Raw genomic sequence first — 243,793 nt, 5'->3', positions numbered from 1 at the left:
TTTTGCCAATAATCAGTGAGCTTGGAAAAGGACCCTGAGCATCAGATGAGACTACAGCCCCAGCCAACACTTTGATTTCAGCCCAGTGAGACTCTGAGCCAAGGATCCAGCTAACCTTTCCCCTGATCTTGACCCATGGAGCTGTGAGATAATAAATTTAAATTATTTTAAGCCATTAGGTTTTACACAGCAATAGAAAGCTATATACAATCCACTGCACCAAGAATTCTCTTCCATAATATACATAGAGATGCTAAAAATCCATTTATTTTTTAATGTTTATTTATTTTTTTTTTTTACATTTATTCATTTTTGAGAGACAGAGAGAGACAGAGCATGAGTGGGGAAGGGGCAGAGAGAGAGGGAGACACAGAATCTGAAGCAGGCTCCAGGCTCTGACCTGCCAGCACAGAGCCTGACGCGGGGCCTGAACTCACGAACTGCGAGATCATGACCTGAGCCGAAGTCAGACACTCAACCAACTGAGCCACCCAGGTGCCCCATAATGTTTATTTATATTTGAGAGAGAGAGTGAGCAGGGGAGGTGTAGAGAGAGGGGGCGAGGGGACAGAGGACTCGAAGCAGGCTCTGCACTGACAGCAGAGAGCCCAATATGGGGCTCAAACTCACGAACTGTGAGATCACAGCCTGAGCGGAAGTTGGACACTCTACACTCAACCAACTGAGCCATCCAGGTGCCCTGAGATGCTAAAAATTCATTCAGATAAAGACTAACAGAAAAACGGGCAACAGAGTTAAAAAAGAAAAAAAGGAATACAAATATTCTTCAACATATACAAACACGCTCAACTTGATTCATTTATGATACAAGAAAGATGAAAAGTTCTATAACTTTGGAGTGCCTGGGTGGCTCAATTGGTTAAGCGTCTGACTTGGGCTCAGGTCACGATTTCACAGTTTGTGGGTTCAAGCCCCGCATCAGGCTCTCTGCTCTCAGCACAGAACCCACTTGGATCATCTGTGTCCCTCTTTCTCTGCCCCTCCCCCACTGGTGTTCTCTCTCTCTCTCTCTCTCTCTCTCTCTCTCTCTCTCTCTCTGAAAATAAATAAACTTAAATAAAAAAGGTCTATAACATTGTGTTGGCTAAAGAGTTAGAAAGCAGTAACTAAATTGTTGACAGAAGAATAGATTGGTACATGCTTTGTAGTAAGCAATATAGCAATGCCTACAAAAAATTAAAACTGCACATACATTTTTACCAAGTGATCACAATTCTGGAAATTTTATTTTATCTTATAGATATGCTACCTATATGTACCACATATACATGAGATTATTTATTACAATAGTGTTTATAATAGCAAAAAATTGGCAATAACCTCAATGTCTGTCATAGGGACTAAATAATTTTGACACACCCATTAAAAGTAATGATAGGGGTGCCTAGGTGCTTCAGTTGGTTAAGCATCCAACTTGGCTCAGGTCATGATCTCATGATTTGTGGGTTTGAGCCCTGTAACAGGCTCTGTGCTGACAGCTCACAGCCTGGAACCTGATTCAGATTCTGTGTCTCCCTCTCTCTCTCAAAAATGAATAAATGTTAAAAAAAAAAAAAAACTTTTTAATAAAGTAATGATAAAACACACTCATCATGTACTAGCAAAAAAAAAAAATCTCCAACATATACACACACGTATATATGTATGTGTATACAATATATCATTTTAAAGGAATAAATATATATACATATATAAATATGTATATGTATACCCCTACATTTGAAGAGAACATTTATAAAAATTTACACAAACAAAAACCCAGTGGTTGTACAGGAAAAAGAAATGGAGTGAGTAGGGTATGGAACAGGTATATAAAATAGGGAGATACCATACAGAAGAAGAAATATATCTTGAAGCATAAGAAAATCCTTCTCCATGAGCTCAGAGGTCTTAAAATTTACTCTCAAAAAAAAAAAGTTCAAAAAGAAAATGCAAATCAAAAACGGGGGTAATTAAGCAAGATTTATTTATTTATTTATTTTTTGAGAGGGAGGGAGAGAGAAAAGCAGGCCTCACCCCATGTGGGGTTCGTGCTCACCCGAAGTGGGGCTCACCTGATGTGGGATTCAAACTCATGAACCGTGAGATCATGACCTGAGACGAAATCAAATGCTCAATGACTGAGTCACCCAGGCGCACTCAAACAAGATCTTAAACCATATTTTAAATCAGCATTGCAATCTTTCAAGTGCAATAATACTAAGTTATTTTGAACAAAATAACTTCTAACACTTCCTGTTAAAGAAAAAATAAATTTAATCTAATTTTACTAAAAATGTGTTTTTCATATATTATTCATTTTTTTTTTTTTTACTTCTAACCTATGAAGAAAGGTAAGCTTTTTTAAAGTATCAAAACTATGGTGAGAATTAATATCAAAAGACAGGATAACTCCAAATTCCATGCTGTAAATGAGTTCAAGAGTTGTTACTCTTGCCTCGCATCCAGTTTAAGAGGCACAAAACATAAAATTCTACTTATATCCTTTTCAGTCAGGGTAATCTTGTTATGGTCCACTAGCAAGATCAATTTTGTTATTCAGTGTCAGATCAAAATGCCTACAGCCCATCCTAAAATACTTTTATATGTATACCATTATGTACATAATCAAATGGTGAGACATTTTAATAGCTTTCAAATGGCAGACTTTATAATTATGTTCCAGCTATCTCCACCCCAATTAGCATAAATCTTAATTCAACTATGTGTTATCCTGGACCTTAACCATATTTTCATAGCAAAGTTTCATTTCTTGACTACTGAATCTCCTATAAGTTAGCTTTAAGCTAACGTATTGTATGAATTCCCAAGCATTATTTAAAATACATACATCAATAATGTACTGATTTTCAATATGAAGGCTACTACAAACTCCTTTCATTCAATTATTTAACAAATTGAACATTTTGAACAAACTGAATTATTAAACAAATTCTATGCATGGTCATTTTCCCCACCATGTAGAACAGTTGAGCGCTAAAAACCTTTTTGGAGACATACGGGAATAAAATAGACAAGGCTAAGAAACAGAGACAAGATATTGAGATCAAGTTCATAGTATTTGAGTCCGTAACTCCAGTTATTCATAAGGTCTATCCTCATTCTTTTCCTGGGGGTTCTGTCAGACACTCCAATGCCCTTATGATTCACCCCCCTTTTTCTTAAGCTATTTTATAATTCCATTCATTCAGCATTTTGACAAGTGTTCACTGAGCACCACTGTGTGTCAATTACTGTGCAAAGTGCTACGTATACATTAATGAAAAAGATACACATGACTCTTGCATCAGGAAATTTACTTTGCTCAATTCCTCCTTTACTTCTATAGAGAAAAATTTCAATGTTTTTTAAAATGCTTTTTAGAATGTCAGCATTTACTGGTGCAGTGAAGTTCTTTTCTTTTTTTTTTTAATATAATTTGTTGTCAAATTGGCTTACATATAGCACCCAGTGCTCATCCCAACAAGTGCCCTCCTCAATGCCCATCATCCATTTTGAAGTTCTTCTTCAAATGGAGTCAATAATTTACTTTTTGGGTGCCTCACCCCCCCAAAATTCTTATGATTGAAAATGACTAAAATTAGTTTTAAAGAACTAACATCAAAAGAAAAGTCATGCTTTTTCATGCATATATGTAAAATATACCTTCTGTATCTGTATTATTTTGTCATCTTTAGATCTTCTTAAAGTAACTAATTTCTAAAATAGATGTTGCTTCTTCACCAGATTTTATTTTCCTTTTTGAATTCACGTTTTCAGTGACTATGAGCCCTCTAGTGGAAGGCAAAGAAAACAAAAATTTTGTGCAAATTACACGTTGCTCAGTAAGAATGCATTTTCTTTTTTTTGGCACCTTGCTGATGAAATAGCTATTACAAAATTTTTAAAAATCACAAAATAATAAAATACACAAATAGTTGTAGGCTTATACTATACAATAAATGCCAATACCACTGTAGGAAAAAACATTCAGACCACCTTCTATGCACTCTATGATAAGACTGTTCAGCCTCTCTTTCCTGAACATATTTCACATACAACTAACCTACAATTTCTGAAGTCTCCCACAAACGTGACTTCCTGCATCTCAAATGCTAATGAATGAGCCATGACAAAACAGGCCTCTATACCAAAGGGCAAGTGCAGGAGCAATGTCAAATATTCCTCCCACCACCAACAGTGACCTTTAGATCACACTTCGTTTTGTCAGTGAGCGCCTTGCCTCCTGCTCTTAAAGGAGATAAGTTAACTATCTTGTGTCTGAAAAGTAAGGGGAAGGTCTCTCTCTGTCCCAAAAATAAATAAACTTTGAAAAAAAAAAAAAAAAAGTAAGGGGAAGGATAGATTCTGGCTGGCTGTATTTCAGATGAGAACTCTGTTCATTGCACAGGCATCCCACACAGAATGAAATCAGGAGCTTTAAGTACAAAGTCGAATCCTACCAAACTTACCCCAACTTATTTTAATGCAACTCTTAATGAAACACTTCACATAAAAAACCCAGGATAAATGCCAACCTATGCAGGCTTCCAGGAGAGAACAGGTATAAACTGGGACTGTCCTAAGTGTAATGGCAGAGAGTGCAATTCCTTTTACAGGTCACTTAAATAAGGAAACTTGAGAATGGTTCAAGTTTAATTCAGCTGAAATAGAATTAAAAATTCCTTGTCACCTAAATATTGACATTAGATAATTACCAAGAGAAAGGCTGACTTTTACACTATGGAACCGACTAAAATATGTTAAACATTTAAAAAAAAAAAGACATAGCTTATCTTTCAAAGTTCATATCATATTCTTAAAAATAAGTCTCTTAAGTGTTGGCCACATAAGAAAACGTCATTATATATCTTCAAGTCTACTGTTTGATCATTCTGCCAATAAAGTCCAGGATTAGTCTGTCTAGAGGTTTAATGACTCATTGATCTCAAAGAATCAGCTTCTGGCTTCATTGTTTCTATTTTCTCTTTCACTGATTGCTGCTTTAGTTTTTGTTTTCTTTATTCTGCTTACTTGGGTTTAAATTGCTTTTCTTTTCTAAGTTTCCTAAGGTGGAAACTGACATCAATGCTTTGAGACCTTTCCTATTTTCTAATATAAGTATCTATTGCTATAAACTCTGCCCTAAGTACTGCTTTAGTGGCAGCCTACAAATTCCACGGTATGTTTTCATGTTAATTCAATTAAAAATGTTTTCTAGGGGCGCCTGGGTGGCGCAGTCGGTTAAGTGTCCGACTTCAGCCAGGTCACGATCTCGCGGTCCGTGAGTTCGAGCCCCGCGTCGGGCTCTGGGCTGATGGCTCGGAGCCTGGAGCCTGTTTCTGATTCTGTGTCTCCCTCTCTCTCTGCCCCTCCCCCGTTCATGCTCTGTCTCTCTCTGTCCCCAAAAAAAAAAAAAAAAAAAAAAATGTTTTCTATCCTCTTTTTTGAAATCTTCTTTGATCGTTAGGTTATTTAAGAGTACGTTAATTAGCTTCCATATATTGGGGGATTTTTCCATAGATCTTCCTGTCACTGATTTCTAATTTAATGCCATTGTGACCAAAGAACATATCTTTTATTACTTGGATTTGTTGCATGGCCAAAATCTGGTCTATCTTGGTTACCGCTCTGTGTATCTCTAATAAGAATGAATATTCTGCTGCTTGGCGGACTGTTCTATAAACATCAATTAGGTCAGGTTACTTGATACTAATGTACAAGTCTACTCTATCTTTGCTGATTTTCTGCCTACTTGTTCTATTAGTTATTAAGACAAGGGTACTGAAATCTCCAAATATAATTGTGGATTTGTGTATCTCTCCTAAAAGTTTTACCAGTTTTTGCTTCATATATTTTGTTTGTCCTTTTATTTAAAGTGTGTTTAACTGGTGGTTACCAGAGGGGAGAAGGGTAGGGGGCAGGTTAAATGGGTGATGGGTATTAAGGAGGGCACTTGTTGTGATGAGCACTGGGTACTTTATGTAAGTGATGAATCACTAAACTATACACCTGACACTAATATTACACTGTACGTTAACTAACTGGAATTTAGATAAAAATCTGAAGAAACAAAGAATTGGTCACTATGTTTTCAAATTTTTCTTAGGACTCTTCAGGCTCTCCTCTCCTTCCAGGACCCAAATTACATGTATATTAAATACTTGATACTGTCCCACTGGTTGTGATTCTTTCACTTACAAATTATTTTACTCATTTTTATCTGTATTTCATTTTGCATCATTTCTATTGGCTTGTCTTCAGTTCTCGAATCCGTTCTTCCCTCAGTACCTAATTTTCCATCATCCCCATCAAATACATTTTTCATTTCAGATATTCTAATTCTCATCTCTACAAATTCAATTTGGGTTTTATTTTCTATATCTTATTAATCTCTAATTTACTTTTTAAAATTGTATGGGATACAATTCTAATAACTACTTTAAAGTTTTTCTTGCTAATTCTGCCATCTGTATCACTTCTGGGTTGACACCCTGTGTCTAATTACTTTCTCGTTATTGATTGTGTCTTCCTACCATTTTGTATGCCCAGTTATCTTTGGATGTCAAACATCGTGAACTTTAACTTGTTGGGTACTGAATACTTGTGTATTCCTATAAATCTTCTTGAACTCCTGGGAGGCAGTAAAATTACTTAGAAACAGTCTGATCTCTTCAGGTCCTGTTTTTATGATCTGCTATTCTGTCCCTCCGCAGTGCTTGTTTTAGCATTAATTATTCCCCATTGCAAAAGCAAGACTTTCCAAAATACCCTACCCACTGTTTCAGGAATCTTGAGGTTTGCTAGTATGGCCACAAGGAACAGACATTATTCTTGGTCCTGGGTATTGAATGCAGGCCCGTGTTCCCTCTCATCATTTTGGATGACTCTTTCCCTGGCCACAGTTGCCAATCATTACTCCACTGAATACACAAAAAGAACCCTCTTCAGATCTCCAAGGTAGCTTGCTGTTCATCTGTCTCCTGTCTGGTATTCTGTCTAGCAAACTATAGTTGCCTTGGTTTCCTGAAGCCCTCAGAACTGTCTCCTCAACTCAGGAAGACCTCTGGGTTCTATACTCTTGTCCCTGTGCAATAGCCTGAAAACTCTCTCAAAGCAGTATGCTAGGGCAATCATGGAGCTCACTTTGTTTATTTACCACCTTTCAGGTGTTATTCTCCTTGATTGCCTAAGGCCAATTTCTAAAAAAACACTACTTCAAATATATTGTCTATTTTTTCAGATGTCTGAGGCTGAAGGGTAAACCCAGGCCCTATTACTCCATCTATACTGGAAGCACAAGTCTTAAGCATATATTTTAACTACTACTTTTACTTTAAAATAATCAAATAAATGTTGCACAGCAAAGGAAACAACCAACAAAACTAAAAGGCAACCTATGGAACGAGAGAAACTATTCGCAATTGACATATCTAATAAAGGGTTAGTATCCAAACTATAGAAGAACTTCTAAAACTTGACACCCCAGAGCCAAATAATCCAATTTTAAAATGGGCAGAAAACATGAATAGACATTTTTCCAAAGAAAACATACACATGACCAACAGATCATGAAAAGATGCTCAACATCACTCACCATCAGGGAAATACAAATCAAAACTATAATGAGATATCACCTCACACTTGTCAGAATAGCTAAAATTAACACAAGGAACAAGTATTGGTGAGGATGTGGAGAAAGGATTCCCACTGCTGGTGGGAATGCAAACTAGAACAGCCACTGTGGAGAACAGTATGGAGGTTCCTCAAAAAGTTAAAAATAGAACTACCCGGGGTGCCTGGGTGGCTCAGTCGGTTGAGCGTCTGACTTTGGCTCGGGTCATGATCTCACAGCTCATGAGTTCAAGCCCCGTGTCACGCTCTGCACTGACAGCTCGGAGCCTGGAGCCTGCTTTAGATTCTGTGTCTCCCTCTCTCTCTGCCCCTAACCCACTCGCATTCTGTCTCCGTCTCTCTCAAAAATAAATAAACATTTAAAAAATTAAAAAAAAAAAAATAGAACAACCCTACAATCTAGCAATTGTACTACTAGATACTTACCCAAAGAATACAAAAATACTAACTCAAAGGGATACATGCACCCTGAAGTTTACATCCAAAGTGTCCATCAACTGGGGCGCCTGGGTGGCGCAGTCGGTTAAGCGTCCGAATTCAGCCAGGTCATGATCTCAAGGTCCGTGAGTTCGAGCCCCGCGTCAGGCTCTGGGCTGATGGCTCAGAGCCTGGAGCCTGTTTCCGATTCTGTGTCTCCCTCTCTCTCTGCCCCTCCCCTGTTCATGCTCTGTCTCTCTCTGTCCCAAAAATAAATAAACGTTGAAAAAAAATTTTAAAAAAAAAAAAGTGTCCATCAACTGATAAATGCATAAAGAACATAGATATATAGATAGATAGATAGATAGATAGAATGCAATATTACTTAGCCGTAAAAAAGAATGAAATCTTGCCATTTGCAATGACATGAATGGAGCCAGGGAGTATTATGCTAAATGAAATAAATCAGTCAGAGAAAGACAAATACAATATGATTTCATTCATATGTGGAATATAAGAAACAAAACGAATGAGCAAAGTGGGGGGAAAAAAGAGAGAGGGGGAAAATCCAAGAAGCCGACTCTTTAGAGAACAAACTAATGGTTACGAGAGAGAAGCTGGGTGGGAAATGAGGTGAATAAGTGATGGGGATTAAGGAGTGCACTTGTGATGAGCACCGGGTGATGTATGGAGTGTTGAATCACTATATTTTACACTTGAAACTAATATTGTACTGTATGTTAACTAGTTGGAATTTGAATCAAAAATTTTTAACGAATTAATTATTTAATCAAATGTCACAAAAGTACCGGTAGGTTATAAACATCAGACAATAAGGAAATTACAATGATTACAAAACTACTAAACTTTCATTACACTTAATTTGCCTTAAAACTTTACATTTTAGATCTAAGATAATCACCTTGTATTTTTATTACTGTCTTGTCGTCACTTATAGCTGGTAGCATACTCACCATCTAACAAAATGCACTGAAATGTAACTGAGTCATATGACATTGTTAAAATTTTCCAGTCAGAACAAATGCTTAAGAATCTGGCATGCCTAACAACAGATGTTGGCGAGGATGCAGAGAAAGAGGATCCCTCTTGCACTACTGCTGGGGATGCAAACTGGTGCAGCCACTCTGGAAAACAGTATGGAAGTTTCTCAAAAAATTAAAAATAGAACTACCTTATGACCCAGCAATTGCACTACTAGGTATTTATCCAAGGGATACAGGTGTGCTGTTTCGAAGGGGCACATGCACCCCAATGTTTATAGCAGCACTATCAACAACAGCCAAAATATGGGAGGAGCCCAAATGTCCATCGATGGATGAATGGATAAAGAAGATGTGGTATATATATACAATGGAGTATTACTCAGCAATCAAAAAGAATGCAATCTTGCCATTTGCAACTATGTGGACAGAACTAGAGGGTATTATGCTAAACGAAATTAGTCAGAGAAAGACAAATATCATATGACTTCACTCATATCAGGACTTTAAGATACAAAACAGATGAACATAACGGAAGGGAAATGAAAATAATATAAAAACAGGAAGGGGGACAAAACATAAAAGACTCTTAAATATGGCGAACAAACAGAGGGTTACTGGGAAGGGTTGGGGGAGGGCGGGGTGGGCTAAATGGGTAAGGGGCACTAAGGAATCTACTCCTGAAATCATTGTTGCACTATATGCTAACTAACTTGGATGTAAATTTAAAAAAATAAATTAAAAAGACAAAGAATGAAATCTTGCCATTTGCAACTACATGGATGGAGCCAGAAAGTATTATGCTAAGCAAAATAAGTCAGTCAAAGAAAGACAAATATCATATGATTCACCCATATGTGGAATTTAAGAAACTAAACAAATGAGCAAATGGGAAAAAAAGAGAGAGAATCCAAGAAACAGACTCTTAACTATTAGAGAACAAACTGATGGTTACCCGAGGAGAGGTGGGCAGGGGGATGGGTTAAATAGGTGATGGGTATTAAGGAGTATACTTGTGATGAGCACTGGCTACTGTATGTAAGTGCTAAATCACTACATTGTACTCCTAAAACTAATATTATACTGTATATTAACAACTAAAATTTAAATAAAAACTTAAAAGATAAAAAGAAAGAATCTGGCATGCCTATGAAATGTTATTTCTTTGTAGTTATGTTTCTTAAAATGTTTCATATTTCATTAGAAGCAGTTAACTCTGTTACTTTTTCCTATTGCTTGTTAATTTTTGTTTTGCAAGAGAATAAAAAAGTAGGGAAAAATAGAGTGAGAAATATTACATAGTAATATAATTACAAGCTTAGAGTCAAAATGTCCTTATTGGAGACTTAACCTATTATGTCAGATACGTTCAGTTTTATATATGAATTATGGTGAAATTAGTTCAGCCATGTAGTAACAAAGTCTATACTGAAATTTGATAAATATCTGTTGAATAAGTGGAATATAACATATTATCACAATACGAATGAAGATAACCCTCTATTAACTGAACACAATACTACCAGTTATGGGAAAGAAAAAATAATGAAAGAGAATACTTTGAAGTTTATACCATGGCAGAGACCTTAAAATACAACATAACAAAGAATTTTAGAACTGGAAGTCTTTTTGAGATCTAACTGCCTGCTTCTTCTATTCTAGAGAGGGGAAACTGAGACACAATCAAAAGATATACACCTAACAAATGATAACAGTAAAGAGAAGAACTAAGAACAGGGACTTCCTGTTATATCCTTATGTCCTATTCGTATGTCTTCTGACTTCCCGCCAAACAAATTAGCCATAATATTTCTTACTTTTTAACTTCTCCCAATGTCCTAGGAAAGTGCTAGATAAATAGATAGTAAATTTTACATAAAAGAAAAAAAATTAACTCTTTCCTAAATTTTAACTACTAATTTTCAACTATGAAAATTATGAAAAAAGGAAAATTATGAATGAAGCATCCAACTGTTAAATAATTTCAAGTGTATAAAACATCAACTAAACATCGACAAATTTACTTTAACTTTTACATAATTTTATTTTCTTAACAAAAAATACAGTTTTTTAAATGGTTATTTCACCCACCCTCTTCTAGATCCCACCTTTGATTCCTTAACCCAGAGGTTCACAACCCTCCTCCATCCCAAGGCCTCTTTGTAAAACAAATATTTGTTAACATCCCCTTGACCATCTTGAAAATGAATTCAGAGGTAAAAAATCTAACTATATATGTACTACTTAAGATATATATTCCTAACTGTATAATAAAGAGGAAATAAATAAGAAGTGTATTTTAAAAAACAACATATATAAATAAGTAAATGCTCAGCCGCCATGTCGTAATAAAGGAGCCAGGGGCTTGCAACCACATCAGTGTAGTCCATCTGCCAACAGGTAGCTGGTTTCCACCTTCTGACCCCCACTCAATAAATATGTCAGAACTCGGGGCACCTGGGTGGCTCAGTCGGTTAAGTGTCTGACTTCGGCTCAGGTCACGATCTCATGGTTCATGAGTTCAAGCCCTGTGCTGGGCTCTGTGCTGACAGCTCAGAGCCTGGAGCCTGCTTCAGATTCTGTGTCTCCCTCTCTGCCCTTCTTCTACTTGCTTGCTCTCTCTCTCTCTCTCTCTCTCTCTCTCTCAAAAATAAACATTAAAAAAAAATATGTCAGAACAGTATCTTCCAAGAACCTTACATGTTCACTTATATATGCCTCTTGGTGGCAATGGTACAGAAGACAACTGTCACTGAGCTATTAAAGGCCACTGGTGTTTCCCTTCCTAAGATATTCTTAGACGCCTCACTACTGGCCTTCACTACAAGTATTGGCATCACTTGTTAGAAATACAGATTTTCAAGCCCTACCTCAGGCCTACCGAATTAAAATCTATATTTTAATAAGATCACCACATGATAGTATGTAAATTAAAGACTGAGAAGCCACTGGGCATTCCTGAGGGGCATGACAAAGGGTAAGCCAACTGTACATAATTTTTTAAATGGTTATTTCAAAACTTATTCTGAAATTAAAAAAAAACATATTTGAAAACCTCTAACAATATTTTACCTCCAAATTGATAATAAATATTTACCATTTTATGAATAAACTAATTAAGTAAATGCTTATTAACTCAAAACTAAGATCTAGGGCCAACTGATAGTCATTCAATCAATAAACACTAAGGGTCTATGTGTAAAGCATTGTGCCAAAACCTGGGAGGGAAGAGGTCATAAAACAGGTCAAAACTACCCCAGAATGCAGTTAAAGATCAAACTAAGATGCCTTAAAAGAAAAATAAGTAACATACTTTTGTATCTGTCAAACACAATTCTAAGATCCACAGAGATTTAAAATAATTGAACCAAATCTCCTTTTGTGGCCATCAGTTTCTGAATGGTATTGAGGAAACAAATCACTAATAATACTTTAAACTGAAGTTATATTCCTTATCAGTAGCTCCATTTCACAGTCCAACTCAAACTGCTCAAAGATCCACTCTGGTAAGAAAGAGAATAGATAAGGACAAAAAAGGAGCAACAGAGAGATGGGGGAGGGGGTGTTACCCAGACAAAAAGGAAGGAAAGAAAGAGAGAGAGAGGCTAGGCGGCAGACAGGGAGAGAGAGAACAAGAAAGCAGGCTTAACTGAAATAATTTAAACAGTAACAAAAGAAAATGGGCAAAGAAAGGAGACATCAGCAGAACAAAAGAGCTAACTACTCTCTAGGGTAGGAGTTGGCCAACAGTTTCTGTAAAGGGTCAGAGAGTAAATACTTTAGGCTATGAGAGCCATATGGTCTCTTGTAACTACTCAACCCTGGAGATGGAACTGAAAATAGCCATAAACAAGAAGTAAATGGAAAGGTATGGCTGTGTTCCAGGAAATCTTTATTTGCGGGGGGCGGCGGGGGGGGGGGGGGGGGGTGTGGAGAACAGGTGGCAAGCCAGATTTGGCTTCAGGGCATAGTTTGCTGACCCATGACCCACCCCATGCCCTAGGGGAAAGAATTAACTGGATTCATACATACACACTTAACAAAACAAATTGCTGTCGAATCTGCATTTAATAATGATAAAACAAATGCTCTTTTTTTTTTTTGCTTATAATACTTTGCCAATGAAAGAAGAGTTCAGAGATAATATTGAAAGATATCTTTGTTCTCATCACCACCTTCTACAAAGATTAGAGATGTGCTTCTATCTTCCTTACAAAGATGAATTAATCATTCATAAACTTATTGGATTTATTTTAAACGTCTACAACTTCCTGATGAGATACATTCCAAAACTTAATCGTCTATTATGTGATCCAATGTTTTAGTATTTCCCTTTATTCTTCCTGAACCTACCTTTCTAAAGTCCAAAGGAGACTATCTCATGCATCTATCTAGTTTTTGCAGAATGTGTCTATGCTCTCACTATTCATTTGACTTATTCATTAAAAATGTGTGAGAAATTCTTTAAAAATTCTATCTCCATTGGTTATCATCTATCTTTTTATCCAAGTTCATATACCATGACCATGATAGTTGTCATTTTACAGACTTTATTGATTTCGAAAGTCCTCGTATAACACACACTGCCACAGTCCCAATCCACACTGCCTCATCATCTACCAGTCCCTGCATAGCAAAGTCTTACTATATCTCCCTAAGTGCTTTCTCTGGCCAAAAGAACCTGCTTGGAGAATGAGTTCCAAAGAGTTAACACCCTCCAAGAACAACCCTAGACCGATAACAAAGGAGAGGTAGGGTTTATAAATACCTCATCTCCTTGCCCATGAGGTAAGATAACTCTGAGGCCATTCTACCCTGCCTCCGGGAAGTCCCACTAAAATTGAGACTCGTTTGCCAAAAGAGGTAATCTGCTCTTGAATGTGCAGTATTGTGTTTTTTCTCTTAACTGGATCATTGCTCACTCCTCTACACGTGGTGTCTGGGATTGCCTTCCAAATTATTTTGTCTGCCTAAGGTGGACCTCAATCAAACTAAGAGGGTCCTCTAAACTTAAAACCCTTGGGTTCCTGAGATTTTAGACTGAGACATGTTCAGAGTATTTCAGCCATGAAACCACCACTGTTTTCCCCAAAGATAGGATTACCTTGTTTCACTTTTGCTAGTTTTCAAAAGAACTGGTGAAGCCATCATTTTATTATTCTCACAAGACACAGCGGCACGTTACGGTGGCAACTTTAGGCACAATATAAGGTGATTCCCAGTTATCTTACCTGTGATAAATGAATGCTCAGAACCCAACATCCTATTAGTATAATTTTAGATCTGTTTTTCCTCAAATGCATGACTTTGTATGTAGTCACACAGAAATTTATGGGCCACTTCTGGACAACAGAAATAGTATAAACCAGATATATTATACAGATTTTTTTAGTTTTCAATTCAAATAGGAATACGGTATAGAAAAATAATCTTCCCATGAAATTTTTTCATTCTCCCCTTTCAAAGGTAGGAAATATAGAACCATAAATACTATCTATAAAGTCTCATATTTTGAACATGAAGAAGCCAACAGAATTGATCCCAAGTAGCCCACAGATACAGAAAACTCATGAAACCCTTTTGTCTATTTGCCTCCTTGGGAAACTACCTCCACCTTCAGCCTAACGTAGAAGTTCTAAAGACATCAGTAATTTTCCCCATTCTCTTACCTCCCACTTGTGGTTAGTCTGTTCCATCCTACCTCTCTAAAATGTCTTAAAACTGTCTCTTCTTCATTCCCACTGCTCTTATCCCAGTCTGCCCTTCCTATGCCAATAACCTTCTATCTAGTCTGTTTTACTTCATTTCTTCATTCTGGAAAATCAGATAACCTAACGCTCCCTCATTAAACCTAACATTGTTCAAACCTCTAATAGCTCAAGTCCTAAACATCGCTTTCAGCATTTATATAAAACACATGGACATTTACATGACATTTAGATAACTCGTTGCCTAAACATTTCAATGTATTTGTATTTCTGTTTGGAATGAAGATTAAAAATAATGTTTACCTAAAGATTAAACAAAATGTTTACCTGTCTGAAGCTATGTCACTGGCAATTTGGTGCTTCACTCCTGACCCATTTTTAATAGAATCCTGTCTTGTGAGCCCATGAGATCGACTTTTCTCCACTGCAGGTACAGATAAGTCACCTGAGGGTCCTTGGAACTGGGCCTGCTCATGCAGTTTTGCCTTCTTCTCCTGAGGCGCCTCCTCGTTCCGCAGTCCTCGGAGAACCTTTTGATCAGGTTGCTGTGGTGTGTTAGATCCACTGTTATAAAACCACGCTCCTGATTTAGTGAGGATTTCTTGTTGTTTTCGGCACAAATTACATACCCACATAACCTGCACACGAATACACAGGGAAAAAGATTAGTGTTTCCAAAAGTTAAAACACAAATAAAAAGACAGTTCAAACCAACAAAAAATTACATGGTTATCCTTTCTCAGGTTAAAATGTAATCCAGACTAAATGCTAATATTAATTCTATCACATACCCTTTCTTTTAATTTTGTCCGAGTAATTATAATGAAACAATGCTAACTGACAGCAGAAATACGAAACGAGAGCACCAAATTACTAGTTGTTTATCTGTAGTCTTTTCAATTACTTTTTATTTAAATGAGGAGCACAGTATAGCATAGGGAAAATGGATTTTGAGGCTAGACAGACTTGGGTTTAAATACCAACTCCAAGATTAGAAACTTTGCAACCTTGAACAAGGCAATAAACCTTCGTATCTATAAAACTTAGCTTCCTTAATGATACAATAGAGAAATAGGGATGATAATGCTTGTTTTCCTATATTGTTTTGAGAACTGAAGGTTGGAAATAATTTATACAAAATGTCTAGCCCAATGCTTGGTAGATGTTAGACTTCCAGTAGATCACCTACCTACCGGGAATGAGGCTAATCTATCATCAATTAACTATATTATAAGCTTCTTAAAGGGGCATTTATTTCTTTGAAGTAGCTCCTAATCGCTAACATAAAGCTAGGAACATTGTTGATCTTCAATAAAAACCTATTAGTTGCCCAATTTATAGAAGGACACTTGTTTTTATTCTTATTATAAGAAAAATTTACCACTGTAACCATTTTTAAGTGCTTAGTTCAGTAGTGCTAAGTATATTCACATAGTTGTGAAATATATCTTCAAAACTTGTTCATCTTGCAAAACTCAGTCTATTAAACAGCAAATCCCTTTCTCCCTCTCTCCATCCCCAGGTAACCACCCTCCTACACTTGAATTTTTTCAAGATCAAGTGTAGCTATAGATATCTACATAGATAGGTTTTTCAGACTCTAGAAATCTAAGAATATTACAGCTGGTATTTGTGTGACCAGAAAATCTTCACCCTCTTCTAAGAAATCTTTTTCTATTAATCAGAAAAAAATAAAATTATATATTCATGAAATAAAAGGTGAGTTCATATTTCAAGTGAGTATTTTCTGATGTTTATGTCAAAACTGAATCTTACACAGCTCTCAAGATTACTAAACACCTCTTCATATTTTAAATAACTTATAATAGTAATAGATAGATCATTGCAGTAAAAAGAAGATTCATTATGGTGTTTTCAACTGATATAAGGATGTTTCTGTAAAATGCCATTTACAATTTTTAATTGCCCTTATTCTTGTTCATATTGCTTGTATAATCCATATCATGCATTGTACTTAATCATAATCATTTTTTATTATTTTGTTATCTCTTTGAACTGTATATACATTTCTTTTTTCCCCAATTAAATTCAAAGCTCATTGGGGACAGGGTTTATATCTTCTATTTGCATAAAGAGACACTATCAAGCACAGGACAGTAAGACCTTCTAATTGCTTGCTAACTTGAATTTTTTTGAAATCTTTCTCGGGGAAAGATAGTAAGATATCTGATATTATTACACTAAAATATATGTTTCACTGATTTCCAAAGGGATTAGTCATCAATAATGTCAACATATATGTGTGCCTATTTTATTTTTATAATAAGAAAGCATTTTTGAAATGAAAATAACAAAATATCACTCAAAATTTTAAAAAAAACTACCTCATAGTACAAATTTGTTTTGAATGTTCATGAAATATATCTCTCAGAAATCAAATTTCAACCAAATTCTTCAGGCTTTTGATGCCACCTTGTGACAAAAGTCAGTATTGCAGCTCTCTCTTAAAAGTGAAAGGCAAACTAAATAATAGAACCACAAAATGATGTTCAAATAAAGTTTGAATCTCAACTTTCGTTTTATTTTAAATAAATAACTATTCATATTATAGTGATAATAGAAGCCACCTGATTTCACAATATGAATTCATCTGGAATAAGTCAGAATATTGAGGATTAATCCTTTGTGCCTGCTAACTGACAATAAAACAGAGTTCGTGAGTCAGACAACTATCCAATCACAATCATCTGCGGAAACAACCTGCTTCATTATTTGTCACAAGTAGGTTACTTAAGTTCTTCTGGAACAGAGATTCTCGAAGACTATCCTCTGGGACACACAACAGCATCAGGATCACCAGGCCCCATTCCAGACAGGAATTATGGGACAGGACCCAGAAATCTGTGATTTTTTTTTTTTTTTTTGGTCAAATCCTACAGGTGATTCTGATGCCTGATAAAGTTAGAGAACCATTGGTTGAGGCAGAGATTCCCAGCTTGATACGAGGAACGGGTTACAGGTGTGCTCCCCAGTGACTATGGAAGGTCATGAGCCGCCTTCCCAATTTACCTCAGTGTGAACTATTCAGCATCCAAATGGTGACAGCAACATTTCTGTGTAGTCCCAAATTAGAAAAAGACTAGGAAGAACTGTGGGCCTCGTTTTCCTCATCTGTTAACACCCAGCAGACACTAATATGAGATAAATGAGCAGGAGGCACGAAGGATGATGTTGGATTCCTGTTAAAGACTCACTGGGCTAACATTCTCCCTACACTCTCTGGGATACCCACGCTGCCTGCTCCTTTCCTGACTAGACACTCTGTCCCCTCCTAAACTGCCAGCTCTTAGTAGTCTCATATCCTAATACCCGATTCACTTTCTTCTCTTCTTTTGCTATCTCCTCTCATTCTTGGATTAATAGTTTATTCATCTTAAAAGTTCACTAAACAAATCCACTCACTGGAAGTAGTACAGAGGCTGACACTTTCACTTGAAGCCCCTCACGCACAGAGCAACTTAACTTATACACTGAGCATATGGGACTCCATCTCACAAACGCATACGCAGATGCATATGTGACTTGCAACGAACCGGTTATGAAACTATTAATGTCTATTAGAGGTGAGTTATGTATCTATGAAACACAATTAAACTAATTCGGGAATAAAATTACAGAGTTTTGTTAATGCAACCCTTTAAGCAGTTAGGTTAATCAGCAAGTGTATCATATGATGAAGGCTGTTAAAAAATATCTCAGTAATATGTACGCTTGGAAATAGTCATGGTTGGGGCCTATTAGTTTTGCTGATCTTCGCAAATATCAAACACACCGAAGCCCTGAGAATACAAAGACATATCGAATTCAAAATTATAAGGCATTATTACCTTCGTTTGTAAATATCCCAAAATTTTCAAAGTAATATAGCAATATTAAGAGAAGGAATGCTCTCTAATGACCCAAATTTGCCACTTATCATCATAAGTTCCACTTCACAAATATCCTTAGTAGGTTTGAAAGGGAGAAAAAAAATTAAGAAAAATTAAATATGTCTTTAAAATTATAAAAATAGGGGCTTCTGGGTGGCTCAGTCGGTTGAGTGACCAACTCTTGATTTCAGCTCAGATCATGATCGCAGGGTCATGGGACTGAGCTCTGCATTTGGCTCCACACGGAGCATGCAGCCTGCTTAAGATTCTCTCTCTCCCTCTGCCCCTCTCCCTCATTCATGCTCTCTCTCTCTCTCTCTCTCTCTAAAATAATTTTTTTAATTTAAAAAAGAAAATAAAATTGTAAAAATAATAAATTCAATAGCTAAGCCAAATACACAAAGAAAACAAAAACAAAATTATATCAAGTGCATATAATAATTTTAAAGCTCTGCAAATCCCTATAACTTCTCTCTAAATAGGGATAATAAAGAATACAGTAATTCAGGGAAAGGAAGGATTATTGGTTAGACTACAGACCAAGCTCTTAAGATCCGGCTAACTCTGAACAGAGAAAAGAATTTACTAGACTCCATTTCTAATCACTGCCAGCCTGATTACAAATGTGTGCATTAGTAAGAGAAGAATATAAATTGATCAGCTTAATCTATCACATGACTAGAAAAACAAAAGATTCTGGCTATTAAATTTATTTCTTTTTTCCCTTAGAATGATGCATTTCTCACTCTCCCTTATAGCTATGGATGGACCTGGCCATATGACTATGTTCTGGGCATTTGATTACAAGTATAATGATGTATGCCATTCCCCTGACCATTAAGAAACTCTCATATACCCCCATCATGCTCCCCATTCAAGACCCTCGGGGATAAAGGAGCCACAAAAAAGGGAGCCCAGGAACCTGAATGAGCAATTGGAAGAGAGCCGTCTGCTGACCAGCCATAGCAATGTGGATTTCACACAGATAAGAAACAGACCTCAATAATATTAAGCTACAGAAACTTTTGGAGTTTATCCTTTACGGTCGATAGCATTACCTTAACTGAAAATCGTTTTAAGCTACATGCTGTAGTGAATGTGTATCACCAACGTAGCCTCTGTATGTGAAAAACAAGACCATGGGGGGGGGGGGGAGGGGGAAAAAAAGTTACAGAGAGGGAGGGAGGCAAACCATAAGGGACTCTTGGATACTGAAAACAAACTGAGGGTTGATGGGGGCTGGGGGAGAGGGGAAAGTGGGTGATGGGCATTGAGGAGGGCACTTGTTGGGATGAGCACTCGGTGTTGTATGGAAACCAATTTGACAATAAATTATATTAAATAAATAAATAAATAAATAAATAAATAAACAATGCATTACTAAACTCGCGTGTGAAAGCACTTCAGTGGTGTTCTAGAGCCAGCTTTCACTGAGTCATAAGGACCAGTTGTGCACATTTCTTCCCAACTGCACACTCAACAAAGTCATGTGGGTTAGCTTGAAATCAGCCCTGGTAGGTGTATTTAGACAACAGAAATTGGAAAATGCCACAAACCAAGGCTTTTTCTCACAGAAAACCAGTGGTTAACATTTATCAGCACACTGCTGAATACAATGTTCCTACTCTATTCTACTAAAAGATTAATACTACATTCAATATTAGTATACTACATTCAATATTCAGTATATTCTACTATGTTCCTACTATATTCTACTAAAAGATATATTCCTACTATATTATACTAAAAGATTAATACTACATTCAGTATTAGTAAATAAACTTGGATGAAGCTGTACTTTATCATAGAAATTAATTCAGACCATAAAATTCCAATTTACTTATAGACGGGCAAATAACTATTAACACTAATTCATCAATAATTTACTCATTCGTACAATATTCACTAAATGCCTACTATATGCCAGACACTATGCTAAGAGCTGGTAAATACATTTCAACAGACAGACTTTGCGGTGTCGTGGGGGAGACAATAAGCAAAACAAATTTGAAGTGTCGTGGGGGAGACAATAGGCAGAACAAATAATTGCGCAAATAGTGTTTCGATTACAATTGTGGCAAATGCTACAAAAGGAATGCATTCGCACCATAGATCCCTCGATGCCTTCTTCTCCCCTGGCTCAGGCTGTATTTGAAAAAACAACAAGAATTCAGAAAAGATCCGCAAGAGATCTGGAAATCCAGAGAGGCTCAATCCGCGTTACCCTGAAGTGTTCCCATCACCAGACCCATGATGTCTCTGTGTCTCAAAAGATAGAATTCAATGGAATTTGTGCCTACAGCCGACAAGCTCCGGCCCCAGCACTGTCATGACAGATTTGGAAAGCTGAAGGACTGGCCCGTATCCTAGAGGGGTTGAGTTTTCAAATATGTTCCTTAAGCAATTAGGAGATCACTGTAGTCTCTATAGAATAGGTTTCTGGATTGCAAAACAAAAATCAGCAACTTTGCTTCATCTGATACCCCAAGACAAACAGCAAGGCTTTCCCAAATTCCCCATGAACTACAAGCACGGCCTCTCCAGCTACAACCACACTTGCAGGCTGAAGTGAAAAAACTGTATGGTGTCTTCCATTAGTCTCTCAGCAGATAGCAGCAGGACAGAAGAAACTTTAACCTGAAACATCTCCAAATCTTAGTTGTTGCAAATTCTTCTCTGTTACCAATTGTTGTAGCTTTGAAAAATCACTTGCAAAGAAACACAGCTTATTTCTTTACTTTTGGTCTGGTTTTCCTCAACAGCATACTAGCTAATTTTTTTTTAAGAAACCACCCCTGTAATTTTAGTCTATTAAATAGCTCCTTTGGATACATTCTCTATTTCTGATACTTCTACCCCTTTTCCTGCTGTTTTCCAAGGAAGTGTCTAGGTGTTCCATGGGGCTTCTCTTGCTGAAATCTGCAGCTCATCTAATTCATAGTCTGGCGCTTTTCAATTTAGACAGGATTGGGCTCCACTACTGACGTGATCTCACCTCAGCTCCCAAGGCACTGCTGACCCCTCTCAGTCCCCCAAAGAATCCTCCATCCGGCCGTGGCTCAAGCTCTCTGTCCTGCAGCCTCTTCTGCAATGTCATCTCATCCCTTATCCCCCAGTCTTCAGAACGGGGGGAGTGTCATGACAGGGACAGGCAGCTATTTTTGTGTCCTCCATGCCACACTGGAACTAAGGAAAGCTCTGGAAAGCTAATGCTGGCCCTTTCTTAACCATGATGCACTGCTGAATTCGCTCGGAAGTAGTTATGCCCCAGGTGGTACTAGAATCCTGAAAAGTGACCTCTTCCAAGAACCTCAGATGTTAAGAAGGGTATAAAGCTGCCCTTCATTTAACCAACAGGCATCCTCCTCCTGGGGCAACGCCTGGAAGGAAGAGATTAGAACATACCTCTGTCATCTAGCGGCCTCACCTCTGTCTTCTGTCTCCTTCCCCACAATGCACACGGTTAAAAGGGGCTGGCTTTTCCTTGACGTCCCTTTTCTGCATACCTACCACTGTCCCCAACTGCCTTCAGGCTTGAAGTAACAAGGTCCAGGCTTCCCATTTTGTAACTTCTCTTCACCCAGCCATTGCCTCAAGGGCAAAAAAGAAAAAAGAAGCTGGCTTACTGATGAAAAGAATCCAAAGTGGGAGGCACTTCAAATATAATATACCTATTATACCATGATGTGAACATTGTCAGCTATGTTCAGAGATTAATAATTGCCTAAGTACAAAGTGTGGGCTAGATCCACATGCAAAGAGAGAAGTCCTAGGAACTTCACGTTTCTGATAAAATAGCTAATTTCCTCTGTTCTGGGCAGGAGTTGTGGGAAGGGAGGCTGGAAGAGATAGAAAAGGAACCTAGCCCTGGCAAGGTGGTCCCCAGGGAATGTGACAATAGCCTATACTACCCAGAGTTGATGTTACGTGAATCATTTTAAAAGTGCTGAGTTTTACAGCAAAATTAACTGAAGTCAGTAATCTAAAAAAATAGCACCGAACATCAAGGTAGGAGGGCCTGAGGCAAACATCAGAAACTAGAGAACAGAGCCAGTTTAGAGAGTCAAAAAGAACAATCTGTGCAATTGTTGGTGGGGGTGGGGGGGTGGCGGGGGGGGGGGATGGCAAGGGGTCTACTGTCTATAAGGTAGTTCCTTTGAAAAAAAAAAACTGAGAGCAGTTATCATAAGTATTAAGAGACTCATTCGCTTTTTGAGTGTTCTCCAAAAAGAGTTATCAAATGAACCTAAAAGTGGTTTCAACCTATTGAATTATAGAACTGAGGTGGTTAGATCATATGAGTACATATTTCCACGACCTCACAAGAAGTAACCAAGTAAGTTAGAAAACTATGACAATCAGATAATTGAGTAGCAATTTCAACAGCTTTACAATACCCATAATATGAGGGGCCCACCTCAGGTTTTGGCAATTTGAGATGCCAAATATTAATTGAAAGATAGGAAATGATAGTGAAAATGAAAGACAGTTAAGTTCAAAATACAATGATTATATCACCATGCAGTCAATATTACTCAAATTTTAGATATCTGCACTATTTATTCAAACAAAACACCCAACTGAGAAAAAAAGAAAACACAGTTTAACTCACACTTAAAGCCTCAGAGAAATTAGAGAATTAAAAATTATAGTGAGCTTGACAATCCTGCCTAAACTTAAACCTTTATTCCTTCCCTCTACTTTACCTAAACTCTATTTTTCTCTCTACATATTAAAGTAGTGTGTTTTATGCCCTAATATTAATCTTAACTTTTAACATCTTTCTGTTAAAATAAACATAACTGTTACATAAAGATTTTTGTCTCTGCACCGAGAGTTTTAGCTTCAAATTCACACAGAAATAAATTAAATTAAGAGAAAAGAGATTAAACTCATAGAAAAGAGACCAGAGTTGTGGTTACCAGGGGCAGTCTGGATGGAGGCAGGTGGTCAAAAGGTACTAACTTCCAGTTATAAGCTAAGTACTAGGGATGTAATGTACAATGTTAGTACGACAATCAACACTGGTATACGATATAGAGTAAAGTTATTGAAAGAATAGGTTCTGAGAGTTCTCAACACAAGGAGAAATTTTTTTCTCTTCTTTTTATTGTATCTATACGAGATGATGGAAGTTAACTAAAAATTTAAAATTAAAAAAGACAAATTCTACTGGATTGAAATGTTTACTTTTGAATAGTAAAATAATAAGATAAAGTAAAAAGAGAAACCACAATCTGGAAGAGGTTTTATTGCAAGGTATGCAGTTAGCAAAGGGTATGCATTCAGAAAATAGGGAGAGTTTCCATATTCAGTAAGAAAGAGACAAACATCACAATAGAATAATAGGTCAGGGAGTGAATATGCAATTCCACAGAGAAATCCAAGTCAACAATAAAGAAATAAAAAGGTGCTTAACCTCATCAGTCAGAAAATGCAAACTGACAACAACGAGCTACTATTTCACTTCCATCAGTTGGGCAACATTTAGAAGTCTGACAATACCAAACACTGGAGAGAAAGTAGAGGAACCAATACTCAGAAACGTTTCTCTCAAGATCTAAATTATTTCAACCAGTTGGGGAAGCCATTCTGCCATATCTAGTGAAACAGAAAATGGCGACCTATATACTTTATGACCCAGAAATCTTATATCTACCCCAGAGAAATTTTCAAGCATGCACAAGAAGACATGAACAGGTATGTACCTAGATCACCTAAACCAACATGACAAAGGATAAAGTGTAGCACATTCATGCAGAAGAATTCTATTCAGGAGTCAAAATGAATGAGCTGGGTTTTGATGAATCTAAATGTTGAGATAACTCTGAATATAGAGCTAGATAAAACGAGCTTCAGAAAAATATATACAGTATGATCCATACTATAACATTAAAAACCTTGCAAAATCACACACCCTATAGATTAGCAGCATATGTGTATCAAGTTAAACCGTACAAATAAAAACACGGGTGGAATCATAAGTATTCAGACAATTGCTCTAGCTCTAAAAACAAGAAAAATATAAAACAAATATGGCAAAATCCTAAGATTTGTATAAGGTTGGTATTATTCTCTAAACTTCTTGACAGTTTTGAAATATTTCTTTTTTTAAAGTTTAGTTATTTATTGAGAGAGAGAGAGAGAGAGAGAGAGAGAGCGAGCGAGCTGGGGAGGGGCAGAGAGAGAGAGAGGGAGGGAGAGAGAATGAATCCCAAGCAGGCTCCGCATCCTCAACACAGAGCTGGATGAGGGGCTCGAACTCACAAACCATTAGAAGATGACCTGAACCGAAATCAAGAGTCAGACGCTTACCCTACTGAGCCACCCAGGTTCCCCTTGAAATATTTCAAAATAGAAAAGCAGGGGGAAAAAAGCAGGAGGAGGGATGGGAATGCATAGGAAGGAATGTCAGACTAGTAACCAACTAAGGTTAATTGGACTAGTAAAAATATTTTTAATCTGATATTTATAATCACGAAAGTAAATATGTATTTAACATAAATATATGAGATAAATGAGAATCAATTACTGAATTTTCATAATTTTTTTTAATACAGGATAGCTTATTTTCAGGGTTTTTTATGGAGGGGTGTGAGTACAGGAGTCAGACAATCATATCAAAGGTAACCAATTAGCTGTACGTATTTTGAAGTGTTATTTTTACTTTTCTTTTCATCAAATCATATGATTTATTTTACAAACCCTGTTTTAAATTCAATGTTATCAAAAAACTAGAGAAGTGGTTTCCAAAGTAATCATTAAGAAGCTTTTTGGGGCGCCTGGGTGGTGCAGTTGGTTAGGCGCCCGACTTCAGCCAGGTCACGATCTCCCGGTCCGGGAGTTTGAGCCCCGCGTCGGGCTCTGGGCTGATGGCTCAGAGCCTGGAGCCTGTTTCCGATTCTGTGTCTCTCTCTCTCTCTGGCCCTCCCCCATTCATGCTCTGTCTCTCTCTGTCCCAAAAATAAATAAACGTTGAAAAAAAAATTAAAAAAAAGAAGCTTTTAATAGTATAGTGATTATATCAGAATAGGCCATTGTTACTTCATAATAAATATTTATTTGAATTTCAAATCTCATTTTAATTCATAACTGCATTTCAAGCTTAAATTTCTCTAAGTAATTTTTTTAGGACAAGTCTTACAACTGAGCAAGCTTAAAGAAATAATAATAATAATTTCTGCAATTATTAAGTTTTCCCACTAGTCTGTGCTATAGCACTTTACTCAAGCTGAACCCACTGGATTCTTTGGATATTTGTACTACGTTGTTATACCTTTTCCCTAAAAATAAATTAAATCTCAGTTAAAAATACAGGAAATTTAACAAATTAAAAAGTGAGTTTTTAAATAAAATTTAACAATTTAACAAAATTTAAAAAGAGTATATTACAAAACATGATATAATTATTAATTTTTTTCCACTGCATACTAATTCAGATTCAAATACAAACGTCCTACCAGCTGACAGTTTTCTTTTCCATCATTTAGAAGAACTTGAAAGTTATGATGTAAAAATTACAGAATTATAAAATCATTTCAATAAATTTAAATTTAAATTATGATTTAAAAATGGGTGGAAGCAAGTTTAAATTTTCTTAAATAGAAAGCATATTCACATAGAAAGTTTCATTTAAAATGGAAAACAGAGGGGCACCGAGGTGGCTCAGCAGGTTAAGCATACGCCTCAGGTCAGGATCTCATGGTTCAAGAGATTGAGCCCTGCATCAGGCTCTCTGCTGACATTGCACAGCCTGCTTGGGATTCTCTCCCTCTCTCTTGCCCCTCCCCTGCTTGCATTCTCTCTCTCTCTCTCTCTGTCTCTCTCTGTCTCTCTCTCTGTCTCAGAGTAAATAAATAGACTTAAAATATTTTTTTAAGAAAAATAAAATGGAAAACAGAACAGGACAATTTCTGAAGAGGACATCTCATAAAAGGAAGGAGGCCAGAACATAATTATACAAAGTTTAACAGAAGGTAACGATGATGGTGCTTCATTCAAATTGAGGGGAATTGGGAGAATAAAATTAGATGCAATACTAACATAATAATAAAGAAACATGGTGATATGGAAATCACTGAAACACTCTTGGGAGGGAGAAATGTTTAAGGAAGAGGTAGTAATTCAGAGAACAAAAAGTTCCAAGCATAAAGCTTCACTTACCTGTTTCTCAGATTCTTGCTAGTAATTCTTTAAAACTTTCAAGTTAAGGGACAAAACTATTTGGGATCTTCCACAGTTTCCTGTAAGTAAACTTCCAGAAGCCATAGACTACTATCTGGACTTCCTTTTGCAAACTGTATTTCTTGCTCCTGTAAGTCCTAAAAGGCAGTGACATCACTGATCACAGAGTCATGTAACCTACTTTGAAGCAGAGTTCAATATAAGGCAAGTCCAGCTTGACCTATCCAAGGAAGATTTACTATTCTAAGACTTCACAATTCTAGTGTACTGATATTCACAACACTATCACAGCACAACAGTAAAAGCACAGCCTTATATCTAAGATTCAGTGCATTTGTATTTTGACTCATCTCAATTTTAACATGCCCAGACTGAATTCTAGAACTTCACCCCAAAACTGCTCCTTCCACAGTCTTACTCACAGCAGTTAATGGTGACTCTCAACCCTCCCAGTTTGCTTCAGGCCCAAAATTGTGGAATAATCTTTTTCTCCCATATCCCACATAGATTCCACCAGGAAATCTTCTTGGTTCTACTTTAAAATGTACCTACAAAGATGACAACCCACCACCTCCACCACAACCAACCTGGTCTAAGTCACCGCCATCACCTGCCTAAATTACTGTAATAATCTCATAACTGGTCTCCCAGGTTCCACCCTGGTCTCACTTTTCCCATTAATCTATCTCAACTAAACAGCCAAATAAACCCTTCAACGTATTTTATAATGTAACACGCCGTGTCACATTTTGAGTCAGAACATTTTAATACTCCCCATTTTACTCAGGATAAGTGTCGATGCCCTTACAATGATCCGAAAGGTCCTCTGCAGTCTCCCTCTCTAATTCTGTCTCTCCCTGCTCCCACCTACTTGCTCTGCTCCAGCCACGCTGACTTCCTTGTTATTTTCCAACATGTCAAGCACGCCTCTACCATAGGACTTTTGTATTCACTGTTACCTCAATCTGGCCTGCTTTTCCCCTAAATATCTGCAACACTGACTCCCTCGTCTCTTTCAAGCCATTGCTCAACTGTCACTTTTAAGGCCATCCAAATTAAATTGCCAACACCACCCAGAAGTATCTAGATTTTATTTTTTTTCCAGTGTATTTACACCTTCTTAATCTCTACTACTTATGTTGTGTGCATCTCCTAATTAGAATATAATCTCTAGAAAAGTAAGAGAAGTTTTTCTATTGTATTTTTTAAATGTCTATTTATTTTTGAGAGAGAGAGAGAGAGAGAGAGAGAGAGAGAGAGAGAGAGAGAACCAGTGGGGGAAGGGCAGAGAGAGAGGGAGACAGAGGATCTGAGGTGGGCTTTGTGCTGACAGCAGAGAGTATGATGAGGGCCTCAAACTCACTATGAGATCATGACCTGAGCTGAAGTTGGACGCTTAACCAACTTAGCCACACAGATGCCCCTGTTTGTCTGTTTTAGTTCACTGCTGCATCCCAAGTGCCTAGAAAATACCAGGACATGTTCAAGGAATGACAGTGAATTAATATTTTATATTTATACTACTTTACATATTACTTTAAAATCTGTTTGCTTGGCAAATTTCTACAATCCAAATACATGGGCTTTCATGAAATTGTCTTTAAGAAAAAAATAAAATAACATTTAAGAACTTTCCAGATTCTTGGGGCACCCGGGTGGCTCAGTCAGCCAAGTGTCCAACTTAGGCTCAGGTCACAACCTCACGGTTTGTGAGTTCAAGCCCCACATTGGGCTCTCTGCTGTCAGCACAGAGCCCACTTCAGATCTTCTGTCCCCCTCTCTGTCTGCCCCTCTACTGCTCATGCTCTCTCTTTCTCTCTCAAAAATAAATAAATATTAAGAAGAAGAGAGAGAACTTTCCAGATTCCACCTGTTTGTCACACTTGACTATGGTGATATTTGCACAAGTGAATGCATTTGCTCAATGCCATAAAATTGTTGAAAGATGTGCACGTTTTGTATAACAATTACACCTCAAAAAAACCCTGTTAAAACAAATTAAGAACAAAATTGTGGAACCTGCCAGCTATAATGAGCCGGATAAGTTGGGAGCAGCAAAATGGTATACTAAACCAGTGCTTCTCAAACTGTACCGTGCATTCGAATCACCAAGGGATCTTGTTAAAATGCAGATTCTGAGTTTCGGATCTCGGCGGCAGAGAGATAGGGATTCTGCATCTTGAACAATCTCCCAGGTGATGCTGCTGCTTCTGCTGGTCTTCAGACCACACTTCGCAAAGCAAGGCTCTGGTTTGTAGCCCAAACCCTGGTACTTCTAATAACACCACCGCCCCAGCCACTGTTACATCACAACACCACTCCTGCTACTAACAACGAGAATAACAAAGATAAGTGGCATCTTTTGAGTTCTCCCCATGTTCCAGGCACTCCTCTCATTCTTGTATATCTGTTGTCTCATCTAATAGGCACGGATTGCCCTCAGTTCATGGAGGCAGAAACTGAAGACAGAAAGAGTTTAAGTCACATAGGCAAATGTCTTCCACCAGAGAAGCAATGCAGTCAGAATTCAAACCCCAGTCTCTAATGAACAAAGGACACTAAATTTGTCACATGAAGTCCATTTTAAGGCTCATGGAGAAGGTGATGTGGGTATCCAGTGTCAAATCTCTCTGACTCACATCTGACTCTAGGCATAGCCGTGGTGGACTGTGGGGACAGCCAATGAACCCAAGTCAACTTCATACCTGCTGGAATGGATATAATTTTTTTTTTTAAGGAAAATAAGAAGCGTTGGCAAAGATGTGGGAAATGTAGCCCTTGTACAGCGATGGCAGGAACTTAAAATGGAGCAGTCACTGTGGAATAGTTTGGCAATTCTTCAAAAACGTAAACAGAATTCTCACATGACCCAGCAATTCCTGTACCAGGTAATACCCAAGATAATTGAAAGCATATATTCACAGAACAACTCATAAATGTGTGTTCCTAAAAGCATTACTCATAATAGCCAAGAAGTATAAACAACCCAAATGTCCTTCACTTGGTGAGCAAATGAACATGTGGTATATCCACACAGTAAAATATTATTCAGCCATAAAGAGAAATGAGCTACTAATTCTTGCTACAATACAAATGAAACGTTATAGCATTATGCTAAGTGAAAGAAGCCAGACACAGAGGCTACATATTATGTAATTCCGTGTATATGAAATGTCTAGAATAGGCAAATCCAGGGAGAAGAAAGTAGATTAGATGTTGTCTGAGTGTGTAGGGAGATAGGACTGACTGCTAAGGTCTATAGGGATTCTTTTCAGGGTGATGGAAATGTTCTAGAATTTGCTATTGATGATTGTTGTGCAACATTGTGAATAGACTAAGTTGTATACTTTAAAACAATGAATCTGATGTTATGTGAATTATATCACAATTTAACAAATTCTTAAAAATACCTCTTCTAGGGGCACCTGGGTGGCTCAGTCGGTTGGGTGGCCGACTTCGGCTCAGGTCGTGATCTTGCAGTCTGTGAGTTCAAGCCCCGCATTGGGCTCCGTGCTGACAGCTCGGAGCCTGGAGCCTGCTTCGGATACTGTGTCTCCCTCTCTCTCTGCCCCTTCCCATTCGCACTCTGTCTCTCTCTGTGTCTTTCAAAAATGAATAAATGTTAAAAAAATTTTTAATTAAAAAAAAATACCTCTTCTATTAAAAAAAAAATCCCAGGCCCAGATGGTTTTTATCTTTCTTGGGTTTCTCCACAATCCTGACCCAAAGATTTGAATGCAAAGTAGTGTATTTGAGACATAATCCCAAAAAGTACAGCAAAAGTGTGGGAACGTAAAATATGTAAAAGAGAAAAGCCAATAAACAAAGAGTAGGTTATTTCTGAAGGCAAATGAAGCTTGGGCTTGAGGGAACCCTCAGAATCATATGAAGAGGCAAGGAGGTAGGGAATTTATCTATTAGCTCGTTGGCACTTCTGCCCCTCTCTTTCGGGTTAAACCTACTTCATTGGCCCTAAAATGCCCTCAGGAAGAGAGACGCAGGAAGCTATTGGTATGTTCCAGAACCATTTGCAGGTGTCATGGGGGTGAGCAGAACTGAGTGGAGTACTCATAACAATTGCTACAAATTTACAGGTGAATCCTTCCAAACCTTTAAAGGCCATTAAATCATATCCTCTATAAATTATCCCATAAAATTAAATTTAAAAACAAAAGGATGAAAGCCATATATCTCATTTCATGAGGCAAATGTAATTTTGACATAAGATAAGCACAGGCCAATTCTACTCATCTATATGGGGAGGGAGTCAAAACATAAAACGTAAATAACAAAATCCGAAACAACTAGAATATGTGTCCTATCACAATCAACCACCATTTAACCCCAGGAATGTAAGGATGGTACAACATCAGAAAATTTAGTTATACAATGGAATATAACAGACTAAAGAAGAAAAATCATATGATTACCTCAATAAATAAAGAAAAGCATTTGACAAAATACAACACCATTTTATGCTTTAAAGTAATTCTTAGAAAATTAAGAATACAGGTATATTTCTTTAACTTGGTAAGAGAAGTAGAAATAAAAGGGCATTTCCTTAGGTTGGTAAAGATTATTTTTCAAAAACCCTCGACAAAAGTTAAACTTCATGGAGAAGTGCCAACTGACTAAATCAAATACTTCCTTAGAGTACAAAGTACTATATGTTTGCAAGATAAAATAAACAAAAGAATCTGAGGTATCAGACAACTGTAGGACAAATAATTCAGAAATATAGATGCTGATTGTTTTGTTTTGTTTTTATTTTTTTAACATTTATTTATTTTTGAGACAGAGAGAGACAGCATGAACGGGGGGAAGGTCAGAGAGAGAGGGAGACACAGAATCTGAAACAGGCTCCAGGCTCTGAGCTGTCAGCACAGAGCCTGACGCGGGGCTCGAACTCACAGACCGTGAGATCATGACCTGAGCTGAAGTCGATGCTTAACCGACTGAGCCACCCAGGTGCCCCTAGATGCTGATTGTTTATAGGAGAAGACAGAAATGAGACTCTAGTTCAGTTATATTGCTAATGATCTTGATAGTTGAGTACATTTTAAATAAACATAACGTGGGGTTTCTTCATGTCAATAATCTAGAGTTGCCAATTTTTAGAGAATATTTTCAAGTCAGACACTAGTATCACACCTCAATGTAATAGAAACTACAGACGAACAAATTCACCTGGCAGTCTTATTCTTCATGCAATTGTGATTTTCTTAACTTAGTTTCTCAATACACCTGTAAAGTATCCATTATAGAGAACTGGTAAATAGCTTGAGAAGAACTTCCTGTTATATATACATGATACATACAATATACTTGTAGATGATTGATCTAAGTGGAGCTGTGTCAACAACTAACACCAATACTTGCTTATTAAATGTGAAGAGTCTTCTTATGTGTTCAGAGCATATTACAGATGCTACAGTTATATATCCATGACCAAACAAAGTGCTAGTTGATCAAAGTTTGAAAAATTAAGCAGGAACCTAATTCTAATTGCAATAATACTGAAAAAATATAACCGGAGGGTAAGAAACAATTGAGATTATCATTTTTAACTGGTATTGTTCTTAATAAAAATATCTTAATTTCTAAGATCATACCTTACAAAGCTTGTTCATAACATGCTATCCAATAATAAGCTAATGCTATTTAATACCTTGCAATTTGTTAAAAGTTAAGGAGGGAGGTATGAGAATATACAAGAAAATACTTTCGGATACATAACTCCCAGTTATATACCCAACCAGTGAAAGCCTGCGCTGCTATAAGAGAGACCCCAAGAGACTGCTCTTAGGACATTATCATCAAATCACAGTGTGAACCCATCTCTCTTGCAGCATCATCTATTTGCAAAACATTCAAACCCTAAGAAAAGCTATTAACGTTATATGAAAATAAACTGAGGGTATTGGCAACTTACAAGCAGTAATTAAGACTGGCTGTGGAAAGCTTTTACAAATTAATATTGCTCACTGTGAAAGCTAGGAAATCATACAGGAGAAAAAAGCTTATTCTGTTTCACAAGTGAGTAGCAAAAAAGATGTTCGCTGATGAGTCCATCAATGCAATTTGATTAAAACTTTATAGATAATGCTGTACTTTGTAGAGTTCATCAAATCGCAGGAGGCCGTGTTCAGCAGATTGTGGCATAAACTGTGGTAGATAAAAGATACTACTGGGGCGCCTGGGTGGCGCAGTCGGTTAAGCGTCCGACTTCAGCCAGGTCACGATCTCGCGGTCCGTGAGTTCGAGTCCCGCGTCAGGCTCTGGGCTGATGGCTCGGAGCCTGGAGCCTGTTTCCGATTCTGTGTCTCCCTGTCTCTCTCTGCCCCTCCCCCGTTCATGCTCTGTCTCTCTCTGTCCCAAAAATAAATAAAAAACGTTGAAAAAAAATTAAAAAAAAAAAAGATACTACTTACAGACTGAGTAATCTATAGCTGTTTCTAATCATTCCCAGTTATACTGAAAACAACATAACTGATAAAATTATGGCACAAAGCAACTCTACAGGAATCAACTGGTGAAAAGAATTCAAAAGTATGAATACCCATATTCAGGTTGTTTTGGTCTTAGTTGGAATCGTATTTAGGATATCTTTAATTCATGTAAGAAAGCCATAATTGTACACAATCACTACATAAAAAAAGATAAAAAAGGAAAAATGTTCTTGCCCACTAATCATTCATAGCCTGCAGGCATTGACTAAGCACCCAGGACTAATAACCAGCCAGTATATGCAAGGATAGAGTAATAACCTTTGCTTATTCTTAGCCAGTTAGATATTCTGACTGGTTGGCATCCAGGGTCTGCTGATCGTAAATAATTTGAATGTCAACCACATAAGTATCTCCTATCTCTTAGTAATTGTACTAAATACTTATGATAAAGAAATTAATAAAATACAATCTCTGGCCTCAGGAAACCAACAGGCAAAACATATAACTAAACAAATAAATTACAGTAAAATCTGATAAGGACAGTAATAAAAACATACATACAGAAGGTACGAAGATATACTGATAAAAACTGTTAGGGTTCATGAAGTAAGAAATATCTAGGCTGGATTTGGAAGAATCTGTATAAACGGACAAAATAGAGATGCTGACTCTAGATAGAGGAAACAATGAGTGAAAAGGCACAGAAGCATCAAATCCTTAATAAAAAAGGTAGTTCCAAAAATTTTAAGGTAGACCAGGAAGCACCATGAATCTGCCTCCCCATCTAGACAACAACTGCACTGGCAGAATCTAACACAACTACTTTGAAACTTGAAAGTTGATTAAGAAGATTACAATTTCCAGGGGCGCCTGGGTGGCTCAGTCAGTTAAGCATTGGATTTCAGCTCAGGTCATGATCTCACAGTTCACAGGTTCGAGCCCCACATCAGGCTCAGTGCTGACAGCTCAGAGCCTGGAGCCTGCTTTAGATTATGTGTCTCCCTCTCTCTCTGCCTTTCCCCCATTCACATGCTGTCTCTCTCTCTCTCTCTCTCTCTCTCTCTCTCTCTCTCTCTCTCTCTGAAAAATGAATAAAAATGTAAAAAAAAATTTTTTTAATTACAATTTCCCGGAGAAAGGTTGGGTGGCAAACTGCAGTTACTTTCAATTTCAGCCTTTAGCACAGTGGCAACTACTAACCCTCCACCTCTTCCCCTTTGGCCAGCGTCACACATGTGTTCCTACGTCAGCTTCACACAGCTTGCAGAGGCCAGGATGGGCAAAAAGGGAAATGCGAATCAAAACTACCATGCAATATCACCTCACACCTGTCAGAATGGCTAAAATCAACAACACAAGAAACAACAGGTGTTGGTGAGAATGCCGAGAAAAAGGAACACGCAAGCATGTTGGTGGGAAGGCAAACTGGTGCAGCCACTCTGGGAAATAGTATGGAGGTGCCTCAAAAAGTTAAAAATAGAATTACCCCACAATCCAGCAGTCACATTACTGGGTATTTACCCAAAAAATACAAAAACACTAATTCAAGGAGATACAGTCACCCCTATGTTTATGGCACCATTATTTACAATAGCCAAATTATGAAAGCAGCCCATGTGTCCATCGATAGATGAATGGATATGTAATGGAATATTATTCAGCCATAAAAAAGAATGAAATCTTGCCATTTATGCTGACAAGGATGGAACTAGAGAGTACAATGCTAAAGTGAAATAACTCCATCAGAGAAAGACAAATACCATACAATTTCACTCATATGTAGAATTTAAGAAACAAAACAAGTGAACAAAGGGGGAAAAAGAGAGAGAGACAAACCAAGAAACAGACTCTTAACTACAGCCAACAAACAGATGGTTACCAGAGGGGAGGAGGGTGGGGACATGGGTTAAATAAGTATGGAGATTAAGGAATGCACTTGTGATAAGCACTGGGTGATGTATGGAATTGTTGAATCACGATGTCATACACCTGAAACTAATGTCACACTGTATGTTAACTAACTGGAATTAAAATAAAAACTTAAAAAAAAGGATCCTATTCTCCAAATATTGCACACCTGTGCTCTGATCGCAGCTCACTGTGTCTGGTCAGAAAGGAACAGAGAAAAAGCAGGGCAGCCATTATTGTCATGCCTACCCATATTGCTGCAAACACCTTCCACTCTGGGTGAAGTTACTTCCAAGGGATTTAAAGAGCTGGTGCCCTTTTTCTCCTTCTTCTCCCTTCATTTTTCCCTTTCTCCCCTCTTAGGGGCCAGGTATTAGGACTATAACATCCAAAGAAACTGCATATTCAGGAAAAATTAGACAGTAACTATACAGTATACTGTACCCAGAGAAAGGTGTAAGCTCAGAAAAGACCTGAGAAGATTTTAAGTTTATACCTCAGGCTGAACTTTGGCACTGAGATAGGCAGTAACAACTAAAAAATAAAAACAGTAACAAAAAGTAACAAACCCCAAGGAAAAGGGAAACTCTGATTTCCAGAGATACCACATTATTAAATTCAAATGTCCAATTTCAAACAACAATAACACAATCCCGAGACAAAAAGAGAAACAGGAAATATGGTCCATTCAAAGGAAAAAAAACCAGAAACAGTCCCTAAAAAGACCTGGTGGCAGATCTAATAGACAAAAGATTTAAAACAACAATCTTAAAGATGTTCAAGGAACTAAAGGTGAATGTGAAGAAAGTCAAGAAAATGATGTGTGAACAAAATGGAAATATCAGTAAAGAAAAAAAAAAAAGATCCACATAGGAACCAAGAAGAAATTCTGGAGCTGAAAAAGTCCAGATAGCTGATATGAAAAATTCATTAGCAGGAGTCAAAGGAAGATTTGGGTAGGCAGAGGAACAAATCAGCAAATGTGATTCTAAGATGCTGGAAATATCGAGCCTGAAGAACAGAAAGCAAAAAGAACGAAGAAAAGTAAACAAAACATAAGGGACCTTTGGGACACCATCAAGAGGACCAACACATGTATTCTGGATGTCCCAGAAGAAGGAGAGAGAAATGAACAAGGAGAATATTTTGAAGAAATAATGGCTAAAAACATCCCGAATTTGATGAAAGACATGAATATAAACATCCAAGAAAATCAACAAACTTCAAGTAAGATAAACTCAAAGAGACCCACACCAAGGCACATTATAACCCAACTTTTTTTTTCCTTTTTTAAAATTTATTATTTATATTTTAGTTAACATACAGAGCAATATTGGTTTCAGAAGCAGAATTCAGTGCAGGCACCTGGTTGGCTCAGTCGGTTAAGCATCTGACTCTTGGTTTTGACTTAGGTCATGATCTCATGGTTCGTGAGTTCAAGCCTCACTTTAGGTTCTGTGCTGACAGTGTGGAGCCTGCTTGGGATTCTCTATCTCCCTCTCTCTCTCTGCCCCTCCCCCAGTCACACTGTCTCTGTCTCTCTCAAAAATAAATAAACTTTAAAAAAAAGTTGTAGAATTCAGTTATTCATCATTACATACAACATCCAGTGCTCATCACAAGTACTCTTCTTAATATTCATCACCCATCTAGCCCATCTCCCACTCACCTCCCTCCAGCAACCCTCAGTTTGTTCTCTAGCAATAAGAGTCTCTTGTGGTATAATCAACCTTTCTAAAGCCATAGATAAAGAAAGAATCTTGAGAGGAGCAGCAGATAAGTGGCTTATTACATACAAAGGATCCTCAATAGGATTACTAGTAGATTTCTCATCAGAACCTCTGGAAACCAGAAGGCAGGGGACAGATATATTCAACGTGCTAAAGGAAACTATCAAACAAGAATCCTATGTCCAGCAAAACTGCATTCAAAAGAAGGGGGAATTTGTTACCTCCTGCAAGACATGCCAGAGGGAATCCTGCAGGGTAAAATGAACACTAGACAGTAACTCAAAGTCAAATGATGAAATAAAGATGTTAATAAAGGTAATTACATGCGCAAGTATAAAAGCCAGTATTGTAACAATAATTTATAACTCCACTTTTTATTTTCTACATGATTTAAAGCACTAGTATTTTAGTGTTTTGTTAATTATTAGTCTAAAAGCTAGCATTATCGTAACTTCAGTTTATAATTCCAAATGTTTTCTACATGATTTAAGAGACTACTGCATTTAAAAGAATTATTAGTTCATATATTTGGGCACACAGTATATAAACAGATAATTTGTGACATCAACGACTGAAAGGGGTAAGGATGGGCTATAATGAGCAGAGGTTTGGTATGTTATTGAACATAAGCTGATAAAAATTCAAAACTACAGTCTTATAACTTTAGAACGTTGAATGTAATCCCCATGGTAACCACAAAGAAAGTAGTTATAAAATTTACAGGAAAGGATATGAAAAAATAAATATTTCACTCCCAAAATATCAATTAAGTACAAAAGACAGTAACGTAGGAAATGAAGGATAAAGAAGGTACAAGGCATATAGAAAATAAATACCAAAGCGACAGAAGTCCTTCTTAATCAACAATCGCTTTTAATGTAAACGGATTACACTCTCCAATCAAAGACAGATATTTGAAGAATGGATAAAATTACACGATCCAACTATATGCTGTCTATAAGAGACTCATTTTGGATCCAACGTCACAAATAGATGGAGAGAAAGAGGATGGAAAAAGATATTCCATGCAAATAGTAGCCAAAAGAGAGCCAGGATGGCAACACTAGTATCACACAAAATAGACTTTAAATCAAAAAAGTTACAAGGGACAAAGAAGGACACTATGTATTAATCAAAGCTTCCATGTAGCAAGAAGAGATGACAGTTACAGATGATAATATATCTCATAACAGACCAGCAAAACACATGAAGCAAAACTTGACAGAAGGTGAAAAGAGACGTAGGCAGCCCTACACTAATGCTTAGAGACTTCAAGATACCACACTCTCGACGACACATGGAACAAAGAGACAGAGGACGGGTATGGACATCAAGGGCTTGAACAACACAGCAAGCCCCGTAGAGCGAACAGACATCTACGCAGTGCACCGCTCAGCAACAACAGCAGACCCAGTGTTCTCGACCGCACATGGAGTATTTTCGAGGACAGACCGCATTTTAGGGCACAAATTAAGTCTCCGTAAGTTTTCAAAAGGTAGACGTTACGCAAAGTAAGTACTCCGACCACCACGAGATGAAGTTAAAACTCAATAATGAAGACAAGCTGGAAAATTCACAAGTTTGTGGAAATTAAACAATACTCCCTTAAACAATGAATGGATCAGAGAAAAAAAATCGCAAAGGGAATTGGAGAATACACAGAAGCAAGTGAGAAGCAAAGGCTAAATGTATTACAAATCACAGTATCACAACCACACTGATCACTAGGGAAATGCAAATCAAAACTACTATGAGATACCACCTCACACCCATTAGGGTGGCCACGATCAAAAAAAAAAAAAAAATCTGAAAATAGCAAGCACTGGTGAGGACGTAAAGAAACCGGAACACATGTGCACTGTTGAGAGGAACGTAAAACAGTACAGTCCCTGTGGCAAGTAGAACATCAGTTCCTCAAAAAATTGAAAATAGAATTATCATATGATCCAGCAACTCCTCTTCTAGGTATATACCCAAAGAACTGAAAGCAGGGCCTTGAGGAGGTCCTTGTACATTCACGTCCCTAGCAGCGGCACTCATAAGAGCTAAAACATGGAAGCAACACAGGCATCCATCAAAGAACAGATAAGCAAAATGTGGTGCATAAATACCAAGGAATATCATTCGGCCTTAGAAAGTAAGGAAATACCGACATTTGCTACAACATGAATGAACCTGGAGGACATGATGCTGAATGAAATAAGCCGGACACGGAAAGACAAATGCTGTATAATTCCACTTATGTGGGTTACTTAAGAATAGTCAAAATCAGGGGCGCCTGGGTGGCTCAGTTGGTTGAGCTTCTGACTTCGGCTCAGGTCATGGTCTCACGGTCTGTGAGTTCGAGCCCCACATTGGGCTCCACGCTGACAGCTCAGAGCTTGGAGCCTGCTTCAGATTCTGTGTCTCCCTCTCTCTCTGACCCTTCCCTGTTCATGCTCTGTCTCTCTCTGTCTCAAAAATAAATAAACATTAAAAAAAAATTTTTTTTTTAAAGAATAGTCAAAATCATAGAGATGGAAAGTAGAAAGGTGGTTGCCAGGAGCTGGGGAAGGGAGAGGAACAGAGTAGTTAATGGTAAATGGGTACAGAGCTTCAATTTTATAAGATAGAAAGAATTACAAAGATAGATAATGGTGATGGTTGCATAGTAATGTGAATGCATCTAATACCACTGAACTTAAGAATTGTTACAAAGGTAAATTTTATGTTTGTGTATTTTACCAGAATTGAAAAAAAATGTTAAGAGGAACAGAACAGACAAAAATCCCAATGATTATATGCCCTGGTAACTAAATTTCAATAGGAATAATTAGCTTCTTCTTTACCCTCTCTTCTCCCCAGACTAAATATATTTAACCAAGTCAATGGTTCTTGAATTTTCAAAGACTCTGTCTGTCTCTAGTATGGGTTATTTTCAGTGTATTTCTAGTGAACGTGATCTTACCTTTAATTGGCCATTTCCCTGCTTTTTCACCATCACAATAAATTCTAATACTATGCTATTAGGTTAGCACTAGCCTCATTTGGTGTCATCTACAACTAAATAAGTGTACCCTCAATTCCAAAAAGTATGATGTCCTGGTATTTTTAAAAGGCACACAAACAACTCAGCGAATTCTCTTACGATAAATACCTAAGAAGAAATTCTGGACAAAAAGTTAGGCTAACTACCAATGCATATCCCGCCTAGCAGACACAAGTCCCTGAAAAACCACTACCCATTCAATGAAAGCCCATGTTAGTTACTCTGTGGATGGCTAGAGCTAATGCAGAGCTATTCTTAGGGATCCAATTTGGTCAGCACCCAGGCTGATTATACTCTGGTGGGCTCTCAGATAGTGTGGACCCAGAGTTTGTTATAATGAAGCACTGAATCTGAATTCCCATTACAGGTTATATTTACCTGTATCTACTAGGAGGGCTCCAGACCAAAGCATTCTCACCATGCCCATTTTAATCTAGTTCCACCATCCAAAAGAATAAAAATGACCCTCAAAATTGGAACAAACCACAAGATACATTATTATGGCACTTAAAGACCCAGTCTGGGTTATAAAGAAATAGACTTTGAGCCAGTAAGTACTCTATTAGATTTAAGGAAGGTACTATATTAGGAAACAATCAACAAAACTAAAAGACAACCTACTGAATTGGAGAACATATTCACAAATGACATATCCAAAAAAGGGTTAGTATCCAAAATATATAAAGCACTTACACAACTCAACACACATACACACACACACACACACACACACACACACACACACACTCCAATTTAAAAAAGGGCAGAAGACATGAACATATATTTCTCCAAAGACATACAGATGGCCAACAGACACATGAAAATATGCTCAACATCACTCATCATCAGGGAAATGCAAAACAAAACCACAATAAGATATCACCTCACACCTGTCAGAATGCTAAAATCAACAACACCAGAAACAATAGATGTTGGCAAGGAGGTGGAGAAGTAATCCTCAGGTACTGTTGATGGGAACATGAACTGGTGCAGCTGTTGTAAAAAACACAGCTATGGCGATTCCTCAAAAAATTAAAAACAGAATTACCATATGATCCAATAGTTCCATTACTGGAACTATTTGAAGAATAGAAAATACAAAAACACTGATTCAAAAAGATATGCACCCCTATGTTTATAGCAGCATTATTTTACGATAGCCAAAACATGGAAGCAACCCAAGTGTTCATGGATAGATGAATGGATACAGAAGTTATCCAGTAGTATATGCACACATTGGAATATTACCCAGCCATAAAAAATAATGAAATCTTGCTATTTGCAACAATATAGATGGATTTAGAGGGTACGACGTTAAGTGAAATAAGTCAGAGAAAGACAAATACCAGATGATTGCACGCATATATACAATCTAAGGAGCAAAGCAAAGGAAAAAAGAGACAAACAGAACAGGAATCTTAAAGACAGAGCACAAGCTGATGGGAAGTGGACGGGGGAATGGGTGAAATGGGTGAAGGGGATTAAGAGTACACTTCTCATGATGAACGCTGAGGAATGTATATAAGTGTTGAATCACTGTATTGTACACCCAAAACTAATATAACACTATACCTTTCTTATACTGGAGCTAAAATTTAATAATAAATAGGCAAACAAATAAATATTTACAAAGGAAGGTATTATATTTTGTTCCCAGAGAAAACTGGTCCCTGAGACACAGATTAAAAGAAAAAAATCACTCAGAATGCACACTGAGTGGGAAGTACTGATCAAGAGATGATTGTCATAATCAGCTGAACTAATTGAATTGTTCACTTTTATTTTCTAAGCTCTCTTAATACCAAATGTCAGGACCAAATACTGGAAAACTTGTATTAATAGAGAAAGATATTAATAAATTAATATCACATGGCTAAGCTCAAGTGATATGCCTGACACAATGTAATTTTAAATAATATTGAAATTTAAATCAAAGTGATTGATTCCATTTCAATTTTGGTTTTATGATGCTTTTATTTCTTAAAAATAATAAAATAAGTATCTCATTTTACGACTTTTTAAATTTTGCACCTGCTCTTTTTCGGTTGAGGACAGGGGGAAAATTAGTGATGTCAGGAAATATCTATTTCATTCAATCACTTCATTATTCATATATTCACAAATAGTTTCGAAACCTACTACAATACACCAAGTGCTATGCTACTTACTAGGGATACAATGATAAAGAAGACAGACAAGCTCTTTTCTGTGGGACTCACAGTCCAGTGGGGGAGATAGATAATAAGACAAAAAATATATATATATATATATATATTTATATTACATATATATTTCATATATATATATGAATATATATATATATATGAAAACTATACATGTGTGCTTTGGAGAAAATTAAGGGCAATATGATAGAGAGTAAGTGGTGTTGAAAGGGAGTAACACCCTACGGAGGGTAATCAGAGAAGGCTTCCCTGAAGTGATGACACGTGAACTGATACCAAATATGAGAATGAGCTCTGCACATGACAAGCTGAAGAAATGTATTCCAGGTAGAGGAACCAACATATGTAAATGTCCATAGGTAGGAAAGGGCTCAGTAGCTTCAGGGACAGAAACGCCTGGGGAAAAAAAGCAATGAGGGGGAGAATGGTGTGGGATGATGTTAAAGAGATAGTCAGAAGCCAGCATGTATATATCGTCTTCCCTGTATGCCCCAGTAAGAAATGGTGTGAGAAAGCTCTTAAGAGATTTAAGCAGAGAAACGACATAATCTGATCTCATCCTGAAAAACATCACCCTAGCAGATGGATGGAGACTGGGTTGGAGAAAGGAAGCAGAGAGACCAATTAGGAAGTTATTGCAGGAGTTCCAATGAGAGATAATCATAGCTTAGAGTAAAATGATAGCAATAGAAACGGAAAGATATGTTTTAGAGATAGAAGCCACCAGGATTTAGTGATAAATTAAAATTGCTTAGAAGGAAAGGGGAAGAACAAAGGATTATGTCTAGGTTTCTGGCTCAAGGAACAGAGTACTCAAAGATGTTCTTTGGGGTGATGAATGTTAATTTTGAGATACCTATTATATATACAAGGAGAGATGTCAATTAGAAGGATGGATATATAACTCTAGAGTACAGGTCAGGACTAGAACATATATTTAGAAAACATTAGTTGCTATGTACTAAATATCTGTCTCCCCAGTATTCACAGGTTGAATCCTAACCCCCAAGGTGATGCTATTAGGAGGTGAAGCCCCTAGGAGGTGATTAAGTCATAAGGATGGAGCCCCTGTGAATAGGATTAATGCCCTTATAGAAGGGATCCCTCACCCCTTCCACCATGTGAGGACACAGCAAAAAGATACCATCTATGAAACAGAAAGTGAGTCCTTACCAGATACCCAATCTACCAGCGCCTTGATCTTGGACTTCCCAGACTCCAAAGCGTAGGAAATAAATTTCTTCTGTCCTTAAGCCACCTAGTCTGTGGTATTTTGTTACAGCAGCCCAGATGCACTGACATTAGTAAGCATGCAGATGATTTAAAGCCACTGGGATTTCCCAGGCTCTACCTCTAGTCCTTAGAATTTGGTTTACATTCAGTTGACCTTTAGGTGAAATGCAGGGTTGATCTGAGGAATACGAGCCTAATAATTCATTGTACACTCCGCTCAGAAAGGTCTATAGGATTCTGTTCTAGCTAAATACTGCCTCTAGTATGCAATGAAGGAAAGAAAAAAAAAAAAAAAAGAAAAAAAACCTTCATAAAAGAGGAGTCATTTTTAGTAACAAAACTGGATTTGAGGCCATTAAGTTATGCTTCAAGAATCCTCCTAAATCTTCCCCCCAAAATACCAAAATGTTGATTCCATATCGGAGCCAATTCTCAGATTAAAATCAGTTAGGAACCGAAATTGAGCCAAATCTTAAAGAACTCCAAAGAGAAATAGGTTTGTCAGGTCCATTCTAGCCAATGTATAACTGCTCACAATTGGTGAAAATGAGTCCCTGGTAAGGCCTTCAAAAAAAAAAAAAAAAAAAATCAAAGCTACATTCTCTTCAATGCCAGAATACAGTTTTATGTTTCCTCGTGTTGTTAAAAAACTTGGGTAAGTCATTTCTTATAAAAGACTACACTCACAACAAGCATAATTTCTTTTTTTTTTTTTAATTTTTTTTTCAATGTTTATTTATTTTTGGGACAGAGAGAGACAGAGCATGAACGGGGGAGGGGCAGAGAGAGAGGGAGACACAGAATCGGAAACAGGCTCCAGGCTCTGAGCCATCAGCCCAGAGCCCGACGCGGGGCTCGAACTCACGGACCGCGAGATCGTGACCTGGCTGAAGTCGGACGCTTAACCAACTGCGCCACCCAGGCGCCCCACAACAAGCATAATTTCAAGCTAGTAAACTGGTCAAGTCTACTCATCCTAGTGACAAAATGGAACAAGCTATTTGCTGTTGGACTGCTCTCTTTTTCACAATGTAACTTTATGAGTAACAAGTCTTTGATGTTAAAAAAAAAAAACCCATATTATTCACTGTTTTGTAGAATTCCGTCCTGACTACAATAGATACTAAAATTCTAAAATATTCTAATCATCACATGTTATCTCAAGGAACTCAAGTCAAAATTCCTATTAAAACCCGTATGATGCCACATCAAAATAGCCTGAAAATTATTCTACCTAGATAATAAAGTATAAAAAATAACAAATTAGTTTAAATGCAAAGCTGAGGACACAAGGAAGAAAAAGCTGAGGGGTCAAAAAGGAAAAAGGAGTTACAAACCAGAGTGGTAATGTTCAAAGATTGGCACTGTGCAGTTTAAGATTTTAACGCCTATTCAGGAACAGCACAAAGATACATAGATAGATAGATAGATAGATAGATAGATAGATAGATAGAGCGAGCCTAGGGTCTACACAGGCTGAAGTGTTAAATCCACAATGATGCACGATACAGGGTACTGAGGATCTATGCCTTCAATAGAGGGTAAACCAGAAAAGTTTCATCTACCGACAGGGGAAGCACAGGAAGCACTTCTGCTCTAGACTAGCAAAGAAGTTTCCCCTGAGAATTCAAAACACTGTCCTGCACTTCACACAGGTATGTAATTTACAGCATGATCCAGGAACCCACAAACCCATTTAGCCCAAATTCTAAATCCCGCAAACATATGCTTCAAAAATATGGATGAAATGAGGCCGCTTTCAGACACACAAAAGCTGACATCGTTCATCCCCAGCACACTGGTGCTACAGGAAGTGTTACAAGATTTGGGCTGAAGGAAAAAGGTATGCTTCTACAAGAAGGAATAAAGAACAGCAAAAGAATAAATGTTAGTAAAAGAGTGTTGTTTAAACTTATTTATGTATACATACACAGATATATACAAATCTACTTTTAAAAACTGTTGTCTACTTATGGCTATTTTTAGTAACAATGTAATGTGGGTGTTTTAGCATATATAGATAAAGTATGTAGAGCACAAAAAGCAGGAGGTAAGTAAACTTACATTATTCATGAAGTACATGAATATTTTCAAAGTAGATTGTGATAGGTTAAAGATGTATACCATAATCTTTTGAGCTTTCTATAAAAAAACACCAGAAACAGACACAACTAAAAAGTGAATAAAGGAAATGAAACAAACTATGAAAAAAAATCACTTAATTCTCCCCAAAGGAGTCAAGAAAGATGAAACAAGAACAAAGACTGGAGAGGACAAATAGAAAAAAAAAAAAAAAAATACCAGAGATAGTAGACTTAAACATATCAATAATTACATCAAATGTTAATAGACTCAGTAAAAGCAGCGATTGCCAGACAGGATACAAATAGCAAGACCCAACTAGATGCCATTCATAAGAAATTCATTTTAAACGTAAGAACTTTGGGGGCGCCTGGGTGGCTCAGTCGGTTGAGCGGCCGACTTCAGCCCGGGTCACGATCTCACGGTCTGTGAATTTGAGCCCCGTGTCAGGCTCTGGGCTGATGGCTCAGAGCCTGGAGCCTGCTTCCGATTCTGTGTCTCCCTCTCTCTCTGCCCCTCCACCAGTTCATGCTCTGTCTCTCTCTGTCTCAAGAATAAATAAACATTAAGAAAAATTTTTTTAAATAAATAAATAAATAAATAAATAAATAAATAAATAAATAAATAAATAAACGTAAGAACTTTGGAGTACTTGGGTACTTATTTTATCAGTTAATTAGGGAGGGGTGTTAAAGTCTCATAACTCTGATTGTGGATTTGTCTGCTTTTCTCTTTAAAACTTTCAATAAAGGCAGGGACACCTGGGTGGCCAGTAAGTTAAGCGTCCAACTGTGGCTCAGGTCATGATCTCATGGACCATAGGTCATGATCTCACAGCTCTTGGGTTCGAGCCCCACATCGGGCTTTGTGCTGACAGCTCAGAGCCTGGAGCCTGCTTCAGATTCTCTCTCTCTCTCTCTCTCTCTCTCTCTCTCTCTCTATCTCTATCTCTCTCTCAAAAATAAATAAACATTAAAAAAAGTTTTTTGAACTAAAAAAAAAAATTTCAATAAAGACAAAGGCAGGTTCAAAGTAAAAGTATGGCAAAAGATTAACCATGAAAACACTGGCAGAAGGCTGTGCTTCTGAATATCAGAAAAAGTAGACATCAAAATTGAGTGCTACCACATAAAAAGAGAAGCACTTTGTGATAATAAAATGTCAATCCAAACATAATATTCACATTCACAATCTTGAATGTGAGTGACCCAATAATACAGCTTTCAAATAAAGATGATGCAAAATGGAAAGTGTTAAAGAGAAAAGTAAATAAATCCACAGTTAAGATACTTTTAACAACTCTCCCTCAGTAACTTATTTCACAAAACACCAGTTAGAATTTACAAGTTTTGAACCATGCCATTAACCAATCTGATCTAACAGATATGTATGACACAATATATTGAACATCACTCTCTAGTGTGCATGGATCATTCACCAAGAAAGATCACATGCATCCCAACAAATTCCAAAGGAATAACATCTCGAGAACACAATATGTTCTCTAACTGCAATGGCATTAGGTTGGAAATGAATAAGGTATCTTTAAAAAAAAAAATCCAAATACTTGTAAGTAAAGCAACATGTTTTCAAACAAGAGAAGATTTTTATTTTTTTTAATTTTTTTAATTTTTTTTTAAATTTTCTTTAACGTTTTATTTATTTTTGAGACAGGGAGAGACAGAGCATGAACAGGGGAGGGTCAGAGAGAGGGAGACACAGAATCTGAAACAGGCTCCAGGCTCTGAACTGTCAGCACAGAGCCTGATGCGGGGCTCGAACCCACGGACCACGAGATCATGACCTGAGCCGAAGTCGGCCGCTTAACCGACTGAGCCACCCAGGCGACCCAAGAGAAGATTTTTAAATGGTTTAACCTGATGATAAAATATAAGCACACCTATCAAAATTTATGTGATTCAGCTAAAGCAGTTCTTAATGGGAAATTTACAGTTTTAAAGGCTTGTGTTAGAAAAGAAGAACAGTATAAAATTAATAAGGTATGCTCCTACTTTAAGACACTAGCAAAGGAGAGGCGCCTGGGTGGTTCAGATGGTTAAGCATCTGACTTCAGCTCAGGTCATGATCTCATGATTCGTGAGTTCAAGCCCCAACGTCGGGCTCTGTGCTAACAGATCAGAGCCTAAGCCTGCTTCGGATTCTGTGTCTCCCTCTCTTTCTGCCCCTCCCCTGCTTATGCTCTGTCTCTCCCTGGCTCCCTCTCTCTCAAAGATAAAATAAACATTAAAAATTAAAAAAAAAAAAAGATATTAGCAAAGCAAAAATAAAATAAAATAAACCCAAAGTAAATAGAAGAAGGGAAGAATGAATATAAGAAGAAAAAAAAACTGAACAAAATGTAAACAAAGCAAAACAAAAAGACAAAATGCAAAAACTGATTCACCCCTACACCAAGACTGATTGTATAGACACAGAAAGAGAAAACACAAATTCTCAATATCCAGCATGAAAGAGGGGTCACCTCTACAGATCATACCAACATTAAGTGGATATGATGAACAGCTTTATGGCAACAAATTCAAAAACTCAGATAAAACAAACTCCCTCAAAAACAAAACTTACCGAAATAAAATACACAATAAGAAATAATCTGAATAGTTCTATACATCTTTTAAAAATTGAGCACAGAATTTTAGAAATTCCCACAGAGGACTCCAGAGTCTCCTGGCCTCAAAGGTGAATCCTATCATATCTTTAAAGAAGAAATAAAACAAACTTTCAGAAAAAATGGAAAAGGAATAAAATTCATTTTATGAGGTCAGTATAACCTTAAAATCGAAACCAGAAAAGAACAAAGAACAAAAAAGTATAGACCATTATCCTTCATGAACATAGATGGAGAAATCCTCAACAAAATACTAGCAAATCAAATCCAAAATTATATATATATATATATAATATATATATATATATATATATATATTATATTTATATCATATATAAAGACCATGAAGTATGAAGTTGATATGTCAAGAAACCTCTGAACAAAACTGAGTTAAATCTGCAACAGAAATGGAAAACATGTTTGCACAGGAGTGGTGGGGGCAGGAAGAACTTGAAAGTAATCATACAATTATAGAGTAAATTTTAAAATACAACAAAAGGACAAGTTATGTAGACTAATTATATAAGTGAATAAATTTTTATTTCACGTTGTTCTGAGGGTTCTGACTAATGCAATTAATCACGAGAAATCAAAAAGGACAGAATAGATTATACTATTATTTTCAGGTCATCTGGTTTCATCCTGTTGAAACTCAAGAGAAACAATGGAAAACTCTGAGAAGTAATATAATTCAGAAAGGTGGCAAAACCATATATTCCTATGTAAAAATAAGTGAAAAATAAAATATTCATTTATAATTTTAAAATAAACTTACTGAGAAGCATGCAAAATTAATATAAATACTACTAAGAGATATAAAGGAAAATTAATAAATCAAAAACCATATTCTAATTTTGAATATGATGACTTCATATCATAAATATGACAATTCTTCCAAACTGATCCATAATTAAATGACTAAGTAAAAAATATTTATACGATTTACTTAGGACTAAACAAATTGATTCCATCATAGAGAAGGAAAACTAAGCAAGCAAGTATAACCAAGAGAATGCCTTGCAACCTCGGGGCAGGCAAGGATACCCTAGAATACGCAAAGCACTAGCCATGAAAGAAAAAGCTCATAAATTGGACTTCACCAAAATTAAATTTTTTTGTTCCCCCAAACACACCAGTAAGAAATGAAAAGGTGAGCCAAAGAGTGAGAAAATACATACGTATACCTGATTCTTATGTCTCTAATATAGACAGAATGCCTACAAATCAATAATAAAAAAATAAAGATGCAATTTTAAAGTGGGCAAAAGATTCAAGCAGACATTTCACAAGAGAAGCAATATGAACGGCCAATAAACACTAACGACACTTAACATCATTAGACGTTAGGGAAATAAAAATAAAAACCAAACGACTTCACACTCACACCAAATGCTGGTCAGGTTGTGGAGTAACCAGAATTTTCATATATTGCTGATGGAGGTGTAAAATTGCACGTGATGAACTCTGGAAAACCGTTCATAGTATGCCTCACTTTTTGTCCCAGCAACTCTGCTCTTCAGTATTTACCAAAGACAGATAAAAGCATACGCCCACAAAAGACCTGGAACAATATTTACAGCATCTTTATTTTTTGTAGCCCCCCCCCCAAAAATGGAAACTTTCCAGACGTCCTGCAACAGGACAATGGATAAACAAAGCGTGGTACATTCACACAACAAAGTAGTAGGAATAAAAGGAACAAACTACTGACATCACGGCAACAATACGGATTAATTTCACAGGCTTTGAATTCAGAGAAGGAAGACCGGAACACCATATGATTCTACTTGTATGAAGTTCAAGAACAGGCAAAACTAAGAGAAGTCAGACAGGTGATTGCCTTTTGGAAAAGGGAGGTGAAGAAGTAACACAGAAAGGTCACAAGTGAACTTCCTAGGATGATGGGGACAGTAGAGATGAGGGTGACAGTTGTTCCGTGGGAAACACATATTTTTCAAAACCGTAAAACTAGACTTAAGTCCTGTGTATTTGATTGAAAGTTACACTTCAGATTTTTTGTGAAAAAAGGAGAATGACCAGGAAATTTGTGAAAAGGAAAGAAGAGCAATGGAAGGAAACTGGGGGGGGGGGGTAGGGATTTGATGTAATCTGCCCCAGAGGGGAGGAGTATTTTATTAGCAAATGGTTTAGAATTGCCTGCCTATGGAGATAATAATAATTAGGCCAACTTTTAGTTAGTTGTGTGTTTTGTTTTGTTTTGTTTTTACTGTTCTCTACAGACAACATGTTCCTTTCCCCACCCCTACGGACACCCCCCAATATGCCTCTGACCACTGGTACAATGTACTAGTAACTATATTTAAAAGGTACAGCCACTAAACTATGTAATACTTGGTACTGGCTCAGGAATAAAAAAATCAATGTGCAGACACCAGAAATGAACCATAATGCATATGGGAATTGCATGTATGGAAAATGTGGCTGTGCAAATTCCTGTGTAAAAAATGGATTATTCAATAAATAGCACTGTGACAAATGGATAACAGTATGAAATAAAGTTGCATCCAAACCATATAACCAACACCAAAATAACTTCTGAATAAGCTAGTGCTAAATATTAAAAAAAAAAAAAAAATGGGTACCCCCCCTTCTCTTGCCCAAAAAAGAAAAAAAAAAAAAAAAGGCCATGACAGAGTATGGGAGAATTTGTTTTTGGAATCTTGGAGCAAAGGTTTTACTACGCATGATATAAAATCCAATGCTAAAAAGACTGACAGATTTGACAACAAGGCAATTAAACATTTTTACATATAAGTAAACAAAAAGAAAAACACCTGGGGTATTTATAGCATACATTATAAGGAATTACATTCTTTAGCATATAGAGTACTCATATATAAAAAAAAGAACTAATACAAATGAGCAAAGAATAGTACAGAATAAGAAAAATGTAAGCCCTTACATAATAAAAAAATATGAAATCAGAACTAAAGTCTCCCTTTACTAAAGGAACAGAATTTTGATTAAAGGGAAAGTGGTCATTTGGACTTTCAGTAACACCGCATAAGTTACAAAGATTTATCACTTGAACTCATTAGCTTAAAACCAAATGTGTTGGGGCACCTGGGTGGCTCAGTTGAGTGTCCAACTTTGGCTCAGGTCATGATTTCACCGTTTGTGAGTCCGAGCCCCACATCGGGCTTTGTGCTGACAGCACAGAGCCTGCTTCAGAATCTCTGTCTCACTCTCTCTCTGACCCTCCCCCGCCTGCGCCCAGCCTCTCAAACATAAAATAAACCAAATGTGTCGATTCAAATGGGATTTCCTATCCCCTACTTCCATCATGGGTTTCATCCTCCCTATGTTTTCTGACACAGTATCAAAGAAGTAAACAGCTCTTTCAGATATACTGCAGAACCTGTCTTTATCTTTAAAAATATAAATCCCATCACTATATCTGCATGAGCTCTAAGTTTTAGAAACATTTGAAACAACAATTTGAAAATAAATGCGTTAAGTCTGAAAACATAGCACGGCCAACAGTGATAGCATGTAAATTGCCCTTGTTTATCATTTAAGACATACATCACTTCGCAGTGAACTTGCTGTACATAAGCTGTTTCTGAATGGTCATGTGGAAAATCCAACAAAATTATCATAAAATTTCGTAAAAAGGAGAGGACCTTTCAAGTTTGTTTTTTCCTTTTCTAGCCTTTTTGCTCCCTAGCTCTATACTTTAAAACATACTGAAACTTCTAATGTCTAACAAAGCATCTTGCTTCAATATGAATACACATTAATAAAAGTACTTTTGATGATTTCAGAACCTAAACGCAATACAGAGCTTTCGTCTTCGATGAAAGCATGAACAGACAGTACAATGAAAAGGAAACATAAATGGCTTCTAAATATAAAAAGATGTCAATATCACTCACAGTAAGAAAAATGCAAAATAAACTAACAATGAGCTTGGTAAAGATATAAAAGATGGATACCTTGTATTATCAAGGATGTGAGAACCAGCACCCTCGCCTATTGTCAGTAGAAATATAAATTAATGCAACATTCAGAGCAGGCAATTTGGCATACTGATCAAAATTTGAAATGTTCTGCAATTCCATCTCAAGGAATTTATCCTACGGTAATATTTGCACATATGCAATGCAATGCACATTACAAATGTGACATATGTTAAAAAAATAGGTTTATAATAGTAAAAGCTTACATATAATCTGATTAAATAGACTGTAGCATATCCATACAAAGTGATAATGAATTCGTTAAGATAAATGTGATAATTCTATATGTATCAATATGGAAACATCTCCAAGATATAGAAGTAAGAGATAAAATTAAGGTGCAGAAAATTTATGTAAAAACTGTATGTCTATATAATAGATCTCAGAATATATAAAAGAAAATGCTAACTGGCTGCCTATAGGGAAGAGATTTGGGGGACTGGGAAACTGGGAGACTGAGGGCCAGGGATGGGAAAGAAACTTAGTTTTGCTATATATGCTTTTGTATCTTTTGAATTCTGTACCATGTTCCTATGTTACTGATCCAAATATATAATAATGTTCTTTAAAACAAGTTAAACATTTGCATATACTGCAGCACAGCAGTGACAAAGAATTATACTATGGAGAGACATAGGAATCAGAGGACAAGATGGGGCCAGAGGAAGAGCTAAGGAAACTGAAAGGGCCTTTTGCATGGGAGGGGCATTGAGAGCAGAGACTGCTGTAAAGAAGAAGAAAATGGAGGGATCATGAATATAAGAAATGAGCATATTCTCCCAGAGGTGAGGACTCACAAGCAGCTCCGTACGAGAAAGAAGTGGCCCATAAAAAGTCTTCTCCTGGTTTTGTCCTAGTGAGATAAATTAAACCAAGGCCTTGGAGAGACGAAGCAGACTCAACGGGGGAAGAATACATCTAGGACAGTTAGATCATCACTGGACCCAATGACTATCGCAGGACAATCACCAAACCAATACCATATATTGTTCTCTTTTATCTTTTATGTTAAAATATGATAAATGATTTTGTTTATTTTTAAAGCAGGATGGTGGCTTTTGCTTTCGTTTTTGGCACTTAGGAAAGAGGATACTCAGAGTCCTGGGGAAGGAATCAATAACCAAATAAAACAACCCTATAGGTTAGGCACTGTTCTTGTACACTTATTTATTATCTCCATTTTTTCTTTTTTTCTTTTTTTAAGTTTACACCTAAATTCCAGTTAGCATACAGTGTTATATTAGTTTCAGTGCACACTATAGTGATTCAACACTTACATACATCACCCAGTGCTCATCACAAGTGCACTCCTTAATCCCCATCATCTCTTTAACCCATTTTCCCACCCACCTCCCCTCTGCCAACCATCAGTTTGTTCTCTACAGTTAAGTGTCTGTTTCTTGGTTTGCCTCTCTCTTTTTTCCTTTTGCTTGTTTGGTTTCTTAGATTCCACATATGAGTGAAATCATATAGTATCTGTCTTTCTCTGACTACTTATGTCACTTTGCATAATACTCTCTAGCTCCATGCATGTCATTGCCCCAAAAAGCCAAACAACCTTGAAAAGGAAAAAAAAAAAAAAAAAGCAAAGCTGGAGGCATCACAATTCCAGACTTCAAGTTATATTGCAAAGCTGTAGTGATCAAAACAGTATGGTGCTAGCACAAAAATAGATACATGGATCAATGAAACAGAATAGAGAAACCAGAAATGAAGCCACAACTATATGGTCAATTAATCTTTAACAGCACCAGAAAGAATATGCAATGGACAAAAAATAGTCTCTTCAACAAATGGTGATGGGAAAATTGGACAGCAACATGCAAAAGAATGAAACTGGACCACTTTCTTGCCCCATACACAAAAATAAATTCAAAATGGATGAAGGACCTAAATGTGAGACCTGAAACCATAAAAATCCTAGAGAACACAGGCACTATCCCCTTTGACATCAGCCATAGCAACATCTTTCTAAATTTGTTTCCTGAAGAAAGGGAAACAAAAGCAAAAATAACCTGTTGGGACTTCATCAAAATAAAAAACTTCTACACAGCGAAACAACCAATTAAAAAAACTAAAAGGCAACCTACAGAATGGAAGAAGATATTTGCAAATGACATATCCAGTAAAGGGTTAGTATCCAAAATCTATAAGGAACTTATCAAACTCAACACCTAAAAAACAAATAATCCAATTAAAAAATGAACAGAAGACATTTTTCCAAAGAAGGCACACAGATGGCTGACAGATACATGAAAAGATGCTCAACATCATTTGCCATCTAGGAAATGCGAATCAAAACTACAATGAGATATCATCTCACACCTGTCGGAATGGCTAAAATCAACAACACAAGAAACAACAGGTGTTGGCAAGGATGTGGAGAAAGAGGAACCCTCTTGCACTGTTGGTGGGAATGCAAGCTGGTGCAGCCGCTGTGGGGACCAGTAGGGAGATTTCTTAAAAAGTTAAAAACAGAACTACCCTATGATCCAGCAATCACACTACTGGGTATTCACCCAAAGAATACAAAAATACTAATTCAAAGGGATCATGCACCCGATGTTTATAGCAGCACCATCTACAATAGCAAAATTGTGGAAACAACCTAAGTGTCCATCAACTGATGAATGGATAAAGATGTGGTATATATATTCAATTTACCATTACTCGGCCAAAAAAAGAATATTACAACAACAATAAAAAAAAGAATGTTACCTCCATTTTAGAGATGAGGAAAGTGAGGCTTATAGTAGTAAAGTAACTGGCCCAAATAATAATAAGTAGTAAAGTCATAGAGCCTGGCTGTAAACCAGGGCATTCTGAAAATAGAGTTTTTGTTCTTAATCATTTCATGTTGCATCCCACCTCAGCCCCTATGAGGCCTCCCACCACTCACTGTTAAATAGAAGTTGTCATGAGGAATGAAATAATACACGTTGAAAAGTTTATTACAGTGCTCTTCATACAGAATGATTGTTTAATACAGTTAGCGGTTGTTATTATTAATAAACACCTCTTTCTTGGTTTCCTAAAAGCTCTTCAAACTCCGTATCTCCATAACTACAATCAGTGCCTTCCTTTCCTGTCCCAAATATGTCCTCTATCTTCCATACATTGGCTTCCGCACAAATATCTTCATTCAATGCAAAATTCTAGTTGTCATCATATACTATTCTTTTTTATCCTCCTTATTCAACCACTAAATTTCTCAGTTTTAACTCTCAACTCTCAAATCCTTCACTGCATGAAGCCAATGACACTGTCTCCTATTTCAGGAGCTCATAAACATTCATCTATGGCATTTCATGGTTATGGGAATCTCATAGAGGATAAACAAACAGGTCTCGTTTCAATCGTAGATTCAATGGAATGGAATACCTGACTGGAATAATTTGATCAAAGTAAAAGTTGCCTAAAAGGTGAAGAAGTAGCAAAATACATAATCACAATGTATGATCTATCCCTGCTCTCAAGAAGTTAGCTACGCTGCAACTGTAAATATACATCGTGGTCTCTCCAACTTCCTCTGATCTCTATCGTAGCCAAGCTAAGAGTCACTTTAAATCAGTTCTTATTAGTAACATCAACCTCTAAAACCTTCAACATTTAGTTATTAGTATTTTCACTTGTCATATATATTCTTTATCACTTCCCTCTAGTATATTTTATTTCACACATGTGTCATGTCACAGAATTTCCACGGTGTGAGTTTTAATCCCTTTTCATAAGAGACCTAAATCAGATTTTCAAAGTTCACTTGCCCATTTACAAAAACGATGCAACTGCTCAGATGCATGATTTTTAAAATTATAAATTTTTCTCTAAATTTGAATATATATAAAATATCCGGGCAAATATTCAGCAATCCCTATCTGTCTTTTGATTTACTCAAAACTTCCTGTTTTGTGTGTTTGTTTGTTTGTTTTTTACTGAAGTACAATTAGCATACAGTGTTATATTAGTTTCGAGTGTACAACACATTGATTTAACAATTCTATAAATTACTCAGTGCTCACCACAACGAGCATAGTTACCATCCATCACCACCCAATGTTATTACATTACAGATTATGTTCCCTATGCTGTACTTTTCATCTCTGTGACTTATTTACTTTGTAAGTGGAAGTCTGAACCTCTTAATCCTCTATCACCTACTTCCCCAATCTCCCCGCCCTCCTCCTGTCTTCTAAATGCATTTTTTCCACATTTTTGTTGAATGGTATGTTGCTAAACAATATAGTTCAAAATACTTCTATATCACTAACAAAAAACTCTGGATGTTTGTATAGTATTCTTGCTGAAAATGTACAAATTCTGGTCTCTGTCAGGCTTGTAATAAGAGGTGGGATGGTATGAGTAATATTGAAAGTTGTGATTTTATTATAAAAGTTGGCCCTAGGAGAGTTCTTATATCCCATTTGTAGAACAATTTTATTAATATTGTATACATGCTTTTGTATTTTTAAGTAGAAATGCACATGCAAACAAATTAATTTATCACGTTAAGACAGTATTTGCTGGAATGCAACTTGGCACAGCTATTGCCCAGATGAAATGGAACATTCAAATATACAGTAACTTGAAAAATACCTTTTTGCTGAATTGCAACTCCAAATGAGAATTACAATGAGCAGTTAGATAAACGTATAGGGTATGGAAGCCTGAATAATGTGCTTCCATCAGAAAAAGCATCACATTTCAATGAAAACAAAGCACTTTGCCCTGAATATCATAGCTACAGCTGCAACCCAACAGATAATCTTCCTGTTCCCGAAACGGGAGAAATACAAGTCATGTATCATCTGTCCACACCCTTCATTCCAATAACAATAACCATTAGTAACATTACTTTTTACAGTAAAGGTCAACAGTCCATCGCTAATGAGTGAAAATTTTATTTTCCAGGGTCTCAAGAGATACTAGTATCCTAAGAGACTCGATCACTATTATAAAAAGAGATAGAGGAATAATTTAAGATCCTCATTACAGTGGTCTTTAAATAAACAGATAATATTATCTCTAGACAGTGAAATGAGCACCACTTTGTTCCCAAAGCTATAATTTCATTATGCTTTCACTAGACATGAATAGGTCAGTATTCATTGCAAGATAAACAGAGATATGCTCTAGCCTATGGGCAAATAATTTACCATAGAAATTCAGTTTCCTTATTTGTTTCGCACAAACTCAAAGAAACATCCAAAGTATATTAAAAATATATACAATCAATCCTTTTTCTTTGAGTCTATGCGAAATAGGATAAATTCATACTTAAGCAAATATTCAATCTCTCAGACCAACACATTCATATTAATTTACTGTTTGCAACCTGAGGTGTTAAGTGATCCTAACTCTTCAAACACGTACAGAGGCAAAGGCAGATAGATGAGTATCTGGGCAATGATCAACATGTATTTCTTTATTCTAGTCTGATATTTCTGAAGAAAACTCAGGATGTTTGTAGGGTTTCCCTGCTGCACATTACATCTCCAGTAATGTTTCCACTAGGAATGTTTTTGTCTATAAGCAACAGAAAATCTGACTACTAGTGACAGGAACTCATTGAGGGCAGATATTTTTCTCACACTGAAGAAAGGTGTCTGATACGATTAAACCAGCAGCTCAACGATGGCATGCCTAATGATTCCGATACTCTTGGCTCACCTTCACCAAGGGCTGGTAAAGCTCAAGATAACACTTTTGCATTAAAAGGTAGTGCCAACTACACTTTATTTTTTTTTTATCATGACTTTCTAGAAGCCCTCATAAATTTTCTTACATTTCATTTGCTAGAACTGCCACAGTCATTCCCAGTTGCAAGGACTAAAAAATTTTATATTTTTCAAGTCCTTCCATTGGGGATTGAAAGAGAGAGAGAAGTTGAAAATGTCTGTTAAGATAGCCATTGAATAGGTTCTAGAACAGTGTGCTCTTTCAATTAATCAAAAGTCTTTGTGTGTGTGTGTGTGTGCATGTGTGTGTGTATGTATATACATACATACGTGTGTATGTATATACATACATATGTATGTATGTATGTATGTATAAAACACATAACACATTCACTCCTTCCCCAAGGGAGAAAATCCCAAAGTCTCATCTAGTTACAAAATCTAGCTCTGAGTGTGGGATCCGTGAGGTAGAGAAAATCTCTCCATCATGGTCTAGTGTACATTATTGTGAACCACTGACCTACACACTGAAAGACAACTTGTCTGTTCCCAACACACTCAATACACAATGATGGAGAAAAAACAGAGTGATGGCAACATAAATTCTCATTCAAAAATGGGAAGAACAAGAAATATACAGTGGTCAACTGTCCACAGCACACAGCAATCCCTACATAAACATACCTTAATTTCTTTGGCTATCCTATTGGGCAGCCCCTGATTCAGCTATTCGCCCTTGACTATTGTCATTCATATTCCCTGGTTCTGCCCTTTAGGATGATGTCCCTTGTCAATTATTTTCCTTGGCTATATAAGAGATTGGCATTGGCAAGTGTAGCCTTCCTGCATTCTGTACAGTTTTTCTCTCTACTGCTAGTATATACATCATACTGCTCCTATAGTACAGGGCATTGATTTAGAGGCTGAATAGTCACCTAATGTTTACTATCCAAGTTTGGTCTTTCTTTCTTTCTTTCTTTCTTTCTTTCTTTCTTTCTTTCTCTTTCTCCTTCTTTCTTTCTCCTTCTTTCTTCCTTTTTCTTTCTTTCTTTCTTTCTTTCTTTCTTTCTTTCTTTCTCCTTTCTTACTCTTTCTTTCTTTTTTTCTTCCTTCCTTTCTCTTTCTTTCTTTCTTTCTTTCTTTCTTTCTTTCTTTCTCTTTCTTTCTTTTTTAGAGAGAGAGAAAGAATGCGAGCATGAGCAGGGGAGGGTCAGAGGGAGAAAGAATCTTAAGCAGGGCTCGATCCCACAACCATGAGACCATGACCTGAGCTGAAATCAAGAGTCAGACAATTAACTGACTAAGCCACCCAGGTGCCCCCAAGCTTGGAGTTTGTTTAGCCACTAGCCATAAATAGCTGTTTAAATTTAATTAAAATTAAATAAAAGTTAAATTTAAATGCCTCGGTTGCACTAGCCACATTTTGCATGTCCAATAGCTACATGTGACTAGAGTCTACTGCATTGGATGCTGAAGATATAAAACATTTTCATCATCAGTGGAAGTTCTATTAAATAGGGCTGCATAAAGAGTACCATAAAAAGCCCTGTTGAATTTTATTTGAAATGTTCTAATGCACATAAAATTCACATACTGTTAGTCTATCTGTTATATTATGAAATCTTGTCATTTCCATAGCTAAGTTATCACCAAATGTCTCGTTTCTGGGATAGGTGTCAGAATTCACTATGAAAACTACAATCATCAAACCATCATGTATCTTGTGTTAACTCTGAATACAAAAGTAGCACTAGAGATTCTAAAGGTATTGAATTGCCTGAATTGTACTCCTTGAGGGTCAGCTGATAAACTTAGCTTGTAGAAAACTGGCAGGTTCTCTAGGGAGCTTGCCCTGGATTGAATATGGTGCCCAGTCTGGGACATGTCTACAGTGATTGACTCTAAGTCCTCAAAACTGCCTCAAAAGTTTAGTAGAATTCCTATAGGTATTTAAAAAAAAATTTAAAAAGGATAGTGACAGAGTCACAGTGTCTTTTCTGCTCAAAGAATTCATTCTGGGGGCGCCTGGGTGGCTCAGTCGGTTGAGCATCCGACTTCAGCTCAGGTCATGATCTTGCGGTCCATGAGTTCGAGCCCCGCGTCGGGCTCTGTGCTGACAGCTCAGAGCCTGGAGCCTGTTTCAGATTCTGTGTCTCCCTCTCTCTCTGCCCCTCCCCCACTCAGTCTCTGTGTGTGTCTCTCTCGCTGTCAAAAATAAACATTAAAAAAATTTTTTTAGAGAATTCATTCTGAACCCACATCAATATCTGCCAACACCTACGTTATCCCAACCAAGTAACTGAAAACTAAAAAGAATAAAAATTCTCCAACCACAAAAAAGAAGAGATCAGCCAAAGGATTTCTCTTTAGGTTTCATGCTAATTTAAATTTGGAAAACTTGAAAAGACCTCAAGTTTTAGTCTGACTCACCAAAGGAATCAGAAAGGAAAGTTTTTATCTGTGCTTTGCAGGAAGTCAACATCTCCAGAGCAGATCCAAATCCAAACCCAAATCAGACTTCTGCAGACATTAGCAGATTATTCAAATCTTACCTGTGGTCAAATTCTATATATCTGAGAATTTTTTAATTACAATTATATCTAATAATCAACATGTGCATACAACATAGACATTTCACCAATCTCTAAAACATATTGTTAAGAAAAATAAAAATATATTAAATACTCAAATCAAGTATAAACATGTACTTCAGAAAATCCATGTTTGATGCTGTTGAGACTCATTATTACAAAGATTATATCTTTATACTAACTCAGAAGCTTCTGTTAAAAACTCTGACCAATACAATGAGTTTAGAGAAACATAAGAAGATTAAAGGAATTCTTATCACAATGAAAAATGCTGGGATATCTCCTTTAAAAAGGTACAAAACGCTAAAGAGGCAAGCTTTTTTAAGAATCAAATAATCAAAGTTTCATCTATAATATAATGAAATATGTTTTTCAGTAAAGTCAGATAGCATGCTTCAAATATATTAATGTATAGCAATTATCATGCACAATGGCTGTAACAAAACACTTAGAAGCATACAAATTAAATACAGCTATAAAATTAAAACTAGCAATAATAGCAACAAGAAAAAAATAATATTAGACAGAAAAAAGACTCTAACCACTTTGTCCTCCTGGTGTGAATATCCACGAAAGCAAGTTAGAAAAGACAGAAAAGACAAAAAAAAACAAAAAAAAAATTAATTCCATTCTTAAAACAAGCAAGAGTTTTTAAGAGTTTGTTAGTGAAATAAAAATCCTGAGAAAGTCTAAATTGCATTTTGTGAAATATAAACATTTTAAAAGGAAAATTTTTTCCACATATTTCAAGCAAGAGCACGCCATATACTAGAATTTATAAAGATACGTAAACACAATAATTTGTGTAAAAGCAATAAAAGAAACAAACATCAGAAAAATGGGGATGTTCTTTCCACAAATAAAATCCCAATTTAACACTCAATTAACTCAAAGAGAGAAATTGAAAAATCTTAAGGCAAATAGCTTTTAAGTACAAAGACAATAAAACAGAGCATCACTGTTTATCTTTAATTTCATCATATACTATCAAAAGTAGACAAAATTCTATACGAATTATGCATATTGCTTCCAAAAGTTATTTATGTCCCATTAATTTAGAAGCTTTCCAAGCTTTATTAACTACAAGGAAAAAAATTAATTAGAAAAACCATTAGAGGTAACATGCTATTGATTACAATTGGCAATTTTGGGTCATAGATTCCCACTATAAATGTGGAAAAGAAAACAATGAGATGCATGATTTGGCCAAGGGGAACGTACTTAGATATTCTGAAGTTAAAAACTGTTGCATTTCTCTTTACTAAAACATAAAGAAATGATAACTGGCAAGGTGATAATGTAATGATAATGATCTGATATGTTATAAGAACTTACATAAATTTAAAAAATTCCGTATACATTACAAAGTAAAATCATGTATTTTGAGGGATCATTGCTCTCTGAAAGATAAGTGGCAATAATAGTCGTGACTAAGAGCAAGGACTTTGCAATCAGACAGACCTATCTTAAAATTCCACCTTTTCTTAAAATAACATTTAAAGGGGTGCCTGGGTGGCTCAGTCCGTTAAGCATCCAACTCTTGGTTTTGGCTCAGGTCATGATCTCATGGTTTGTGAGTTCGATCCCCACATCAGGCTTTGCACTGACAGTGCAGAGTCTGCTTGGGATTCTCTGTCTCCCTCTCTGCCCCTCCCATGCTTGCTCTGTGTCTCAAAATAAATATATAAACTTAAATTTTTTAAAAAATAAATAAAATAACATTTAAATAACATTAAAAAAATTTTTTAATGTTTATTTTTTGACAGATAGAGTGTGAGTGGGGGAGGGGAAGACAGAAAGGGAGACACAGAATCTGAAGCAGGCTTCAGGCTCTGAGCTGTCAGCACAGAGCCTGATGCAGGGCTCGAACTCACAAACCACAAGATCATGACCTGAGCCGAAGTCAGACGCTTAACCAACTGAACCACACAGATTCCACAACATTTTTAAATAACAATTTTCTTAAGTTAAGCCTGTGTCTGCAAAATAGGGAATTAATATTTACTTTATAGGGTTTTCTGAAATAAAATAATATGAAAAGCTTTCCATACAGTGCCTGGCATGTAGTTCTATATCTGATATTCTAAAATATGAAACATAGATATTGCATAGAAGGGACAAGACTGCATCCTTTACATTACTGTGTTCTTGACTGTTTCACCTGTCACAAATGTTAAAAAACTAAAGATCATATAAAAGCTATTGTACACAGTCCAGGACTTCTATTGCTAATAATTTAGACCAACAAAAATCATTTATGGACCACTCATTATATATGTATCAGGCACTACACTAGATTCCTGAGATGTAATAAGACATCTAAGATGTGGGGCGCCTGGGTGGTGCAGTCGGTTGAGCGTCCGACTTCAGCCAGGTCACGATCTCGCGGTCCGTGAGTTCGAGCCCCGCGTCAGGCTCTGGGCTGATGGCTCAGAGCCTGGAGCCTGTTTCCGATTCTGTGTCTCCCTCTCTCTCTGCCCCTCCCCCGTTCATGCTCTCTCTCTGTCCCAAAAAAAATAAATAAACGTTGAAAAAAAAATTTTTTTAAATATAAAAAAAAAATTTTTAAAAAAGACATCTAAGATGTAAATTAAGACAGTTCCTCCCAAAGAACTAAATGTAGTAAGAGAAGAAAAATCATTGCATAACAGAGAGACTTACGAAAGCAAGAAAACAACAAAACACTGTAGAAACACCAATGATTGAGGAGATAACAGGACTTCAAGAAAAAGGATTAAGACAAAGTTTCTGAGATGTAAGCAGATCTTTAAAGAATAAAGAAGAGAAAGTCAAGCAAGACCAGTAAGGGAGACTATTTTATGCAACAAAATGAAAAATGCAAAAAGCACAAAAGCACAAACAAGCCTGGCATATTTGGAATAAAAGTATTTGAAAATGACTAGATTACAACTGATATGTCCGAACTAAAGCCTCACATTAACATATGAACACATATTAACATTTGCCTGAAACTGAGAAGCATAACACTTAAACAAAATAATGCACATTGCACAAATAAAAAAGAAAGAAAATGAAGCCATAGCTAATGAATTGGCTAATAGTTAATCCCTCTGAACAGATAAAATAAGTTAAATTTTAGCTATAACAGACACAGGAAAAACTTCACTATAGTACATATGTGAAATATTATTGCCATCATATCTTTATTATCTTTCAACAGGAATAAAAAATAAGCAAAAAACCTATCATATGATTTATAAATGAGAGGCACAATATTATTAGCTACTATTTACCGAGCCTTCAACTATGCTGCAAAGTGCACGCTGTTGGAAGGGGACAAGTCCAGAAGCTGGGAGAACAATTAGGAAGATGTTGAAATATTTGGGGCAAGAAGCAAATACGAGAGCAGTATGAACTACAGTCATAGTCAGAGAAATGGAGAGAAGTGGGCTGATTTAGGAGATACTGAGAAGTAAGGCTCTTAACACCGGACTGAGGAAGAGGATGAAGTAGAGGTCTAGGTCCACCATAAGGGATACACTAACCCAGCACACAAATCTGATGATCTCATTGAATAAAAAAACACAAAATAAGTGCTTCACAAATATTGACTCGTTTTATCCTCACAGTCGCCTAGTGAGATAAGCACTATTGTTATTTCTATTTACAAATGGAGAGATGGAGGCAGAGATTAAGCATCTTGCACCAGGTCACAGAGCTAGTAAGTGACAAAGCTGGGATTCAAACTTCTCACGCCAGAACTTGTGCTGAAGCCACGACACCACGCTGCCACTCTAATGCCAGCGTCCTCTGTTGGCTTTATGTATCTTTCCTGTAATGTCATTGCTAACTACATTATTTTAGGTCATAATTATCACAGTTGGAGTACATCCAAAAGCATTTATTAAAAGTTTCAGAGTACAAATACATATATATTTAAAAATTATTTTTAAAAGCTATTAAAAATGTATTTTATTTTCTAAAATAAATTTTAAGTTTATTTATTTATTTTGAGGGAGAGAGAGAGCATGCATGTGTACATGTGAGCGGGGGAGGGGTAGAGAGAAAGGGAAAGAGAGAGAATCCCAAGCGGGTTCTGCACTGTCAATGCAGACACATGGGGCTCGAACTCACAAACCCGAACTTACGAACCGGGAGATCATGAGCTTAAATCAAGAGTCAGAAGCTTAACCAACTGAGCCAGCCAGGCACCCCTAAAATAATTTTATACTGACCATTTTTCCTTATGATCAACTCTCCCTATGACCATCCTTACTGTCTTATGGCTTCTGCTAATAACCAACCACATTGCCTCTCCTGAAGATCAATGTAAATGTTAATCTACCTTCTCATTCTCACTTATATCATTGTTTTCGTTGTTCTCTTTCCTGTCTGATACGTGCTCCTGATAGTCATAGCACTATTTGTGACTAAATATGGCAACTGCATCTGCCAATGACTATTCTTTGTATATTTGTACAACTTTGTATTATTAGTTCCCCAGTCACCTAGTAAACTAATGTCAGCTCCCCTTAGACTCCTTCTCTTAAATATTTAGTCTTTCCCCTTCTGCTTTCTTCCATTGCCAAAAAGGTAGATTCCCCTCTCTATCAATGCTGTATACTCTACATAGTTAAACTACCATCACTTGTCTCTCTCTTCTTGCCTACCTTATATAACCAATCTTAAACCACCTCTCGCACCACTACAATATTACTCTGTCAAGCCTACTCCCTTCTTCTAAGAGTTGCAACGATTACATACTGCCTATACAGTTTGCCTTTTTATTTATTCATTCACAGGTTTAGACTGCCATCTTCAAAACACATTATCACAGTGCTGAGCTGCAGCAAGGAGCCAGATCAAAAGCCAATGCCTATCTCTGAACACTTTTCCAAAGAAGACATCCAGGTGGCCGACAGACACATGAAAAGATGCTCAACATCACTCATCGTCAGAGAAATACAAATCAAAACCACAACGAGATACCACCTCACACCAGTCAGAGTGGCTAAAATTAACAACTCGGGCAATGACAGCTGTTGGCGAGGATGCAGAGAAAGAGGAACCATTTTGCACTGCTGGTGAGAATGCAGACTGGTGCAACCACTCTGGAAAACGTATGGAGGTCCTTCAAAAAAGTAAAAATAGAACTACCCTATGACCCAGCAATTGCACTACTAGGCATTTATCCAAAGGATACAGGTGTGCTGTTTCGAAGGGGCACATGCACCCCAATGTGTACAGCAGCACTACCGACAATAGGCAAAGTATGGAAAGAGCCTAAATGTCCATCAATGGATGAATGGATAAAGAAGAATGAAACTTGAATGGAGTTTCTAATGGCATAAAGCGCCCTCTCCCTATGATTCGTACCCTGCCTAACTCGAGACACATGCTTCACTCCATCCTGTTTGCCCCAGCCAGACCACATTCCTTGCATTTCTCTTAAATTATTATTGCCGTTGATCTCTTATGTTTTTGCTTCCCCTGCCACTTTAATCTGAAACATATATGTGTGTGTGTATATATTATACACAATGGAGAATTACTCGGCAATCAAAAAGAATGGAATCTTGCCATTTGCAACAACGTGGGTGGAACTAGAGAGTATTATGCTGAGCAAAATTAGTCAGAGAAAGACAAATATATAACTTCACCCATATGTGGAATTTAAGATACAAGACAGATGAACATAAGGGAAGGGAAGCAAAAATAATATAAAAACAAGGAGGGGGACAAAACATAAGAGACTCTTAAATATCTAGAATAAACTGAGGGTTGCTAGAGGGGCTGTGGGTGGGTGGATGGGTTAAGTGGGTAAGAGGCATTAAGGAGGACACTCTCTGGGATGAACACTGGGTGTTATATGTAGGGGATGAATCACCGGATTCTACTCCTGAAATCATTATTGCACTATATGCTAACTAACTTGGATGTAAATTCTAAAAAATAAATAAATAATTAAAAAGAGAAAAAGACAATACCTCTCTCAAAATAACATCCCATGATGAGTACACCAGATTTCTTTCTTCCATTCATTCACTCAACAGGTATTTATACTGACCTATTATATGCTGAGTACATGGAAACCTACAGTAAACAGGAGGACGTAGAGAAATACAGCCACTTAATCATAAAATGTTAAAAGTACTAGATTAGCAGTCTTTGGAATCCACTGAGGCACAAAAGAGTGAGTGATTAACTCGCATGAGTTGCCCAAAGAAAGCATCATGGGGAGATGATGCTTAAATCCAGAAAAAGAAAAAAAAAGAAGAAGACGTGTTCATCAGGTGGGGAGGGGTTATTTATGGGTAGGAGCAGGGTCCAGGGGAAAACAGAGCTGTGTTTCAGATTAAAGTGGCAGGGTAAGCAAAACCGTAAGAGATAAACAACAGTAATAATTTAAGAGAAATGCAAGGAGTGTGGTCTGTATGGGGCAAACAGGATGGAGTGAAGCATGTGTCTCGAGTTAGGCAGGGTACGAATCATAGGGAAAGGGCGCTTTATGCCATTAGAAACTCCATTCAAACAATGAGTCATCATTAACTAGTTATTAAGCAGGAGGTAAAACAATCAGATCAGCATTTTACAAATATCACAGTAGGGACGTGGGAGGGCTGTGTGTGAGGAATCTGGACTGGAGGAGAGAGACCATTAAGGAGACGAACATTAGTCCAGGTGAAGAAGGTCAAAGCCTAAAAAGGACAGCAGTTATTGGCTCTTGTAGATTAGAGAGGAAATAATCAAATCCAAATATTTGTGGGGGGAAGAACAGCAATGGACAAAAACCTGAGAGTATACCTGGTTTTCTGGTCTAGGTGACAGAACAACAGATAGTGGCATCATTCAAAAAAGCTAAAATTTATAGAAGGAATAGATCTGGGGTTGTTTCAGTGATAGAAAAATACATACTCTGTTTTGACCTAAGTGAGACTTAGTGGTATTCTAATATATTTATTGAAAGGGAGTTAAAAAGACAAGACTTCAAAAGAAGAATCTTAAGTCCTTTTTTTTTTTCAAATGGGCCATCAATTTATTTATTTAGATACCTAGAAAACTACATATATTAATGTATACAATTTGATGACTTTAAACATATGCATACATCCATGAAACCATCACCACAATCCAGGTAACAGACATATCTGTCACCTCCAAAAGTTTCTTTGTGTCCCCTTATGGCCTTTCTTTTTATGGATCAGAATTATTTTTAACTTAAAAAAACAACACTTTTGTTTCAGACACGAGTTCGTTTATTTCTGTGCCTATGTTTGAAGTCAAACATTTTGGGGGGAACGTTTGAAAAAGAATTGGGTGAGATTTATTGAGTATTTCACTTAAAAAGGGTAGAGAAATTCATAACTATGTCTAACCCTCCTCTCACATATTGTCTGCATTACATGTCCTTTGTGCTCCCCTACCTAGTATCTATTTAACTATGTGGCAGTTTTGGTGACATCCTAAATTCCCTTATCTAGTAAACTAACATAAAGTCTACTATTATGATTAGAATTCATGGCAAATGCTATTATTATTCTTCCCCAAACAAGCTAAGTAAAATCTATTTAACCTAGTGCTCATCTTACCTACGGATAAGGAGCTAACTTCACCTATTGATGAGGATATTAGGTACTGAGCAGGATTCTTCCCACCAAGTGGTCAGGAGCAAGTAGACAGCAAATAAATAGCAAAGCTTTCAAACGCACATATGCCATTAACCAAGCATACACTGCACCTGCTATATATCAGTAGTCTGCATACATTTTTTTCTTTTTTCTAAAATAAATTTCTGAAACCATGTACTCCTCACACATTTTTAAGATAACATTTAAATTTGAAGTGTAAATAGCTGGAAAGGATACATTTCCAGACATGCTGTGTATTGTAGGTACACTTCAATAATATTTTTATCAAATCTTGGGGCTGCGGATTTACCTCATTCAATATAGGGGAAATGTCTGCCATATAACCTTTTTGGCAAAACGAGGCCATGTTGAGAAACTATCAGACGAATCTGACTTTCTCTCAGAGTCTGACTCCATTTTTAAATTCAAATAAATGTGCCACTACAGGTCACCATGACAATCATCTCACATCAAAATTATAAAAGAGAAATGAGGCACCAGAGTCTTGCCAGAAGTCTGCTGCCTGAATGAAACGTGGTGCTGCCCCTTTCTATATTTCTTACAAAACCTCTCACTGCTTTACCCTCATGGACAGTACATTCTAGAATTGTCACTTTGTTTGGCACCCCAGAAATTTTCACATCCTGAGGCAATACATTATCCACATTAGATTGGGTTAAGAAGCATGCTTTTCTTTGAAGAGTATAAGTGCAATTGTAAAAGGGAGTTGGAAAGAAAATTTCAAAAAACAGAAATGTTCTCAAGTGGATCAATTTTAAGAGAAAAAAAAATGAAAGAATACATATGGAAAATTTTGCCCTTTAAGTAATTCACATTCATCTACTCTCCAGAAAGCCTTCCTTCCTTCCACAGCAGGGGTACACGACCTCACTTTCAAGCCCACTGCCACATACCTCAAGAGTATAAAATGCCTATGGAATCATCCAGAGGCTCCTGAAGAGAAACAATCCCAAACAGATAACTACAATAGTATTTGTAAGCTTCCTTGCTCTTCTCGGTAATATTACCCACACTGAATCATGCTATACAGGTGACAGAAATGGGGGCTGAGCCAGATGAAAACTATATAAAGATGCCATATGAAGAGGGAGTGAGTTCGTGTAAACTTTGGTGAAAATGTTTTCGTTTATGTTCAATTTGCAACATTGTTTTGCCTCCTTCCACGATGCTCATATGTATGAGGAAGTGTAAATATCCTAAGATTCTGCAAGTTAGATTTTTTTCTCGCAGTCCCTATTTTATTCTGTACCATTAAGGGAGGTTGACATCAATGAGGGGAAATAATTCTTCTTTTTAAATTCTACAACCATTTTTTAACAATATTCACACATATTCTAGGTTAATGAGAGCTCAGAGGCTTGAAGTTCAGGATCTACCGAATGCGGCAGCTTGCTTAAGGGTGGTCCTACGAATTGTATTATTCTAATAAGTTTTACCTATTTCTCAAATGCTTATGAACACAGTTACTAAAATTTAAGTGGTGCCCTCAACACTCCCATGTCATACAAATGTGGGATGGGGAGAGAAACCAAAGTGTACTAGATATAGCAACATATAACAACTAATGAAAGCTTCTCAATTCCCTTTTTAAAATTATTTAAGTAGTAAGTATATTTGGCTAAATGAATGTACTTTTAAGTACTTCAAGCATTGCATGAGTTACCTAGTATTAATTTTAAAATCATAAAATGTCAAACCCAGAAAACATCTTAAAAATCACAGATGATTTCATTTTACAGATTTTTTTAAATTTTTTTTAATTTTTTTAATGTTTATTTATTTATTTTTTTAATTTTAAAATTTTTTTTTCAACGTTTTTATTTATTTCTGGGACAGAAAGAGACAGAGCATGAACGGGGGAGGGGCAGAGAGAGAGGGAGACACAGAATCGGAAACAGGTTCCAGGCTCCGAGCCATCAGCCCAGAGCCCGACGCAGGGCTCGAACTCACGGACCGTGAGATAGTGACCTGGCTGAAGTCGACGCTTAACCGACTGCGCCACCCAGGTGCCCCTATGTTTATTTATTTTTGAGACAGAGAGAGACAGAGCACGAACAGGGGAGGGTCAGAGAGAAAGGAAGACACAGAACCTGAAACAGGCTCCAGGCTCTAAGCTGTCAGCACAGAGCCTGACGCGGGGCTTGAACTCACCGACGGCGAGATCATGACCTGAGCCGAAGTCAGGCGCTTAACCGACTGAGCCACCCAGGCGCCCCTCATTTAAAACAGAAGCACTAAGACGTGAAGTGAAGACATGTCACACAGTCACACAACACCCGGGCAGAAACAAAACTTGGTTCTTTTATTATCTCAACTTAAGCCATTCTCTTCCGGGAGAATGTCAATTTTTTCTTGATATACTGGTAGGTAGCAATTCTATGAAGTCTAAAAGAAAACTCATATATCATACACTTGCCTTGGGTGTATGGGAACTAATTGTATATTATACTAGTACATTAGTCAAAGACTTGCAGGTAATCACAGTGACTTAATTTTTTTTAATTTAATTTATTTTAAGTAATCTCTATACCCAGTGTGGGGCTCGAATTCATGACTCCAAGATCAAGAATCACAAGAATCATGAATCAAGAATCAAGAATCATGTTCTTCTGACTGAGCCAGCCAGGCACCCCATGACTTGAAATTTCTAAAAAATAAAAACCTACCTGAAGGATTGCAAAAATACTCGAATCACCATTTATCTCTCAGTGAACAATTTAAAAATTAATCATTAAAATTTTTTTGCATGTAAGTGATACTTAATGACTTGGTTATGCAGTAGAAATGTCTATATTATTTCACTCTTAGCATGTGATATCTTCAACGCACATATATCAATATATTTTAAGGGACTGCTTCAGGATTACTTTCTTTTATAACTATTCTAAAGTTATAATTCATTCTGCTTCAAAACTGATATAATTTCTAGTGAAAAAAATCACATCTATTACACTTGTAAATTAATACAATCTTGAAAAATGTATAGTCTTTACTTTTTCAAAATTAGATTATCTTTTAAGCACATGGTAATCTATTTTTCCCACCAAAAGGCAAAAGAAAGAAAAAAATTAATGTTGCTATGCTTTGAAGCTTAAAATAATCCTCATTATATATAACCTTTATTGTCCGTCTTATTAGAATCACCATTCTATGATTACAAAATAATTTCTTCCTTATAAAGTCATTATTTTTCAATCTGAACTAAATATATAGCTTTAATTTACTAAGGGGGATCATCTTAAAAGGAAATAAATGAAATCAATATTTCATAAATCTTATTGTATTGGTATTTCCATATGTCCTGCACTGAGTTTATTCTCGCTGAATCATAAATGTATCTCAAAAGAGTTAATTAATTGTTAAGGATGGCTCCACATGAAAGAGCCTCAAAATTAAAACAAAAGGTTATTTTATCTTGTTCTCATAGGAGATTACTAAAATAATTTTAAAATAGCTTTATAATTAAATTTTAAGCGATGAAATATTTGTATTCTCATTATTCTACTCCATAAAAATAGTCTGAGCAAATTTCACTGAGCTTAATCCTTTGGGGCTATGATAAATCAAAAAGTGTATTTAGCACCTATTGAGAGCAAAAGCCTCCTTCTATTACATAAGGCAGCAGAGCATACATAGGATGATCCAATGTGAAAAGAGAAAAACTGAACTCAGTACTTTTTTCATTTAGAATATAGACAACCTTTATACATATCATACAAAGGAATGCTTCCTCAAGTAGATTATGAATGAAAATGCAGAAAACCAATAAAAGAAACCCAAAGCTATCCTTCTTGAGCTAAAAATCTAGATTATTTTTACTTACGTTTCATTCTCCTAACACATCCCTCAGATATAAGAAAAAAATATGAGAAAAGTAGGGAATACTGCCTTGGGTTCCTTCCCTCTCCCATAAACCATCCACCAAGCTAATCCACAACATGCAGAGATTTAAAAAAAAAATTTTTTTTAATGTTTATTTATTTTTTAGAGAGAAAGAGAGAGACAGAGAGACAGAGTGTGAGCAGGGGAGGGGCAGAGAGAGAGGGAGACACAGAATCCAAAGCAGGTTCCAGGCTCTGAGTTGTCAGTACAGAGCCCAAAACGGGGCTTGAACCCACGAACTGCAAGCTCATGACCTGGGCCAAAGTTGGCTGCTTGTTAAAACCAACTGAGCCACGCAGGCACCCCTACAACATGCAGAGTTTCATAGTTCTACAATAAAACAGACTTCCAAGGGGCATTCCAATATTTCACTTAATTTATTTTACTTAATTTTACTTAATTTATTGACTAAAACTTTGTTCAGCATAAAGTGACCATACGTTAGAAACCAGAATATATAATTTCAAGCAAACTATAGTCAGATGTCATTACAGACTTCTACTTGTGGCCTAAATGGGGTAACAAGAACTAGATTTCTCCACCTGCCTGGCAAACAAAATATAACACAAGAAAAATATATAAACGAATGGTTTTCAAAATACTGGACATCAGGCAAAGAAGTCCAGAGATAGCTAAAATATGGGAAACAAACAAAATAAGCTCTACAATTGCCCCAGTTTTAGTGCATTGAGAGACTTTCCAGACAGCAGAGCAGTACAGAGGAGCTCAAGTTCAGCTTGGCAAACATCCTCAGCAGAAGAGAATAAACCGACAATCTGAAGAGACCAACATGGCTGTATTTCAGTGGCCAACTTACCAGAGAAGAAAAAGATGCACAGAGAGAGAGCCCCAGATAACTGGAGACAATCCCTTCAAGTATTCAGCTTAGTAATGATGAGTAAGCATGAATGTGAGAAGATACCCAGGAAAGGGGGAAAAAAAATAACCTGAAGAGTTAGAGCGAACAGTGGATGTGTCCACCAACAAGATTGGAAAATCTCTTAATTCATATGTAATAAGCATATACAAAATTAGCTAAAGTACTCAGGAAAGCCTTGACTCAGTAGAAGAAAATAATTAGTACTAAACCGAGCACTTTTCCAGATCAACCTAATATTTATAAAAGCAAGATGCAGAAGTATTAACTTGTTTCCATATAACTTAATTGCATCTGTGAACAAAGCTCAAGAAGAGTTATGAAAATGCAAAAATATCCAGACCCAACAAGTAAAATTTACAGTGCTTGGCACCCAACATGAGATACAGGCATATAAAAAAATCAGGAAAATGCATAGCATAATGAGAATGATCAATCAAAACCACCCAAAAACTGACGGAGATGTTCAAATTAACAGAAGAGAACATCAAAACCATTATTACAGAGCATGTACTCTACATGTTCAAAACTTAAATAGATCATAGAAGATTGTTTTTAATAGAAGATAATTTTTAAAAGCCCAAAACTGAAATACTGGACATAAAGACAATGTCCGAGATGAAAAAATATATTGAATGGTATTAACAGCAGCTATGACATTGCCAAAAAAAAAAAAAAAAGTGTAAACTCAAAAGCACACCAATAAAACACACATAAAATGAAAAGCAAAGATAAAGCTAAAAATGGGGTTGATGAAAAAAACTTAAGTGAGCTGTGGAACAATATCATGCAGCCTAATGTACAGGTAATGAGAGTTACTGAAAGAAAAGAAAGAAAAGTCCAAAAAAATATTTGAAGAAATAATGGCCAAAATTTTCCAAAACCCTATGAAAACTATAAACTCTGAGATCCAAAAAGCTCAAAAAAGCTCCAAACGCAAGAAACATGAATAAAAATACACAAACATTATAATTAAGTTGCACATAAGCAGTGATAAAAAGAATTATCTTAAAAACAATCAGACAAAAAGGACATATTACATACAGAAAAACAAAAATGAGAATAGTATCACACTTCTAATTTGAAATAGTAGAACATCTTTAAAATACTGAAAGAAAATAACTGTCAACCCAGAATTCTATACCTAGAAAAAAATCTTAAAAAAAAAAAAAAAAGCAAGAGCGCCTGAGTGGCTCAGTCAGTTAAGCACCCCCAACTCTTGATTTCAGCCCAGGTCATGATCTCATGGTGGTGAGATCAAGCCCCATGGTGGGCTCCTTGCTGAGCATGAAGTCTGCTTGAGATTCTCTCCCTCCCTCTTCCTCTGCCCCTACCCTGTTTGCATGCTCTCTCTCCCCCTCAATAAATAAAAATAAATAAATAAAAATAAAAAGCAAAATTCTCAGCATAAAAAGTTGAAAGTATTCAACATCAGCAGACACACACTACAAGAAATATTGAAGGAAATATTTCAGACAGATAACATATGATAGCATATAGAAATACAGATCTATAAAAAGAAATGAATAGTACCAGAAATGATAATGACAACAGAAAATATACAATATTTCTTTTTATTATTTAAAACTCCTTAAAAGATAAACTTTTTAAATAAAAAAGAATAATAGTATTGTGGGGTTTATAAAATAAGTAAAATATATGACACCATAACATAAAGTCCAAAAGAGTAGAAATGGTAATACACTATTGGAAGGTTCTTGTACTATACTATACACAAAATGATATAATATCAGTTAAGACTGACAATGATAATTTAAAGATGTATGCTTCAAATCCTGAACTGAGTAATAAAATGACAAAACAAAGAACCAACAAAGCTATAAAACAGAGTCAACAAAATTAATGAGCCAATGAAGGACATAACCTGAATCCTAAAAAGTGCTTGACTAATTCAAAGAAATCCAAAAAACAAAAACAAACAAAAGTCAGATGGTACAAGCAGAAAAAAAGCAAAATGATATATTCAAACAAACCATACCAAAAATTACATTAAATATAAATTATCTAAATACCCCAATTAAAAGGCAGAGATGGTCATGTTGGCTAAGAAAGCAAGGCCCAATTATATGCCTATAAGAAGAATACTTTAAATATGAAGACACAAACTATTCTAAAGTAAAGGAAGAGAAAAACATAAACCATGTGAATACTACCTAATAGAAAACTCTATTAAAATTAGACAAAGTGGACTTCAGAGCAAAGAATGTTACCAGGGATAAAGAAAGTCATTTCATGATTACAAAGGGGACAATTAGTTAATAGGACATAATAATCCTAAATGTTTATGCATTTGAAACAGAACCTAATAAAATACATAAAACAAAAACAAAAATACATAGAACTACAAAAGGAATGGAAACCAATTTGACAATAAATTTCATAATAAAAAAAAGGAACTACAAAAGGAAACAGATTAATCCAAGTATAGTTGTATATTTCAATATCCTCCCTTAATAATTTATCAAATAAATAAGCAAAAGATCAAAAAGGATATAGTGAAGTTTAACAACTCTATTAACCAACTTGACTTAAAGGACATTTAAAAACACTCCATCAAAAAATAAAAGTACATGCATTTACCAAAATAAACCATATTCTGGCCATAAAATAGTATCAATACATTTCAAAGAATTCAAGGCACTCAAAGTATGTCTAGGACCACAACAGAATTAAATTAAAAGTAATTACCATACTTCAGAGCAAAGAATGTTACCAGGGATAAAGAAACTCATACAGATCTCTGGAAACTCCCTAGTATTTGGAAAATAAATAACATACTTCTGAACTATTCATGGCTCTAAAAAGAAAGGGAAAACTTGAAAGTATTTTTAACAGAATGAAAATGAAAAGACAACATATCAGAATTTTGGGGATGTCAACGAAGTAGTACTTGGGGGAAACTGACAGCACATAATGCCTATATTAGAAAAGAAGAGACATCTCAAAGCAAAGACCTCAGCTGCCACCTAAGAAACCAGAAAAAGAGAAAATTAAACCCAAAGTCAGCAGAAATAATAAAGACCAAAGATGAAATCACCAACAGAGACAACTAATGAAACGAAAAACTAGTGCTTTGAGACGATCATTAAAGTTGATAAATTTCTAGCCAAACTAAGCAGGAAAAAAGAGAGAAAATATAAATTACCAGGAGCAGAAATTAAAGAGGTAGCATCGCTACATATTCTACAAATATTAAAGAATAATAATAGAATACTGTGAACAGATTTATGTCAATAAATTTGGCAATTTATAAGGGTCTGGAGAAATTCTTTGAAAAACACCAAAGCTCGTTCAAAAAAAAAAATAAGTAAATAACTTGAATAAACCTATATCTACCAAAGAAATTGACACTGTACTTAACCCTCTCCCCCCAAAAAATAATAAAACAGCATGCCCAGATGTCTTCACTGGTAAAATCTACAAAATATTAAAGGATAAGAGTATCAATCCTACAGAAACTTTTCGAAAACACTCAAAAAGAGGAAATACTTCCCAACACATTTTATCAGGACAGCATTACTGTGATATCAAAATCAAAGAAACATATTACAAGAAAAGAAAACTACAGACACTAACACTCATGAACATAGAAGCAAAAATTGTAAACAAAACTTTATCAAATCAAACCCATCATTACATAAAAGGGACAACCCATCATAAGCAAATGGGATTCGTCCCAGGAATATAGTTGGTTTAGCATTTCAGAATCAACCAATGTAGTTCCCCACATTAACAAGCAAAGAAGAAATATGATTAATCTCAATAGATGGAGTAACATTTGGCAATTTCCACCATCTATTCCTGATGTGAAAACAAACAAATAAACCAAAACCAAAAACAAAAAAACACCACCTCTCAGCAAATTAGGAGTAGACAGGCATCTATGAAAAGCTGGCAGCTAATATAATACTTAATAATGAAGGACTGAATGCTTCCTCCCTAAGAACAAGAACAAAACAGGGATATGTGCTGTCACTACTTCAATTCAGAACTGTACTGGAGTTTGTAGCCAATGTAACTAGTCAAGGTAAAGAACAATAATCAGGTAAACCAGGAGGAAACATTAGGGGGGAAAAAACAGAAAATGATTCATTCTGGGCAAAACAAAATAATGAGAAACAGGAAACAATGAGAAAATGGAGACATGAAATTACTCAGGGGAACAAATCCCCATAACTATGTGTGAGTAATGTATGTACAAACATTAGCTCCCTATTTTAAAATTACCTAAGAACTGAGTGATAAAATACTAGCAAGGATACAAATGTAAATTGTAAAGAACTTACCAAGGAAAACATTTTATAATACTGTTTTTGCTTATTTCAAAAAGCATTCTTTGGGTAGCATTAGATATTCCCTAAAGTGGATGGATAAACTAAAAAAATCTAGGATGAGTCTAAAACATCTCATTATTTCCTCTTTAAATTCCATAATCTAATGTTTATTTCATTAATGTCAAAACAAAAATAAAGGGTAGTGTAGCTTCAAAAGCTACAAAATTGTAAAACACAGACTCTCAAAGCTGAAAAGAGCCTCTTTCAAAAGGAGAGGAAACAGGGGTCAAAGGAAGAGTAGATCTACAAAGTTTATAAAATTATGTGTAATAATGGAAAAAGCAGTGTCACTGCTCTAACATTAATCAATTGTGTGACACGAAGAATGACCTTTGGTCTCCCTGGATCTGAGTTTTCTACACCTGTAAAATAAAGGAGTTAGACCAACTGATCTATAAATTATTTTCATCATCTTTGAAAGTCTAAGATCCTATGATTCTAAACAAAACCATTAGCTAAAAAGGCCATAAACAATGAGACAAGTATCTTTTTAACTGAAAGGAAAGATTAAAAATTTCTTTTATCTAAAATGAAGACACTAGAAGTTTTTTTAATTCATTGGCTAACCTGAATATTAATTTCAATTGTCTGTTTCATTGTATTCACAATTAGCTTAACAATATTATAAGCTCAACTATAACAGAATTACGTGTGGTTTTCATTCTGTACCTTGTTTGAACGTAATGACACTCGACCTCCACAACGAGCACAGAACTTTGTTTGGCAATACGAACAGTTATGGCCACATCCATCAGCAAATTTAGTTTTGTGGCAGATACCACAGGTTGGGGCATCACCCTTCTGTTCTTGCTGCTGTTGTGATTCTTCTCCCATCTTCTTCACCTGCTCCTTGTACATTTCAAACTGCTGATGAAGTTTTCTGCAGAGAAAACAAATAAGAAAAATTTGGTTTCCTGATGGGCTCACAAAAAATAGTAATTACTGCAATCGATATACAATCTTATATCCAAGAAACTCATAAAATGAGAATAAAGAATAAAAAGTTTATTTTCTGATTACAGAATAACATCTTACGTGGCAAATCACAAGAGTGTTGCAAGTAGTTCTGCTCTCTGATATACATGTTAATTTACGAGCCAACTGATACATGCTAATAGAGATCTCTCTTTGAGTTATAACTGCAAAATTTCTATCTGCCATTTGCAATGTATTTTCTTTTTTTTTTTTTTTTTTTTTTTAAATTTTTTTTTCAACGTTTATTTATTTTTGGGACAGAGAGAGAGACAGAACATGAACGGGCGAGGGGCAGAGAGAGAGGGAGACACAGAAATGGAAACAGGCTCCAGGCTCTGAGCCATCAGCCCAGAGCCCGACGCGGGGCTCGAACTCCTGGACCGCGAGATCGTGACCTGGCTGAAGTCAGACGCTTAACCGACTGCGCCACCCAGGCGCCCCTGCAATGTATTTTCAATCATATACCCTAAAATATTTAAAATCGCATTTTTCAACAGTTTAGCTTTAGAAATAGACTGAGCTAATTTGACTTACACAGTACAGGCAGAACCAATGAACTTCAAATCATTGAGACAACTCTCAATTACAGTGATCTCAAGAATCCAAACAGAGGGGAAAACACTGGATGAGTGCTCTCACTAATTGTTTAAATCTGTCCAACAGTCTGGACATTAGTTGGCTATAAAAACACTGAAATATTAGGAGTCTAGCAAATAAAAGGCCAATTTTTACCTTAAAAACAAAATAAGAAAAAAGATACCTAGAAAAAGGTATTATTTACTCATTAAAAATAAACAGGGATAAAACTTTTCACTTCCATTATTGTCAGAAAAAAAAAAAAATGTTTAAAAACCACAATGAACTCGGCTTAGAACTTACAAAGTTGTAAATAATGTCACTCCCATCCTAAGAGTAACAAAAGGCTAAATAATCTACAAAATCATAACTTTTCCTGAGCCCTTCAGAGAGTTGAGGACATAAGGCAAACAAATAATCTGAACTGCAAACAGCAGCAAGCCCCTCCAAAGAGAAATGAAGCACACTGCTCCACCTTCGGCAGAGGAGAGGAGAAGGAGAAAGAGGGGCCACCATACAGGCAGGTAAGAGGAAATCAGTTAAAATTTTAACGAATTGTAAAAGGCTAGGTGTGGGCTCACATGACAGTTTGGAATAGCTAAGGGCCCAGACTCAAGGAAAGCTCACGCTCACTCGCAAGCACTTTTCTGCAGGCCTCTCCTGGGTACTTAGGAGGAAGATTGCGAGCAGGCCATGAGAACAAAGAACCTTTAGGGGTATACATGCTCAGGTGTAAAAGAGGTACCTAGTGGCTGCTGGGGTACAGGCATAATTCCCCAGACTATCTCTCCTAAAAAAAAAACCAAGCTATGAGCCACAGGGAGAAGAAGGAAACTCTGTAATCCCAGGGTAAAGGTAGATCCCCTGCAGCTAAGGAAAAGTTTAAAGGAAAAAAAACTCTACCCATGAAAGAGGGACAGGAAACCATCTTCAACCAACATCCTATTTTCAAATCAATGGCCTTTCATCACTAGGGGAGGGATGGAAATTCCTGTCCCAAACCTATCAGAGATACAAGCGGATTTACTTCCATGGGAATAAGGACCTAAGAACTCTGAGCAAGCCTCATCCATAAGACCCAGGTGGCGAGGTCCCATCAAAAACAAAGAATAGGAAAACAGAACAGAACACCCTTGCCCCTGCCACAAACCTAAAATCAAGAAATAAGCATCAATGATCTACTGCCGGGGAAAAGGCGAGAGTATAAGGAGAGATGCCCCCTCCACGCCACTCCCCCCAATTTGAAGACTGCAATGCACTAAAAATAATGATGGCAACAACAAAGTCCAAACCTATCTGAACCTGTGACTTGATGATGATTTAACTCCCAACACTAACAGTCTGACAGAAAAGTCATGCCCACTTTAAGGCAAAAATAAAATTCAAAACCATGAGACTCAAGAAAAAATTGTATGGAATAAACAACCCATTGTCAAGAGATAAAATAATATAATTAGATTCAGAGATGACAAGAATGATGGAATTATCAGAAGATTTCAAAATGATTATAATTATTAAGGTAAAAGATCCATAGAAAAAAGTGGACAACAGGCAGGACCAGATGGGGTACTGAAGCAGAAAGATGGAACGTGTAAGAATCATATGAAAATGCTGAAAATAGGAGTGGCTGGTTGGCTCAGTCAGTTAAGTGTCTGAGTCTTGACTTCAGCTCAGGTCATGATCTCCTGGTTCGTGGGATCAAGCCTTGTGCCAGGCTGCGTGCTGACAGTGCAGAACCTGCTTGGGATTCTCCCTCTCCCTCTCTCTCTGCCCCTCTCCCATGCTCTCGCTCTCTTTCTCTCTTTCTCTCTCTGTCTCAAAATAAATTAAGAAAAACATTTAGAAAAGAAAGAAAATGCTGGAAATAGAAAACATGGCATTATAGATGAATAATTTCTTTGATGGGCTCATAAGTAGACTTGAAAGAACCAAGGAAAAGACCAGTAAACTTGAAATAAGTCAATAAAAAATATCCAGGGGCACCTGGGTGGCTCAGTCGCCTAGGTATCTGACTCTCAGATACTTCAGGTCATGACTGGAGGTCATGACCTCATGGTTTGTGAGTTCGAGCCCTTCGTTGGACTCTGCACTGACAGCATGGAGCCTGCTTGGGATTCTCTCTCTCTCTCTCTCTCTCTCTCTCTCTCTCTCAAAATAAATAAACAAAAATTTAAAAAAAATCCAAACAAACAAAAAAGAGTCAAAATGAAAAAAAAAAAAAAAAACACATAGCATCTAAGAGCTCAATTGATCTAACATATGAAATTGGAGTCCCAGAAGAAAAGGTAGAAAACAGAACAGAGGAAATATTTGAAGGGATAATGGCCAGAATTTTCCAAAATTAATGAAAGACACCAAATCACAGACACATGAACTTCAAAGAACCCTTTGTAGAACAACACCAAATACACACACACTTAGACACAACATACTCAAACTGCTAAAAACCAAAGAAAACTATAAAAGCAGCCAGAGAAAATGACACATTATATGTAGAGAGCCAGTGATAAAAGTTACAAAAGATTATCTTTCAGAAACCATAGAAGTTAGAACACTTTGTAGTAACATCTATATAAACTACTACAGAAAAAAAAATCTGTCAACCCAAGATCCCATATGCAGTGAAATTATGCTTCAATAAATAAAGGTAAAATAAAGACTTTTCAGGCAAAGAAATGTTGAAAGAATTTATTGTCAGAAGACATTAACCACAGCAATTTAAAGTAAGTTCTTTAGGCAGAAGTATGATATTCCTTGAAAGGATCATAGAAACCTAGAACACATAAAAATAAGTGCTTATACTAAAAAGGGGAAAAGTCTCAAATCAATTTCCTAAAAAAGAAGAGAAAATTAAACCAAAGAAAGTATAAGAAAAGAAATTTTTTAAATTATAAAAGAAATCAATGAAACTAAATGCTGCTGCTTAAAAAAAAAATCAATACAGGCGCCTGGGTGTCTCAGTCAGTTAAGCATTCCACTATTGGATTCGGCTCAGGTCATGATCTCACAGTTCGTGAGTTGGAGCCCTGCATCAGGCTCTGCACTGATAGCATGGAGCCTGCTTGGGATTCTCTCTTTCCCTCTCTCTCTGCCACTTCCCTACTTGCTCTCTATTTCTCTTTCAAAATAAATAAAAATAAACTTTAAAAAAAATCAATAAAATTAATAAACCTCTAGCCAGAATGATCAAGAGAAAAAAAAAGGGAAAGAGAAGATAAAAATTAACTAGAGCAAGAATGATACAGGGAACATCACTACGGACTCTACTGTTAAGCAAAATTAAATGTAAAAGATTACAGGGGCACCTGGGTGGCTCAGTCGGTTAAGCATCCGACTTCGGCTCAGGTCATGATCTCGCGGTTCGTGAGTTCAAGCCCCGTGTCGGGCTCTGTGCTGACAGCTCAGAACCTGGAGCCTGTTTCAAATTCTGTGTCTCCCTCTCTCTCTCTGACCCTCCCCCGTTCACTCTCTGTCTCAAAAATAAATAAACGTTAAAAAAAATTTTTTTAATGTAAAAGATTACAAGAGAAAACTACAAACAATTCTATGCCCATAAAATTCTACAACTTACATGAGAAATAAACTATTTCCTTGAAAGACTGAAACCAGCACACCTCACTCGACAAGAAACAGATAGCCTGAGAAGTCCTATATGTACTAAAAACCTTTAAAAATAAAACTGCAGTTCTCACTGGCTTTAATGGTGAATTCCACCAGATATTTAAGGAAGAAATAACACCAATTCTACATAATCAAAAATAAGAAAATAGAAAATAAGGGAACCCTGTGGGACACCTGGGTGACTCAGTTGGTTAAACATCCGACTTTGGCTCAGGTCATGATCTCATGGCTCATGAGTTCCAGCCCCACATCAGCATCTGTGCTGACAGCTCAGAGCCTGGAGTCTGTTTCAGATCTGTGTCTCCTTTCCTCTCTGCCCCTCCCTGGCTCAGGCTCCATCTCTCTCCTCTCTCTCTCTCTCTCTCTCTCTCTCTCTCTCTCTCTCTCTCTCTCCCTCCCTCTCTCTCCCTCAAAAAAAAAATAAATAAATAAACATTGAAAAAAAGAAAAGGGAACACTTCTTTTCTAACTTCCTAAGGCCAGCATTACTGTGATACCAAAACCATATGAAAATATAACAGAAAATTATAGGCCAATATCCCTCATGGAAAGATGAAAAATCCTCAATACAATATTATCAAACCATGTTAAAGAACAATACATCACACACAGGTGTACCAGGTTTATCCTGGGAATGCAAGGGTTGATTCTACATTCTAAATTTAAGCAATATAATTCACCCTATTAACAGACTAAGGGGAAAAACATATGATTCTGTCAAAATATATGGAGAAAACACTTGACTCAGCAAACTAGGAAAACTTCCTTAATGCAATTAAGGGTATCTATAGAGAAGCCTATAGTTAACATCATACTATATTGTGAAGGATTTAATGCTTTCCCTCTAACGTCAGGAATAAAGCAAGGTGTTCTCTCTCACTACCCCTAATCAACACTGAACGCGAAATCTTAGCCCGTGCATTAAAAAAATAAAAAGCATAAAGATTGGAAAGGGGGGAAAAAACTGTTTGCAGATGGCATAACTGTCTATATATAAAGTCCTAAAGAAACTACAAAAAATCTCCTACAATAAATGCGCTTTAGCAAGGTCACAAGATAGAAACTAAGTATAACCCCCCAAAAATTGTATTTTTATATACTAACATTGCATTAATTGGAAATCAAAAATTTTAAAAGCAGTCTGCAATGGCATCAAAAAAGAAGAGAAAAGAAAGAAAATGCTCAGGTATAAATTGAACAAAATATATCCAGGCTTTTTTGTTGTTGTTGTTGTTAAGTTTTATTTTATCTTTGAGAGAGACAGCATGAGCAGGGGAGGGGCAGTGAAGGGACACAGAGGATCCTAAGGGGGCTCCACGCTGTCAGCAGTAAGCCGGCTTCAGGGTTCAAACCCACAAACTGCGAGATCACGACCTGAGGCAAAGTCAGACCTTCCACATGGGCTTTTTATGGTGGAAACTATAAAACTACTGTTAAAAAGGATGAGAGGAGATCTAAGTAATAGGAGAAATATGCTGTATTCATCAGTGAGAAAACTCAATATTGTTAAGACATCAATTCTCTCCAAATTGATCTCTCGATTCAATGTTATCTCAATCAAAAACTCAACATGATTTTTTTTAAGAAATTGACAAGCTAACTCTAAAATTTATATGGAAAAGCAAAACACCTACATTGGCAAGATATTTTCAAAAAGAAGGTTGGAAGACTCATACCACCTGATGTCAAGACTTACTCTAAAAGCTCCAGAGGTAATCAAGTCAATATTTGGTATTGGCAAAGAATAAACACATACATACACCAATGGAAGAGAATAGAGTCCAAAACAATCCAATGCTTAAATGATCATTAATTAAAAAACAAAACAAAACAAAAGGCTGTCAAGGCAATGGAGAAAGAATAATCTTCTAAGCAATAGGAAATTCATGTGCAGAAAAAGCAATTGGAAATTTATTAAATTTATTAAATTTATTAAATTTATTAAATTAAATTTATTAAATTAAATTTAATTAAATTTTAATTTAAAAATTTAAAAATTAAAAAAAATCAACCTCAGGTCGCCTGGGTGGTTCAGTCAGTTAGTTGAGTGACTGACTTTGGTTCAGGTCATGATCTCACAGTTTGTGAGTTCAAGCCCTGCATCGGGCTCCGTGCTGACAGCTCAAAGCCTGGAACCAGCTTCGGATTCTGTATCTCTCTCTCTCTGCCCCTCCCCCACTCGCACTCTGTCTCTCTCAAAAATCAATAAACATTAAAAAAAAACTTAAAAAAAAGAACCTCAACTCATGTCACACATTATACAAAAATTAATTCAATGTATTACATAACTGCAATCAATGGATTACAGAACTAAATATAATGACTAAAACCATAAAATTTCCAGAAGAAAACAATGAAGAAAATCGTGGCCTTGGGTTAAACAAAGGCTTCTTAGATAGGTTAGGTTGAAGTCTTTCTTCAATAGTATGCAAAAAATGTGAACCAAAAAGCAGCCGTTGGCAATATGTAAATGAACGAGCAAGGCTGTGTCCCAAAGGACGTTATTTATAAACACGAAATTCGACTTTCGTGTAATTTTTATACTCACAAAATGTCATCATTAAAATTTTTTTTTCGGGGCGCCTGGGTGGTTCAGTCGGTTAAGCGACCGACTCTTGGTTTCTGCTCGGGTCAGGATCTCTGGGATCATCAGTTGGAGCCCCACATCGGGCTCTGTGCTGTCTGAAAGTGCATAGTCTACTTGGGTCCTCAGTCTCCCTCTCTTTGCCCCTCCCCCATGCACTTGTGAGCACCCACATGCTCGCTCTCTCTCTCTCTAAAAAATAAATATATAAACATTTTTAAAAATTTTTTCGATCATTTTTAGGTGTAAAAACCATTCTTAACTCACCACTTACACAAAAACAGTATTTGGCCTGCGGGCCGTAGTTTGCCCACTTCCTTACAATAAGAGCTAATTTATATGACATTCTAGAAAAGGCAAAGTTATAAGGACAGAAATCAGGGACTGGAGTAGAACAAAAGAACTAACTGCAAATAGGCACAAGGAATTCTTGGGGGTGAAGGAAATGTTCTATATCTTGCTTATGGTAGTAGATATTTAACTATGTTTTTTCAGAATTCACTGAAGTGTATACCTTGAAGGGGTGAATTTTACTGCAAATAAATCATACCTCAAAAACCCTGACTTTAATAAGAGTTCCTTTCAAAGTGCTAACCTAAAGTCAGTAAGTTAAAAATAGAACTCTCTAAGTGAGTCCGTCCTAGCTACTTAATTACAAACATTAACTTCCTTTTCACACCTAGTATCAATACATTTAAATAGCTAATGCCAGTTTCACTAACTTTTCCTGTAACTTCAAATACACTGTTTTACCCTGATTATCTCCCACCAAGTTTAAGTGAAGCTTTGCTAACACAAAACAAGCACCACTACAGGAAGTTCAAGTCCATAAAATGTGTGCCAGAGCAGGTGTGAGTTTAAGTGGACCAGTGGATGAGCTCTGCATCGGAGTTGCTCCCGCCACTTAAAATTATCTTTCCATGTGTGAGATACGCTGTACATTTCTATTGTATACCTGTTGATATGCTTACGATCTCTGACATTCCTCTCAGTAAACGCTCCAGGAGAAAGAGAAGGCAGAAGGAAGAGGAAAATTAGAAGGAGCGGGGTTTGGTTTCAGATCTAGAGGCACTGGAGTACTAGGCAAATTACACACTGGAACAAAAAAGCAGAAGTCTATCTCAGTGAACTGTGCTAAAATATAGCATCTCCAGGGAAGTGGAAGCTCCATTTCACCCATGGGGAGCAAAGTTAGTAATCACGTATCCCTAAGAACTATTTAAAGGACTCTGTTTGAAATCCTCTTACAGAAAACTGTAGAAATCCCAGGACTGCAGCATTAAGGCTGCAGGATGGGATCCAGTGGTCCCAGCTGTGGGGAGAGCAGAGATAAGCTGCAATCCAGGGAGGACACGACAACAGTTTGAGGTAACAAGGGAAGATTTAGAGAGATTTTGTATATTCATCCTTCCAAGTCCTATAAAATGAGAAACTACTGTACGTAGAGTCGGTGGGGTACAGGCAAATTCAGGAGCTCTACTGCATTCCTTGCCAAGAAGAGCGTATCCCCCCTGCCCCTTTAGAAATATGCAAAATTCTCTCTCTGCTTCCTCGCCCCATTATTCTCCAACCACTGTAATCTGGTTTCCGGTCTGCTTACTAATTCTCACAAAGTTTATCAATGGTCTCCCTGTACCTAAAATTAGTGAACAAAATTTTTAGTCTTGATCTTACTGAGTTCTCAACAATATTTGAAAATATGTTCAACTATGTTCATTGCCCCCTTGGCTTTCATGATGCTCTCCTTGTTTTCCCATATCTGTGGCCTTTCATTTTCTTTTTCCTTCAGAGGTCAAGATCCAGGCCCTCTTCTTTTCATTCCTTGGTGTCTTCTTAAGCAGCCTGATCCCATATCCAAGGCTTCAATTTCCACCTACATACAAATTACGTATAAACATAAATGTCCAGCTCAGACTTCTCTGAGCTTTAAAATTCAATTGCCTACTCAACATCTTATCTGTAAGTCTCAACGCCACCTAAAATTCAACATGTGTAAAACTGAACCCATAACTTTCCTACACAAACCAGATTCCCTTCCAAGTGTTCCCTATTTCAGTAAATGGTGCCACCATTCAATGATATGGCCTGAAATCTAGAAATGTTCCAGAACGATGTCTCTCCCTCACATACATAATTTATCACTAACTTTTTTCCATTTTACTTCCTACATGTGTCTTGAATCCTTCCGCTTGTCTCTATATCCCCTGTCAATACCATAGGCTTTGTTACCATCAAAACCCACCTGGTCTCCTAGCCAGTTTACTCACATCCACACTTCTCTGCCTCAATCTATTGGGCACACAGGAAAAATTACCTTTCCCAAAAGATACTGTTTAAAATGCTCTAATGGCTTCTGATTGTGAAAGAAAGAAAGAAAGAAAGAAAGAAAGAAAGAAAGAAAGAAAGAGAAAGAAAGAAGAGAAAGAGAGAAAGAAAAAAGAAAGAAAGAAAGAAAGAAAGAAAGAAGAAAGAAAGAAGAAAGAAAGAAAAAAAGAAAGAAAGAAAGAAAGAAAGAAAGAAAGAAGGAAGGAAAGAAAGAAAGAAAGAAAGAAAAAACTTCTTATGAAGACTTACAAAGCCTTGAATATTCTGGCATACATTCCCTTTTCAACCTCAAGTTTTGCACTGTTTCTTTACCCTCATTCTGTTAAAGCTATTCTGGCTTTCTTTCATTCTTCAGACTCATCATTGGGTATCTCATTACTGGTCTTTGCGCTTTATACATGCTCTGGCTTCCACCTGGAATGGATTGCAATGCACTCTTTTTCTTTTTTTTTTTTTTTCCTTTTGCTTTTTTTAAACCTTAGGTATCCAGAATAGCTGATCATAAGCTTTATGGCACTGATCCATGCTTGGCTTCTATTTTAATTCATTATTTTCCTTTTCCCAGTGTGATTTCCCTTCTATCGGATAACCAGTCTTGTATATTTACATAAATGGCATTTTGCCATTTACTTGTTTCTGCTTATGTTTGTCACTTAACTTTACATTTTTATATTTAAATCTAAAACTGTATAATGCATATGGTGTTTATGGTGTATCAAGTAGATAGGTACTATTATTATTAATCCTATTTTTATTGCTATTCTGCAGAGAATCCATTTTGCTCATGATCACACAGATGGTAAATCATTAAAACCAGATCCAAATTCAGTGTTGCTCCAGAATCCATGCTTTTAACCACTACAGTTTTTGTATCTAGTTCATGCATTTAATGGATGTATAATGTTCCATTTACATAAATCACATTTTATTCATCCATTTATTTTTTTAAGTTGGCCCTTTATAATTCATTACGATACAGTATTTCTGTAATGATGTATTCATAAACCCATATACACGCATACCTGTGTAAATACTCATTTTATTGCACTTTTCAGATATTGCATGTTTTACAAATTGAAGGTTTACGCCCTGCATCGAGCAAGTCCACTGGCACCATTTCTCCAACAGCATGTGCTCATATAATGTTTCTGTGTCGTTTTGGTAATTGTCACAATATTTCAAACTTTTTCATTATTATTCTATTTGTTACAGTGATCGGTAATCAGTAATGAGAGCATTTTTTAACAAGACAGTACTTTTTAATTAAGGTATATACATTGGTTTTTTCTTAGACAGAATGCTACTGCACACTATGGACTACAGTATAGCACACACATAACTTTCATATGCACTTGGAAACCAAGAATTTCATTTGACTTGCTTTATTTCGATATTCACTTTACCGCGGTGGTCTGGAACTCAACACACAAGAACTCTGAGGTAAGCCAGTATGGTTTTCTCTGGGATATACATGCAGGAATATGGTATACATACTCAGGCTCACTAAATATTTTGAAACTGCTCTCCCAAGTGGCTTAACCCGGTTAGCATACCTGCAAGAAGGGTACGAAGGTTCCAGTTTTTCTTGTCTGTGCCAGTGTGTGATATTATTTCACTTCTAATATTTTTTCAGCTTTAGTAGATACAAATTGATGTGGTTTTGTTGGGGTTTTTTTTTTTTTTCAGTTCATGTTTTTCTGACTTCTGATAAAGTTCACGCCACTGGACTGCCTCTCCTATGAATTGTCTATTCACTCCATCCTGACTCCAGTTGCATCCAATACTCTGTTGGATTTCCCGTATTTTCCTTGATGATTTGCAGTAGGATCCTATATAACCTATATGTTAATCATTTATAAGTCAGGCAAAACAAATATCCTAGTCTGATGATTGTTAATTTTGTACATGATGTCCTTTGTTAAACAGAAATCTTTAATTTTGATATAGTCAAATACATCAATTTCTCCCTTCAGGGTTTGTGGTGTCAGTGGCTGGCTATAAAAAATTCTTACTTATCCCTAAGTCAGTCACAAAAAAATTCTGGTTTCTTCTAATAGCTTTATAATTTTGCCTCTCACATTTCGGCTTTTAATCGATCTGAAGTTTATTTTTATATGTGATATGATGCAAGGATTTAATTTCAATCTTCTCCATATAGAGATTGCATTTTCCCAGCACCATTAAATAGTCCATCCTTTCTTCCACTTATTTGTGATGGCAATCTATCATATACTAAGTTCCCACATGTGCATAGGTCTATTTACAGACTCTGTATCCTATTTCATTGATTTTTGTGCTGTTCCTACTCCAGAACAACACTGTCAGAACCAAACTCCAAATACAATGAAGGGTCTAAAAGATTTAAATTTAATATAAATTTAAATACATAACTTTCCAGTGATATAGATCAGAGATCAGCAAACTCTCTGTAAAGAGCTAGACAGTATATATTTTAAGTATTGTGGACTATAGGGCCTCTGTCACAACTACTCAGCTCTGCCCTTAGGATGTGAAAGCAGCCACAGACAATACAAAAATAAGTAAGTATGACTGTGTTCCAATAAAACTTTATTTACAGAAACAGGCAGCAGGCAGGATTTGACCCACACACCACATTTTGCAGATCCTGAATATAGACATAAAAGTCAAAGATACACTTTAATTTAAAACATTTATTACAAATAAATATTTAAAAGATGTACACATCAAATTATAAATATTGCTTTTTCCACTTTATTGCTTCATAAAACTATTTTTTCCAAAATTTTTTAAAGATTTTATCTTTACGTAATCTCTACAACCAACATGGGTCTTGAGCTCACAACCCCAAGATCTAAAGTCTCATGCTCTACCAAGTGAGCCAGCCACGCACCCCTATTTTATCCAAATTTTCATGTGTATTTTCCACATCAATGTCTCCATCATCACTAAAGCCACTCAAGGAACTCAGTGTTTTCCAAAGTAAATTTTCTTCACTTCTGAGTTACTTGAAAAATTGGAACTTTTTAATCTATCGGTTCCTGGAAATCCTGCTATTCCTGATAGTTTTATAACCAACCACAGATGTTTTTGTGGCTGCTGCTGTTTTCTTACTCATCTCATAGATATGTTTTCATGATCCTCACAAGCTAACCATTTACATGACTCCTTCTTTAATCTTTAAAAGGTTTGTTTACCACAACTTCCAATACTAACCATTGTGAGGCCATACCCCCCAGTAACTTCTAGACTAACGCTTAATTTCTTTATCTCCCCTTTCACAGATTCCATCGGGTAATATCTATAGGTATAAGTATATTTGTTTGAGGTCCTTTCAGGATAATGTGTCTTCACTCAGCAGTACTTTGTAGTTCAAACTAATCCTGGGCTTTCATAATAAGACAGATATTGTTAACAACTCAAAATAAAGCCATTTCCTTTTACTAATGGGATAATCTCAGGGGGGAAAAAAAACAAAAAAAAAAACAAATGTAAAGGAATGCCACATATTCCAGAACATATACTACCTGGGCCTTTGTAACTCATTTTGATATCTGGCAAAAGGAATCCTCCTCTTTGCTCTTCTGTTAGAAAAATTTCTTTGCTATTTGTAAATGTTTTTCTTCTACATAAATACTTTAATCCTTTAATCCAATCCTCTTGAAACTCTTGGTGGAATTTCTACTAAAATTGCATTGCATTGATAGATTCGTTTTAGGAGATTTGACATCTTTACAATGTTGTGTCTTCTCTCCTACTAACACATTAAGTGCATTTATTGCCAACCCTCAAAAGACAGTCACCACCTATACGGCTTTACAGGTGAATTTTTTAACTCAACTTTCTTCATCTTAACTCTCATCTACCCCCAAGGAGTCCATAAATATATGGGTTTTTTTTTTCCCAATTTAATTGGCTCCTTTATTGACCTATATTTTCCTTGCATTACATTCTGTGCATTTAAAAACATTATTTTGAGATGGAGCCTATAGGATTCACCAACCTGTTAAAGGCATCCATTTAAAAACCAGATTAAGGACTTCTATAAGGTACTCTCATGTTTTATACGTTGTTTCAGAAGAAAAGCGAAAGAAAGTTCCCCGACAATTTCATGAGGCCAATGTAACAATGACACTTTGTACTCTTCACTTCCATAATTCCTCAGTATTCTCACTGCACTTCCTTGGAAAACTTCTCCTTAGCATCTCTGACTATGTTAAATACCTCCATGAAGTATTTTCAAAGCACTATAGTATACTATAGCATTTCCACATCCTTCCTTTTATTCATATATACGATTATTTGATTAATGCCTATCTCTCTAATTAGAAAATATAATTTGTGAGGATTATTTTGTCTGTTTCTGCTGTCCATTCTATCCCACTGAGAAGCATGATCCATGGCCCATAGCCACGTCCTCAATAAATATTTACAAATGCTGAATTAACAATGAATACACAAATGTGTACTATGTGTACCCTATTTTATAAGTGATGGAGCAAAAATTTAAAGTTGAATATGAGCCAATCTTGTCATCAGTAAGATAGACATATATGAACAAGTATAGACCTAAGATGAATATCAATAAACTATAACACAAGGAAAAATGAAACATATACTAAATAAATATGTAAGAAAAATGGTTTTGAGGGGCGCCTGGGTGGCGCAGTCGGTTAAGCGTCCGACTTCAGCCAGGTCACGATCTCGCGGTCCGTGAGTTCGAGCCCCGCGTCGGGCTCTGGGCTGATGGCTCAGAGCCTGGAGCCTGTTTCAGATGCTGTGTCTCCCTCTCTCTCTGCCCCTCCCCCGTTCATGCTCTGTCTCTCTCTGTCCCAAAAATAAATAAACGTTGAAAAAAAAAAAATTTTTTTTAATAAAAAAAAAAAAAAGAAAAAAGAAAAATGGTTTTGCAATACAAAGAAAAAGCCATTAATTGTGGATGGTGTTGGCATGACTTCATAGAAGACTTCTATGACGTCACAGATGTTTCAGTTTTTAAATATCCTACACATCCTGGACTTTAAGGATATGCAAAATTGTGATAGGCAGAAAATGAAGACTGATTCAACCTTTAGTATTTCATATGCAAAGCATGGAAACAGACGGAGAATTCAGGAAGTTGAGAGTACTGTCATTTGGCATAAAGTGTGTATGAGAAAAGAAGGGGAAGAGAAATATAGTGGGAGATGCCAGAGAGGCAGCCTGGGCGAGAATATCTTGACTTCCTTGCTAAGAATCATTCCCCATATTATCTGATATTCAACTTAGTTTGTCACATTACAAGTTATAGAAATCAGTAAGACACAGATGAGAAATATCATAAAACTATCTCGAATAAATCAGATATTTGGCCCATTCCTTGTATGCTAAAAACATTTCTCCAAAACAGTTTGTAACAATTGCATACACACACGTAAACCCACATTGAAATACTCTTTATATTAAAATTTAAATGAAGTTCTTTAGATAATAATTCTTTATATTTAATATGTATCTTTAATACATGACTTTGTTTTTGTGTTTCATGATAACCAATATCCAAAAGACAAGGAAATTCAGAAAGTCCATTTCTTTTTTTTTTTTTTTTTAATTTTTTTTTTCAACGTTTATTTATTTTTGGGACAGAGAGAGACAGAGCATGAACGGGGGAGGGGCAGAGAGAGAGGGAGACACAGAATCGGAAACAGGCTCCAGGCTCTGAGCCATCAGCCCAGAGCCTGACGCGGGGCTCGAACTCACGGACCGCAAGATCGTGACCTGGCTGAAGTCGGACGCTTAACCGACTGCGCCACCCAGGCGCCCCCAGAAAGTCCATTTCTTAAAAAAAAAAAAAAAAGAAAGAAAGAAAAACCTTTTATATAATCGCCAGATATAGAATCTTTGGAATTGAAATGATTATTTCATTCACAAGTGAAATCACCTCGATGCTACAAGCTGAGGTTTAAAAGAAGTAAAAGTACACTCATAGCTTATTCTTGACATTAGGCAATGATTCATCTTCAATATGAAGATTCCCCTTTCTGATGCCGAGGGGAAAGTGCATTTTGTTGCTTCTCTGAAATTTGTATCTTAAGCAAAAGTATTCAACAAATTCAATTCTGGGGAAAAAATGACAAATAGAAGAAACATTTTAAGACCACTATAAATATTCCACCTTCAACTTCTTTCTGCCCAACCAAAATAAAGTACTTCTTCGAAAAAGACATTAGGAAGTAAAACACTTTTATACACTGCTCCTGAGTAAAACACCATTTGCTCATTACCTAAAAAATAATAATAAACGGAAAAAGAAACTCTGACCCCATTATTTACATGTTTTACAGTTTGTGCTAAGTATATCACAGTTAATCTCAGATTGATGCAGATAACTGTAAACCTGGAACTACGTCATGATACAGTAACACAATTGCTATCTATCTTGATGGCAACCAAGATATCTGAATAATAATTCTAACATTTACATTAGAACAATAATGTTCTCCTACAGTTCTCCAAGCACATCCTGCTCTTTCACACCTTTGCAGATGCTGTTCCATCAAATAGAATAAAATTTACTTTTTTTTTTTAACTTACTACACTCTTTCAATAGTCAAGACCTAGCTCAGATTTCAGCCATCCTGTCTGATCCCCACCACGAGGCAGAGTCAAACATCCACCTTGAGGTTGCACTTCTGAACAATAGATTTTATTGTAATTATTCTTATGTATACGATCTGTCAAGGACCATTCATCTTTTGCCCAACACTGTGATTGTGACACACACTAGGTAATTAATATGTGCCTTCTTAGGCACCATATTAATTTACTTTTCTTCTGAAACAACATATGAAACACGAGCGTATCTTACAGAGGTCTTTAATCTTCTTTAAATGGATGCCTTTAACAAGTTGGTGAATCCTACAGATTCCGTCTCAAAATAACGTTTTTAAATGCACAGACTATAATGTGAGCAAAATATAGGGCAATAGGAGCCAATGAAATACCAAACTGAGTTGAGGTATTTTGAACAAGAACAATTCAGTATTTCAAGGAAATCTACAGCAGGGAAAAATAAAGATTCTTCTCTAAACACGGTCTAAGATCCTATTAGCTGTATGAGACTAATGGGATTTTAACACAGACTTCAGAGTTACTATCATGAGTAACTAAAATAACATATGAAGACAACCTGGCTCAAAGTTTCCCCATTCTCTCTTCTCATTTATGTGTTCTTTATGTCTGGGCTTAAACTTGGTTGGCTCTCTTCCTTATAGAAGAAGCATCTGTTCCCCCATGTTCTACATTACCTATGTTACAATGTTTTAGTATTATAGTATTGTCTGAGTGTCTATCCTTTTTATCTTCAAGGAATAAAATTATCAAATACAAAACTAGTATTACTGTATTCTCACTCTTCTTAACTATGATTATTATTCCAACGTTTACACTGAAAACATATTGGGGCGCCTGGGTGGCTCAGTCGGTTGAGCGTCCGACTTCAGCTCAGGTCATGATCTCGCAGTTCGTGGGTTCGGGCCCCGCGTCAGGCTCTGGGCTGACCGCTTGCTCAGAGCCTGGAGACTGCTTCAGATTCTGTGTCTCCTACTCTCTCTGCCCCTCCCCCGTTCACGCTTTGTCTCACTCTGTTTCTCAAAAATAAATGTAAAAAAAAAAAAATCTTAAATTGAAAACATATTTATAAAGCCTTTTTTTAACAACCCAAATCTGTGGGGCGCTTGGGTGGCTCAGTCGGTTAAGTGTCCAACTTCAGCTCAGGTCATGATCTCACAGCTTGTGGGTTCGAGCCCTGCATCGGACTCTGTGCTCAGAGCCCGGAGCCTGCTTCAGATTCTGTGTCTCCCTCTCTCTCTGCCCTTCCTCTGGTCACGCTGTCTCTCTCTCTTCCTCAAAAATAAATAAACATTAAAAAAAAAAAAGCCCAAATCTGTGAAACTAACGTTAATTTAGGACTTGTTTATTTAAAAAAAAACCTGAAGCATTAAAATAAACATCATTTTAACACTGATTTTCATCAGAGAGTGAATTTAAAGTAGAGCCTTCTACAAGTTTATGGCATGCAATTATGGAATGTTATCATTAAGGGTAGCCACACACTTTTTTAAGAGTGCTTTTCAAACTGCAGACTACAACCCAGTACTAGGACACAAAATCAATTTAGCTGGCCAAGGCTCACAATTTTTTAACAAAATAGATCAGCACATTGGAAGAAGTGCAAGTAAGCATTTCATGCCAATCTTGTTTCTATTGTGCATTAAAATTTATATGTAGTATGTGTATACTGGGTTATAGTGCAAAATATATTTCTCTTTATGGATGGAAGTTTAAAAAAAAGAAGTATGAAAGCCACTGCATTATTAACCAGCCGAGAGAAAGAATGAATGTCCTTTTATGATAAAAGAATAAACATATGCCACATACATGGCCATCCCAGTCACTTAGCACCTCGCTCATCTGAACTTCTATGCAGCTCCCTAAGTGACTATTATAACCCTAATGTTTGTTATAAAATACAAATCAGACCATATCATCCTATGCGCTGTTACTCCCTTTCTTGGCCAGATGCAGAGGCACCAAAACATCAAACAATAGGGCATACTCAAGAAATAGTACCTACAGCATTACCAAATAAATAAACAAGACACTAGAGACTAACGACCCAGACATAATGCTTAGCTTTGCTATTTGCAAATATTTTAAAATCGCTTACGTACTTCATTTTCACAAATAACTACAAAATTCTCCTCCAAAGTAACAGGAAAAAAATAACGGCAACAGAATATATATAGCAGCACTAATCATAATAACCAAAAATTGGAAAAACCTAATTGATATGCATATCAATAGTAAACAGGTAGATAAATTGTAGTATATTCATATACTAGAGCACCATACAACTATGAGAATGAATGAAATACAGCCACATGCAATCATTTAGATGAATCGCACAAATATTATGTTGAACCAGATGGCACAGATCCGACAGAATATACACAACATGATCCCATTCGTATAAAACATACATTATTTGTATGATCTGTAGTGCTAGATAAAAGGATGAAGTTACCCTTTGGGGTGGGAAGTAATCTTCCCTGGAAGGGAGCATGAGAAAGAGATACTGGAGGGCTGGTGATGTTCTGCTTCTTGCTCTCAGTAATGATTTCCAGATATGTTCGCTGTCTGGCAGTTCGATGAGTTGCATATTTTCACTTTGTACACTTTTCACTACATATGTTACATTTTAATAAAAATTTTACGCGGCAATAAGCACTTTGCTACTTTCATCAATTTTTCTAAATGCATTTTCTGATTAAGCAATCTATCATTCATAATTCTTATTTATATATCCCTTTCTTGAGCCAAAAGGAATTTAAGGCGGTTCAAAGGTACATGACTGAGGTGGTCAATTTTATTTTATTAATTTTTTTTAATGTTTATTTATTTTTAAGAGACATAGGGCACACATGTGTGTGTGCACGAGTGGGGAAGGGGCAGAGAGAGAGAGGGAGACACAGAATCTGAAGCAAGCTCCAGGCTCTGAGCTGTCAGCACAGAGCCCAATGTGGGGCTCGAATTCACAAAGTACGAGATCATGACCTGAGCTGAAGTCAGATGCTTAACCAACTGAGCCACCCAGGTGCCCAACGTGGTCAGTTTTAGACTAGACTGAAGAACATCTAAGTTAGGCCTGGAAACATACCATGCGCAGGAATTCATTCACTCTCTTACCACTGCAGGTCAACTGCTTTGACCAGTCAAGCACCAATACGAAGCACATAGCTTACATGAAAACATCTTTATCTATCTCATCCTCAATCTTCAGAAAAAGCAGCAAGACCAAGTGGAATTTTTAAAGTAAAATTAAATTAATAATAACCTCAAGGACCTTTCAATTTCCATTGCCATTTGCCTTCAAAACAAGAAAATCAACCCTTCTTGAGGTCATCAGCTCTCCCTTATGACTTAATAATAGCATGCCAGGGCTCTTAGAAATTTCACCTCTGACCCTAGATCTAGCTCCATTGCAAGTTAACATGATTAAGGACAGCCATCACAGAATCATGATACACTCATTCTTATCAACAACAGGTATAAGCATCTCCAAAACATTCTTCTAAGGTACTCTCTATGACCTGAAATCTAGAGATTTAGTCTTCTGGAAGAGACGGGAAAGAAAAACTACCCTGCAGTCTTGAAGACTGTAACATGCCATGTTAACAATTAGCGCTTCAAAATGCTGATCCTTGGATTCATGCTTTGCACCTAAAAAGACATAAATAATTTTGCCTATGGGGCGCCTGGGTGGCTCAGTCGGTTAAGCGGCCGACTTCGGCTCAGGTCATGATCTCGTGGTCCATGAGTTCGAGCCCCGCGTCGGGCTCTGTGCTGACGGCTCAGAGCCTGGAGCCTGTTTCAGATTCTGTGTCTCCCTCTCTCTGACCCTCCTCCGTTCATGCTCTGTCTCTCTCTGTCTCAAAAATAAATAAACGTTAAAAAAAATTAAAAAAAATAATAATAATTTTGCCTGGACTATTGGAAATCTGCTCCATCAGGGGATCTTAAATAAGAGGATCTTTTTTTAAATTTTTTTTTTCAACATTTATTTATTTTTGGGACAGAGAGAGACAGAGCATGAACGGGGGAGGGGCAGAGAGAGAGGGAGACACAGAATTGAAAACAGGCTCCAGGCTCTCAAGGAACTCAAGGAACTCCAGGAACTCAAGGAAGGATGTTCCTTCCTTCTAGACATTTCTGTATTTGAGTCTTTGTCATATTATTAACCCTAACCTTCAGTCTCATAAAAATTAGACCTTGATCCCAAGTCATTTCATCAGCTTCAACAGAATCAACATTACCAAGAGTGGGGACTAAAATTGTAGTTATCCTTGTTTAGTAGCAAATCTTTACCTTTTGGCATCCTGAAATTTCCATCTCATTGCAATAAATGAAAATCAAACAAACTAACAGTAGTAGATGTACTACTGTTCATATTATAGAGATACCTCTCTTCATGACCACATGGAGGGTCTTTCTAGACTCCCTTGCAGTTAGTTAAGTGCCTTGTGACAAGTTCTGGGAACAAGCTGTGAGCAAAAGTGACCAGTCTTATGTAGGTAAGAGTAAGTTCTCCATTCTCCATTCTCCCCATTCTCTCTCTTCCTCCACTGGCTAAGTGTTCCAGTTGGCTTACCAAGAACACAGAAGCAGCCTGGATCCCTGAATCGCCACTTTAAAGAGAAGTGTTCTTCTATAATCCTATAAATAAGTGTCAGTCTTTTAGTGGGCCTGTATCCTGGGCTATGGCCTTCACAAGTGCTTCTGAGTTTCTTTTCCCCTTTCAGCGAGGTGGGACGGCTAGAGGGGGCTGCAGTGGGGCATTTCCCTTCTCTCACATTGGCTAGGTCCCCTTGAGAACAAAAAGCTCTAGGAGTATTTCAAAATGATTACTTTTACCCTCCTCCCTGCTGAAAGTGTGACAGAACTGTTCACTGATCTTCACCTTGAGAACCTGGTGAGGTTCCTACAGGTACAACTCACAAAATCAGAGGGGTACCAGGGTGGCTTAGTCGGTTAAGCATCCGATTTTAGCTCAGGTCATGATCTCACAGTTCGTGAGTTAGAGCTCCGTGTCGGGCTCTGTGCTGACAGCTCAGAGCCTGGCACCTGCCTCGAATTATGTCTCCCTCTCTGCCTCTCTCTCTCTCTCTCTTTCTCTCTCTCTCTCTCTCTCTCTCTCTCTCTCTCTCTCTCTCTCTTTCTCTCTTTCTCAAATAGACATAAAAAAATTTTTTTAAAAAAACTCACAAAATTGGGGAGGTTGGGAAGGGTGTTCCCTTAAGGCTGGGCTCCCAGGAATTTGTAACCCTTAAGTCAGTCCACACCCAGCCTTCAATAGTTCATCAGTTGATAGTTTAAGTTTTCCTACCAGATCCTAGTTCCAATAGTTTCTGCTCCCAGTAAGCTGTGGTTCTTTATTTGCCTCTCCCTCCACATGGCAGGGCACTGATTTGCCCTGTGATCTCAATTATACGATAGATCTTGAGTTGTTGATTTTCAATTTGTTCAGCTTTTTCTTGTTGTGAGGATGACAGTAACAACTTCCAAACTCTTTACATGTCAAAGAGGAAACCAGAAATCTCCACAATATTGATTTTCATTGTTTACCAGCATGTCTTTTTCCCGCTTGAATGAGAAATAGTTGTGAGAGCAGAAACCATAGTCCTTTTATCTCTGGATTCCCAGTAATCTGCACAGTGTGAGAATTCTTCAGGGCTCAATCATGGACCTTCTTATCTGCTCTTCTTCACACACTCACACACTCTCTAAGTTCTCTTCTCTATTCTTTTGGCTTTATGTCCACGCGGACAACAGCAAAAGTTATAACTCCAGTCAATCCAAATTCTCCTTCAAAACAAGCCAATTTATAGCATCTTAAACATAAAAAAGTTTAAAACTTAAGTTCCTGTGGCTAGTGCTATCCTGTGTGTCCGTTCCCCTTCTTGATCACAGTTAATGGCATCACCACCCAATTAGTTCCTCCAATCAGAAATCAGGCTCCTTGGCTCTTTTCTCTTCCTTACTAGCTTCCTCCATATCTATGACACTAATAATGTATCCCCATTCCACTGCTCTTCATTTTCACCGTAATCAGCCTAGTGCAAGTGATCATAATTCCCACAAGTCTTTCAGAAAAGCTTCCTCACTGCTCGGTCCACTTCTATTCTCAGTCACTCTAGCCATAGAGCAGCCAGATTGATCTTTGTACACAAAGTAAATCAGGTCACACCCATGTTTTAAAGTTTCCAATTCTTTTCCTTTTATACTGACACAGATCCAAACTCTATTAATCTCTATAAAAACACTGCCTTCTCTGAGTCCTACCTCTGGAACCTCGTCTCCCACTACACTCCATCTTGCCCACTGAATGACAGCCACACTGGTCCTCCTTGTCCCTCAAATCCTCTGCTACTTAAAAATGTTCACATAGGATGTTCCCTGTGCTTAAAACACTCCTCCTCTTAGCACTGTTTCCTATTAAACGACTTCATAATCAAAGAGAAGTGCAATATTAAATGGCTGTTTGATTCAAATGACTAAAATTTTAGATTTTCCTATTTCCGAGGTATATTTATTACTGTGTTACAACACGAATAAAATTGTTATTACATGAAAATTCAAAACAAACTAATCCAATTGATCAGTTTTAATTAATCTGTATTTGAAAACTTTCTAACTCAATTTGATATTATGGTAGATATTGGGAACAAAAAGTTACAGTAACAGTTGCATTACAAAGAATTTAACATTTTTCTTTCCTACTAGGCCCATCCTTCATTACTCAGGGACTTGTTTTACACTTTACATACAACCGACATTATATTGCCTTTATAGAAATTTTCCCTCATTTTGATGCTGATGCGAAAAAAAAAATAGTGAAAAAAAGAGAAAGTAAAATTAAAATTATTTAATTTATATAATAAGGAATTTCCACAAAGGCTGAATGGAATGACACCTGAAACATGGCTCAATTGACTTTCTATGCCTTAAAACTGATTCAAAGTCAGAGTTGGACACACTGGTCTAGTTATACCTACAATTTCGCATCAATTACCCATATTAAAATTAGTAAGTCTTCCTGTTATATTAAAGAACTACAAAATAAACTCCAAAAACACAGACTTCAAGAAACTTACATTATTATAGCTTTGAATGACCACAAAATGAGACTTCTATAAATTCATGAAAATGAAATTACTGTTCAAAAATTATCAGATGTTTACTACTATCTGATAAAATATCTACTTAGTTATTCTACTATGAGGATGTTTATATGGAGTATGAAGAAACATAAGTCCTACTTTTTATGTATTAAATGAATACCTGGAATTCAGCTCTTAGAAATAATTTTATGGATGAATGAATACAAAGTAAGCAGACAGGAAGTTGTCCCATTCAAACGGTAGCCAAAGAGAGAAAAAAATTAGATGACTCAGAAAGAAGTCTTAGAACTCGGGAAGATGAATTAGAAGAGAAGATTCACAAGTAATCCTGGTCTATGGATCAGAAAGGTAAAAGGAAAGCTTCTGGAAAATTATATACCAAAATTCTTCAGCATAACAGAAGTGTAAGATGAGGAAGGTAACTATTGAGAGAATCTACTGATTCTGAATTTTTAAAACGGTATAAATCACAGATCAGTAAGAAGAATTAGTTGCCCAAGATACTTTAATTAATGGAAATAATACCTAAAATCAAGAATTAAATTTTAAAACATCCAAAAGTGCAAGTCTTTTCTCCTACCATCTTCCTATCTAAAAAATCAAAGCAAATGGAATTATATTTATTACTGAGTAAAGCTATGTCTTTTTAGGTTTGACTTCACCTTTGTTTATGCCAATCAAATGTCACTTTATTTCAATAATCAGACATCACTGTTTAAAGTTATGACCAAATATTTTGTTGAATGCCCAGTGTAATCTACTAAATAGTATAACTTAATCCTGATTACTTTCTGAAACTCACAAATAAGATACATAGCTGAAGCAATTTAATACTGAAGCAAATTTGGATCTAAGTATATTTCGATAGTAATTATACTATTTTACGATGTTTCAGTACCTTAGAGAAAATCAGCAAAATAATGACATATGTCATTTTAATACAACTTTTGATTAGAAAACAGTTTCCTAAATTCATCGCTATTCCTTGTAACACAGTATTCTTATGTCATAAAAGACAAAACATGTAAAAATCAGTTATGAAGAAATGTTTACTGAGTTCCTCCTACAGATAAGGCATTCTGCTAGATTCCAAAGATAAAAGAGTAGTCAAGACAAACACAGGTCTTGATTTCACCTAGATTAAATACAGCAATAGTTCCAAATTTAGACCTACATATACAGTAGTCTACCCCCTTATCCTCAGTCTCTCTTTCCATGGTTTCAGTTACCCACAGTCGACTGTGGTCTGGAAGCAGAGGATCCTTCTGATGTATCCTCAAAGTCAACAGTCCTATGTCACAGGACCTATATCCTTCACCTCATGTTATCTCATCACGTATGCATTTTATCAACTCACATCATCACAAGAAGAGTATTGTACAAGATACTTTGAGAGAGAGAATCCACATTTACATAAATTTTATTACAGCATATTGTTATAATTGCTCTATTTTGTGATTAGTTATTGCTGTTTATCTCTTACTGTGCCCAATGGATAAATTAAACTTTATCATAGGTATGTATGTATAGGAAAAAAACCCAGTAAATTTAGGGTTTATGTGCTATCCGCAATTTCAGACATCCACTGGGGGTCTTGGAACATACCTGCAGAAACGGGTGAGGGGAACTACTGTAAACTATTAGAAGTAGTATACTGCAACATAACCTTAGGTCAGTTGAAACTAAAACACTGACAAACTTTTAAATAAAATGCATCTGAGGTCATATAAAATGAATGAGGGGATTACCCTCATCCAGAACAAGACAAGAAGACATTTATCCTCCAGTTTGCATTAAAGGCAAACATGAACGTCTCAGAATATTTCATCTTAGGGCTCCTAATAGACATGTCATCCTCTCTTAGAGTTCATGTCACTTCTCAGTCTGCCCATTGCTGCAACCAAACCATCTTCTTCATAAACATAACTCCCACTTTAAAAAAGCACAGAGGCTAAGTGTAAGAGCATGTCTCAGTAAGATGGCAACTACCTTGGAGAGACTGGAACTTAATTAAATATGTGTCGTTCTCACATTCTCAAAGTTACTTCCACTTGCCAGTATAAATAATATTACTTGCACAAAGTTGAAAAGGCATGCGTGAACAATTTTTTAAAGAATGTTTTCTATTCCACTAACAACTAAACTAAATGGACCTGACCTTGTTTTTAATGTTTCAGGTCAACGTGAGAATAAATTGCTGCACTTCCCAAAGTATGTGGATAACGTAATGAAATGTTCAGCGAAAACAGAATTCAGCGGTCAAATATGTCAACACTGTATGTTCTAACACCCTTTGGAGAACATTTAGACACTGAGAAGTATTACAATAACGAAAACTCCTTGACCTTTTTTTAAAAGAACCTTTCCAAAACTATTTGACCAAAGGCTGAATTTGGGGGTTAATACTTCTTAATGTCCTCTGAGTTATTTTTGAAAGAAACACACCGTATACTATATTGCATAATTGGAGAAAGATGTTTTACTGGAAGAAAGACGTTTTGCTGGACAAATACAGTTTACAGTATTTATACTAAAACTGAGGGGAGAATTACCTCTCTTCGTTTTTACTACCCTATAAACCGCCTTGTTTTCTTTTTAGATTTCCACGAGATAATTAAAGGTGAACGTGTCAAACTCATACCCTAACAATTTTCGTTTCTGAGGAGGAATATTCCAAGGGCAGCATTTTAACACATACTCTTCAGTATGCTATGCTATCAGAGAGAATATTGAGTCTATACAGATCAGCTTACTTACGTCTGGGGCTCCTTTTCATTTTGCTGTTTTTGCTGGGGCTGAAGAACGTTATTTACCAGTTCAGTGATCCCACTAAAGGGAAACCACCTGTTTAAATAAGCAAATAATGTGACTGAATAACCAAGTGAATAACAATGTAGGTCAAATGTTTTCTTATCCACACTAATAAAAATACACAGGCACAAAAGCTACAGCCAATGGAAATGGGAGCTCCAGTTATCATCCAGGCAGTCAGATGTAGGGAAATTAAGTTGGAACACTTAACCAGTCCACAAGCAGGCAGCAAAAAACTACATCCGGTCAAAGTGTGGATGAAGTAAGAAGCTGCAGGCAGCTCTCTTACAAGCCAGAGAGTCAGAAAGCAGAGGACACACTAGCTGCAGCCTATCCAGTATTAGGGTAAGCTAATACCATCCAAGGTGCGGGAAGCAGAATACGGCAAAGGTACAGAAATCAAGCCTACTGCACTCTGAATACATTTACTTACTGCGTCGGTTGTGGTTTGGGCTCTTCTTTGACCCTAAAAAGATAAGTTTGCACAACTGAGTGCACTGTACTAAGAAGAAACTTCTATCTACAATTTGTGGTCATATAAAAATGAAAAATGAGGTTTGTTACACAGAAAAGGTTAGTGCTTTGCTACATATTGGAATTATACATGTCAATGAAGCTGACACAAAAGAAAGAGTTGAATCACCTGTGCGTAATAGAGGACTGATATTAAAACTCTACGACTGCTTTAATGAGTCCATGATTTAGGACTCAAGTTCTCTGAATATTTTTACTGATACTGACGCTTTTAAAAGACTTATTTTAAAGCACCATTTTAAACACAGTTACATTTGGTTTATTGAAGATAAATAGATTTCCTGTTTATTTTTTAAATTTCTTCCTTAATATAAATTGAAGTAAAAGCATATTTTAAATAAAATGTATAATTTTATAAATGTATTTTAAAAGCCTTACAAATGAATTTAATTACTGCTTAAAGGAGCAGATAAAAGGGTTGGGGGTTAGGTATCCAATCTAACTAAAAACGGCTACTAACATAACTATGTATATTAAATTTTAAATATTTATAAGCTACAGTAAATTATTCATATAAGATAGCAGACTAAAAATGCATTTAAACTATAATCAACTCAGTGCTTCACTGAAATAGCACTGGATACTTAAAAGGCAGAGAAAGATCAGACCCAAGGGTAGTAGATTCCTCTGAAATCCGGCTTCCCGCACTTTACCTAAAACTGGTCGTAGACCTATGACTAAACCTATGACCTATGTCCTAGACCTATGACTTGGTGACCAGTTCGTTGGCTTTTCCCTTCCCAAAGAAAGGCTAAAAATTGGATACTGAAATTGGTTACTAAAATCTAGGACTTCCATAAGGAAATTATAGTAACACTGTGCATTAAATTATTTTTAGATCAAATGGATTTTCTTTTCCAGTGTGTTCCTATTTATAATGATATAAGCAATAAATGAAAAGGTATACCCTTATACATTTTTGTGTCCCAAAGAATAAATATAATTGTTAATTATATATCTCTATATTAAACCACAAGGGAATCTCCTACGTTCTCTGCACAAACTTCAAAAAAAATAATAGTTTTATCCCAGAGCTAAAGCCACATCATTTAGTATTTAACTATAGTCATAAAATGGATTAATAATAAAAGATTGTATTTAACGCCAACTATCATATCAACAAGCAAACACAAAAAACTTATAGTGACCCTGGATTCTGTCTAGAAAACTTATTATATTTCCTGGAGAATAAGGTAAAAATCTCTTAACATTTTAGAACAAAATAGGTCCCAAAGAAAGATTACCAGATCAGCTCATCATACTGGAGAACAATGCAAGATTACCCTTCACCAAACGATATGTATAGAAAAACAATAAATATTTAAATAGATAAATATGTAAATGAGAAAAATATTGTTAAAGAATTCCTGGGTGATCTCTGCAAGGAATCATGTTGCTTTTAATTACTGACAAAAGTTTTCATCACAAGCAAATGGATATTAATCTACCAATCAGTTTCTAATTTCAAGATCTTAAAAAATTAACAGGCAAAAATTTTAATTACCAATTCAGGAATTATTTCTGGGCTTTGTAAAATATCTACATATGAAATATACAAACATTTGCATCAGCTTCCCAAATAAAATGTGTATCATAATGAGGCAGTATAAAGATTTATCCCATCAGGTGGCCAATAGACACATGAAAAGATGTTCATCATCACTTGCTCTCAGGGAAATACAAGTCAAAACTACAATGTCACACCTGTCTGAATGGCTATAATCAACAACACAAGAAACAACAGGTGTGGCGAGGATGTGGAGAAAAAGGAACACTCGTGCACTGTTGGTGGGAATGCAAACTCTGGAGAACAGTATGGAGGTTCCTCAAAAATTAAAAATAGAACTACCCTACAATCTAGCAGTCACACTACTGGGTATTTGCCAAAAAAAATACAAAAACACTAATTCAAAGGGATGCATGCACCCTGATGTTTACAGCAGCATTATCTACAGTAGCCAAATTTTGGAAGCAGCTCAAGTGTCCATCAACAGATGAATGGATAAAGAAGATGTGGTGCGTATGTGTATATATACATATATATAATGGAGTATTATTCAGCCATAAAAAAGAATAAAATTGTGCCATTTGCAATGACATGGATGGAGCTGGTGAGTATAATGCTAAGCAAAATAAGCCAATCAGAGAAAGACGAATACCATATGATTTCACTCACATGTGGAATTTAAGAAACAAGACAAATGAGCAATGTAGAAAGAAAGAGAGAGAGACAAACCAAGAAACAAACTCTTACTTGTAAAGAACAAACTGATGGTTAGCAGAGGGGAGGAGGGTGGGGGCATGGGTTAAATAGGTGATGGGGATTAAGGAGTGCACTTGTTGTGGTGAGCATCGGGTGATGTATGGAATTGTTGAATTGCTATATTGTATACTTGAAACTAATATAACACTATACTAACTAGCTGGAATTAAAATTAAAACTTAAAAAGAAACAGATTCTTAATTACAGGAGAACTGATGGTTACCAGAGGCAAGGGGAGTGTTGTATGCAATTGGTGAATCGCTATACTGTACACCCGAAATTAATAAAACACTATGTTAAAAATTTTTATTTTTATCCTGTCTTTAAAAATGTCTGAACAAAATTAAAATTTACCCACATTCCTTCATTTCAAAGTGTGTATGAGCGGCTTCCAGATTCCAGTCTGAGACACAAAGAGCTTAGAAATCATCACTCCCATCCTTACAATAAGCAAAGAGCTGAACAAAACTGAAAATCAACAATTCTTCTTAGATCAAAGAATTTAGGTCACTGAACAAATTGCTGCCCTGAAAACTAGAGAAACAGACACACAGATCCAGAGTATCACATTTTACCAAGAGTACAAGCCAAGGGGCAGAAGCCCACACCTGAAGCTAGCATCTGTAGAAACACTTTCAACTGACCAATTACTAGAGACTCAATGTGGACTGGACTGATAGTTTAAAATTCCAAGGGGTCCCTGCCTTAGTTGTGCCACCACAATTCAATAAATATTATCTCCAGAAGCCCTACCAGTTGCTCACTGTGAAAATCAAAGAAAACTCTCCTCTTACTTCCAGCAAGAGAAGGGAAAAGTAACGATTATGAAATATTCCCAGATTTCTCTACTTCCTTAACAATCCTAAACTCAAGGGAAAATATTTTACCAAAGCCTAAACAATTGGAGTTCTACCAAAACCAAACAAGCCTGAGAAAGACAATTACCTCCTCTAGCCTTTGATGTGGGAGAAAAAAAAAAAACAACAACACCAAACTATATCCCCTCTAGCCTTCAACATGGGGAAAGAGAAATATCAACTCAGGATCACCAAAAGACAGAGACTACTGAATGCTTCTCATATGTCAACACCTTACCACCAAATCAATAGAGTTCCTGAATAATGACAGGAGATTACAACTAAAAGAACTAAAGTAAAACCCTAGTTTGTGAGCATAATTTGTTCCAGATTCACGTTTGTAATCCAAAGAACTCACACATCAAAGCGAATTTCAAGAACCATTGGCTCAGTTGCGATCATGTGATGTTCAGCAAATACTACTCGTAGTGCAAGCCGTCACTCATTTAACAAGTTAAAATTTATTAGATTTTGTTTGCTCCCCTTTTGGAACACTCAGAGAACAAACTACTCGCAATCCAATGTTTTACTGTACAAGCTTTAGACACTATTTAGTTAAAAGTCTCTAGGGAAACACAAGGGAAAGGAAGTAAGGAAAAGAAAATACAAATAAGCACAACAGAGGAGAAGATTCTGGGAAGATGATGGAGTAGAAAGCAATAGAACTTTGTCTCCCTACTTGGATAACAATGGTAAAATTTGTCTTGTGTAACAATTTTGGAAATCTGGAGTCCAATGAAGGCTTTCCATTTCAGGAGAAGACTTGAACTACACACTGCCGTTAATTTTGGTCAACTTGAGCTCTTAGCATAGTATCAGCCACCCATTCCCCACCTGCCAGACCCAAGGTATGTTGCCATGCACTCATTCCTAAAGCAACGTGTACACAGCTTCCAGGAGTAAGGGTAGGTAAAAAGGACTCTGTTCTCTGTGCTCAGATGGTGGACTATTGACCGCTTCTTATCTCAGAGGTGCAGACAAAAAGGTGGGTGGCTATTGTTGTCCCAACTTTTCATATGGTTGAAGCCCTTGCCCTCTGCCTAAGGCGATTTCCAGGATATTTAAGTGGCTAACATATTTTCCTCTCTCTGTTGTTCCATTTTTCTTCCTTTGGGAGCCAGACATTAAAGACTGAAACATTCAAAAGCAACTGCATTTATGGGAGAAAGTAAAGTCACTACACATGCCCAGTGAAAGCGTGGGCTTAGCAAAGACCTGAAAAGACCTTAAATTTATAACATAGGATAATCCTCAGCCGAGAAACAGCCTACAAACAAACAAACAAAAAAACACAATAAAAGAAAACACTAACAGAAAACAACAAAATCTAGTGAAGAGGGAAAAATCTGAACCCCAGAGTACCACATTATTCGATTCAAATGTCCAATTTGCAATTAAAAAGAAATCATAAGGGATGTAGACCAACAGAAAAGTATTACCCACTCAAAGAAAAAAAGGATAAACAGAAACTGTCTCTGAAAAAGACCTGACAGCAGATCTACAAGACAAAGACCTGAAAACAACCATCTTAAAGATGCTCAAAGAACTAAAGGAAGGTGGGAAAAGTCAAGAAAATGTGTGAAATGTGGGAACAAAATGGAAATATCAATTAAGAGACAGAAAACCTAAAACAAGTGAAAAAGGAATTCTGGAGATTAAAGTCCAAGAACTGACAAGAAAAAATTCACTACAGGGATTCAAACTACAGACTAATATTCAAATGCTACCCTAGCAATGTATACATTCAATAAAATCTCTATCAAAACCTAATGTTTATTATAGAAACACAAAAACCCATCCTAAATTCATATGGAATCTGAATTCCTGAATAGCCAAAATAATCTTGAAGGAAAGGAGGGGGAGAGAAAGAGAGAGAGAGAGAGAGAGAGAGAGAGAGAGAGAGAGAGAGAGAGAGACAAAGCTGGATGACTCACGTATCTTGATTTCAAAACTTACTACACAGCTATAGATAATCAGTACTGGCATAAAGACAGACATAGACCAACAAAACAAAATAGAAAGCACAGAAATAAACCCTCACGTACATAGCCAAATGGGTTTTTGACAAGGGTGCCTAGACTATTCCATGGCAAAAGGACAGTCTGTTCAGCAACTGGTACTAGGAAAGCTGGATATCCACATGCAAAGAATGCAACCAGACCCTTATTTAACTTATACAAGAATTAATTCAAAATCAAAGAGCTAAATGTAATATATAAAACTATAAAATTCTTAGACGATAATATAAGAGCAAAAGCTATACAACACTGGATTTGTCAATGTTTTATTGGATATGACACCAAAGGCACAAGCAAAAAAAGTCAAAATAGATAAACTGGACTTCACAAAAATCTTTAAATTTTGTGCATCAAAAGATATCAACGGAGTAAAAGGCAACCCACACAATGGATGAAGATGTTTAAAATCATTTATCTGATAAGTGATTAATGTCCAGAATATGCAGAACTCTTAAAACTTAACAACAACAAAAGAAAAGAAATCCAGTTCAAAAATAGGCAAAGGACTTGAATAGACTTTTCTCCAAAGATATACAAATGGCCAATAAGTACATGAAAAGATGCTCAACCTCACTAATCATTAGAAAAATGCAAATCTAAACTATTGGGAGATACGACCTCACACCCATTGGGATACCTACTATTGAAAAAAACAAAATAAAAGGTGTTGGTAAGGATTTGGAGAAATTGGAACCCTTGTGCATTGCTGATGGGAATGCAAAATAGTATAGTCACTGTGGACAACAGCATGGTGTTTCCTCAAAAGATTAAAAATTATTATATGACCTAGCAATTCCACTTCTGGGTGTATCATAGGGTCTCAAAGAGATAGTTGTACACCCATGTTCATAGTAGCATTATTCACAATAGCTACAACATGCACACAACCCAAGGATCCATCAATAAATAAATGGATAAGCAAAACATGGTGTGTGTGTGTGTGTGTGTGTGTGTGTGTGTGTGTGTGTGTGTTTGTGCATGTGTGTGTGTATAGGGGTACAAACTTAAACAGTTAGGAAATTCCAAACAAATAACTACAACCTGGATGAAACGTGAGGACATTATGCTAAGTGAAACAAACCAGCCACGGAAAGATAAATACTGTATTATTCTACTTACATGAGGTACTTAGGGTAGTCGGATTCATAGAGGCAGAAAGTAGAATGGTGGTTGCCAGAGGCTGATGAGAAGGGGAAAATGGGGAGTCCTGTTTAATGGGTACACAGGTGCAGTTTTACAAAATGGAAAACACTCTTGAGATGGATAGTTGTGATGGTAGTATATTATAAATGTATTTGATATCACTGATCTGTGCACTTAAAAATGGCTAAGATACTACATTTTATGTCTGTGCATTTTACCAAAATTAGAAATATTGGTCAAAAATATAAGGACAATAGAAGAAATTTTAGCCTCTGACACCACAGCTACACCAAACAGTAAATAGAGCCTAACTCCTAGCCAAGTAAATATAAAACCTAACACTAAAGGGCTCTCTACCTACATTCCTTTTACACAATAAACCTTGTCTAGTTTTCAACAAAATACAAAGCATACTAAAAGGCAAGAAAAAACACAGTCTGAAAAGACAAAGCAGAATCAAAACCAGACTCAGATATAGCAGAGATTTTAGAATTATCTTACTGGGAAGAATAACTATAATCTAAGCTATATGTATAACTATATCTATATTAAGTTTATATATATATATATATATATATATTAAGTTATATATATAACTATAACTATATATATATAAGTTATATATATAACTATAATCTAAACTATAATTAGAGTCAAGGGCTCTAATGGAAAAAGTGTACAACACATAAGAACAGATGAGTTGTATGAGCAGAGAGATGGAAAGTTTAAGAAAGAATGAAAAGGAAATGCTAAAAATCAATAACACTGTAACAGAAATGAAGACCTTTGCCTTTGATGGACTCATCAGTAGACTGCACTCAGCTGGGGAAAATATCAGTAAACCTGAAGACATGTCAATAAAAACATTCAAAACTAAACAGCAGGGGTGCCTGGGGGGCTCAGTCAGTTGAGTGTCTTACTCTTGATTTCAGTTCAGGTCAGGATCTCATGGTTGGTGGGATAGAGCCCCACAGCAGGCTCCTCGCTGACAACACAGAGCCTGTTTGGGATTCTCTCTCTGTCTCTCTCTCTCTGCCCCTCCCCTGCTTGCGCACTCACACATTCTCACTCTCTCTCTCAAAATAAATAAATAAACATTTTTTTAAAAACCCTGAAAGACAAAGAGAGAAAAGACAGGAATAGATGAAACAGAATGTCCAAGAACTGTGGGACAATTACCAAAAGGTGTAACATTTTGTAATTACCAAAGGGTGTGACATGGAACACCAGTAGGAGAAGAAAGAAAGAAACACAAGAAATATCTGAAGTAATGATAACTGGGAATTTTCCAAAATTAACGACAGACACCACAGCTACACATCCATTAAGCACAAGGAATACCAAACAGGATTAATATTTTAAAAATGTACAACTAGGCAAATACTATTTAAACTGGGGGGAAAAAAGGAGTAGATTTTGAAAGAAGGCAGAAGGAAAATACACATTTTACCTATAGGGAAACATATAAGAATTATACCAGACTTCTCTTCAGAAACCATGCAAGCAAGAAGAAAGTAGAGTGAAATATTTAAAGTGTTGAAAGAAGAAGCCACCAACCAATAATTCTGTATCCAGTGAAATTATCTTTAAAAGGGCAGGTGAAATAAATACTTTCTCAGACAAGCAAAAATTAGGAGAATTTGTCATCAATAAACCTGCCTGGATGGGGCGCCTGGGTGGCGCAGTCGGTTAAGCGTCCGACTTCAGCCAGGTCACGATCTCGCGGTTCGTGAGTTCGAGCCCCGCGTCAGGCTCTGGGCTGATGGCTCAGAGCCTGGAGCCAGTTTCCGATTCTGTGTCTCCCTCTCTCTCTGCCCCTCCCCCGTTCATGCTCTGTCTCTCTCTGTCCCAAAAATAAATAAACGTTGAAAAAAAAAAAAATTTAAAATAAACCTGCCTGGCAAGGAATATTAAGAGGAGGAAGAAAATGATAAAGGTTGAAAACCCACATCTACATAAAAATAAGAAGAGCATTAGAGAAGGAATAAATGAAAGTAATATAAAATCTTTTATTTTTTCCTATTCTTAATTGATCTAACTGGTAAGTTTCTTCTCAGTAATAACAATAACATTGTGTTTGGTAATTATAGCTTATGGATAAGTGAAATGAATGACAGCGATTTTTAAGGTACGGGAGGGAAAAATGGGGAATACTCTGTTATAAAGTACTTGTACTATCCCTGAGGTGGTATAGTGTTATCTGAAAATAGACTTAGATTAGTTGTAAATGTACAATGAAAACTCTTCAGCAACCGCTAAAAACATTTTTATAAATGAAGTACAATTCATATGCTGAGAGGAGAAACAATGGAATCAAATCATATAAAATGCTGACTTTAAACAAGAAAAGGAAGAGAAATAAAGGAAGAAGAAGGAGAAGAAGAGGAAGAAGAAGGGGGGAAGGAGAGAAGAAGGGGGAAAGGAGGGGGGAGGAGAAGAAGGAGAAATAAAAGAACATAGGCAATGAATGGAATAGTTATAAATATAGTAACTATCAATCCAAATATATCAATAATCGCTTAAATGTGAATATCTATCAATTAAACAGAAGACACTGTCAAAATAGACTAAAAAATAAGCTAACAGTGTGCTCTCTACAAGAAACCCACTTTAAATGTAAACCACTGATAGGATAAAAGTAAAGGAATGAAGAAAGATATACCATGCTAACACTAATTTTAAAAAGCTGAAACACTACATTACCTTCAAACAAAGTTAATTTCAGAACAAGGAATTTATCAGGGATAAACAGGGACATCCCATAATGACAAAGGGGTGAATTTTCCAAGAACACATGATAATCCTTAATGTGTAGGTGCCTAACAACAGAGTGTAAAAATATGAGAGGCAAAAATTGATAGGCCTGCCACAAGAAACAGACAAAGCCACTGTTACAGTTAAAGACGTCACACTTCAATCAGTAATTGACAGATCCAGCAGACAGAAAATCAGTAAGGACACACCTGAATGACTAGCATCATCGATAAAATGTATCTAACTGACATTCTCTAATACATCATCCAATAGTACCAAAATACACATTACTCTCAAGCTCAAATGGAACATTTATCAAGATATACCACATTGTGGCCCTTACACTCTCTTTAACAAATTTAAAAGAATACAAATCATAAAAGTATGTTATGAGTTCACAATGAAATTAAACTAGAAATCAATAAAACTGTAGTGGAAAATCCAAAAATAGCTAGAGACTAAACAACACACTTTGAACTAACACCCGGGTCAAAAAAGAAGTCTCAAGAAAATTTTGAAGTATTTTGAACTAAATGAAAACGAAAAGCAATCTATCAGAATGTATGAAAACTTTCACATTGGATGCAAAAGAAAAGATCTAAAATCCATAAAGCAAGATTCCATCTTAGAAACTAGAAAAAGAAAAATGAATTAAATCTAAAGGAAAACAAAGAAAAGAATAAAAATAAGAGCACAAATCAACAAAATTTAAAATAGGAAACCAATAGTCAAAATCAAAACCTGCTTTTTTGTGAAAACTAATAAAATGATGAACCCTTAGCTACGCTAGTCAAGAAAAAGAGAGAAGACACAAATTACTAATATCAGAAATGAAAGACAGTCCATCACTACAGATCCCATGACATTAAAAAGATAACAAAGAAATATTAAGAAAAACTCTATGCTCAGAAATTCAATAACTTTGAGGAAATGGACCATTTCCTTAAAAGAGAACTATCTACAAAAGTTCGCACCAGAAGAAATAGGTAATCTGAATAGGTCTAACATCGATTAATGTAATTGAATCAATAGTTAATAACCTTGCAAAACAGAAATCACCAAAGACTACATGGTTCCATTTGTGAACTCTACCAAACATTTAAATGGGAAATTATACCAATCCTCTACAATCTCTTTCAGAAAAGGAAGCTAAGAGAACACTTTCTAACTCAGTCTCTTAGAACAGTATCACCGTAATATAAGAAACAAAGACGTTGAAAGAAATGAAAATTACAGACCAATATCTTTCACAAACACAAATGCAAGTATATTCAACAGCATATTAGCAAATGAAATCCAACAAAGTATAAAACTATTGTACACCATGACCAACTTGGACCTATCCCAGATATGCTGGTTCAATACTCAAAAATCAGTTAGCATAATCCATCAATATCAAAAGATTAAAGAAGAAAAATCATATATCATATTTGACAAAATCTAACAGCCATTCATAATAAAAGCTCTCAACACACTATGAATTGAGGACATTTCCTTAATTTTGACAAACATAAAAAGCTACCACTAGCTTACTATCATTAAGTAAGTTGATAAAGTGTAAGTTTTAATGATGATAAGTAAGTTTAATGATGATAAAGTGTAAGTTTTCCCCTTAAGATCAAGGAGGAATTGACTACACAGATCAAACAAATTAATTTGTAGGGTGTTGGAACTGTTCTAAATGATATTGCATAGCTGTATACATGCTTATATGTATTTGTAAACACCCACAGAACTACACACAGCGCAAAGAGTAAACCTTAATGTATGCACATTTTTAGAAATCAACCACAAGGGCAAGGGAATCCTAGGAAGAAATGCAGAATGTGACAAATGAATCCAAATCTGTTTGGAGAATGGATAACAAACCTCACTAACAAGGATTCAGAAAAAATTGCTGCCCTAAGTAACAATGGGACAGGTTATTTTAAGTAGATATTTCCAATGCTAAAGACAAAAAGAACTATATTTAAACATTGTACTCTAATTGGCAAATTTGTTTGCACACTGCACAGGTTAGCAACTCTGAAGCTATTGTACACTATACAGGAGTTAAACAACTAAATAAATTCTAGATAACGAGAGCCAGCTTTCTCACTGTCATAAAAAAAGAAGTTACAACTAAGAAAAGAGGAGGCTAAAATGAATGGACCCTGCCTACAGTGCTGGATTTAGAGTCAAAGATATTAGTCTGAAGTTATGCATGTTTACATTTTATAGGCAGAGATGACAGATGATGATGATGATGACAGATAGATAGATAGATAGATAGAACTTATAAATGTAATTAATATACTAGAGCTAAAAACTCCCCAAAACTCCCCCAATGATAGGGTTTTCTTTGTTAGAATGGGTTGAATCCTTTCAATTCTGGTAAAAAATTATCAAATTGCAAACCAGACAGACAAGTGGTAACGGACTTCTGTCAGCAGTCCTGAAAAGCTGAATCCTCAGGCAACGAAGAAAGCAAAGAAGCAAATTAACCCCAGAAGGCTCAAGAATTGGCAGCACCAGGTATCTCTAGAAATGGAGAGTAAAAGCAGGACTAAAAACAAGTTGAAAGTCTCTTAAGAACATAAGATAAGGGGGCGCCGGGTGGCTCAGTCAGTTAAGCATCCGACTTCGGCTCAGGTCATGATCTCACGGTTCATGAGTTTGAGCCCCATGTTGGGCTCAGCACTGACAGCTGCGAGCCTGGAGCCTGCTTCAGATTCTGGGTCTCCCTCTCTCTCTGCCCCTCCTTCGCTCATGCTCCGTCTCTGTCTCTCTCTGTCTCTCTGTCTCTCCCCCCCCCCACACACACACACACATAAATAAACATCTAAAAACTGGAAAAAAAAAAAAAAAGAACACAAGATTAGGACCCAGATTCCCTCACTCACTCCATGCCTCTCCCTAACCTCAGCAGAAGCTTAAACAAGCCTCTCTGGAGAGGGTAAAACAGAATGAATAAACTAGGGGATACCAGGCAGAGGTGAGTCACAGCAGAGGCAATATACCGAACACAGACAAATTAAATGAAATCTTACATAATGAATGTTAAGACTCTAGCTTTTTCCCCAACATGGCCCCAGAGCATCAGCAGCCAGGCATATGCCCTCTTGCATGAAGTCCACAAGATTCTGCTCTGAGAAATCTAATTTGGTCAAGAGGGAGGAACTGGGCTCCCCAACGATGCAGCCCAGCTACCTCACAGACTATGTTATTGTTGATCTTAGTAGGGAACCGATATCTAAAGAAAGAAGAGGCTGAGGATATTATAAAAACATTAAAATTAAGCCCCCAAATATTTATAATATCAGAACCACAAAAATGGGAAGAAAGGGCAAAGAAAACAGATTACATAGTGAAAGACTTCTACTTTCTATTATAAATGTAAAATGAAATAATAAGACAGAACAGAGGCCACTTTCTCACAGCATCTACCTAAACCATCAGCACTTAAAGCTGCTAATAACACTACCTGCCCCCATCTACTCAGGATCCCCCTTTAATCTGTACCTCAGTCACTCTGATTCTCTTTTAGTCCCTAAAAAAGGCTGTGCACCTTTCTATGTAAATATCTAGAAATATCCAGGGGAAAATATGAACATTTTCAATAACAACCACATAATTTCCTATTTAATGCCATTTATTTTAACATTTGTGTACATCTATAAATGGGCTAATTTTTTTTTCTTTTTGTTATTTTACTGAAAGCAACAGATCAGTGTATTAGAAACTAGGGCTCCTAGACTCTAGCTGTCACTGCCTTTGCCTATGAGAAGGAGCCACTCATGAAGACTTGGAATACTTATGGATGATGGGAGATAACATTCATCAAACTGTTAGTCAATAAGGTGGTTGTCAATGAACGCTGAAGTCCTTTCCATACTAGAGTTAGTCCACAAATGTTACATAATCGATCTGGATTATATATGTGGCAACTTTTCAGTGCCAAATTGTTTTCCCCCTGACACTAAAGATGTTCCTTCACTGCCAGATGGTATTTGCTCAGAAAATTCAAGCTTAATTTTTTTCTGAGTTATACACACACACACACACACACACACACACACACACACACAGGCTCTGCGCTGAGCATGGAACCTGCTTAAGACTCTCTCTCTCTCTCTCTCTCTCTCTCAGGTGCCTGGGTGGTTCAGTGTGTTAAGCCTCATACTTTGGCTTGGGTCACAATCTCATGGGGGTCACGATTTCATGTTTCATGAGTTCGAGCCCCCCATCAGGGTCAGCGCTGACAGAATCGTTCGATCCTCCGTCTCCCAGCCTCTCTGCCCCGCCCCGTCTCTCTCCCTCTCTTAAAATAAATAAACATTAAAAAAAAAATACTTTCCCTCTGCCCCTCCCCAGCTCCTGCTCACTTGCGCGCGCGCGCGCGCGCGCGCGCTCTCTCTTTAAATTTTTTTTTAAAAAAGTAATTGTTTCTTCATATATCTTTTCCTAAACTTCTCTCACTACTCAAGGTTATCACTATCAGTTTGGGGTAAAAATCACTTTTCTAACCATTTTATGAGGAAAAACAATTAACAAACTTTTAAAGTAACTCACCTTAAATTCCAAAGCATTAATTTTGTATAAAATAGCTGGTGAAGAATTGTCTCAGGAGAACTGAGGCAGACCTACATCCTATTTCTTAACTATGTTACCTGGTATTTATGTGATCACGAGCAACTTATTTAATTGAGCCTCTGTTTGTAATTTGTAAAACTGTGATAATTCTGGATAAAAAAACTTAAAAGATTAAACAAAATAGTTGGAAAGTGCCTGGCACATAGTGCTTACACAATAAGTGAAAGTACCCTTTTCAAAACTGAATTTCCTTTCAAAGCTAAATTCAAAATATTTAATTGTCTCTGACTTTAAAATATTTACAATTCATTTCTGTGAATATATTCTCCTAAGGAGGGGAAAACAGATGGATAGCAGAAAGGTTTGGAAAAGAAGCTTTTCATTGCCTATTTTTGTAACTTTTGCATTATATATTTGACAACACAAGTGAATAAAATTTAAATAAAAATAGTAAACCACTATAACCAAAAATATTAATCAAATAAATTCAGTACATAAAGTCCTCATAACTTGATGTAAGTGAGTCCCCTGAATGCAGGGATTATGTCTTATTCATCTATGAGACTCAAGAATTTTGAACAATGCTGGGCATCTAGTAAACATTCAAAAACATCGGTAAGAATGGATGCATGGTTGAGACCTCCATCTACATTCTGTTCATATTTATGTGGTTGCAAAAATTAAGACTGAAAATGTCTCTATAGCTACCTAAATTACATAATAGAATATATTAACTTAATTAACTGTGCTATCGGGAAAGCCAAAATAACTGATCACCAAATGATACATTTAATGCCTATACATAGAGGGGTTATCCAAAAAATTCGTTGATTTGCCATAGCATCAAACACTTAAAAATAACTATCATTAATTTCTAGAGATTTATAGAGAAAAGTACATTCCCAAAAATCTAAAAAGTGCTCACAAAAAATAGGGTAATTACTTTTTACAACCAAGTAAATTATGAAGAATGAAAAACTACTTTTCCACAGTACATATAAGAATTAATAATTCAGAGTGAACAGGACAACAAATTATTAGAGGGTATCTATGTCTGATTAAGTGAACACACACACTGACGGAAATACACACATTTTGAAATGTCTTGGCATCACCACTATAAATCACATAGCCTTGGGTCCAAAAGAAGTACTAAGATATTATCTGGAAGACTAGCTCTAAGTTTTTTCTTTATTTCAAATATATAAGATTAAAAAAAGATACCCACAAAATACATCAAAATATTAATACCACTTTTATTAGAGTGCCAGAATTGTGGCTGATATTCTTATTCTTGCCTCTATTTTCCAAATTTTTGGTAATGTAATTACACTTTCTCAGAATTAAACATCCATAATATTTTTAAGATATTATCTGGTTTAAAAAAGAGAAACCATCCAGTGTACCCTATGCTTATAGACAGTTTAAAAATTAAACAATCTTACACATTTAGATGTAAAAATCCATTTTCAAAGTTCCCAAAAAAGAGATTTACAGTTAGCATCACCTGTTCAGCAAGGGAACTTGCTAAACAAGTTCTCTCTGCCCTCATCACAATGACAGCGTTGAATAAGCTATATGTATAAGTTCTCTGATCCTTTGAAATCTTTTTTTGCAGCTGTCTGTGGGGGTCATTAGAGGAGAAACGGGGATATGATTCTGTACAGCTCTTGTGTGAGAGCCCACATTTATTCTCCTTTCTTCTCTTCTCTGCTATCAAATGGAGCACTGTCCAAGGGCAGTTAGCCAAACAGCCAGGTGAACTGCTCTAGTCACTCAGGCATTTGCACATGTCTAAAATACTTTATATCCCTTTATGATAAAATTATTCAAAACATAAAGAAAGGAAGGAGCAGCAATAAATCATGCTGGCATAGCGCAGTTTATTTATTCTGAACAGGATGGCTGACAAAGGAACCTGCTGTCACAACATATGAGAGCACTTAAAATAATGAGGTTTTTCAGGGAAAAAAATGGAAAAAAATAAAGAAAAACACTAAGTGTCTGATTCCGTCCATAAGATACCCTCACACACACACAAAAATGAAAATGAAGAGAGATTTGATGTGACATATTGGAGGTTAATAAAGAAACAACATCATCTCCCAATTTAATTTTGTCAGTTTTTATACAGAAGAGTATGGGCTCTGGAGTCAATCAGACAGGGAGTTTGAACACTGGCTCCAATGTTCACTACTTGGCAAGTTACTTAATTAACCATTTTATAATCCATTTGTAAAAACAGAAACTAAAATAGCTACCTCATAAAGTGACAGTTAGGATTAAATAAAGTAATGAGAAAATGCATGGCACATGTTCTATTACTCTCTAAACTTTTCTATATGTTTGCAATATTATACAAACACATAATACAATGAGTGGCACATAATGGGCTCTCAGTAAATGTTGGCTCACTTCCTTGTTACAGACATGAAAATTAAACCAGTTTTAAGTTAAAAAAAAAAAAAAAGGAAGGGACTAGAGGTCACCTCGTTCAGACCTCTACCTCTAGGCAGATTTATCACATTAAATAAACATCATCTGATGACTTTCAGCACAAGGCTGTAAGAAGAACTTTTCTCAATACCTAAGAGAAAAGGGTAAGTAGGAAACGAATGATCAAGTAAATCCGAAATTGACAAAGTTAGTGCTCGATATAAAAAGGAACCCGCATCTAAGGACCACTGCAGTTTAAATGTCTAAAACTTGCAAAGCCATAGTGATTAAAACAAACGAAACCTATAGAATAGTTAGTATCACAAATCAAGGCGGGGGGGGGGGGGGGCCGCGGGAAATGTTCTGGTTGATGATATCGCAGAGATTAATTCACTGTAAAGAAAAAGATGACATTACAGTTGAACCTTGAACAACAACAGTTTAGGGTTGGCAAGTTGTGCAGTCAACAATCAGTATATAACTTTTGATTCCTCAAAAACTTAACCAATCCCAGAAGCCTCACCAATAACATAAAGAGTCAATTAACATACATTTTATATATCATTATAAACTGTACTCTCACAGGAAAGTAAGCTGGAGAAATGAAAATGTTATTAAGAAAATCGTAAGGAAAATACACTTACAGCACTGTATTGTATTTATGGGGAAAATCTGCATATAAATGGACACACACAGTTCAAACCGGTGTTGTGCAAGCATCAACTGTGCTTAGGTATACAGCTTTCTGGCGATCTGTCTTACTATAGAGACCAATTTTTAAAACTTGAGAGGAAAAGAGAATTACCGTAATCACCATGATTTAAGAATGCAAGCTCTGGAGCCAGACATGCCAGGTTTATATCCTGATTTTACCACCACCTATGATACCATGGACAACCCCCTTCTCTCACTGGGCCAGAGATGACTCATTTGTAAAAATGGGGATTAAGACAATATATACTTCATGAAGTTGACGTCTGCATAAAATATAGACAGAAAAGTCCTGGTTCACATATGAAGTGCTCAACAATTACTGGTAGTGATACTTGTTTTTAAGAAGAAAAAGAGAAGGGGAAAGACAGTTTTAATATGCCTTTGAGACAACTCGTGTATCAGTTGTCTCTCCCTAGCTCAGAAAGGGGGGGGGGGGAGGAAGGAAGGGAGGAAGGAAGGGAGGAAGGAAGGGAGGAAGGAAGGAAGGAAGGAAGAATCATTATCTCAATGAATTCCATTTCTATAAGATTTCAACAGAGAAATGAGTAAGGACTTCAGTATCTACTAATCTTTCAGTGCATTCCTCTTAGCCCAGTCACTTCCAAAGTAGCCTAAGGCCAGAGGAGCTGCAACAGAGCTGTAAATGCCCATAGGCTGCTGAATTACCCTTTGGAATCCCAGTGTCCACAGTGGCTTCACCAAATGAGGTGTTGAGTCAGTCATCCCAGAGTAATGCTGTTCTGGGGCTCATGCAAAGACTGTGATAGACATGCAAAGATTGTGATAGAATTCAAGGGCTTCTACTATAAATTAGATTTAGTTCATACCAACTCTTTCAAGGCTTTTTATATATGCTTCTAAAATTGATCACAACCATATGGAATCAGCTCTTTAAATAAGTATCATCTGAAAGCAGTCAAGGCTAAAAGTAAATTTTCTATGCAGTGACATTCAAACATTTTCTAACTTGACCCACAATACATTTTACATGCAGGAAATACATTTGGATACATGCATACAATAAAATTTCATTAAACAATACTAAGTGTATTGTCTTTTCAATGTATATCGTTGTTCTTAATTGGTGGTTATACGTTCTCCCATTAATTTGTTTCATGACCCAGCTTGAAAACCACTCCTCTACAGTAACTAGAGACAGATTATACTTTATAACTTCAGGACAAATCCGTATCTTCTAAGTTCCTCATGACTTTCAGAATATTCCTCAAGTTTAGGAGAGTGGGTTAAGACCTAAAAATAGCCAAATAACATGAGGTGCCTTTATAATCACCTATTATACACGCAGACTTGCCAGATTGCTGGGTCACCCTACAGGTTTCAAATCACTCTGTTTATGCACAAGTCAGAAGAGGGAGGTTTTTAGGGCCAGAAGGGAAGTATAAGCATTGAGCAGAGAAAAGGAAATGAACTTTAAGTAGACAGAGAGAGAGGCAGGAGGTGTGGGACCTTCTGGGCTGACAAAGGAAGCAGAGAATGGAAGATAAACAAAGCCAGAGCCAGGAAAACAAGGAGAACCTGAAGCAGGAGGCTAACTGAAGCCAGAGCCAGAAGGGAAAGCAGAAACAGGCACATAAGAGGAAACAAGGCCAACACGAAATAATGTGCTATGCCAGAAAGGGAAAAAAGGCTGATGGCATTTGGCTACATCATGCATGAGAGCAGCAAGGCATGGGAGCTGTGCTGTTACGTGTGTTCTCTCGGGCTATCAGAGAACTAGAACTTCAGAGGCAGCTAAAACTCTGTAATTAAAAAAAAAAATGTGGTCTTTATTATGCTCTATTAATTAGCACTTCTTTCCTACCAATAATTTTGACCTGTTTTTATTAAAAATGCTTGACTGAGTAAATAAACATATGTTCCTCATCTATTTGATAATCTTCTGCTACCAGGATTTAGAATCAATTTTAACTTCTGCCACATTGTTTTAGAATTCTTTAACAGACCCAAATGATTTCCTAGTTTCTCTAACACTTCACGTGTACAACTCTGCTACGGAAATACCTATGCTGTTTTAGCGGAAAAATACACTAAAATTAATACTACATGGAGTTGGGGCACCTGGGTGGCTTAGTTGGTTCAGTGTCCAACTCTTGATTTTGGCTCGTCATGATCCCAGGGTCATGGGATCGAGCCCCAAGTTGGCCTCTGTGCTGAGCATGGGGCACACTTAAGATTCTCTCTCTCTCACTCTGCCCCTCTCCCCCACTCACTCTCTCTCTCTAAAACTAAACATTAAAAAAAAAAAAAGATTGACACTATAAGGAGCTAACTTTTACTTATCTTTTTCATATTCTGTACTAAAAATAATTATCTCCAAGAGGTTTCAATACATTGGTGATACAATTATACAGTTATCACCATTTAGCAATGTTTAAACTGTATCTCTGAAAAATGACTGGCGGCTCAGTCGGTTAAGTGCTGGACTCTTGATTTCAGCTCAGGTCACGATCTCACCTGCATTGAAATCGAGCCCCACGCTGGGCTTTGCACTGACAGTGCAGAGCCTACTTGGGATTCCCTCTCTCCCTCCTTGCCCCTCCCCTGCTTGCACTTTCTCTCTCTCAAAATAAATAAACTGTAAAAAAAAAAGAAAAAGGAAAATGACTGGATAGGTTTCTAAAAAATATTAGAAAATAACAAGAAACCAATCTGACAATAAATTTCATATTCAAAACAGAAAATAATAAGAAATCAGTAATTACAAAACAAATCAAATGAAATTCAAATGGAGGTCAGACTTAAATTTATCAACATTAGTCAGACCTTTGCATTTATAAGCAGAACTAATTCACTACCTGGTAACTCACCAAAACCTACTCAAGCCAGTTCACCGTGAAGCAAATGTACCATGAAACAAAATTTTTTAAAGGCCTATGCGGTATTAGCTATCATATTAATTAGTGAATACCTAAATCAATTGGCAGAGTATTATTCACAAATTCCAGTAACAAACAAGTTAACAAAATTACAAATACCAATTTAGATAATTAAATATTTCACAAAATAAAATTGATATAGCACTAATATCCTCAACAATTTTGATATTTAGAAACTGTCCTTAGTCAATTGACTTTTTATTTAAATAGGATATTATGAAAACTTTTTCCCAAAAAAGGCGGGTTTTTTTTTTCCCAAAAAAGTTTTTTTTTGGTAAAAGAAAGAAAAAGATAAAAGTAAGTTCAACTAAAGATAAATTTCAGGGGCGCCTGGATGGCTCAGTCGGTTGAGCATCGGACTTTGGCTAAGGTCATGATCTCGCAGTTTGTGAGTTCGAGCCCCGTGTCGGGCTCTGTGCTGACAGCTCAGAGCCTGGAGCCTGCGTCGGATTCTGTGTCCCCCTCTCTCTCCGCCCCACCCCTGCTTGTGCTCTGTCTCTCTCTGTCTTTCAAAAATGAATAAACATTAAAAAAAAAAAAAGATAAATTTCAGAGGTGCCTGGGTGGCTCAGTTGGTAACCCCCGACTTTGGCTCTGGTCATGATCTCACAGTTTGTGGGTTCGAGCCCCACATCAGTCTCTGTGCTGTCAGTGCAGAACCCACTTCAGATCCTCTGCCGCCCTCTCTCTCTGCCCCTCCCTGCTCGTGCTGTGTGTGAGTCTCTCTCTCTCTCTCAAAAATAAACACACAAAAATTTTTTTTTAATTTTTTTTCAACGTTTATTTATTTTTGGGACAGAGAGAGACAGAGCATGAACGGGGGAGGGTCAGAGAGAGAGGGAGACACAGAATCGGAAACAGGCTCCAGGCTCTAAGCCATCAGCCCAGAGCCTGACGTGGGGCTCGAACTCACGGATCGCAAGATCGTGACCTGGCTGAAGTCGGACGCTTAACCAACTGCGCCACCCAGGCGCCCCAAAAAAAATTTTTTAAAGATAAATTTCAGAAAAGCAAGTTAGAAAAACCTAAAAGAGTAAAAGGTGCAAATACCCTACAATAAAATATACAAGCATATTCACTGCAACATGGTTTAAAGACAGAAATATTGAAAGTAACCTGTAGTAAGAGATAGATTACCAAAAACATTATTTTTGTTTGGTTGGTATGGTTTGGCTGTTTTTATTGAGATACAATTGACCTATAACATTGTGAACTTTTAAGGTGTACAACATATTAATTTGATACATTTATGTACTGCCATATGATAACAACTTTAGTGTTAGCTAACATCTCTACGAAGTCAAATAATTATCATTTCTTTTTTGAAAACATTTAAGATCCAATTTCTTAATAACTTTAATGTATATAATACAGTATTATTGACCATAATCAGTATGCTGTGCATTAGATCCCCAGAACTTACTCATCTTCTAGTTGCAAATTTATACCCTTTAACATTTTCCCAGTTTCACCACTCCTCAGCCCCAAGTATCTACCATTCTACTGTGTTTCTAAGAGTTCAGCTTTTTTATTTTTTTTATTTTTTTCTTAATGTTTTTGTTTTATTTTTTTAATATGAAATTTATTGTCAAATTGGTTTCCATACAACACCCAGTGCTCATCCCAACAGGTGCCCTCCTCAATGCCCATCACCCACTTTCCCCTCCCTCCCACCCCCCATCAACCCTCAGTTTATTCTCAGTTTTTAAGGGTCTCTTATGGTTTGGCTCCCTCCCTCTCTAACTTTTTTCCCCCTTCCCCCCCCCACCATGGTCTTCTGTTAAGTTCCTCCTGATCCACATAAGAGTGAAAACATATGGTATCTGTCTTTCTCTGTGTGACTTATTTCACTTAGCATGACACTCTCCAGTTCCATCCACGTTGCTACAAAAGGCCAGATTTCATTCTTTCTCATTGCCAAGTAGTATTCCATTGTATATATAAACCACATGTCCTTTATCCATTCATCAGTTGATGCACATTTAGGCTCTTTCCATAATTTGGCTACTGTTGAAAGTGCTGCTATAAACATTGGGGTACAAGTGCCCCTATGCATCAGCACTCCTGTATCCCTTGGGTAAATTCCTAGCAGTGCTACTGCTGGGTCATAGGGTAGGTCTATTTTTAATTTTTTGAGGAACCTCCACACTGCTTTCCAGAGTGGCTGCACCAGTTTGCATTCCCACCAACAGTGCAAGAGGGTTCCCGTTTCGCCACATCCTCGCTAGCATCTATAGTCTCCTGATTTGTTCATTTTAGCCACTGTGACTGGCATAAGGTGATATCTCAGTGTAGTTTGATTTGTATGTCCCTGATGAGGAGGTATATTGAGCATCTTTTCATGTGCCTGTTGGCCATCTGGATATCTTCTTTAGAGAAGTATCTATTCATGTTTTCTGCCCATTTCTTCACTGGATTATTTGTTTTTCAGGTGTGGAGTTTGGTGAGTTCTTTATAGATTTTGGATACTAGCCCTTTGTCGGATATGTCATTTGTAAATATCTTTTCCCATTCCGTCAGTTGCCTTTTAGTTTTGTTGATAGTTTCCTGTGCAGGGAGTTCAGCTTTTTTATTCCACATATAAGTGATATCATACAGCATTTGTCTTTCTCTGAGTGACTTATCTCACTTAGCATTATGACCTAAAGGTCCATCATGTTGTCACAAAAGGCAGGATTCCTTCTTTCTCATGGCTGAATAATACTCCATTGTGTACACACACACACACACACACACACACACACACACCATCTTCTTTACCCATTCATCCATTAATGGGCACTCAGATCATTTCCACAACTTGGCTATTTTGAGTAATGCTGCAATAAAATTGGGAGTGCAGCTTATCTCTTCGATATCCTGTTTCCATATCCTTTGGATATATACCCATATGCTGGACCATATGATTGAACCCCCATACTATTTCCCATAGTGGCTAAACTAAATTACATTCCCATGAACAGTGCACAAGAGTTCCCTTTTCTGCACATCTACATCCACCACCACTTGTTATCCTTTATTGTCTTAAGTGGACAGGGGGGACTTAACACACATTTGTTCTCTTACAATTCTGAATGTCAGAAGTTCTAAATCACTTGCACTGGGCTGAAATCGAGGTGTCAGCAGGGGTGTCCTCTCTCTGCAGACTCTAGGGGAAAATGCATTCCCTTGCATTTTCTAGCTCCTAGAGCTGTAGTCCCTTCATTCCTTGGTTCATGATCCTTTATGCCATCTTCAAAGCAAGAAGCATAGCATTTTGCTTCACCCATCACCATTTTCTCCTCTAGTAGAATCTCCCCCTGCCTTCCCTTGGTAAAATACTTATGATTATATCATTGGGTCCACCTGATCAATTCAAGATACTCTTCCCATCTCAAAATTCTTAACTTAATCATATCTGCAAAGTCCCTTTTGCCATATAAGGTAATGTATCATACACTCAGAGAGTCCAGAGATTATAACATGGACATATTAGAGGGGTATTATCCAGTCTACTACACGGCGCAAGAGAGAGCTCTTTTCTTTTTGATGATAGCCACTCTAACAGGTATGAGGTAGTATCTCACTGGGGTTTTGATTCTCATCTCCCAACGATTAGCAGTGTTGGGCAGCACCTCTTCATAGACATGTTGGCCTCTCATACATCTTCTTCGGAAAAAAAAAATCTATTCAGGTCCTCTGTCCATTTTTTAATCAAATTGCATTTTTGTTATTGAGTTGTATAAGTTCTTTATACACTTTAGACATTAACACCTTATCCAATATATGGTTTGCAAATATTCTCTACCATTCTATAGGTTGCCTTTTCATTTTTATTGTTTCTTTTGCTAAGCACAAGCTTTTTGGTTTTACGTAGTCTCAACTTATTTCTTTTCACTTTTATTGTTGTGCTTTGGTGTCATATCCAAAAAAATGATTGCCAAGACCAATGTCAAGGAGTTTACCACCTAATTTTTCTTCTACTTTTATGGTTTCAGGTCTTACATTCAAGTCTTCAATCCATTTTTAGTTGACTTTTGCATATAGTATAAAATAGGGGACCAATTCATTATTTTAAATGTGTCTGCCCAATTTATTGAACAGATTATGCTTTCCCCATTGTATATTCTTGGCTCCTCTGCTGTAAATTAATCGACCATATACACATGGGTTTATTTCTGGGCTCTCTATTCTGTTTCATTGATCTGTGTGTTTGTTTTAATGCCAATACCATACTGTTTTGATTACTGTAGTTTTGTAATATGATTTGAAATCGGGAAGGGTAATGCCTCCAGCTCTGTTCTTTCTCAAGATTGATTAGGCTATTTTTGTGGTTCCATATATATTTTAGGACTGTTTGTTCTATTTCTGTGAAATGTGCCATTGGAATTTTGATGGAGATTACACTAAATCTATACATGGTTTTGGAGAGAATAGACATTTTAACAATATTAATTCTCCCAATGCATGAGCACAAAATATCTTTCCATTTATTTGTGTTTCCTTCAATTTCTTTAATCAATGTGATACAATGATCATTGTACAGATCTTTCACCTGGGGGTCAAATTCATTCCTAGGTACTTTATTCTTTTTGATGCAGTTGTAAATGGGATTGTTTTCTTAATTCCTCTTTCTGATAGTTCATTATTCGTGTATAGAAACATGAGAGATTTTTGTATATTGATTTTGTGTCCCACAACTTTTCTGAATTAATCAGTTCTAATAGGTTTTTCATGGATCTTTATCATTTTCCACATATAATACATCATCTTCAAATAGAGACACATTTACTTCTTCCTTTCTTATTTGGATGCCTTTAATTTCTTGTCCTTAGCCTGATTTCTCTGGCTAGGACTTCTAGTAGTTTGTTAAATAAACGTGCAGAGTTGGCATCCTTGTCTTGTTCCTGATCTTAGGTGAAAAGCTGAAAGTCACCACTGAGTATTAGTTATGGGCTTGTCATATATGATTTTTATTATTTTGAGGTATATTCCCACTATACCCAGTTTGTTAAGAGTTTTTATCATGAATAGATATTGAATTTCATCAAATACCTTTTCTGCATCTACTGAAATGATCATGATTTTTATACTTTATTTGGTTAATGTCATGAATCACATTTATTGACTTGCAGATATGAATAAATTCTTGCATCCCTTGAATAAATCCTACTTCCTAATGCTGTATGATCCTTCTAATGCACTGTTGAACTTGGTGTACTACTATTTTGTTAAGAATTTTTCCATCTATGTTGATCAGGAATATTGGGCTTATTTTGTTTCTTGTAGCATCATTCTTGTTTTGATATCAGGGTAATGCTGGCCTCATAAAATGAGTTTGGAATTACTCCCTCCTCTGTATTTTTTGCAAGAATTTAAGAATTGGTATTAATTCTTTCTTAAATTTGTGGTAATTGGACTTTCATTAGTTGGGAGGCTTTTGATTACTGATTCAATCTCCTTATTTTCAGATTTTCTATTTCTTTATGATTCAGCCTTAGTAGGTTGTATGTTTGTGGGGATTTATTCATTTCTTCTATGTTATCCACTTAAAAGCACATACTTGTTCACAGTAGTCTCTTATGATACTTTGTATTTCTGTAGTATCACCTGTAAAATCTTTTCTTTCATTTCTAATTTTATTTGAGCCCTTTCTCCTTTTTTATTTAGTGACTTTAGCTAAAGTTTTGTCTATTTTTTTCCCTTGTTCAAGTTTTTATTTAAATTCTAGTTAGTTAACATACAGTGTAACATTAGTTTCGGGTGTAGAATTTAGTGATTCATCACTTATATACAATACCCACTGCTCATCACTTAATATCCATCACCCATTTAACTCATCCCCATGCCCACCTTCCCTCCAGAAACCCTCAGATGGTTCTCTACAATTAAAAGTCTGTTTTCTGGTTTCCTTCTCTTTTTTTGCCCCTCTGTGTTCATCGGCTGTGTTGCTTAAATTCCACATATGAGTGAAATCATATGATATTTGTCTTTCTCTGACTGCCTTATTTCACTTGGCATAATACTCTATAGCTCCATCCACGTTGTTGCAAATGGCAAGATTTCGTTCTTTTTTATGGCTAAGTAATATTCCATTGTGTATATATACACCACTTCTTTAGCCATTCATCGGTCGATGGACATTTGGCCTCTTTCCATGCTTTGGCTATTGTTGATAATGCTGCTATAAACATCAGGGTGCATGTGTACCTTCCAATCAGTATTTTTGTACCCTGTGGATAAATACCTAGTAGTGTAATTGCTGGATTTGTAAGATAATTCATTTTTAACTTTTTGAGGAACTTTTAACTTTTTGAGGAACTATTTGAGGAAATACTGTATTTCACAGTAGCTGCCCCAGTTTACATTTCCACCAACAATGTAAGAGGGTTCCCCTTTCTCCATATCCTCATCAACATCTGTTGTTTCCTGTGTGTTAATTTTAGCCATTCTGACTGGTGTGAGGTGGTATCTCATTGTACCTTTGATTTGTATTCCCCTGATGATGAGTGATGTTAAGCATCTTTTCATGTGTCTGTTAGCCATCTGTATGTCTTCTTTGGGAAAATGTCTATTCATGTCTTCTGCCCATTTCTTAATTGGATTATTTGGTTCTGGGGGATGCTGAGTTTGGTAAGTTCTTTATAGATTTTGGATACTAACCCTTTATTAGATATGTTATTTGCAAACATCTTCTCCCATCCCAAAGGTTGCCTTTTAATTTGTTGACTGTTTCCTTAGCTGTGCAGAAGGTTTTTATTTTGATAAAGTCTCAATAGTTTACTTTTGCTTTTATTTACCTTGCCTCAGGTGACATATCTAGTAAAAAGTTGCTAAGGCTGATCTCTTCCAGGCTCTTGATGGTGTCCTATATCACATTTAGGTCTTTCATCCATTTTGAATTTATTTTTGTGTATGGTATAAGAAAGTGATCCAGTTTCATTCTTTGGCATGTTGCTGTCCAGGTTTCCCAACACCATTTGTTGAAGATACTATCTTTTTTCCATTAGATAGTCTTTCCTGCTTTGTCAAAGATTAGTTGATCATACAGTTGTGGGTTCATTTCTGGGTTTTCTATTCTGTTCCATTGATCTATGTGTGTGTTTTTGTGCTGGTACCATACTGTCTTGATCACTATAGCTTTGTAACACCTTGAAGTCCAGAATTGGGATGCCTCCAGCTTTGCTTTTCTTTTTCAAGATTGTTCTGGCTATTCAGGGTCTTTTTTGGCTCCATACAAATTTTTGGATTATTTATGCTAGTTCTGTGAAAAATACGGTTGGTATTTTGACAGGGATTGCATTAAATGTGTAGATTGTTGGGGCGCCTGGGTGGCGCAGTCGGTTAAGCGTCCGACTTCAGCCAGGTCACGATCTCGCGGTCCGGGAGTTCGAGCCCCGCGTCGGGCTCTGGGCTGATGGCTCAGAGCCTGGAGCCTCTTTCCGATTCTGTGTCTCCCTCTCTCTCTGCCCCTCCCCCGTTCATGCTCTGTCTCTCTCTGTCCCAAAAATAAATAAACGTTGAAAAAAAAAAATGTGTAGATTGTTTTGGGTAGTATATACATTTTAACAATATTTGTTTTACCAATCCATGAGAATGGGATGTTTTTTCCATTTCTTTGTGTCATCTTCAATTTCTTTCATCAGTGGTTTATAGTTTTCAGAGTACGGATCTTTTACCTCTTTAGTTAGGTTTATGCCTACATTACCTTCCAGGTTTTGGTGCAATTGTAAATGGGATTAACTCCTTGATTTCTCTTTCTTCCACTTGATTATTGGTATATAGAAATGCAACAGATTTCTGTACTTTGATTTTTGTATCCTGTGACTTTATTGAATTTGTGTATCACTCCTAGGAATTTTTTGCTGGAGTCTTTTGGGTTTTCTATAGAGTACCATGTCATTTGCAAATAGTGAAAGTTTGACTTCTTCCTTGCTAATTTGGATGACTTTTATTTCTTTGTGTTGTCTAATTGATGAGGCTAGGACTTCCAGTACTATGTTCCATAACAGTGGTGAGAGAAGACATCCCTTTTTCCTGACCACAGAGGAAAAGCTCTGTTTTTCCCCCATTGAGGATGATATTAGCTGTGGGGGTTTTGTATATAGCCTTTATGATGTTGAGGTATCTCCCTCTATCCCTACTTTGTTGAGGGTTTTTATCATGAATGGATGTTGTACTTTGTCAAATGCTTTTGCTGCATTTGAGAGGATCTTATGATTTTTCCTTTCTTTCATTTATGTGGTGTATCACGTTGATTGATTTGCAAATACTGAACCACCCTTGCAGCCCAGGAATAAATCCCACTTGATTATGATAAATGATTCTTTTAATATACTGTTGGATTTGATCTGCTAGTATTTTGTAAAGAATTTTTGCATCCATGTTCATCAGGGATATTGGCCTGTAGTTCCCTTTTTTAGTGGAATCAGAGTAATTCTGGCTTTACAGAATGAGTTTTGGAAGTTTTCCTTCCAATTCTATTTTTTGGAACAGTTTGAGAAGAATAGGTATTAACTCTTCTTTAAATGTTTACTAGAATATACCCACAAAGCCATCTGACCCTGGACTTTTGCTTATTGGGAGATTGATTAGTGATTCCATTTCTTTGCTAATTATTGGTCTGTTCAATTTTCTATTTCTTCCTGTTTCAGTTTTGGTAGTTTATATGTTTAGGAATTTATCCATTTCTTCCAGATTGTCCAATGTGGTGGCATATAAATTTTTCATTATATTCTCTTATAATTGTATGTCTGTGGTGTTGGTTGTTATTTCTCCTCTGCATTTGTGATTTTATTTATTTGGATCCTTTCTCTTTTCTTTTTGATCAGTCTGACTGGGTTTATCAATTTTATTAACTTTTTCAAAGAACTAGCTCCTGGTTTCATTGATCTGTTCTACTTGTTTTTTTAGTTTCTATATCATTTATTTCTGCTCTAATCTTTATCATTTGCCTGCTTCTGCTGGCAGTTGTTGTTCTGTTTCTGGCTCTCTTAGGTGTAGGGTTAGGTGGTTTGAGATTTTTCTTGCTTCTTGAGATAGCCTTGTATTGTTATATAGTTCTCTCTTATGACCACTTTTGCTGCATCTTAAACCTTTTGGACCTTCATGTTTTCATTTGTTTCCATGTGATTTTTTATTTCTTCTTTAGTTTCCTGGTTTACCCATTCATTCTTCACTAAAATGTTCTTTAACCTCCATGTATTTGTGGTATTTCTAAATTTTTTCATAGCACTGTGGTCAGAAAACGTTCATGATATAATCTCAATTTTTTGTTTTGACATTGTTGAGGTCTGATTTGTAACCCAGTATGTGATCTGTTCTGGAGAATGTCCCATGTACACTTGAAAAGAATGTGTATTCTGCTGCTGTAAGATGAAATGTTCTGAATATCTCCATTAATCTATATGGTCTGTCATTCAAAGCTATTGTTTCTTTGTTGGTTTTCTGTTTAGATGATCTGTTCATTGATGTAAGTGGGGTGTTAAAGTCCCCTGCTATTATGGCATTATTGTTATCAATGAGTTCCTGTGTGTTTGTTATTAACTATTTTATATATTTGGGTGTTCCAAGCTGGGGAGATAAATATTCACAATTGTTAGATATTCTTGTTGGATAGACCCCTTTATTATGATATAGTGCTCTTCTTCATCTCTTGTTACAGTCTTTCATTTAAAACCTAGTTTTTCTGATATATGTATGGCTACTCTGGCTTTCTTTTGACATCCATTAGCATGATAAATGGTTCTCCACCCCCTGACTTTCAATCTGCAGGTGTCTTTAGGTCTAAAATTCGTCCCTTGTAAGCAGCATATAGACAGGTCCTGTTTTTTATTTATTTATTTTTTATCCATTCTGACACCCTATGTCTTTTGATTGGAGTATTTAGTCCATTTGCACTCAGAGTGATTATTGATAGATATGCATTTGGTACCATTTTTTTATTACCTGTGTTGTCATTGTTTCTGGAGATTTTCTCTGTTCCTTTCTAGTCTTTGTTGCTTTTGGTCTTTCATTCCCACTCAAGTCCCTTTTAATATTTCTTGCAGGGCTGGTTTAGTGGTCACAAACTAGTTTTTTTTTTTTTTTTTTTGCCTAGGAAACTCTTGATCTTTCCTTCTATTCTGAATGATAGGCTTGCTGGAAAGAGTATTCCTGGCTGCCGATTTCCCCCATTCAGCACATTGAATATATCATGCCATTCCCTTTTGGCCTGCCAAGTTTCTGTGGACAAGTCTCCTGCTAACCTTATTTGTCTTCCCTTGTAAGTTAAAGACTTCTTTTCTCTTGCTGCTTTAGGATTTTCTCTTTATCATTATATTCTGAAAATTTAATTATAATATGTCTTGGTGCTGGCCTGCTTTTGTTGATTTTGATGGGAGTTCTCTGTGCCTCTTGGATTTGGATGTCAGTTTCCTTCTCCAGATTAAGGAAGTTTTCAGCTATTATTTCCTCAAATAATCTTCTGCCCTCTTTTCTCTTTTTCTGGTACTCCTACGATACAAATGTTATTATGTTTGATGGAGTCACTGAGTTCCCTAACTCTACTTTTGTGATCCAAAATTTTCCTTTCTCTCTTGTTCAGCTTCATTATTTTCCATAATTCTATCTTCTGTATCACTTATTCGTTCCTCTGAATCTTCCACCCTTATGGTCATTACATCCAGGCAGTTTCACTCCTCAGTTACTGCATTTTTCATGTTGGCCTGATTATTTTTTAGCTCTTTTATCTCTTCAGTAAGGGTCTCCCTGATGTCTTCCATGCTTTTCTCAAGCCCAGCAAGTATCCTTATGGTTGTTGCTTTAAATTCTGGATCAGACATATTACTTATATGTGTTTTTATTAGATCCCCAGCCATAACCTTTTCTTGTTCTTTCTTTTGGGATGAATTCTTCCATCTTGGCATTTTGTCTAGGTCCCTGTCTTCCATATGTTAGGAAAGCCTGATATGTTTCCTGCTCCTGAGAGTAATGGCTTTATAAAGAAGAGGTCATATAATGTCCAGGGCATGGCATTTTAGGAAGTGTCTCTGGCTTGTGCTGTGTGCACTCTGCTGCTGTGGTTTTTAGTTCTGTTTTGTTTTAAGTTTTATTTATTTTGAGAGAGAGTGTATGCGTGCATGAGTGAGGGAGGAGCAGAGACAGAGAAAAAGAAAATCCCAAGCAGGCTCCATGCTGTCAGCAGAGAGCCTGACACAGGACTCAATCTCACAAATCATGAGATTGTGACCTGAGCTGAAATTAAGAGTCCAACACTTAACCAACTGAGCCACCCAGGCACCCCTCTGCTGCTGTGCTTTGGCTGCTCTTTCCCTCAGTTTCTCAGAGTTTGCAGAGTTTCTCCTTGCCTGCAGTAGGGAGCATTTGGACCTTCACCAAAGTGCTGCTGATTTTAACTAGGTGTGGTCTGGTCTGTTTATTAAACGAGACCTGATGGTACTTTCACTAGAACTAAAGCTTTGCAAAATGCTATGATCAGTAGACATGGTACATGCAGGGTTCTGTGGTCTTCTGGAGGAGGAGCCCGCTGTGCTGGGCCTAGTCACACTCGCCCAAGAAGAGCAGTATCAGCAGAGCACAGTGGAGAGGGACTTGGTATAAGCAGGTTAGGCAGTCAGTGTTGGCACAGTGCTGTTTACTGAAGTTGGTTTATGCTGAGGGGAGGGGGAGAGAAATGGTGCCAGCCAGTTCCTTTGTCTACAGAGATGGGAGTAGGTGCTTGCTGTTTTCAGGGAAGCACTTTCAGAGGAGAAGATCATTTCTCTCCAAACATCACAGGCATTTTTCAGATAGCTGATTTCACACTGTCTCTGGGTCACTGCCTACCTGGAGCAGCACAGCACACCTTGGGCTATACTCTAGCCAGGCCCGCTGACTTTTAAAATTCCAAACTTTAGTGACTTGGTGTGCAGGAGCCTGTTGCACTGGGACGGATGCAGGTTTGATCCAGAAGGGCTGTCATGACAAAGCTCAGGGGTCTGGGATTTGCAGCAAGCAACTTAAACAGCCAGTGTCCCAGTTAACTGCCCTCAGCAGGTGTCTCTGCACCTATGCTGAGGGGTAAAGGAGGGAAAGGGCACCCACCAGCTCTTTAGTGCCCAGAGGGCAATGCCACCTCTCACAGATGCACTCCAAAAAGTACAGTCTCTCCCCATGCCCCTCAGGCAATCCTCAGACCACACCATCTGCCCCAGGGTTGTTTGCCTGTCTCCTGTCCAGGAGCACTGCAGCACCTCAGGTCTCTATCCCAGCCAAGCCTGGGGACCTCTGAAACTCTAGTCCTTGAGCTCCACTGGTTGCAAAAACGCACAAAATTCAGTCCCTCTCATCTTCCCAGACAATGGCTTTGGGGAAGTGTTCCCTTTTTGTATATCCTTGTGCATTCCACTCTCTCTCACCTTTCTCCATGACCAAGGCTCCCTCCCCTCCACAGCACCTCCATTGTGTTTCTCCCCCAAACCACATCTCCACACTTCCTGCCTTTCTTGAGATGACCTTTTCTCTCCCTCTAGTTTTGCAGTTTGTTTTATCAGTCTTCAAGTCGATTTCTTTAATATTTGGAATGATTTGATAGTTATCTACCTGTGTTCTAGGATGAGGAATGCTTAGGGTACTCCTAATATGCCACCATTTTTGTCCATTTTTTAAATCTTTTTCTTTAAGTTTATTTTATTTTGAGAGAGAGAGACAGCACATGTAAGCAGGATAGAGAGAGAGGGAGAGAGGGAGAGAGGGAGACAGGGAGAGAGGGAGAGAGGGAGAGAGGGAGAATCCCAAGCAGGCTCCGCACTGTCAGCACAGAGCCTCAACAGGACTCAAGCTCACAAACCATGAGATCATGACCTGAGCTGAAATGAAGAGTCGAACACTTAACCAAGGGGCCTAGAGGCCCCCAATCTATTTTTTAAAACATTTTTAGTTTCATGGAACTTTTTAATTGTCTTTTTAGCTTCTATTTCATTTTTTTCTGCTCTGATCTATGTTAATTTTTTCCTTCTACTAACTTTGGGCTTAGTTAGTTCTTTTTCTGGTTCCTTGAGGTATAAAGCTAAGTGGTTTATTTGAGCTCCTTTTTGTCTTAATGTAGGCATTTGTCACTATGAACTTCCCTCTTACAACTGCTTTAACTGCATCCCATAAGTTTTGATATGCTGTATTTCCATTTTCATTTGTGTCAATATATTTTTTATTCCCTTTTGATTTTCTTTGACCCATTTGTTGTTCAGTAGCATGTTGTTTAATCTCCACATTTTGTGAATTTTACAGTTTTCTTCTTGTAACTGATTTCTAGTTCCATATTATTGTGGTCAGAAAGGATGTTTGCAATGATTTCAATCTTCTTAAATTTACTAAGACTTCATTTGTGGCCTAACTTTTGATCTATCCTGTAGAGTGTTTCATGTGCACTTGAGAAGAATGTGTATTCTGCTGCTGTTGGATGGAATGATCTGTCTGTTAGGTCCATCTGGTCTAACACAGAGTTTAAATCCAATGTTTCCTTTATTGATTTTCTGTCTGAATGATCTATCCATTGTTGAAAGTGGTGTACTGATGTCCCCTACTATTACTGTATTGTTATATTTCTCCCTTCAGGTCTATTAATATTTGCTTTATATATTTAGGTGCTCCTTTTGCTACTTTAAGATTCTGGTTTTCCCTTTCTTTCCCAAACCACAATAGAGAATATCAAAGATAGCCAACTTCCTCATTATACCTGATTTCTGATATTTAGTAAGTTCTAAATCAGGTATTTCCACTACCAAATTTCCCTAATCTGTTCCACCTTGTTATACTACACATGTGCACGTGCACACACACACAAACACACCACAACTTGTATTTCACCAGAACTGTTAAACACGCCTGTTAATCAAGCAAACTGTACCTCATAGTAAATGCTGTAGTGTACTGCCCATGTCTCTCTTCAGGATGAAGGCATTGCCATCCCCCAATACTGTCAAGGGTATTACCTACTGGCAGCTTATAATGGAACCATACTGTCAAGAGTATTACCTACTGACAGCTTAAATGGAATACCTCCCCTAGAAACTCCCCTTAGCTGAAGGAGCTGCCTCATACAAATTTATGAGGCTCCCCAGGGCAGTCCACATCCCGTGACCCATGGACGAGAACATACAAAACTCCAGCTCCTCTGCCTCAAGTCAGGGCAATGCTGATGGGTCAGCCCACCTCCAGAACTCCCATTGGGATTGCTGAAAGCCTTTGTTGCAACTGCATCACAGTACTCCTTCTCTCTCTCCCTAGTTCTGCTTCCTTCACTCCCAGGTATTACCAACAGCACTCTCCAATAAACTTCCTGCAGTCCAATCTCCACCTCAAAATCTATTTCCTGGGAACCCAACCTAAGATAGACTTTCACTGCTCTCCTCTAGTGATTCTGCCACTATGTCATCAAAACTGGATTTTCTTCTTGAATCATATCTATGCTCTCTTTCTCAATGCCATTTTCAAGGAATTCTATTTCACCAGTCTGTGTAACTCACTTCCCTTGCCCCCTCATCAGTTAGCATTTAACTTCATAAAGGTGACTGGAAAAGCATTCGTAATTCCCCTAAATCAAGGACATGATTTGAAGTCAGTTACTCTTTATTGGAATATAATATACTTGCAGAAAAGTATGCAAATCATATGTGTACAACCCAGCTAAGTTTTACAAAGTGAGTACACCTGTTTAACAGCACCAAATCATGAATTAAATTATTATCAGTGCTCCAAAAGTCCTCTTTCTGTTCTCAGTCATTAACACTTCCTTAACTACTTTACTTACTTCAAATAACTATAGGTTAATTCTGTTTTTGAACTCTATATAATCTCTTGAATCTGGCTTCTTTTATAAACGTTATGTCTGTAAAAGATACATCCTTGTTTCTGGTACATCTTGTTCTTTCACTTGTATTACTATTTGGTTTACCATGCATGTATCCGTTCTATAATGAACATTCAGGTTGTTTCCAGTTTGGGGATCTTAGTAGGCCAAATAATGGCCCTAAAGAGATGTCCATACCTTAATCCTCAGAACCTGTAAATATGTTATCCTATGTGGTAAAAGGAACTTTGCTGATATGTTTAGGTTAAGGATCTTGAGATGAGAACATAATCAACTATACTGGTGGGCCAAATGTCATCACAAAGGTCTTTAAAAGAGACCTTTAAAAGAGATGCAAGAAAGTCAGGAAAGAAGGCCATATGACAACAGAAGCAAAAGGAAAAGGGCAATGCAGGGCTACAAACCAAGGCAGCTTATGGAAGCTGGAAAGGACATGGATAAGGATTCCTCTGTAGAGTTTCCAAAAGGAAGCAGCCTGCCAACACCTTGCACTTAGCTCAGTAAGACCCATTTTGGCCTTTGACCTCAAGAACCATAAAAGAATAAATGTGCGTTGCTTTAAGACACTAAGTTCGTGGCAATTTGTTACAAGAACAATGGGAAACCAATACAGAAACACTACAGATGATGCTGCTAAGGACATTCTTTTACTTTTCTTTTGGTGTGTACATGTACTCATTTCTGTTGGGTACATGTCTAGAAATGGAATTGCTGGGTCATGAATTGATATCCACCTTCAGTTGTAGTAGGTATTGCCCGTTAGGACTTTTTGAGAGTAAAAAAGGATTCTAGTGGCTCTGTTGAAGATCTTTCCTTATAAGAAACTTTGATAACTACAATGTAGATATTGTGATTTGTTATCATAAGCATTCAATGTAATATGGCTGAAAGCCTAGATGAAAAGACACCTCAGAGAAGGGGCTAAAAATATCTCCTATCTCCTTTGTATCTTCCGCAGATCCCATGCACTAATTATGCATTTAGCATACAGTACAGATATATTTAAATGAAAGAGTCCCCTAAGGTAAACAAAATTCATTTAGCTTCCAAAGTAAGAACTTTTTGGTAACCAGCCAGTCACAATACAAAGCTCAAGCAAATGTATACCGAGCAAACACCAGGGAGTCCCAGGAACCAGGCAAGGCCAAGAAGCATATTTTTACAGGGTAATTAAAGACACCTTAAAAAAAGAGAGAATGAAATTGTAGTGAATGTAAATACCATAGACAGAGAATGATATTATCAGAGTAGTTATGTATCAGAGGAGTAAAGTGAAGAAATAAACAGGAAAATAAATCTATAGAAACAGGAACAAGTCAACCATAACAAACTAGGGCAAGGAGTTCAGGATAAAGCTATAAACAGTATTAGGCTGAGAGATACGTGTTCTGATGTGACAAAGTCTGAGTGGAAAGCACAGCACGGGAGACAGGTATAGGGAAGTGCTGTCTGAACATTCACTGCTATAAAGAGAATTAACCAGAATTATTATTTTGGGGGGGTTATTATTATGATTTTTAGAAACACCTTTTATCTAAATATTTTTTTATTTCATAAACTGGGGAAGCCTAGGGCAAATATGATATCTAATTTTTCTTTTTTTTTTTTTAATGTTTATTGATTTGAGAAAGAGAGAGCGTGCGCACAGGGAAGAGGCAGAGAAAGGGAGGGAGAGAGAGAATCCCAAGCAGGCTCTGCACTGTCAGCGCAGAGCCCGATGCAGGGCTGGAACCCACGAACCATGACATCATGACCTGAGCCGAAATTAAGAGTCAGTCACTCAACCGACTGAGCCACCCAGGTGCCCCTCTAATTTTTCTTTGAATAGCATTCAGTAAGTGTTATCTCTTAGATTGTCCCGAATAGATTACAAGTAAACAGTTCACCTCAGAAAAGAACGAAGCCTGCATATACTAGCCAGATAAAACAATTTTTGATGAGGGGAAAAAAAAAAACAAACCAAACAGCTTACTAGAGTTAATGGCCATTTGAGAAAACTATGGGAAAAATGCAGGAGCCTGAAACAAGTAAACAGAGTATTGACATACCAGTTGAAAAGAATACAAATATCGAAAAACCAATCTGGTTAAAGGCAAGACAAACTCTGCCTAATCACTAAGGTTATTCTAGTCATTTGCCTTTGAAAAGCTTGGTCTTATCTAGACTGAATTTCAATTATTTTTTTAAAAAGAAGCCTAAATATTTTGAAAAGTATCTCTTGTCATTATTTTATCTGCTTCATTTTCCTTTTCCCCATCTAAGATTTTTTGTCATAAATAAAATTTCTTTTAAAACATAGGTAATTTTGGGGCGCCTGGGTGGCACAGTCGGTTAAGCGTCCGACTTCAGCCAGGTCACGATCTTGCGGTCCGTGAGTTCGAGCCCCGCGTCGGGCTCTGGGCTGATGGCTCAGAGCCTGGAGCCTGTTTCCGATTCTGTGTCTCCCTCTCTCTCTGCCCCTTCCCCGTTCATGCTCTGTCTCTCTCTGTCCCAAAAATAAATAAACGTTGAAAAAAAAAAATTAAAAAAAAAAAACATAGGTAATTTTAAAGCATTTTAAAACTATCTAAAGTGATTTGTTTTAAAAAGTTCCTTAGGCACCTGGGTGACTCAGTCAGTTAAGCGTCCAACTCTTGATTTCGACTCAGGTCATGATCTCACAATTCATGGGATCAAGCCTCACACTGGGTTTCACACTGAGCATGGAGACTGCTTAAGATTCTCTCTCTCCCTCTGCCCCTCTCCCCTGCTCATGCTCACTCTCTCTCTCTCTAAAATAAAGTGGAAAAAAAAGTTCCTTAGTCTAAGATTTTCATAATTTAACCACTCAAACAATGTCCTACTAGCAAACGGTCTCACCTGAAAAAGCATAACACATTGAAGGAGACTATAATCCAAACTGACCATAGTGTTGGCCTCCAACAGTTGCAACTGAGTTTTCAACGTTTAATATGGAACTCTCGGTTGCTAAGCAGCATGGTCAATAAAATGTTTGTTTAGTGGACATATGTGTGTTTTATATGCCCAAGATCATTTTCTGTAGGGAATCACCCTCCCCTATGCTATATGGTTCTAATAAGGTTGCCAGTGGGGCCAGGCAGATAACTCAGCTCTGAGTAAACATAGGACCATTATTTTTCTGCACAGAGTAATTGGTCTGAGAATGGGCAAGTGACCAAAGCAAAGATAGAAGAGTTCTTCCCTGTATTGATAGGAAGCAGACGGAATAGCATAGTGGTAAGCATATACCATCTGTCTGGATTTTATTTCTCAGCTCTGTCACTAACTAGCTGAATGATTAAACAAGTTACTTAATTGGTCTCTTAAATTCCTCATCTTTAAATGTAGCTGTTAATAATACCTTTTTCATAGAATCATTATGAAAATTAAATATAGTAAAACACATAAAGCATGTAGCCTAGTAACTGGCATATAAAAAAGCATTAAATAAACTTAATGTTAACTATCAGTACCATTATTATTACTATTCCTATTGCTATTGCTTTTGTTATTGTTGTTATAAATACATAAAAGTTCTAAATTTAGCCAGTGTGGCCTAAATATACAGGCAGCCTATCTTTGTCAGTTGCAGAGCATATAGAAAAAAGGCTTTGAAGCCAACAAAAAAGAAAAAGGAACCAACAGTGCAGAGTCCCAAAGACATTCTTTAGCCCCTCGGTCCAATCACCTACTGGGCTTCCCAATTATTTGAGCCAGTAATTCTTGAGGTTTTCGTTGTTTTCCTTTTTTTTTTTTTTTTACTTAAAGAAAAAAGTATTGACTAACTAAACATCTTATGTCAAAAATCACAAAATAAATGAAAATGTACACACACACACACACACACACACACACACACACAAGGAAAGCAGTTTTATTCTATATACTCAGATGATAAAGAGCTGTATACAATTCTACTGGGTGGTAATACCTGTTGTCTTAGAATCTTTGCTAAATCTTCAAATTAATATCCTGTTTCCATTAATGTTCTATTATACTATTTTCAGAAAATCTCAAGCAGACTAGTATGGGTAAGGCAGTGGGAAAAGAGGAATAACACAGTTGCGGTGGGAAAGGTAAATTGATCAGATTATCATGGACTTTGTATGTCATATTAAAAAATTTTTAATTCTGTTAAAAACACGGATCCATGATGTTTTTAAGAAGAAAAGTGACACTAATTTATTCACTCAATAAGTATTTACTGAGTATCTACTCAGTGTCAGGCACCACATGAGAGCTGTTTTAGTGGAATTTATAATATAGTAAACAGATCTATGCTCTTTAAAGATAACATTGATGACAGATAAGAATGGATAAGCACAGATCCAGAATAGATTAAAAAAGGAAAACTTGGAAGTAGACCAATTGGTCACTAGGACAATATGAGCACAGTCAAAAATTATTCCAAAATATCTATTTTTAACTAATTGATATTAGAAAAACAGTAAAGAGCAATTGATTTTGTTAATAAATACTATGACCTTGATTTGAAAATGTTTAGTCTAAGTTCTTCTTTCTAAAAGGTAAGCTCCATGAAAATTTTGATCACTATTTAAACCCAATGTCTAGAATAATGTCTGGTCTTAATAGACGTTCAATAAATGTTATTTCTGAACAAGGTATCTTTAAGATATACAGGTAAAAACATTCATTCAATAATGGATTTATTAATAAATCTATTTGTTCTATGTCAGCTACTGTGCTAATAATAAATAAAACACAATTCCTTGCCCTTAAGGAACTCCTTGTCTGCTGGAGTATCCTTAACCTTTTCCATCTCTAAACATATTTGCATTCTTCAGCCAAAACTTTTTCCTGAAAAAAGTGTTCACAGAAGTATAGCATCATAGAATTGATGGAGAAAGGGAGACTTACTCATTAAAACGTCTGATATTCATGTGAGTTTAGGGAACTCATTTAAAGACCTAAAAAAAAAATGGTCATTTTATCGGGGATAAATAAATAATAAAGAATAGGAAATACGATGTAATATTTTAAATCTTGAACTCTCTTTTTCTAATTGGTCTTTTCCTCCAAAAATTCCACTCTTTAGGTATTATAAATAAAATTGGAGGGGCACCTGGGTAGCTCAGTTATTAAGCATCTGACTTCGGCTCAGGTCATGGTCTCTCACGGTTTGTGAGTTCGAGTCCCACATCAGGTGAGCTCAAGCCCTGCTTCAGGTGAGCAAATTTTTTGTTGTTCAAATTTACAGAGTTTTAATATTACCTATTATCAAGTAGTAAATCATTCCCAAGCTTCAGTACTTCAAACTATTGTTAGTAAGAAATATCTGGGACAGGGGCGCCTGGGTGGTGCAGTTGGTTAAGCATCCGACTTCAGCCAGGTCACAATCTCGCGGTCCGTGAGTTCGAGCCCCGCGTCAGGCTCTGGGCTGATGGCTCGGAGCCTGGAGCCTGTTTCCGATTCTGTGTCTCCCTCTCTCTCTGCCCCTCCCCCGTTCATGCTCTGTCTCTCTCTGTCCCAAAAATAAATAAAACGTTGAAAAAAAATTATAAAAAAAAAAGAAATATCTGGGACAAACTCTTTCACTAAACGTGGCACATAAGTATGTTATAATGTCAGTATTGAAAGCCAATCTAATTATTTAGATAAGAGGTCTAGAAATAAGCCTACAATAACAAAACAGTATGGAAATGCACTGTATAATGAGGGTATGAGTAGGTATTTACAGCAACATAAAGAAGGGTTACCTAATTCAGTCCAGAAGGATCTGTGACAACTGCCTGGTGAAGATGATATTTGAGAAGTCCTAACTGAATAGATTACAACTATTTGCAAGATACAAGCCAAATATTTAAAAAATCTATTGTGGGGCACCTGGGTGGCTCAGTTGGTTGGGCGTCCAACTTCGGCTCAGGGCACGATCTCACAGTTTGTGGGTTCGAGCCCCGTGTCGGGCTCTGTGCTGACGGCTCAGAGCCCGGAGCCTGCTGTGTCTCCCTCTCTCTCTGCCCCTCCCCCGCTCACACTTTGTCTCACTCTGTTTCTCAAAAATAAATAAATGTAAAAAAAATTTGTTTTTAAATCTATTGTATTTCTGAATACTAGCAATAAACATTCCAAAAATGAAATTAAGGAAATAATCGCATTTAAAAATGGCATCAAAAGGAAGTTGAGTGAAAGCCCCAGCTGGCTGAGTGAGGGCTGGGTTTCAGGTGCAGGACCCTAGGATTTTGGCTTAGTGACCACTGATGTGAGGGCACATCAGTAGTCACTGCAGAGCTGCTTATGTAGATTATATATGGCATGTGAAGATGATAGGTTAGTACCCTTGGAGACCTCTGAGCTTGATTTAACTGATCTGAAGAGCTGGGTGGGTGCCCCAGAGTAAAGGAGAGAGAGCTCAAGGTTCTCGGGGCTGTTCCTACATCCAAATGGTAATTAAAATAAGAACAAAAGCGTCTGGATAGATTATAGAATGCTAACAAGGAACTAGGAGCTCTGGAGCTCTAGAGACCCAAGTTCTCAGCGGTTATAAATGAAGAGACCTCTTTGTAAAGAAGTCCATATGTCTAAGAAGAAATAATGTTGTAAGTTGATCCTTCCTACCTACAAGTGAGTTAGAAAAGAGTCAGCCTAGTCTTTTCTGCCAAATCTTGTCTTGGACTTTAATGACTTCCCACTCCACCTCTCCAGATAAAATATAAAGAGCTACACAAATGATTACCTTCCTTTAAAAAAATAGCATCAAGGGGCGCCTGGGTAGCTTGGTCGGTTGAGCATCTGACTTCGGCTCAGGTCATGATCTCATGGGTTGTGAGTTCGAGCCCCGCGTTGGGCTCTGTGCTGACAGCTCAGAGCCTGGGGCCTGCTTCGGATTCTGTGTCTCCCTCTCTCTCTGCCCCTCCCCCACCCGCATTCTGTGTGTGTCTCTCTCCTTCAAAAATAAATAAACATTAAAAAAAATAAAAATAAAAATAAAAATAAATAAATAGCATCAAAAAGAATAAAATATCTGGTATAAATTTAACAAAAGAAGGTAAGACTTGTACACTGAAAACTACAAATCATTGTTGAAAAGAATTAAAGAAGAGCTAAATAAATGAGAAGACATCCCATGTCCATGGATCAGAAGTCTTAATGCTGTTAAGATGCTAACACTCAATAAATTGATCTACCAATGCTAAGCAATCATTATCAAAATCCAAGTTGGCTTTTTTGGACATGTTGACAAGCTGATCCTAAAATTTAAAAGGAAATTCCAAGTAACCACAGTAGCCAAAACAATGCTAAAAAAGACTAATATGTTTGTTCACTGATATCAAAAATTACTACAAATCTACAATAAGGAAAACAGTATGGTGCCAGCGTAAGGAGAGGCATAGAGATTAATAAATATAACTGAAATTCCAAAAATAAACCCTTATATCAATGATGAGTTGATTTTTTTCCCCTTGAAGAAATATTTTTTTTCCTTCAAATTTGTATTTAAATTCCAGTTAGTTAACATGCAATGTAATATTAGTTTCAAGAGCAGAATTCAGTGATTCATCACTTGCATACAACACTCAGTCATGATGAGTTGATTTTCAACAAAAGTATCAAGATTATTTAATAGGAAATGAATAGTCTTTTTGACAAATGGTGCTGGGAATACTGTATATCCATATGCAAGAGAATGAAGTTAGACACCTACCTCAAATAATATGAAATTAATTCAAAATGGATCAAAGACCTAAATTCAGGCTAAAACAATACAACTCTTAGAAAAAAAGAGAAGTAAATTTTCATAATCTTGGGTTAGACAGTGTTTGACAGATAAGACACTAAAGCACCAGTAAGAAAAGAAAAGATAAACTACATCAAAATTAAAAACTGCTGTACATCAATGGACATCATCAAGAAAGTGAGAAAAAAATGCACAGGATGAGAGAAGATATTTATAAATCACATATAGAATAAGGGATTTGTATGCAAAATACACAAGCCTTGAAACTCAATAATAAAAAGACAATTTAAAACTGGGCAAAAGATCTGAACAGACATATCTTCAAGGAAGATAAAATAGCCAAGAAGCACAGGACAAGATGCTCAACATCAGTAGTCATTAGGGAAAGGCAAGTCAAATACACAATGAGGGACAATGAACTTCTGTATACATACATGTTTTTAATCTATAGGTCTGTCAAGTCTCAAATGAAAGCCCAAACAGGACCCAACGAGAGTCCCCAGCATAAGGCAGAACCATAAATGGAAATATGCCACTTAACAGTCTCTCTCTCACTTTCTTGCTTTCATTCATACAAAAAAAAAAAAAAAGGCCATGTTTATTTCCTAAAAAATGTGAACAGCAATGACAGGAAAGTTGGAATATACCCACAGTCTCCCAAAATGCCTAAACAAAATAAAATTCATTGAAAGGTATAGGATATGATATGTTATTACAAATAAACACATGTGAAATGAGAGGATGATGAAATGAGAGATGAACTTTAATCCACGTGTTACCAAAGTTCTGTGCCCCCTCTATACAGGAGAAGTAGGACCAAGAATATGCAACAGACTTAGACTTTGCAATACAACAGTACAGACTGATTTGAGGCCATTAAAAACAGGTCAGGGAAAAACACTTGCCTACATAAAGATCTTGAGTAACCCAGTCAGGTAGGTGCTAACTCATTTTTACTGTTGTCAAGTAAATATTTATGAAGTCAAGATATATTAGCAGCATATCTTTTTGCTTTGTTGATGTTGTATTGTTGCTGCTAGTGTGAATAAGGAAATGTCTTGTTTTGTTTTGTTCTTATGGGAAACGGTTCTCAACAGGTCAGCGCTGGTAATTTACATATCTCTTGATTTCCACCATAGTCATAATAGATAAATAATGTTAATCATTACAAAACAACAAATCAGATGCCAGGACATAGTAACTGGGCCGTATACCAAATAATTAAGTAGCTATCTCTAAGTGAAAGGAGTTCTTCTCTATGCCTAAATTTTCTACATTGATACAATGAGCATGGGTGTCTTACTTTAAAAATACATAGTCATTTGGAATTCCTATTATTTTTATCTATCCAGATGAAAGTATCTAAAATGAAAAGTGTATGAAAACTGTTCTTCATAAAGCCTACACTATGAACAACTGAGATAATCCTTAAATGTATGTATTTCAGATTCTTGATCACAGAGAGGAAAAAATGGCAGGAAGCTGTACTCTGTTAAATTAAGCCAGATAGTATAAAAAGCTCATGACCAATAATTTGGAACAGCTGCAACTGAGTCACTGTGCTAAATTTTAAAACCAACCTAACTTTGCCCAACAAATTACAAAACACATTTAAGAATTTAAAGATACAGATAGTAACTCTGGTGGTTGGTTTGTTTTCATAGGTCTTTGGTTTGTGTTTTTGTTGTTGTTGTTCATTTATTTATTTGTTTGTTTGCAAGCAATGCAAGTCAAGCTGCTAACCAACTCAATGTAAAGAATATATCTGTACTTATTAAAAGAAAATAAACCAAAATTAAAAGACCAAGTATGGTATCTGGGGTTTCATTTTTCACTATGGAATTTTAAAAAATGAATGAGAGTCTTGAAATAAACTTATTTTTAAAATTTAAAACATCTTGGGGTGCCTGGGTGGCTCAGTCGGTTAAGCGTCCAACTTTGGCTCAGGTCATGACCCCACAGTCTGTGAGTTCGAGCCCCACAGTGGGCTCTGTGCTGACAGCTCAGAGCCTGGAGCCTGCTTCAGATTCTATCTCCCTCTCTCTCTGCCCTTCCCCTACTCAGGCTCGCTCTCTCTCTCTCTCTCTCTCTCTCTCTCTCTCTCTCTCTCAAAAATGAACATTAAAAATTTTTTTCAATTTAAAACATCTTAAATTTCATGCTTATCCCCAGATATTGACATGTATCCTCATTACTTTATATGTAAAACATTGGAATTATTATGTGAGCTGCCTTTCCATCTCCCTTGATTCAAAGAGTAAATGTAGTCAATGTTTGATCTGTGCATTCAGCAACATTCAAGAATTTACTTAAATACTACTTTCAGAGTGTGCTCTTTTCTGAAGATTTTTATATAAATGTCACATGGTTTCAGGTTCTAGTATTTTAGGGCATAGACAAGATAAAATCTAAATTTGCCTTTTCATCCTTTAATATAAGAATAATCCTAATAATCTATGTTGGGAGACAATTGTCCATGGTCTCTCATTTCAGCATGTCTTGTGAGCAGAGGCACTGACTTCTTTCTTCTTCTATACTGTATCCTCAAGGATGTTTGGACAGAAAACACCTGGAAGTTAAAATCTGCCTCCACGGCCAAGGGCAGATTTGCTACAGCCTTGGAAGATAAAGATAATGTCTCCTTCCAGAGTAAAGGGTAGGCACACTTACTGCATGTCATAAAAGATCTGGGGTCCCTAGGCTCAGAAATCCTCTCTTATAACTTGCAGGTATAATCTAGCCCCCTTCATGTCACCCTGTGAGGAATGGGAGTAAAAAGAACTGGTAGCTACTGCTACTGTGGTAACAACTATCTTTCATCTCTGACCCAAAGTCTCATATCTTCTACCAGCATCTATGAAACTGTGGCAGGCTAACTTGGAAGCAGGGTAAAATCTCAGACCTTTCATAGTTCTTGATAATCTAATGAATCAATATAATTCAAGAAGGGCTCATTGATCGTCTTCTATGTACTCAGCGCTATACTAAGACACCCTTCGAACTGTTCTAAGTTTTCACTTCCAAAAATCAGTTTCCCGGTTCTGTTCCACCTTCTTCAGGATCCAATGCCATCTACTCTTGTGGAGTTATATTCACAGCATTTGTACACGTCTTGATAACAATTATAAGCACTGTTCAAGTGCTTTATAAGAATTTAAGTGTATTCTTTTACTTAAACTTCACACATACACACACACACACACACACACACACACACACACACACACACACAGAAATCCTTTAAGGTTAAGTATTATGAACTAATCGTATAGATGAGGAAACTGTGACTTAGATAGATTAAGATGAAGACCATGTCTTGTATTTCTCAGTGCCTGGCAAAAAAATGTCACATACTGGAGTTTGGTGAATAATTAATCAGTGGTTGGCTTGTTTTTTTGTTTTTTAGCCTACAGACCACATTTTAGTCTTTCCTTTGGTAGACCTCTTATTATCTTTTCTAAACTTTACAATTCAAAACTAGATATTACTCAAGGTCTGACCAGTGCATATCTTGAGATTATTTCACAACTTCTATATACTGTATTAATACTTTCTTATTAGTTCTTTTTTACTGGTTTTTCTTAGGTCCATGGAGACTCTTGAAGTTTCCTCTACCATAAAGCACATCTACAAAAATATATAAATAAACTTTAAATATGTTTCTTATGTAAAATCTCTCTTCAGTCTCATACCCACAGAAGTGCCCTTGTATGTTTTACTAAGGCAAAGTCAAGAGAACTTCCTTCTAGAGCTTAACAACCAAAATAGATTTCAGGATATTTTCTGCAGTTCCAGTCCCAGAAAAGAACTTTAGATCAAACAACTTTAGATCAAACCCAGTTGGGCTTCCCAATAAAACATCATATGACAAAGCTGAAGTCAGAGGTTCCCAAACTGCTGTTTTATTATTGGCCTTTTCTCCTTTTGCTATAGGATCTACTCGTGTCAACCGTATTATAAAAGTCCAGTCCTAACCGACAGACTAGGCTTTTAATCTGCTACTTACAACTGTGAATTACTCGATCTCTGAGTTTCACCTATAAAATAAGCATGGTCGTACCTCACCCCCAGATGTTTTGCCCTAATTTAATAAAATGATAACATATAAAACACCTGGCCACTGTCTTCTACTCTATACATTATTCAGAAGATTGTTCTACTCACCTTGTCACATTTTCCTACCTGAAAGCCTAACTCTTCACCCCTTGCTAAATCTATCATTAATCAAAATGTGCCAAATTGTTGCCTCACTATTTGGCAAGAACTGAAGGTATAGAAGCAGACCAGATGGCCAAGATTCACCACTGGCTCCTGGAGCCTTGCCAAAAGCTAATGCTGAATGTTGGCAAAGGTCTGCAGGTACTCAAAGCAGTTCTTTTGGCCGTGATCAACTCAATGATGGGGTTGAACATTATAATATTAAAATCCTGAAGATATATTCGAGTCTGATAAGCTACTTATGAAGTAAATAATCACATTGATGGACAAGACTCTGGGAAGTTTCTAATATTAGATTCAAAAGTTTAGAAAGAATATGGGTGTAGAGAAGGCTTTTCAGGCAGTGTAGCTCATTGCCAGACTATGTAGAAGTAATTAAGGATGAACTGATAGACTACACTGGAAAGGAGAAGGAAGCATTTATACTACCCCTCCACACTTAGTCTATCTACTCCTACTAGTCTAATCTCTAGAAGAGCTTGTGCTGTCACAATGCTAGGATACAATCGCACTGGGAGAAAGGAGCTCTGATATTCAGAACTAAAGATGGAGACAGTCATTCTAGTTTTGTCCACAGTCTAGTTATTTCTGGCTGGTCCCCACTTTGCAAAAGATGCAAAAAAAACTATGTGATAATGTTGAGACCGACCATGTACAATTACATTTGGAAACTGTAAATAACAATTTATATTCAAAGTTTCCTCCAAAAAATCCTTTAGCCAGAAGGAGGTAATAGTAAACTGGATATTTCAAGCCAAAGAGAAACAAATTCCTCTTGATTACACAAAGAAGAAAAACAATACGATGTACAGATTTCAGATTAGTATCTACTGGTACTTACTGGCTTACCTCAAAGGTCAGCAAACCTTTTCTGTGAAGGTAAAGATGGTAAGTATTTTAGGTTTTGTGGGTCTGAGACAGGGAAACTGAAGGACTCCACAAAAAATCTGCTTTTGCTCCTTTTCCTGCTTCTGTTCTCTAGGGCCTGCACCCCCACCCCACTTAGCACGTGCCTTGTAATGCAAATAGCATATGTCTTCCTCCTAAGGGATAGAGAATTAAAGATTCTCTAGAACAGATACCATCTAGGTGGGTGAGTGTGAGTTGACAAAGCTATCATGTGAGGATTCTAGACAATTGATGCCAAAGCCCCTTGGCTCCAAGGAATAATACCTGGCTCCTCGTCCTTGGTCTAACCAGTTCTGGGATGCCTGAGAGGACACCAGACCACCATTCTCACTAAAATCCCCCAGGCACCCAAACAAAGAAGAGACTCATGTTGCTTTCCTTTCCCAGTCTCCTAGATGCTCTATCTATATCTGCTCTCTCTATATCTTCAATGAATTCTGCTCTCACTTCCTACCAGCTCACATTTGATTTCTGTCCTATGCAGAACCCTCTTGGCTTCCTGTGGGAACCCATCTAGGTCCCTGGACCAGGCCTGCCGGAATCAGGTCAAAAGGCAAAATTAAAAGAATAATATGTACTACTAACATAACAAGAAAGAAAACACATTTCCACAAATTTCTTATTGACAAAATTCAAACTTCAATTCAAATAAGTGAGTGCAATAAGATAGGTCCATTAATGAGAATATACTGGAATTCTTTTGGGGTAATACAACATTTTGACTTAGTTGGGATTCAAAGTTAGTACTCCAAATCATCCAAATCAACTGCAAATGGTCTTCTGTTAATGCTGATCTGTTATATGATTTCATGTATTTTATTTTAGAAATGCCTTTTCATGTGATAAGAAGTATCATTGAAAGTATCCGGATCAGTAGTATCAGTATCAGGATCAGTAAGTACTGATATTGACCATATGCATCACTTAGAGGGCACTTACAGAACTGAATTAGACTCTTCTGGTATTTGTCTTTTAGCATGTCATTACATTGCTGGTTAGGGGTGAGTGGCAGCTCTCCAATTGCATAATTAAGTGAATTTTTAAAAGACGTCATTTTTTTTTTTTTGCATTTGTATCAATGTCTGAAAAATGCTGTTGAAACCATAGTTTGAGCTGGTAAAATATATTCCCTGAAAATTTGAGTACAGTTAGAGAGTTTGCTCGTTGTTTTAACTTTTGACACCACGGAAAGCATATAAAGCAGCTGAAATTATTTGTTGTAAAGATGAGTGATCATTGAAGTTGAAATGACTTTTCCACAGATAAGCATACTTTTGCCGTGTAATTATAAGTTGCACTCAGAAACTATCAATGTGAAAACAAATTTCCAAAGCCATTCAGTGTTCAGTAACAGTGGTTAAGGGTATTTTTCTCATGCAGAAACAGTCCAAATGTTGGCCCTAAGTTCAGAAGCCTATAATAAAATTTTACCACTTCTAAGCCATCAAACTTCTAGGTGATAGAGCAAATCATGATATTCAGTTTCTATTTCTCACAAAAGTACATAGAACTGATGGTTAAGTTCACAAGAGGAAATGAAGTTCACTTTTGACAATACTGAGTCAACAATCCATGATGATTCAAATATTTCCTACAGAGTACCTACTCACAACACAATGAATAACCATGGGTTTTAAACAGATTTTCAGAAGGTATGTAAATCTGTCCAACTTAGTCTTTTTCTACTCCGTATATATTTTTTGTTATCATCAATTTTAACACATCCTAGAGGATTCTACTTAAGGTGGTACTGACTTGGTATTTTCTCACATTCTTTGAAAATTTTCTTGCCTCTTGTTATTCCACACTGACTTTATAGTCTTATTCCTCAGTCACTTCAAACTCAGTCCCGACTCCTCAAATAAAAACAGAGCATTATCAATAACACCTGTCAACTGAGCAAGAATGAAGGAAAACCACTCAAAATCAATGGCCTTGTTTTTTTAACTGACAGGAAGTTGTCATTCCTAATGTCCTCAACTCTTTGAGAAACTATTCTCATTGAAGAGCTTAATAGTCTGAAACAAGTTTATTTTCTCTGGACACATTCTTTCATCTGCTACAATCAAATGTGATTTCATTAACTCATCATGGTAAATAAACTGGCTAACAGATGAGGCATTTGAAAACTTTCTTTGATTGAAGGCTCATTTTCATTTTTTACTTTTGGAAAAAATGTTCTGCTATAATGAAAATTCATGTTAAATCTCTAATCTTCCCTAATGGGAATATTGTGACGGGTGCCTAGTATCGTGATACCAACATATACTGTATCTTTTAGCACACCTACAGTGTCAACGCATAATAAACACAATGCTTTGTTATCTAATTTGATGATAAAATCATCAACACTGTGTTTTAAAAGCTCATGGGAAGTTTCCTTTTCTCTTCTTGTGTTGACATGATGGGTATGCACTGGTATGTAAAACATTAAACAGAACTAAATATCACAGTACAGCAGTATGCATGGCACCCAAAATGCTGTTCGGTTTAAATGGCATCACTGCAATTTGCAGGGATCAAGCAGCAGCGCGAAGTGAGAGAGGGCCACCTATGGTCTCTGTCCCAACTACTCAACTCTGCCATTACAGTGCATATTGTAAAGCAGCCATAGCTAAGACAGAAACAAATGAACATGACTGTGTTCCAATGGAATTTTATTTATAAACACCGGAATCTGAACTCCAAATCATTTTCATGAGTCATAAAATACTATTCTTTTGGCTTTTTTTTTTTTAAACACTTCAAAGTAAAAGCCATTCTTAACTCACAGGTCAATACAAAAAAAAGTAGAGCAGATTTGGCCCAAAGGCAATAATTTACTAATTCCTAGTTGAAACTCATCAACGAGGCGAGAGATGTAAAACTCAGAACGTCCTAGAAAACTGTTTCCTTCACTTCTCTGACCACATTTCAGGCCTAATGAATCATAAGTCTGTCATAAATTTGTGAATGAAAGGAAATTTGAGTGATGCAGTAGATCATATCTGGGGACAATGAAGAGCCAAAAAATGAAAGAGGATAATCTGACTGGGATCATAACGAAATGGTCCACATTTTGACCACACTTGGCTGAGCACTTCACCAGAACTTAATGAGGAATAACTGGAAATTAATACAAGAAGCACACAACAGTTATATCTGCATATTTTTATATTTAACTGTGTATATATATATATATATTTAACTATATATATATATATATATATATATATATATATATATTTATGACTAAATCTACCTTAGCTAATTATTTGACATTGCATAGTATGTCATTTCTAACTATTTCTTTTATCTGTAAGTAGCCTCAGGTACACAGCTCCATATTGCTACAGAGACTTGAAACTAAATATTAACTTCAAAAATTATGGCTATGCCCTGCATTAGCCATTTTATGATTTCTCTGTTAATTCTCACAGCCTTACAAGGTAAATGTTATTACTTTATAATTACTCAGGGCAAAAAACTTAGTAAAGGCCAAACTGATAGATGGCAGAAGAAATATTCCAAACCAGCTCTGCTTCTAAAACCTATGCTGTTTACCTGAATCCAATACAGCAAAATCAATATTATAAGAAATACTATGTTCTTCAAAGTGTGATCATTTTTTTCCTTAGGGTTCTCAAATAATGTTAAATGACATTAAGTATTGATCCTAAATGTATCTTCTACAGCAAGATATAATTTTATTTATTTAAAAAAAAAATTTTAATGTTTATTTTTGACAGAGAGAGAGAGACAGAACATGAGCATGGGAGGGGCAGAGATAGGGAGACACAGCATCTGAAGCAGGCTCCAGGCTCCAAGCTGTCAGCACAGAGTCCCACATGGGGCTCGAACTCATGAACTGTGAGATCATGCCCTGAGCCAAAGTCGGACGCTTAACCGACCGAGTCACCCAAGCATCCTTATAGCAGATACAATTTTAAAGTTATAACCATAGACTACAGAAAATTTGAATAATTAGCAGAAACTGAACATGTACTGTTCAAACTCTTAAAAGTTTTATATTTCAATAATCATGAAAAATATAAAGTAAAATTCATTTGCTTCATAATGCAACAAGTGGGTAAAAATTAAACATTCTTCTAACACACTGAGAGTGGGAAAAAGCCATAGAGATGATCTAGCCCAGTCTCTTAAGTTTACAAATGAAGGTATGAAACTTACAGGCCACAGAACTAACCAATGAAAGAGGTAGGACTAGAGCCCAGGTGACCTGACTCCTAGCACAACGCCCACTTCTATTCTTCATACCATCATATAATTCTCAGGAAAGACTATGTAAACTCCTCACTATTTTTGGGAGATGACCCAAATAGATAAAATCATGAATGAAAATGGAATTATTACAACCAATCCCTCAGAGATACAAACAATTATCAGGGAATACTATGAAAAATTATATGCCAACAAATTGGACAACCTGGAAGAAATGGACAAATTCCTAAACATCCACAAGCTTCCAAAACTCAATCAGGAGGAAATAGAAAGCTTGAACAGACCCATAACCAGTGAAGAAATTGAATCGGTTATCAAAAATCTCCCAACAAATAAGAGTCCAGGACCAGATGGCTTCCCAGGGGAGTTCTACCAGACGTTTAAAGCAGAGCTAATACCTATCCTTCTCAAGCTATTCCAAGAAATAGAAAGGGAAGGAAAACTTCCAGACTCATTCTATGAAGCCAGTATTACTTTGATTCCTAAACCAGACAGAGACCCAGTAAAAAAAAGAGAACTATAGGCCAATATCCCTGATGAATATGGATGCAAAAATTCTCAATAAGATACTAGCAAATCAAATTCAACAGCATATAAAAAGAATTATTCATCATGATCAAGTGGGATTCATTCCTGGGATGCAGGGCTGGTTCAACATTCACAAATCAATCAACCTGATACATCACATTAATAACAGAAAAGAGAAGAACCATATGATCCTGTCAATCAATGCAGAAAAGGCCTTCGACAAAATCCAGCACCCTTTCTTAATAAAAACCCTTGAGAAAGTCGGGATAGAAGGAACATACTTAAAGATCATAAAAGCCATTTATGAAAAGCCCACAGCTAACATCATCCTCAATGGGGAAAAACTGAGAGCTTTTTCCCTGAGATCAGGAACACGACAAGGATGCCCACTCTCACCACTGTTGTTTAACATAGTGCTGGAAGTTCTAGCATCAGCAATCAGACAACAAAAGGAAATCAAAGGCATCAAAATGGGCAAAGATGAAGTCAAGCTTTCACTTTTTGCAGATGACATGATATTATACATGGAAAATCCGATAGACTCCACCAAAGTCTGCTAGAACTGATACATGAATTCAGCAAAGTTGCAGGATACAAAATCAATGTACAGAAATCAGTTGCATTCTTATACACTAACAATGAAGCAACAGAAAGACAAATAAAGAAACTGATCCCATTCACAATTGCACCAAGAAGCATAAAATACCTAGGGATAAATCTAACCAAAGATGTAAAAGATCTGTATGCTGAAAACTATAGAAAGCTTATGAAGGTAGTTGAAGAAGATATAAAGAAATGGAAAGACATTCCCTGCTCATGGGTTGGAAGAATAAATATTGTCAAAATGTCAATACTACCCAAAGCTATCTACACATTCAATGCAATCCCAATCAAAATTGCACCAGCATTCTTCTCAAAGCTAGAACAAGCAATCCTAAAATTCATATGGAACCACAAAACGCCCCGAATAGCCAAAGGAATTTTGAAGAAGAAGACCAAAGTAGGAGGCATCACAATCCCAGACTTTAGCCTCTACTACAAAGCTGTCATCATCAAGACAGCATGGTATTGGCACAAAAAAAGACCCATACACCAATGGAATAGAATAGAAACCCCAGAACTAGACCCACAAACGTATGGCCAACTTATCTTTGACAAAGCAGGAAAGAACATCCAATGGAAAAAAGACAGTCCCTTTAACAAATGGTGCTGGGAGAACTGGACAGCAACATGCAGAAGATTGAAACTAGACCACTTTCTCACACCATTCACAAAAATAAACTCAACATGGATAAAGGACCTGAATGTGAGACAGGAAACCATCAAAACCCTAGAGGAGAAAGCAGGAAACGACCTCTCTAACCTCAGCCGTAGCAATTTCTTACTTGACACATCCCCAAAGGCAAGGGAATTAAAAGCAAAAATGAATTACTGGGACCTTATGAAGATAAAAAGCTTCTGCACAGCAAAGGAAACCACCAACAAAACTAAAAGGCAACCAACGGAATGGGAAAACATATTTGCAAATGACATATCGGACAAAGGGCTAGTATCCAAAATCTATAAAGAGCTCACCAAACTCCACACCCAAAAAACAAATAACCCAGTGAAGAAATGGGCAGAAAACATGAAGACACACTTCTCTAAAGAAGACATCTGGATGGCCAACAGGCACATGAAAAGATGCTCAACGTCGCTCCTCATCAGGGAAATACAAATCAAAACCACACTCAGCTATCACCTCACGCCAGTCAGAGTGGCCAAAATGAACAAATCAGGAGACTATAGATGCTGGAGAGGATGTGGAGACACGGGAACCCTCTTGCACTGTTGGTGGGAATGCAAATTGGTGCAGCCACTCTGGAAAGCAGTGTGGAGGTTCCTCAGAAAATTAAAAATAGACCTACCCTATGACCCAGCAATAGCACTGCGAGGAATTTACCCAAGGGATACAGGAGTACTGATGCATAGGGGCACTTGTACCCCAATGTTTATAGCAGCACTCTCAACAATAGCCAAATTATGGAAAGAGCCTAAATGTCCATCAGCTGATGAATGGATAAAGAAATTGTGGTTTATATACACAATGGAGTACTACGTAGCAATGAGAAAGAATGAAATATGGCCCTTTTAGCAACGTGGATGGAACTGGAGAGTGTGATGCTAAGTGAAATAAGCCATACAGAGAAAGACAGATACCATATGTTTTCACTCTTATATGGATCCTGAGAAACTTAACAGAAACCCATGGAGGAGGGGAAGGAAAAAAAAAAGGAGAGAGAGATTAGAGTAGGAGAGAGCCAAAGCATAAGAGACTCTTAAAAATTGAGAACAAACTGAGGGTTGATGGGGAGTGGGAGGGAGGGGAGGGTGGGTGGTGGGTATTGAGGAGGGCACCTTTTGGGATGAGCACTGGGTGTTGTATGGAAATCAATTTGACAATAAATTTCATATATTGAAAAAAAAATAAACATTGTAATGAATTAAAAAATAAATAAAAAAAAAATTTTTGTTGATGTTTATTCTTGAGAGAGAGAGAGAGACAGAGAGAGAGCATGAGTGGGGGAGGGGCAGAGAGAGAGGGAGACACAGAATCGCAAGTAGGCTCCAGGCTCTGAGGTGTCAGCACACAGCTTGACATAGGGCTCAAACTCACAAACCACAAGATCATGACCCGAGCCAAAGTCAGACGCTTAACCAACTGAGCCGCCAGGCACCCCACCCTTCACTATTTTCTATACAAAACTATAAAAACTGACTTTCCAGTAGGTGAGTAAATTCAGTTTAATCAGAAATGGCACTGAATTTCTCTGTTGTAACATGATAATAACCTTGTCTTCATAGTCTTCACTGATGTGTGTTAGCCCTCTGGTATGCAGATGATTTTTATATTTGAACCAGCATTGTTCTCAACGGGAAAAATTAGTCCAAATTGCCTAATCGACCATCACTATATGGGCACCTCTCGATTCCTCTTACCTGTAAAATGAGGACAATAATGACAACTTCCTCAAATATTTATTAAGAGATCAGAGTGCCTGTTACATATCAAGTGTTCAAGAAGTTTTGGCTATGGTTTTGAGCTCCCTACCGCTAATCCAAAACAGGGCTCAGTTAGGAAGCATTTTGTCATCTTCCCTGCCTAGTATCCATTTTCCTCTAACACCTCAAAATCCTTTGACCAACTCCTCCTCCACTACTGAGTAATCTTGACAAAGCTAGCAGTCAGTCAAACTGCGATGTCCTCCTCTGACCAAGGATGGGCAACTAACCAAAGGTCGCCCAGGCTGCCTCTCAACTGGTAAATGTGAACCTGGAGTGGAAAATAATGAAGGTGAGCCATACAAACAGCAGGTAGCACCTTGAACAGGCCATCCATGAGTTTCTGCAAACTAGCTATCCAGAGCTACTCCAATTTCTTATCCAGACACTAGTTATTTCACGTTTCTGAGTGCTGTCCAATATCCTTACAATAAACCTATGTTCTCTTCAGTTAACCAGGGTCCATGTTTGTTGCTTGAAACTAAAATACCCTAATTGATAGGTCTCCCTTTCAAAGGTTTTCTACTCATCTTTATAACTTAATCTTTCTTTCAACCAGAAAAAAATGAAAAAAGCGTCTTGACATTACTCAGAAAAGTTACAAAATGTTTCTTTTATCTATTACAATTAATGAATCATTATTTTGTAACTTCTCTCTGTGCTTGTTCTTTGTTGCCTCTCAACTCTATTCCTGCCCTTCCATTTTTCTCCTCTTATTCCAGGGGGCTAGAAGCCTATAGACACTACCTTTCTCACACTCCCTTGATAGCTGGCTCTCAATTAAGTTCTGTCACTGGGAAATACTGGTGAAAATTAGATGGTAAAAGAAAAGAAACCATTTTTTTGTTTGTTTCCTTCTCTTTCTGGTTCCTGCGGCAGCAGCAACAATATTCCAGGAAGCTCAGCAAGTTTAATCATGGACCCTGGCTCCAGGAGTAGCGGCAGCACCAGCACAAGCACCGGCAACATCAGCGACTACAGGCTCTGGCATCTTTTGAGGTGAGTCCAGCATCCTCCACAAGACTAGCGCCTTTCTACATCATTACAAGCGCAGGCTCCTGGGCTCCAAGGGTAGCAGTGGTACCCCAGCAATCTTAGCATCATAGTATTTATTGGCTCTGCTTACCACCATTTTCAGTTGTTCTCTCCCAGCCCTAGGAGGGGTAGTGACTTCCTGCAGTTGCTGATCTGGCAAATTCATCATCCACTTGTTCCTTCCCCAGCCCTACCACTACTCTTGGTAATTAATTCTCTCTATTAAGTTGCCTTTGCATGAAACATCTCGAGTGGCTTTTGTTTTCCTAATTATACAACTTCCAGTGGCATAGGCTTCTTTTTCTATTTCTCCATCTTTGGGTTTCTTGTATCTACTCTTCCTCCTTCCCATCCATCCACTCCGCTTCTCTATCCTCTCTCTCTCTTTCCTTTTTACTTTCTTCCTGACCTATTTCTCAAGTATACCAACAATATCTATGTCATTGTTTACTATAACGACACTCAGGGCAAAGGAGGTTGGAACATTTTCAATTTAATTAATCAGCAGTTCAAGTGCAAAAACAATAATTTCCTCAGAACTATAACTCTTTGCTAATATCCAATTTTTATTATAATTACAATTGTCAATACCCAGAAAACATTTTCTGTACAACTTGAGTGGTAACATCATCTTAGCCCAAAATACTCAAGGCAAGTGGAAAATTCTAATCCAAATGGAAATTATAATTCGTAGCTTTAGATGATATTTCATATTTCAATTCAAATGTTTCATTATCCCATAATAAGCAAGAAAAGTCTAGTACATGCTTTAGAAGACAGCAATAAAACAATGTCGAGATATTTTAACTCATTTGAAAAGTTGCAAAAACGTTTATTCACTTGGGATCACAAACCAAATTCCACATCTGTTTAGAACTGAACTCTTGGTTGAGACAGAAACTTGTGACCTCCCTGCCCCACTCTAAACACTCCTCATCGCCACCTCTACCCCATCATACCGCTCGACCCATCTCCTTAAATTACCATTATATTTAGTATAAAACCAAATTCTCTGCCGTGTCATAAAAGTCTTTGTCTAATCTACTTCCTATCTACTGGTCCATCCTCAACTTATCTACTTTCCTTATTCAACGCAGAAATAAGGAAAATAACCAATGGTCACAGAACAATTCATTCCAAACTCATCATACATAAACACACACATGCACGACACACACACAAATACGCGTGCATGCACAAAGTCCCTTTCAGTTCTTGGGCAAGATCCTCCTGTAGAACCTATGTTCCAAACATACTTTCTTGTCTCCTGCTCTCCCTCTTCTTCTAGAGAAATGGCTGGAATCAAAGACAATCATGTATTCCCTCAGCAAATAATAGGCGGAAAGTGAGTTGATGCTTCATACAAAATTGAAGGTGGAGCCTGCACGGGATTGGCGAGGAATACATTAACAGAGAGTGGATACTGGAGGCTCAAGCTATCCATTCTTTCTCCTGTATGCCAAAGAGTAAACCATCTCTCACGTACTTCCTCCATTTCTCCCTCCCTCTCTCTCTCTCTCTCTCTCTCTCTCTCTCTCCCTCTCTCACACACACACACAGACACACACACGCACACGCACACAAATATGCACACACAAACACATAGACAGCCCACATCCCCATCCCCATTACTGGCTACGCCAAAATGATTAATTCAGGTTTACCCTCAGGGTCAGCTTTTAATGTGTTTCTAATACAGGGATTTCTAGGGAAGATGGTGGAGTAGAAAGATCTTGGACTCACCTCATTCTACAGATATACCTAGATAACACCCACATCAGTGTATATAACCCAGAAAACAACCTGAAGACTGGCAATACAGACTCTCCACAGCTAAAGGAGAAGAGGCCTCATCGAAGAGGGTAGGAAGAGCACAGACAAAGTCCCGGGTCAAACAGACCCATGGGACTGTCTGCAGGAGCGAGGGCCACCGTAGGCAGAGAGGGAAGAGGAGCAGACCCCACACCAGGCACCCAAGGCACAGGGGACTGCACTGAGAAGATAAATCTGCTTAACATTTGGCTTTGAAAACCAGAGGGGCCTAATTTCAACAAGTTCATAGGATCAGTGGGTCTTAACACCTGAAACTTTGAAAATCAGCAGGCTCAACTCTGAGAGAGCCAGAGAGGAGGGGAAACTGAGTCCCCACCCTTAGAGAGACAGCACAATAAACAGCTAGGATATGGTATAGAAGCAGCAGGTTTTTTTTTTTTTTATTTATTTTTGAGACAGAGAGAGACAGAGCATGAACGGGGGAGGGGCAGAGAGAGAGGGAGACACAGAATCGGAAGCAGGCTCCAGGCTCCGAGCCATCAGCCCAGAGCCTGACGCGGGGCTCGAACTCACGGACCGCGAGATCGTGACCTGGCTGAAGTCGGACGCTCAACCGACTGCGCCACCCAGGCGCCCCTAGAAGCAGCAGTTTTAAAAACACCTTAAATTTACAGAAAGGAGATTTATTTATTAATCTCAGAGCATGTGCTGGAGGGGCAGGAATTTGGGGGGAGACTTCGCCAAGAACAAAAGAGCTGGCAGGGGCCATTTCCCTGTCCTGCCCATCAGCCAACTTACATGGACACATGCAGGAAGGAGCACAACACAAACACTTTCCACATAACTTGTTAACAGCACGTTTCTGCAGATCCACCTGGCCTGGACTTGGCAGGAGTTTTCCTGGGGAAACTGAGGTCCCCTCCCACAGTGGACTAACATAGACCTTGCTGGCACATCAAGCCAAGCCCCCAAGCAAACCCACCGCCTCCACCACACCCTTGGCAGGAGTCCACCTAGGTGGTGCCACAAGCCTGGCAGCATACAAGCAGCCCCAGCAGGGGTCAGTATCCTTCCAAAGTGACTCCTTTCCCAAGGAGAGAAGAAGATAACCACACACACCAACCCAACTGCAACCCCAGCAATGGGCTGAGGGCAGACATCTGGTCTGACTGCAGGTCCCGCCCACCAACAAAAGCTTCTCAGAGGACAACATAGGGAAAGCATCTGGGAGTTCAGTGCAACAACACTCTGGCAAATGCCTGCTCTAATTCAGCTCAAGTGAAAGGTGGCCCCGGACTACCCTACTAACAACACAGGGACCAAACCCTGACTGTAACAGGCTGAGGGCCATTACAGATGACTGGACTGAAGGCAAACATGGTTCAACCACAACAGTCGGGTGCACACAGCACATGGGAGACACCCCCAAAGTGCCAGGTTCTGGCAAACAGGGGCATTGCACTACAGGGCACTACAGGACCTCTTCTTCACTTGGCCACTAGTTTCAAAAGCAGGAGACATAGCTAACTTTCTGAACACATACAAACAGACACAGACAGTTTGACAGAATGGGAGACAGAGGAATATGTCCTAAATGAGAGAACAGGGCAAAATCACAGCAAGAAAGCTAAATGAAATGGAAATAAGTAATATGCCTAATAAAGAATTTTAAATAATGGTCATAACAATACTCACTAGACTGGACAAAAGAGTGGAGGACCTCAGGGAGACCATCAAGAAAGAGATAGAAAACATTAAAAAAAAAAAAAAACAGAGATGAAGAACTCAGTAACTGAAATTAAAAATACACTAGAGGGAATAAATGGTAGATTAGGGGAGGCAGAAGAATGGATCAGCAACCCGGGGGACACAGTGATAGAAAGCAATCAAGCTGAACAGGAGAAAGAAAAAAGGAATAATAAAAAATGAAAATAGATTAAGGACATTCAGTGACACCATTAAACATAGTAACATTTGTATAACAGAGATCCCAGAAAGAAAAGAGAGAGAAAAGGGGACAGAAAATATATTTGAAGAAATAATAGCTGAAAACTTCCCAAATCTGAGGGAGGAAGCAGACATGCAGATGCAGGAGGTACAGAAAGCCCCCAACAAAATCGACCCAAGAAGGTCCACATCAAGACACAGAGCAATAAAAATGGCAAAAAGTAATGATAAAGAGAACTTTAAAAGCAGCAAAACAAAAGAAAACAGTTATTAAAAAAAAAAAAAAAAAAAAAAAAAGGAAACCCAATAAGGCTATCAGCTCATTTTTCAGCAGAAACTTTGCAGGCCAGAAGAGAGTAGCATCACGTATTTAATGTGCTGAGAGAAAAAATCCTGCAACCAAGAATACTCTATGTAGTGAGGCTATCATTCAGAATAGAAGGAGAGATAAAGAGTTTCACAAACAAAAGCTAAAGGGATCATGACCACTACACCAGCCCTATAAGAAATGTTAAAGAGGACTCTAAGTGGAGAGGAAAGACCATAAGCAAGAGTAAGAAAAGTGGGAAGCACAAGAGCAGTAAAATTAAGTGTATCTATAAAAAAACAGTAAAAGATTCACAGAATAAAAGGATGTGAAGTATGACACCACCACATACCTAAAACCAAGTGGGGAATTAAAAAATTAGTGTTTTTAGAATGGGTTCAAACTTAAGCAACCATCAAATTCATATAGACTGCTATACGCACAAGATGTTATATATAAACCTAATGGTAACCACTAATCAAAAAATAACAGATATGCAAAAAATAAAGCGAAAGGAATCCACATATATCACCAAAGAAAGCCAGCAAATCCTGAGGGAAGAGAGCAAGAGAAGAAATTAAGAGAGAACTACAAAAACACCATAAAACAAGAAACAAAATAGAAATAAGTACATACCTATCAATAATTACAATGAATGTAAATGGAATAAATGCTCCAATCAAAAGACATAGGGTGACGGAATGGATTAAAAAAGCAAGACTCACCTGTATCTGCCTACAAGAGACTCATTCCAGACCTATAAACACCTGCAAGTTCAAAGTGAGGGGATGGTGAAACATTTATCATGCAAACAGATGTCAAAATAAAGCCAGAGTAGCAATACTCCAATATAAACAAACTAAACTTTAAAACAAAGTCTGTTACTAGAAACAAAGGACAATATATCACCATAAAGTAGACAGTCTAATAAGGAGATATAACAATTGTAAATATTTATGCACCCAGCCCCCAAAAGCAGCTAACAACAAACATAAAGGAAGTAATCATTATTAACACAATAGTAGGAGGGGGCTTTTACACCCCACTTACATCAATGGATAGAACATCCAGACAGAAAATCAACAAGGAAACAGTTGCTTTGAATGACACATTGGACTAGGTGGATTTAACAGACATATTCAGAACATTTAATCCTGAAACAGAATACACATTCTTTTCAAGTGCACATGAAACATTCTCCAGAACAGATTATACACGTTAGACCACAAAACAAGTCTCAACAAATTCAAAAAGATTGAAGTCATACAATGCATCTTTTTCAACCACAATGCTATGAAGCTACAAATTAGCCACAACAAAAAATCTGGAAAGACCACAAACCCACAGAGGTTAAATAACAAGCTACTAAACCAAGAAATCAAAGAGGAAATCAAAAAATACATGGAGACAAATGAAAATGAAACACAAAGGTCCAAAATCTTCGGGATGCAGCAAAAGCTATTCTAAAAGGAAAGCTTAAAGCAATACAAGCCTAACTCAAGAAGCAAGAAAAATCTCAAGTAAACAACCTAACCTCACACTTAAAGGAGCTAGAAAAAGACCAAAACCCAAAAACAGCATAAGGAAGAAAATAATAAAGATTAGAGCAGAAATAAGTGAAATAGAAACAAACAAATAAACAGAGCAGAACACACCAATGAAACAGGAGCTGGTTCTTTCAGATCAACAAAATTGATAAATCTCTAACCAAACTCATCAAAGAGAGAGAGAGAGAGGACTCAAATAAGCAAACACAGAAATGAAAGAGGAAGAAGAGCCTACACCACAGAAATACAACCAATTATGAGAGGACATTATGAAAAATTATATGCCAACAACTTGGACAACCTGATATTTGGTAGATAAAAACACTACCAAAAAGAGAGAGAGAGAGAACTACAGGCCAATATCTCCAATGAACATAGATACAAAAATCCTCAAAAAAATTAGCAAACCGAATATAACAATACATTAAAAAAATCATTCACCACAGATGAGTGGGGTTTATTTCTGGGATGCAAGGGTCAATCATTATTTGCAAATCAATCAACATGATCTATCACATCAACAAGAGAAATGATAAAAACCATACGATCATTTCAGTAGATGCAGAAAAAGCATCTGACAAAGTACAATATCCGTTCATGATAAAAACCCTCAACAAAGCATGTTTAGATAAAAGCCCTCAAAAAAGCATGTTTAGAGGGAACATAACCTCAACATAATAAAGGCCATATATACAAAATCCACAGTTAACATCATACTCACTGGTGAAAAACTGAGTGCTTTTACCCTAAGATCAGGAAGAAGACAAGGATGTCCATTCTCACCACTTGCATTAAACATAATAATAGAAGTCCTAGTCATAGCAATCAGATAACAAAATAAATAAATAATAATAATAATAATAATAATAATAATAATAATAAAGGTATCCAAACTGGTAAGAAAGAAGTAAAATATTCACTATTTGCAGATGACATGATATTACATATAGAAAACCCTAAAGATTCCACCAAAAAAACTACTAGAAATGATAAATGAATTCAGTAAGGACACAGGATGTAAAATCAATGTACAGAAATACATTTCATTTCTATACAGTAATAATGAAGCAGCAGACAGAGAAATTCGGAAAACAATCCCATTTACAATTTCACCAAAAATAATAAAATACATAGGAATAACTTAACCAAAGAGGTGAAAGAACTGTACTCTGAAAACTGTAAAACACTGATGAAAGAAATTGAAGAAGACACAAATGGAAAGATATTCCATGTTCATGGATTGAAAGAGCAAATATTGATAACATACTACCCACAGCAATCTACACATTTAATGCAATCCTTATCAAAATACCAACAGCATTTTTTACAGAACTAGAACATATCATACAAAATTTGTATGGAACCATAAAAGACCCTGAATAGTCAAAGCAATCTTGAAAAAGAAGAACAAAACTGAAGTAGCACAATCCCAGATCTCAGGATATACTATAAAGCTGTAGTAATAAAGACAGTATGGTACAGGCACAAAAACAGACACATAAGTCAAGAGAACACAATAGAGAGCCCAGAAATAAACCCAGCACTATATGGTCAATTCTCCCCCACTGAAGGCAAGAATATGCAATGGGCAAAGAGAGCAAAGACAAATGATGTCTCTTCCAACAAATGATGTTGGGGGGCGCCTGGGTGGCTTAGTCGGTTAAGCGTCCAACTCTTGATCTCAGCTTAGGTCTTGATCTCAGGGTAGTGAGTTCAAGCCCCCACACTGGATTCCACATTGGGTGTGAAGCCTGTTGGGAAAACTGGACAGCTATGTGCAAAAGAATGAAACTGGACCACATTCTTATACCATACACAAAATAAACTCAAAATGAAATAGAGACCTAAACATGAGACCTGAAACCATAAAAACACTAGAAGAGAGCCCAGGCAGTAATTTCTCTGTGCCAGCCACAGCAACATTTTTCTACATATGTCCCCTGAGGCAAAGGAAACAAAAGCAAAAATAAACTATTGGGACTACATCAAAATAAAAGTCTTATGAACAGCAAAGGAAACAGTTAACAAACCTAAAAGATATCCTAGTGAATGGGAGAAGATATCTGCAAATGGCATATCCAATAGGGGGTCAGTATCCAAGATATATAATGAACTTATACAACTCAACACCCATAAAACAAATAGTCCAATTAAAAATGGGCAGAATACATGAACAGATATTGTTCCAAAGAAGACATACAGATGGCCAAAAGACACATGAAAAGATGCTCAACATCACTAATCATCAGGGAAATGCAAATCAAAACCACAATGAGAGATCACCTCACACTTGTCAGAATGGCTAAAATCAAAAACACAAGAAACAAGCACTGGTGAAAACATGGACATAAAGGAACCTTCATGCACTGTTGGTAAGAATGCAAACTGGTGTTAGCCACTGTGGAAAACATCATGGAAGTTCCTCAAAAAACTAAAAATGGAACAATCATATGATCCAGTAATTCCATCATTAGGCATTTACCCAAAGAACACAAAAACACTAATTTGAAAAGATGTATCACCTCTGAGCTTACTGCAATATTATTTACAATAGCCAAGATATGAGAGCAACTCAAGTGTTGCAAGAGAAGAATGGATGAAGAAGTTGTGGTATATATACACAATGGAATATTATTCAGCCATATAGAGAATGAAATGTATCCATTTGCAATAACATGGGTTACCTAGAGGGTATAATGCTAAGTGATATATAAGTCAAAGAAAGACAAATGATTTCACTTATATGTGAGATCTCAGAAACAAAACAAAGGAACAAAGAGAAAAGAGACAAAATAACAGACTCTTGGAGAACAAACCTTTGTGCACCGTTGGTGGGAATTCAAATTGGTATAGCTACCTTGGAAAATAGTATGGACGTTCCTCAAAAAGATAGAAAAATAGAAATACCATATGATCCAACAGATCCACTATTATTTACCCAGGGAAAACAAAAACACTAACTTGAAAAGATACATGCACCCTATGTATATTGTAGCATCATTTACAATAGCCAAGACATGGAAGCAACCTAAGTGTCCATCAACAGGCAAATGGATAAGGAAAATGTTTACACACACACACACACACACACACACACACACACACACACACACACACTGGAATATAACACAGCCATAAAAAGGGATGAGATCAGCCATTTGAGACAGAATGGATGGATCTAGAGTATATTATGTTAAGTGAAATAAGTCAGACTGAGAAAGACAAATACCATATGATTCCACTCATAAATGAAACCTAAAAAAATAAACAAAAAGCAGAATCACAGCTATAAATACAGAGGGTAAACCGAAGGTTTCCAGGGTATAGGAAGTATGAGATTGGGCAAAATGGGTGAAAGGGAAAGGGAGATACAGGTTTCCAGTTATGGAATGAGTAAGTCATGGGAATAAAAATGCAGGGCATAAGGAATACAGTCAATGACACTGTAATAGTGATGTAATAGGACAGAAGGTAGCACTACTTGTGATGAACATAGCATAATGTATAAACTTGTCAAATCACTAAGTTGCACACCTGAAAATGTAACATTGTGTATCAACTGTACTAATAAAAAAAAAAACACTAATTTTGATGACCACTGAGTAATGTACAGAGTTGTCGAATCATTGTTATATACCTGAAACTAATACAACATTGTATATTAATTATACTGGAGTTAAAAGTTTAAAAATAAAGTATTTCTAATGCAGGCATGCCTCTTTTTCATGGTAGTTCTATTTTTAATTGTGGGGGAAACCTCCATACTGTTCTCCATGGTGGCTGCACCAATTTACATACCGACCAACAGTGCACAAGGGTTCTTTTTTCTTCATCTCCTCACCAACGCTTATTTCTTTTTATTTCAGCCCTTCTGACAGGTGTGAGGTCGTATCTCATTGTGGTTTTGATTTGCACTTCTCTGATGATGAATGATGTAGAGCATCTCTTTATGTACCTGTTACCCAGATGTATGTCTTCTTTACAATAATGTTCATTCAGATATTCAGGCATACCTCTTTTTTATTGCACTTCACTTTACTGCACTTCACAGATACTGCATTTTTTTTACGGATTTAAAGTTGGTGACAACCCGCATCCAGCAATTCTATCAGTGCCATTTTTCCAACGTCATTTACTCACTTCGTGTGTCTGTGTTACATTTTGGAAGTCTCACAGTATTTCAAACTTTTTAACTCCTATCATAGTTGTTATGGTGATCTGTAATCAGTGATCTTTGATGTTGCCATTGTAATTGTTTTGAGGCATCACAAACCACACCCACACAAGTTCATGAGACAGTGAACTTGATCAATAAATGGTGTATATACTCTGACTACTCCACCAACCAGCTGTACCCCGGGCTCACTCCCTCTCCTCGGGCCTCCCTACTCCCTGAGACACAATAATATTAAATTAGTCTATTTAATAACCCTACAAAGGCCTCTACTATTCAAATGAAAGTTATACGTCTCTCGGTTTAAATTAAAAGCTGGAAATGATTAAGCTTAGTGAAAGGAAGACATGTCAAAAAAGCCGAGATCAGCCAAAAACTAGGCTTCGTGTGCCAGTTAGCCAAATCGTGAATGCAAAGGAAAAGTTCTTGAGGGAAGTGAAAAGTGCTGCTCCAGGGAACACAAAGATGATAAGAAAGTGAAACAACTTTATTGCTGATCTGGAGAAAGCTTCAGTGGTCTTGATAGAAGATGAAACCAGCCACAACATTCCCTGAAGCCAAAGCCTAACCCAGGGCAAGGCCCTAACTCTCTTCAATTTTATGAAGGCAGAGAGAGGTGAGGAAGCTGTAGGAGAAAAGTCTGAAGCTTGCAGAGGTTGGTTCATGAGGTTTAAGGAAAGCAGACATCTGCATAACAGGAAAGTGCAAGGTGAGGCAGCAGGTGCTGATGTAGAAGCTACAAGTCATCGAGAAGATCCAGCTAAACAATTAATGAAAGTGGCTATGCTGAACAACATATTTTTGGGATGAAACAGCCTTTTGTTGAAAGAAGATGCCATCTAGGACTGTTAGAGCTAGAGAAGAGAAGTCAATGCCTGGCTTCAAAGCTTCAAATGACAAGCTGACTCTCTTGTTAAGGACTAACACAGCTGGTGATTGTAAGTTGAAGCCAAAGTTGATTTACCATTCAGAAAATCCTAGGTCCATTAAGAATCATACTAAATCTTGTATAAATGGAACAAGAAAAACCGGATGAGACTACATCTGTTGACAATATGGTTTACTATCCATTTTAAGCTCACTTTCGAGACCTAATGTTAAGGGGGGGAAAAAGAGTGCTTTCAAACATTACTCATTGACAATGTACTCAGTCACCCAAGAGCTGTGATGGCAATGTACAAGATTAACGTCATTTTCACGCCTGCAACCACAACATCCATTCTGCAGCCCATGGATCAAGGAATAATTTGGACACTCAAGTCTTTTTAAGAAATACATTTTATAAGTCTATAGCTGCCATAAATAGGGATTCCTCTGATGGATATAAACAAGGTAAATTGAAAACCCTCTGGAACGGATTCACCATTCTAGATGCCATTAAAAACCTTCATGATTTGTGGGAAGAGGTCAAAATATCAACATTAACAGGAGCTTGGAAGAAGTTGATTCCAGCTCTCATGGATGACTTTGAAGGGTTGAAGGCTTCAGCGGAGAAAGTAACTGCAGATGTGGAAATAGCAAGAGAACTAGAATTAGAAGTGGAGCCTGAAGACGGGACTGAATTGCTGCAGTCTCGTGATAAACTTGAATGAATGAGAAACTGCTTCTTATGAATGAGCAAACAAATCAGTTTCTTGAGAAGGAATCTACTTCTAGTGAAGATGTGGGTAAGACTGTTGAAATGACAACAAAAGATTTAGAATGTTACATAAACTCAGCTGATAAAGCAATGGCAGGTGTACAAGGATTGACTCCAATTTTGCAAGAGGTACTACTACTATGGGTAAAATGCTATCAACCAGCATCCCAGGCTACAGAGAAATCATTTATGAAAGGCAGAGTCAATCAATGTGGCAAACCTCACTGTTGACTTATTTTAAGAAATTGCCACAGCCATCCCTCCCCTACCGTCAGCAACCACTACCCTGACCAGTCAGCAGCCATCAACATAGAGGCAAAATCCTCTATCAGCAAAAAACTGCAACTCACTGGAAATTTAGATGATGGTTAACATTTTTTACCAATATGGTATTTTTTAATTCAGATATATACCATTTTTTATAGACATAATGCTACCACACACTTAATAAACCACAGTGTAGTGCAAACAGGACTTTTATATGCACTGGGAAACCAAAAAATTCATTTGACTTACGTTATTTTAATATTCACTTTATTGCAGTGTCTGGAATGGAACCCACAACATCTCTGCGGTACGCCTGTACTAATCTAAAGCTCCCCGACATTGTACCCCTTCATATCTTTAAACAAGGTATCCTTAATTCCTTCATTAATTCATTACTAAGCATCTACTATGTGTCAGGCACTGTGCTAACCTCAAAAAGGAGTCGAATTCTACATCACACACAATTTCTGCCCTCAGTATCCACATAAACATAACTTATTAATAACTGGCTTAACCTATAAATAAATATCTATTATGGTTATAACTTTATTATTAGCCATTTGGAAATCTTTAAGTTATTCTTTATTTGCCATTTGTGAAAATACAAATGATTGATTATTCTTTTCCTAATGTGCTAGAGATTAGAGCGAGAAGATTAAAGAGTAGGAGATGCCTAAAGTCATTTGCAAATGGGGAACATGTACCAAATGGGAGAACTAGGAGGGATACAAGATAGGTTCCATCAAACTCACAGTTTTACTATGGCCCAGCCCTCTTAATAATCATCATACTTGGGCAGATAAATAGAAACTGTATTGTCATTGGGAACATTGTCTTAGGCCACAAGAATCACAACATCTCTGGTTCACAAGACTAAAGTTTTGTTTGTTTTCTATTTTACTGAGGCTATTACAAAGATGCTATGTCCTCAGAGGATTTGTTAATCAGGCTTATCAGTCTACTCCATAGAAACTTAAGAAAAATATTGGTGAAATTTAATTATAATGTAAACCTAGTGTTCCTCAACCTTTCTCTTAAGTAGATGCAGTAAAACTCTTATCAACATTTTAATGTTATCCAGGTCCAAATGAATGTATAGTCTGAAGGAATCCCCTATCAACCAACCAAAAGCAACTTGAAGAACAATTTAAGAAAAAATCTATACAACAGAATAGAGAAAAAATATTTTACTAAATGATATTGGTGATTTTTTTTCTTTAGGAAGAAACTATGTACATTTAGAAAAATACCTTGATAACCTACTTCAGAGCAGAAGGAGAACTCCAAGGGAACAGACTGAATGGCAACACTTAAGAAAACATAGTTACCCTGATATGTATAAAAATTAACAGAAATTGGAGAGTGAAAAGGAAATGGAAGAGAAAAGAAAGGATGAGCTAAAAGAAAGTAGGATAACAACATGTCACTGAGTTGGAATCCACTGGGCAGAAACGCTCAGAGACTTTTCAAGAATGGGAATGTTTAATTCTATTTTGACTTATCCACTGTATGTAAACCTCTTCACCATTATCCCTAAATCTCCAAAGAAATGCTAAGAACACAGCTGCCTGGTGATAGTCAAATTTTAAAATCCAGGAAATAGGGCTGTGTCTCACATTCAGCTTCACACTAGGGCAGAGAAAAAAGCAAAACATACAGCAAAAATCAATAGTGAAGGGGTGCCTGGGTGGCTCAGTCAGTTAAGCGTCTGACTTTAGCTCAGGTCATGATCTCATGGTTCGTGAGTTTTGCCCCGCATCGGGCTCAGAGCCTGGAGCCTGATTCAGATTCTGTGTCTCCCTCTCCCTCTGCCACTCCCCTGCTTGCACTCTGTCTCTCTCTCTCTCTCTCTCAAAAATAAACATTAAAAAAAAAAATTTTTAATCAATAGTGGAACATTGAACTGTTTTGTTGTAATTGCAATGACAGTATTAAAAATTAGAACAGAGGATGGGGCGCCTGGGTGGCTCAGTCGGTTAAGTGTCTGACTTCGGCTCAGGTCATGATCTCACGGTTCGTGAGTTCGAGCTCCGCATCGAGCTCTGTGCTGACAGCTCAGAGCTTGGATGGAGTCTGCTTTGGATTCTGTGTCTCCCTCTGTCTCTGCTCCTCCCCCACTCATGTTGTGTCTCTCAAAAATAAATGAACATTAAAAAAAAAAAATTAGAACAGAGGAGAAAACTCATTTAATTGAATATGCCTGGCATGTGACAAGTGGTGAAGTAGATAGTTGAGAAAATATATTCATGGAAAAACATCTATGTTATTCCATTAAGTAGAAAACATTTATAATGAAGTACTAAGCAGAATACAAAATCATACATATACCATAATTATATATATATATAAAACATATGATACATAAAGATAAAAAACTATAAGGGAATATGTAAAAACAAAGTTGTATAGGGAGACAAGAGTATATAGAATTTTATCTTTTTTTTAATGTCTACTATTATTATTATTATTATTAAGATTTTTAGGGGCGCCTGGGTGGCTCAGTCGGTTAAGCGTCTGACTTCAGCTCAGGTCACGATCTCACGGTCCGTGAGTTCGAGCCCCGCATCGGGCTCTAGGCTGATGGCTCAGAGCCTGGAGCCTGCTTCCAATTCTGTGTCTCCCTCTCTCTCTGCCCCTCCCCCATTCATGCTCTGTCTCTCTCTGTCTCAAAAATAAATAAACGTTAAAAAAATATTTTAAAAAGATTTTTAGTAAAAATTGAGATAAAATAGTCTTTGAATTTTCTATTTCTGTTTAATATAATCAGCCTTCTATGTGAAAGTATTTGAAAGACGGTGATTTCAATAGCTAGGATGAGCAAAAGAGAATTAATATAAATTTAAGAGTACTGCTATTTGGATCAATTTGAAAAAAGTATGAATAGCCTTGAAATAGACAGTTGTCAAATTACATGATAAGTCCATAACACAGCTTAGATTTTTTGCAGAATGTATAAAACAAAACAACTTTAAATACTATTACTTTTTAAATACTATGAAAAGCCTTTAAAAAGTCTGATTAACTAAACTTCCAGTCTCAAGAGGGCAATTTGCTATTATCAACAATCTCAAAATCCTTTAGTGAAGAAAAATGTTCAAGGACAAATACCCAGATGAATTTCACCTGTGTTCTCCTCACTTCCTCTCACTCTTGTCTCATCTTCTAACCTCAAGACTGACCTTCATATAAACAAATGAATCTAACTTCAGATAGGGGTGGCGAGCACAAAACTAGGAGCAGAGAAAGCAACCTAAAAGGCAACATGTTTATTTTTCTTTTCCTATTTATGCTTATTGCCTATCCTCTGTATGCTGGGTGCATTATATTTGTACCTCACCACAACCCTAGGAAACAGGCATTATTGTTCTCGATTTATAGATAAAGCAACAGAGAGTGACTTGTTCAAGGTCACACAACTAGCAGGTAGGCTATGACCCAGGGATGGACTATGCCAAAGCCTTTCCTTTATGGGAAAAGTGCAGCTGTTTATACACGGTGCACTGACTTGACTCCCTGAAACCAGCTAAGGAAACACAGGAGTAGGAGGAAAACAAGCAGAAAAAAGCCATATTTCTAGTCATAAAGATCCAGCTACTTATATAAAGCTGTCTTGACTGATTAGATTTAGACTATAGAAACTCCCCTAAATTCTAACCAGACAAAAACAGGAGTCCTAAGAGGGAAATTTTTACTAGAACTGCCATCTTACACTGTTAAAGGAGCCAGCCCGACTCTAAATCATGTTTCTGACTCTAGTAAATTGTAAACAGAGGTAAAAGACAAGTATACCAAAGCCATAAAAACAAGTACTGAGATCAGAGTCCTGAACCTAGGCCAGGAATCAAGAGTTCTGAAGTGAGGAGTGAGCATTGTTTATGTTAGTAGTCCACAAAAGGGTCTAGGAAAGAGAACCAGTATAGGATTGACTCTAAGCTAGAAGGCGATAGCAGATTATTCATGAATCACAGAAATGAATGAGAACTAGGAGGTAAAGGCCAGGACAAAACTGAGAAATGTAAACTGGAAAGGGTGGGAAAGAGAAGTGTTTGAAAACATTGGAAATATTGAAACATATGGTAAATCGTGAGACAGTTTGAGCTATGGCATGGTTATATAAATTCCTGCTGCAAAATCTGGTGGCAGATTGGAAGCATGTGTTCCAAAACAATTCCATAAGACTTCCTATTACAGTTGAAGAAAACAAGTAATAAGGGTTTCATGCCCTTAATGGCATCCGAGGCTCTTCAAAAGGTGATTTTAATGTAACTTTTTAGATGAAAGCACCACTGATTTGGTCCCAATCTCAAATATTTCAGGATATATATCGTATATATAATATACTAATCCACTGAATTATTTATTCCATACATATCCCCCTTGGAAGAAGAGAGCCCAAGCGGGGTTTGTGCTCCCCACAAGCGGGGCTCGAGCTCACTGGATGCAGGGCTCGAGCTCACCCAATGTGGGACTCAAACTCACGAACTGTGAGATCATGACCTGAGCCAGAGTCAGATGCTTAATGACTGAGCCTCCCAGGTGCCCTAAAGTTGCTTTTTTAGAAGGTACTCTGCAGCAATAGAGGACAAATCCAGGACAAAGACACAAGATCACAAAATACAAGACAGTATGTGGGAGGGCGGATGGGCTAAATGGATAAGGGGCATTAAGGAATCTACTCCTGAAATCATTGTTATACTATATGCTAATTTGGATGTAAATTTTAAAAATAAAAAATAAATTTAAAAAAATACAAGACAGCAGCAGTAGCGGTAGAAATACACTGATGAGAATCTTCATGCTAGACGTTTTGACACTAAATTAATAGAATTTATTGATAGAACACGCCCTATCATGCTTTTATTTCAACACCTTTCACTGCAATCAAACATACCAATGAGATAAATTCAAATTTCTTAACATGGCATATAAGAATAGATGACTACAATATCTAACAACTGATAAAATCATATGACATTAATATACAAATCAATATGTAAATTAACATTAAAATAAATTTCTTTCCTTTTTTCCCAAATAAACTATGGATGTAGACATATAAATATCTGCTTATTGTGTAATAAGCTGTAGCACAAATTATTCATATAGTCATTTTAATAATTCCCAAATCATCTCTTCAGTTTTAGAAAGTGTTGAGTTAATCTCTTTAAGGGGCCGTGATTTGATATTTAGAATCATAACCAGGTTCTCCCAACATCTTCCTATTACAATGACAGTCATTAGTCCCCAGTGCCCAGCAGCACTTAGTTGCGGCAATAAAGCAGATGGGTATGCTGTTTGCATGTCATTGCCACATAAGAATATGAATGCTAGTGTTTCCCACAGGGCATGAAACTCCTGTGCCTCAGGACACCCCCAAAAAAGGGGTGCCACAAAACTAGCTGCACTGCAGCCTGCTCCACTGCTTCTAACACCAACAGGACATTCTGGAGTATCAGGCAAGCACTGACACTCCAGCCACTATATGACTTCCCGGGGCCATATTAATCCACACCAGCAAGGTCAGTGGGACCCATAATCCATCTCTACAGCTTGCACTGCACATCATTAGGTAACTTATTCTGTCAATAAAATGTACCAGTTTGCAGGAAAGCGATTCGATATTTTAATAACTAGTATCTCTGTAATGGTGAATATAGTTGAATAATACCAGTCCTGCATACAGGACTCCTTACAGCTGACTCCAACCAACTAGCTTCCACCAACTCATCCCTTCCTCCCATCTTCCACGCAACTAGCATAGGAATACTGGTGATTCCCCAAAGACACTGTGTTCTTCCGCAGTCCATGATCTGCACATATCTAGAATGCCCTTCTCCTCCACATACTGAGTTATAATTTGCCTGAAAAGCCAGGTTATAATACCTTCCCCTAAATCCTCCATGTTCATAAAGTCACCCCTGTCAACTCAACAATTGATAAACACCCATTTTAAAGCATTTATCATATATTTGGTTATTTACTTACATGATTCTTACCCACCAGATTATGAGCAACTCAAGGGTAGAGACTATGTCCTAGTCCTCTCCATTTCCTCAATGAGTACAGTGGCTCGTGTATGGCAGGCACTCAAAACACATGTATTTAAAAGAAGAATGAAAAAACACCTAAACCAAAAGCAATTATTACCTTTGATCTTCTATACTAGATGCCATCACTGGAAAATTTTACATGCAAACTTAAACATGTACAAGAGAATACTTATCTTTTCTAAATTCTTTTAGAGACGACAGAGTGTACGTGACTTTGCAGAGGTGACACCAGTATAGCACTCCTCCCTGGCCTTCCCACTGGATTATCTCAGATAGTCTAATTATTACTTTTGCCGTAATGGGGTTATTATCAGTGAAGTTCTTTGTTTTAGATAGATACGTAAAATATCTATTTTTATTTAATTTGCCCTTATTTTCACATTTTTATAGCATATAAAGTATGCATGACTGCTATCATTATCCTCATCAGCATCACCATCTCACATTAGCTGTCCCTGTTAGAGGGAAACCTGGGTGGCTCAGTTGGTTGAGCATCCAACTTCGGCTTGGGTCATGATCTCATGGTTCATGGGTCTGAGCCCCACATTGGTCTTTCTGGTGTCAGCACAGAGTCTGCTTCGGATCCTCTGTCTCCCTCTCTCTCTGCCTCTCTCCTGCTCATGCTCTCTCTCTCTCAAAAATAAATAAAACATTTTTAAAAAATAAAAAAGACGTCCCTATTAGAATATAAATTATTTTGTCTATTTGTTTGTTCTTTCTTTCCTTCTTTCTCCTGTCTTTTGTTTCTTATTGGCTTTTTTTTTTTTTTGAGGTAAAATTGGTATATAACTGTATATTAGTTTTAGGTGTCCAACATGAGAATTCAATATTTGAATACACTATAAAGTGATCACAATAGTCTCATTACCATCCATCAACATACAATTGACCCTCTTCACCTTTTCCCCTCTGATAACCACCAATCTGTTCTATCAATGAGTTTTTTATTTTTGTTTTTAGATTTCACATATAAGTGAAATCATATGGTGTTTGTGTTTGATGTACTTAGCATAATACCCTCAAGATTCATCCATTTGTCACAAATGACAAAATTTCTTTCTTTTTTATGGCTGTTACTACGTTGTGTGTGTGTGTGTGTGTGTGTGTGTGTGTGTGTGTGTGTACATATATCTTCTTGATCTATTCACCCATCAATGGAAACTTAGGTTGTTTCCACATCTTGGCTATCATAAATAATGCTTCAGCGCATACAGGGCTGAATACATTTTTTAAATTAGTATTTTCATTTTCTTTGGATAAATACCCAGAAATGGAATAGCTGGATCATATGGGAGATGTATCTTTAATTTTTTTAAGTTTATTTATTTTGAGAGAGAGAGAGAAGTGGGTGAGAGTGCACCAGCAGGAGCGGGGGGGGGGGGGGGGGGGGGGCGGGCGCCAGAACAAAGAGAGAGAATCCCAAGCAGATTCTGCACTGGCAGTGCAGAGCCCAACCCAGAGCTCGATCTAATGAAACATGAGATCATGACCTGAACCGAAATCAAGAGTCTGCCATTTAATGGACTGAGCCACCCAGGAGCCCCTATTTTTAATTTTGAGGAACCTCCATACTGTTTTTCATAGTGGCTTGCACCAATTTACAATCTCACCAATTGTGTACATGGGTTCCCTTTTCTCCACATCCTCTCCAACCCTGATTTCTTATTTTTTGATAATAGCCATTCTAACAGGTGTGAGGTGGTATCTAATAGTGGTTTTGATTTGAAATTTCCTGATAAGCAGTGATGTTGAATGTCTTTTCATGTGCCTATTGGCCATCCGTATGATTTCTTTGGAAAAATGTCTATTCATTTTTTAGTCAAATTGTTTGGTTTTTCGTTACTGAGTTGCTTGAGTTCTTTACAGATTTTGGATATTAACCCCTTATTGGATATATGATTTACAAATCTTTTCTCCCATTCAGTAGGTTACCTTTTCATTTTATTGATGGTTTCTCTTGCTGTGCAGAACCTTTTAGCTAGATGTAGCCCCATTTGTTTATATTTGCTTTTGTTGCCTTTGCTCTTGGAGTCATATCCAAAAATTCAATACCAAGACCAATGTCAAGGTACCTACAAACTATGCTATCTGCTAGCATCAGTGCAACTGTGAATTTCTCAAAATTTTAATTATTGAAGTTAAAGTTTAAATCACTAATTAAGCAATATAATAAGGATCTAAAACTTGGGATTCCCATACCTTGAGAATTCTTCTCAAACAAAATGTTTTAATACATGAAAAGTTTATCTCAAAGCAACAGGGCCAAGTAAACAATGCCAGTACCTTACCACAAAGTAACAGATTTTAATTTTTTAAAGCATTTGCAAGTGAAAGGGTACCTGGCTGGCTCAGCTGGAAAAGCATGTGGCTGTTCATCTCAGGGTCATGAGTTCCAGCCCCAAGCTGGGTGTAGAGATTACTTAAATAAATAAATAAATAAACCTTTTTTTAAAAGCGTCTGCAAGTGAAAATAAAGCACAATTGCAAAACTGCTGATTTACCAGTTTGCATAAAAACTACCAACACTATATTTTAAAATAACTAAACCAAAAAGAAGACAAAAAGGAGACAGAGAATGAATGACACTTTCAAAAATATTATTAGTAAGTGCATTCATGGCATGTGTGAGGATACAGAGACAAATTCAGTCAAGCAAACTACCAACTAGGGGCGCCTGGGTGGTTCAGTCGGGTAAGTGGCCGACTTCAGCTCAGGTCATGATCTTGTGGTTTGTGAGTTCGAGCCCCACATCACTAACAGCCCCACTGTTAGTGCAGAGCCTGCTTGTGATTCCCTCTCCCCCACTCTCTCAAAATAAACAAGCTATAAAAAAAAAAAGAAAAGAAAATTACTAACTAAAGTTTTCATTGCAGATTAATGAATCTACAGTTAGTTATCTAGTTAATAACTGACATTGCAGTGCCTAAAGAGAAATGGCAAAAATATATTATTTATCCTACAAAAAAGTACCAGATTTTGAAACAAAATATTAAAGAAATGCTGTATAATTTTATGACAAGAGGGGTGCCTGGGTGGCTCAGTCTGTTAAGCGTCCGACTTCAGCTCAGGTCACGATCTCACGGTCCGTGAGTTCGAGCCCCGCATCGGGCTCTGGGCTGATGGCTCAGAGCCTGGAGCCTGCTTCCGATTCTGTGTCTCCCTCTCTCTCTGCCCCTCCCCCGTTCATGCTCTGTCTCTGTCTCAAAAATAAATGAAAACGTTAAAAAAAATAAAATAAAATAAAATAATTTTATGACAAGAAACTATAAAGTCTCTACAAAAAAAGTTTATTCTGGAAAAAAACTGAAATTTAAGTAACACTATTTTATTCCCAGAGAAGATCTGGAATGTAAAATCTCGCCTATAAATATGAATTCCACATTAAATAATGTTTTCAAAATAAAAAATCTAATCAATCCCCAGCTGCTACAATCCCAACTACTGGCTTTATACAGAGAAATGAGTTCAGAACACCACTCTCTGCTGTTCCACACCTCAGTGTATTGTCTATTCAAAAGGAAAGCTTTCATTTTAAAGTTTATGGGTTAAAAACAAATATTGACACTGTGAGTGATTCTCACTTTACAGATTTGTTGAAGGCTATTAACTGACTTTAAAAAAAAAATGGCTTATTTAACTGACAGTTTCAAACACCTGGATGAACTCAGTCAAAAATTTTCACGAACTGTGTGAAAGTATATTAATGAGTATGACAAAGCTTATAGATTCAAAGCAATAGCTCAGTTTCATAAAAATTAAGTTAAAATGATTCACCAGTGACAGTCAATGTTATAAGCTGAGTCCTAATTAAGGCTAGCAGAGTACTACATATGCTTCAAGAAGAATATCAACATTATTTTTAAATAACTGACATTTTTTCGGGGTGCCTGGGTGGTGCAGTCGGTTAAGCGTCCGACTTCAGCCAGGTCACGATCTCGCCGTCCGTGAGTTCGAGCCCCGCGTCAGGCTCTGGGCTGATGGCTCAGAGCCTGGAGCCTGTTTCCGATTCTGTGTCTCCCTCTCTCTCTGCCCCTCCCCCGTTCATGCTCTGTCTCTCTCTGTCCCAAAAGTAAAAAAAATAAAATAAATTAAAAAAATAAAAAAATAAACGTTGAAAAAATAAATAACTGACATTTTTTAAACTTCAATTGCATTTGGAATCCATTCACGTTATCAGAAGAAATTCAACATTACATTTGTCAGTGAAAGAAAAGAAAGAGCAAACAGTTAAAAAAGTGTTACTACCATTGGAGTGAAATTTAAAGAGAGTGAATTTTCAAGATTAATAGCATGAAAGGAGTTTCTATCAATCAAGGAAAAGGAAATAAGTTTTTTCTTACAATTTGCTACCAACTACTTCTATAGTTTGTCAATTCAACAAGAATCTGAAGAGATCATCACCAAATGGTCTTGATCAGGAATTATGTGTATATGTTTCAAAAATAAGTACATAAACCTTATAAAAAGTATCCTCATAGAAGCTAAGTTTCTCATTTTAGATGTCACAGGGTATTATTTAAAAGTTTTTACAATTCAACGTTTACTCTCTTCCATAATACCCTGCATTTTGTTTTGCTTATAATTATATAATAGAAAATGTGGGGCACCTGGGTGGCTCAGTCGGTTAAGTGTCCAATTTCAGCTCAAGTCACGATCTTGCGTTGAGTCCGGGGCCCTGAGTTGGGCTCTGTGCTGACAGCTCGGAGCCTGCAGCCTGCTTCTGATTCTGTGTCTCTCGCTCTCGCTGCCCCTCCCCCACTCACACTCTGTCTCCCTCACTCTCAAAAATGAATAAATGTTAAAACAAATAAAGAAAATGTGATTTTTTTTCTCCAAGCTTTTATTTAAATTCTAGTCAGTTAACATACAGTGTATTAAAATACCAAAAGCCCATAATTACCCACCTATACCCCCCCCCAAATCCAAACAGCTCTGAAAATAGAACTTCTTCTGTAAGCCTGGGCCAAAATTCTTGATCTGATTTAGCATGAGGCTATATACAGTCTTTAACCCATTTGTAAATATTCATGTTTCACTGGAGAAATGAGTTTGATTAGGGGCCGCTGTCCTGCCCCTGCTAAGAGTCATATATTGTATGGCATGTGCATTTTAAAATCCAAAACACTCTGAAACACATCTGGCACCACAAATTTCAGCTGAGGGATGTGTTTTCCATCTCCATTTTACAGAGTTTAGGGAATTAAAGTGACTTCTTCAAGACCACATAGCTTGTCAATGATGGAGGGAGAACTCTACTCCACACCTCCAAATCTTGTTTTCTAGTCCTCTCTACACTACTGACCATAAATGAAAAAACCTTTTTCTACATAAATAGACATTCCATATTTCGTATAATATCATGCCAGCATAAGTTAATATAAAAATTGTAATGCAGAACTTAAAAACAAAGTCTGTTTGTATCTAACCTTCAAAAAAATATACTTCCCGCTGCTTAAATTTGTTTACAGCCTCACCGTGTTACACAAATGAATTAAGGTCACTCTCTGGTTTGTGGTTACTGACCCAGAAGTTAAGACCACCATCAACTTTTATTCTGATGCTATTTTCACTAAAATTCATAAAAACCACAAAGCAAATAAAATTTTAGAGGAAGAAATATAAGTAATTATGCTAGGGACTGCAAAATTTTCTAATACCGATCCTGTCAATCTTGTGATAGTTGCATTTTTCAACAAGTATTTCTGATTTTCCCTCCCTACGTGGTAGGGCTACACTTTTCTGCCCTGAGTTAGGCATGATCAGCAACTTGCCTTCGCCAGTGAAATGTGAGAAGTTGTATATATATTTCTGAGAGGAAACTTTAAGAGAAAACTTGCAATTCACCCCAGTCTTTTCATTTTGGTCTCAACGTTCCAAACAGCTTCTTTATTGGCCTGTGTCCCAGAATGAGGATAACATAGAGACCCCAAGCGCCCCAGAGAAAACATATGGCATGGAAAATAAAGAGATCTATACTGTTTTAAGCTACTGATATTTAGGGAGAGCATAGCTTATAAACTGACACATTTGCTACCTCTCAGCTCCAAATCCACCCTTCTTTGTCCTGTTTTGATACTGGATCTGGACTCTGTAACCATTTGTCCTTCCCCAGTTGGCACAATTGTGAAGCTCTGTCAGCAGAGGGAGCCAGAGTGACATTAAAGGAAGAAGGGGCTTCTCCTTCTGGTTCTGGGTGCTTTGGGGTTTGTCCTGGGTTCCTTGGCTGTCCGGAGCTTGGCAGCCAGTGGCACTCACCCTCCTAACACGTTTCACTTAGCACCCTAGCGGGCATCCTTCCAGCAGTTTCAGTAGCACCCCAGCGGACACCGCAATAGGTGGCTTCCCAGAGACTTCCCTGAGAACTCCAGCCAGCTTCTCTGCAAGGCCCACCAACACCCTCGCAGATGACTTCCAGCTTGCCCACCCCAGCTTGTGGCAGCTCAGTGGGGTACAACCACACCCTCTAACAAGGGCTGAATCTCAGCCTTAGCCTTGGGGTTAGAAGGGATGTCTTCCAAATGTGTTGCTTCCTTGGGTACTCAGCTTCAGCACTAAAAGAGGTGGCGGCTCACTGCTAGAGGTTAATAATCCTTTATATTAAAGTTTTCCTGTTCAAATTACGACTGTAGTTTCTGTCTCCTCACTGGACACTGACATCTAGTCGATCCTAACATATACAACTACGTAGTGTGACATGAATTTATATTAGTAGTTTTGAAGGACAACCTTGGTTCGTGTTCTTTTTCTACTTTATTTCATAGCTATTTTTAATGTTTTATTACCTAAGTTAAACCAATTAATTACATTTTAAACACTGACATAAACTTCAAGTCATAATACACACTACATCTTTTCACTAATTCAGACTTCTTAGCTAATAATTATAAGAAAAAAATAATACATGAAAGCACACTCATTGCAGGATAAGAAAAGGTTCCTAGACCAAACATGCAAGAGAAACCATATTCCAGGGACCCCCCTGGGTGGCTCAGTCGGTTAAACGTCCTACTTCAGCTCAGGTCATGATCTCAGGGTTTGTGAGTTCGAGCCCTGGGTTGGGCTCTGTGCTGACAGCTCAGAGCCTGGAGCCTGCTTTGGGTTCTGTCTCTCTCTCTCTCTCTCTCTCTCTCTCTCTCTCTCTCTGCCCTTCCTCTGCTTATGTGTGCTCTCCCTCCCTCCCTCTCTCTCTCTCTCAAAAATAAACAAAAACACTTCAAAAAAAAAAAAAAAGGTTTAAGGGGCACACCCGGGTGGCTCAGTCGGTTAAGCAACAGACGGGCTCAGGCTTGAGTCATCATCTCGCAGTCACATCGGGTTCTGTGCTGACAGCTCAGAGCCTGGAGCCTGCTTTGGATTCTCTCTTTCTCTCTCTCTCTCTCTCTCTCTCTCTCTCTCTCTGCCCCTCCCCCACTCATGCTCGCTCACTCTCTCATTCTCTCTCTCTCTCTCTCTCAAAACTAAACATTAAAAAATTATTGAAGAAAAAAAGATTTACATGACTGTCAGATAATGAAAATATTTGGAAACATTTCAATAACTCTTCACTATTTAGTCATATGGCAAAGTTAATTCTCTTTCCATAAAAATAAATCCAATTATTAACTAAAACGAATACTTAAGAATACTTATGTGCTCTTTATATTCGAAGAATATAAAAGAATTCACACTGCTTGCCCCCAATGCCCCACCCCACTGGCAGTTAGACCAATATTTTTATTCAGGAGGAAATTGTTAAACAAATAAAAAATGAAGAGCAGATTGGGAGTGAGTTGAGGGAAATAAGGTATTATAAACCCATAGAAAAGTGCATTGTAAAATATTTCAGGGATATTATTCTGGAATTTGTATCTCTGTATACAAAATATATTTTTAAAAAATAAGAGTAGTACAAAGTCTACTTTATAAAAAACATATATCCAATTGTATCTAGGCCACTCACTAATGTAAGGAGAAAAATGGCCCCTCAAAGGTATTCACACTCTAACCCCGGGAACATGGAACATGTAACATCTCTTACATGGCAAAAGGGATTTTACAGATATGATTAAGATGGGGAGATTATTCTGGAATATCTGGGCCGACTCTAACCATCTGAGTGCCTAAAAGAGAAAAATCTTTCCCCACTGTGGGCAGAGAGAGATGTAGTGACAGAAGAAGGGCCAGAAATGGCATCATGAGAAGGATTTTCCAGATAAACACACTGAGGTGCAAAATTACCAAGTAACAGCTGAGATTCAAGCCCAAGCTGGCTGACTGCATAGTCCAGACACCTAAGCACTATGGTCTTAACTGTTTTCCAGAAGACTAAATAGCAGTGTGATGGAAAGAGAATGAGTTTTGGAGTTAGAAAGATCTACCCACCTCTGTGTTCTGCTACTTACAGCCTTTGTGACCTGAATCCTAGCACACAGTAGTCACCAAACAAATGTTAGTTCCCTCCTTCACTTTCTGCTACAAGTCTAGAGACCTATTCAAATTCAAAGCAAATCCTATGTAGAAGAGACTTCAGATACAAACTGAATACTAGCCTCACACTCTTGAATTTCCATTTCTCTTTCCTCTCACTCCACATATTCCTTCTAAGGAATCAGCTAAGACAACCTATGGTACCACAAAACTGTCGCTATATTCTAAGCTTTCATTATTACATCAACAAAAATAGACTGTATTTTACTGTAAGAACATTGCTAGAAAGTAAGGAGAAAAAAAAGTTTAAAGAAATGAAGCATGAGGTATAGGTAAAACAAAGGGACTTCAAATAATTTTAGCCATAGTACCTCAAAGAAACAGCTTATTACACACATCTTCTAGTTCATCTCTTTGGCTCAACTTTGTTACCATGTTGCCTTGTTAATATACTTAAAAAGTGGTCACTACCCATATACTAATATGCTTTAAGTGAATATTCTTTATCACCTACAAATCAACTTTATCACCTGTTCTAGACATTGAACGTGGTCTTAACAAAGGCTTTGTCCTCAAAGGTGCACAGCCTCCGCACTAGCTGGCCATTTAAATGTCTATGCTCCAGTTCTCTTGATTTTAAATCTCTGGGGATTTTCAAGCATACCTACAAAATGATCCAATTTCACACATTCTCTCAAGATTCATTTAGCTTCCTGCCCCTGCAATACCACCATCATCATTGCTCAGAGAATTTTCTTTTTTGACAATGGTTTCCAAAATGCTAACGACTCCTATTTCAAATAGAAAAATACTCCACATGAGAGCAAAAAAAAGTGTCTACCACCAGCAAAAGGTGGCTTAAACTCTCGCATCCTTGAACAAATATTTATTAAATGAAAAGTCTTTTAAGTGAAAAAAGTTATTTATTAAATATATTGTCTTCACTGATTTCATGTGTTGTTAAAAACACATGCTTGATTCCTAGTTTAACTAATACCATGCACCATAACCAATAACTGGCGTGTCCAAGAAGGATAACAATGAAACTTCTTGCAAATGTGACCACCAAATCCCAAAGATAATCATTTCTTGAGGTATCAGCAACTATCCACTCTTAGGCACTGCTACACTTAATTATTCACTCAAAACACATTTATATCCACTCACAATGGACTACCCACTGCAAACACAGTCCTTCTTCTATAATTTATTAGAAAAGAGGAAAAGTAATTCAATGACTATGATATAATAAAAAGCAGTTATTAAGAGTGCAAATTCTAGAATATGACTGTCTAGGTTTAAATCCTGGCTCCCCACTAAAAACTTTGAGCATACAACTTCAGTCTTTATTTTTTTCATCTATAAAAATGATAAAATAATAACTATCTCATAAGGTTGTCATGGGGGCTGAATTAGATAATGCATATATAATGTAGCATAGTAAAAGCACAGTAAGCATCCAGTATATGTTGGCTATGGAGGATTAATGTTGTAAGAGTTACAACAGAAGTATGCAATAAGGGTTGTGAGAGCAGAGGAAAACCTAACCCAGTTTTCAGCTGATTGGAAACCTGACATATACCTGGATTAAGAACTAGTAGGACTTAGGAGCACATCCGGCTGACTCAGTCAGTGGAGCATCTGACTCTCGATCTCAGGGTTGTGAGTTTGAGCCCCACGCTGGGTATAGAGATTACTTAAAAATAAAATCCTAAACAAAAAATAGTAGAACTTAACAAGAGAAAAGTGGGTAGGGCTTTCTAGGCAAAGAGAACAATATATCCTAGAATATTTAAAAAAAAAAAAAAAAACAATAAGGAACTAACTTCAATTTGATACAACCAAAGGTGTTCCCCAAGAAAGACTACCAAGATATAAAAACTGATAAAACATCACAAACGGACTTCTATGACACACCTAGAAATCTAGACTGCATAGTAAATGCAGTGGGGAAGCGCTGACAAATATTAAGGACTTTAAAATAGATTTGTGTGTTGGACCGTTGTACTATTATGGAAGATGGGTTAGAGGTGTGCCTGAAAGTGGAGATACCCATTTGGAGACGAATAATTAAGGAAAATATAATAAAGGCATGAAACAGTGCCTCGACAATGAAGACAGAAGGAGAGAGATTTCAAAGATCTTTGGAAGAGAATAATGACAGGATTTGGTAACTGATTATATTTGAGAGCTTAGGGAGAGTAAGGAAATTAGAAGGACTCCCCACCACCAGCACCAGGTCTCTCTGGTCTTATAAAATTCACTTCTGATTTCTATAAACCTTCCTAACCTTTAGTTTGGAAATGGAATTTAACCATAGCCTTCAACCTGCAAAACTTCTAACATGAGGCTTCAATTTATTCTAAAATGGATCCTAGCTGGGGTGCCTGGGTGGCTCAGTTGGTTAAGCATCCGACTTTGGCTCAGGTCAGGATCTCACAGTTTGTGAGTTCAAGCCCTGTGTCAGGCTCTGTGCTAACAGCTCAGAGCCTGGAGCCTGCTTCAGATTCTGTGTCTCCTCCTCTCTCTGCCCCTCCCCTGCTCATGCTCTGTCTCTCTCTCTGAACAATAAACGTTAAAAAAAATTTTTTTAAATGGATCCTAGGATTGCAAATTTTTCTGTCTCATTATGAGGTCTGTGTCCTATATCTGCTTCCAGAGCAGGTATCTCTGTGAAGATTTAGTGTACACACCTACCTTCTTGCACCTTCTCCAACAAATCCCCAGTTGGGGTACCGCCCACTTGTCATCAAGCAGATGAACAGACCCTTCCTGGTAAATTCTGTATTCACAAATCCTATGGCTGATTTAAGACTTAAGTCAGCTTAGACCAATCATTAAAGAGAAATCAACCTGTGGTAATAAAGTTCAGTACCACAGAAATACTTCTGGAGTCGGCCAGTGTAGACGGGAACTTTAAAGCTTTCCAAAGTTAAATAAGTAGCAGATAATAATCATGAGAATGTATTACTTACAATACCCACAGTAATAGATACAGCCCTAAAATCAGTGACTTAACAAAGAAGTGTATCTGTTATTCATACAAAGTCTAATGGAGGGTGGAGGCTAAGTCACCAGCCAGAACTTAATTACCCCAATCCATTTAGAAACAAGGAAAGCTGGAAAAGGTAGTCCAGGGCTAGGCAGTGCTGCATAGCAACAACTCTGTGAAAGAGGAATGTTAATCTTTGATGAACACCTAGCTATCTCCACTACAAAATTCATTTTTAACAGAAAAAAATTTTGTGCTGATAAAAACATCAATTAATTCTTTCAGCTCTTGGTCAAAAGGAATTATGTGTGATGTGTGATGAAATAGACTGTTCATATATGCACCTGAGAAGCAAATTGTTCACCAATAAACACCATTATGGTTATACTGTTATCTAGCTATATTGTTCAGGATATCCTTTTTTCCCAGCTTTAACATCCTAGAAGCCTAGCTGCAGAATGCATAAAACTGCTAAGTTATTTTTCCCTTACAGCTGAACATAAACTTAGTTGAGGGGAAAAAAAAAAAAAACTGCTAAAGAACATAAAGAATTCTATCTTCCTCCTGTGCCTAAAAGAGCATTTAACCAGAACCTCTGTTTAGCAGAACCTACCAAATTACGTGTGTGTAATGTAAGAAGGTTAAGTTTTTATAATCTATAAACTGTTTGAAACTTCTTAACTCTAAATGTCTTTAAAAAGCGTTTAGCTAGCACTATGTGATATGGAAAATACAAATTGGAGCTTTTTGACATGTGTATATAAAGTACATCTAATACATGTTCATAATACATAAACTATTATGTATTATGTAAAATTCGTCCATTCTTAGCCTAATTTAAACTATCTAGTTGCTTACAGTTGGGGGGGGGGGGTGGCGGTAACAGTTCTAGAGAGAAAATAGGTGAAATAATATTCTATCACTTTTAGACCTAAACCTGTTCTTAACTTTTCCCTTTCTATAATTCTACTTCTAATCCTATTTCTAGAACTTCCCATCACACAATCTAACAAAACTTCTCTCTCTTTCATAACACAATATGGTATGAAATCTGCAATAATTCACTAAGCTAAGACAAAGAGGAACAGAATCTTCCCCAACCACAATATGTCATTTACACAGCTAACCTCTTTTCTTTATCTTCCTAAACTACACTCACATTTCCAAAATTCCCTTGGAGGTGATATAGGAATATATACAAAAAAGGAAATTTGTTCTAGTTAAATCTAACATATAAAACAAAGATTGCGCAAGAGTTAAAAAACATCTGAAGAATGAAACAAAACCAGATGGTGAGAAACTCGCGGACACAAAGTTGTCAATGGGAGCAAGGAATGTTCAATAAAAGAAAAACAGATCTGTAGTTTTGGGGGAAAAAAATGACAAGACGTTAATAGATTTAGTAGAAAAAAGTTCCCTAAGCTAAAATACGAAGTAGCATTCCTCACAATTAGGAATGGATTCAAACAGTACTGATCTTCTTCTTCCCTTTTTCTTTGCCTTCTCTTCTTTCTCCCTTTTTGCCCTTTTTACTGCTACTCTATTATTTCCCATCCTGTCCCCCCTATATCACAAGTTATAGTCACTTCTAGTACAACTATTCACATTATAAACTGTTTAGAATAAGAAAAACAATAAAAGAAGCCTTCTCCGGCTGGTCTCTCAAGAGAACAATGGTCCTGAGACTAATTTAGAGAGCTGACCATCAGTGAGACGAGCAAAGACAGATCTACATGATGTACAGCAGTCAGTTGAGCAAGTCAGGCACCCTGAGAGCTTACTTAACCCTTACTTTTTTACCCTTACTTTACCTCCTGTTGTCAAATCCCAGTAATTTGGCTCCTAAATATTTCCAAATCTATCCTGCCTCTCCACCTCCAGCAGAAGTGTCCTCTTTCAGGGGCGCCTGGGTGGCTCAGTTGGTTAAGCGTCCGACTTCAGCTCAGGTCATGATCACACAGTCTGTGAGTTTGAGCCCTGCGTCCGGCTCTGTGCAGACAGCTCAGAGCCTGGAGCCTGCTTTGGATTCTGTGTCTCCCACTCACTCTGCCCCTCCCCTACTCATGCTCTGTCTCTCTCTCAAAAATGAATAAATGTTAAAAAAAATTTTTTTAAACAAAACAAAAAAGAACTGTCCTCTTTCATATCTCCATCATATATCACCTGGATTACCAGAAGACTCTCCTAACTACAGCCCTGGTCTCTAGCATCAATCCCTCAGACTGTAAGGCTGGGGGGTGCCCAACCAAATCTGATTACACTGTGTCACTGCTTAAAATCCCTCTGTTACTCCCTACTACCTTCAGGATTAAATCCAAATCAAAGGAAAACATACAACGTCTTTGAAGCTCTGACCCTTGCCATCTCTCAAGTCTCCTCTACCGACTCACTTCCAATAAGCCTTATGCTCCGGACATTGTAAACCACTTCAAATCAGTTTCTTGACTATGCCCTGCCTCTCTTTTACAAATGAGAGTTAAAGTCTGGGATTGAAAGACTTGGGAGTTTTCGTATTTTTGCTTGGAACATCTTCCTCTGCCCAATGAACATCTACTCATTCTTTGAGTCTCAGCCTAGGTGTCATCTCCCCCAAACTGGATAAGGTGCTCCTGTTCAATGAATATATCCATGATACACTGTGCACGTGGTCTCCCAGTACTTATCATGCAATATTGTAACTGTGGTTTATCATGTTCCTTATAGTGACTTCCTACAGGGTTAGCTGAGAATGGTTAAGAGTGTTTTAACACCCAGAAATAGATATCTGCATTTCATCAGGTGACTAGAGAATACGACAGTATCTGTAGTCTCTAGAATCTTTAACATCTAGGAGTAAAATTTCTACATAATTAAAAAGGATAAAATGTGTTACACCCTCAAAACAATACTAAAGAGACAGCAAACTACTCACTTGATTACTCTGACATATTTTTTACTATGGTCACGATGTTCCAAAAACACTTTTACTGTGTTTTTTCATGACACTTCACATTTCAGTGTGCTCATGTGATTATGGTTGGCCTTCGGTTGTCTGCCTCTGAAAGGAATGAATTATAGAAATTTCTATCCGAAATATTCTCTACATCACTTACCATTCAGCTCTGTTAAACACACTGGAAATATACAAACACTTTCAAAGTAAAGTCGTAATTTTTAAAGCAAAATATTCTTTATATTAAAAAATAATTACAATTTCAAGATGACATATTACAATATTCTTCTGGTTTCTAATCAAAACAGATGTGCTCTTAGTCTAAAAGAAAGATGAGTCAAGGGGCGCCTGGGTGGCTCAGTTGGTTGAGCGACTGACTTCAGCTCAGGTCATGATCTCGCAGTTTGTGAGTTCAAGCCCCATGTTGAGAGTCCCTCTCTGTCTCTGCCTCTCCCCCGCTCATGTTCTCTTTCTCTTTCTCTCTCTCAAAAATAAATTAACATTAAAAAAATGTTTTTAATAAACAAATAAAAGATGAGTTGCAATCATACGCAAATACTGTAAGTTTTCTCCTAGTAAAAAAAAAAAATAATAAATAAGCAAAATTGCACATAGGTTTAAAAATTACAATTGATTTTGAAAATAAGGGCACTACTACCTAAGCAAACTTTTTTCTTCTAGATCTTCAAATTTCACCTTGAAAGCAAGCACTACCTAGCTGAACACAGTATTTTATTCCCCAACATTTCATTCAGTCACCCAACTAATATTTTTAAGTACTACTATGTATAAAACATTGTGTTGGGTTAGAAGCTAAGGCTGATATGGTGAACAAGACAGACATGGTGTCTGCTCTCTGGGAGTTTATAATCTAGCAGGGCAGACAGACCATAAACAAATAAAGAAATTGTAAATTTTAATAAGCATAACTGGAAAATATTAAAGATGATATGAAAAAGAAGAAAGAAAAGAACCTACTTAAGAACATGGGGCAAGAAAGAGCTCTCTAAGGAGGCAAATTTGAAGCTAAGAGGCAAAGTGGAAGTCATACAAAGAGTGTGTGCATTTGAAAAGCAATGGAAAGCAGAGGAGCACTCTAAATTGACACTTCAAAATGAGATTAACCTGATAAGACTCGCTGAGTTCTCAGATATAATATAAGACAAATAAATAAATACATATTTTGATTTATTAATAGAGTAAAAAATTGATCGCAGACAACTGTAAGGACAATCACAGAGTAATTTGCACAAATTAGTTCCCTCGCATTCACCCATGATAATCAGTATCTTGCCAATAACCAATAATTTGGTGTCTTATTTCTGCTGCTACACCTTAGTTTCAGACTCTAAAAATGTTTTTTGCTGAGGAAATTGCTGCCGATTCATCACCTTCCCTCTCCATCCCTGGGCTTCTAGATAAATAATGAAGGCACTTAAAAGTCCTTCGGGCATTTTTTTGACTTCCCAGTAGACAAAGAAGAGAATGTCTCAATTGGAAAAAAAAAAAAAAAAAGTTAAGATTTCATCGAAGAATGCTATGATAATATTAAGGTTCAGAAACTATTGTCTAGGGGTGCCTGCATGGCGGTTAAATGACTGACTTCGGCTCAGGTCATGATGTCACAGTTCGTGGGTTTGAGCCTCACATTGGGCTCTGTGCTAACAGCTCAGAGCCTGGAGCCTGCTCTCTGGATTCTGTGTCTCCCTCTCTCTCTGCCCCTCCCCCGCTCATGCTCTGTGCCTCTCTGTCTCTCAAAAATAAATAAATGTTAAAAAAAAATAATAAACTATTGTCTATAATCAGTTAATAACGACTTTTTTTGGCACACTTATTTATGCCAGGACATTTAATCTACATTGATCATAACAATCCTTCAAGGTAGGTGTTATTATTTTGATAATACAGATGAGGAAACATGGGCTCAGAGAGTTTAACAACATAAGCAAGACCTTACAGTTATTAATTAGTAAAATAAGGTTTCAAGTCAAAATCCAGCTGGTCCCTCACACTTGCCTCCATTACCTCTCTCTTCGTCACACAGTATAATCAGTTCTTTATCAATATATACTCAATGACAATAGAGTCAACAAGGAGATATTATTTAATTATCCTAGTTGCTTTAAAATACAGATTATATATAAAGAATTTATTAGGTACTTTCTCATAAATGCCAATCAGTTTTTTAGAATGCATTTGCAATTCTTAAAACTGATAGATTTTTCATTCTTGACAATGGTCGTGGTTATTTACATAATAATGATTTTTGTTTAAAAGTCTTCATGATTAAATTGCATTTTTATTTCACATGCCATGTTCTTAAATTTTCATTTAGCTATAAGAAGAAAATATGGTAGTCTTTTAAATATTAGGATGAGAAAGATCATTCTAAGTACATCACAAACTCAAAAGACATAAAACAAAAAGTGAAAAATTAAAATGCATTTTTTAAAAATCCTGACCAGTAAAAAAAAAAAAAGGCATAAAAAAGGTCATAAAACAAATGACAATAAAAAGAGCTTCTATAATTCACTAAAAATGACCAAAAGAAAAACAAAAAACTAAACAAATGCAAAAGGCTCTCAGCCTCACTGATAATAAGAAAATTTCAATTAAATCTACGATGGCATATCTTTCACCAAAGTATTGGCTAAGAGTATCACACACTGAATTGGAAAGGATATGGAAGCCTACCTAGTTTAAGTCACTTATGCATACTTATTGTATGAAAATAAATTTGGCATTATTTATTAACATTTAAAATATACTGACCTTTTGACCCAACAATGCATTTCTAGGAATTTATTCCAGAGATATATTCAAATATGTAAGAAATGATATATGCACAAAGATATTTATTGCAGTGTTGTTTCTAATGGCAAAATTAGAATCAACCTAAATACCCATAAATATGGTTCTAGATAAAGAAATTACAGAACATTCATAGAATGAGATATTACACAGCCATTAAAATGAATGAGGAAGCTATATATTAATGGGTGTGAAACTGATCTCCTAAAAAGTAAACTGCAGGGCACATTTATGGTTTTTATGTTTACACATATACATCCATACATCTGTGTGCACACACACACACATTATAGATGCACACAATATGTGATATATACACATATCTACTTTTACACATAGAGTATTTCTGGAATAGTATACAATACAGTGGCAAAAGTAGTTGCCTCTGGCTTGGAGAAAAAGTAGCTAAGAAATTTTGTACCATAGGTATATATTATCTATTCATAAAAAAGCTTATAAATTGGCTTTGAAAAATACTCTTAAAATTGAATTATTAAAAAAATTTAGAACTGCTCATCTATGTTTTAAACATAAGCTAAATTATTACTCTGATCTATCATGAAATCTTTACTCACTGTCTTCTTTTATTTGGGAAGCAAATAAAAGACATTTGACATTAATAAAAAATCCAAACTGAGAATACAAAGATAATTTACACAGCAAAAAACATTATTTCTAATTTGTTATAAAAAAAAAATCCTTATCTGAAAGACTATGATATGCACATAGTAGAAACTCAATAAATATTTACTGAATGAATACTTACTTTTCTATTGATTTCAGTGGTTTTGCTTATCTCATACATTTTTTTTCTTAATACCACATCAAAAAAAAAAATCACTCGAAAATATAAACCTAATAAATTATGCCTTTCTTTCAAAAAAATTATTCTTCATTTTCCCAACAAAATTTATAAACTGCCTCATTAACATTACAAGTCATATCAACATTACTTATTAGTTACCTAATATGTGCAGGTGTTAAGTATGCTGCAAAACACAAACTCCAAAGAAGGGTACATTATTATTCTTGCCCTCAAGAAGTTTACAATCTTGAAAGACGAGGCTTAAAAACACTAATAAGTAAAAGAACACTATAGATTTTACCTATAGATTGAGTTATCAAAACTAAAACTGTATGTGGATTTCTGGTAAGGATAAAAAAAAGCAATTACTGATCTATTGAGGGATCTACTGAGATACAGATGCTTCAAAATTTTAGTATCTCAATCAGACATAAAATAAAATTACTTGATGGTGACAGAACACTTCCGAATATATGAATATTCAGCAAGGCTTTGAAGAAATTGCTAATAAATATAAATAGTCCTTAATTAATCTCTTCATAGAAAGAGAGATTACTATAGTGGTCTCAATGTCTTTTGATCACTCACCTCTCCCATTAAAAATATCTCAGGCGTGAACTTCTAAATACGTGCATATGTATTTACAAATTATATGGGTCTTAATATTGTCAATCTATTTATTAAATATCAGTAATACTTAATTTCTTTTTCAAAGAAAGATAGAACTTGAAATATAAGTTTTAATATTCTCTTCCTGTACTCCAACATATCATCCTGTGATGTACTTCGTATGCACATCCCCCTTGGTATGAATTCTTAATATGAAAATATTTTCATCCAATGGTTTCAATTTTTCACACATCAAATTTTAACGTAATTGTTACAAGGCAGCAGACATCAACCTGATTTTCAGTTTGTTTCTCTCTGTCCATGACCTTCTCTCAAAATAAATGTTAACATGCAATTAAATGGGCATCTCTAATTAAATGGACATCACTAAAGAGAAACAAAGGACAGTGTAGTCTTGACCAGATAAATGACCCCTAAAACTTAATGAGAAATAGTAATCATTGAAGAATACTAATATCACTTTTTCTTATATATAGTATTTGTAACTTAATACCCAATATTGATAATATATTACTTCATACATTATAAACTTATTTAAAACAATTTTTCTTTCATTATAATTCTATTATAAAATCTAATGTTTTCCTCATTTTCCTTGCCTAGTCTTAACTTATTTAAAAAGCCAAAAACATTTTTATAGAACATTTAAAATTAAATTTGTAATTATATTATGCTTTAACTCCAAAAAACTTCTTGTTAAAATGAATACAAAAATAATTCTGAAGCCATGTAGGCCATTTTGAGGTATAACTCCTTCCAAGACTAAGTTAGGCAGAAATGCAAATAGATATTTAAAATAAATATGAAGATTTTTCATCAATGTAATCTCTCTGACTGTATGAATGTATGTTTAGAGAATGTTTCTACCTAAACTGTGTGAATATGAATGCATGAACATTCTATGTATTTGCATAGTATACAAGCTTACACAGAAAGGTAATGTATGTAATGTAATGTACCTACCTGAAAAAGCCTTTCGCAACATTTTCCTAATGTAACCTATTGTTCAATCTGAGTAATTCTTAATTCAGTACTGAAAAATTCATTTACATCTCTATATACTAGAACAATAAGTGGATTTGGAACTACAGTGAACTAGCCAGTATATACTATGATTTAGCATACTACAAAGAAATAAAAACACATTGTACATTTAAATATATGGGTCAAAGAAATAAAACTATGTTTTATTTGACATCACTTTGGCAACACTAATTTTATCACAATTATAGTAGAAAATATAGATTCATATACTTAAATATCAAATTCTAAGTCATCAAAAAGCTAGGCATTGTTAGTATATATAGTAAAGCAAAGTGAGTATTATGCTCAAAAAGCTTTTAAAAATAATGCTTTATTCTAGCATTAGTTAAAATAAGCTACTTAAATCTCATAACCATTTTTCATTTACCAAGCCTATTAATAAATCATATTCCCAAACAAGTCTCCAAACCCACAAATTAGCTTTGAAGAAGCAACTCTTCTTTATTCCAGTTAGTATGTCAGAAATATTTGTTCTTAGTCCTTCAATTTTTCTCAAACATTTAGAGATATTTGATATATTTTTACCATAATTTACAGTATTTTCATTAAAATATGAAAATATATATGTATAGACAGAATGATCTCTGTATAAGTGTATTAAAGAATACTGAATTCAACAACCTGTTTTAAAATTTACATGATTAGAGGTCAGTGTATTGCATCCTTCATAGAGGAACTCTACTCTTTCAATTTTGTGTTTCTGTGGAGAATATGGGAAAAATATATTTGATAACATGCAAAAGAACAGTCCCACCGCTGGCATATAAACGGTCCAAGTTAATCTCTTAGTGAATAATTCATTTCAAGTAAAAAGAAAAAAGTTGAGTTGGAAAAACATAAAAAGGTTAAGCATCTTCTGCACAATCTCTTTCACACAGTATCTGAGAAATCAAATAACCATAAAACATTTAACAGCTAACCTGTAGAAACAAATCTCTTTGCTAGACTGACAAAAGGCGTCTCAAAGCTGTATCTCTGTCTGGACAGTTCCCTGGTGCTGAAGTTACACAGCGCTAAACCGCCGCCTGGGTGCTGCTTTTACTCTCTCACCCTCGGCAAAATCCCGGCTGCCTACACTATGAACACGAGTAGTAGAACTTCACAAGGTAGGAAGCATCCCAAACTGCAGTAATGGTAGGAACTGGAGCCTCTTCAGAGTCACTTCAGGATTAAACAGATTTACTAGTTGCAAACAGGAAGAGCAGCAGAGTGCAGGGTGTTAGAACCCGCCGAGGGGGAGGGGCTGGAAGATGGCGGCGGCCGCACACCCACCCGAGACTTGCCAGAGTTTAGGCCCCTCGCCTGCACAGCCGCCCCCCTGCCCGCAGCGACCGCGGGCAGCTCTGCTCGTCTCCGCGTCGGAGGCAGGGCCGCCCTGCGGAAGCGCGGGACGAGGGGCCCCTGCTGCGCCCGCATCCCCGGCGGCGCGCCTTCGCCCGGGTCCCGGCCAGGGAGCACCTGTGCACGGCCATATTGGATTCATTGCCCCAGTCACTGCCACCGCGCGGGGGCGGCTGGAAAGGAGAGGGGACGCGCGGAGCCTGGGTTCAGCTTCAGCCCCGTGGGGACCCTGAAGCCCAACCGGCCCGCGGGGGAAGCCGAAAGGACGCCCGGGAAAATTACAACGCCTAAAGGCTCGCCACCCTCATCTCGGCCGGCCTCGGCACCTTCCCTTCCCGACACACACCCCCGCGCTCTGACACCCAGAAAGCAGCCCCGGCGGCCGGCGCCGGCCGCAGCCCTCGTGGCCCAGGCGCCGCCGGCTGGAGGGAGGGCGGCGATCCGGGGCGCGCAGGCGGCCGCAGGGCAGCGGCCGTGGGGGCGGAGGGGAGGGAGGGGGGCGGGAAGATGGAGCCGGGTCCTTACTTGAGCACCGACTGCTCCTTCTCCTCTTCTTTCTTCTGCCGATCCATGACGGCCAGGATGATTTTCCTCTCCTCCTCCGTGAGGTGGCTGAGGTCGGGCATCTCGGGCTGCAGGGGCGGCTGAGAGGCCGCCGGGGTGGGAGCCGGGCGGCCCCGCGGCCCGACAGGAGCCGACATGTTTGGTGGAGCCTAACCACCCTAGGGAAGCAGGGAGGCAACTCCACTGGCGGCGGCGGCGGCACCCGCGCGGGCGGCTGGGGCAGCCTCCGGCGCTGGGACAAATACATACAAATCAACGGCCTTCAATCCGAGGCGACAGCCCCCCTCCCCCAAGAAAGAAAGAGCGGAGGGGGAGGGGAGGGCGAGCGCGGCGGGGAGTGAGGGCTGAGGAGTGCGCTCCGGGAAATGTTTCTTCTTCCCGGGGGCGAAGGGCTGGCAAGTGAGCGGTTTGGCAGAGAGGAGCGGGAGGCCGGGCCGGGACGCGGAGTGCGCGGAGCGGCGGGGGAGGGTGGTGGAGTAAGGTGGCGGGGACGGCTAAGGGTGGGGTGACTGGAGGGAGCGGGCGGGAGGGCGGCGCGCCGGCCGGGGCGCGAGTGTGTCCGGCGGGGGCGGGGGCGCGCGCCGCGGCGGAGGGGAAGGGGTAAGCCGCGAACCAGCCCCCTGGGGGAGTCCCGGGAACTCGCTTCGAGCGCGGGGAGGCAGCGTCCCGCCAGTCGGAGGGACGCCGGGGCGGGAGCAGAGAGGGGAGTGAGGACGCAGGGGCTAATTTCCCGGAGAAGCAGCTCAGCTGTCCCGCCGGCTGACGCGTCACTGGGTTTCCAGACGCCGCGGAGGGAGGACCCCTCCAGAAACGACCAGGGAAGGGCCGCGGGGCCGAGGGCGGCCGCCGGAGACAGCTCCGGGCTAAAGCGGAGAAGCGAAAGCTAGGAAGGGATGACTAGGGCTAGCGGCGGAGATTCCCGGGGCCACGGCCCACCGGCTGCCAACGCCCGGATCCGAGCGAGCTTCGACGCGTAGCAGGGTCGGGCGCTGGTGCTTCTTCATCACGCGCCCGCCCGCAGACCCTCAGCGGCCGCCGCCCCTTGGGTCGGTGGAGTCGGCGCCGGGGGCCCGCTCCCTACGCCGCTGCTGCCGCCGCCGCCGCTCGGTGCCGCCGCCCGCGCCTCCTCCGCCCCTCCACCTCCCGGGCTCCTCCCGCGGGGGCCGCGTCACCTCCTGGCCGCCCGGGCCCGGGCTAGGCGAGCACCCCTCCCGAGCGCGACCTGTGGGCTGGGGGCGGGAGGGAAGAGGAGGAGTAGAGAACGAGTTTTCAAGGGAGGGAGGGGGGTATAGAACGCTGGCCGGGGGGGGGGGGGTCGCCCAAGGAGTCGAGAGTAGGGGACAAGAGCGTGAGCTGTGCTGGATGGGGGGCGCCCTGTGGGTCAGGTCTGGAGGTAAAGGAGTGGGAGCCTGGGGGCGGGGAGGAGTGTGGGAGGAGTGTCAGGTCCGGAGATGGGCTGTGACCGGGAAGTGGGGGCGCCTAAGGTTTTGGAAAGGAAGGAACAGTGTGGAAGGAGGAGGATGCCCAGGTGTCGGGCTCAGAGGAGAAAGAGTGCGTGGAGGGGCTCCCCAGGTGTCGTGGGTGGGGTCCTTCAAGGAGGGAGAGCGTTGAGTTGGAGAGGTTCCCCAGGGTGCAAGGTGTGGGAACCCCCCCGCCCCTGGCCAGGGTTACTTGAGGGGAGGGAGAGGGAGCTATGAGTGAGTGGGGAGTGCAGGTGATTTAGAGGACCTGGGACCCTATGCTGGAGGTGGAGGTTGGGGGGAGGATGAGGAAGTTCTGGAAAACTGAGGACTGATGGCAAAGAATGCGTGGAGAGGCCCTGAGGGGACAATGTGGAGAGCGCAGAGAGGTAGGGAGGTGAGACTGGGGGAATTAGGGTTTATCTGGGAAAGGTGTGAGGATGAAGAGGCGCCGGGAAGCTGTGAGGGTGCTAGGATCATCAGGAGAGATCCTAGGTGAGATGATCCCAGGTGAGAATGAGCTTGGGCCAAGGGTTTAGGCGGGAGCTTGGCCCTTTCCGGGGGAGCCTGGTCTAGAGAGAATTGGCCGAGAAGTGAGGGGATCGGGTTAGCGTCTGAGTCTGGGTTTAGAGGCACAGAGACGGATTCGGTACTGAAAACCAGCTGCAGGAGAATGGCCGGGGCTGCCACCGCCTTCTGTGGACCAAGCTGAGCTCGGCCCGGAGGACTGTCCGGGTGGGGGCAGAGCAGGGAGCGGGCTGGGGGGGCGTAAGGGGGAGGCCAGAGTGGTCCTGGCTGGGGAGCGCCTTCTGGGCGCTCTCCGCTAGAGCGGTGGATGACCGAGTTGGGGAGTGTGTGTGAGCGCGTGTACATGTATATATATGTACACACCCCTGCCTCGCCTCCCACACTCATAGTGTTTGGTACCAGGCCGGATTATGGTAAGATGAGTAGTGTAAGGCCTTTGGGGTTTGTATTATATTTACCTTCTTGGTAAAGGGGGAGCTCTCTCCCCCCTCCCTCTGTTCCCCAGGTACCATATGACTAACTCCCAATTTAAGAGAGCTAGGGACAGACAAAGCAGCCCTAGAAGTCTCTTGTGATTTCTAAGCTTAAATATCTGTTTCTTTTCTCCCATGCTTTGTAATTGGGAAGAGGGAATAAGGAAAAGTTTACTTAAGTGCTGTTTGTTTGTTTTTTAACTCACTTGCTTCAAACAAAGCTAGCATACTCCAGATAATTCCATTTTCATCTTTTTAGAGCTGAGCAAACTAGAAGAGATCATGCGCATCCCAATTTATTTAATTTTGTTTTAGAGCTAGAGAATTTTTATAAATCTCTAAGCTGACCTCATCATCCTATGGGAAACTAAGGACTTAAAAATCAGCCAGCTAGTAAATGGCAGCACTACAACTAGAACCTAGATATTTTTACTCCAATTTGAAATCGTGGTGGTTTTCAACCCTGGCTGCCCATTAAAATTATCTGGGTCACTTTTTAAAAATACCACCTGGGTCCAACCCTAGATCAAATGAATCAATCTCTGGGGTTAGGACCCTGGTCATGGGTATATCTTGAAAACTGCCTAATGACTAATGTACAACAAAGATTGAGAATTACACCACGAGCATTGCAAAATAGAAAATGGGAGAACTTGGGAAGTGGAAGATGAGAAGAACACTTCTTTTAATTATTTTACGTATTTTGAGTACATAATTGTGGGTGTCCAAATTAGACAATTTCCGGTACTTCCTTTACAGTAGAGCCACATTGTGGACCCTGCACTGTTTTCTACCAGTAAACATAGCATGCTGGGTGCCTGTGACTGTGTTCCCCTGCACCCCCACTGCCTGGCACCTGCCTAGAGGTAGTGCCTGCATATGAAACACAATGCAGATGAACTGGTATCTTTGAGACAGCTGACTTCTTACAGGATTGAAGCAGAAGTGAGGGATCTTACTGTTACTGTGTTTCATTTTTCATTCCTTTACTACAACTACACCTGTTTTTCCTATTAAAGGGAATCCTCAGGAAGTACCTTAAAATCATCTTCTACCTCGATTCATAGGTCTTTTCAAAATAAAAATGTGTCAGACTGTATATCATATAGGTAAAATATATAGAGAATTTTAAATGGGCTACTTTTCAAAGTAATAGACTCAATTTAATGTAAGATTGCTCTGCTCAGAACTATAGAAAGTAAAATAACCTTCAAAAGATCTCTATCTTTTGATCTTACTACAGTCTGGATCTTAGAGGCATTTTGTTTGTTCTGGTTTACTATTTTACTTAAAATATTTATCACAAGGGTGCCTGGGTGGCTCAGTTGGTTAAGCTTCTGACTTCAGCTCAGGTCATGACCCCATGGCTTGTGAGGATCAGGTAATGATCTCAAGGCTCATGAGTTCGAGTCCTGCATCAGGCTCTGTGCTGACAGCTAGGATCCTGGAACCTGCTTCAGATTCTGTGTCTCCCTCTCTCTATGCCCCTCCCCGCTTGCTCTCTGTCTGTCTCTCCTCAAAAATAAATAATAAATGTTAAAAAATTTTGAGAGGGGGGCATGGGTGGCTCAGTCGGTTAAGGCATCCCACTCTTGATTTCAGCTCAGGTCCTGATCTCATGGTCTGTGAGTTTGAGCCCCACATGGGGCTCCGCCCTGGCAGTGCAGAGCCTGCTTGGGATTCTCTCTTTCTCACCTTCTCTCTCTGCCCCTGCCCTGCTCTCTCTCTTTCTAAAAATAAATGAACTTTAAAAAAAAAATTTTTTTTTAAGTTTATCACATCTCACTGTGTCCTATCTGGCATAGGTTTTACTTGGATGTGTCCCTCAAATATATGAATTTGAGGTTAGGTTGAAACTCCATTGTTCTTCTTAACGTTAGAAGTAACTGGGCATCTTCATCATTGAATTCTCAAGGTCCTATTGATAGGCTACACACTAATTCCAAAGTGCAAGTCCTTTCTTCAATTCTTATAAGGATGCGAGTTTGTAAAGCCTGTAAGTCTGTGGACTTTCATTTTTACATGTAAGAGCTACTTGTAATCTACGAAATAAGGCATAGAGGCATATCTAAACTAAAGTCATAAACTAATCACACCACTAGAATTTACTGAGCACTCAGTACTCCAGTAAGATATCTGGCTGCCTCAGATGTTTGGAGTCATTGCTGCTTTTCTTCTGCACAGGAATATACTTAGATGGTTGGCATTTCTATAGTTTCTCCTAACAGATCTCCCTACTTGCATCTTTGCGGCTCTAGAGTCTTTTCCCAACACAGCACGAAGAGCAAGCCTCCTAAAACAATCAGATCGTATCATTCTCCTGGTCAAAACTTTGTGGTGACTCTCCATTTTCACTAAGTCAAAGTGAAACTCTTTAATTGGCCTGCGAGTCCCACATGATCTATCTGACCTCATCCACTCCTTTCTTTCAGGCTTTCCTCTAGCTGTTCCTCTGCCTAGAACACTCTTCACTGAGATAGTCACTTGCTGACTCCCTCTGCTCCTTCAAATTTTGCTCAGTTATCCATCCTATTTAATACTCCAGCCTGCCCCACCTGCTCCCAGGTCACTCCAGTCTTCTTTACTGTACCCTATTTTTTTCTTTTTTCCATAGCACTGTCAGCTCTCTGACTACTTTTACTCCACATTCACTAATAACCCGACTTATTATTTTTATCATTAGTCACCAACTTCTATCTACTAGGACGTGCACAGAGCAGAATTTTTACTCCTGTAGCCCAAACACCTAGAGCAGTACTTAGCACATAGTAGGTGTTCCAACAAACCCTCGTTGAGTGAATTTCTGGACAGGGAATCTGTCATCGTTGGTTTAAGCGGGCAGGAGAAATGGAAAAGCATTCTCAAAACACGGAAACACAGGTGCAGAGAAGTAAAATCTAAACTTTGTCGAGGTATATAGGTTCCTTTGGGGTTCATCTCCTGCCTTTTCCCCAATCTAGTCTAACACCACATTCCCCTCTTCAGCCAAGACAACCTTCTTGCACTCCACTGAATGTGTAGTCTCTCATTTCTGTGACTTTCTACTCCCTCTCCCATAACCTTCCTCTCACTCGGTTTCTTCTTTGTCTTCACCATAAGCTCATCCCTCCCTTTCTCCTCTTTCCAACTTTTTACCCCAGGCTCTCTTAGCACCATACAGACCTTGCTCACAGATAGCGCTTGTCACATGGCACGGTAGGCACTTATTTCCTTGCCTGTAGCCTCAACTAAATCAGGAATTCTGTAAGAGCAAGGAATATGCCTTTCACTCCAATTTCCCCACAGACTACTAGACTGTCATATAGTGCAGGGACTCAATAAATATGTGCTCCACAATTAATGAGTGATCACAAAGTCATGAGAAAAATCACTGTTATTGGAGTACGAAGGGAGAGAGGCAGGAAATTAGAGCAAGAGATAAAGCCGGAAAAATAAGTTGTGGGGAGATGATGCTACAACCTTATATGTTGTGAAGAATTTGAACTTGTTCTATAGTCATTAGCCAGGCAGTGAAGGTTTCGTTTAAGCACAGAACTGACATGATCAGCTTTAATTATCAGGAGAATATCCTGTCTTCAGTTCCTCATCCATATCCAAAACAGCTGCTAATAGAATTATAGAAAGGACACAGATGTGGAGTAGACACTGTAGCTTGGAAACACAGTAGAATTTTTACTCCCTGTCTTCAGAATTCATTTTTCTAGCTATTTTGCTCAGTAGATTATAACATCATGATAATGAGGCCAAGGTCATGGTTTAAATCCCTGGGTGAGTCAGTCAGTGCAGTGGCCACAGCTGACTGTTAATGTTGCCAGTTGTCAAATGACAACATGGTATTTCTTGACCAGGAACTGTGTGGAAGAATATGACTGGTTCACCAAAAGTTAATTAGCATTGTTGGAAAAGCAACACAAAGTGCTTAGCTATGGTTATGGGACCATACAGTCATTTTAAATTAAAATAACAATATTATATTAGTGATAACAAAAGAGCACAGCATCAGAGAAAGAATACACTGTTTGTTCCTAGAAACGAAGCTAGAGATTAGTACAGTTTAATTATTGGGATTTGAGGCCAAGAAGTAATGAAGAATTTAGTGGATGTTAGTGTAGATAAGCTTTATTAATTACTTTTTGTGTATTTAGCCATGTAGGAGGTTATTTCTTAATTATTATGTCATAAAACCCATAGAGCCATTTATATTAAAAGGATCTGGGAAAATCATATTCTAATCATCTTTCATTTATAGTATTATAAAGTTATTTCTATTTTTGTTCCCTGCTAGCAGTCAGTGAGCACATCTCTAAAGTGAAACAGGACAATGTTAGAGGTTAGGACATAGAAGCACAACTGATGTTACTATTTCCTTAAATTTTATCTTCACCTTAGTTACAACTCTGACCACTTATGGAAGTAAAAAAAAAAAAAAAAAAAAAAAAAAAGCCTGAATTTGAGCATCTTCTAGGTCCACCTATCAATTTGCAGAAAGCACTGAGAACAAAGAAACATATTAAACTACACCAGGGGATTACAATATATGGAACGAAAATTCAGGTGTTTCAGCAAATATACTACAAGGGAAAAATAAAGGGCTGGAGGGAGGATCTATACTTTAATTGAAACCTGAAAGACATCATCCGAGTACAGGGATCCATGGACCTCGTTTGGACCTTGATTTTTTAAAACGACTGGAAAAAACTTTTGAGAGAACTGGAAATTTGGATAGTAACAAGGTATTTCATAATAAGAGGTAATTTTTTTAAGTTAACGGTATTGTGATAATGTTAAAAAATAAAGAATCCTTAGTGATACATACTAAAATACCTATGGATGAAATTACTGTATGTGCTACCTGAGATTTGGTTCAAAATAATATGGATGGGGGTATGAACGGAGCAAAACTGGCCGTGAAAGACAGTGAAAACCTCTTCATAATAAAAGTTTTTAGTAAGAGAATAAGAGTCTCTAACTTCCACTCTGACTGCCCTGCATTAAACTACAAAATCAACAAACTCAGTTAACCTTTTATCAAGCATTTGTTATTTGATACATACTATGTTAGCTGCTTTCACATTTTTTGCCACCTTCTCATACAACCCTCTGAAGAATTGTATCATTCCATTTTACAGGTTAGAACACAACCTGAGAGATTAAGTGATTTGACCAAAGGAAGAGACTGAATTTCAAGGCAAATTTTCAAACCAGGGTCTCCTGGCTCCCTGTCCAGGATTCACGCCACTATACACAACTGCTTAATATGGTTATATGCATATTTTCTGTTTCCCTGACTAAAATGTGAGTACACTTTTACTGCAATGTCTGACATAGAATAAGCATCATAAAATAGTTACATTTAACCCAAACTGATCCTAAACTGCCATACTTAAAATGCAAGAAACAATTACAACAGAAACTAATGTTTACTTAAGGTGACCATATGTTCCAGTTTCCCTGACACTAACCCAGCTTGCCCAGGACAGCCCTTGTTTAATCTGCTGATCAGGTGTGGGGCATCTGGGTGGCTCAGTTGGTTAAGCATCCAACTTCAGCTCAGGTTATGATCTTGTTCATGGGTTCGAGCCCTGTGTTGGGCTCAGTGCTGACACCTCAGAGCCTGGAGCCTGCTTCGCATTTGTGTCCCCCTTTCTCTTTGCCCCTCCCCGCTCATGCTCTGTCGAAAATGAATACACATTAAAAAAAATTTTTTTTAATCTGCTGATCAGGTGTAATTATTAATTGCAACTCTTTTCACTCTCAAAAGTACCTGTTTGCACATCAGATTTTATGGTCGTGCTCTATTTGGTGCAATATGTATTAGGCTCAGATGGACAATATGAAATGGGTATAGAAAAATCTATAAAATTCAGTGTGTTCCAAGAATAAAGATTTATGTCAGAACCGTCCTCTACCATACTACATGCTAGACATTTAATAAATCTGATTGAAATAGAGTTAATGAATTCTCCATTAGAAAAGAGTAAATCCCTCCGATTAGATTATATTCTCCCTTAGGACAAGATTGTGGCCCCATCTGGAATCCAGAAATAACTAATAGGAATACTGAGAAAACTGAGCCCATCTTCTAATAAAGATTCATGGCAAAAATGGATTAAATGGCCTAGGATTTTAATGGATATAGAAGACATCAACATAGGCTAAAATACAGTGCAAGAAGATAAAACCATAACAATCTTCCCAACTGGAAGAAAAGATAATAGTTGTTTATTTGAAAACATGTAGGAAGTGATTGCAGAAGTCTTGGCCAAAATCTAATCACTTAGGAATAGCCTGCAATCAAAGATATCCAACAAAATTGTGGCTTTCGGAGACAAAGGGTGGGTTTATCTTCTGCAACATGAACTGGCTTCTCTATACTTCAGATGTCTCCCTCTGCCTATGAGGATTGCTTTAGCCTTATCTAGATGGTGTCTGATCCAAATGCTTTCGTCCATGTCCTTTACTCTGCCAGACACTGTGAAATTCAAGAAACTGCCTCCTAGATCTGATGAAAGGAGAGGCAAAGCTTACTATCAGCTGTATACTGATGGTACAGCATCCCTAATTGCTTCGCTATCTTTCTGATTAGCGTCATATAACACGGAACTGAAAGGGAGATAAAACAGAGTCCTATCATTTCCCACAAGGGAAAGGTGAAGAAAAGATTAGTGGAAGAGATCAAGAATAATCCAAGTTTATTAGAGTCTTTACCTTAGTCAATGATAATTTGGTTCACCCAAATACCAGAGAGAGAATAATAAATTTGTCATAATCATTGGCTGGATATTTTATGGGGTGCCTCATGTATACAGAGAGAAAATGTCACCGTGCCAATAATTTGGAGAAGTTACTCAACTTTGGGGGTTTTGGTTTTCCTCTTATAAAATTCCTCCAATGGGTGATCAGTAAGATTCTTTCCACCTTTCAAATGTAATGATTCTATAAAATACTACCATTACCTAACATTTCTGAAATATATCACCCAAACAGCAAGGATGTATCAGGAACTACTGAGAACAACATAACTGGAGAAGAAATAACGTCTACCTCAAAACCCTCATGGTCTAGTATGAGACATAAATACCTATAACCCACTGAGGTACATCTAAAAGGTATGTACTCTGTAGGAGTACAAAGAGGATACATTTAACTTTTATGAGAAACCATAGAAAGAAAATTTTCAAATGGGTTTTGAAAGAAAGGTTATTTAGGCAGAAAAACAAAGATGAATACCCAGCCAATTACCAGCTGAATACCAGAAAATATCCAGCCAATAATTATGACAAATTTATTATTCTCTCTCTGGTATTTGGGTGAACCAAATTATCATTGACTAAGGAATTGCGAATTATTTTGTATGACTTGGAAGTGTGGGTTTTAAGAGGTCGGGAAGGGGCAGCTGCTGAAATGAGGCTGGAAACAGAACCTGTAGGATATGGTAAGGAGTTTGGACTTCAAACTGCAGCAGTGCTCAAACTTGAACGTACATAAAAAATCACCTTTGTAGGTTTCCTTAAAATGCTCATGCTGACTCAGTTAGTTTCAGGTCGAGCCTGAGATTGTGCACTTCTAGAGAGCTCCAAGTAATGCTTCTATACTGCTGATCCATGTACCACATTTTGAGGGTGAAGTGTATCCTAAAGTAGGGAAGTGATATGGTGAGATTGTTTTTAGGAAAAGTTACTCTGTGAACGGGTATGAAGTGAAATGGAGAGAAGCAGAGTGGTGGTAAAGAGAAAAATTAGGAAGCTATTGAAATAATAAAGGTCACATAGAACCTGAACAATGGTAATGGAGATGGAAAGGAGGGGATGTCTTTCAGATATTTTTAAGATGTAGGATGAAGAGGACTTGGTGACCAATGAGCTGGGACAGGTGAGGGAAAGAGAGGGGTCCACGCAAGAATCCAGTAGTCTCACTCAATTTGATTTAAATGTATAATATCTCACTAAATCAGTGCTGAACTACATCCCCAAAATAAGAAATGACAACAAAAGCACACTTGTTTGGCGACAGCCATCTTTGCCACTGTTCTATTTAACCCTGTAATAGTCTCAGGTTTACATCAAAACCTTAGAGGAGAAAGCAGGAAAAGACCTCTCTGACCTCAGCCGTAGCAATCTCTTACTCGACACATCCCCAAAGGCAAGGGAATTAAAAGCAAAAGTGAATTACTGGGACCTTATGAAGATAAAAAGCTTCTGCACAGCAAAGGAAACAACCAACAAAACTAAAAGGCAACCAACGGAATGGGAAAAGATATTCGCAAATGACATATCGGACAAAGGGCTAGTGTCCAAAATCTATAAAGAGCTCACCAAACTCCACACCCGAAAAACAAATAACCCAGTGAAGAAATGGGCAGAAAACATGAATAGACACTTCTCTAAAGAAGACATCCGGATGGCCAACAGGCACATGAAAAGATGCTCAACGTCGCTCCTCATCAGGGAAATACAAATCAAAACCACACTCAGCTATCACCTCACGCCAGTCAGAGTGGCCAAAATGAACAAATCAGGAGACTATAGATGCTGGAGAGGATGTGGAGAAACGGGAACCCTCTTGCACTGTTGGTGGGAATGCAAACTGGTGCAGCCGCTCTGGAAAGCAGTGTGGAGGTTCCTCAGAAAATTAAAAATAGACCTACCCTATGACCCAGCAATAGCACTGCTAGGAATTTATCCAAGGGATACAGGAGCACTGATGCATAGGGCCACTTGTACCCCAATGTTCATAGCAGCACTCTCAACAATAGCCAAATTATGGAAAGAGCCTAAATGTCCATCAACTGATGAATGGATAAAGAAATTGTGGTTTATGTACACAATGGAATATTACATGGCAATGAGAAAAAATGAAATATGGCCTTTTGTAGCAACGTGGATGGAACTGGAGAGTGTGATGCTAAGTGAAATAAGCCATACAGAGAAAGACAGATACCATATGGTTTCACTCTTATGTGGATCCTGAGAAACTTAACAGGAACCCATGGGGGAGGGGAAGGAAAAAAAAAAAAAAAGAGGTTAGAATGGGAGAGAGCCAAAGCATAAGAGACTGTTAAAAACTGAGAACAAACTGAGGGTTGATGGGGGGTGGGAGGGAGGAGAGGGTGGGTGATGGGTATTGAGGAGGGCACCTTTTGGGCTGAGCACTGGGTGTTGTATGGAAACCAATTTGTCAATAAATTTCAGAAAAAAAAATAAATAAATAAAAATTAAAAAAAAAAAAAAATAGTCTCAGGTTTATCTAGAGCTGTGTTGCCCAACATGGTAGCCCCTAGATCTAGCCACGTGTGGCTATTTAAATTTACATTTATATCAATTTATTGTTATATTCATTAAAATTAAATAACATTAGAAATTCAGGTTTTCAGTCACAGTAGTCACATTTTAAGTGCTCAATAGCTGTATGCGACTGGTGGCTACATTTTGCGTAGTACTAATATAGAACATTTCCACCTTTGAAGAACTTTCTACTGCACAGCATGATAAAGCATCAGTTAGTTATCTGTATTGCAGGGAACCAATATAAAAAGCATCTCACTGTCTTTATTTTTTTATTTTTTTAAATACACATTTTGTAAGATAATTTAATATATATATTTTTTTACCCAAGTCAAGGAATTAAGAAATGAGAACATTTGAAAACCACACTGAAGGTAAGGAAATCTTGGCAGGCTCAACAACATCATTTTCCTTTGAGAAACAGCACCAGGGACTGGAAATCCCAGAAGACGTCTCAAGATCATAACACCCTTGAGAAAATGAGCTCGTTTGTAAGTAAGTCCATGAGAATGGTAACAGACACATTCCCCATATGTAAGCAATGGATAAATAAGGCTCCATTTTAAAACCTTGTGCAATTGCCATGAGTAGTTTCGTCAAGAAAGAAAAACTGAGTCCAGAAGTTTAAAGAGAGAGTCTATTTCAGGACTTTGCCCCATAACAACAGGCAGCTTACCAAGAGAGAGAGAATGCTTTACCTCTTAGGATGCTTTCAGTTAAGTATAAAGGAAAGTTCAAAACAAACTGACAAACAATAAGGACATTTTTTGGCTCACTTAACTAGAAAATTCAAAAGTAGATAAGGTTTCAGAATTGGGTAAACCAGCAATCTAGTTATGTTTTATCAGGGACTCCATTTCATTCTGAATATGTACTCCACTATCCATGGTGTTGACTTCATTTTAACAATGATTCCTTTCACTGACATATTATGGCTAATAAAAACAGGGCCTTTCCATATCTGAGTTAGTCTGCTCCCATATCCATTCAACGTAAGTTTTAAACTGTGTACCGATTGGAGCACTTCTCATTCATCCCTGTGGCCAGGGCAGGCCATGCTCTGATGACTTAGGTCTGACTACCTGAACCCATCGCTGCAGCAAGAGAATTGAATTACCTGATAGACTTGGTCCACCCAAACCACATGGTTAACACATATTGGGGGGAAGAGTGAAACAGGTATTAGAGAAGTAATTTACTATGTAAGCAAAAAAAGAATGTTGACTGTTCTTTAGTTTTCATTTATATCAACTCAGTTTTTAGGTCTTTACATTTCAAGTGATTTTTTATATAGGAAAATGCACTGAAATTGAGCAAATGATGTTATTTCAGATTCAAAGATGAAAATCACATTAGAGAGAACATAAGCAAGAAAATGGTGCCTTGAAGGTGGTGAATTTTACTTTCTTAGTGCAGCCACAAAAGGTAGGAGAAGTAGACTCAAAAAGAACTGATGTTATAATTGGGTTGGAATATTATACAGATTTTACCCTAAAACTATAGATGAGAATCTTTGATAAAATGGAAGCCGTACCAAAAGTGAAAAAGAAGGACTTCGGCCACCTCACTGTTAAACTATATACGCACAGGAATTAATTACCTTATAAATAGGGTTTCTAATATACAAATGTGTAATGAGTTGATAACCATGATGAAGTACAGCCATAAGCATGTTATTGCTTATCATCTCTCTACCACTGATTGTAGGATTTTTCTCCAAATCCAGAAGAAGAATTACAAAAGTTTTTTTTCAAAGTAGCGGAAAGTTTATTCCCCCAAAGTTTTTTCAAACAACTGAAACGATCCCAGATGAATGCAGGAGATTTAAAAGATAATAATAATGCCCTCACTTTGCTTGACTCTAACTTTATGTTTAATGAGAAAATTATGGTTTCAACTACTATCTCAATGAAACTAATAACTAAAATTGTATCTCCAGGGGTGCCTGGCTGGCTTAATTGGTAGAGCATACGACTCTTGATCTCCAGGTGGTAAGTTCGAGCACCACGTTGGGTGTAGAGATTACTTTTTAAAAACAAGTAAAGGGGGCGCCTGGGTGGCGCAGTCGGTTAAGCGTCCGACTTCGGCTCAGGTCATGATCTCACAGTTCGTGAGTTCAAGCCCCACTTCGGGCTCTGTGCTGAGAGCTGAGCCTGGAGCCTGCTTCCAGTTCAGCGTCTCCCTCTCTCTCCCTGCCCCTCTCCTGCTCCTGCTCTGTCTCTGTCTCTTAAAAATAAATAAAAGTTAAAAAAAATAATAAAATAAAAAAAATAAATAAAAACAAGTAAAGGAGCACTTGGGTGGCTCAGTCAGTTGAGCGTCAAACTTTGGTTCAGGTCATGATCTCGCTGCTTGTGGGTTCGAGCCCCGTGTCGGGCTCTGTGCTGACAGATCAGAGCCTGAGGCCTGCTTCACATTCTGCGTCACCCTTTCTCTGCCCCTCCCCCACTTGGGCTTGCGCGCTCTCTCTCTCTCAAAAATAAACATTAAAAAAATAATAAATAAATAAATAAATAAATAAATAAATAGAATTGTATCTCCAGTTTCAGTCCTTCACACTCAGCTGTCTGCATAGCATTTATACTTCAGGGTTCCACTACCACCTCAAACTTAATATATCTAAAAACAGAATTTATCCACCAACCCCTTCCTTAACAAAAAATAAAGTATCTTTTCTGACCTCCATTTTTCTGTCACTGGAACCATCATTTCCCCCCAAATCTTCTGGAGCAGAAATGTCAAAAATATCTGTGGTTATTCCTTATGTTTTTCTTACACCTAATCAGACCCTACACACTATCAATTCTTTCTTTTTTTTTTTTTTAATGAAATTCATTGTCAAATTGGTTTCCATACAACACCCAGTGCTCATATTATTTCTTTTTAATATCTCAGGAGATCCCTTAAATTCTTCTCACTGCCACCACTCTGACTTAGGTTATCATCACATCTCACTCAAATAATTACAGCATCCTAGGAATGTTGTAGAAGAAAAATCACTGGGCTTGGAGTCTCTATATCACTAATTAGTCGTGTCATCGTAGGTGTCACAATCTTTGAGTCCTAGATTCCTCTATAAAATGAGTAGAACTGGACAAGATAATCACTGTGTTCTCTTCAGCTCTAAAACTTTGTGCCAGAACTATTTTCCCTTGCTTCAGCCCATTCTACTCTTCGCTCCAAATCATTCCACACACTGCTACCAGAAAACCTTTTATTTTATTTTATTTTATTTTTTATTTTTTAAGTAGGCTTCATGCCCAGAATGGAACCCAATATGGGGCTTACACTCATGCCCCTGAGCTCAAGACCCTCAGATTAAGGCCTGAGCTGAAATCAAGAGTCAGACATTTAATCAACTGAGCCACCCAGGTGTCCCCAGATGAACATTTTGAAAAAATCACTTTTATTATGACATGTAGCAGGCACACTAAAGCAATAGTTAAGAGTATCAGCACTAAGGTCAGAATGCAAGTATTCTAATCCTAGCTCTGCCAATTACCACGTTACTAAGCATTTTCCTCATCTGTCAAACAAGAAAAGAGAGAGCACCTCATTAAAGATTTCAATAATTAAGTGAGGTGGGGCCCCTGGGTGGCTCAGTCGGTTGAGTGTCTAACTTTGGCTCAGGTCATGATCTCACGGTTGACAAGTTCGTGCCCCGCATCAAGCTCTGTGCTAACAGCTCAGAGCCTAGAGCCTGCTTTGGATCTGTGTCCTCCTCTCTCTCTGCCCCTCCCCGCTCACGCTCTGTCTCTCAAAAATAAACATTAAAAAAATAATAATAATTAAAAACAAATAAGTAAGTGAGGTAATACATGTATAATACCTGGCACATTCTAAGTGCTCAATAAATGTTTGTTATTCCGACATTTCCCAATCACACACATTAACTGACCCTGCCTATAAAACAAGTCCAAAAGCTGTAGCTTGAGTGTTAAATTTTTCTATATCTGCCTCCAAACCACTTTTTTTTTTAACACTTGCCCTTACGATGACATTCTGTAGACCCTCCACCCCAAACATATTAGTCTGTTCTCTGTCTTCAAGGGGTTCCTGACTTATTTGCATCTCTTTAATATTACTTAGGCTCAGAACACCCGAGTCTCTTTACTTATCTGCAATGTAGTCCTCTAAATCAGAAGGCTTTCAGCTACATGAAACAAAAGACCAACTCAGACTAGCCTAACTAATAAGGAAGTATATTGGTCTAGTGGTAAAACAGGTTTCAGATTGGCTGGAACAAGTGGCTCTACCTCTATTTCTTTGGCAGTTCTCCTGGCAGTGCCTTCCTCCATATATTCCCTTGGTCCTCAAGCTGACTTACAACTGGGGGGAAAAATGGCTTTAGTGGTTCCAGTCTTTACATCTATGTACCTTATTGTTGGAGGAAGAGAGAGATTCTTCCAGGGATTCCAAACGAGATTCCTGAAATTCACCTTGATTGGGTCATATACTCCTCTTCCCATCCCCTATTCACAGCCCCAACTGAACAATAATGTGACCAGTGGAAATGGAATGTGCTGATGATTGGATTAAATCAACCACAACTCTTAAGGCTTGAGGTTGGATAAGCTTCCTTCAAAGTACGTGAGCTTAAAGCAGAGGATATTGTCTAAGTTAAAGTCTGGTTGCTGTTTATAATGGGAAAGCAGGTAATGAGTATTGATTACGGAACCAAGAATGTCCATTCCACCATCCCTGAAGTTCAATTAAAGACCATCTCTTTGATAATATCAGTTTCTATAAATACTGCCTGACTTTCCCTATAATGTATCTTTTATGCATATATGTCTTGCCTCCTTAAGTTGATTATAAATTCCTTGAAGTCGGGGAGATTATATTCCTATTCAGCACTGAGCTGCACACAGAGAGTACTCAATGAAGGATAAAACAGTTTTATGGTGGATTCTGTGATCTATACTCGGAAAATGGAACTAGGTGGTTAAAAGAAGTGGGGTGGGTGGAAAAGAGTTATCACAGCTCTCAGCACTGCCCTTGGGGGAGAGAAATAAATTAAGCAATGGATCTCTGGGTCAAAAACAAAAACGAAAACAAAACAAAAAAAAACACTTAGACCGATTTCACTCCCTAAAACAGGAGCCCACAGAATGTCTGCTTTCCGAGTGAGTTTGAGGCCAACATGATTTTACAATAGCTGTGTTTGATGATTATATTTATGCCTCCACAAGTGGCTTTCTTAGCCCTGGCAATCTCAATTTAGTTTCTTATTTCCTTTGGATCTTCCAAAGTGTTCTCCCTCAAGTGGCATCTGGGAAAACATATTCATTTATTTCAGAACTGCTCTTTTGACCTCGTTATTACTTCCCTAACTATTAGAACCCAAGACGCACTTGCAAACAGGTCTTGTTGACAGTTTTCATCCTTTGCAAATGGACGTGATAACAGACCCACTACTTTGAATAAAAATATTTTGCTATTTCGATACTAAATATTTTATTAATGGAAACTACACATTATGTATTTTACGGAAATGTTATGACTTGAAATTTCGGTAGCTAATATGTCTCTAATAATAAAGGCTTCTTAGTGCAACTGTTGCTCATAGATTTGCAGCTGGCTGGCATTTTAATTTTTAATTCACATTTTTAATTCAAACATGACTGATAGGAAATACTAAGAAAAGTTCTCCTTGAATCATTGCACTTCAAAAGAAGAAAGCAAATCCAGCTGTCTAATTATGATGCAATCTTTTATTTATATATTGAGATCGTTAGCATTCACTCAGCGTTTTTTCTCTCCATTAAATGTACTCCTAATAATGGCAAATGAAGTGAAGACTCTGTAAAGTTCAACTCACCACAGCAACATAGTAAAGTATAGAGGGGAGGGTTTTTAAAGAATAAACTCATTTCTACAAACAGATTTCATAAATAATAAGTATGCAAATGACTACAGGTTCTCATTCTCAAGCCTTAAACAATGCATTCCTAGGTAACGGTTCTAATAACTGTTCTGTCTTCCCCCAATGGCCTGTGAACCCCTGAAGGTTTGTGAAATGCCTTGTTCTCACTATTATTCACCTACCCTCTAGCATAGTGCCTATTATTCCACTGATAGGCAACGTTTGACTCTAAAATCTTGACACTTGAAAGAAAAACATGTAAGCAAAGCAATGTGGTTTTCTTCATATAAAATGAAGAAATCTGGGAGGCACCTGGGTGGCTCAGTTGGTTAAGCATCAGACTCTCGATTTCAGCTCAGGTCATGAATTCATGGTTCATGAGTTCGAGCCCCACCTCAGTCTCTGCACTGACAGTGCAGAGCCTGCTTGAGATTCTCTCTCTCTTTCCCTCCCCCACTTGCACTCTCTTTCTCTCTAAATAAATAAATAAATAAATAAATCACATGAAGAAATTTTTTCCTTTTGGTTTTAGCTTTTATTGTTTACATAAATATTGGAAAATATTTTAATATATCTGGTTAGGTGAACTGATGAAACATTACTTCACACTTACAAATTCTAGCTCACCTTCATTTTAGTTTTAATTTATCTTTCAACTTAATTTTCCTTTTTTTTTTTAGAAAAAAAGGAAAATGACTAAACTCTTTTCTAACAGAGTGTAGGAGGTCATAATTTTTTCTTCCAGGATTGCCGACACTTTTTCCTTCTTTATTCCCTCTGTGTTTCTATGAACTGCATGAGAAGACCTCGGTTTGTCTTAGACATTTAAATCAGGCTCCTAAATCTTGGTCCAAGAATGAGTCAGCATGGGGGCACCTGGGTGGCTCAGTTGGTTAAGCACCAGACTTCGGCTCAGGTCATGACCTCACAATTCCTGAGTTTAAGCCCTGTGTCAGGCTCTATGCTGACAGCTCAGGGCCTGGAGCCTGCTTCAGATTCTGTGTCTCCCTCTCTCTCTCTGCTCCTCCCCCCATCGTGCTCTGTTTCTCTCTCTCAAAAATAAATTTAAAAAACACTAAAAAAAAAAAAAAAAAAAAGAATGAGTCAGTATGTCAGGAAAACAGCTCTTTTGTGATGGTAAATGAGATGCCCTATCACTCAGAGGCAGGAAGATGAAAGGGAAGAAAACCATGCTTGCAAAGTAGATCTAATCTTTTAAGGTTGCTGTATGGTTATAATTTATATCTTTTATGCCTTTTTTTTTTTGCTAGGTTCTTTAAATTTTTAATCTTTCTTACTATTTAGTGAAGTTTGCAAAAGTGACCACCTATTTCTTCTGTCCTAAGGAGAAGCAAGGAAGAATGCATTGTTCGCATTTAGACCAGAGTTTGGTACCCAGCATAATTCAAAGTAGGACAGCACAAATCTTCCCAAGGGAAGATGAAAATGGAGGTGAAAAAATTAAGGTCATTTGCTTGGCTTCTCCTTCTAGAGATTTTCCTTCCATTATTTTCACTGAATGAACTTCAGAAGATTTTGTGTTTTAGCATTGCAGGTCACATAGCATATGATATTTTTACAAAGTTTATAAGATCATTCTTGTTAAAAAAATTTTTTTTGAACTCCACTAAACCAGTTTTATTTCTTGACTGACTTTATTACACAGTTAAATTGATCTAATTTTCTGCCATTTACATTGTGTTTTTACTGAAAATTTTAACAAAATTAACAAAAAATTAGCATTCCACTTAAATAGTGTCAACCATGTCATATTTTATTATAGCTACTGCCTTCTGGATTGCCCTTGGTTGCTATTATTTCTGCCATACCTAATTCTCCTGTGTCAAATTTTGCAGACCTAAATTTCATCAAAGATTTTCTATCACTTTTGGGTCAATAACAAATTTTGTGTGCTATTTTAGCCTCTGTCAGTTTTCAGTCTGATATTTCTACTAGTAATAGACATCATAGGCTGGACAAAAGCCATATTTATTTACAAGTGTGCACAGGTTTGTCAGCATGAATAAAGCATCCAGGTTTATTGTCTATCACTTCTTTCTTGCTACCTTTATCCCTATTCCAAATACCTGAAAAGGACAGTGCTTCTTCCGATGTCTCACCAAAAACATCAGAAAATACAAATCACATAATATTTTAATACTGTGATTCTACACCACAAAAGAATAAGGAACGTGTGAAGGCAGGGCTTTTACTCTATCTCTAGTGCTTAGCACAGCCCCTAGTAAATTAGAGGCTTCAAAAAGACCTCGAAATTCACATGCATAGACAAAGTAGTTACCTTAAGATGCCAGGCAAACGGGGTGCTACCAAAAACAACAGAAGATTGCCCCCACAGAGCATTCTTGGATACACTTGGAAACTTGGATAAAGTTTGCTCTCCTCTCCCCATAAAATATGGCTGTGTGTGGAAAGAAATGACGGATCCTTAAAACCCTGACCTTGTAAGTTTATGGCAGTGGTTTTGGCTTCGGCCTCTTTCTCTGCCGTGCTCAGTGACAGCACATTTCTTGTACCAAATGAACAGCTAACGAGGGATGCGCCTGCATGCTGTCAGCGGTGGGCTGAGCTAATTTTTTTTATTATTATTATTTGAGAGAGAGAGAGAGAGTTAGTGAGAGAGGGGCAGATGGAGAGAGAGTGAGAGAAGGACGGAGAATCTTAAGCAGGCCCCATGCTCAACACGGAGCCCAATGCAGGGCTCAATCCCAGAAAATCAACAGTCAGATGGCTCAACCAACTGAGCCACCCAGCTGCCCCTACAAAGTCTCTAAGATCATTCATTCTTAAGTATGTCAACTCACAGTTTTTCTAAGAGAAGGAGGTAGCAAAAATAGGAAAATCTCAGCAAAAACAAAACTGAAGATGTGGGGACATCTTTAACTATTACCACCATCATCAATTTAATTATAGATCCTCACAGTACCTGATGGTTACCTTGTAGTCCACATGCTGTGTTGGGCTGGTGCAAAGATGACTCCCTAATGGCTTCAAGTATTTAGATAATAGGGAGCATGAGATTTAATGAAGTTGAAATAATACTAAGAAATAAGAAAAAAAGAGGATATAAAGATTAAGTTAGAGGAAAGCTTACCAGGAAATAGCACTGAGTTCAAGGGGAATTGCGGAAGAAATGGTTGGGAAAAACATCTTAATGTATATAGAATGTTCCTGAATTTGAAGGGAAGAGATGAGATGCAAGATGTATATAAAGAGTCGAGAATCCTGAGAAACTTAACAGAAACCCATGGGGGAGGGGAAGGAAAAAAAAAAAGAGGTTAGAGTGGGAGAGAGCCAAAGCATAAGAGACTCTTAAAAACTGAGAACAAACTGAGGGTTGATGGGGGGTGGGAGGGAGGGGAGGGTGGGTGATGGGTATTGAGGAGGGCACCTTTTGGGATGAGCACTGGGTGTTGTATGGAAACCAATTTGACAACAAATTTCATATATTGAAAAAAAAAAAGAGTCGAGAAACTTGGTTCTCATTAGTTTCCATCACCCATTAACAGTGTTGCCTAGAGCATTTTTACCAGTTCTAGGCTTGTAGGCTAGAGAAAATGAGAGCTACTTGTGACTCTCCCATAGGGCATCCCCTATATCTATACCTTCCATTTTCTATATATCTATATATCCATATCTATATCTATATATCTATATCCTTCCATTTTCATCATTGTCTCTACTTTCACCTTTTGTCTTCTCCACTGCCATTGTCCCAGTACAGTTCACCCTACTTGAGTCTATCTCATTTATGGCTATCAGATTAACATGTGTAATAATTATTTTCATCACATCACTACTCATCCTCTCAGGAATCTACATTGCTTAGAGTAGTAAGGCCAAGCTTCTCATTGTGCGGAAAAGTTTCTCATTTCTGAAAAATGAGAGCCCTCCACAACCCAACTTCACCCTACTTGTATAAAATTTTATTTCCTAACACATACTCTTATTTCAGACAGGGACATCTATCTGAGCACTTCCCCACAATGCCAGACACATTCTTGCTTCAGTGCCTGTTCAAGTGCCAGTATATTGCTGAAATGACCTTCCTGCTTCCCTCTCCTCTAAATTGTCTCATTTCCAAAGTTCAGTTCAAGTCCTACTGCCAGATCGAGGCCTTTTCTAGTTACTCTAGCTCCTACAAAATGGATGTCCCCTATTTCTGAAATCATTCTGTCCTTAGATGTAGGGCAGAGAAGAACTATTTTTTTTTAATGCTTTACTAAGAAAATTTTAAGCTACTTGAGGACATGGACCATGTTTTTAACTCCTTTTTCCCTCAAATAGTGTATAAAATAAGCTGAGCCTTCGTTTATTCTTAGTGGTTTGACTCACAGAAAAAGTGAAATTTAAATGTGAAGATAATGATTTAGGAAAAATCTTTAGGAATTTGTGCAAATTTAGAAAATTACATAGTATTTATGTGGTATAAGTTTTTGCAATTTATATTAAACAGCTTTTTAAAAATAAACTATGCTCATAGCAAAAGAAAAAAAACACTTTATTTTTTTCAAAAGTTTTCCTCTTTTTTTCAGCAGCTAACCAGGTTGAGATTTATCAGTACTAAAAACAAAATGTAACAAGTTAGGCTTAAAGTTTGCAGACTTATCTGTAGCAACACTAGAAGAGGAGCCATGTTGTTATTTTGGAATATTTACACTAAAAAGAACACATTAGTTATACCTCAGTGGTGTTAACAGTTAATGGAGGTGGGAATTAAGAAGCGTTCATGCTCACTTTGGCAGAATATATACTAAAAAAAAAAGTGTTCGCATTAGTGTTGGAGTGTACATAATAATCAGTTGTACAGTCAAACAAAAAAATTTAGCACCATGAAAAAAATATATATGTAAATATAAAATTACATTCATAATCTCTAAAAATATGAAAAAATAAAAGGCCAGCCACTCTATCCCTAGGTCCACTCTATGGAGGTTACCATTATTAACGGTTTCTTCCAACATCATGCATAAATTTGCTATACATATACAGCATGTAATTAAGGCAAATGAGATAATACAATACTGTTCTGCCAATCTGCATTTTTATTTTAAAATATATCTAGGAACCCTTTCCATATGAGTATTGCAGATTTACATCTTATGTTTTGCATAGTTTTCCATTTATATCAGAGCATCATAGTTTATTTAACCAAGCCCCAATTGATAGTCAATGAAGCTACTTCCAGTGTTCTTGCTATTACAAACAATGCTGCAATGAACATCTTTTTTACACATTCTTGTGTATTCATGCAAGCATATCCTAGAAGAGAAATGTCTAGGTCAAATGGTAGATGCACGTTACATTTTTTAGTGATTGCCAAATTCTGTCCTCTAACAAAGGTTGCACAAACTCCCACTCCCACCAACTATTCAAGAGTGTTTCTTGTTTCCCTATGCCCTTACCAGTACTGGGTATTACAACTATTTTAAATCTTTGCCATTCTAATAGATGAAAAGTAATATCTTCTTACCGTTTTAATGTTAATTTCTTTAATTATGAATAACAAATGTTTTTTGGCCATTTATGGAGAGTGAATGAAAAATGCCTGTTCCTCTCCTTTTTGGTCTTTCTGGCACCAGTTTATAACAATTCTTTGCATATGATGGAAACGTCTTTTGTCTGTCACATATGTTGAGAATATATTTTCTAGTTCGCTTTTTTTCTTTTAAATATTTTTATGTTATATTTTTCTCATATAAAAGTTTCAATGTTTCATGTTGTCAACGTTATCATCATTCTTTTGTTCTATAAAGTATGCACTTGTACCATAAGAAAGGTCTTCTGATCTCCAAAAGTATTTTTGAAAGTTTATTCATTTTCCCATTGGCATTTTCATGGTTTCATTTCTTTTTTTCAACTAAATATTTTATCTCTCTGAATTGGGTAGGGGGACACTGTAAGAAATGTAGTACAAAAGAAAAAAGAAAGAAAGAAAGAAAGAAATGGAGTACAGATTTTTTTCTAACCAGCCAGTTGCCCCAAAATGATTAATTGAATAATCCATCTTTTTCTGATGTACTTAAGACACCCACGTGCATGCACATATATAAACAAACTTTGTTACTAGCTATATTACTATTGTCATGCACAAGGTAAGGTCTGACTAAGAGATTTGGCAGGAAAATAAACAACAAGCCGTTTTTTAGACTCGGACAGTTTACTACCTACATTCACAGCAAAAAGAAGAGAATCCAAAGGTACGAGCTCCCTGGGGCCACGGGGCATGGCAATACCAAAACATAAGAGGCCTGACCACCACCACACAAATAATGGGACACCCTGTTGCTGAGAAGCCAATGTCATGTTGCAGCTAAGTAGTTTTATAAGCTGCAGCTGTGCCCTAAGCAGGGAATGAGGCAAGTCTGAAAGCTTCATACCTCATCAGAACCTAGGAGGTGATGAGAAACAGCTCATGACATCCTACCTTACAGATATAGGGGCAAATGGGAATGACCATGTAGCCACAATTTATAAGCCTCCCATGCTCCCGTGTTCTGGAAAAAAATCAAGCATTCTGCCAAATCAGCTGCGGTTCAGTCTTGCTTGCTTAACATGACCTATGTGGATACATGCAAGGTCATCAAGTGCCAGCATGAAGCTGTTCCTCTACAACTGTTGAAATATATTCTTGCTGCTCTCATGTGAAACCTAAAGCCTCAATATATAGGATTAATGAACCCATAATAGTCAGCTCGAATATTTCTGAGAGAAATTTATATCATGTGGTTGAATAAGAGTATTATCTGGCCCACACAGAGGGAAGGAGTAAAAACCAAATGAATTATACTTGAAAAGTGAAATATTTCCTCCAAAACTTTTTTAAAGAAAGATTGTAAATAGAAATGTTAAAACCAAATGTATAAAAGAGAAAGAGAAGTGTCTACACTTGATCTTAGCCAAAAGGCCGAGAAGCGATTAAGAGAAGTGTCTAAATGGCTTATGTTTTTCTAAAGACCAAATTGATTTATAATTTATATGAAGCAATTTTTTCATTAATAACATACCAATACATTATTATCAGTGAAGCTGAGAGTTTAATGAAAAGATTTCAAAAGACTACACTAATTGTTATTGGTATGTTTCTTTCTTACACAATATCTTCTCAGAGTAACTAATCCATTTTAAAATAATTTTTACATTAAAATGTTATTATATCCAAAACATTAGCACATTCTATATAACCATATTCATTGGAAATATAAATGTGTTGATTCCTTAGGAATCTTAAATGTACTGAACTTTTTAATGCTATATTTGCATACAAAAATTTCCGGCAATATGTTTCTAAATCATTATATTTATCAAAGGTCACATTAAAAATAAGCATTGGGGTGCCTGGCTGGCTCAGTTGGTAAAGTGTGTGACTCTTGATCTTGGGGCTGTGAGTTTGAGCCCCATGTTGAATGTAGAAATTATTTAAAACTAAATCTCTTTTAAAAATCTTAAAAATAAGCATTTATCCTATGAATGAATTTAACCAAGGAAGTGAAAGACATGTACTCTGAAAACTATCAAACACTGATGAAAGAAATTGAAGATAACACAAATGGAAAGATATTACACGCTTATGGATTGGGAAAACCAATATTGTTAAAATGTCCATACTACACAAAGCAACCTACAGATTTAAAGCAATCCCTAGCAAAATACCAACAGAATTTTTCAGAAAACTAGAACAAACAATCCTAAAATTTGTATGGAACCACAAAAGACACCAAATAATCAAAGCAATCTTGAGAAAGAAGAACAAAGGTGGTGGTATTGGAAGATTTCAAGATATACTACAAAGTTGTAGTAATCAAAACATTATGGTACTGGCATAAAAACAGACACATAGCTCAATAGAACACAACAGAGAGCCCAGAAATAAACCCACATTTATATGGTCAATTAATCTATGGCAAAAGGAGGCAAGAATATGCAATAAGGAAGACAGTTTCTTCAACAAATGGTGTTGGGAAAATTGGACAGCTACATACAAAAGCATGAAACTGGACCACTTTTTTACACCATACACAAAAATAAACTTGAAATAGATTAAAGACCAAAATGTGAAATCTAAAACCACAAAACTCCTAGAAGAAAACATAGGAAGTAATTTCTTTGACATTGGCCATAGGAACATTTTTTCTAGATATGTCTAATGAAGCAAGGGAAAGAGAAGCAAAAAACTACTATTGGTACTACATCAAAATAAAAAGCTTCTGCACAGCAAAGGAAACAATCAACAAAACTGAAAGACAACCTACTGAATGGGAGAAGATATTGGCAAATGGTATATCCAATAAGGGGTTAGTATCCAAAATATATAAAAACCTTATACAACACAACACCAAAAAACCCCCCAAATAATCCAATTAAAAAATGGGCAGAATACATGAACAGATGTTTCTCCAAAGAAGACAAATAGATGGCCAACAGACACATGAAAAGATGCTCAACATCACTCATCATCAGGGAAATGCAAATCAAAACCACAGTGAGGGGAGGCCTGGCTAGTTCAGTCTGAGAAGCATGCAACTCTTGATCTTGGGATCATGAGTTCAAGCCGCATATGGGGTATAAAGATTACTTAAATAAATAAAACTTCACACACACAAAAAAAGCACAATGAGATCTCACCTCACACCTGCCAGCATGGCTAAAATCAAAAACACTAGAAACAAGTGTTGGCAAAGATGTGGAGAAAAAGGAAACCTCATGCGCTGTTGATGGGAGTGCAAACTGGTGCAGCCACTGTGGAAGACAGAATGGAGGTTTCTCAAAAAATTAAACATGTATATACCATATGATCCAGTAATTCCATTACTGGGTATTTACCCAAAGAACACAAAAACCACTAGTTTGAAAAGATATATGCACCTCTGTGCTTACTGTAGCATTATTTACAATAGCCAAGATAAGGAAGCAACCCAAGTGTCCATTGACAGATAAATGGATAAAGAAGAAGTGATATATTTATTACATATATATAATATGTATATAATAGAATATATATAATGGAATATTACTCAGCCATAAAAAGAATGAGATCTTGCCCTTTGCATCAACATGGATGGAGCTGGAGGGTATAATGCTAGGTGAATTAAGTCAGAGAAAGAAAATGCCATACGATTTCGTTCATTTGTTGAATTAAAAAAACAAAACAAATGAGCATATTAAGAAAAAACAAACAAACAAACAACAAACCAGACTCTTAAACACAGGGAACAAACTGGTTGTCACCAGAGGGGAAGTTGGTAGGGAGATGGATGAAATAGATAAAGGAGATTAAGAATACACTTACTGTTAGGAGCACTGAGTAATATATAGAATTGTGGAATCATTATATTGTACATATGAAATTAATATAACTGTTAATTAAATTTCAATTAAAAACATGTATGTATTTTTTAAAAACAAGCATTTTTTGAAAACAAATTTATATTGTAAGATTTATTTGACCCTGTTATTCAAAAATGAAGATTCTTTAAAACATATTAAAACATCTTTTTTTCATAAGAGGATATTTCTAAGTGAAACAGGGGGATTTTTTTTTAAGTTTATTTTTGAGAGAGAGTGAGTGGGGGAGGAACAAAGAGAGAGGGGGACAGAGAATCTGAAGCAGGCTCCCACTGTCAGCACAGTGAGATCATGACCCAAGCTGACGTCAGACTCTTAACCGACTAAACCACCCAGGCGTCCCAAAGAGGAGCGTTTTTTAAATATTAGCCTGCTTGTTGCCAATTCAACATGTGAACGTCTAGATTTACAGAAAAATTAGGATAATTTGTTCTGTAAAAGAAACGCCTTTCATAATAAATTCAGATTCAGGTAATATCTTTCAAATTCTTACTATACAACAATTACCTAGTATGCCTAGTATGCTTCCAGACACAATATCTCATGTGATTCTCATGAGCCTATATGAAACTGAACTTTTCTCCTATTCTTTGACATCTGTGTCTAACCATAGTGAAGTGTGGGGAAGTGGCAACAGATTTAGCAGAGTGGATTAGGTCAAAACACTAGGTGCTTGCTAGGGGTGAAGTTGGGGGTGGGGTGGGGTGGGCAGGGAGGGAGGCTATTAAAGAGCATGAAGTGGAATGAACCCTAAAATCATAGAAAGGCTTCAGCCTGAAGGCCCAAGATGAAGCAACTAACAGAGGCGAGGTTTGGGGCTGAAAGAATTGGTTGAAACATCTGGACAGGAAATGATTAGACTCCCTAGGTTCCCTTCTCACCCTCATAAAATTTGTGACTGCACATCCACTCACACCATCCTCCACCCAACCATGTACCCAAACCCTGTCACTGAGATACCATAGATATGTGGGGGCCCCAAACCAAAGAGGCTCTGGACTAAAGTTCCCAGCCTTGGGGGTGAGGTAAGAAGACAAAGGGCTAACATAAGAAATTAAGAAGATCTAATGGACCCTCTCTCCTACCCTGGTTCCAGGATACAGGCACCAATACCTGTTATACTTGATAGTATAAAAAGTGTCCTCCAAAAATTCACGTCCACTCAGAACCTTAGAATGTGACCTTATTTGAAAATAGGATCCCTGTAGATGTAATTAAAGTAAGAAGACATCATACTGGATTAGAGTGGGCTCTACATCCAATTATCACTGTCCTTAGAAGAGGAGAGGGCACACAGAGACACACAGAGAGAAGATCACGTGAAGACAGAGGCAGAGACTGGAGTGATGTAGCTACAAGTCAAGGATTGCTGGGAACCATCTGAAACAATCAAGGATTTCTGGGGCTGTCATATACAATAGCTAATACTTGAGCCAGTGTATTTGGGGATATCTTTGTCACAATACCTTAGCCTCTCTCCTACTGGTTCAGTACTATTTTGCTTTTTAAAATTACTGTGATAGAAATAAAAGTTTATTTTAAAAGCGAAAAGAGTCTAGGAATAGAATGAATATACGTGTGTGTGTGTGTATAGATATATAGATATAGATATAGATATAGATATAGATATAGATATAGATATGGATATAGATATAGATATAGATAGTATCTCTCTCTCTATATATAGTATCTCAAAATACAAAACATATAGATACAGATATAGATATATATAGTATCTCTCTCTCTCTCTCTATATATATATATATGTATAGTATACATATATATACATATATGTATACTATATACATATATAGTATACATATATATATACACTATATACATATATATACTATATAGTATATATATAGTATCTCAAAATACCAGGCAAGCAGGATTTGTAAACAAATGAGATTTAGGGGATTTATAGGTCTTACATATTCTTCCTTGGTGCATATACAGCTTATTCTTTGTTTGGAAGGGGCACAGAAAAATGTAATGTACCTTGCTAAATAACAGTAGACCATAATCATGGTTTTCTAATCCCATCTGCTTCTCAGGAGAACAAAGGTCTAGGAGGCTTCTGCCTTCTTCCTGTAAGAGACTGTCCTGAGGGCTCTACATCATCATCACGTTTTGCTTGTTTGCTACTTGGTGGAACTGGATTGAACAAACTATGCTGCTATGTAATATATTGATTAAAGCATTTCCCAAACTCATGGGCAGCAAACACTCTCTTCCTAAGGGAGAGAGAACAAAAGACAAGGGTGTCATGGTTCAGGTATTGTCCTATACCTTCCTGCCGTTCCCACCTCACTGCAAGTGTTACTTAGGAAGCCACATGCCATCAGAGATTGATAGCTTGTACAACTAGCAAGAGTAACAGTAGCAGTAACAGCAGCAGCAGTAGCAACAATTGTAGTAGAGGATAATGCCATCTGAGTGTGTGTGCCAGGCACTGGGCTAAGTACTTCAAATACAGTATCCTCCTTAATTCCCACAAGACCTCAGTGTAGGTACTATTCCTGAAGGAGGATAGAATAAAATGATTATGACTGTGGCTTTAGAGCCAGACTTGCCTGGGATTGCATCCGGCTCGACCCTTAGCTGGCTATGTAATCTCAGAATTACCTAACCTCTGCCACCTGTAGAAAGAGGATAATAGTAGTCCTTATCTCCTAGGGTGTTTTGGTGAGCAATTTATGAGTTAATACGTATGTATAAAGTTCTCAGAATAGGACTGGTCTAGAACGTGCACTGTGAAGCCAGACTGCATTTACACCCCAGCTTCACCACCTATGAGCTATGTGGCCCTGGGCAAGTTACCTAACTTACCAATGTCTGCGTTTCCTCCACTGTGCAATGAGTGTGGAAAGAACAGTACCTACACCTCAGAGTTTTTATGAGGATTAAATGCATTGTATCTGTCAAGCGCTTAGAGCAGTGTCTGGCAAATAATAAGCTTCTCCCCCATTCTCTCTCTCTTCTCCTGGGACTCCAGCTACATGTGTTAAACCGAGTCACTGTGTCCCATTTATCCCATTTACTCTCTTCTCTGTGTTTTCCATCCCATTTTGTTCCGAAATTTGAATAGTTTCTTCTAACTCTTCTTCCAGTTTGTTATATCAAAAATAAATATGGACATGTACCTTACTGTTCTAAATGAACAATTTCATGCACTCTGAAAAAAAAATAAGTGAAAAATACTCTGTGCATAGCATATACTTGACATATGTTAGCTGTGACAATTAACCCCTATATAACATCAGAGGAAACCAAAACTTGGGAAGATTAATTCACTTTTCAAGGTTGCACAGCTAGGGGCGGATGCAGCCAGGATTTAAGCTCAGAGTCCATGCCTTAATTACTTTAATTATCATACCACGCTGCTATTGCCAGAAAAGAGCTACCTTGTTCTTGAGGGTGGATACTGCCTTTGTTATCCAGCCTATGTGTGTGTGTATATTGCAAAAGCTCTTTCAGAGTGGGGTTCATTTCAACCCAATCCACCCTACCTATACCATCCTTAATTTTGCTCAAAATACCCACCTCACAAATAGAAAGCCTAATACTTATCTGTCATTCTGTATATTTAGTCAGTGGGAGCTCCCCACCCAGAAGAGATGATGAGTGAAACTAACAGTTCTCAAGCAAGCAGACTGTGATTCTAGAATTAACCTCATACTGCTGCCATCCTGAGCCCTTGGGCTGAGAAATGGCTCTGGTGGAGGAAATGAATGAATCATCATTTGTTGTTTGTTTTTTTTTTTTCATTAGTCTTTAGCTATTTGGAACAGCAGCACTTTATATAATTAAAGGAATCCAAAGGAAAAAAAAAATAAAAGAAATAGTGATTTCTTTCTTTGCTGATAAAGCCAGAATGTATTGACTAGGTGAGAAAGGAGAGAGGAAAAACTTTCCGATGATTCTCTACAAACAGTTCTGCTTAACTAAAAGGCACAGATAGCAGGAAATCAGATTAAAGACTGGAATAATAGGGGCGCCTGGGTGGCTCAGTCAGTTGGATGTCCAACTCTTGATTTCGGCTCAGGTCATGATCTCGTGGTTTTGTGGGTTCGAGCCCCACATTGGGCTCTGTGCTGACAGCACACAGCCTGCATGGGATTCTCTCTCTCCCTCTCTGTGTCTCTGCCCCTCCCCCATCTCTCTCTCAAAAATAAATAAATAAATAAGCTTTAATTTTAAAAAAATTGGAATGATAGACTACAAAGAAAATGTATTATTTTGTCCCACCATCCACTTCCCATCAAACACATATATACATTATCTTTTTAAATTTTTTTTAAATTACATTTATTCTTTTTATTTGTATTTTTTTTAACATTAATTCATTTTAGAGAGAGCTTGAGCAGGTGGAGGGCTGAGGGAGAGGGAGACACAGAATCTGAAACAGGCTCCAGGCTCTGAGCTGTCAGTGCAGAGCCTGACATGGGGCTTGAACTCACAAGCGTGAGATTATGAGCTGAAGCCAGACACTCAACTGACTGAGCCACCTGGGGGCCCCAAACATCTTTCTTACAGTAAGCTCAATGATTTCATTCTGTGTCTCCAACCAGCAGCTCTTTTTTTTCCAGTTTATTTTTCCCCTAAAATATTATATTCCATCGGCTTTGATGATCACACCTACAGATAACACCTGAATTTTCATGTCTTTTGTTTCACATTTGTTACTACTTCTTAGAAATATCTGAATACTTATCCCGCCACAAGCCCAAATTAAAAGTAAACACAATTCCAGTTCTATCAAGGATGTAGGAAGCTGGAAATAATATTGTTTGCACCCTAATAAAAGAGAAAAAAACAGGATAATCAACATAATCATACCTTTTCTTAAACCTGTCAAAGAACTGATATCACAGGCAAAGTACACTGAAATCCAAGGAAAGACAGAAACTTCCAAGGAGAGAGAGGTTGAGAACATTGGCTCACTTGTGGCAGAGCTTAGGAGGAAGAAACTCTAGGTGTCATACAAGCGAGTAAGAAAAGAATACAACTAATGTTTCTTTAATGCCCAGTGTGGAGCTCCAACTTATGATCCCAAGATCAAGAGTCACATGCCCCACCAACTGAGCCAGCCAGACACCCTGGAATACAACTAATTTTTAAATGAATTGCTAAAGTGAGTGTGGGCCGGTGAGAGTGTTTAGAATCCCTGGAAACTGCAGACACAAAGGGAGATCACATCCACTTACAGTCTTTCTCCATGAATATCCACTGAGCGTGTATCATAGGTGCTTAATGTATGTGTAGTGGAGAGAATATGGTGTCTGAACCAGGCCATTCCACAGAGACAGGACACATTTAGAGATAAACATCAGAGACACCTTGATGGGAAAAAAGCCTCAGAGAACTACAAACAACCTGGGAAGGAAGATAGAAGGGGCAGGAGGGGGACATGAATTCTCACTTAATTTGCCTCAAGAGACCAAGGGTTTTAGGCATCACCCATAGCGTGGCTCCCTTTCCACAATTTCCTTGGCGGTGGAATGATGACGTGGTACTTGCTAATGCCATGATGGGAAGATGGAGAGGAAGCCAAGTGAAATCAAGACTGAGAAACGGTAGAGAAGGAAGACGAAGTCTGACAGCCTCTTATGTGGCTGTTCCTTTCTCAAAAAAAGCCTTATCCATCACCCATACCACCCCACCTGCTCCCTCAGGCTTTTATGTGCAAATGTCAAATTCTGCCTACATTTCTAGTGGCAAGTATATGTTTAGGAAATTCTCATCTTACTACCTGCGATAATGGATCATCTTTTTCTCCCCTTATCCAAATGCCCCCCTGAGTTTTTAGCCTACTTACTGCACTAAACAAAGAGCCCGGGGGCAGGTAGGGCACTAGACAAAGAGGCGGGATAGTATCCCCGGGTTTGTCTTATCTGGTTGATGACTGTCCCTGAGCAAGGTGCCGTCTATTACTGACACTTAACACCAGTCTCCCATTTCTGAGATAGCACAGTGTCATATGCCCTGTGTTCCCTTTGTCACTCAGATGTCTGATTCTACCACCACGTCATTTCACTTCAGTAAACCTCCAGATCTTTTCCATATCCCCAAATCAAAATTTTGTGCTGCCTATGATATGATTATGTGCTGCCACCGGTTTCAATTAGCAGCTTTTTTTTTTCCACATGTTTATTTATTTTGAGAGAGAGAGAGAGGGTATGTGTGAGCTGGCGGTAGGGGCAGAGAGAGAGGAGAGACAGAATCCCAAGCAGACCCAGAGCTCAATCTCAAGAACCCTGACATCATGACCTGAGCCGAAATCAAGAGTCAGAAGCTTACCTGACTGAGCCAATCAGGCACCGCAGCAGCTTTCTTTTAAAAAGACACCATCTCACTCTTATGTGGATCCTGAGAAACTTAACAGGAACCCATGAGGGACGGGAAGAAAAAAAAAAAAACGCAAGGTTAGAGCGGGAGAGAGCCAAAGCATAAGAGACTCTTAAAAACTGAGAACAAACTGAGGGTTGATGGGGGGTGGGAGGGACGGGAGGGTGTGTGATGGATATTGAGGAGGGCACCTTTTGGGATGAGCACTGGGTGTTGTATGGAAACTAATTTGACAATAAATTTCATATATTGAAAAAGAAATTAAAAAAATAAATAAATGAAAAGACACCATCACCACCACCACCAAGAACAAAAAACTATTTTAACACAGAATTGGTCTTTGAGGGGAGGAGCTCTAAGAAAAGTGTGTTCTGAGTTTTATCCATCCAAAACAAAAGAACTTAAAGGTAACTTGGGGCGCCTGGGTGGCTCAGTCTGTTAAGCATCTGTCTTCGGCTCAGGTCATGATCTTGCCGTTTGTGAGTTAAGGCTCCACATTGGGCTCTGTGCTGACAGCTCAGAGCTTGAAGCCTGCTTCAGATCTGTGTCTCCTTCTCTCTCTGCCCCTACCCCGCTTGTGCTCTGTCTCTCTCTCTCAAAAATAACTAAGCATAAATAAAAAAAGTTAAGGGTGCTCTGGTGGCTCAGTCAGTTAAAACGTCCAACTGTGGCTCAGGTCGTGATTCCATGGCTCGTGAGCTTGGAGCCTGGAGCCTGCTTTAGATTCTCTGTCTCCCTCTCTCTGCCCCTCCCTAGCTCGCACTCTGACTCTCTCTCTCTCTCTCTCTCTCTCTCTCAAAATAAATGAACATTTTAAAAAATGTTTTTTAATTTAAAAATAAAAACAAAAAACAGCTTGATGATTTTTAACTCATTAAACCCAATTTTAACGGACTGTGACTCAAAATTCACTATCAGGTTTAGTGGTCATTAAGCTCAGTTCTAGCCGCCAAGTACTGTCCTTGGTCCCCGCTGAAGACCACTTTCTCTCTGCACCCTCCAGATGCTGCTTGAGCAGTTGTCTTTGGATTCCATCCGAACTCTCTTCATCAAATTTCTCATCTCAGGATCCCTTCGGTCTGTTCAGACGAAGTGATTTAAGCTGCTGCTTCCTCTTCCCAAGCTTTTTCTGGATATTTGTCTATATAAAGCTAATGTACTTCTCCCACTGGACTCTGCTAGCATCCTTCCAACCTCCTATCCCTGTGGGTTTCCCATTTTTCTGGAAATTTCCCCAACTGTCTCGTTAAGTAACTTCTACATTTCATTTTGTCCATCTTCTTCTCTCACAGTTACACCTCCAGAGACTTCATCCTTTCCCTCTTGGAGCAACATAAACCTCACTTACATTTCAGTTATTCTTACCTCCATATGGGCAGGAACGCTACACTCTTAAGTCTACACATTCATTGGGAAAGGGTTATCTTTTTAATTTCTTAAAGATTTTATTTTTTTAAGTAATCTCTATGCCCAACGTGGGGCTCGAACTTACAACCCTGAGATCAAGAGTTGCAGCTCTACTGACTGAGCCAGCCAGGCATCTTGGGTTATCTTTTATAGTCACAACTTTTAATCAATGAAAACCCTGTTAGCAAAGATCACTTAACATCTGGGCATGAGACTGAGACAGGAAGGCCCCATCTCAGGTCATAGATTAGGGCCTGGACACAGAGATGCTGAAAGATTGCATGGAAGAGTATAGTAATTCATTAAGTTTCCAAATAGGATATAGCTCCAAAATTGGGCAATGAGGTCAAGGAAAGGTTAGCTTCTGGTATAAAAACTGTTGGAAATTAAATTCTGCATCTGCAGAAATGACTCAATCTAAGTCATTTATAAACATGTCCCAAACAGAACCATTGTCTCTTAGTCCAGTTGAGAAAGTCACTGGATTTCTCAAAAAAGACGTACAGACTCTTCAGAGATATTGCCAAATGCCTCCGATTTTTGTTGTGCTGTCAGAACAGAAGGCGGATTGGAAATGTCCCTTAGATCGAAGGAAGAGGAAGGCAGAAGAACAAGCTGATATTCGTTTTATCCAGCCTGTGCAGATGGAAGGGGCACTTTGACTTCGGAGGGCCAATGTCAATTATTTAGTTAAAATATACCTTTAATAGAGCAGGGGCAAGCTACACTTAATTTTATAAAAATAGCCAGTAATTACATCTCACTATTTTTGTTGTCATGATTTCCACCAAGCGTTGCAGTAGGCAGAAAGAACTAGGAAGAGGAGTGGATAGGAATGTCATGGGTGAGGAGAATAATGTACATTTAGTGCCAGATAGGAAAATAAATTGCTAAATGGAAGTTTGAAGAGGAATGCGACTCAGGAGTGGGTGAAGAGAAAGGAACACTAGGAGAAAGGCAAGGCTGACTTACTGATAAGAGGAAGTTAGGATGAGGCATAATCACAAGAGTGTGTTTACAGATAAATGCCGAATCTGAATGCTTGAATGAAGAGGAAAATTGGGAGAAGACGTCCATGTAGAGCTTGCCATAGTAAGCATTTTTTTCCAAATGAAGTTGATACTTTGTAAAGTCAAACAATTGAGGGGTAAGCATTTATAACCAGTCAAAGTAGGAGAGAGGGAATAGAAGGTGATTAGTTGGATTTATTAAATCAGCTATCAAGGCATTCTCCATAAATGCTGCTAAAGTTTTGTCACTTAATGTAAGACAGATAAATTCAGTGTTTCCCAAATTTTGCTCTTTGTTTACTTACCTTCATCATCTTTGCTATATTCTCATACCACCTATACTCTTTAGTGTAATTCTTTAAAGTAGCTCACAAACTCTTTGAAACCGTTCATTACAATATTTTTCATACCTCAGCTTCACCCTAAGCAATGGTATCTATGACACCATGAGTTTGGTAGGCTAGTTAGATATCTTTCGAACACGCATTGTCGTAAATGTATAACCTTAAAAATTAAAACTCTCCATCTGGGTAACAGCTGAAGTCAACATCTGTACTACTGGTGATACACAGATCCCAATCTGAGAAATCTTAAGATATATATTGTTTGTCCACAGTAATGCTGTGGTTTGGCGTGCACGAAGGGAAGTGTTAAATGCACTTAGCTTTTTTTTTTTTTTTTCAGGCTCCTTCTTGCTTTTTGAAAGAAAAAAACAAGAGAAAATAAAACACCATTAAGTCCCTCCTAGTTGGGGTGACTCAAAGGCTAAGTTTGAAGTTGCTAAACTCCTGAATTACTCAAAGTGTGATTCGGCATTGGCCTCTAGGCTTTAGATTAACAGGAGAGTAAGATCTTCCCTAGTAAGAAGGAAGTGTAAGCAGAGGTATGTATAGATAGAGTGATGCTCCTGGATACTCTGAGCATGCTTTGTCCAGGCTGCAACCCACCATAGAGAAAAGCTGTACCCACTGAAAGACAGAACCTCTTTGGGGCAGATCACCTGATACTTATATGCAAGTACTCTCCTATGATGAGTGGAGAGGGCCAGGCGAAGATCCAAATGACCTAGAACTGTCACATGCACTTTTACTGTATTTCTACCAACATACAGTGCCAAAAATTTCTTCTCCCAAGTGGATTTACCACTAAGATAGCAAAGGTGAAGCAAAAAGCCAATGTTGGTCTCTGGACAGATTTAATTTCTGTAAATCCTACAACTGGCACCCTAACTGATAAAGCAGCCTCTTGTGAGTTAAGTTAGAATGAAATGAATTCTGGGGCGCCTGGGTGGCTCAGTCATTTAAGCGTCCAACTCTCGATTTCAGTTCAGGTCATGATCTCAGGGTTCACGAGATTGAGCCCCACGTGGGGCTCTGCACTGACATGAGGAGACTGCTTGGAATTCTCCGTCTCCCTCTCTCCCCAACCCTCCCCAGCTCATGCTCTCTCTCTCAAAAATAAATAAACATTTAAAAAAGAGAGAATGATAGGAATTCCTCCTAAGCTTGAACAATTTTTTTTTAATTTAAGTTTATTTATTTATTTTTAGAGAGAGAGAAAGAGAGAGAGCAAGCACAAGCAGGGGAGGGCCAGAGACAGAGGAAGAGAGAGAATCCCAAACAGGTCCCATGCTGTCAGCACAGACCCCAATGCAGGGCTCAAACTCACGAATCATGAAATCATGACTGGAACCTCAATCAAGAGTCAGAAACTTAACCAACTGAGCCACCCAGGCGCCCCTTAACCACTTTCTTAATACATAAAAAATAATTTCTCAACCTGTAAAGCTAAAAATCTCTGGAGACTATCCAAGAAAACCATTCACATTTGGGGCATAGGCTGGTCAGAAAGTTGTCCTACTGTCTTTGAAACCTTAGTAGGTATGATAGGTACAAATTTAATCTCAAGTCCAGTTTTCCAAAGGCTGGCCCTGCTGTTGCATAGCATTAGGAGGGCATCCTATTACTCATTTCAATGTTGTGTCTAACATCTTACTGATGACCACTCTGCCTTGATATTCAGTGAAAGTTATTTGCTAATGGAGCTGCTTGAGAACTGAAATGAATTTATGTGGTAGCTAAAATATTTTGAAACACAGCAAAGATTGGTTTGTGCTATAAGCCTTCATTTTGTAAGAAGCATGGCATCATGTCACAGAACCGTCCATCTGTCTTCCAAGGGCTGTGCTGACCTTCTTATTAAATTGTCTTTTTCTCACTTAGCTCATCAATTAACAATCTCTGTTAATTAGATGCTAAGAGGACAATGTGATGTCTAGGTAGCAGAATCCAGGACCAACTTCTAATTATATAGTACTGAAAACAAAAAGTCTTGAGCGTTAGATAAGCTACAGCAGCACTACTCTGGAGTAGGTTAGTACATAAACTTTATTCCTTTTTACTTTTCTTTTCAGCAGTCATGCTGTGCTAACTTCACAAAAGCATCTGATGCTATAAAACTCTTAGAAGAAAACAGTGTGGTAAATCTTCATGGCCTTGGATTTGGCAATGGATTCCTAGATATGGCACTAAAAACATGAGCCAAAACAAGGAAAAACAGATAAACTAGACTTCATCAAAATTAAACACTCTGGTGCATCAAAAAGTGAAAAAACAAACCAAACCACATGATTGAAAAGAATATTTGCAAATCACGTATCTAAGAGAGAACCAGTTCCCAGAATATATAAAGAACTCTTAGGACTCAACAACAAAGACAAACAACCCAATTTAAAAATGGGTAAAGAACCTGTAAAGACATTTCTGCAAAGAAGATATGCAAACAGCCAACAATCCCATGAAAAGATGCTCAACGTAATTAATCTTTAGGGAAATGCGAGCCAAAACCACGAGATGCCACTTGATACCCACAAGGATGGCCATGATAGACCTTTTGTAGCAACATGGATGGAACTGGAGAGTGTTATGCTAAGTGAAATAAGTCATACAGAGAAAGACAGATACCAGATGTTTTCACTCTTATGTGGATCCTGAGAAACTTAACAGAAGACCATAGGTGAGGGGAAGGAAAAAAAAAAGTTAGAGAGGGAGGGAGCCAAACCATAAGAGACTCTTAAAAACTGAGAATAAACTGAGGGTTGATGGGGGGTGGGAGGGAGGGGAAAGTGGGTGATGGGCATTGAGGAGGGCACCTTTTGGGATGAGCACTGGGTGTTGTATGGAAACCAATTTGACAATAAATTTCATATTAAAAAAAAAAAGGATGGCCATGATAAAAAAAAAAAAAAACCAAAGGGAAAGCAACTGCCAATAAAGGTGTGAACACACTGAAACTCCTGTATGTTGCTGATAGGTATATACACATAAAGTGGTACAGCTACTGTGGAAGAGTGTGGTGCTTCCTCAAAATGCTAACCATACCTTACCGTACGACCCAGCAATTCCACTCCCAGGTACGTAGCCAGCAGAATTTTAAACAGGTACTCAAATACTTGCACATAAATTTCAATAGCAGCACTACTCCCAAGAGTCCAAAGATAGAAACAACCCAAACGTTCATCCATAAATACATGGATAAACAAAACGTGGTACATCAATACAATGGAATATTATTGAGCCATAAAAAGAAATAAAGTACTGATGCATGCTGTGATGTACGTGAAACATTATGCTAAATGACGAAGCCAGAGACAAAAGGTCACATATTATATGACCCCATTGATATGAAATATACAGAATAGGTAAATCCATAAAAACAGAAAGCAGATCGGTGGTTGTCCCAGGCTGGAGAGAAGAGAATGGTCAGTGAATGCTTAATGGGTATGGGATTTTCTTTTCGAGTGGTAACAATGTTTGGAACTTGATAGAGATGGTGGTTGAACAACATTGTGAATTCACTAAATGCCACTGAACTGTGCACTTAAAACTGGTTAATTTCATGTTATGTGAATTTAACCTCAACTTATAACAAAAAGCAGTTGATGATTGCTACTGAATGATCTAACATGCAAATCTGGAGCCAGAAACAACAGAATGCCACATTGCTGTTTACACCTATGACTTTTGATGACGTATATAGCCCACTGAATTGAAATAATTTTCCAAAGAATCATAAAAGGCTATCTTTTCAAGGGAATCCTTTTTATGACTGTGTATGCTCAAAGTTGAGCTGACGTCTGTTAAATAGCAGTATAAATTATTTCGCTTTGTTCCCCATAACTGATAGAGAATTGGTTCAGAACAAGTGACATTAACTTGAACGTGACTATCTGAAGCGACGGGAGATTGTGGGAAACTTGATAGTGTCAAATGATGATGCGGATAGATACATGGCATTGCAGCTGGCAGCTTAGAAACTATAGAAGTACATCTGTCATTCTGGGGAGTACTAATTAGAACCAGGGGAGTAGACAGAAGAAGTGCTTCAGAAGAGCTTTACATCATTCCAACAAAAACAGATGAGTCTGCCAAGAGAGCATGTCCGATCACTGGGGATACAAAATTGGGGTAGAAAAACTAAGAATACTTAGAGAAGATGTGCGTTCTACTCTATGGAAGTCAGTTTCATTAATTTTCACAGAAGATTCCTTGATATGAGCTATCTGAACCTCTGATACAAAGAGATTAAATATTCTCCTTCTTGGTCTGTAATTGGCCTCATTCCCCAAACTCCTTAAAAGTTATCACCCTAAGGATGATTCTTTTTTTTTTTTTTAATTTTTTTTTCAACTCTTTTTTTAATTTATTTTTGGGACAGAGAGAGACAGAGCATGAACGGGGGAGGGGCAGACAGAGAGGGAGACACAGAACCGGAAACAGGCTCCAGGCTCTGAGCCATCAGCCCAGAGCCCGACGCGGGGCTCGAACTCCCGGACCGCGAGATCATGACCTGGCTGAAATCGGACGCTTAACCGACTGCGCCACCCAGGCGCCCCCTAAGGATGATTCTTGAAGTGTGTTACATACACGTCTTGATAATATGCTGTTTGCATAACACCAGACTATCCCCTTTGGAAGTGTACAGCTTACTAACTGAATTGAAAACAGCTTATAATGATTAATACAGATGAAACAATCTCACTTAAAACAGACTAGAGATAAAATGCAAAGTGGTAACATCGTTCAGGTGAGGGTGGTTCTCAGATTGAAACTCAAACCAAACCTTGTATCAGTTAGGATCTTTTCTTGGTTATAAGTATTCAGAAAATCAAACTAAAACAATGGCTTGAGTCAATAGGGATTTATTTCTCTCATTATAATTAGAAGATAGGAAATAGGAAGTTGTATCTCCTTTATGAACGACATCATCAAAGACCCTGGACTTTTCTATCTTCCTATTCCATCACCTTTAGCCTCATATCTTGGACTCATGGTCACAATATGCCACCACAATACCAGACATCACTTTTACATATAAGGCATAAAGAAGTTGGTGAGGGTGGGGGGCAGATAGGGTAGCACCAACCACATCTGTCCCTTCATTAAGAAAAGTTTTCCCTGAAACCCCATAGTAAACCTCTGCTTATGCCGTATTGACCAGAACAGATTCACATGGCCAGTCCCAGCCATAGGGAGGTGGAAAGAAGATATTTAGCATTTCTAGACTCTCTAGTGGAAGACTGAGAATGGAGAAGAGGGAGGGGAATATGTTTTAGGCTAGTGAAATTTCACTGTTTGCCATGCTTTTCCTTGTACAAACATTAAAGAGATTCTTCGATGAAGAAATAAAATAACTGATTTTTGCATAATAAAGAATATGAATACTGCATGACTACTATTTCAATTCTCTTAACCTATGAAGTATGTAATTCCTTAAGTTTTAACTTAAATTCAGGAAAAAAAAAACTGATACAAAAAAGAAAACTGATATGCTACCTAAATCTACCTAATGATTTGTGGCCTTCAGGTCCCAAAACACCTTCATGCATATTGACTAATGTGGTTTTACTACACATAAGAGAAGGACATTGGGGTTGGAGATGAGGGAAAGATAGGAAACGAGCTATGTGATCACTTGCTCACCCAAATGTAGAACTTCAAGGTTCCTGATTTGAAGTTCAGGATATTTGGCAAGATACTTTCCTCTACTATTCTTCCTCCCTTTAAATGCCCAGTTAAACACATATACTTCACACACACACACACACACACACACACACACACACACGCACACACACACACACACTGATATAAATAGTTGCCACCAGCACAAAGTAAGGAAGCAATTATCTAAATGTTGGCATGAGCAAAGGAAGGTCGTGACTGAATCTCCAGTGCTCAGGAAAAGAGGGAAATTATTGTTTTCCTAGGGAATACAAATCTCTTTTAAGTTATCACATCTGAAAAGTGAATTTATGCAGCAATATTTCAGGGAACGGTAGTCAGATTTATGATGACATAAAATTCACTCAATTTTACAGAAAAAAAAAATACAGCTACCTCTTTGTTATCCACAGAACCTATCTTACCCAACCAGGCAAAATAAGCTTAACCTTGACAAATTTTCTTCCTGCAGCAAACGTTTGCATCAACTGGCAGATTTTCCCGGCGGTGGATTTGTAATTACTTTCTGAATTTTGAAAAGCAGATTAAATGACTACATAAGGATCCGAATATTACCATCCGCAAATCTTTCTGCTAACTGATTACTATGAGTTATTATTAAATGAATTTTCCACGTTTCATAAGCATTTCCTGCACTGGTCTATCCTTTGCAATACCACATATCACCTCTGACAAATGATTCAAAAATAAAATATGAGCTTCAAAGAAAATAAAGCCAACTATATAATAAAATAGATTTCAAGGAAGATTTTTATAATATCTTAGGGGGAAGAATTTAAAAATACATTTTCCAAGGCAAAAAGATAACAGCCTTTAAGGTTTTGCACATAAATGTTAAAATAAGTTTTATCAAAAGAACAAAAGTCTTCATAAGGTGCAATGTTCATAGTTTAACATTTGAACTTTAATAACTTAGGTTGCAACTGTGATAGAAGTAATCTGTAAATATCACTTAGATATTAAAGAGATTCTTAGATGAAGAAAAAAAATAACTGATTTTTTCATAATAAAGAATCTCTTTAATCACTCTTGATCTCGGGGTTGTGAGTTCAAAATACATTCTCTTCTCCTAGGTTGAAATGGACTTTTAATCTGCTAGCCAAAGGGCATAGTTTAACTATCTCTATGGCACCCATTTTTTTTCTTTTATTGCAGCATCTGAAGAAAGAACACACTGTGTACAGCTAGGTAAAGCAGTTGTCCTAGACTTTAATAAATTTGCTTTTCCATGCTATTTACAGATTTCTATCATACCCACAATCTTAGACATTAAGTTTGAAAGATACACAGAGTCTTCATAAAGTTCTTCTACAGATATCTGGTTATATTAATCCCCTTTGGCAAACTCCTATAGTACAATGTTTTATATTTGGAAAGTACATTCTAATCATTTCTGTTTATCTTCTCAATATCCGTTATGATGGGGTAAGTTCTGGACAGGGAAAGTGTTGGTGAATATTGAAGGCTGAGGAGTCTGTCGGCCTTTCATAGAGATTTGATAAGAGCGATCAGAAGTTGAGAAGACAGAAAATTATCTTGTTGGAAATGCCTTAATAAAGTTGGGCAGAAAAGGAGTCAGAACTGAGAACTAATGTTGGAACCCAGAGAAAGAAAGAGACCTTCTAGACCTACTAGCTTCCAAGCTTGGAGAGTAACACTAGCTCATAATTGGTGAGCTTAGTGTGCTAGGCACTGGGATAAGTATTTTGCATCACTTATTTTCACTGAAATAGCACAACAACCCTGTGAGATATTACTACCATTTTCAGATAAAGAAAGGAGGTTTGTGGAAATTGCTCAATAAAATTTAGGTTTTGTGGGGTGCATGGTCTGGTCCAGTTGGTAGAACATAGTACTCTTGATCTCGGGGTTGTGAGTTCAAGCCCCACATTAGGGATAGAGCATACTTAAAAAAAAGTTAGGTCCTTTCTCTGCTATTCTCCATTATGATGATGTCTAACATATGATGAGCATTCATTCAGTCATCTTTGATTTCATGCTACAAGTATTTAGTATACAACTACTTAGTGCTAGGATAAAGTGCTAATCATTGAGAATACCAAAATAAAGAAGACCAACATAAGCCCTACCCTCACAGGGTTAACTTTGCTAGTCTAATGTTGCACAGAGTCCATGTTCGAGAAATGATAATAGCTAATATTTTCATAGAATGTATAATATCAGGTCCTGTTCTAAGTGTTTGACACATATTAATTCAATTACTTTTCGTAACAACCCTATAATGTAAGTATTACCACCACTTCACAGATGAGAAAACTCAGTCAAGACTAGAGATTGAGTAATTTACCTAGAGTTACATTCCTTGAGATTGACAAAGTCAGGACTTGAATCCAAGTGGTCTAACTCGAGGGACCATGATCTCAACTAATCTACTATTCTTTCTTTCTAAAATTGCTTATTGAAATAGTTTGATTAGAGCCCTCTCTCACTGATTCCCAGGCTTGAAGGATTTTAAATGAGGGATGTATTTCTCTAAGAGAG

At 37.4% G+C, this 243,793-nt stretch overlaps 1 protein-coding gene and 1 pseudogene across 1 annotated transcript; both read right to left on the bottom strand.

The window, feature by feature from the left end:
* Positions 1–15,084: 15,084 nt before the first annotated feature.
* LOC125156200 (regulating synaptic membrane exocytosis protein 2-like) lies at positions 15,085–199,777 on the bottom strand. The gene is made up of 3 exons (XM_047841968.1): positions 199,488–199,777; positions 77,714–77,924; positions 15,085–15,399 (listed from the first exon to the last, which is right to left on the bottom strand). The coding sequence occupies exons 1-3, from the start codon at positions 199,661–199,663 to the stop codon at positions 15,085–15,087; spliced, it is 702 nt and encodes a 233-aa protein (XP_047697924.1). The 5' UTR covers positions 199,664–199,777.
* A 24,157-nt stretch (positions 199,778–223,934) lies between these two features.
* LOC125156799 (uncharacterized) lies at positions 223,935–224,074 on the bottom strand (annotated as a pseudogene).
* Positions 224,075–243,793: the final 19,719 nt, after the last annotated feature.

This window comes from Prionailurus viverrinus, chromosome F2 (genome assembly GCF_022837055.1).
Source record: "Prionailurus viverrinus isolate Anna chromosome F2, UM_Priviv_1.0, whole genome shotgun sequence".
Taxonomy (NCBI): Eukaryota; Metazoa; Chordata; class Mammalia; order Carnivora; family Felidae; genus Prionailurus; species Prionailurus viverrinus.
This window is presented reverse-complemented; position numbering and strand designations above follow the sequence as displayed.

Bases quoted from the DNA above. Each gene is read 5' to 3' on its own strand.
- LOC125156200 (XM_047841968.1), bottom strand. From the start codon at position 199,663: ATGTCGGCTCCTGTCGGGCCGCGGGGCCGCCCGGCTCCCACCCCGGCG. The intron at 77,925-199,487 runs GTAAGGACCCGG...TTTTCTCTGCAG, and splicing joins AAGGAGCAGTCGGTGCTCAA to AAAACTTCATCAGCAGTTTG. The intron at 15,400-77,713 runs GTACAGAATGAA...ATTCGTGTGCAG, and splicing joins TGTCATTACGTTCAAACAAG to GTTATGTGGGTATGTAATTT.